The 239,525-nt window shown below is 42.3% G+C and overlaps 2 protein-coding genes and 1 non-coding gene across 5 annotated transcripts; 2 read left to right on the top strand and 1 right to left on the bottom strand.

Moving 5' to 3' along the window:
- The first annotated feature begins 61,065 nt into the window (after nt 1–61,065).
- Trnat-ugu (transfer RNA threonine (anticodon UGU)) lies at nt 61,066–61,139 on the top strand. Its single transcript has one exon. It is a non-coding gene; the product is annotated as a tRNA-Thr (tRNA).
- A 656-nt stretch (nt 61,140–61,795) lies between these two features.
- Nucleotides 61,796–79,949, top strand: LOC126485537 (uncharacterized). Its single transcript, XM_050108882.1, has 3 exons — nt 61,796–62,003; nt 68,705–69,118; nt 76,845–79,949. The coding sequence occupies exons 1-3, from the start codon at nt 61,836–61,838 to the stop codon at nt 77,505–77,507; spliced, it is 1,245 nt and encodes a 414-aa protein (XP_049964839.1). The 5' UTR covers nt 61,796–61,835; the 3' UTR covers nt 77,508–79,949.
- A 33,174-nt stretch (nt 79,950–113,123) lies between these two features.
- Nucleotides 113,124–231,524, bottom strand: LOC126485505 (sin3 histone deacetylase corepressor complex component SDS3). Of its 3 annotated transcripts, XR_007587996.1 has the most exons (9): nt 231,078–231,524; nt 215,254–215,317; nt 167,609–167,722; nt 159,120–159,321; nt 157,757–157,934; nt 138,271–138,373; nt 137,164–137,242; nt 117,973–118,057; nt 113,124–113,544 (listed from the first exon to the last, which is right to left on the bottom strand). XR_007587996.1 is itself a non-coding variant. In XM_050108880.1 (8 exons), the coding sequence occupies exons 1-8, from the start codon at nt 231,199–231,201 to the stop codon at nt 113,449–113,451; spliced, it is 966 nt and encodes a 321-aa protein (XP_049964837.1). In that variant the 5' UTR covers nt 231,202–231,524; the 3' UTR covers nt 113,124–113,448. The 3 variants fall into 3 exon arrangements, 2 of the variants coding, with proteins under 2 accessions (XP_049964837.1, XP_049964838.1); XM_050108880.1 differs by lacking the exon at nt 137,164–137,242; XM_050108881.1 differs by lacking the exon at nt 113,124–113,544 and having other exon boundaries at nt 117,971–118,057.
- Between the last annotated feature and the right edge of the window lie 8,001 nt (nt 231,525–239,525).

Genomic DNA, 239,525 nt, shown 5'->3' with positions numbered 1-239,525 from the left:
AGCGTTCAGTGCATAGTGCTGTGGAATGTGGAAAAAAACGCAAATTGGCGTTCATAAGAAGAACAACAACACCAAAAATGCAACAGGAGCGTAATATGTAAGAAATTGTCCACGCAACCTGCCACTGATGATGCCTTGCAGAAAATAAAGGCGAAACGCGTATGGCACCAAAATTCTGTTTTATTCAGTTGCTGTCAGACGGTCCATAAGTAAAAATTATCAATATACCGTAATATTACACGCAACTGAGGAAGACAGGACTACAAAAGTTGAAGATGACAACCACCAGAACTTCAATAACAGACAAAATTTTAGTTATCAGTATCGGCAAAATTATCAGCAACAGGAACCACATTTTGGTAATAATAGAGGTTTTTCCCAACAACAGCAACAAAACCAGCCGGTTAGCATACCTAACCAACAATGTAATGTGCAAGGTCAACCAAGCTTTAATGTTTCGCCGCCTACACGTATTGCGTCGGCTCCGACAAATAGTAACGCACAGCAACAAGGAAATCACTACGTACAGAAAACACATCATTTCAACTCGTATCGCAACGCGCCGTATAGCAATGATTATTATGACAGACGTAAAAGTAATGAGCACAATTTTCAGCGTAACAGTCGGTCTTACCAGCAGCAGAATCATCCACAACAAATTATCATGAATGAACCAGACAGTCGGTACCATCCCGAACGTAATACGTCAGGAAGAAACAACAGAACAGTACAAATAGTTGAAATGTCACAGCTTCCTCCCGCGAATAACAGCACGTCAGAAAGAATTTGACTAGATACAGTACAGGTTGCATCTTCCAGCAACGCAAGCAATGCTTTTGACACAGAGAATCTCGTTCACGAAAATGTTATTACTTTTGACGACATCCGAGACACACTTTTGCAGGAAAAACCAGTTATTCAAAAAACCATTTCCCACCCTGTCATTGAAGTAAAGATTGGATCATCCGAATTTTCGGCAGTAATCGATTCTGGATCACCTATGTCAGTTATAAATGAAGAAACTTTCAACGAATGTAACAAAGAGAATACCTATCCTACGTTACCATTAGGCAAAACTAAAGTAAAAGGAGCAGTATCTAGTAAAGGAGTAGATGTAAAATTACAGACACACTTATCATTTTGTATTGCATGTCATATGTTTCACTCAAATTTTTGGATTGTTCCCTTGTTGACAACAGACGTTATTTTAGGTACGAATTTTCTTCTACAACACGACGCAATTATTGACTTTCAAAATTCGTATTTAATGTTAAAGGATGAAAATGTACAACTGGCATTAGAATTTCAGCACTCTTTATCTGCAGAAGAACAAACAATTAATCGGACAGAGGTCATTTCTGCATCGCGTTACATATACTGTCATTCCACATTGTTCACAGATACGTACGTACTCAACTATAATACTCCAGACGAAGCCGACTATGACGTTATGCAAATGATTTCTGATAAAGTTAAACAGAGCAGTGCAAATACAGACGACGAACGTTCAGAGCTACGCAAAATTCTTTTACAGCAAGCTCCAGTTTTTGACAACATCCCTGGTACTATGTCCGGATTTATGTATGAATTTCAAAATGGTTCAAATGGCTCTGAGCACTATGGGACTCAACTGCTGTGGTCATAAGTCCCCTAGAACTTAGAACTACTTAAACCTAACGAACCTAAGGACAGCACACAACACCCAGCCATCACGAGGCAGAGAAAATCCCTGACCCCGCCGGGAATCGAACCCGGGAACCCGGGCGTGGGAAGCGAGAACGCTACCGCACGACCACGAGATGCGGGCTATGAATTTCAAGTTAAACAGCACGACACATTTAAAGCCAAACATTATCCCATTCCGTATATTCACAGAGATCAAGATAAGAAAGAATTGCAAGCTATGCTTGACCAAGGTATTATTGAACCGGCAGTTAGTCCGTATATAAACCCGCTCCATCTTGTTAAGAAAAAGGATGGTTCACTGCGCCTCGTACTTGATTCACGTCACATCAATGACATTATTATTAACGAAACAGATCGCCCACAGACACTAGAAGAACTTCTACAGAAATTTCATGGTACTGCTATTTATTCCACGTTAGATTTTAAATCGGGATTTTGGCAAATTCAGCTTCATCCGAACTGCAGAAAGTCACAGCTTTTCTCTGTTTTGGTGACTGTTATCAATTTTGCAAATTACCGTTCGGTTTAACAATTTCTTCAGCAGCGTTTATTCGCGGTTAGAATACTATACTTCCGACAGAATTAAAAGACAGAATCACAACGTATGTAGACGACATTATTATTGCAGAAGCTAACTGGTCTGAACACAATTTGATTCTTGAACAACTGTTACAAACTTTTCGTGCACAAGGACTCACAGTTAATCTTAGCAAATCACACTTTGGCAAAACTTCGATAAAATTTCTTGGACACGTAATTTCAGCAGAAGGCATTGCGCCTGACCCGGAAAAACTTCAAGCTTTACGTGACATTACTGTACCTACGACGAAGAAACAACTACGCAGCTTTTTGGGTTTAATTAACTTTTTTCGTAAATTTATTCATTACTCTGCTTTAGACACCCCTAGATTATGTCAATTGACAGGTAAAAACGCTATTTGGTCCTGGGATAGCCAAGCGCAGTCTGAATTTGTCAATCTGAAACAAACTTTGTTGAATGCACCACTTTTATCACATCCAGAACTTACTAGAAATTTTTCCATTGCCACCGACAGTTCTAGCACCGCTTTAGGTGTGCACATTTTTCAGGAAATTGAAAAAAAATGGTTCAAATGGCTCTGAGCACTATGGGACTTAACAGCTATGGTCATCAGTCCCCTAGAACTTAGAACTACTTAAACCTAACTAACCTAAGGACAGCACACAACACCCAGCCATCACGAGGCAGAGAAAATCCCTGACCCCGCCGGGAATCGAACCCGGGAACCCGGGCGTGGGAAGCGAGAACGCTACCGCACGACCACGAGATGCGGGCGGGAAATTGAAGAAGATGGTTCTACAGTAATTAAAAACATCGCGTTTGCGAGTCGCATTCTGTCACCTGCTCTGAACGCAATTATTCTGTTACAGAACTTGAAACATTATGTGTTGTATGGGCATTTACGAGATTTCGGCATTTTCTTTATGGAAGACATACAACCGTTTACACAGATCATAGAGCTATCCAGTTTTTACTTTCCACTAAATTTACACACGACAGGTTAAGCAGATGGAAATTCTATCTACAGGAATTTAATTTTACAATTGTTCACTTTCCCGGTACACAAAATATTGTAGCAGTCGCACTATCCCGTTCTCTCAGCAACAATCAGCAAGACATCGCAACCAACTTCTGCCAAGCAAATTATTTGCGTCACGTATATTCAACAAGTTGCATTCGAAAATTTTATTTCGGCATCATTACGAGACATAGCACAAGAGCAAAGCAAAGACAACGTATGGAAAGAAATTAAACACCTTTGGCAAGATAGGAATAATGTTACCATCAGAAACCATTACACTGTACGCAATAACATTGTTTCGCCGCTCACACCCTGACAGCAACAACTGGTTACTATGCATTCCTGACGAGCTTGTTAACAAATTAATTTGGTATACTCATTTAAGTTACGCACATTACGGAGCCAGAAAATGTTTTCTTATACTGAGACAGAACTGTTATTTTGTCAACATGGAGAAACGTATTCGACGAGTTTTAGCGTCATGTAAAATCTGCCAGAAAGCTAAGTCAGACACGACTTCACATATTCTTCCGTTACATCCCATTGTACCCGTTAAATTGAGACACATGGCCGCTGTAGACATTTTTAGTCCGATTCCCAGATCTAATAGAGGTTTTTGTTACATCTTTGTCGCTGTTGAACTCACTTCGAAACTATTTCGAATGCATTTGTAAAACGTTTTTTATCCCATGTAGGACATCTATTGAAAGTAATTTCCGACAATGGACCACAGTATTAGGTTTTAATCGACGAAACCCTGACATAATGCTACATTGATTATCATGGACGATTCTGGCTTCCTCCAATGTTTATTGGATTTGGTGATACCAAAACCATAGGCTCCTCGCCCATTTGCTGACGGTTTCACCTAATTTTGATTCTGGGAATATAATATCTGTTCATTCCAATGTTAATTAAAACCTTCTTCATATTGTAATAAGTTTTATATGGACTCAGTTTCAGTTAAGTATACAATGATAAGCCAAAACAGTATGATCACTGGCCACCGCGACGTTGGATACCGCCTGGTCGCTTTGCGGTCGCGTGGCACGGTAACATAAGAATGTAAGCCGAGCAAACACGGACGAGGGACCACCCTAGCGAAGAGATGTCACAGTTTTTCCTGTCAGAGCGGTCACAGTTATTAGTAACTGACGGAAAGTCATCGAGTAAAAAGTCATTTCTGGCGTTCCCCAAGATAGTGTAATAGACCCTCTGTTGTTCCTTATCTATATAAATGATTTAGGAGACAATCTGATCAGCTGTCTTAGATTGTTTGCAGATGATACTGTCTTTTACCTTCTATTAAAGTCATCAGAAGATCAAAACAAATTGCAAAACTATTTACAAAGATGTATGGCGCGAAATTTGGCAATTGGTCCTAAATAACGAAAAATGTGAGATCATCCACTTGGGTGCTAGAAGGAATCCGTTAAACTTCGGTTACACGAGAAATCATTCAAATCTGAAGGCCGTAAATTCGACTAAATACCTAGGGATTACAATTACGAACAAGTTAAATTGGAAAGAACAGATAGAAAATGTAGTGGGGAAGGCTAACCAAAGACTGCGTTTTATTGGCCGAACACTTAGAAAATGTAACAGATCTACTAAAGAGACTGCCTACACTACGCCTGTCCGTCCTTTTAGGAGTACTGCTGCGCAGTCTAGGATCTTACAAGGTAGAATTAATGGAGTACATCGAGAAAGTTCAAAGAAGAGCAGCACGTTATATATTACTGCAAAATAGGGGAGAGAGTGTCAATGACATGATACAGGATCTGGGGTGGATATCATTAAAAGGAAGGCGTTTTTCGTTGCGGTGGAATCTTCTCACGAAATTTCAATCACCAGCTTTCTGCTCCGAATATGAAAATATTTTATTGACTCCTACTTACATAGGGAGAAACGATTATCACAGCAAAAATATTGGAAATCAGAGCTCGAACGGAAAGGTATATGTGTTCGTTTTTTTCCTCGTGCTTTTCGAGAATGGAATAATAAAGCACTATTAAGAAGGTGGTTCGATGAACCCTCTGCCAGGAACTAAAGTGTGACTTGAAGAGTATCCATGCAGTTGTAGATGTAGATGGAGACTGAACGAGCATCTCGAAAACGATGAAGCTGGTCGAATGTTCGCATGCTACTGTCGTGAGCATCTACGGAAAGAGGTAGAAAGACAGTGAAACTACCACTATGAGCTAAATAGCTGGACTTTCACGACTCTTCACAGAACATGGAGTTAGGAGGCTTATCTGCTGTGTAAAGTACGATAGATGGTGACCTGTGGCATCTCTGCCGAAAGAGCACAATGCTGGTGCACGCACAAGTGTTTCGTAACACACAGCTCATTGTTCAGTGTTGAACGTTGAGCTCCGCAGCAGACCTCCCCTACGTGTCCATATGTTGACCCAACGACATCGTCATTTGAGATTTCAATGGGCAAGGGACCACCGGGGTTCGTCCGTTGATCAGTGGAAACGTGTTGGCTCTTCAGATGAATCATATTTTTGCTACACTAGGTCGATGGTCGTCCCGCAAACGACGTCATCGAGATGACCGGCTGTTCGAAACGGGCAGCGCACCACGGACGCAGGCTGGTGGAAGCAGTATTATGCTTTGCTTGTGTGGTACCTGTGGTAGTAATGGAAGACTCGCTGACAGCTGCGAACCACCAGCACGATTTTCTGCTTAATGTCTTCCCCGACGTCGATATCATCTTCCAGCAGTATAATTGTCTCAGAGCCAGAAACGCACTACAGTGGTTGAGGAGCGTTTTAGTGAACTCGCGTTGATGTCTCGGCATCCAAATTCTCCCGATGTAAATCCTATGGAACCCATCTAGGTCGCTACCGGGCCCCATCACCGCGTATGCAAATCAACAACACGTTATTTACGTGAATTACATGACCTGTGCGCAAACATCTATTGCCACATGCCTCCGCAAACCTGGGTAGCAATTAACTGTCGGGTACATGATGCGTAGGATCAATAATGTATTTCGTTCCAAAGACGAATAAACAAGGTATTAAGCAGGTGGTCATAACGTATATCTGACGATTCCTTTTCAGTGATGCAATTTTGGTAAAAATATTTTGTACAAAGTAGATGATATTTCGCCTCAGAATTCCATCGACAGTACGAACGTACTTCCGTTTGCCTGATAAGAATATTCGACGAAGTCGATTCTTGTGTTTTATCACTACAACCTGTTGTTGGAAACCCTTACTTCGTGAGAAAGCGTGTGTTAATCGCGGAAGGCAGCAACCGAACGTCAGATTTCTTTCGAAAATATGATAAAGTTATCAGGCGCTCCCAGACTTTCAAGTTGCGGTTTCCTGCAAAGCGCTACATATTTGCACTGCTACGGATGATACCGGGGGACTGCCACGCTGCTTTCCTGAAAACTGATAGACCTCTCCGGTAACTAGACTTCGTCCAACAATCCAAAGCAGCTGTTACGCCAGCGATTGTTAAATTTGTTTCATATTACAATGCACATTTTTAACTTTTCTCACTGGCTCATGCAGCCTTAGACAAATATATTTGGGGATGATAGACACAGAGATATCTTACAATACGATGACTGTGTCCTCTTCTGCAAAGAGGAGACATCCGTGTAACACAGGCAGAAGGCGGCCACCAGTGGCAGAAAATGGCTGGCATTTGTAAAGGTAAATAACCTCCCACCCCCGACCCCCCCCCCCCCCAAAAAAAACGGTTCTGACATGGCACTGATATTTCATACTTTTACTAAGTATTCCTTCTAATGCGCAGTGAATTATACGCTTCTGCTCGATATAATGATTGCTATCGACAGGGGACCTCAAACTGATTCCATATTTCTAGATTTCGAGAATACAGTCCGTACTAACTGATGGAAAGTCATCGAGTAAAACAGAAGTGATATCTGCCTTTCCTCAAGGAATTGTTATAGGCCATCTGCTGTTCCTAATCTACATAGAGACAACTTGGGCAGCCCTCAGATTTTTTTGCTGGTGGTGTCGTTCTTCGTCTAGTAAATTCATCAGTAGATCAAAAGCAACTGCAAAATGGTTTAGGCAAGATATCTGTTCGGCGCGGAAACTGGCCATTGACTCTACATAATGAAACGCTGTCAGTCCAGCTAAATTCCTAGCTATTACAGTTACAACCAACTTAAATTGGAACGATTGCATAGAAAATGTTGTGGAGAAGGCGAACTAAAGACTGTCAGAAGGCGAACTAAAGACTGTGTTTTACTGGCAGAACACTTAGATGTAACGGTCTACTGCGCTTGTCCGTCTCCTAGAATATTTCTGCGCGGTATGTCATCCGTACCAGATGGGATTGATGGAGAACATCGAAAAAGTTCAAAGAGGGCGGTTCGTTTTGTATTATTGCGAAATATAGGAGAGAGAGCCACAGATATAAGACGCGAGTTCAAGTAGCAATTGCCGGCCGCAGTGACCGAGCGGTTCTAGGCGCTTCAGTCTGGAACCACGCGACCGCTACGGTCGCAGGTTCGAAACCTACCTCGGGCATGGAGATGTGTGATGTCCTTAGGTTAGTTAGGTTTAAGTAGTTCTAAGTTCTAGCGGACTGATGACCCCAGATGTTAAGTCCCATAGTGCTCAGAGCCATTTGAACCATTTGAAGCGGCAATTATTAAAGCCAAAGCGTTTCTCGTTGCGGAGAGATCTTTTCACGTAATTTCGGTCACCAACTTTCCTCTCTGAATTCAAAAATACGGGACTGCTACAAGTCACTCATTCGTTTTCAAAGTTCTATATTTTCGTTAGTATTACATGTAAAAATATATCTGATGCATAAAGAGAACTATAAACTCACCAAATTTGCATTTTGCACTCTACAAATGTTCTATGAGTGCTGCTGTGCCTTCACAAAAGAAGACGAAATAAATATTCCAGAGTTCGAATCAAGAACAGCTGCCAACATGAGTAATGTAGAAGTAAATATCCTCGGAGTAGTGAATCACTTAATAAAAGCAAGTCTTCTGGCGAGACTGTATACCAATTAGGTTCCTTTCGGGTTGGACAGGTCACACCAATATTCAAGAAAGGTGGTGGGAGTAATCCACTAAGTTACAGGCCCATATCGTTAACGTCGATATGCAACAAGATTTTGGAACATATATTGTGTTCAAACATTATGAATTACCTCGAAGAAAAGGTCTATTGACACACAGTCAACGTGGGTTTAGAAAACATCGTTCCTGTGAAACACAACTAGCTCTTTACTCGCACTAAGTGTCGACTGCTATTGGCAAGGGATTTCAGATCGATTCCGTACAGGGTGTCCGAAAAGTCTTTCCCTGGTTACATAAATTGATAACTCAGGCTAGAAGTAAGATACAAATATGAAACTTGTGTCGAATTGTTTACAACTATCAAAGTTTTTTTTCTGTTTTAGGTTCGCAGTACGTAGTAGTGGATGAGGTGCAGTGCGCAAGAAGCCATGTTAACCAATCAGGAGAAGGCACAGTGTGTCCTGTGTTACCATGAGACACGATCACCAACCACAGTGCAGAGACACTTCCAGACAACATTTGGAAGGAATCCACCTGATGTTAAGAGCATTAAAGCCTGGTATGAGAGGTTCAAGAACACAGGATCGGTTGCTGACCTTCCGAGGTCTGGTCGACCAAGAATCTCAGCAGTCATGGTGGAAGCTGTAAGGCAGTCTTTTCTGCGAAGTCCGAAGAAACCGGTGCGCAGGGCCTCACGTGAATTACAGATGCCAAAAAGCTCTCTCCATGACGTTTTACACGAACGTTTATTGTTTCGTGCATACAAAGTGCAAATCGTTCAGGCCTTGTTGCCCAATGAGAGTAAACGTCGATATGACTTTGCGGTCGAAATGCTATCACGTATTGAGGACGATGATGGTTATCTCAGACGAATTGCCTTTTCCGACGAAGCGACCTTTTTTGTCAGTGGAGTAGTGTATCGCCATAATGTGCGCATTTGGGGTTCACAACCCCCCGGCGAAGTCATGGAGTGCACCAGAGGCAGTCCAAAGGTGAATGTTTGGTGCGCGCTATTGCACGATCGAATTATCGGGCCATTCTACCATCACATCTGCAGTGTATCTGGACATGTTGCAACTGTATGCAGTTCCTCAGCTGCTTCAGTATCACCCCGATTTTTACATAATCCCATTAGACTTCTTTTTATGGGGTTATGTCAAGGACGAGGCCTACCGAACACGTGTACCATATCTTAAAACCCTGTGGCAGCGGATAACCACAGTCGTTGAATCGATCCCTCCAGTGATATTGGCTAATGTGTGGACGGAAATTGAATATCGCCTAGATGTGCTACGTGCTACCAAGGGTGCTCATGTGGAAGTTTACTGATGTGTGAAAAAACTTTGATAGTTTGTAAACAATTAGACACCAGTTTCATATTTGTATTTACTTGTGCCGGCCAGAGTGGCCGAGCGGTAATAGGCGCTTAAGTCTGGAACCGCGCGACCGACGCGGTCGCAGGTTAAGGTCCTGCCTCGGACATGGAGATGTGTGATGTCCTTAGGTTAGTTAGGTTTAAGTAGTTCCAAGTTCTAGGGGACTGATGACCTCAGAAGTTAAGTCCCATAGTGCTCAGAGCCATTTGAACCATTTTTTTATCTGCTTCTAGCCTGAGTTATCAATTTATGTAATCATGGAAAGACTTTTGGGACACCCTGAATTCTGGATTTCCGGAAGACTTTTGACACTACCACACAAACGGCTTGTAGTGAAATTGCGTGCTTATGGAATATCGTCTCAGTTATGTGACTGGATTTGTGATTTCCTGCGCTACGGTCGCAAGTTCGAATCCTGCATCGGGCGTGGATGTGTGTGATGTCCTTAGGTTAGTTAGCTTTAAGTAGTTCTACGTTACAGGGGACTGATGACCTCAGATGTTAAGTCCCATAGTGCTGAGTGCCATTTGAACCATTTTTGTGATTTCCCGTCAGAGAGGTCACAGTTCGTAGTAATTGACGGAAAGTCATCGAGTAAGACAGAAGTGATTTCTGGCGTTCCCCAAGGTAGCATTATAGGCCCTTTGCTGTTCCTTATCTATACAGGGTGTTACAAAAAGGTACGGCCAAACTTTCAGGAAACATTCCTCACACACAAAGAAAGAAAATATGTTATGTGGACATGTGTCCGGAAACGCTTACTTTCCATGTTAGAGCTCATTTTATTACTTCTCTTCAAATCACATTAATCATGGAATGGAAACATACAGCAACAGAACTTACCAGCGTGATTTCAAACACTTTGTTACAGGAAATGTTCAAAATGTCCTCCGTTAGCGAGGATACATGCATCCACCCTCCGTTGCATGGAATCCCCGATGCGCTGATGCAACCCTGGAGAATGGTGTATTGTATCACAGCCGTTCACAATACGAGCACGAGGAGTCTCTAAATTTGGTACCGGAGTTGCGTAGACAAGAGCTTTCAAATGCCCCCATAAATGAAAGTCAAGAGGGTTGAGGTCAGGAGAGCGTGGAGGCCATGGAATTGGTCCGCCTCTACCAATCCATCGGTCACCGAATCTGTTGTTGAGAAGCGTACGAACACTTCGACTGAAATGTGCAGGAGCTCCATCGTGCATGAACCACATGTTGTGTCGTACTTGTAAAGGCACATGTTCTAGCAGCACAGGTAGAGTATCCCGTATGAAATCATGATAACGTGCTCCATTGTGCGTAGGTGGAAGAACATGGGGCCCAATCAAGACATCACCAACAATGCCTGCCCAAACGTTCACAGAAAATCTGTGTTGATGACGTGATTGCACAATTGCATGCGGACTCTCGTCAGCCCACACATGTTGTTGTGAAAATTTACAATTTGGTCACGTTGGAATGAAGCCTCATCCGTAAAGAGAACATTTGCACTGAAATGAGGATTGATACATTGTTGGATGAACCATTAGCAGAAGTGTACCCGTGGAGGCCAATCAGCTGCTGATGTCCAGACAGTCTGTGACCAAAATGGTACTGAAACAGAGGATGACGGACTAAAGGCCGAAATACTAAATGTCTTTTTCCAAAGCTGTTTCACAGAGGAAGACTGCACTGTAGTTCCTTCTCTAGACTGTCGTACAGATGACAAAATGGTAGATATCGAAATAGACGACAGAGGGATAGAGATACAATTAAAATCGCTCAAAAGAGGAAAGGCCGCTGGACCTGATGGGATACCAGTTCGATTTTTCACAGAGTACGCGAAGGAACTTGCCCCACTTCTTGCAGCGGTGTACCGTAAGTCTCTAGAAGAGCGTAGCATTCCAAAGGATTGGAAAAGGGCACAGGTCATCCCCGTTTTCAAGAAGGGACGTCGAACAGATGGGCAGAACTATAGACCTATATCTCTAACGTCGATCAGTTGTAGAATTTTGGAACACGTGTTATGTTCGAATATAATGACTTTTCTGGAGACTAGAAATCTACTCTGTAGGAATCAGCATGGGTTTCGAAAAAGACGGTCGTGTGAAACCCAGCTCGCGCTATTCGTCCACGAGACTCAGAGGGCCAAATACACGGGTTCACAGGTAGATGCCGTGTTTCTTGACTTCCGCAAGGCGTTCGATACAGTTCCCCACAGTCGTTTAATGAACAAAGAAGAGCATATGGACTATCAGACCAATTGTGTGATTGGATTGAAGAGTTCCTAGATAACAGAACGCAGCATGTCATTCTCAATGGAGAGAAGTCATCCGAAGTAAGAGTGATTTCAGGTGTGCCGCAGGGGAGTGTCATAGGACCGTTGCTATTCACAATATACATAAATGACCTTGTGGATGACATCGGAAGTTCACTGAGGCATTTTGCAGATGATGATGTGGTGTATCGAGAGGTTGTAACAATGGAAAATTGTACTGAAATGCAGGAGGATCTGCAGCGAATTGACGCATGGTGCAGGGAATGGCAATTCAATCTCAATGTAGACAAGTGTAATGTGCTGCGAATACATAGAAAGATAGATCCCTTATCATGTAGCTACAAAATAGCAGGTCAGCAACCGGAAGCAGTTAATTCCATAAATTATCTGGGAGTACGCATTAGGAGTGATTTAAAATGGAATGATCATATAAAGTTGATCGTCGGTAAAGCAGATGCCAGACTGAGATTCATTGGAAGAATCCTAAGGAAATGCAATCCGAAAACAAAGGAAGTAGGTTACAGTACGCTTGTTCGCCCACTGCTTGAATACTGCTCAGCAGTGTGGGATCCGTACCAGATAGGGTTGATAGAAGAGATAGAGAAGATCCAATGGAGAGCAGCGCGCTTCGTTACAGGATCATTTAGTAATCGCGAAAGCGTTACGGAGATGATAGATAAACTCCAGTGGAAGACTGCAGGAGAGACGCTCAGTAGCTCGGTACGGGCTTTTGTTAAAGTTTCGAGAACATACCTTCACCGAAGAGTCAAGCAGTATATTGCTCCCTCCTACGTATATCTCGCGAAGAGAGCATTAGGATAAAATCAGAGAGATTAGAGCCCACACAGAAGCATACCGACAATCCTTCTTTCCACGAACAATACGAGACTGGAATAGAAGGGAGAACCGATAGAGGTACTCAGGGTACCCTCCGCCACACACCGTCAGGTGGCTTGCGGAGTATGGATGTAGATGTAGATGTAGATAGTGCCTGCACACGCTGTACATGGTACGGAAACAACTGGGTCTCCCGTAGCACTCTCCATACAGTGACGCGGTCAACGTTACCTTGTACAGCTGCAACTTCTCTGACGCTGACATTAGGGTTATCGTCAACTGCACGAAGAATTGCCACGTCCTTGTAGGTGTCCTCGTCGTTCTAGGTCTTCCCCAGTCGCGAGTCATAGGCTGGAATGTTCCGTGCTCCCTAAGACGCCGATCACTTGCTTCGAACGTCTTCTTGTCGGGACACCTTCGTTCTGGAAATCTGTCTCGATACAAACGTACCGCGCCACGGCTATTGCCCCGTGCTAATCCATACATTAAACGGGCATCTGCCAACTCCGCATTTGTAAACATTGCACTGACTGCAAAACCACGTTCGTGATGAATACTAACCTGTTGATGCTACGTACTGATGTGCTTGATGCTAGTACTGTAGAGCAATGATCGCATGTCAACACAAGCACCGAAGTCAACATTATCTTCCTTCAATTGGGCCAACTGGCGGTGAATCGAGGAAGTACAGTACATACTGACGAAACTAAAATGAGCTCTAAAATGGAAATTAAGCGTTCCCGGACGCATGTCCACATAACATCTTTTCTTTATTTGTGGGTGAGGAATGTTTCCTGAAAGTTTGGCCGTACCTTTTTGTAACACCCTGTATAAACGATTTGGCAGTCAATCTGAGCAGCCGTTTTCGGTTGTTTGCAGATGACGCTGTCGTTTATCGACTAATAAAGTCATCAGAAGACCAAAACAAACTGCAAAACGATTTAGAATAAATATCGGAATGGTTCGAAAAGTGGCAGTTGACACTAAATAAAAAAAGTGTGAGGTCATCCACATTAGTGCTAAAAGGAACTCGTTAAACTTCGGTTACACGATAAATCAGTCTAATCCAAAAGCCGCAAATTCAACTAAATGCCTAGATATTACAATTACGAACAACTTAAATTAGAAGGAACACAAAGAAAATGTTGTCGTCAAGGCTAACCAAAGACTGCGTTTTACTGGCAGGACACTTAGAAAATGTAACAGGTCTACTAAGAAGACTGCCTACACTACGCTTGTCCGTCCTCTTTTAGAATACCGCTGCGCGGTGTGTGATCCTTACCAGATAGAACTGACGGAGTACATCGAAAAAGTTCAAAGAAAGGCAGCACGTTTTGTATTATCGCGAAATATGAGAGAGTGTGTCACACAAATGATACAGGATTTGAGTTGGAAATCGTTAAAAGAAAGGCGTTTTTCGTCGCGACGGAATCTTCTCTCGGAATTCCAATCACCAACAATCTCCTCCGAATGCGAAAATATTTTGTTGACACCGGCCTACATAGGGAGAAACGATCACCACGATAAAATAAGGGAAATCAGAGTTCATACGGAAAGATATAGGTTTTCATTCTTTCCACGCGCTATATATGAGATTGGAATAATAGAAATTGTGAAGGTGGTTCTATGAACCCTCTGCCAGGCACTTAAATGTGGTTGCAGAGTATCCATGTAGATATAGATGTAGAAATTATCATCGTAAGAAATCAGGTTAGTGACAACAAATTATTTCATTAAAAACGTGTATTTCCGACAGCACCGTGGGTCTCAAATTAAACAGCAGGAAAGGAAGCAGCATCCGCAGTGTTCCAGAGTGGAAAGTCTGCTAGAAAGATGATTTGCATTTAGAGTTACAACAAATGAATATCGATTCCTGATTACCTCTGTTCTAAATGTAACGGGGGGAGGGGAGGGGGGGTAGAAATTTGAAATTTGAGTAATTCGCTCTTAAGGCGATCTGTTTCTGTAGCTCCGCAATGTTGGCACTACGGAAATGTTACGAATTCTCTCAACAAAATACGGGACATGCATCAAACACTGTTCCACTATTTCCTTCCTTATAATGTTAAAAACATTTGTAAAACGTGATTGATCAAGTGATGTAATCGTAGAAGCATCAACAGATCTCTTGGACGGGTGAAACGATGCTTCAGGAAAGCTGCATTAAGTATTTCACATTCGTGGTATGTAGCCTGGGATGTGAATGAATGTAGCGGAGTGTATGCTGTTGTGAAACTGCCGATGGATAAAAACAGTATGCTCGTCTGAGATAAGCTCAGATCCTTGCCACTATTGAGATGTCCGTACTTATACCACAGCCCTACCTTTTGTTTCAGACTGTCAGTGGCAGTGTCCATAAGCGCACAGCAGCAGCAAGTGCATGTACGTGTTAATGGAGAGAGGTGTCACACTTACAGAAGGTAAACGATAACTGTTTACAACGTTTCACAGAGGTGTAGGAAAGTCGAAACGAACAATTTGATATAGGGCACTTGTGGTCTATCAAACCGGGAAACAAACACAAACTAGCCTATAAAAACCACATAACCTACCGTGCAAGCGCGCGGTGCTAGATTTTTAATATCTTCTTGGTTAAGCTACCGGATGAACTCAGTCATATTTTCGAAAATTTTCATTTCGTTAACATTAATAATCTAAACTTTCCCGTGAGGTTAATGAAAGAAAAAACAGGTTTGTAAGTGCTATGGAAAAACTAGTTAAGTTTAGAATTCGATCTAAACTTAACCTGTACAAGCACGGCCAGAGAAATAAGACGATTTATTTGTTGACTTTACAGTGTTAAAACTCATAATATTTTGAGGTAAAATTACACAAAAGTCAATTTTACACTTCGTAAGCCTAAGAACAAATCGTGATTAAAATTCAAGAGCGATTTTTGTGAGAATAAGAAACAAGGTTAAAACGACAGAGAACGACAAAACCGGTAACCTAAGGCTGCGTTCACACTGCCGGCCGGGCCGGGCCGGGCTGACGCGTGCTGGCTCGGCTCGTGCCTAGCCAGCTCAGGCAGACGAGTAGTGCATTCACATTGCGCGCCGCGCCGAGCCGGGACGGCGAAATGGGGGAAAATCCACTTCTCCGATTTTCACGTTTTAAAAATTCTTAGTGGCATATAAGATTTCTCCACATCGTTTTATGAACTTATTTTTTCCTTAAAAGCGTTACTTACGTCGTGAAAAAAGAAAAAGTCTACTTTTCGTTTCGCGTGATTTCTTAGTTTCGTAACGCTTCCCAACCGATTTTGAAGAAAGTATGTGGCTAAAGAATCTGATTTTTGTACACGTGGTAGTGCAACATCTTAGCTTCGTATTGAATCATTTATCTTTCCATATTTCTTAACAGTCATTGTGAAATGATGCTATTTGTCAACGTTGTGCACTTGATTTACAAATCTTGTAGTGAAAAAGTTATGTAGCGGGTAGCTTGCTGTTAGATCCGTTTTAGACCATACATTGTTGGGAATGAAATGTAGCTAAAAGTGCCAAAAAGTTTTTGAAATTATAATGATACTGATATCTGTCTCTGGTCTCAAGTAATGCGAGCTATTCAGTGGCGTCAGTGCCGCGTCCGCAAGCCACGGAGTTCGCGCGGTTACAGCTTGGTTTAGTGTAGTCATATAATGCAGGACAGAAAAAAAAACTAATTACTAGTGATCAGCGCAGACCCAGTGCCGGTCCCTCGTATTATTTTAATGGTCTCATTCTCTACATAAATCCAAATGTATAAGAATTTTTCCCTCGGCTGCTGGACAATCATCTGCTATGCTTTTATAATTGGCCACACGTTGCATCACAAAAGACAAACAATTATATGTCATCACCATCCTACAATTAGTATGATGTACATTTCGTATTTCGAACTAAAAGATAACTGAAGCGCAATTCTGTAGTCTCGTTGTCTACTTTGACAGAAAAAATAATGGAGAGTTAATGAAACTACTGTAGATCGGCACAGATGTGCGTTTCATTGTTCTTCATTGTTTTTTTTTTCTTCCTTGGCGGGCTGCGCTGCACTGTCAAGGTAATCCCCACTCTTTGGCTAAATGGCTGGTCGGAGGCCAAATAAACAAATTTAAAAAGATCCCCACCCTTCGACAGCTGACAAGCAAGTCAGTAGAAATCGCAGCTGCAGTCAACAGTTGCTCGCCTTTAGCTAGTCTGTGCTGTCGTGTAGAACAATGTCTTCACTCTTTTATTGGTATTGTTTTGACTCTGCAGTAACTCGTCGAGTTATGAAGTACAGAAGAACTGGGAGGTTATGGATTCATCCCATAAATAGCGACAGACATTTAGGAGAGTTTTTTTCTTGATATGAAGAACTTAAAAACTATCCTGAAAAATTTTATTCAAATTACATAATGAATCATAATACATTTCAGTATGTGCTGCAGAACATTCAAGACAAAGTTTCTAATCAGAACACAAATTTTCGCAGAAGAATAACAGCAGAAGAAAATTTGTGTATAACGGTAAGGTAAGATTCGTTAGTACACACATTTTGGTTTGCAGTAGAACTTCGTACAGCATTCACTACCTCCAATTAATTGTAGTCATGCATTTGTATTTTAAATTTCACATACGCTTACTTCTGAGGGGAAGAGAGTTTATGGGACTCCTGAGAACCATTAGGAAGTAATTAGCTTCGTCATTTTGGGTAATGTCTTGCTGTGCCTTCAACGAAGAATCGCAGAAATACTCCTTCAGAATTTTACAACTTTTTTCTTCATGATGCAGCGCTTGGCAGTGGTGACGGTTCATCATGTGGAGCCACTGATGACCTCACAGAATCCTTTTCATTACCTTGTAAGATAGACAGATTGATAGGCGAAGAGTTTTGAGGTAATGCCCTTTGACTCAGTGGTTCTATTTCCACTGATAAGGAACTGCCACAGCATGACTTTACAATGCATTATCATCTGGTAGGGACACATTTCCGTCCCTCAGTGACACTCATATCTGTCTCCGTTTACAAGTAAATGCGAACTATTCAGTGGCGGCAATGCCGCGATCGCTGGCAAGCTATTGTTGTAAATGCATGTAAATACGGTAGATTAAATAAATGAAATAAAAGTAATTTCGCATGTATCATTATAATAAACGTAATTTTTCCTCACTGATTGTGAAATGAAAGACGTGTGCAGTCACACTTGTGATGAAAGCAGAAGGGAGACGTGTGATGCGTGTACTGCAGAAGCTGTAGTGCTGCTCCACAGGCTCGCGCCTGCGGTCGGCTCGCGCCGGCAATATTAAACACTCGGAATGTCGCCGGCTCGGCTGCGGGAGGCTCACGCCGTGTCGGCGCGGCCCGGCCGCCAGTGTGAACACCGCAATTCAAAACCATGTGTTTGATATCGAAGCGGGCGGCGGCCCGGCCAGGCTCGGCTCGGCCCGGCCGGCCGGCAGTGTGAACGCAGCCTAAGAGGGCGCGGAGCGCGCATGCTCTGTAGGTTAGGTGGCTTGTGTAGGTTCATTCCGAAACTCTTGCGCTCAGCGTTACTCACCAGTATTATTTGTTCTACAAACTGCTGCCTGAGAAAGTCATTGACACTCTAGTTCTTCGATGAGTTTCCACATTTGATAGTGGTAACTGCATCACAAAGAAGTAACACGTGTCCGAAGGAACCTCGCATCGTAATTCGGAATAATACAGCCACTGCACTATCGTATTTGTCCGTCGACACCAGGCAAGCGACTTTCAAGTAAAATGTCTCCCCTGTACGAGAATATACATAACGGATGCGCCAGTACAGGTTGTACACACGTGGTTGACAACATATGAAAGTTTGGGTGGGGGACCGAATCGCGCTACGTTAGCGAAAATGGTAAGCCGACCGCTCGCGACAAGCGGGAGGGCGGGGTTCAAGCCCCGATCTGGCACATATTTTCATTGTCGTCATTCCATTATACAGCTGACGGATGTCCATATTCGAAACTGCGAGTGCATTTCTTTTATATCCCAGACATGTTCGATGGATGATATGTAACGCGAATGTGCAGGCCAGGGGTTGTCGATTAACTTTAAAACGTTGCTGAAAAAAATATTACATCTAACAACTACGGACAGCAATAATGGTTTACTCAAAGTTGACATACGTCCACTTACAACGTCAGTAGATGTAGTGATGAAGGCAATACTGCCGAAATAAGTTTATATACTGAAATAAAATGTCAAGCAACATGCCGTCTTCTCGTACTCTGCGCAATGTCCTACTGTGACATAATATGTGCTGCGTGTCCCACAATAAAGAAACTTATGGCTTGCACATTCTGCTGAAATGTGGCTTGTGGATATGCATACATAAGCGGCAGTGTCTCTAGCTATAAAATCAACGTGAAGTAACAGTCGCTGTTCAGATTGCCCTCAGCAAAGATGGAGGCGATATCGAAAGTTATAATTAATGATGACTCATACAATCAAACTTGAGGTTTGTGAGTTATGCCGTTCAGCAATGCAGTTTTTCCGACGGCGTTCACCATGGTAGCGACTAACATGTACGTAGCCATCACTTCAGGACGAGTTGAAGCGAGACATATTTCTCCACTCAACACGTCAGTGACAGCGTTCACGTACCCATTGCAGTCTGAGGTGTCGGTGATTTCTGGCCCCTGGAGGCCTACACAAGGGTATGCGTGGCACTAGTCAAGTTCTCAGTAGACGGCGTCGAACTGTTGAGAAAGACGTAGCCAAACCAGTTGCAGTGATCCAATGTCGAGCCAACACTGTGGACGACGCTGTTCTGTCGGCTATGACTAAGTGGAAAAAATGGCGGTCATGCCCACTGTGATCATATTGTTTGATCCAATATCCCGCTGATAATATCGCCATTGAGCGCCCGTAAACCAAATACATAACATACATTAGTGTACCTGATCTTCGCTATGCACTACTCTCTTCTACCATTGGTTCCACACACTCATCACTGTCGCTGCAGGTTGCCCTGTACGAGCCGCATTTACTATGTTTACATGAGGCTCCCAAAAACGGATTTCGGAAACTGATTCCCCAATACTGCTTCTGGTTGGTCGTGTAAACACTCCTATACCAATTCTGGCATTGTGGTTATAATGCCGATTTCCACTTCCACAATTGATTTTCGGTCTCATATAAACGAAAAACCGTTTTTAAAATGTGCCTGGGCTGTCGGGTTAAATCTTGTTTTTAAAAATTTTTGGCTAGTATGGACGCGTGACTTTTTGTGCAGTGAAGGAGAAATATTAAACTAGCATGAAGTTACCTCCTTCTAATATTTAATTAAAGACAAACTGCCATTGTGCTGACTAAATCAAAAACTGGAACGGCTGATTTCCAAACTCCATTTGTGTAAAATAGCTGACGATACAAAACAGATATTTGGCCAGTCTAGCAAAACTGCTTCAGGTCTTAACGTGCGAACGTGACAGCGAAACTCATTTTCCGAAATTCGATTTTAGCCTTCCGGAATTTGTGTCGCATGAAATGTAGTGAATGTCACTGTACGACACACTCCTTTCCCATAGATCAATCATTCTGCCATGTTCGAATTCACTCTGATATTGGACCCTTTGACGTCGACGCGATATAGCGACACTTGCTTGCACGTTTGCACTTCGTTTGACGGCTCTACGTCAACTGAGCATGGTGTAACATTGACCTGCCCTGTCACACAAAAGATGGCGTTGACGGGCCCATTTGCATGCCGTCTTAACTACTTCTTATTGTTTCATAGTTCTACACATCCTAGGAATTGGTAGTGATTCAGACCATTAGTTATGGGTGTTACAATTTTCACAGGCAGTAGTGTACATTTCAGCGGTCGTGACACGACATTCTGCCCTTAGCCACATTCAGTCAAATGTGCATTCACTCCACACCAAGTTGACTAGGTAATTTCTCTGTGAATTGCACGCATCATTACTACGGTAAAACAGCGGCAGTTTCAAAATTCGTACAAGATACACCAGCAACGTTCACTATTTATAAAAGAAGCAAGTATCATTACTATAATTATTTATTCTGGCAGTCAAAGCATAGCCTCTGTTAATGATACAGTTTATATTTACTATCGTCATCTGTGGAATGAAAAGGTACTGAAACTCACCGAACACTTTCCAGTGAAAGTGGACACATGTTTCTAATGACACTGGACTAAAAGAACTTCGGATACTCAGCGAACACATCATTCATATATTACCATCATTTACATATTACCAGCAGGAGTTCTATAGGATCGACCGTGGTCTAGGAGTAGCGCCGAAAATTCGACAAGTAATCTGCAAGGAGAATCAGAGTTCCTGTTGGCAGTTAGGATAGGAAGAACAGAGTCAAAAATGTAAGTATTCTTCGTCTGTCATTCTTACACATGTTTCGTATCTATGCATTCAATGTTACAAAATCTGTGGTCCTCCTGATCGAGCAACGGAGAATCTACGGTCTGGTATTCCCATCCTCCTGATCGAACGGCTCGGACAAAATGTGCAAGGAAAAGCAGCAGCGGAGAAGCCGCAGAAGAAGGAGACCACGTGAACTTTGCGGAGATACGACTCAAATAAAGAGTGAGCCATCTATGAACCAGTGACAATAGTCTAGATTGGGCTTTTAAAAATCTAATATGTATTGGCATAACAGCCAATCACGATCCAAAACAATTTATTGTTGCATGTTCCCGGTTTTTACCTACAGACTGCGGGAGCTGAATCGATCAGCTAAGATAAACGCCTCACTACTCTGTAAGATTAGGGAAGTGTGCATGAACACCAAGAACACATCTCTGTGCCCTTTGATGACATCAGTGAATGTTATGGAAACAATTCGCAGGATGACTTTAAAGAAACTGGCAACTTTCCCAATTCACAGTTCGGGATGGGCATTAAAAGAAATCATAAAATTTTGTGTGAATATAAATACAAATAATGGGTTTGTCTTTGAATACACAGAAAACAACCAAAAGTAGCTGCAAACAAAATAACTGTGTTAAGTGTTGATTCAAACAACAATGATTATTGCTTCAAATGGTCGACCATAGCTGGTTTGTACCCAGCAAATAGCAACGTGAACCTTGTGTCTAGTTACCGTAAATATTCGCATGTATTTAACTTTGCGAATATTCCATTTCCTACTGAACTTAATTATGTGGGAATATCTTCCAACATTAATATCACCCCACGTGCCAATAAAAAGAAAGCTGCTTTAATGAAAGATGAATTATCAGGAGATATAATTGCTGATACCATAGTCCTGAAAGAAAAAATATATGCTCTGGAAACCGAGCTACAGTGTGCAATGGAGTGGAATGCCCATCAGCAAAAAAACTTGCCATTGATGGTTATTGGGAATGTCTGTTAAATGCTACTGAAAAATCAATTGTGCAGAACATAATTCAGTCGCAGCAGCATGTTGCTTCTACTGTGCCTCACTGCTATCAGAAAATACACATAGTAACTTACATAAAGGTGCAATCATGGGTATTAAAAATCGACTTGACTTAGGCGCTGCATTATGTGTAGGATATAGATCTTCTATTAGTGATCCCAAAAAGGAACAATTTGTAACTCGATAATTTAATTCGCAACAACTATTTACAACCTCCGAAATCACACCACGTGTCCATAATGTTTAACACAAAGTGCAGAGACTCACCGGATCATTAATACCGCCGTCTGGTAGATGAAACTGTGATTTGAAAGCTGTCGGACTGATTTTCTGTGAGACTAATTACAACGCGTTCCGACGTATCCGCACCTCAAAAAATACTGCCTCAAATTGTATTAACGGACCCTCAAGTCTAGAGACACCCTCAACAAGCCTAAATGACTTTGAAAGAGCACTTTTATCCACATTTCGTACTATAATGGTAATATCAACTATCAAAAGAAGACAATGCTGTTTTTTATGACACTGGTTCGCAAACAGTTTTTTCTTCCACATCCGATTACTCACTGAAGAACTGGACACTACGTTGAGATACCTGATGTACTCGGCATTTTACTCGGCATCACTCGTGTCAGTACAATCACTCGCGAATTCGTATGATACACACCTACAATACAAAGTATGTACATTGCTTGAAAAAATAACAGCTCTTGGCACGTTTGTAGAGTGCGGCTGTCAACCAAAGGCCGCTTTTAATTCATTTATTAATTTAGATGATGCCGTTCCAAAAATTACAACAAGAATAGCCGCATTACTGTAACGCCTTTGGGATCAGACTGATACATAATAAAAGAGTAGATACATCATAAATGAGTTGGATTCAAGCTAACTGTTGAAATATATTTAATTGAAGTTATTCATCCAGCATAAATGTAGGAACGGGGAACCCATATTGGGGCGATAAAGAAGCATAATACATGCTTTAATCCTAACTTATTATTCAAATAATGTGACTATAGGTGAGCAGAATAGTACAGTTCTAATATTTCCAGTCTTGTATACAGCATAACAATCCAGAGATCTCATGGATCGATGCTGTCTCGTTTCTGTTAATTGATGAATGTAACAGACTGTTGCAATAGTCGCAGATCTTGCTTAACCCATGTCCTCAGCCTTTAGCGGGCGTTAAGTGCGTGCTCATCACTCAGCTCGCTTGTCGTCTCCAACGCTAGTTCACCTGGAGTCGTGTGGCTGTCGTGCATTGTGCATTTCTCATGACAGACTTGGTGATTACGAGTCAGTTACGTCCAACCCCGCGCGTTTCTTCCCTGACAGTGTCCTCCTTTAAACTAAATAATGTCCTATCTGAGCACCCACGCTAATTTTCACTTAACAAGTTTTCTTCATACCACAACATTGCTTTTACTGATTTTTAAATTATTTGAAACATGTTGATTCGTTAGTTATATCATCCAAAATGTGTAATTTATAATTTTAGCCACAAAATATTGCACTGCAGCAAAGAGTTCAAATAGTTCTCTACAGATGACAGTACCTGCTGGGCGCGCCAGCACAAAGAATAAGGTGACAAACGAGATAGATGTACCATAACCGCCTTCGGACGTCGATAAAATTTTGCAAGTTGTTGAAGTAGATAAGATGTTCCCACTGCCAACAAAGTAATCAATGCACACGTTATGCTATGTGACACGTAGCAGTCAGTAGCAAGTCAGTACGACTTGGTTCTTTCTATTGCAGAATTAATTATCCGAATACGAAAAATTCGGTTACTTTACTAGACTAAAAGACACTAAATATCGGTAACATCATTGACTAATGAAAGTATTAAGTGCAAATATTTGTGAAAATACTGCAATATTTTGTATACATCCATATAAATTAAGAAATTCCTCATCCTGTAGAAATTATAATGGCATTGGAACGAAAAAACGGGAGACCCATTTTGAAAGGAAGTAGTGATTAAAGCGCTGTAAGCAGTAAAGTGCCTTTTCTGAGCGTTCGTTAATTCTTATTATTCCGGTGTGCAGTGCCTTAATGCACCGTGTCAATAAACTGCTTTCAAGGAAAGTGCTGCATTAGCAACTGTAGTCACGCTAAGACGGTGAAGCACACACTTGAATTTTCTTTTCTTCAAGCAAGAGTGGGGATAACAAGGACGTGAAACTTCGCACTGATTACTGTATCAAAAGGCCAAGTACATTTCTTCTATATACATGTGAGCACTCATATACGGTTCTCCTTCCTAATTGCTGGTAACTGTTAAATAAATGGAAAAACTATTTATAATTTTTTGTTGCAGCCAAGGAGCAGCGAAATAGCTGTTCAGTCATGAACAACAAGATCTAAAGCAAATTTCTGATTATACAGTGGCTATAGACAGTATTTAAATATTTCTCGTTCCGCGAAGTAACGACATTCTATTGAGAAACAATTTTTTGCATATTTTCTTACTGTAAGCTAAATTATGGTACTGTAAAATAAAAGTATTCAACACTCAAAATATTTTAGCACACGTTTAAACCATGTTCAGTGGTCAAGCCCACTTACCTTCAAGTGTTAGTTGTTACGGAATAATAGAAATAGACGATGATTTTGATCCCATAAACGCTTGAGTAATATGTCGCACAGCACGCTACTCCCGAACATACAGCTAGTCAAAGAATACTTATGACACCAATGTTTACAATCAGAGATAACGTAAGACCGGTTCCTCAGTGTACCCATAGTCAATTAACGATCAGAATATTATTGTTGCTATCGCCGCACAACACGTCTGACCCGCAGCGTTAATAGTAACTTCATTATTATCGCTGTACGTGAAACAGCGGTGTAAGAAGAATAGAAATCGTGTCAGCTTTGTCCAGTCACATGGCCGCTGTTATTGATAAGTGTACGCTTCCCAGATTTGGTTCACTAAAGTTGTTAATTCTGGTATACATTTCATCTTTTCGTTCCTATATCTTCGCACGTTTCAGAAGCTTCCTGTACAAATAAGTGTGAGACCTGGAATAAAACTACACGATCACACTTCTGAAGCGTGTCCTTGACATGAGAAGGAATAAGTGATTTATTATGTCCTGAGAAAGATGGTGAGTTCACAACGAAGTACTTATACAATGCTACATTGCATATCGGTACAACAGTAGTCTAATCGGCTTCACAACATATGATGAAAGTCGCTTCCATTTAGTTTTCACATATCGTGTCTTGGACTATATCACCCGTTCGAATAACCTAGCCTTTCTCTAAAAAGCACCAGGAGCTGCATCGGTACGTTGCTCATGTGGCTTTATATTGAGAACAGGCTCGGAAAATAGGAGATTTTTCAGATTTTCTCGCAGTAAAAGTTAGGGAATTAAAGCCCTATGATCGAATTAGCCGCGCAGTAGGATCTCCTGGATCTGCCCCAACTATTAGGTAGGATGCCAGCGAATCATTAGTGACATAACACGGAAATGGACTTTCGAACTAATGTGTTCTACAGAAACTTCTGGAAGGACAAATAGTCGAATTAAATTGTCGCAGTTATAACTCCACAGACACTGTTAATCGTTTTGATACGATGATTTAGCTGTGACATGTATATTCGTTGTAGTCCACAGCTGTCATTTATGTAAGAAGATGATGCCGTTTCTGTCAAAGATTACTTTTTAATAATGAGACTTGATGACATAAAGATAAAAATATGATGACTTACTGCAAAGCGGTTGATAGAATCTTTGTCGTTGTCATCGTACATTGAAAGTGATAGGGTAGTAGTTTCCGCTCATTTAACGCAACACAGGTTTGCAGGCAAATTGGGTGAAGTTTTTAGCTGAGGTGTGCTAAATGTCTAGATTATGAGCTTCCAGTTTCGGTATAGCAATGACGTGTATATCGTCAGATTTCAAAGCTGCTAACGAAGGTCTTTATTTCATACCAATTCCCAAAACTCACTGTTCTAGTTTTTATTCCAGTAGTATCTTCCAGATGGAGAGGGTGATGAAGTCAGGTGGACTTTCTTGGTTAATATGTGCTGTTCCGGACCGAATTCATTCGTTTGGCGTACGTGAATACTGTTTTAGTTTGAATATGGAAAATTTTCAGCTTCGCTTACCAGCGTACCATTCTGTAAGAGACTCCACACCAAGTAAGAGAATAACCATTTTTCAGCTTCAACAACAATAATCACAACAGTTTACCATTGTTTTCATCATTATTTCTTTGTCCCCGTGAGTCAGGACATGTTCTTATGGATCTCTACAAGTTTTTTGTTGAGCACCCGTAGTTCGCGTTGGTGCACTTAACACCATCTTTTATCTCCTATTTCGAGGTCGTCGAAGACTTGCTTTCCCAGACATCTTTTCCTATGGTCACCTCAGCCAAAGTTTGATGCAGCGAACCATTCTCTTTACAAGACTATATCACTATTATTATTTCCGTTGCAGGGATTCGTGCTGATACGTTTCATGTCCTAGCTAACTGGTTTGTTATTATATTTGTTTGTGTTATTTGTACATAGGAAAGCGGAAGTTCATTTCTGCTCGCTGAATATGGCTCTTACCAGATCTAGCAAGTTTTGTCACCTCTAATCCACATATTTGTACAGACATATTTCATTCAAGCTGATCTTGGGAGTTTGAGGGTATATTTTATTTCAAAGTATCTGATCTGCTGCGTGGTAGAGTTGGAAGCATTTCTATTGTCCTTCTTTTCATGTTTCGTATTGTTTGGGAAAGCAACATTAAGTTCTGTAAATTCCACGTTATTCTCACCTATTCTGATGACTCTGTTATGGCAAAAACCCAGATACAACAGTATTTTATAACAAAGATTTGGATGTTACTTATCGTTATTCGTAATAAGAGCGATCTCAGCGAGAGGGTGGCTGGACGTTAGTGGAACCGAGAGAATGTAAGTTGTGGAAGAGGACATATATTTTCTGCTGTGAATGCCAGCTAGGCTTTCTGTTCTAGGAGCTTCTGACGGACAGGTTCTGTTGGAGATTTCTGTTATGAACCTTGTAACTCCTGCGCCGCATGGTCGCTCTTGCCGACTGCTCTATGGGAACCACGCTGGAAGCTGTGGACAGCTTGACCACCGACATTCTCAAAGGACGTAACGAAGTCAGAAGGAATTTACGTTTCCAGGAAAAGCAGCGTTGAAGACTTCTTCCAAAAAGAAACATTTAATTAAATGTCTGTGGAAGGGTGTGAGATGATACGATGGAAATATGGTAAGATCAATAATTTAAAACTATGAAAGTATCAAGAAAACTAAATAAAAATTTATTCATGTTAACGGTGACTGAGCTCCGTGTACTGGATTACATTACTTGTGGAAACACAGCAACAAACTACCTTGTGTACAAATACGGTGTTGTAATATGGGTTGCCACAGCCATTGAAATTCACGGTAAACTGAACTTGAACAAAACTGCAAAGAGCCGTGAAGTGGTGATTTAATCACTTTCCCTGCGTTAAAGCAGCATCTTCAGATGGTTCTACATGGAGAGGAAAGCATCATAGTGATGCATATATTTAAAAAACTAATTAAGGACAGCCAATAAAAGTAAACCTAAATAACAACACATACAGCAATGTCACACATGTTAGTATACGGGAACCCCCCCGGACGTTCGTAGTCACAGGATCCACCCCCATGAAGAGGGGAAGTCGTCAACAAATAATAACCGACAGAACATTGGGGCGAATCATGTAATTGCTTGCCGCCATGATAATGCACTGGAGACGGTAGCCTCTAAACTAAACTAGCAGGGATCGACATACAATCGGAGGCGCTAGTGTCCGATAGAAGACAACAGCACGTGACAGGCGTGGAGGAATTTTGTACGGCTTTAGTGATGCCAAGCAACATTTTGCGGCTTTTACCCATCCTCAGTGACGTATACAATTACCTATTAATGTTGCTGACTTAGCACCCTGCAGTCACTGGGCTACCCACTGTCGGCCTCCTACCCTTGTGGTCTACAGTTCGAATCCAGGGCCGTGCAACCGTTCCGCCGCCATCACTTGCGCAGGAAAATTCCTGCCCGTCCACCCACGCAATTTTATGTTGGTTTATGAAATGACACAATTTCAGAGACTTTAATGATCTCATACAGATGTTATTTCATACATATAGACTACAGACTGAATGGGCGGTTGAAAATTTGTACCAAGACCTGGAATCAAACCCGGGACTCCAGTTTACTAGGCAGATGCGTTGGCCACTAAACCAACTAGGCACAGCGGTTCAGACAACTGCACGGATTATCCTAGCACGCCTCCCTCTTCGATCCAAATTCTCCCTGCCGCCCCAGCCTACTTTACACGCGAACAGAATTTCCGAGGCTCTCCATGTTCTGGAGTAGCACCTCAGTTTTGAACATAATGGGGTATCCAGCCCGAAACCCGGGTGCACGTACTCGTACTTATACAAATGAAATTACACAATTCCAGAGACCTTACTTGTCTCATACAGACATGATTTTATGTACGTATATAGGATGAAGCGGCAGTGACAATGTGGGTCGTAGAAGTAAGCGTGGCAGGGTAATCCGTGCACTTGTATGAACCGCTGTGCAAAGGTGGGTTAGTGGAAAATGTCCTTGCTTAGCAAGCAGGAGACTCAGGTTCGATTCCCGGCCTTGGTACAAATTTTCTCTCATCTCTTCAGTCTATTAACATAAAAATATGTTGCTTTAGTTCAAGAAATGAATCATAAATACAGATTATTAGTAATGAAAATAATGAAATCCCAGAAGTAATTTCAGAAGAGACGAACAAAGACTTTCGAGGTTTGGCGAAAGTGAAGACACTAGGAGATGATAACGTTTCAGTAGAAATTATTGGATCTGGAAGAAAATTTACATAAATGAATTTAGGAAATTGTTTATTGAATATTTGCGAAAAAATAAAATTCCCAGAAAAGTAAAAAAGATGCAATTATTCAATTACATAAAAAAGAGGACTAACGAGATGTAAATGTGCAATATATTGACGAAAATAAGCAGCAATCATGTAGGAAAAACATTTGACGCAATGGAACAAGCCGACTGTGGAAGCAGAAGCAGTTCAGTTTACCGTTTGCCAAGTGGTGAGCGAATGTATAAGGGGGAAATGAGTCGGTATGCATCGTCAAATTGTCTCAAATGAGTGATTTTCTGGAGAGTTTTTGAGTCAGGTTCAACAAATCTATTCTGACAGCGTTTGAAAAGAAAGGTGTTAGTGCACTGAAGAATATACAGTTTTTTCTACAGTTTGCTTTAGATTTCATCAGGACTGTGATAAAGACAAAATTAAAAGGCAAGTCAGAGAAGGGGATTCTGTTTCACCAAATTTATTCTCAGCAGTCCTAGATAAAGTTTTCCCATCCTTAACTTAGAAAACAAAAAAGGGATGCGCGTTAATGGAATATATCCTTCATTTCTCTGAAGATATTTTCCAAGTCACAGCTAAACTTTAATAACTGAATAAAGTACAAGGTTATTATAAATGACTGAAGAGATTTCATAAATTCAGCGTAGCGATAGTAATTAATGTATTGTCACAAAACTCAGCATTCATACAGAAAAACTCGAAAGGTTTTATATTGTTGCAGCCGCAGTCCAGAGTTCTGCCATGAGAGCGCAGCGGTGAGCAGTTAAGCAAGATGGCGACAGGGCCCGAGAAAGTGTATGTTGTGCTTGGAATGCTCCCGACCTAACGCAATGTGATTTTTTTGCGTGGGGTTATGTGAAAGATTCAGTCTTTATGTCTCCTTTACCAACAAACCTACCAGAACTGCGAGCTCGAATCAACAATGCTTCTGAACAGATTGACAGAGTCGTGCAGCGCCTTGAAATCTGTCGAACCAGAAGAGGGCACATATGTAGCAATTGTAGTATGTCAAAAAATGTTTTTGGGTTTTCCTGTGACTGTGACTGTATGTCAAATAGTATAGCTACAGAAAATCCGTTAAATAGCTTCAGTCATTTATAATAACCCTGTATTTAACAACGCAAATTGAAAGTAAGCCGGAAATTCAAATAATAAAGATTATAATAACATATAACCAACATACTAAAAGGTAAATAGTACAAACTAATAATGAACTTATGCAAATTAAAGACATTTGCAGGCTGAACAGGAAAAGAAACAAACAGCAGCGTAAAAATTGCCTCGAAACACTTTTGCCAAATTACATAGAGTTTCCGAAACTAAGCTTCCCGTGTATCTGTAAACGGAAGCTAACAAATAGCGGCGACTACCTATTTTGATCGATGGCAGTAAGACATGGGATTTTAAAGTGAAAATATTTCAAAAACTGAAGGCTGCTCCTCGAACTACTGGGAGATACTTGTTGAGAATTACCGGTAAGCGGGGAAACAAACAAGCTGATCAGTGAACAAACGGAGGGGAAAATGTAATTACAGCTAGACTGAAAATGTACTGGCGATGTGCAGAACACGTACGCAAGCGAATGTATGAACGATGGACCAACGATGTTCTTGGCTGAATTCCTACTGACAGAAATAGACCAGACGCAGCCCCAATGGAAGGCAGGCAGATGTCGTCAGGAAAGATGCGAGATCAACATAACTACATACAACTGATGACCGTGTGCATTTTTGACTGGAATCGCCAAGTGCAAGTACACTGCACCATTTTATTGTACTAGGAGAAATGAAATGAAACCTTAATATCACTTCCGTTTAACTTTGACCTCGCTTTAAATAAGGTAATTAATCCTGTAGCACTGTGTGTTGTTATGCTTCAGTAGTAATATCAGTTGCCATATAGTCATGGACTCAGATACTAGCCCTGGACAAAATGAAGTGAGGTAACAAGTAGTTTATGTGAATTCCGTCTCATTCTTGTCCACCGTGAGTGCGATGAAGACTGTTTGGGACGATTTTCAGACTTTGTCAAAACTCTGATATTTTATTGCTTAACAGTTAGGTCCCCATGATATGGTTCGATTGCATGGAGACGTAATTCATATCACATGAACACCCATTATGCATGAAAATCTGATTAAATGTAATTCTGAATCGGAATAGACTTGATTTCTTTATTTTTTGAGAGTACAGTTCTAGGATGCAGGAATGTCTGGCGAGGGTCCACATTTGATAAGCAACTCTGATTAAGACTGCCAATTTATTACAGTTATCAATAACTGACACAAAGCACGTAACTGTATCAAACCAATGGGAAAACCATATAGTTCCTTGTTTCCATTATAACCATGTTTAAACGAAATCAAGGGGAAAACCAGTGCAAAAAAAAAATACAGAGGTAAGGACGTGAAAGTTGGAAGTCCATGCAAAGAGGAGAACAATCCTACATTGGCATTAGAACAGACACACAAAACATAGAAACAAACAGCAATAGCCCTTTCTCCACCACTATTACACCATTAAGGAGCAAGAGGCTGTGGTATAGAGTTACTTAAGTCGATATCAAACCCTTCCCACTACAATTGATAAATTTCGCAGCTACCATTATATTTGACAACCATGATCAAACTGGAGTTCATTCTGCGTAGAATCATTTATGTTACTTATTAGGAATATCCTCAGGAGCCAAAGTTGGTCCCTTCAATTTCTCAATGAAATGACATGAGTCTTTTACATACTTATTCTTGTCAGTTTTGACATAGTGTCTTTGTTTACAATGATTCCTCTTAACGAAGTTATGGTTTACATAGCGAGCGTTTTCCCAGCAGATTCGACTGCTCTTTTCGGACACTGTCTCACCTCTAATCAGTTCAAGTGGGAGGATGAGTTTTATGAGCAGGTTGATGGTGTGGGCATGGGAAACCTATTGAGTCCTACGGTCGCCAATTTTTACATTGAAAAATTCGAACAATTAGCTCTGGAAAAAGCGAATGAGAAACCATGTCTGTGGTATCGAAACGTGGATGATACATTTGTGGTTTGGTCACATGCAAAAAAAAAAAAGCTTTAGAGGAATTCTTTTGTTATTAAGATAGTATAAATCCTAAACTCCAGTTTACCATGGAAATGGAGAAAGACAGTGCACTATCCTTCTTGGATGTCTTCGCTATGAGACAGACTGATGTCAGCTTGTAACATAAAGTCTTTCGGAAGGTTACACATACCGTCAGATACTTGCATAAGGATTCCAATCATCATTCACAACAGAAAAGAGGTGTAATTAAATGTCTAGCGGACAGAGCTAAAAGGATTTGTGCGCCGGAATACCTGGAAGCCGAGTTAAAACATCTAAAGCAGGCTTTTAAGAAGAATGGGTACTCTAGTAAGGAAATAAATAGCTTTGCGACCGAACAACAGGAGGCCTAAGGACAACGATAGAACACAGCGATGGAAGAACACGGCTTCTCTACCCTTCATCAAAAAAGTAACGGTTCAAATCGGCAAGATTTTAAGGAAACAAACCGTTCGACCGATTTGCAGACCAACTGAGAAAATAGGCCAAGCACTTCCTTTCGTTGAGGATAAACGTCCCCCTCTGCAAGTAGTGTATACAAGATTCCGTGTACATGTGGTAGGGTCTACATTCGAACTACAAAGAGAAGAGTGAATAAACGGCTGAAGGAACATAAGAGTCCTTGCCGACTAGGGAAAACAGACAAGTCAGCCGTGGCAGAGCATGCTCTTCAGTCGGGTGATCACGTAGTGAAATTTTCCGGAACTGAAGTTTTATCTACTATGACGAACTATTAACCACGGCTATATTTAAAAGCCATCGAAATGTATAAAAACATGAGGATAATTTTAACAGAGAAGAAGAAGCTATGAAACTCAGCGATGTATGGACAGTGGCGCTACAGAATCGATGAGAAGTTTTTATCTTTGATGTGCTATGATCGATAGTTATATTTTATCCTTGACAAGGTTCATCTCTGCTATCACGTGAAATACCGACCACCTCCACTTTCCACGGTATTTAGGCCGTTCTTCCAGGTCCGACTTATCAGTCGGCAAGACTCAGCACAAGCAGGAGCACCTCCGAAGATGTCCAACCTAGCTTTGGACGAAACGTCAGGGATAGAAGAGTTCCATGGACCACGGCCCTACAACCCGGAATAATTCTCGGCAACTGAAACATCCGGTCGTGAAACTCTTCATTGTATGACTACACACGCTGGCAGATATCGATCACTGGAAATTCGCCATACCCACACCCCGCCAAAGGATCGCCACATTGTCTACCGTGATTCGTCATTCCACACAACGTTTATTCACTGTTCAGTCATACAATGTTTACGCTCCTTACACCAAGCGAGGCGTCGTTTGCCATTTACCAGCGTGATGTGCCACTCGACCACGAAATCCAAGTTATCTCACCTCCCGCCTAACTGTCATAGCACTTGCAGTGGATACTGATGCAGTTTGGAATTCCTGTATGATGGTCTGGATAGATGTGTGCCCGTTACTCATTACGACCCTCTTCAACTGTCGGCAGTCTTTATCAGTCAGCAGACGAGGTAGGCCTGTACGCTTTTGTGCTGTACGTGTCCCTTCACATTTCCACTTCACTATCACATCGGAAACAGTGGACCTAGGGATATTTAGGAGTGTGAAAGTCTCACGTACAGACCGATTCACCTGGCCACGAATTCCGCGGAGCGCCCCATTCTGCTCTCTCACGATGTCTAATGACTACTGAGGTCGTTAATATGGAATACCTGGCACTAGGTGGCAGCACCACGCATCTAATATGCTAAATTTATGTTTTTTGGGTGTCCGGGTACTTTGATCACATAGTGTAAGTAGTAAGAAACAGCCTTACCTCATTTTGTCACCTCTGGAGTGACCCACTGGGACGAACTTTCATGGAACAGTAAGTTACAATGAAACAAATCTGCCACCTGGTGGTGAGCTCCTCATTCGATGGGAATCAGTTCAAAAACACGGTGCCAGTCTTCACCTCAGGCGTGGCCTTTCACCTACCTACCCTATAAGATGCAAAAGACCTATTTATCTTTCAGCTAAATACGATGATCACAATACAATAAGCATGCACTGAAGCTTGGTCAAATTTATCTGCTGTTGCGGCATTTAGATGCTGAGTCCAATTAAGAAGCTACTTAAGGATAGTGCTTAACATACAACTGTGTTGCTGTGAGTGTCCTACATTCTTCATCATCAGTTCTTAAATGAACAGCTACGAAAACTTGCTCAACGCTAAGTTAGTTCGACCCTCTTTGTCAAACCCACGATTGTCCACTTATGTGCATCGGTGAGCTTCGCTTTTGGTGTTCTTTGCTACGACCGGAACTGAAATTTGTTGACCGAGCGAACTGAGGTAGTGAAGACACTGTTCTAGCATTCGAGAGAACGATGGTTCAGGCTCGCGTCCAGACGCATGATTTAGGTTTTTCGGGATTGCCTAGATTGTTTAAGGCAAATGCCGAGTAGTTACATTGAAAAGGGCACGTTCGATTTTCTTCCTTAAGTCGACCTTCTTTTCCGTCTATAAGGACATCCTTGTCAACGGGATGTTAATGGCTGATCTTCCTTCCTTGTTTCTTTCGAAGACCTTTTATACTCCAGGAGAAAACGCAATATTCGTGATTTCAGCGCTTTAAAAGAAGCATATTACTATGTACTGCCTCTACAACGAATATGGTACAGTCATTACGTTGGTAACTTGATTGTGAAATGTCAGAAGAGTGAATGTACCAAATTCGTATTTTTGGAGTTCCGTTGAAACCCCAGAATCGTTGTGCAAGAGTAAGTGTGTACTGATTACATGTACTGACAAATCTTCGTATACGCAGCTACAATCATACATTTCGCCGTTATTTGCGTCACTTCACGCATGTTAACCCTCAATCGGCGCTGTGGCTTCTTTGTATCCTAAGTGGCGTTGTGGGTTCGAAAAGGATACCGCTTTTGTTTTTTGCATAAAAAGTAATTTATTTTACTTTCATCATGAGCATTTATTCATAAATTTCATATTTGCATACATTAGAATACAAAACATCAGTTTAACAGAAAAACTCAAAATAAATCACAAAAGAAAAACAAATATAACCCTGCACAACAGCGGATTTAAATGAAACATAAAAACTCAAACAGTAATAGATGGCTGTAGATGAACATATACGGTGTGCAAAATTAATAGTATATAATGAACTTCATAAATGAATTGATACAAAATTTTTCACTCGTGTTCAGTATTCAAATCCACCTCTCCATAGTCTCTACACATTACTCCAGCTCCTCTCTGTATTCATTTCGCTCTCCATTATCTCAGTCATAGCTTTGTTCTGAAGCAGTTTTATGTTTACAGCTGTAAGAAGGGCCATTTTCATCTTCGAGATCATTTTCCCATCGCTATCTTCATCTTCCTTTTACGTTTACCTCACAAATTTTAAAAAAATTGCATCTAGCACTGACATTCGCGAATGAGACTCCAAAGCCATTGGAATCCTGAAAATAAATGAAAACACTAATTAAGACTAAAAATAAAATGATGTTTAGTTGACAAGTAACGTTCAACTACATAGGAAATACGAACACTTACGGTATCGTGGGGTCAAAACCATCCAAATTTTACAGCTGTGCCCTGAAAAAGCAGAAGACTTGTCAATGCTTCTACTTTGTCTGCAAGTCAGTTATCAACTGCCGACAAGGTATGTGGAACCTCCATCAATAAAATGACCAACAGAGCAAATGGCAGGGGTGTCTACTTTCTCTGGTATCGAAAAGAACCCACAACCCCGTCTGAGCGTTCATGTAACTGATGTCATTTTATCTGTTAATTTTTGTGCTCATAATAAGTTTGTTACGGACAGCATTATTGTTAGACAGTAATGTAATCAACAGTAGAGAAGGGGATAATGCTGAGAATTACCTACTAAGCTATCATGGTAGTGGTATCACTGCACAGTGTAAGTGAAAGAGTGGAAAGAATTCCCATTATGGATCGGGAGTTGTACGAGTAAGAACAAGAATGCTCCCAACTTCTGACGAAAGAAGAGTGTCAGATAGAAATTGATAGTATCACAAGACAAATTTGGTATGTTTTCATTCATCTTCACCTTCCTAGAGATATAACGAGCAATATCTTCAGCGACAGAGTACGCCAGTACACTCACAATGTGACCAAACGGCAATCGGATTTTTACGTTTCTATATGTATATGGTACGTGAAGTTGAGAACTCATATATCAGTCTACCGAAGCTGTCGATGCAACTTTCAAAAATTCTCGAGAAAATAGACTTTGAAGATATCCGGCTATCTTTAATACATGGAGTATGCCCACTTTTTCGACAAATAGTGTGGTTTTGTGGTAGAGTACCTGCATGCCGTGTGGAGGGCCAGGGTTCGATTTGTGGCGGATTCAAATTTTTAAACCAAGGTGTATGTTTTATGAGCATCTCCTTGAAGCATAAAATGCATAAAGACGGAAATAAATCGGTGGCGGTTGATATGGGTGATCGCTAGATAGAACTTCTTTTTGGTCATTAGTTATATCGTTTCTTTCGTGCAGTTCGAAAATCTACCTCATTTAAAAATAAAATTCATCAAATATACGCTAATTTTTACATGTGTAATTGTCATTTTTATGCAAAACCCACATCTTCTTATTTCTAATTACACACCGTACCCAAAAACCAGTTTTCACGTTAATATAAGTTCTTAATTACCGAACTTTTATAAAACATAGTTAATCAAAATAGTTAAGCAAGACTGTTTAAATTTGAAAAGTAAAATATTACAATTTTTTCCATCTTTATGTATTTTACACTTCTTGGAAACGCTCGTATAGCCGGCCGGTGTGGCCGAGCGGTTCTAGGCGCGTCAGTCTGGAACCGCGCGACCGCTACGGTCGCAGGTTCGAATCCTGCCTCGGGCATGGATGTGTGTGATGCCCTTAGGTTTGTTAGGTTTAAGTAGTTCTAAGTTCTAGGGGACTGATAACCTCAGATGTTAAGTCCCATAGTGCTCAGAGCCATTTGAACCAAACGCTCGTATAACGTGCATTTTTGTTTAATAACATGAATCCACCAGGAATTGAAACCTGGTGCCCCCCTGTCAGACGAGCGCTATACCACATAACTACACCGCTTGTTGAACAAGAATTTTTGAGAGTGGCATCCTGCTTTGGGTGATTGATAGTTGAGTTCTGAACTAAATACGCCAATTATATATATATATATATAAATATTGAAGTGCGAGCGCGTATGGCGTTCTACATCTACATCCACGCTCTGCAAACCATATAGCAATGCCAATAGTGAAGGTGCTGGCCATTCTATCAGTTATTAGGCCTACTTTCCGTTGCATTCTTGCATGGAGGTCAAGAAAACAGGACTGTTTAAACACCTCTGTGTGCTCTGTAATTAGCTTAATCTTGTCTTCGTGATCTCTTTGGAAGCGATGCGTAAGGGATTCTAGCATATCCCTATATTCATCACATACAGTTGGTTCTAGAAACCTTCTAAGTAGCCTTTCACGGGATAGTTTACGTCTATCGTCAGGAGTTCGTCAGTTTAGTTTTCTACGGTGCCAGGATGGTCAGAGAGTTGTTGACATCGTAAAATGTTGGGTAATCGTCTCAGGGTGGTTCACTGGATGGTAGGAGATAAATGCCAGTTCTTCGGCTGTCATGGAATCATAAGAGCAGCGGCATCAACAAAATATAATGGGCAGTCAAATGAAAACGAGAGACGTTGAAAAAGTAACTAAAGTGTTTATTATTTCAAAAGTAATGTACATAATTGATAAGACACGTATCCACTGTGAGACAAGACGGTCGGCCGCTTGTGGAAAACTGTCTACGGTTGCCGGCCGCTGTGGCCGAGCGGTTGTAGACGCTTGAGTCCGGAACCGCGCTGCTGCTACGGTCGCAGGTTCGAATCCTGCCTCGGGCATCGATGTGTGTGATGTCCTCAGGTCAGTTACGTTTAAGTAGTTCTAAGTCTAGGGGACTGATGACCTCAGATGTTAAGTCCCATAGTGCTTAGAGCGATTTGAACCATTTTTGCCTACGGTTGCTCTCGAAAGCACGATTGTACCTAGGCATGCACTTCGTCCGAAGCAAATGGACAATGGGGGATGCGTACGGGCTTCCTAGCGAAAATTCTGCAGCACAGTCGAAACCACATCTTCCGCCTGTGGGCGGGTGTTATCGTGTAACACATTCATACCGTCCGTCGACATTCCTGGGCGTTTGGACTAGATAGCGCGCTTGAATTTTTGAAGTGTCCATGTACCGTTGTGCGTTAATTGTGATGCCCTGTTCCAGAAAGTCAATAATCAGGAGGCCTTACAGTCAAAGGAAAAGGTCATCATGAATCTTCCAGTGTTGGCGTGCCTGTTGTTTCGAAAGCACTTACGCATCCTTCACAGAGTCGCGATCTCTCACCATACGATATCCATACGATACGATAGCCCTGAAGTAAGACATTGGTGGCCGTCAATTTGCTTCGGACGAAGAAATGCACGCCTAGGTATATACTTCCGTAGGCAAAGGCAAACATTTTTTCGACGAAGGCACTGGCTGCACAGTAGGATTAACATTAATGTCGATTTCTACTGAAATACAGTGGTGTCCAAAATTAATGCAACACAACGCTATTCTAATTCACGATATAATCATACAAACTGTCAACCAGTTGTCGGTGCGTTCGTGTTCTGCACGGAAGATGGCATTCCGGTCAACTGACAACCATGGCCACGATGAAGTCAGCGCACCTATGAAACGAGGTAGTGTTTGCCAGGTAGCCTCACATCCACAATCGCTATTATACAGACGGTGCAGTATGGCACAGAGAAGACGCCTACCAGGTCATCTGCGGTGGAGGGCCATAGAAGGAAAGGAAGCAGAATAGCTGCAAACTGATGTGGCGCGATGGCTTAATGTGAATAATTCTGTTGTTTCTCGGATGTGACTACAGTTTATAGAGACCGAAATTGTATCCCGAAGACGAGGGCAAGGCCGATCACATGTGACACCAGGAAGAGAGAATCGTTATTTGGCTGCAAGGGCACGACAGTATTTACATCTACATCTACATTTATACTCCGCAAGCCACCCAACGGTGTGTGGCGGAGGGCACTTTACGTGCCACTGTCATTACCTCCCTTTCCTGTTCCAGTCGGTTACGATTCGCGGGAAGAACGACTGCCGGAAAGCCTCCGTGCGCGCGAAACTCTCTAATTTTACATTCGTGATCTCCTCTCGAAACCTGGACAGCAAGCTACACCGCGATGCAGAGCGCCTCTCTTGCAGAGTCTGCCACTTGAGTTTGCGAAACATCACCGTAACGCTATCAAGCTTACCAAATAACCCTGTGACGAAACGCGCCGCTCTTCTTTGGATCTTCTCTATCTCCTCTGTCAACCCGACCTGGTACGGATCCCACACTGGTGACAATACTGAAGTATAGGTCGAACGAGTGTTTTGCAAGCCACCTCCTTTGTTGATGGACTACATTTTCTAAGGACTCTCCCAATGAATCTGAACCTGGTACCCGCCTTACCAACAATTGATTTTATATTATCATTCCACTTCAAATCGTTCCGCACGCATACTCCCAGATGTTTTACAGAAGTAACTGCTATCAGTGTTTGTTCCGCTATCATATAATCATACAATAAAGGATTCTTCTTTCTATGTATTCGCAATACATTACATTTGTCTATGTTAAGGATCAGTTCCCACTCCCTGCACCAAGTGCCTATCCGCTGCAGATCTTCCAACATTTCGCTGCAATTTCATAATGCTGCAACTTCTCTGTATACTACAGCATCATCCGCGAAAAGCCGCATGGAACTTCCGACACTATCTACTAGGTCATTTATATATATTGTGAAAAGCAATGGTCCCATAACATTCCCCTGTGGCACGCCAGAGGTTACTTTAACGTCTGTAGACGTCTCTCCATTGAGAACAACATGCTGTCTTCTGTTTGCTAAAAACTCTTCAATCCAGCCACACAGGTGGTCTGATGTTCCGTAGGCTCTTACTTTGTTTATCAGGCGACAGTGCGGAACTGTATCGAACGCCTTCCGGAAGTCGAGGAAAATGTCATCTATCTGAGAGCCTGTATCTAATATTTTCTGGGTCTCATGAACAAATAAAGCGTGTTGGGTCTCACACGATCGCTGTTTCCGGAATCCATGTTGATTCCTACAGAGTAGATTCTGGGTTTCCAGAAATGACATGATATGTGAGCAAAAAACAAGTTCTGAAATTCTACAACAGATCGATGTCAGAGATATAGGCCTATAGTTTCGCGCATTTGCTCGACGACCCTTCTTGAAAACTGGGACTACCTGTGCTCTTTTCCAATCATTTGGAACCTTCCGTTCCTCTAGAGACTTGCGGTAAACGGCTGTTAGAAGGGGGACAAGTTCTTTCGCTTACTCTGTGTAGAATCGAATTGGTATCCCATCAGGTCCAGTGGACTTTCCTCTGTTGAGTGACTTCAGTTGTTTTTCTATTCCTTGGACACTTATTTTGATGGCAGCCATTTTTTCGTTCGTACGAGGATTTAGAGAAGGAACTGCAGTGCGGTCTTCCTCTGTGAAACAGCTCTGGAAAAAGGTGTTTTGTATTTCAGCTTTACGCGTGTCATCCTGTGTTTCAATGCCTTTATCATCGCAGAGTGTCTGGATATGCTGTTTCGATCCACTTACTGATTTAACGTAAGACCAGGACTTCCTAGGATTTTGTGTCAAGTCGGTACATAGAATTTTACTTTCGAATTCACTGAACGCTTCACGCATAGCCCTCCTTACGTTAACTTTGACATCGTTTAGCTTCTGCTTATCTGAGAGGTTTTGGCTGCGTTTAAATTTGCAGTGAAGCTCTCTTTGCTTTCGCAGTAGTTTCCTAACTTTGTTGTTGAACCACGGTGGGTTTTTCCCGTCCCTCACAGTTTTACTCGGCACGTACCTGTCTAAAACGAATTTTACGATTGCCTTGAACTTTTTCCATAAACACTCTACATTGTCAGTGTCGGAACAGAAATTTTCGTTTTGATCTGTTAGGTAGTCTGAAATCTGCCTCCTATTACTCTTGCTAAACAGATAAACCTTCCTCCCTTTTTTATAATCCTATTTACTTCCATATTCAGGGATACTGCAACGGCCTTATGATCACTGATTCCCTGTTCTGCGCTTACAGAGTCGAGAAGTTCAGGTCTGTTTGTTATCAGTAGGTCCAAGATGTTATCTCCACGAGTCGGTTCTCTGTTTAATTGCTCGAGGTAATTTTCGGATAGTGCACTCAGTATAATGTCACTCGTTGCTCTGTCCCTACCACCCGTCCTAAACATCTGAGTGTCCCAGTCTATATCTGGTAAATAGAAATCTCCACCTAAGACTATAACATGCTGAGGAAATTTATGTGAAATGTATTCCAGATTTTCTCTCAGTTATCTGCCACTAATGCTGCTGAATCGGGAGGTCGGTAAAAGGAGCCAATTATTAACCTAGCTCGGTTGTTGAGTATAATCTCCACCCACTATCCACTTCTGTTTCACTACAGGATAAACTACTACTAACGGCGACAAACACGCCACCACCGGTTGCATGCAATCTATCCTTTCTAAACACCGTCTGTGCCTTTGTAAAAATTTCAGCAGAATTTATCTCTGGCTTCAGCCAGCTTTCCGTCCCTATAAAACGATTTCAGCTTCAGTGCTTTCTATTAGCGCTTGAAGTTCCGGTACTTTACCAACGCAGCTTCGACAGTTTACAATTACAATACCGACTGCTGGTTGATCCCCGCATGTCCTGACTTCGCCCCGCATCCTTTGAGGCAGTTGCCCTTTCTGTACTTGCCCGAGGCCATCTAACCTAAAAAACCGTCCAGTCCACGCCACACAACCCCCGTCCGGACCCCCACAGTAATGCCCATTGGCAACAGCCTCAAGCTGTGTGACCGAAGCTAACACTGCCTGAAGCTGGGAGCGGAGGGATGCCAATTCAGCCCGCAGCAGTCCCAGTCCCTATCCATGCTAAATCCTGTTGTGCAAAGAACGTCTGAACTAATCTACAGAGAGCACAAACAATTCGACACAAAATTTAAACGGTTATTAAAATACAAGATTGCCTAGTAAGTGCAGTAATGCTGCTTCTTGCGCACTGCTGACACACTGCTCGGCGGCAGAAGGCTAACTGTACTGTCAGTAACGTACAAAGACTATTTGAAAGAAATAAACAAATGACAGACGACTACGCGACTTTACACGTCACAGACATTAAAATGCAAATATGCCGCTGCTAATTACGAAACTACACAATGATTTGACGGATTTAACCAAACAAGTGCGCTAAGAACACTCAAACAAATTTTCAATTTGACTACTACACGCTAAATAACCCACTTACTGCTACTTGTGCACTGCTGACGCACTGCTCGGCGGCAGGAGACTACGCGATGTTACACTATTCAGGTACTAAAATGCGATGCTACAACTCTCAAATACTTTAATACACCCGAAATTTATGAATAAAACTATGCAAGTACTCAAAAACACGCAAAGATATTAAGAATTAAACTATGTAACAAATAAGTGAGCAAAGAGTATACGACTTGTTGCTGGCAGCTGCTTATCCAGCAGCGGCAGGGAGCACCTTAGTACTGCACGGAAACTGTCATCTGACCTCGCAGCATCCACTGGGCGTGTTGTATCGAGGGAAATGGTGTGCAGAAGGCTTCGCCAGAGTGGCCTTTATTGTCGGAGATCTGCTGTATGTCTACCTCTAACGCATCTTCACAGAAGGGAACGTCAAGAGTGGAGTCATCAACATGCCACTTGTGCGGTCAAACAGTGAGCCAACGTTGTTTTCACATATGAGTCGAGATTTCGTCTAGAGAGTGATCCTCGATGGATTTGCATCTGGAGGGAACATGGAACACGATATCAGGACCCAAACTTCTGGAAGGAGACTGATATCAAAGATAAATGATAATTAATTGAAACCCTCAGCTCCCGACAGGTGTTGTTGATATACCTCGATGGGGACAACCAAAAATGTGTGCCCCGACCGGGACTCGAACCCGGGATTTCCTGCTAACATGGCAGACGCTCTATCCATCTTTTTTTTTAATCTCGTTTTGTTCGTATTAGTTCGTTGAATCTGCTCGGGGCGGACGTCGCAAGACACCCGTTTCAGTTCGTCTTTGATCCATTCACTCAGTTTTTTATTACAGAGGGCTGCTAATCCTCTGACCGAACACGCTGAGCTACCGTGCCGGCGTGGCCGGGTAGCCATTTAACTATATATGAAGATAGTAACTGTTCTCGAAAGAACAGTCGTCAATGGTATCTGTTCTTTCGAGAACAGTTACTGTCTTCCATATATGACATCAAGGAGGTGTGGACAGGAATTATTTTGACCACTCGAACCCCTCTTCATGAAATTGTATGAGTGAATCGGAAAAGTTGAACTGCTGTCAGCTACCGTGACGAAATCTTGGGATCGCACTTGGCGGTTGTTGCGAGGTGCTGTGCGCCCGGACTTCGTACTGATGGACGATAATGCTCGACCTCATAGAGCACAGGTGGTCGATGTTTTCTTGGAAGCGGAAGATACTGCGCGCATGGCGTAGGCTGCTCGCTCTCCCGATTTGAATACTACAGAGCATGTCTGGGATGAACTAGGGAGACGACTTGCATCACGTCAGCATCCACCACACTCTCCAAGACTGCGAGCAGTTCTGCTGGTATAATGGGCGCTATTGCCTCAACATAAGACTGAGGGCATCATTCACAGCATACCCCGTCGCTGTCAGGCCTGTACTGCTGCCGGAGGTGGTCACACCCCACACTGAACACACTAACCAGTTGTCGGAATGTGTGTGCAATTCCGTTAAGTTGGAAAAAGAACGTTTTTGTCTAACGTTGTGCATGTTGCAGTTGTTTACGTTCTGTATTCATTACATTGTTTCTACTTTACTACCACCTGTTCATACTGTTTTGTGGCAAAATAAACGCAAACTTGCAAACTTTCGGTTTGTTGTGTTAATTTTGAACACCAGTGTAATAAACAGTTTACTTACCTTTTTCCATCCGAATAGTTTTCATTTGATTGCCCGTTATATTTCATTCAGCAGAATTCATAAAGCCGCTGTGGACAGCATCTTGGCGGTTTCTCTGACCCTGAGCAGCAGTGCCCACCCCAGCCAAACACGCGGCTGCGTGGGGCGGCGACAGCAATTGCTCCCCTCAGTTGAGCGCAACAGTTTGGTGGCCTGGTGGTGTATACATGTCCCAGTGGTGCACCGCCAGGTGCTGAAGCAGCTCAGCCGGCCCACCACTACTCGACGCACTAGCGGGCAGTGACAAGCGCCGGCGGACGTGGTCGGTAGGCGCAGGCGGCAGCGTGGAGGTGAGACGCGTGGTGTCCCAAGCCTGTGACCTCTGAGAACAGTACTGAGTCAGCGGGCAGCAGAACACGTGCACGCAGGGCAGAAGGCTGCCGAGAAGCGGAAGGCGAACAGGCGCGGGTGCGAGCCAGGGACACCTCGGAAACGTCCGGGATGTCAGTCTGCAGAAAGTCCTGGCCGGGTACAGCAACTTCAGGCCCTGGCAGCATCAGTTCTAGGCGAGGTCATTAGACCAACAACTACCAACAACTGCTGAGACTGTATTGGGTCAGTTGGTTGGTGGGGAGTAGTTCTCTGCGTAGACAGCAGTCGACGACTGTTAGATCTGGGTGGCTAGTATTTATTAGGATGGTGACTTTGTTTAGCGTATTGGTATTGAGGTTGCTATGGGTTTATTTATCGACTGTTTTGTAGTTTACTGTTGCTGTTTGGGTTTACAAATCGTAATTTTGTCATTTAGACATAGTGAGTGGAACCGTGAACGCTATAAAATGGAGTGGCAAGCTGAGAAATCGGAACATTTTCGAGAAATTTTTCTCTTTGAGTTCAATAGAGTGGTGACGACAGAAGAGGCGGCCTGATATATTTGCGCCGTGTATTGGGATAATGCCACTGGACAGAGCACAGCTCTTGTTTCAAGGACGATCGTTTTGACATTAGGGTCTCTCCACATTCAGGAAGACTTTGGAGATTTGATGAAGCTCGATTAAACGCATTAATGCACAATGATGTACGTCAGTGTACTCGAGAACTGCCATATGTGATGAACTGTGATCATTCCGACATCGTGCAACATTTGCCTGCAATGGTGAAGGTTCAAAAATCGCATGTATGGCTACCGCATGCTCTTCATCAATTGACTCATGAACAATGACGACCATTCCCACCCCGTACCGTTACTGATGACGAGAAATGGTGTCTTTATGCTAACACAATGAAACGAAAGGAATGGTTGAGCCCAAACAAAGCAGCAACTCGCCGTACAAAGACTTGCGCGCATTCACAAAAGATAGGTTATGCATCTGGGGAATAGCGACCGTGTGGTGTACTGCGAATTGCTTCCCTGGGGTGTAACCATCACTGCTGACGTTTTTTGTCAACAAATTTGCCATCTTGCAGAAGCAACCCAAGAACAAGACCGGGAAGACTTCGTGAATTGATGGTACTCCTCGATAACACCCGCCCACATTCTGCTTGACCGACATAAAACACTATACAGGAGTTGGGTTCCGCACCCGCCTCATTCACCTCTTTTTGCGCTCTCAGATTTTCACCTTTTCTGCTCTCTATCGAACTTTCTCCAAGGAACTTCCTTTCTGGGCGAAAATGCGCTCCACGCACGGCTCGACGAGTTCTTCGCCTCAAAACTATATGAATTCCATTCTCGTGGAATCGAAAACTTACCTCAGCGTTCGCAGACTGTCGTAAATAGAGAAGGAGAATATACTATTGACAACTAAAGTCTCTGTTACGTGTACCTGCTTATGTTTATTAAACTTACGGGAAAATGCTACGAACTTAGGCACCAACCTAATATTTGCGAAAAGCCGCTGCTTCAGCGTATGTAGTGAGGCCAAGGCAGCGCAGCATGAGATAACTCAGCGCTCCACTGCCCCCAGCAGGTGACTTGCGCCGTCTCACCTCAGCTGCGCTGTGGCCCCGCCAGTGGAATTTCGAAAGCAGCTTGCTCACTCGCCAAGCTTCAGGTTGTGAGACCTGCCAGGGGAGGTGCTGGAGTAACACGTCTTTCCAGTGTCTCTGTGATGCTTTCCCACCGGTCAAACAAGTCTGTAACCAATTGTGTTGTCCTTCTTCGTATACATTCAGTATCCCCTGCTAGTCCTATCTGGTACGGGACCTATACACCTGGACAATGTTCTAAATGTTGTAGAATATGTCGCACTGGCGTTTTGTAAGCAAACTCCTTTGTAGACTGATTGCACTTCCCTAGAATTCTGCCAATGAACCAGAGTCAGCCACCTGCTTCACATACAACTGACTTCACGTACCTAGTTATTTGTTCGAGCTGATCGATTCTAATTGTCGTTGACTAACATTGTAGTCATAGAATACTATGGTACTTTTTTAGTTTTGTAAAGTACACAATTTTACACTTCAGAACATTTAAAGCAAGTAGCCAAAGTCAGAGGTTATTAATTGAGTCTCTACAAGATCATTAATATATAACATAAAGTGTAAAGGACCGAACACACTACACTGGTGCGCAACTGAAGTTACTTCTACATCTGTGATGACTGTCCATCCAAGATATCATGCTCAATCTTTCCTACCAAGAAACACTCAATCCAGTCACATATTTCCCTTGGTGCCTCATGCGATCGTACTCTTAATAGTAAGCGTAGGAGTGGTACTGAGTCAAATGCTTTTCGGAAACCGGGAAACACTGCATCTACCTGAGTGCCTTGATCCGTGGCTTCCAGGATCTCATATCAGAAGAAAGACAAAAGTAATGAGAAGTAGCAGAAATGAGAACTGGATTGATGGTCACGAAGTAGACGAAGTTAGGGAATTCTGGTACAGAGGCAGCAAAATAACCTGTGACAGACGGAGCAACCAGGACATCAGAAGCAGACTACCACTGGCGAAAAGGCCATTCCTGCCCAAGAGGAGTCCACTAGTATCAGACGTAGGTCTTAATTTGAGGAAGCAGTTACTGACAATGGACGTTTTGAGTACAGGATTGTGCGGTACTGAAACGTGGACTGTGGGAAAACCGGAACAGAATAGAATCGAAGAATTTTAGATGTGGTGCTACAGACGAACGTTGAAAATTAGGTGGACTGATAAGGTAAAGAATGAGTAGATTCTCCACAGACTCGGAGAGATAACGAATACATGAAAAACACTGGCAAAAAGAAGGGACACGATGATAGGACGTCTGTTAAGACATCAGGGAATAACTTACATGGTACTGTATGAAGCTGCAGAGGGTAGAAATTGTAGAGGAAAACTGAATGGAATACATCAAGCAAATAATTGAGGACGTATGTTGCAAGTGCTGCTCTGAGATGCAGAGGTTTACACATGACAGGAACTCGTGGCGGCGACGTGAAACCAGTCAGAAGACTGATGACTCAAAAAGGAAAAAATTGAGGAAAGTGGGAGTCATGTTTGCCAGAGTTAAGTTGGAGCAGTAATCCTAGATTTTCCTTTGTAAAGAAAAATTTGAATACAGAGTTGAGAATTTCTCCTTTTGCTTTGCTATCCTCAGTTTCATTTGTTAATACTCAGATGTAGTAGTCGCCCAAGGCTTCACGCATTAACCTCCTGCATCAAAACGCGTTTCATTCAGCATCTGCCTATCTACATCCTATGCTCTTATACCTATTATAGAGTAATCTCTGTTTTTAAGAAGTTTCTTTACATTGTATGCCATGGAAGACCCCACCTATCAAGATCTGTTCTAATAGACCATAACCGTAAACTGCTTGGTCAACTATTATTTTAAACTTATGCCACATTCGTTCTACATGCTCCTGTTCAGAGCTAACAGTTTCAAGATTCTCATTGATATATGACACTACTGCGTGCGGGCTTTCAAATACAATGAAAATGAGGTGGTGTGGTGGTGGCCCTCAACTAAGTATCCTCCGACTCAAAGTTGAAATATTGAAAGTTCTGACTAGTTTCGTTGTCTAGGGCCTGGGATCCATAGTTGCCGAATTACAAGCCAAATACTTCTTAGTCTACAGTATACAATATGAATATACACATGAATCGAATGCTCAAAGGTTCCTATCACTCTGCAATTGCTAATTTTTAATGCAACATAGTAGTTTATAAATTAAATGGTTCAAATGGCTCTGAGCACTATGGGACTCAACTGCTGAGGTCATTAGTCCCCTAGAACTTAGAACTAGTTAAACCTAACTAACCTAAGGACATCACAAACATCCATGCCCGAGGCAGGATTCGAACCTGCGACCGTAGCGGTCTTGCGGTTCCAGACTGCAGCGCCTTTAACCGCATGGCCACTTCGGCCGGCTATAAATTAAAGATTGCAATTAAATAAAATCTGCAGGTACTATCTTAACGACTTTAAATGATGAGTACGATAGCAGAACTACTTTTGAGAATGCGGTATATTTCTGCAAAACACTTTGTGGCGTCGATGGTCCAGCAATTAAATAAAATATAAGGTGAATAACAGGGAAACAATGGATTCCTAGTGCACGTAATTAGTTATGAACGACAACATAGCTCGAGAAATGGTCACTTATAAATGCATATTACGTCTTCACTGTAGAAACCTCGGAAATCCCACAAGTTCACAAGTCCGCACTCCGAAGTACAGGGTGGCGCAGATGGATCGGGTGGTTTTAAAATACTTGTCAAACTGTCAATTGTAAAGGTATTGGATTGAAATAAAGTGCAAAACGTGTAGTTACAATGGAAGTTTATTAACAAAAAAATAGTAATGTTAGTTTTTAAAAATTACATCCATCAAATGCCCTCCTTCTCGAGCGACGCATTCTTGGAGTCGGTCCTTAACGTTCCGCATTGCCCGCTCAAGCACATCACCAGGAATTGATGTGATTTCGGTGTGAATTGCTGCCTTCAACTCCTGAATGGTCCGGGGTTTGTTCATGTAGACCCTTGCTTTTAAATAGCCCCATAAGAAAAAGTCACATACCGTGAGGTCCGGCGAGCGAGGGGGCCAATGGACATCTCCATTACGGGAAATCAAACGGCCAGGGAACAGAGCGCGTACAGCTTGCATTGATATCCTAGCGGTATGTGCAGTTGCCCCGTCTTGTTGGAACCACATATTGCCCATGTCGTAATTGTTCTCTTCAAGTTGTGGGAGAAGAAAATCTTCAATCATGTTCACATAACGCTGCGAATTAACAGTAACCGCCTGCTCCCTTTCATTTTCAAAAAAGTAAGGACCAATTATCCCTACCTTAGAAACCCCACACCAAACCGTCACTTTGTCACTATGGAGAGGCCGTTGGTGTAGATCTCTTGGGTTAGTGTCGGCCCAGTAACGGCAATTTTGCTTGTTTACGTATCCGTTAATGTGAAAGTGAGCCTCGTCAGACATCATGATAATCAGGTTTACATCTTCCAATAACTCCAACATCTGTTGGCTAAACTGAAGCCTTTGAAGATGGTCTCTTGGGAGAATCTTCTGTACCAACAGGATTTTATAGGGGTGGAATTTCAGTTCTTCGTTAAGAATCCTTTGAAGGCTCCGACGTGACATTCCAAGAGCTTGAGCACGACGTCTCGTTGATCGACGTGGGCTCGCAGTGACATCGCGTCTCACACGCTCCACGTTCTCAGGCGTTGTTATTGTTGGCGGTCTAGGCGTCCATTTTGGAGCACATGAACCAGTAGTGCGGAAATTATGCACCCAACTCAATATCGTATCTCGCTTAGGAACACTACCGCGAGGTGGGATGTTGAAACGCCGGCGAAAGGCACGCGTCACAGCAACAATTGACTCGTTATTGCGTATGAACTCTTCCACTGCGAAAACACGATGCTCAACGGACCACGTAGCCATCGCGACTGACTGCCAGCCTGCAACTGAAACTTCCCGTCCCCCCCCCCCCCCCCCCCCCCCACCACAGGACGAAGTCGCCGAACACCTGGCTCCCCCCCTCCAGACGTACAGTCCACTTCAAAACCACCCGATCCATCTGCGCCACCCTTCTATCTCTCGCGATCACGCGATCCAGCACTCACTCCCAGCACTTCCCGTGTCCTGTCCCGTACTCTTCTCCCACTTCCATCCAGTCTCCCCATTCACGAGCGCTGTGATTGGCTAGAGCGCTCCCACCATGTCTTCAAGCCAACGCATATTCACAAACATAATTAAACACATTCGAAATACTGGATTTACATTTAAATAACTTGAAATTATACAAATATTCCTATGGCTGCACCATAAACGCGCTCTAACATACATTATTACATACATAAACAAATAAAATAAACATATGTCACAGGAATAGCAAGCAAAAGTAGGCCAGAAGCCTAATGTCTCTGTGCTTTCTAAAACACAGTAAATATTTGACAAATTTCTTCATGAATATCGTATATCGGATATAAACAAAGACAGAGATAAATAAATATATTTATAAGCATAATGCTACCGTTTTTTCGTGTAACTGAGGAGTACTTACGGCCTGACGAGATCAATAGTAATCGGCCACTTTGACCTCCAATAACTCATGTACTACTCAAGTTAAATGCCTGTAATTCACACCAATTAAGGTTTACACTAGTAGCTTTCTAAAGCCACATCGATCGACAAAATCGGATGAACCGTTTAAATTTTGGAAATTCGTTACTGACTGTTACTTGTATAATTTACAGTCAGATACTAAACTTCAAACTAATAAAGATATTGAAAATCTGATTACACCATCAGAATGGTCATGCAAATAATGGTAATGTGCATGTTTCTTTTTGAGGCATCATGATTCATCTGGCTCGTATTAATTTGTATACGAAATGTGAAATGTCTGCCATCATGGTTTCACAAAGTCCGCCATCTTTGGCACTCCCGGCATTTCTTCTTTATCGACACAGCGTCACCGTGGAATTCCCAGCCACGTGGCTGGACCACACGCAGGGGCTACCCCTCTTGCTAAGCTATCGTTCGGCACCACGTGGTTGCTGCCGGGCCGCGACCCGCCGAGAGCCCCAGTGCGGCCACACCAACTCCAAACTTAGAACATTTTCAGGGCGCCACAACACGCCCGTTACCTCACATGCTTCTTTATCTACTTTTCTGAACATTCAAATATTTCTCCTTGGTAAAACTGTACGTTGTGCTTTGAAATCGTTCTTGCTACAACTGCTTCATGGTCACTGACACCAGTTTCAATGTGGACATCCTCTGTCATGATGACGAATTATCTGTTCTAGACATTTTTCAGAGCACAGATTTAATAATGTTTCGCAGGATATCATGTCACGTCCACCACTTGCAAAACTGTAAATGTCCCATTTGATTGTTGGATGATTAAAGTCTCCGTTGGTGATGACAGTACGATTAAGTAACTTATGTACTAGCGAACTGAGATGTTCTCTGAAATTTTAGATCGGTGGTTAGTTTGCTTGTCAATAATAAGACGCAATTATATATTTATCCCCAGCCTTGAAACTGCGTCTTGCCCAAACAATTTTTAATGCAGATTCACTTTGTATGTCGTCTATTTGTCAGCAGATAAGAAACCCAAATGCCTAATCTCCTTTTCCTATTAGTCTGTCTTTTCGATACAGGCTTAAATGTTCCCCAAAAGTCTCACTGCTATCTACGTCGGATTTTAACCAGTGTTCCGTACCTAGTGATATGTGTGCTATACTGTTTTTTGTAGTGCTTCAAACTCTGGCAGTTTGAGAAGACGATGATTAACAGCTTGTAAAAATTGTTGAAAAATCATGGTAGCACACAGTTGTATTAATCTATTTATTACACAGTCAGTTCCAGTCGTAAACACATGATCTTTAGGTGTACTCTGACATCGTAATCCTAAGTATGACAACCCATAACCACTCCAACTATAAGTCAGGGGACATAGTATACAGTAAATCTGTGACGAAGCACTTGTCAATATCCTGGAACTTTGTTGTGAATGCTTCTGTAGTTAAACCATGAGCTTTTTACACTCTTGACTGTGGAGGGATATTTCTTTGGTTCTTTCACGGGGCCACGATCAGTACGGAGGACACTATTGCAAATTGTGAGCTCCACTGAAACTCCATGAGCAAGTCTGGTCTTCTAAGTATTCTCCGCCAGTCGCTGGAATGATCCAAGTATGACCTCAGAGCCCATATGATAGGCATCACCTATTCTAACGCGCACCACAAACCGCAGTTAGTTGCACCATGTTCCCTCAATGGCTGCCGAAACACCTCGTCAACATGTTGAATGAGGTCCCCAGACAGCACACGTGGCATTCTTTCCTAGCTGTTGCTGCCGTTTCCCTAAGAAGTACTGCTATTCGAGTATATTTGAACTGCTGATAATTAATATACTCGAACTCTTTTGCGTTTACCCACCCTGACGCTGGACTCAGCACATTTCCCAAAAAGCGAAGTGAGTGTCACTGGTCAGTTTAGTTAGGGGGATGGACGTAACTCCCCGCCTCCTCCCTAGTCCCTGTCTGCCCTGTACACGGTGTCTAGATCTGTCATTGAAACACGATTTGCAGTCAGGTGGACGAGTATCAATACATCCCGTATTTCTTGTAGAGCAGGAAGTATCCACAGGAGAGGGCAGTACTTGAGGTATCCTTGGATCTATAGTAAATGACTCTCAGTAGCCCTCCCAACATTTGGTTGCTCTGCAGCTGCAAGCAGTTTCTGCTTCCACGTTCATACAATGCCTGTACTGCTGGGACCATACGTCTACAACAATAGCTGAGTCAGCAACTAAAACGACATTTTGAAGTGCAGGGAACTCTATGTCTGAAGGGTTCTGCAGATCTACATCCACTGACTGGATCTTTGGATCCATTCGAATTATAACACGCTTCCTTCATTCAATTGCCCTTGTATTTCTTTGACTGGCACAGAATGAGACATAAACTGGAGCTTTCGAGAAGTGCCACACAAGCATTCGACAAAAATGTTTGTATAGTTATTGGACCACAACTACTTGGCTGTTAAGAGACACTGATTACCAGTTTTTGGGAATTACGCCCGCCGACTGAACATTTCTCTATACATGCATTTGTCCATTTCGGCATTTAGATATCTAATCGCTCACTGGAGCACTGCAGCTATGATATCATGTAATCTACATCCGGAAGATATATAACGTGGATGAAAAATAGCCACCGCCAGTTGTATTTATTAACGGGAGCAGTTCAACGATCAAAATGGTTCAAATGGCTCTGAGCACTATGGGACTTAAGATATGAGGTCATCAATCCCCTAGAACTTAGAACTACTTAAACCTAACTAACCTAAGGACATCACACACGTCCATGCCCGAGGCAGGATTCGAACCTGCGATGGTAGCGATCGTGCGGTTCCAGACTGAAGCGCCTAGAACCGCTCAGCCACTCCGGCCGGCAGTTCAACGATCGGATTGTATTTCGTATCATCCTGTCTTTCATAAGAGCAGCTTTGTGTCGCAGGATGAAACAGAGATTTTTACATTTTTTTTTTAACCAACGAACAGAAGAGGTTACGTAAAACGTCGATATGAGAGATTTTGGCCAATGAGCGAAAAATATCAAACACTTTTTTTCCTCATTATTTTAAATACGGATCGAAAGATGGCGTAATTTGGCCGAAACTGGACACATCACTAAATTACGTGTCCTGGACTATGCTTTTTATAGAAATACCTTACCCTTCAGTAGTTGCAGAAGCTATCGGTCGTTTATGCTAGAGGAGGATACAACTTTGATAGTCAAAACTAAGATACTATAGTAATTCCACACCCGTCGTTTCTTCTCGTTGCCGGCTAAGTATTGGTTATGCAACTTTTCACCACTCTTAAGGATTTCAACTGGGTCATTCCGATAGAACTAGTGTGCGATGTAGTGACGTCGGCTATTGGGTCGGCAAACATATGAAGGACAATAATTTACGTACATGTTCAGCAGTGGGCCGAGACAGGTGTTGAACCAAGAACGGGGAGACGGGAGGGGAGAAGGGTTTGTGAACATACTCCTCCCTTGCGCCGAAAACCGTTTTGCTAGAAACGTTTATATTTTTACGTATATCAATTTCCAAACTCCTCAGCTAACTTTTGGAGAAAAAAGTAGCATTAAAACTACGAGTCTCGAAAATGCCGAACATTCTAGGAAATTTCAAGCTTTGTTTCGCACAGGATATTTTACAGGTGAGCATATGTGGTTGAGCGTACGGCCTGATTGCCTCCAGAAAACATTCCAGCCAGGGAAAGGCGCCCATGCACAAGTTGACGACGCCTGCTGCTAACGAGAAATCCGATACGGTTCGTTGAGTCCAGAAGCAGAAGTTGCAAATCATAGGAAGATGAGTACGGTAGGACAGAAAAGGGAAAATCCTCTACTAATAAAAAGGAACACTGATTTTAACGAATGAGGGCAAAAACCACTGAAAGAAACAACATGCCAACTATTTACACGCTGTCCAGAACAGTGTCGGAAATTTTAGTGCTACGTGTAATACTGATAACTGTGAGTGGCTAGTGGCAATTTCCGTTGACAATTACCCGAACGACCAGAAGGGAACATAGCTCAGTGACAACAGGGAAAAAGTCGCTCAAAAAACTTTACTCTCAGATTTAGAGAGAAAACAGTGAAATTTATTTCCCAGAATTACCATTAGCAGAGTTCATCCTGTTCAGTAAACCCGTACTACCCACCTAGCTACTGGCTCCACGTCTCCTCTGAGATCTTAATTGATCGTAAAAGTCCACACTCGCTACTCCGCAACACTCAAAGAAAACAACAGGGAAATGTCTAAGCGGTAATAGACGCTAGCGCACGGGTAGGCACTTTCGAATACTAACTAAGGACCAGAGGGCTCTCGGTTTGCCATCTCAACCCCGCGAGAAGCTGGCGGCCGACTACCTCTCTATTTCTTGAGTTCCCATGGCCCCACGAAATTGTTTAAAATATAGGGCTTTCAGGTAAGAAGAAAAAAGTAGGCACTGACGTTAGCCATTCCCCTGCTCCTGCTTACAGCGCTCCTGAAAGACCCCTTCTGCAACGCCCTTCAGAAGAAATTTCGCTCCCTGTAAAAACTTGTGCGATCCAGACTGCGCGCAGACACAAAACTTTACCTGTTCTTCAAGTGGTCAACTGCGAGAGTCGTCGCTATTCAAAATAGGTCAGCTGCGCATGTTGGTCGATTTTTTAGTCAAATCAACTGCACAAGTTAAGTTGGCACTACAGAATGTTTCTTCATGTTTTGAGGGACTTAGGAGACTGTCTGATTGTTAAGCTTGACCACTCATAGGTATGGTCGAAAATACTTGATACATGGTGTGAATAAAAAGTAGTGGCACTGTATTACGCACCCTCAATACAAAAGCCCTGCAACTCGATCACATTCTCCCATACGCATGGCAAGCGTCCGTCACACGTTGTCAATACGTCCACTGAAACGTCCTCTTGGAAAAATTATGAATCACTGTGCTGGTAAACTTCTACGTTATTTGCTACAAAGACAGCTGAGTAAAACTGGACGTACTCACACGGTTCTCTGTTTACTTATTCTGATCATCACTAAACTGACACCCAGTATTTTTTAGCGCAACGCAATCTGACTTTCAATAATCCCTACAAAAGAATGGCCCAGACTAACAATAACCTATACCTTTCATGAATCACTTACCTCACAAAAATCTTCGTAACTCGAACTACTGCAATACAGCCAGCGCCAATACTGCCAGCTAAATAAAAGATTCTAACTACTCTATGCACTAACTACTGATAGGCATAGTTGGCAAATGAAAGATTTTGATAGAGAAGAAACAATGTATTTACCTTAATAGCGTTCAAAAGTCATGTGACATCTAATTAAACAAATTTCCCGTGTTCTGACGGACACAAGTCCAGATCGTCCGCTCAAAACTCTGGCTTCTCTCTCTCCACAGCCACCACTGCTGGCGGCTCACCTCCAACTGCACAACGCCACGCGCTCTTCACATTCAACTGCCCAACACTACAATAGCGAATATTCCAACAATGAGTCCAACCAGCCACAGACTGCACACAGCACAGTCAGTGATTTTCATACAGAGCGCTACGTGGCGTTACCAACATAAAAACCTAAACAGCCTACTTACACCATCTCTGTCGACATCTCGGAAGCACCGTCCTGTGCCACAGTTAGCCAGCCATTACCATGCGAAAATGTATCATTTAAATCAATACTGAAGTTCAGTCTACATCCACAGAAGACAGCGGGTCCTTCTAGTAGTGAATGTGCGGCGACAGATTTTATAGTATTCTTCTTCTTGTCGGCAGCAGATGTCATTTCAACGTCTTCTATGAGGCACGTGCCATGAGGAGTTTCCTTCATGTTGGTAAAAATCTCGTAATAGCATAGACTCATATCGGGTGAATGTGGTGATATTGCAGTATCTCCCACCTCCATGGACGCGGGACCTCCTGCATGGGTTTCACCCTGTGGAATAGTGCACTGTCATGAAACATGACAGATGGTGCCGTCGCTTTCTTCTCAGTGTGGGACGAAGGGACGTCACAAGAAATGGAAGTAGCAGTGTGTAGTGACCACTTGCCCCTGCAAGACAACGTCATGCAGGATTAACCCACAGCAAGCCACAATAACCATCACTTTGATGCCAGCTGGTTCACAACGCACGTTCTGTGGGCGAGGAGAACCAGGGCGTTTCCGCTCATCGGGCTGACCTTGAATGATATCCCTGCCACCTCAAATACTTTCACCCATCCCGCCGCTGTACGATATGCCAATGCTGCATCACCACATGCCTCACGCAAACCCTGAAAAGGTGCATTCAGACCGCAAGCCTCTTCAGTCCTGACCCACGCACGATTTTCATGTTTCCTGAACATACTATTAGCGTGCTTGAACTGACCTTTCTCAATTTCATACAGGACACACTGCAACTGATTCAAACACAGCCGCCGCCGGTCAATGCACTGCTTCAACAGACCTTTTGTTATCAGCTACACACAGTGTGCATGTCATTGGACACACTTCACTCATATTACGGCAGTATTGCCAGTACTTTTTATCCAACCCTTGAAAATGCTCGTAACCATAATTGGGCACTCGTCAACGTATTGAAAAAGGCACAGAAACTATTCTCTTTTCATATGGTAATAATAAGAAAAGCTTTTTACAATATTCAAGCGTGTCGTAGTTCCATCTCTGAACTTTAAAATCAATTTCTATATACACCGTACATCTTCACGTTTATTGCTAGATAGTTGAGGGCCATCTGTATCACTCATTTCAATGTAGGTTGTTGTCTTAATTTGAGCGATGGAGTCAACAAAATGATATAAATGGGGATGTGCACTTTGAAAATTAGGGCCAAAAGCCCTGTGAAATACTCCACAAGCACTGGTTGTTCTTTCAGAACTTACAGTAGTAGTAGTGGAAGCCCAAATTTCGAGTGGAAATCCACATTCTGAATCTATTAAGTTCGTTTTCAAATGATCAGCAAAATATGTAACATTTTCACCTTTGGTTTCAACGGTCATTAAATCTTCAACAAAAGCACCCCCAACCTTGTCGGGAGGGAGATAGTAGGGCAATAGGGCTGCCAATAGCTCAGTGGAAGCATTACCAAGCAGCAAATAAAACACTCACGTGAAGTCGATCTGTTTATAAAGAACACCATCACGCGCCGTCGATGTTTGGTGAGATAATTCTGAACCTGCTCTCACGCAGTTGGGCACACAGTAAACCTTTTCGCGCTCAACTGGTACCCACCCGTAAAACCAATCGTTTACGACAGAAGTAGTCAAACGTTTTTGCTCTAATAACAGTACTGACACTGTAACAGTTGTTGTGCGTATATTTAAAGCCATCATGGAATATGAGTCACGATCACTGATGTTTACTACATGTTTTGAATGTCATTTTTCTTTTACTCATTCTGTTGTATTACAACAGTCTTAATTTAATTTCATATTCCTTACTACAAATAAGTGCCGCATTTAAAGATGACTATGTCTGTAATGCGCGTTCACTTATCTATGTTGGTTTTTTGTCAAAATTTATACCATAGTGGCTGATCTCTACGAGTCGCACATGCCTATCAGTTACCAGTACTGGAAAAGCAACAAACATTCCCCTATCACATCCTCTAATCTCGTGGTGGTCTTACTGATTATCCCTCTGCCCCAAAGGTAAGTAGCGAACTTCACTGAGCTCAAGGCCGAATTTTTGTTTGTTACTGTGCGAGAAAACTCTTAAGAAGTTTCTGGATTCGGTTAGCTATATTACTAAGCGACTGTCCTGGAACCTGGTTCCAGTTGTAGATTGTCTAAAGACTTACAGGGAAAATAAAAATTTTATTTTCAGTATTTCGCGTGGCTACTGAACGAATTTAAAATGTAAAATACTGTCATAATCTACTCATTAAGAGCTATAATCTACGTTAAAAATTTAGCCAAGTAAGACAAGTATTAGTATTGGAAACTGTGTCTGTCTTGAGACAGCACAGGTGACGTAGCCGGCCGAAGTGGCCGAGCGGTTCTAGGCGCTTCAGTCTGGAGCCGCGCGACCGCTACGGTCGCAGGTTCGAATCCTGCCTCGGGCATTGATGTGTGTGATGTCCTTAGGATTAAGTAGTTCTAAGTTCTAGGGGACTGATGACCCATATGTTAAGTCCCATAGTGCTCCTCAGAGCAATTTGAATTTAAACAACTGGCGTCGCGCAGCTAACCTAACTTCATTCATTTAGTATTTGAGAAAATGAGCGACTTTCAACGACTTTACACATAATTTCAAATCTTCATGAAACTCTTCTTCGCTTCCCCCCCCCCCACCAAAAAAATGATTGAAGCAAAGAAATGTATCACGTACCACATTTTCGCAGTTCATTGCAGTAAAACATCAGCATCAGACATGACATTCTAATTTATAATTTCGTTACTATCGACTCTATTCGCAATAAAGTTTGTAGACAGCATCCAAATAGAATACTAAATGAACGTGCAAAATTTTAACAGTGTACGACACATAGTTCAGGAGACATTACGTCGTAAACATTGAGAAGCATAAAAGCTTAATTTTGGTTGAAATGGACTACCAACAAACTGTAAGCAAAATTTCTAGCCTTTTCTAAAGTTTTTCTCTTCTACGTGCTTTACGTCTAGTTGTTGTTGTTGTGGTCTTCGGTCCTGAGACTGGTTCGATGCAGCTCTCCATGCCACTGTATCCTGTGCAAGCTGCTTCATCTCCCAGTACGTACTGCAGCCTACATCCTTCTGTATCTGCTTAGTGTATTCATATCTTGATCTCCCTCTACGATTTTTACCCTCCACGCTGCCCTCCAATACTGAATTGATGATCCCTTGATGCCTCAGAACATGTCCTATCAACCGGTCCCTTCTTCTTGGCAAGTTGTGCCACAAACTCCTCTTCTCCCCAATTCTATTCAGTACCTCCTCATTAGTTATGTGATCTACCCATCTAATCTCCAGCATTCTTCTGTAGCACCACATTTCGAAAGCTTCTATTCTCTTCTTGTCCGAACTACAGTATTTATCGTCCATGTTTCACTCCCATACATGGCTACACTCCATACAAATACTCTCAGAAACGACTTCCTGACACTTAAATCTATACTCGATGTTAACAAATTTTTCTTCTTCAGAAACGCTTTCCTTGCCATTGCCGGTCTACATTTTATATCCTCTCTACTTCGACCATCATCAGTTATTTTGCTCCCCAAATAGCAAAACTCCTTTACTACATTAAGTGTCTCATTCCCTAATCTAACCGAGCGAGGTGGCGCTGTGGTTAGCACACTGGACTCGCATTCGGGAGGACGACGGTTCAATCCCGTCTCCGGGCATCCTGATTTAGGTTTTCCGTGATTTCCCTAAATCGCCTCAGGCAAATGCCGGGATGGTTCCTTTGAAAGGGCACGGCCGATTTCCTTCCCCATCCTTCCCTCACCCGAGCTTGCGCTCCGTCTCTAATGACCTCGTTGTCGACGGGACGTTAAACGCTAATATCCTCCTCCTCCTCCCTAATCTAATTCCCTCAGCATCACCCGATGTAATTCGACTACATTCCATTATCCTCATTTTGCTTTTGTTGATTCTCATCTTATATCCTCCTTTCAAGACACTGTCCATTCCGTTCAGCTGCTCTTCCAAGTCCCTTGCTGTCTCTGACAGAATTACAATGTTATCGGCGAACCTTAAAGTTTTTATTTCTTCCCCGTGGATTTTAATACCTACTTCGAATTTTGCTTTTGTTTCCATTATTGCTTGCTCAATATACAGATTGAATAACATTGCCGGCCGAAGTGGCCGTGCGGTTAAAGGCACCGCAGTCTGGAACCGCAAGACCGCTACGGTCGCAGGTTCGAATCCTGCCTTGGGCATGGATGTTTGTGATGTCCTTAGGTTAGTTAGGTTTAACTAGTTCTAAGTTCTAGGGGACTAATGACCTCAGCAGTTGAGTCCCATAGTGCTCAGAGCCATTTGAACCATTTGAATAAAATCGGGGAGAGGCTACAACCCTCTCTCACTCCCTTCCCAATCACTGCTTCCCTTTCAAACGTCTAGTATCTAACGTATTAACTCATCTGCATAGCAAACAAATGTATATGAAGATAGTAACTGTTCTCTAAAGAACAGATACTGTTGATGACCGTGCAGCCTTTCCCTGGAATAAATGATCACTAACTGAAACCCTCAGCTGCCGACAGGTGTTGTTGATATAGGATCTGTTCTTTCGAGAACAGTTACTGTCTTCATATATATAGTTAAAGGCTACCGAGCCATTGACTTTCGTCTGTGCGAATGCGCACAGGTTGCCCAAACTCTTACGGGAATCGCCAAAGCGTGCGCGAGTAATGAGTGGATGGGCAAATGTCTATAAAGTACATTACATATGTAGAATTGTGGACAGTTGGGAATGTGAGTCTCACGGGAGGCGTGCAAGGGATAAGTCCCTGCAGTCGCGCTATTCATCTGTGTCCTCGGTGGCTCAGAAGGGTAGAGCGTCTGCCATGTAAGCAGGAGATCCCGGGTTCGAGTCCCGGTCGGGGCACACATTTTCAGCTGTCCACATCGATGTATATCAACAACACCTGTCGGCAGCGGAGGGTTTCAGTTAGTCATCATTTATTCTAGCAAACAAATGTTTGAAGCTGTTTTATACATGGGAGTTCGATTTTTTAAACAATCGCGTTTTCACTGTTTAATTGCTAAATGCAAATTTTAAAATACGAATGTGAACAGCGGGCCGCACGAATACGTGATTCGGACCGCATGCGGCCCGCGAGCTGTAGTTTCACGACCGCTGGTTTAGAAAAGTTAGTGAAAATCCAGCCCATCCTCTTCAGGCCGAACAAAACCCTCCTTCCCGGCCGCTGGAAACGGGCTGAGGCGACTACCACAGCGAAACATGACTACAGCAGCTGGGCTGCCTGGAAGTGACGTATTACAATTCACTTCTGTTTGTTTACACTGATAGGTCAGCTGACAGTGAGACGAGTATAGACTCACCCGGTATTTCCAGCCACGTAAACGGGTCCCTTGCAGACATGTGTGTTGCATCGCGCAGCGGACCAACGCTCTCTCGTGACTCACCGTGAGAGTCGCGGAAAAATTTGAGTGCATTCTGGAAGTGGCCGTTGACTCGGATGAGAGGCGTGGAAGTGGGGTTTCCGCGGGGAAGGCGCGACACCTTATCTAGGAGCGCGCCGCGCGCGGCAGCTGCCAGTCGCTCTCTGACAACCACGCCATGTTGACCGCCAACCCGCTGGTGCTGCTGCTGCCGCTGTTGCTGGCGGCTTCGTGCTTCGCCCAGGACCAGACGGCGCAGCTGCCGCAGGGGCGAACCACCCTGGGCGATGGCACCTGCTCGCTCCAGGCTGCTACCATCACCTGCGTCTGCCGCCCCGGCCAAGAGGTTAGTCAGGTTCTACCACTGGCTCTTCTCACATCCTACCAAAACGGGACGACAGTGCTCCCACCAACATGTCGCCTTTTTGCCAATGGTTTTCTTTAGATTTCTCGCTTCCTTTAGTCGTTTCATTAGGTTGATGCAAAAGTTCGCAGCGTTTTTCCGTAAGTTTAATAAACACAACAGAGACTTTCGTCATCAACAATAAATTCTCCTTCACTATTTACAATAGTCTGCCAACGCTGGGATAACTGCAGAAATCACTTGGTTTTGAGGCACAGAAGCTGTCGAGCCATGTACGGAGGGCATTTTCGTCCGGAAAGGAAAGTCCTAGAAGGTTGTTCGATAGTGAGCGGAAAAGGTGAAAATGTGAGGGCGCGAGATCGGGTGAATAAGGTGAGTGCGGAATGACCTCCCGACCCACTGTTACTCTAGCAGAATGCTGGCGGAAATTAAATAGGCAACGGCCTTGCCCCAGTGGATAACCGGTTTCCGTGAGATACCGAAGTTAAGCGCTGTTGGGCGTGGCCGGCACTTGGATGAGTGACCATCCAGCCACCATGCGCTGTTGCCATTTTTCGGGGTGCACTCAGCCTCGTGATGCTAATTGAGGAGCTACTCGACCGAATTTGTTCATGAGACCCAGAAAATATTAGATACAGGCTCCCAAGTAGATGCTATTCTTCTTGACTTCCGGAAGGCGTTCGATACAGTTCCGCACTGTCGCCTGATAAACAAAGTAAGAGCCTACGGAACATCAGACCAGCTGTGTGGCTGGATTGAAGAGTTTTTGGCAAACAGAACACAGCATGTTGTTATCAATAGAGAGACGTTAAAGTAACCTCTGGCGTGCCACAGGGGAGTGTTATGGGACCATTGCTTTTCACAATATATATAAATGACCTAGTAGATAGTGTCGGAAGTTCCATGCGGCTTTTCGCGGATGGTGCTGTAGTATACAGAGAAGTTGCAGCATTATAAAACTGTAGCGAAATGCAGGAAGATCTGCAGCGGATAGGCACTTGGTGCAGGGAGTGGGAACTGACCCTTAACATAGACAAATGTAATGTATTGCGAATACATAGAAAGAAGGATCATTTATTGTGTGATTATATGATAGCGGAACAAACACTGGTAGCAGTTACTTCTGTAAAATATCTGGGAGTATGCGTGCGGAACGATTTGAAGTGGAATGATCATATAAAATTAATTGTCGGTAAGGCGGGTACCAGGTTCAGATTCATTGGGAGAGTCCTTAGAAAATGTAGTCCATCAACAAAGGAGGTGGCTTACAAAACACTCGTTCGACCTATACTTGAGTATTGCTCATCAGTGTGGGATCCGTACCAGATCGGGTTGACGGAGGAGATAGAGAAGATCCAAAGAAGAGCGGCGCGTTTCGTCACAGGGTTATATGGTAACCGTGATAGCGTTACGGAGATGTTTAACAAACTCAAGTGGCAGACTCTGCAAGAGACGCGCTCTGCATCGCGGTGTAGCTTTCTGTTCAGGTTTCGAGAGGGTGCGTTTCTGGATGAGGTATCGAATATATTGCTTCCCCCTACTTATACCTCCCGAGGAGATCACGAATGTAAAATTAGAGAGATTCGAGCGCGCACGGAGGCTTTCAGACAGTCGTTCTTCCCGCGAACCATACGCGACTGGAACAGGAAAGGGAGGTAATGACAGCGGCACGTAAACTGCCCTCCGCCACACACCGTTGGGTGGCTTGCGGAGTGTAAATGTAGATGTAGATGTAGAATAGTAGCGGCTTCGGTCAAGAATACCATCATAACGACCGGGAGAGCGGTGTGCTGACCCCACGCCCCTCCTATCCGCATCCACCTCTGAGGATGATGACACGGCGGTCGGATGGTCCCGGTAGGCCTGAAGACGGAGTGAAAGAAGAAGAAGCATCATTTAACGTAGTCTTCCTAGTCTTTTTCTTCAATTGTTGTTAACAATAAATATCAGCAGTGATGGTTACATCTCGGGGAATCAATTCGTAGTACACCACGCCGCTACTGTTCCACCAGATGCACAACATTATCTTTCGTGGATGCGCGCAGCTCTTTGTACGGGAAGCTGCTGCTTTTTTTTAGGCTCAACCATTCCTTTCTTTTCCATATGTTAGTATAAGGACACCATTTCTCGTCATCAGTAGCGCTACGTGATAGGAATGGTCGTTGTTGTTCATGAGCCAGTTAGTGAAGACCAAGCAGAGATACACATGTGGTTTACCCACTGAGTTTTGTGTTTTTGGCTTAGAATGTGCGAGCCCGTTCACCCAATTTTTGAACCTTTCCCGTTGCATGAAAATCTCGCACGATGCTGGAATGATCTCATTTCATCACATCTCCCAGTTCTCGAGTACACTGACGTGTATCGTTGTGGACTGATGCGTTTAAACGATCTTCATCAAACCCCGAAGATTTTCCTGAACGTGGAGAGTCACTAATGTAAAAACTATCTTCCTGGAAACGATAAAACCATTTTCTTGCCATGCCCTGACCAGTGGCATTATCCCCATACATAGCGCAAATGTTCCTTTCTGCGTCCGCTGCTGTCACCCCGCTACTGAACTCAAAGAGAAGAATATGCCACATTCATTGCAAGGATATTTATGGACAGAGGCAGTCACGAGTCTTACTGGCCCTTGCTTTCTCGATTCTACGATTCCATTTTGTTTGACGACTGTTCGCGGGCCGAACGCAGTCTAAAACTGACCCTTGAGGTCAAACAAGATGGGACTCAGTTTTGCCTTTGTGTAGGATATCTTCATGTAAGTTTTCTTATCACGCAGATGTCACCGGACAACGATGAACATATCTCACTCTTATTGCTTTTACCGCGTTCACTCTTCTCATGTGCCATAAACATTGTAACGTTTACTCACTGAGAAAATCTGATTAGAAGTAATAGAGGACGTGGAGGCCCTAATCTTACCACATGAAATGAATGCGTAAATAAATAATATGACAACAAGAAGGCCACATTGTGATAAAACTGTAGGTCACAGAAAAAATTGAAGTCTGATATGGATTAAATTCCCCAAAAACCATGGGATTAAACCATCAGATATCAAAGAGTCCTTATAGAGAAATTTTTCGTTTGTATCTTCAGTCAATAGGCCACCAGTGTTTCCAAATCTCACCTGTAAGTTCTGAAAACATCCTGTCCCTGTCTCGCAAACAGGAAAAGGAAACAGATAACGTCCTAAGGCGAAGGAAGAGCAACTTGCGAAGCTTCACAGAATCTTGCAGCTCACTGCAAAGGCGGAATACTTGGTTATCTCTGTAGGAACGTTCGAGATTGTGGAACAGTTGCACGCCTTATCCGGCGTTCGTATACAATTCAGTATGCTGACGCCGTTAGATAAGAAGTGTGCTCCCACCGCTAATTCCGTGTTGCTTCCTTCAGACTGCATGTCTGCTAAGGGGCAAAGCATATCTCAGCTGCTGTTTACGGGACCGACGAGGAGAGGTGTACCTCACGGAGAAAATTACGAGTCTAAAACCGTGACGTCTGTTCCCATACTTTTAAGGAAAAATGTAGTTTTAGTCCATCACAAACGATCGTTTTAGGAAACGAAGGACAGTGAAAAGTCATAACAAGTATGTTAATACATATCTGGAGCCAACTTAATTGCTTATAAGACCTTTTTGTAAACAGGCTAGCCGTTAAGTAGGGCAAATGCTCATCTTTGCAAGGCGTTATGAGTTGTGACTGATTCACCGGTACACTCGTATTCCTACCAATAGTAACGATATCAATAATAACTAGTATCGCCTGTAGTTGAAGTTCGACTAATCGTGTTTATAAAGTAACGAAATTCCATTGTTTTATATAATTAATTGGAATTTATTCGTATGCAAATACTTAGTTCTTAGCTGAACACTACATTTCAAAACAATAAAAGATTTGTCATTATTAATGTCCACGTCATTCCTATTACTTTGTCAGTGCAAAAATTGTGTCTCTCTAGCTCCTCGTCTCTCAGTCCGATACTCCAAGAACACCAGCGGTCAACAAACAATCCATATAAGATTGATGGCGAACCTCATCACGGCGAAAAAATCGAAATGTATATGCATTGTTAGCAAGTCGGATAGTGGGTCCTATATTTTTTGAAACAACGTAAGCACTACTGTTTATATGCAAATCTTTGAGAAATTTTACACAGATTTGCCCCCCCCCCCCCCCCGCCCCCGCTCATGAACGTACGTATGCTGTCTTTCAACATGATTGGGCTACCTGTCACACTTCACGCGAGCAGTCGGTTTTCGTGCGACACCCTTTACTATTTTGAATAACTCCCTTCCCGGTCGTTAACAAACAATGTATACGGGATGAATCAAAAGGTTGCGCACAAATGGAAGCAGCTGATCAGAGGAGTCGAAATACAACGCCTCTGGATGGAACAGAAACTTCTGGTCTTGGAACTAATCCTGAGCCTTTCTCCTGACGGCACATCCACAGCTGTTATTGAACGTCATTGACAAAATCTTGCTTATTCGAGGCATGTTGCCACGGGATAGTAGGGCCGCAACTGTTCAGTGCTGAGGACACACGTAAAATTGATATTTCCATTTGGGTGCCACGTTACTTTGTAAAACCAAATTGTCAACATTTTCTATCAAGTAAATTTGATACTTCTTTACTTTTAGAAATCTTATCAATAAAAAAGACAATGGTTGCGGCAACACGATATAAAACTAATAGGCAGCCATATGCGCACGCTCGTATGTGTGAAGTCGACACTTATAAAGGTGTCCGTTGACTACTGCAGGTAATATTTGTCAATTTGGTTGTGTCAGTCAGTTTCAACGGACACATGAGCTAACAGCAGTGAGGGTACTTGTTGCCCACTTTGCCTTTTGGTACCATATAGTACCATATTGGTACCATACAATACGGATAATTACGGTTAATAGCGAGGTATGTCTACAAGCATATGAGCACCTGAAATACGGACATACATACTGTTCGTACACATTATTGTAAGACGTGTATTTTGTAATTTTTAGGTGTGTGGTTTGAGTGGGCATGTTGTTATTGTTGTTGTGGTCTTCAGTCCTGAGACTGGTTTGATGCAGCTCTCCATGCTACTCTATCCTGTGCAAGCTTCTTCATCTCCCAGTACTTACTCCAACCTACATCCTTCTGAATCTGCTTAATGTATTCATCTCTTGGTCTCCCTCTACAATTTTTACCCTCCACGCTACCCTCCAATGCTAAATTTGTGATCCCTTGATGCCTCAGAACATGTCCTACCAACCGGTCCCTTCTTCTTGTCAAATTGTGCCACAAATTCCTCTTCTCCCCAATTCTATTCAATACCTCCTCATTAGTTATGTGATCTACCCATCTAATCTACAGCATTCTTCTGTAGCACCACATTTCGAAAGCTTCTATTCTCTTTTTGTCCAACCTATTTAACGTCCATGTTTCACTTCCAAACATGGCTACACTCCATACAAATACTTTCAGAAACGACTTCCTGACATTTAAATCTATACTCGATGTTAACAAATGTTTCTTCTTCAGAAACGCTTTCTTTGCCATTGCCAGTCTACATTTTATATCCTCTCTACTTCGACCATCATCAGTTATTTTGCTCCCCAAATATTAAAACGCCTTTACTACTTTAAGTGTCTCATTTCCTAATCTAATTCCCTCAGCATCATCCAACTTAATTCGACTACATTCCATTATCCTCGTTTTGCTTTTGTTGATGTTCATCTTATATCCTCCTTTCAAGACACTGTCCATTCCGTTCAACTGCTCTTCCAAGTCCTTTGCTGTCTCTGACAGAATTACAATGTCATCGGCGGACCTCAAAGTTTTTATTTCTTCTCCATGGATTTTAATACCTACTCCAAATTTTTCTTTTGTTTCCTTTACTGCTTTCTCAATATACAGATTGAATAACATCGGGGCATGTCAGCCCGAAACCGGTAGCCATTACAGTTGAATTTTATATCAATCCAGCTGAGACGGACAAAAAGAAAACTATCCAATTTCCCCAACGATAAAATCCGCTACAGTTTCATGTCATGTACCAGGGATACACCATTTTGTCGTATTTTAACCTTTTTTAGCCTCAGTTGTGTAATGTTTATGGACTCACATTTTAATACATACCTGAAGATGGGTTAAAGATCCTGAAACCGGGTTTGCAACTGTAGCGGATTTGATCACTGATGGTGATCTTGAGCCGACGAAAGCTTTGAAATGTCAGCTACAAAAACGACAATCAATGCAAACATGCCGTGAGTACAGAAAATATAACTTACTGTTTCTGTGATCGTAAAACGGCTTATGGGGACATATTAAAAGCCACGTGTACGTGACACCAGCCACCGACCAAGAAACACTTCTCGCCTAAATACTTGCAATTTCTGATGAGGTTGTGCGCTGCCTGGCCTACTTGTCAGACTGCACCAGAATATTCTACGAAGATGTTGCGCAACTACTGTCGTGGTCGCCATTTTGAGCGCCTTCCGTAATATACTACGCTGCTGAGTAAACAAGACGCTATCTTTGCTGAACTTACTAATTATCCTCGTTCTTCCTGGTATTCCAAAGCGCTCACTGGCTGAGGTACACATTTACACAACTGTCCCTTCGTAATGTTTGGCTCTAGTCTCCCGGAGAATTCTTGAGAGGAAAATCAACCAGTGTCAAATGCATTCTACGAATTTCAGGCGCTGGACCTGACGGCTCCCTTCATGGAAGGCAGCGGTGCGGCCGAAGTTCTGCAGGTGAGCAGCTGCCCGTCAGTGACGTTCGCCTTCCCGCCGCTGCAGAATCTGCACACGCTGCGGGTCGCGCACACCGCCAGAGCCACGTTCCAGGAGAAGGCGTCGCCCCTGCTGCGCCATCTAGCGCTCGTGAACATCTCGGAGGTGGAGCTCCAGGGCTCCACCTTCCAGGGTGCCGCTCTGGAGACGGTGCTCCTCGATGGTGTTCGTATCAGCGTTGTTCGCAGTGGGGCTTTCGCCGGCCTCAGCAAAATCCAGAACGTCACATTCAGAGACGTACGCTTCAACGCAGTACTAGAGGGTGCTGTCGAACTCCAGATGGTCGGCAACTCCGAGCTCACTATCCTGAGAAGTGAAGTAAGTAGCCAAGTAGAAAAACAACGAGATTAATCTTTTTTTATTACTGTGACTCTTTACATTATGAGACAAACGTCAAAAACACTTGCAATTTGGGCGTTGTTTAAGCGATACCTGCCCTTTGGAGCACTGTCGCCTAACGTGTATCAAAATACCAGTGTCGTCTTTCTTTTTCCTCTTCTACTCGTACTTATTTCGTGCTCTTTATGCATCTATTGTTAAGTAAAGACACCTTCATTCTTTCTGTTTCACTCGATTCCATGCTATCAAGCATCCCTGAGTTCCAACAATATTCTTTATATCATCTAGCCATTTATTCTACGACCTCTTGGCACTTATTTTGCAGCCCGAAGACCTATGGACCAAGTTATGTCAACATCTGTTTGAATCTTGCGTCGCCGTGAAGTCCGGACGAAGTAGTTTTAGTCTAGTAGCTCTCTCGAAACTATGAGTTGCCCATAGTTGTCTTCTGCTCGCGTCCTTCCTAATTCTGCAAATGTCTCCTGATTGTTCTTTCTACACGCCATGAACCTTTTCCAGACTCAAAGATTCTCTTCCATAATCCATTAGTGGTAGGCCACAAGTCCCTCACTCTTTTGTTCGCAGGTTTACTGACATATTGTTATTCTCCAGAATGACTTGAAGTTTCCCTATTGCTACACAGCTCAATTACTTGTAGACCAATACTCATTGTGCAGTTACGCTCTGTGGTTGGCTTGTCACAGTTGAATTTTGAGCAAAAGGCAATTGTATACCGTTAGACATTCAACAGATTCCATTTTCATAAATAACTGGTTACATATCGTTAGTTGTGATATTCATTTTGACAGATACTCGTTTCCGAGCCAGCTTCATTTCTTAACTCCGGCTTCCACTTGTGTGCACATTGTTGTCCAGAAGCGCAGGAATTTCAGGCATTGACCATCGATTTTAGTCACTTAAGTACACTCGCATTTTAGCAACGTAATACCTTAAATTTACACTCAAAGCACCAGGACGTTCATTCTTCAAACCGAATAGGAGAGACCGGGTATGGTACTCACACGGGCTGATTGTCCATAGTCAATAACTCGGCCACCAGACGACTCACTCTACTGGAATGACTATGTTAAGAGTGGTAGATTCCGTCGAGTGGGTGAGGAGCAGTCCATATTTGTCTGTTGGTAGTGCTAGTTAGTAAATTTGAAAGCATTATTATCGCTTGACAGAACTACAGAACTTTTTGCTATACTGGTGCTCGGACTCTATACACACGCGGCGTATAATTGAAGAGCCAAAGAAACTAGTACACCTGCCTAATATCGTGCAGGACCCCGCGAGCACCCAGACCTGCCGCAACACGACGTGACAACGACTCGACTAATGTCTAAAGTAGTGCTCGGGGGGAACTGACACCATGAATCCTGCAGAACTGTCCATAAATCCTTAAGAGAACGAGGGGGTGGAAATCTCTTCTGAACAACACATTGCAAGGTATCCCAGATACGCTCAATAAAGTTCACTTCCCGGGAGATAGGTGGTCAGCGGAAATGTTTAAACTCAGAAGAGTGTTCCTGTAGCCACTCTGAAGCAATTCTTAACGTGTGGGGTGTCGCAATGTCCTGCTGGAATTGCCCAAGTCCGTCTGAATGCACAAGGAACATGAATGGATGCAGGTGATCAGACAGGATGCTTGTGCACGTGTCACCTGTCATAGTAGTATCTTAACGTATCAGGGGTCCCGTATCACTCCTACTGAACGCGCCCAATACCATTCCAGAGCCTTCACCAGCTTGAACAGTCCCCTGCTGACTTGGAGGGTCCATGAATTCATGAGGTTGTCTCCATATCCGTACCCGTTCATCCGCTCGATATAATCTGAAACGAGACTCGTCCGACCAGGCAACATGTTTCCAGTCATCAACAGTCCAATGTCGGTGTTTACAGGCCCAGACGAGGTGTAAAGATTTGTGTCATGCAGTCATCAAGGGTACATGAGTGGACCTTTGGCTCCGAAAGCCCATATCGATGATGTTTCGTTGAATGGTTCGCAGCTGACACTTGTTGATGGACCAGCACTGAAATCTGCAGCAATTTGCGGAAGGCATGCACTTCGGTCACCTTGAATGATTCTCTCCAGTCGTTGTTGGTCCCGTTCATGCACGACCTTTTTCCTGCCGCAGCAGTGTCGGAGATTTGATGTTTTACGGGATTCCTGTTATTCACGGTACCCTCGTGAAATGGTCGTACGGGAAAATCCGCACTTCATCGCCATCTCGGAGATGCTGTGTCCCATTGCTCGTGCGCTGTCTATAACACCACGTTCAAGCTCACTTATATCTTGATAACCTGCCACCGTAGCAGCAGTAACCGATCTAACTACACGAGACACTATTTGCCTTGTATAGTTGTTGCCGACCGCAGCGCCGTATTCTGCCTGTTTACGTATCTCTGTATTTGAATACGCATGCCTATACCGTTTTCTTTGGCGCTTCAGTGTATTTTGCGCAGTCTTCCTGAATCGTTGTAATCATCGTTATGGATATTAGCTAAAGTTTCGGGATTGCTTGTCACACAACCAAGGGGGATAGCTGTCGAGAAAGGATTTGCGTTTCAAATTCTGATAGCATCCTTCCTCTAATTCTCAGTCCAAAAGAAGTGAAAATTGTGTCATGATTTAGCTATATCTAACAGCCTAGAACTACCTGCAAAATGAACTGAAACTCGACAAGCTGGGGCTGACTGGTTTTCTGGGTTCATGAAGAGAGACAATGATTTGTCAATTAGGACCCCTGAAGGTACCATCTTCGCCCGAGCTTCTAGCTTCAATAAAACAAACGTTGGCGCCTTTTTCCGATGGCCTGGCTACTGTAATGAAACGATACAGCTTTGAAACGAAAGATATTTGGAACATGGACGGGGGATTACAACAGCCCAGATGCCAAATCGAACTGTGCCACGGAAAGGTTTCAAGCAAGCGAGGTCGATCGCATCTAGAGAACGAAATAGCCTAGTTTCTTTGGTTGCAGCTGTTTCTGCTAATGGGAACACTATTTCACCATTCTTCTCTTTCCCCGGGTACACTCGAAAGAACATTTTATTCGTGATCGGTCAGTGGGCTGCCGTGGAGCGAGTAACGCTTCTGGGTGGATGATGGAATAATATTTGTGCGAATTTTTGAAACATTTTGTTGCTAACTCAAAGTGCTCTAAACATAGTCTATGCCTTCTTCTCCTTGATAATCATAGTTTTCATCTGTCGATTACTGGCCTCAACTATGCGAAAGATAAGGAAAAAGTGTACGGACCATTGAAGACGTACGTGAATACTGCGGTTGATTCGTGGATGTTATATCACCCAGGTTCGAGGATGACAATGTATGACATTCCAGGAATAGCGATTTCTGCATATCCTCTTGCGTTTATGCCATCAAATACCCATACAGGATTTCAAGATTTGTGGCATTCTCCCCTGCACTAGAGACGTTTTTGGCGACCATGAATTTGGTCCTTGTTTCGTAACAGATCAACCAAATCCTGATAGGTCTACTGCCCTATGTGCTGACAGAATAGAATAAGGAAATAATCAAATTCAAACATTTGAGATCTCTCCGAACCAAATTAATGACACAGAAAAACTGTGGGAGTCCCAGCCTTCTTACAGTGGCTTGGAGAATTTCGGTCTAGGCCTAATATTATTTCTCCGAAAGAAGTCGGAATTTTCCCTAAAGCTGGAAAAAGAAAACAACGAAGGAAGTACAACAACACAAAGAGATGTTCCTTACGTACGCTCCTGTGAAAGAGGAACTCGAAAGGAAGAAAAGCCAATTTCCACAGATCTCAAGAAGTATCTTTTCGCAGCTGATAAAAATACAACTAAAAAGCAGAAACAAGAATAAAGCTCAAAGCACTGACAATGAGGACGATGACTTTTTGTATTGTATGGCTTGATTCACTTGACAATAGCAGACCATTGGAAATGTGGGTACAATGTAAAGACTTCAAGAAATGGGCACACGAGGAATGTACATAAGGAGATGACCATTTTGTTTGTCAGAATCTCCAGTCTGATTTTTCAGATTAATTTTGTAGAGTTTTAACATTTTTTTAATTACAGTTTTCACTGTAGGCTGCTGTTGTAAGTCTATGATATTAGCTTTTAAGTCATTTTTTCCTTGTGTATATTGAATTGATGAACTGTGTCTACAACCATTAAAATTATCTTGTTTGCCTTTGCGTTATTAGTTAGATTTTAATCATGATTACCCCTTTGGCTTCAAGTAATTTATATGAATACACGAATGATTTTTTTCTTCAGACACCTGTATTTTTCACGTAGTATTAACATGTGAAAGCAACCACGATCCCTGCGACAATTCCACTCCCAGGGACGGTAGTCACAGACATTTCGTAATAGAAAAGGCAATGCTAATTTTATCACAATAATTATGAAGTCATAAATTATTTTTGTAAACGTTCTTAAAAATATATACTAAAAGCTACTTAAGTAAAAGTGTGAATACTTATGTTGGTGACCGCATAAAAAAGCTGAAATAAAAAAATATTACTATCACACCTGGTCTCCCCTACCTTCTTGAAATACCACGTCAGAGAATTGTAAGAACACTCGTTAATACTACCGTATGGACAATACTACTACAAATAAAGTTACTGAATCGTACGTTTTCCTGAAAAACAGCAAAAACTTCACAAACTTTAATTTTCATCTCATAGTGTTACTACTGAAATGGGCCTAAAATAGTGCTCGGACGTTAAACTTCAGTAAATTTGACATATTGCGCATAAACAGGCGGAAAGATCCGTTACTATTCCTCTACATCTACATGAATACTCTGCAATTCACACTCAAGTGCCTGGCAAAGGATGCATCGAACGACTTTCATTATGTGTCTCCACCGTTCCACTCACGAGCAAAGAGCGGGAGAAACGAACACTTAGAGATTGCCGTATAAGCATTAATTTCTCTTCCTTTATGACTTTGCTTGTGCGGCAGGAAAGGGGTTTGGGACCGTTGCTGTTCATGTTGTATGTGTACGGCCTTGCAGACGATATTAACAACCACCTCAGACTTTTCGCAAATGACAAAGTTTTTTTGTAATGAAGAACTGTCTGAAACAAACTGCACAAATTTTGAGTCGGATCTTGATAACATTTCAAAAGGGGTGCAAAGATTGGCAACTTGCTTTAAATGTTCAGAAATGGAAAATAGTGCACTTCACAAAACGAAAAAGCGTAATACCTTATGACTAAAGTTTCAACGTGTCACAACTGGAATCGATCAATTCATACAAACACTTAGGTGTAACACTTTGTAGGGGTATGAAATGGAGTGATCACACAGGGTCATTTCTATGCAAAGCAGATGGTAGACTTCTGTTTATTGGTGGAGTACTAGAGAAATACAAGCAGTCCACAGAAAAGACTGCCTACAAATCACTTGTGCAACACATCCTACAACACTGCTCAAGGGTAAGGGACCCGTACCAGATAGAACTAACAGGGGATATTGAACATATATAGAGAATGGCAACAGGGCTGATCACAATTTCGTTTAACCCGTGGGACAGTGTCACAGTGACTCTGAGGAAACCGAAATGGCAGACAGATGAATGCTATCCACAAAAAGCTACTTACGAAGTTTTGAGAAGCAGCTTTAAGTGATGAATCTAGAAATAAACTGAAACATCTTATGTATCGGTCCCGTAGGGATCGTGAAGATCAGATGAGATTAATTACAGTCCCGAAAGGGGCATTTAAGCAGTCATGCTCCCTGCGCTCCATATATATGAATGGAAATAGAAGAAGTCCGAGCAACAAGTCCAGTGGTAAATACCCTCTACCATGCATCCATGTTTTTTACAGTGGTTTGCAGAGTTTGGATGTAGACGTATATTTTCCTAGGCAAAAGTTTAGTGAGTGCGTCTGAGAGAGGGAGAGAGGGGGAGGGAGGGAGAGAGAGAGAGAGAGAGAGAGAGAGAGAGAGAGAGAGAGGGAGCGAGAGGAGTGCGTACGTATCATATCCCATACGTATAGACGCATGTCTTCTTTCCAATTCTGTTCAATACCTCTTGATTAGTTATGTGATCTACCCACCTAATCTTCAGCATTCTTCTGTAGCACCACATTTCGAAAGCTTCTATTCTCTTCTTGTCTAAACTATTTATCGTCCACATTTCACTTCCATACATGGCCACACTCCATACAAATACTTTCAGAAAAGACTTCCTGACACTTAAATCTATACTTTATGTTAGCAAATTTCGCTTCTCCAGAAACGCTTTCCTTGCCATTGCCAGTCTACATTTTATATCCTCTCTACTTCGACCATCATCAGTTATTTTGCTCCCCAAATAGCAAAACTCCTTTCTACTTTAAGCGTCTCATTTCCTAATCTAATTCCCGCAGAATCACCCGACTTAATTCGACTACATTCCATTATCCTCGTTTTGCTCTTGTTGATGTTCATCTTATATCCTCCTTTCAAGACACTGTCCATTCCGTTCAGCTGCTCTTCCAGGTCCTTTGCTGTCTCTGACAGAATTACAATGTCATCGGCGAACCTCAAAGCTTTTATTTCTTGTCCATGGATTTTTATACCTATTCTTTTGTTTCCTTTACCGCTTGCTCAATATACAGATTGAATAACATCGGGGATAGGCTACAGCCCTGTCTCACTCCCTTCCCAATCACTGCTTCGCTTTCATGCCCCTCGACTCTTGTAACTGCCATCCTGTTTCTGTACAAATTGTAAATAGCCTTTCGCTCCCTGTATTTTACCCCTGCCACTTTCAGAATTTGAAAGAGAGTATTCCAGTCAACATTGTCAAAAGCTTTCTCTAAGTCGACAAATGCCAGAAACGTAGGTTTGCCTTTCCTTAATCTATTTTCTAAGATAAGTGGTAGCGTCAGTATTGCCTCACGTGTTCCAACATTTCTACGGAATCCAAACTGATCTTCCCCGAGGTCGGCTTCTACCAGTTGCAGTGTTACGTGGCTTTATGCTTAATTACAGACTTACTATTTTATCAGTTGATTTGTTTTCACCACGTAACGCCCGCTGTTTACGTCCGTCTTCGTTGCTGAGCGATGGATCACTTTTCGTTCTGACGCCGCAACTCTTCCTTCCCTATATCTTTACTACTTTTTATCTATATAAATGATGAACTATTGGTTTTGCCGTTTAACAACTTTTTAATAACTGTGGAAGTATTACAGGCATCGGGTCCCACCTAATGTGTGACCCGCCTATACGTTTTACATGAACCTTTCAAGACTCTCTTCCTTTGACGTTGTCCAACAACGACCTAGGAAGCTCGATGCCCTTGCGGCCCAGGCTCTTCCATGGCTTCGTTCTATTCCTTGCCCACTTGCCGCTACGTCGAACTTTCGTGGTGATCGTTGGGCAACGTATTCCACGTTATCTGCAACATAAATAAACTTTCTTCCCACAGTATTTCTGACAACCCAAAAACAGACTTAAAGAACATAATAATAATAACTGTTCTTACAATTATTCGTATAAGTCTTGGTCGATTGAATGAGGGGTGAGACCGGCCTAAGCCTTGTGACACCACACAGTTTTTCCATTCGCCTGTAAAGAATTCGTGTTACTATTTATAAACATGTACTACTTTTGAAATTAGTTTGTGGCTGGGAAGCTAGCTACTTTCCTCTAGCGGCTGTATTGTGCACACATTCCCTGTACGCCACTTACTCTTGTTCTACAGTTGCTGAGCGTTATGACATCCGGCATCGTTGTGAAAGGCGTGACGAACTTCACAATGCACGAGTCTAGACTGACGACAAAGGGAGACGACGGTCTGCAGTTGGACGCCGCTGGCGCCGTATCCGTCTCGGACAGCCAGCTGCAGTCGGGGGGCGCAATCAAGCTCGCCGTGCCGTCCGGCGCCACCTTCAGGTTCGTCAACAACGTCTGCAAGAACTCGTCCTTGCTGGAAGTGGGTCAGCAGCTTCTGCAGTCCGGTGTCGCTTTGGACGTGACGAACAACACGTTCCAGTGCGCCTGCGACCCTGCGCTCGACGCCGTGCTCCGCCTGCCCGCGGCCGCCGCGCTGCTCGACAACAACCGGTGCGACGAGAGTCTGTGCGGCCAGCCGGTGCCGATGCGCGTCCTCGCCAGCTGCCGCAGCCCGAGCGAGAAGCAGGCCGCCTGCCAGGCCGCGCTCCCAGCCGCCGCCGCCACTCCCGGTGCAGCCTCCGCACCGCCCTCCACCACTCACCTTACAGTGTCGACCACGCCCGCCGTCACCTTGTCGCCGAGGGCGGCCAAGCCGCTCAGCCCCGGAGGCAACAACACAGCCGCCGCCATCGCCGTCTCCGTGACCGCCGCACTCCTGACCGTGCCTGCTGCCGCGGCCCTCGCTCTGTAGCCAGTGGACTAGCTCACAGGTTGCCGCGGCGAACAACCGACGTCTGCTCGTAGTGATGAAGGCGCCGACCACCCTACTTTGTGGACAACGTCGCTCTAGCTTGCCGCTGCAGCTCATCTGTCACAGGTGGCGAGCGGTGGTACTGTGAAGCCGGTCGACTGTGTCCACCTGGCGACATTCTGGGCTGGAGAGTATCTCTCACTCCGATATCAGCTCACTAGAATATCAAGTCTCTACTGCCAAACTGGCTAGTACCCCACGTACGTAAATCACTCGTTGTCTCACTACAGAACTGATTAGGTAGGCTCGCCAATTGCTGCAACATAAATAGCCTGGTAGCAAATCTGAGAACAGTACCTGTGCTAAAAGACGCTGGAAACGAGATGTTCCTCTGTTTTCGCAGGTAGTGGGCCAGTCGATGGTCGCCTGCGCGAATTTCCGCAATCACTTAAGAGAACGCCGACAGTACAGTGGTGTGCGTGTAGTAATGCGAGTGGTCTACATCTACATTTATACTCCGCAAGCCACCCAACGGTGTGTGGCGGAGGGCACTTTACGTGCCACTGTCAGTACCTCCCTTTCCTGTTCCAGTCGCGTATGGTTCGCGGGAAGAACGACTGCCGGAAAGCCTCCGTGCGCGCTCGAATCTCTGTAATTTTACACTCGTGATCTCCTCGGGAGGTATAAGTAGGGGGAAGCAATATATTCGATACCACATCCAGAAACGCACCCTCTCGAAAACCTGGACAGCAAGCTACACCGCGATGCAGAGCGCCTCTCATGCAGAGTCTGCCACTTGAGTTTGCTAAACATCTCCGTAACCCTATCACGCTTACCAAATAACCCTGTGACGAAACGCGCCGCTCTTCTTCGGAAGGGCAGCAACAGGTAGTGTACCACGTAATGCACCAGTTAATAGCGCCATTCGTCCAGCCCTATCGTAGGGTGCGCTTCGGTCAGTGCGTAGCACAGTAAGTGTTGACTTTCTTATTACTCTAGGTACAGTGGCGGTATGTAGCCGCTGCAGTGCGCATTGTAGGTGGCACAAAGCAAAACCGTCAAGGATTACGTCAAAAAGCGATGAATATCGTTTTCCGAGTGCAAAAAGTTTTCTACGGAGTCTCGTAAGCAGGAACAGTGGCCCAATGTGCGCTTACCCTAACACTGAAGTATTGAGTGAGGCAACTGTTAGGGTGTGACAAAGACACAGAGCACATTGGTGGCGCTGTAAAGTATTCTCTCTCTCTTTCTCTCTGGACAGAACGCTTCATCCACGTGCCTTCTTACTTGCACACCACTGAACTCCAAGTCCTTCTGCGTATGAGTGCCGAACTGGAAACAGGGCACAATATGCTGTGAAGACCCTCCTAGGCTCGAGAAAGTTTTCTGGACCCTACTACCAAGACAATCTTACCGAGTAGTGTGCTTTCGGTTGTAAAGCGGAGATGTTGATTCCATTTTACCCTAAATATTTCGACGACCGGCCCAAAGCTGCCTCCTTCAGCTGCCGCAAGCTGTCTTATGCGTAATTGTCGTACGGGTTTCAGCCAGACCGGTGTCCACGCAATGAGTACACAGCACCCGAAGGAGACGACTGGGTCAGTCACTGAACTATCTTGCATGAAACGGAATAAACAGTCAGCTGTTCATCCAAAAGTATATATTAATCAATCACGACAGGAACACCTAAAAGAACACACAGTCTTCCCTTCCCATATATATATATATTCTGAACTCTCTGCTCTGTTCCCGCGCATCTTTGGATTAAAGTACATTCACAAGCCTGCAACCGTAACCCAATTTGATAAACAAAACATTTGTTCATCAGTTGTCCACAGGAACTATGTCAATAAAAAGCGTACCTTCACCACACAGATTCATATGATATGTGACTGGTGCTTGTCTCACTAAAGGACGCGATTATCGCATTAGCAGTATGGTAATGCCAGGGTGGAATCATCGCTTCACAATTTGTCAGTCGCGGCTGTAAATTCAAAGGTGCGATTGCACTCATGAAACAGTCGAGAGCGCAGTGCAGTTTCCTGACACTGACAGGTTAGTGGTTTTGTAAGAAATTTCACGTTAATGACCCCGCTACAGATTTCGCAGAGCTGTAGTGCCATGCTAGAGTGATAGAGAATGTGAGCAGCCTGCCAATATGCTAACCTTAACGAGTGACAAGTATAGGACGTGTAATTAATTGTGATGTGCCACAATTCAACTTATCCAACCACGTTGTATATAGTTCCGCTTCCAAAGACTGACTGAACACTGTGAATTTTCTTAATGACACTGAAAATCAAGTCTCCTAGCGGAGTTTCTTCAATAAAATTGTACGTTACGTCTGTTGTACTTCTCTGTTTTTTTATAAATATTCATAAGTATTAATTATTTATGTATGTATGTGTCTGTACGTAAAAATAAATTATCAAATAAAATCTTCATCTTTCGTTGTTATTACGAGTCATTTCCTGGTAAAAATGAGATGCTGGTGTTCAAACATTAAGTATGGCTTGGGAAGGTAAGCAATGATTATACATTAGCGTGAATATCTCCACACAAACAAGTGTTTTATATATTTAGAAAAGAATTTTCACCAAATGAGATTTTCACTCTGCAGCGGAGTGTGCGCTGATATGAAACTTTCTGGCAGATTAAAACTGTGTGCCGGACAGAGACTCGAACTCGGGACCTATGCCTTTCGCGGGCAAGTGCTCTACGATCTTTTTTTTTATCTCATTTTGTTCTACATTGTTCGTGAATTCGTTCGTGGCGGACGTCCGACGACACCCGTTCAGGTTGTTCGTTGATCTGTTGGTTTTTTTTTTTTTTATTACAGAGGGTAGCTAAACCCTCTGACCGAACACGCCGAGTTACCGTGCCGGCTACCATCTGAGCTACCCAAGCACGACTCACGCCCCGTCCTCACAGCTTCAATTCTGCCAGTACCTCGTCTCCTACTTTCCAAACTCCACAGAAGCTCTTCTGCGAACCTTGCGGAACTAGCACTCCCAGAAGAAAGAATATGCGGAGACATGGCTTAGCCATGCACACTCCGCTGCAGAGTGAATATCTCATTGTGGAAACATCCCCCAGGCTGTGGCTAAGCCATGTCTCCGCACATCCTTTCTTCCGGGAGAGCTAGTTCTGCAAGGCTCGCAGAAGAGCTTCTGTGAGGTTTGGAAAGTAGGAGATGAGGTACTGGCAGAATTGAAGCTGTGAGGACGGGGCGTGAGTCGTGCTTGGGTAGCCCAGATGGTAGAGCACTTGCCCGCGAAAGGCAAAGGTCCCGAGTTCGAGTCTCAGTCCGGCACACAGTTTTAATCTGTCAGAAATTAATTTTTACCAGCTTTGAATAGGTAGGTTATTCAATGATAGTGGGAAACAGTGAAATAGGGCACTAATGTTGCAGCTGTCTTTGCACTTCCGCTGCTAGAAAAGGTTAGTCTCTCGCTTAAGTTAGAAAATAATGCAACAAAGATGCCGTTTGGGCGCTGTTTCAAAGCACTGAATGCTCGAGAGCCTCGAAGCAGGTCAGGCACGAATCATATCGCAGCAGGTTTCATGCCAGTCCTTTGATGATATGTCCGAGACGCAGAAAATGTTCGTCCTAGGTTACGTGCTATTGTGAGATGGCAACGTCACGAAAGTGCTCCACCCAGTTATCATTCTCGTCCGCCCAAAAAATTAACTGGTAGTTCCACTCCACTCTAAAATGTCTCAGCTGTTGCACGGGGTTTCTGTATCCGTTCTGGCACAAATGTTAATGACAGACATTATACAGCTCGGATTTAATTATCATACTGCTGTTCACAAGCCACTATTTCTCCTTTTCTTCCTTCGTGTGTGTGTCTGCCTGGAGCAAGCCATTCTTGCTGACGTCATTTCTGCGGCTTGTTTATTGTATATGTGAAGAGCTATTGTTTGCGTTGAGTATCTGCACAGTGTGTCCCAGTTCAGTTAGGACTGTGGCTGTGGTAAATAAAAGTTATAGATTCTGTTCACAAAATCACTGTATTTAATTCAAATGGTCTATCAATACACAGCTGAAATCATTTTAAAATGTTTTGAAACAGTCATTGTTGTCCTTTCTGGAACTGCAGTATTGCAGTACAATTTTGCTGACTGTCTTTAATTGCGTCGTAAAGGTGTCCTTTCATTGCCAACTTCAATTTGGGGAACAACCCGAAGTTGTCTGGGGCCAAATCCGGTGAATACGGCGGAAGATCCAGGTCTGTGATCCGTCTGCTGGCCAAAAACTCGGCCGCGATCTTCGCTTTGCGGGCTGAGACGTTATGATAGGGCGACCATGAACCTGCCTTTCCGTATCTGGGTCGAATTCGACAAATTCTCGCCCCCAAAAACAAAACTAAGCACAGAAGTTGATGTTGCCCAACTGCTCCACCGCCGTTTTCCGACGAGGTCAGACACGTACTGTCACTTTGAGGGCCAGGACAGCTGCTCTTCGACCTTCTACACGGCTGTTGTCGAAACTTCAAGGATCGTAACGCCGCGACTGGCCACGAGATTGCTGTTTCACTTTTGATATGCAGTGGTAGATCCAAGATCCAACCACAGCAACAACTCGGTATACGCAAATGGTAAGGCGTTAGAGAAGATAAATTTCTTTGCCAAGATTGCTAATAATAACCTTTATTCTCGATAACCGGTTTCGATAATCAAAGTTACCATCCTGTGCGGCTGATCCCGGCGGAGGTTCGGTTCCTCCCTCGGGCATGGGTGTGTGCGTTTGTCCATAGGATAATTTAGATTAAGTAGTGTGTAAGCTTAGGGACTGATGACCTTAGCAGTTAAATCCCGTAAGATTTCACACACATTTGAACATTTTTTGAAAGTTACCATCTTCAGATCTGGAAAGGACTTACGCAGTGTGACTATATACAAAACAATGTAACGTAAGGTATCGAGTATAACCAAAAGAATAGAACCACAAATAAACGAATACATGGGCGTAAAAACGTGCTAACCCTCAAACGTAAAAACTTAGAGATAAGTGCTGCCATCTGTTGCTTGATGCAGAAACTATCAAAATTGACATTGGTCTCACCTGTAAATATAACGTTAGGGTGTAATACAACGCAAAGAATTTCTTGCGTTTCGCTAGATATGATTTCTGTAATGTCAAAAATGGGCTAACCTTCCGCTACACTCCGGTTTCCCTGCAGTGGAAAGAAGCTGAGTAGCAGAATAGCCAGTTCCGTGCCATATGATTAAGAGACAACAGGTAATTAACTGTAATTTGGAAAGGTTTGGGGGATGAGGTAGACTATATTGGAATTAATAAAAGTGTCAACTCGGAATATAATCCTAGTGTAATACGTAATATTAAGCACTTAACGAACCTAGGGACATTCAGTACAGAATACAAATACCGGTAGTGAACATGGCAGATGTAGAAATGGGAAACGTTGACGAAGTGTGAAAAATCAGTGGATATTATCGAAAGAGAGAGTGTAATCCTTAGAACTGGCACAAAAAGAAGTCGAGAAGAATGTAACGTAAGGGTGTAGAGAAAAATGCAAAATCACAAGATTCAAATTAAGACTACGCGATAAAATGCTTCGATGTTGTACCTACATGGGATAAGTTTTTTCGTGATTTCCGAAATCTCAGTAACAATGATCTTCTAGATTCTTATGTATGTGAATATGAATCCTGTCAAGCGGAGATACACTGATGATCCAGAGAGGAGTAGGCGGCAGACAACTAACATCTATAACGTTTCTGTAGATAAATAGACGTTAAGATTTGTTAGAAAGCTTGTCTAGCAATCTTCAGTAGAAGCGATGAACACCTGTCTCATGTGATTCAACAAAAGGAAACATCTGAGACTCATGAAGTTAGTTCCTGTGTTTCATTAGACAACAAAACACACAATGATAGATTTACGTGTAACATTATATTAAAAGCCAAATATTTTATTTAAGGTGGATAAGCGGGTGAGACCGCCTGCATATTGTTGCTTTCATATTAAGCAATATTAGGGAATTAGCCAGCTAAATACTGTGACGTTCGCAGTTAAAAAGCGTTCCTTTCCCTGCTACGTAAAGTTAAAAAAGGTTCAGTTACACGAGATTCGGAAATACAATGTCTGAACTGTCACTGGAAGATCCAACTGATGGGAAGAATCAGTAAATTCAATGAACCAATCTATAGTTGAGCAGTGTGTTCGTTGCAATGTTACACTCAGCGCTGATTGTACCGACAGGGGGATATTCACTGTCTGATCAGATTTGTAAAATTTACTGGGATCCGTCTTCGAAACCTATCCTTTTTTGAAACCCAATGGTGAGCCTATTGAACCTTTCTGCTTAAAGTCAGTCGATGTATTTCAGATGTAAGTGTACTGATATTTGCACAGAGCTCAATCCCTTTTCCAGACCGTTTTAAAACTTAGATTAAATCGTCAATATCGCATGCACAAGGTTCAGCTTACACAATTTCTTTTTTACCGTTACACTTTATACAGTTTGTTGGCTTCTGTGCTATTTGGAATGGTGGTGTATGTATCTAGACCATTCAGCGCTCTACTCCTATCTCCACTGTTTAAATCAGTTGCCGGGAAGTAATTCGCATGTAGTACAGACGATCGTTCTTTTCAAGTCTTGGCATCCAAACATCAGCTGGTGAACGGATGCTTAAAACCCCTCCTCATATATAATTCGTAAACGTTAGGAGGAACATGATACATAGATGACCACACAGGAATGTATTCAAGTTCTGGTAGCGTAGAAAATGGTAGATCACGTGTCTTTGTTGTAATTTTTCTGGGGGTTGCAGTCGAAATAGTAGACGTTATTTTCATTTCTTTTTTAAAAATATGCTGCCCAGTGAGTTACAACAGGTTCTCCTGCTAAATCCAGATTCACAATTCCGCATTCTCCTGATTTCCACACAGTCTTCAGTGATGTATACCTCATAAACACACCTCAGAATTTCGGAATGTTGAATTTCTTCTTAACAAACTTAAGCAAATCTGTATTTTTTATGCACCCTGTCTGGTAAGACTGCTTGGGGGGGGGGGGGGTCTTTTTTGTTTTGAAAAGACCTAGTCCTTTCTTGTATGCTTTCAAGTATAGCCCTTTTCTAATGGCTGCTGCCTCCATCATGCGGTTATATCTTCGTGCCTCCTGTAGTTGCTTCTGAGGGTTTTTTGCTTTCTTGACAGTCTTGGCATTAGCTGTAGCCAGGCCCGCTGCTTGCATCCATGGCGGCAGCGTGAAAACCAGATTTTGCCGCCGCTCCGCCCCCGCCCCCCCCCCCCCCCCCCACAAAAATAAAATAAAATAAAATAAAATAAAATACAAAACTTTTTTTTCACACTCGTATTAAAGACTTGTCATTCGCATTTTCCTGATATAGAACGCTTTTAATAATAATTTTTACAAATAGAAAATCAATTTACATACTAATTCACTAGCTATTACATAGAAATGAGGATCACTGTCAGGAAACTTAAGAATACTTTAATTGTAGCTTGTTTGCTGACTAGAGTGAAAGTTTCTTCGACACACAGATATACACACACAAACTGAGGTTTTCTCGCTTTCGTAAATGCGAAATCTTCTATTATCTGTCTAGTACCTAAATTGTCTATGATCTCATGTTCTATTGAAATAATAGCCAAATTTGTAAGCCTCTGCTGATGCATTATGATCTTAGATAATTTTCTTATAATTTTTAATTTAGAAAATGATCTTTCACCGGATGCAACTGTGACTGGCAGAGTAAGAAATATTCTTAGGACTATTGTTGTGTTGGGAAAAGTTGATATTAAATAATTTTTGAAAAGATATTGAAGAATCGTATTATGGTTCACAAAGACTGATTTTCTGGGAAATTGAACCTTAAAGCGTTGATTTCATTGTACAAATAAGTACCGTCAATGTCGGTTTCATTCCTTGAATGGTTTTTAAGTGTCATATGCAAATCTTTACAATGTTTCATTAGTTCTTCTTTAGAGCAACTAAATAATGCACAGCTAAAAATACCAAAAACGTCGTGTAAACTTTTTAACTCTTCAAATCTGTTAAGGAAATTGTCTGCTTTAGAATTCGATAAAAAAAACTCAACTTTGAAATTCATTTTGGGGTCTAACAAAACTTCGACATGATGTTCATACCGAAACTGAGTCGGTTTTCTTCTTGGGCGAAGCATATTTACTAGAGGAGAAACTTGCTTCAGCCTTTAGTTTGTTTGCCACATTGGTAGCTCCTTTTAAAACTGTTTCAAAGTTTTCATCTGTGCGATATTGTGTGAATTTCTCAATCAACCTCTTTAACAAATTGATGCATATCTATATTAATTGACGGGTTTTGCATCACTGTACTCAAAGAATTAATTTCGCTCAGAACATCGTGTCAGATTACAACAAAACAAATGAACTTATAATCTTGAATTTTTAAAGCAAGTGACTTCGCTTTGAGACTGGTGGTACAATCCCAACTAGAAGCAGCGTCTGATATTTCAAACAGAGAATCAAATACATTTTCTGTGTAGAACCGTAAGGGCTCGATTGCTTCAATTCTCCAAGACCATCTCGTAGCTCTTTAAACTTTTGGCTTTAGATCTGGTAAATGTTTGCAAATGATTGACAACCTAATTGTTGATGATGAAAGGAAGACGTAAATTTCTTGAATTATGTCGAAGGAGTTGATGGTTTCGTGAGAAATATTTGCTGCATCGTTTACCACTAACTTTAAGCTATGCGCTGAGCATGGGACAATGCACGCTTATTAATATCCGAAATTCTTTTCTGCAGTCCGCTGTGTTTTCCACGCATGTTAGAGCCATTATCATTATCTTGTCCGCGCAAATTTTGAGTGTCCAGGTTCAGTTCACAAAATAAATTCAAAACGAAATTTAACAAACCCTCACCAGTTGAGCTCATAATTTGGCAGAAACCAATTAAATGTTCACATATATCTACTTTCTTGTCTGTGTGATTTAGATAAACATGCCTTAATATTACTGTTATTTGTTTTGTATGGCTTGCATCTGGTGTGCATTCTAATTTGATGGAAAAATATTTAGATTCTTTTACTTTCTTCAAAATTTGTTTTTGTAGCATTGTGCCTAGTAAATCAATATTTTCATTTTGAATGTGATCTCGTAAATAGTGGGCCATACCCATCCGACTTGAGTCAGATTTTGATTCAATTTAGCGAAAATGTTCCCGCATAACTGAATCAAAACATGCCAGCATCTCAATTGCTTTTAAAAAATTTCCCTTTTCTTGTTCGTATATTTTTTTTTGGAAGAACTGCGAAAAGCCAGACACTGTCACGACAAAAACTTAATAACGGCAATAAACCTTTCTAGCACATCACACCAATGTTTCTTTTTTTCCTTCTCTATTACTCTCACTTACATCTGGTTTACAGTGTTCTTTGTTTGTAACATATTATCCAACTGTACCCATGACTTCACATTTTCATTGTGGGAGGCACTTGTTTCGTGTCTTTTCAGAGTCAATGATAAATGCTGCCAATCTGCAAATCCATTCATTTCAGACAGACTACTTACACTTCTGCCAAACGTTTTACAACAGAAGCAATACACTGAATCCTTTAATAAAGAAAAGCCAGTCTCTTAGCTTTTTTTGCCGTTAGAAAGGTTTCTATAATAGTAAGTGTCAGCAAAGTTTCTTCCCTCGTCATTAATGGGATAAGTATGATTATGTACTTGAGCAGGACCACGTCTAACTAGAATATTAACTAGATTACTATTAAGAGGCCACAGCCCTCGGTCTTCGCTTAATTGTCAAACTCTCACAAACTTCCGCTGTACTGCTTGAAGATTCTTCAGTAGCAACGTCACATTTGTCAATTCTTTCGTTGAGACCGCCAGAGGAACTAAGTCCTCACTTGCCTTCACTTGCTTCCATAGTTTCAGATCCAGACGTCGAGCACGTGGCAGAGGCAAGAGCTTCTTGACCGTCATTTAGAGATTTGGTCAAAAAATTTCGTAGTAGAACCTGCCAGTTTTTCTTTTTGCCTTTCCTTCTCTCGTTTCTGATTACGAAACTGAGCCCCAGAGGATTTTATTCTTTTCTGTGATTCCTGAAACAAGTTTTGGGTGAAACCAATGAAACTGTTGGTTGGTACTCGGTTGAACAAATTAACACAAAAAGTTTTCCCGGCGTATAAATGACTAAATTCAGAACGTGGTTGATAACGCTACGCAATGTCTCTTAATTTTTACGAAGAGTTTATTAATTTAAGTTACAATTGGCAACAGAGCCAGTAAGGCGGAGCCAATTAATCTATCTAAATAGGAAACCAATTTTATGTATGTTACTATAATACGGAATGTGCTCGTATTTACTGTACTGTTTTAACATTAGTAAATAGTGTAGCCAATTTGTTGAAAAATGTGGATTCGCTTTTGGCTGACGTTGCATCCATATTCGGTTTAACAGTGAGACTATTGGTGATGTACTGGAGATGATATGCAACCAGTAAAAAACGCGACAAAATGTTTCTCTGTTGTTAATCGCCTGTTACGGAATCCACCTCTCCTTGAATGCGCTGCTACATCATGAGGTTATAGCCAGTGGCGGTTGGTGATCGTGTGTTACTGTGCTCAGGGGCGTAATAACAAGGGGGGGGGGGGGGGAGGAGGAGGAGCTGGTCCCTCCCACCCCGAAATAATGAATATAAAGAGAATGGTACGGTATATGAATTATGTTAATGAATGATGCGTGAGGGTATCGCCGTGGTAGACAGCAATACTTCCCTGTATTAGTGAAGGGAGTGGGGTGTTAGTGGTGTGAAGATCGTGCCAGTTCAGGATGATTCGCTCCGAGTCCGGCCACTTGCGTGTATGCGGACTATTCTACCACGTTCGGAATAAAGGCCAATTCACACTATTTCTCTCCGCTCCTGTTTATTTGCGTTCCTTTCAGAGTCCGAACCCGCCCAGAAAATGGTGTAGCATTCAGGCTACCTTCCGTCAATGTTCCGTAAGTTGACGTGACAGATTCCTGTTTCTCATCGTGCAGCTGCTTTTGTATGACGTGCACATGTATAATGGATTTAAAATACAATTTCATAGCGTAAGCGCAAGGGAATATATCAAAATACTCTTTAAATCGCGTCGATTCCGTTTTGCTCCAATTAAAAAACAAACTTGATTGTTCATCAATATTCATCGTTCGAAACAGATTATTTGTCTTTAGGTAATTGTAAAAATGTAAGCTGATTTCTCCACAAGGAATCCCTGAAAGAGGTTTTAAGAGATACTGTTCAAATGCCGTATATCTTATCCTCATCTGAGCTGAAGTTATGTTTGAGACAAAAAGTTTAGTGATAAAGCTCTGTTAGTTGAAGTATCTCCACATCAGCAGCTTAAATCGCATTTTCACTATTTTCATTTGGATAAGTGTTAGATGAGACATTCATAAAATCTTGACTAATGTTTGCAATATAGTATTATTGCCTCGCTATGTGGGTTCTCCAGCGACTCGCTTAGTTTCCTCGACGCTGTTATAATCACAAGATGGCGATTACCATGACAACGTACAGTACATTATTGAATTCCACGTTGACGCGCTAGTCGGCATCTTGTAATTATGAAAGTGGAGAGGAAAAAGAGCGAGCTGCTGGACAACCATCATAGCGAGGCAATAATGACCAAAGATCTTTCCATCATCTGTTTTTTTAAATAGCTACATTTTTTATGATTTCATGTGAACAATTAAAAAGCTTGATATCGATAAAGTGAAAGAGGCTTAAGCGCAAATTATCCTCTGCGTACGATACAAGATATCATGGGATGTCTACTTAAAATTAGTTATTTTTACATTCATCTCGCCCCCCCCCCCCCCCCACCAAAAAAAAGAAACATATGCTACACTACTGGCCATTACAATTCCTACACCACGAAGATGACGTGCTACAGACGCGAAATTTAACCGACAGGAAGAAGATGCTGTGATATGCAAATGATTAGCTTTTCAGAGCATTCACACGAGGTTGGCGCCGGTGGCAACACTTACAATGTGCTGACATGCGGAAAGTTTCCAACCGATTTCTCATACACAAACAGCATTTGACCGGCGTTGCCTGGTGAAACGTTGTTGTGATGCCTCGTGTAAGGAGGAGAAATCCGTACCATCACGTTTCCGACTTTGATAAAGGTCGGATTGTAGCCTATCGCGTTTGCGGTTTATCGTATCGCGGCATTGCTGCTCGCGTTGGTCGAGATCCAACGACTGTTAGCAGAATATGGAATCGGTGGGTTCAGGAGGGTAATACGGAACGCCGTGTTGGATCCCAGGGTTCGTAGGAGAGCTTCTGTAAAGTTTGGAAGGTAGGAGACGAGGTACTGGCAGAAGTAAAGCTGTGGGTACCGGGCGTGAGTCGTGCATGGGTAGCTCAGTTGGTAGAGCACTTGCCCGCGAAAGGCAAAGGTCCCGAGTTCGAGTCTCGGTCGGGCACACAGTTTTAATCTGCCAGGAAGTTTCATATCAGCGCACACTCCGCTGCAGAGTGAAAATCTCATTCTGTGCTATTACTGTTTAAAAGTCCTTCGTTCATACAGTTCTTACTGGGTGTAAATGACGTTTCCAAGTGGTGTTAGTAATAAAAATATCATCACTCCGAAAAGGCAATAGGAAAGGAGATCAGAGTAGCATTAGCCTATATGATCACTGCACAAATGCTATAAACTTCACCGAAAATTTAATTTTTAATGTCAAAGGTGAATTGCGGCGATTTTTGGAGAACGTTACATCCGACCGAGGATTTAAAGTTCTGTGGAAAACCGTACTCATCTTATGGACGCTTCTTTCTCCGCCTATAGTTTCTAAAACTTAAACGAATATACACTGATAGCACTCTTAAGTTGCAGCAAACAATCAGCGGGCAATCAGCGAGCAATGTGCTGCCGGGACAACTGAATGAAGAGAGGAGTTTCGTCAGTCAAATGCACCCGCCAAGGAGATTCCCTTAGCGGGAACCGCCATCTGGAGGCCGCCTCTGATGGCTATTACGTAGTAATATCCCCATTGGGGAAGTTCATTCGCAAGTCGTAAAACCTGCCGTTGTTAATGGGATCCAACAGACAGACGTTTCGTATTTTAATTCGTACCGTCTGATATCAATTACATTCTTAGGAGAGGATTATAAAGGATGATCCATTGGTAGTGACCGGGCCAAATATCTCACGAAACAAGCATCAAACGAAAAAACTGCAAACAACGAAACTCGTCTAGCTTGAAGGGGGAAACCAGATGGCGCTACGGTTGGCCCGCTAGGTTGCAGTGCCATAGATCAAACGGATATCAACCTTTTTTTTTTTTTTTTTTTTTTTTTAAATAGGAACCCCCATTTTTTATTAAATATTCGTGAGTTACGTAAAGAAATATGAATGTTTTAGTTGGACCACTTTTTTCGCTTTGTAACAGATGGCGCTGTAATAGTCACAAACGTATAAGTACGTAGTATAACTTAACATTCCGCCAGTGCGGACGTTATTTGCTTCGTGATATATTACCCGTGTTAAAATGAGCCGTTTACCAAGTGCGGAAAAGGTCGATATGGTGTTGATGTATGGCTATTGTGATCAAAATGCCCAACGGGTGTGTGCTATGTATGCTGCTCGTTATCCTGGACGAGATCATTCAAGTGTCCGGACTGTTTGCCGGACAGGAAGTGTTCAGCCACATGTGAAACGTCAACCACGACCTGCAACAAATGATGATGCCCAAGTAGGTGTTTTAGCTGCTGTCGCGGCTAATCCGCCCATCAGTAGCAGACAAACTGCGCGAGAATCGGATATACCAAATTGTCGGTGTTGGGAACGCTACATCAACATCGATTGTACCCGTACCATATTTCTATGCACCAGGAATTGCATGGCGAAGACTTTGAATGTCGTGTACAGTTCTGCCACTGGACACGAGAGAAATTACGGGACGATGACAAATTTTCTGCACGCGTTCCATTTAGCGACGAAGCGTCATGCCTTGCCCGCTCCCGGCGGCCCTGGCTGCAGCACCTTCAGCCAGTGAATCCACACCTCAGGGGTCGGCTAGGGTAGGAATGGGTATTGGTAGAGTCCCGAGTGGTTTAATCGATCTTTTTTTTCCCCGCTCCTTTCTGTCTCAGGGCGCTTTTAGCTGCATACAACGCTGTCAGCACACTGTTTTTCATGCAACCTTTGGTTATCACCTTCTTCCTTAACGCCATACATGCAACGCTCATAATTTGGCAAAACTTTTTCACACCCAAGCCCAATTTAACTTTACTACACACAGTTTATTCAACTGCAAATGCTGCAGTGCGTCGACTTACACCAATATCCCTTCTCGGACGCATTGACTTCACTTTATCAGCTAAGTTCGATCGGCAGTGTGACAATCTTTATTTGCTGCGTATGCGATGTCGTATCCCACACATGCTTCGTCGAGCAGGTTTATTCCCTTATCACTTCGTGCCAATAATCTTTGAACTTTTGTGCCAGATCCACAGCAGTTACACTGTGTGATCAAAAGTATCCGGACACCCCCAAAAACATGCGTTTTATATTAGGTGCATTGTGCTGCCACCTACTGCCAGGTACTCCCTATCAGCGATCTCAGTAGTCATTAGGCACCGTGAGAGAGCAGAATGGGTCGCTCCGCGGAACTCATGGACTTCGAACGTGGTCAGGTGATTGGTGTTACTTGCGTCATACGTCTGTACGAGAGATTTCCACACTCCTAAACATCCCTAGGTTGGTTGGTTGGTTTGTGGGATTAAAGGTACCAGACTGTGATGGTCATCGGTCCCTTTTTCCAAAAAATTAAAACCGCCCAAAGAGAATAAAAAAACGAACAGCAGGAAAGACGTCAGACGACACAGGACAAGAAAGACTCCGACAGAGATCAGACAAAACAAATCAAAACACACAGAGAGTGACAGTGGTTGGCCGACCATAGAGGAAAAAAAGAGGAAAAGCCAACCACCAAGGACACATTAAAAACTCAGTTTAAAAGCAGAGGCTAAAAGCCAGAATCAACACTAAAAAACATAAACACTCAGATTAAACGATAAAAACCCCCTGCCCCAATCAAACGCAAAACTAAGTCCACCATGGCAGAATCATCTAGTAAAAGGGCAGGGAGCGTATCAGGCAGCGCAAATGTCTGCCTGAGCACAGTTAAAAGCGGACAAATTAATAAAATGTGCACCACCGTCAAAACTGCCCCACAGCGACAGAGAGGCGGGTCCTCACGACGCAATAAATAACTGTGAGACAGTCAGGTGTGTCCAATGCGGAGCCGACAAAGAACAACTGAATCTCTGCGAGTGGCTCGCATGGATGACTGCCACACACGCGTCGTCGCCTTGAGAGAACGGAGTTTGTTTGGCGTGGGCAAATTGCGCCATTCAGTGTCCCAAAACGAGAGAACTGTGCGGCGGAAGACTGCCCGCAAATCAGTCTCCGGGAGACCAATGTCCAGGGTGGGTTCACTGGCGGCCTGTTTGGCCAGGCGGTCAACACGTTCATTGCCCGGGATACCGACGTGACCGGTGGTCCACACAAAGACCACAGAGCGGCCGCAACGCGCAAGAGTATGCAGGGAATCATGGATAGCCACACCAGACGAGAACGAGGAAAACACTGGTCGAGAGCTCGTAAACCGCTCAGGGAATCGCTACAGATAACGAAGGACTCACCTGAACAGGAGCGGATATACTCTAGGGCACGAAAATGGCGACCAGCTCAGCAGTGTAAGCGCTGCAGCCATCCGGCAAGGAACGTTGTTCGGAATGGCCCCTAGAGTTAGCGCATACCCGACACGACCAGCAACCATCGAACCGTCAGTGTAAACAATTCCAGAGCCCTGATACGTGGCCAGGATGGAATACAAGCAGCGGCGGAAGGCCCTGTGCCAAGTCGAACCGAAGGCAAGGGCAAGGAACACACCACGGGGGTGTACGCAGAGATGCCCGGAATGGAGGTGGAACAGGGAAAAACCCAAGCCCGGAGAGAAGCTCCTTAATGCGTACGGCGGTTGGTTGGTTTAAGGATTAAAGGGACCAAACTGCAGAGGTCATCGGTCCCTTTTTCCAAAATACTAAAAATACCCACAGAGAATAAAAAAAATTTTCAACAGAATAGGAGACAGACAACACAGAACAAAAGAAACATAGACAAGGACCAGACAAAACGAAATAAAATCACACGGAGTGTGACGGTGGTTGGCCGACCATAGGAACAAAAAAAAAGGGAAAAGCTAACCACCGAAAACACATTAAAAACTTAGTTTAAAACCGTACGCCAAAGGCCAGAATCAATAGAAAACAATAAAATAAAACAGAAACACTCAGATTAAAGAATAAAAACTCCCTGCCCTAATAAAACGTAAAACTAAGGCAGCCATAACAGGGTCATCAGATAAAATGGCAGGGGGCGTATCAGGCAGTGCAAATGTCTGCCTGACCACAGCTAAAAGGGGGCAGGCCAACAGAATGTGGGCCACTGTCAAAGCAGCCCCGCAGCGACATACAGGAGGGTCCTCCCAGCGCAGTAAATAACTGTGTGTTAGCCGGGAATGGCCAATGCGGAGCCGACAAAGGACGACTGAGTCCCTGCAGTTGGCTCGCATGGATGACCGCCACACAGTCGTCGTCTCCTTAATGGCACGGAGTTTATTGGGTGTGATCCGATCGCGCCATTCAGCGTCCCAAAGCGCAGAAACTTTTCGGCGGAGGACTGCCCGCAAATCAGTCTCTGGGAGGCCAACATCCAGAGATGGGTTACTCGTGGCCTCTTTCGCCAGGCGGTCAACATGTTCATTGCCCGGGATACCGACATGACCGGGGGTCCACACAAAGACCACAGAATGGCCGCAACGCGCAAGAGTATGCAGGGACTCATGGATAGCCATCACCAGACGAGAACGAGGAAAACACTGGTCGAGAGCTCGTAAACCGCTCAGGGAATCGCTACAGATAATGAAGGACTCACCTGAGCAGGAGCGGATATACCCTAGGGCTCGAAAGATGGCGACTAACTCAGCAGTGTAAACGCTGCAGCCAGCCGCCAAGGACCGTTGTACGGAATGGTCCCCTAGAGTTAGCGCATACTCGACACGACCAGCAACCATCGAACCGTCGGTGTACACAATTCCAGAGCCCTGATACGTGGCCAGGATGGAAGAAAAGCGGCGGCAGAAGGCCTCTGGAGGGACCGAGTCCTTCGAGCCCTGTGCCAAGTCGAGCTGAAGGCAAGGGCGAGGAACACACCACGGGGGTGTACGCAGAGGCGCCTGGAAAGGAGGTGGGACAGGGAAAAACCCAAGCCCGCAGAGAAGCTCCTTGACACGTACGGCGATCGGACAACCCGACCGGGGCCGACGGTCCGGCAGATGGACGACCGACTGCGGGAACAGGACACGGTAATTTGGATGCCCGGGCAAGCTAGAAACATGGGCAGCATAAGCAGCCAGTAATTGTTGGCGTCGTAACCGCAGTGGAGGGACACCTGCCTCCACTAGTATGCTGTCCACAGGGCTGGTGCGGAAAGCACCAGTGGCAAGGCGTATCCCGCTATGGAGGATTGGGTCCAGCACCCGCAACCCAGATGGGGATGCTGAGCCATAAGCCAGGCTCCCATAATCCAGACGAGACTGGATTAACGCCTGGTAGAGCCGGAACAGGGTAGATCGGTCGGCGCCCCAGCGGGTGTGGCTCAAACATCGCAGAGCATTGAGATGCCGCCAACACGCCTGTTTGAGCTGCCGGATATGAGGCAGCCAAGTCAACCAGGCATCGAAAACCACCCCCAAAAACCTGTGCGATTCCACCACTGAAAGAAGTTCGCTGCAGCTCCGGGTGGACAGTACGTCGCTGGCAGAAATGCATAACGCAGGTCTTGGCTGCCGAAAACTGGAACCCATGAGCTACAGCCTAAGACTGCGCCTTGCGGATAGCGCCCTGTAGCTGACGTTCAACAGCTGCAATGCCAGTAGAGCTGTAGTAAAGGCAGAAGTCGTCATCATACAGGGAAGCGGAGACAGAATTGCCCCCAGCCGCAGCGAGCCCGTTAATGGCTATTAAAAACAGGCAGACACTTAAAACAGAACCCTGCGGCACGCCATTCTCCTGGACGTAGGAGGAACTATATGAGGCTGCAACTTCCACGCGGAAGGTACGATACGACAGGAAATTGCGGATAAAAATCGGCAGAAGGCCCCGAAGACCCCATCCATGAAGCGTAGAAAGGATGTGATGACGCCATGTCGTATCGTACGCCTTCCGCATGTCGAAAAAGACAGCAACCAGGTGCTGACGGCGGGCAAAGGCAGTACGGATGGCCGACTCCAGGCTCACCAGATTGTCGGCGGCGGAGCGGCCTTTACGGAACCCACCCTGAGACGGAGCCAGAAGGCCCCGAGACTCCAGTACCCAATTCAAGCGGTGGCTCACCATCCGTTCGAGAAGCTTGCAAAGAACGTTGGTGAGGCTAATGGGGCGGTAGCTGTCCACCTCCAAAGGGCTCTTGCCCAGTTTCAAAACGGGGATGACAATGCTCTCCCTCCATTGCGACAGAAACTCACCCTTGACCCAGAGACGGTTGTAAAGGTCGAGGAGGCGTCGCTTGCAGTCCACTGAAAGGCGTTTCAGCATCTGACAGTGGATGCGATCGGGCCCGGCAGCGGTTATCAGGGCAAGCGGCAAGGGCACTGTGAAATTCCCACTCACTGAATGGAGCATTGTAGGATTCAGAAGTGTTTGTGCGAAAAGAAAGGCTCCGACGTTCCATCCGCTCTTTAATGGAGCGGAAGGCCTGGGGGTAATTCGCAGAAGCGGAACTCATAGCAAAATGCTCTGCTAAGCGGTTTGCAATGACGTCGGAGTCAGTACAAACTGCTCCATTCAGTGAGAGCACAGGGACGCTGGCAGGGGTCTGATAGCCATAGACGCGTCGAATCTCGGCCCAGACCTGCGATGGAGTGACATGGAGGCCAATGGTGGACACATACCGCTCCCAGCACTCCATCTTGCCTTGGCGGATAAGGAGGCGGGCCCACGCACGCAGCCGTTTGAAGGCGATAAGGCGGTCTATGGAGGGATGTCGCTTGTGACGCTGGAGCGCCCGCCGTCGATCATTAATCGCTTCAGCGATCTCAGGCGACCACCAAGGCACAGCCCTCCGCCGAGGGGACCCAGAAGAACGGGGAATGGCAGATTCGGCTGCAGTAACGATGCCGGTGGTGACCAATTGAACCACCGCATCAATGTCATCACTAGAGAGAGGCTCAATAGCGGCAGTGGAGGAAAACAAATCCCAGTCAGCTTTATTCATAGCCCATCTGCTGGGGCGCCCAGAAGAGTGACGTTGTGGCAGTGACAGAAGGATCGGAAAGTGGTCACTGCCACACATGTCGTCATGCACACTCCATTGGACAGACGGTAAGAGGCGAGGGCTACAGATCGAAAGGTCGATGGCGGAGTACGTGCCGTGCGCCACGCTGAAGTGTGTTAAGGAACCATCATTTAAGAGTGAAAGATCGAGCCATTCCAATAAATGCTCAATGGTGGCGCCTCGACCTGTTGCCACTGACCCACCCCACAGAGGGTTATGGGCGTTGAAGTCGCCCAGTAAGAAGAAAGGTGACGGCAATTGGGCTAGCAGTGCAGCCAGCTCATGCTGCGTGACATCACCATCCGGTGGAAGGTAAAGACTGCAGATGGTAATAGCCTGTGGCACCACACCCTAACAGCGACAGCCTCTAAAGCTGTTTGTAGAGGGACAGACAGAAGAGAGTTAAGGACATAGATGCAGACGCCACCAGACACCCTTTCATAAGCTGCTCGGTTCTTATAATAACCCCGATAGCCTTGGAGGGCGAGGGTTCGCATCGCTGGAAACCAAGTTTCCTGAAGAGCAATGCAGAAGAAAGGGTGAAGGCTGATAAGCTGCCGGAGCTCAGCGAGATGGTGGAAGAAACCGCTGCAGTTCCACTGGAGGATGGTATTTTCCATGTCTGTGAAAGGCATGACGGGACTGGGAAGGCAGATTACGATGCTGGGTCAACTGCTGCCTCCGATTGAGCACCCGTGCTAGTGCTATCCATGGGGTCTGAGGGACCGGCGAGATCGAGGTCCTCAGCAGACGCCAGAATCTTCACCTCGTCCTCAGACGCAGAGCTGGAAGGTTGCAGTGGGGTGGCTGCCACCGCGAGTTCCTTGGGCTTAGAGCTCTTCTTGGATTTCTCACACTGCTCCTTGGGTTTAACTGGCTGGGAGGGCTTCACCGATTCAGTCTCCGGGACTGAGGAGGATCGTGAAGCCCTTCGACCAGCTGATTGTGGGCACTTACGCCACTGTCGGTCGTCAGCCTTCCCACTGGTGGAAACCTGGGAAGGGAGGGACCTAAGGGACCCCTTGCGAGCGTAAGAAGCTGAAGAAGTTGGACACCTCTGCAGCTTAGAAGCAGGGACGGACGTCCCTGATGGGGGGCATGGTGTTGCTCCTGAGGTAGGTGGCGCAGGAGCAACTGGCAAGGGGGCAGGAGGAGTTGTACCACTCATCGATCCGGCTGGAAGTCGCGAAACTGATGGGGCGAGCACAGGTATTGCAGCAGCGGCATAGGTAGACGTCATGGGCACAGGATGCAGCCGCTCATATTTCCGCCTTGCCTCGGTGTAGGTCAGGCGGTCCAGCGTCTTATATTCCATTATCTTCCTTTCCTTCTGGAAGACCCAACAGTCCGGTGAGCAGGGGGAATGGTGTTCTCCGCAGTTAACACAGATAGGAGGCGGAGCACATGGAGTATTGGGATGCGAAGGATGTCCACAATCTCGACATGTGATGCCGGAAGTGCAGCGAGATGACATGTGCCCGAACTTCCAGCATTTAAAACACCGCATCGGAGGAGGGATATATGGCTTCACATCACAACGGTAAACCATCACCTTCACCTTATCGGGTAAAACATCACCTTCGAAGGCCAAGATGAAGGCACCGGTGGCTACCTGATTATCCCTCGGACCCCGATGGACGCGCCGGACGAAGTGAACACCTTGTCGTTCTAGGCTGGCACGTAGTTCATCGTCGGACTGCAGAAGAAGATTCCTGTGGAATATAATACCCTGGACCATGTTGAAACTCTTATGCGGCGAGATCCGAACGGAAACATCCTCCAACTTGTCACAATTGAGCAACCTCCGTGACTGGGCAGAGGATACTGTTTTGATGAGTACTGAACCGGAGCGCATTTTGGACAAGCCCTCCACCTCCCCGAACTTGTCCTCTAAATGCTCCACAAAAAACTTGGGCTTGGTTGACATAAACGATTCCCCATCAACTCGCGTACACACAAGGAACCGGGGTGAATATTCTCCACCGCCTTCTTTTGCCATACGTTCCTCCCATGGAGTGGCCAGGGAGGGAAATGATCGTGGTTCATATCTCTTGCCGTTGAGGTTAGACCTCAATCGCTTAGAGACTGCTGGTGGAGGCCCACCAGCGAGAGATGAAGTACCACGCTTCATTGCGAGTCATCCGCCCTGATGCCACCTACTCCGACCAAGGGCCCTCCCCATGGGCGCCACCCAGCCTCAGCAATAGCCACCTGGCAGGATGGCCATTGCCGGGAGTCCTGATGCCCCAGGGAGATGGGCATCTACTCCTTGGCATACGTGGGGAGTTAACGGCGCAGGCATCAGTAGAGCGATTCCTGTGTTGTCAGGGGGCTACAACCAACAGGGTACACGGCGGCCCCACCACAACGGACTGGCTACCGTGCTGGATCTTAGGTGCAAAACTGTCCAAGGTCGTCGTCGCAGTGAAAAGCAACACTGCAGAGTGCAGCGTGGTAATCGCACCCAGGGACGTATCCTCGCCCAAGAGATGGAAAACGAGCGGGACACCATTGCAACGACGAAAAAGCCGGCTAAAGGTCTCAATGCACGACGGATACAGTGCACCACGTAAGGCGCCCTTCCCCAATTGGCTCGCTCTTCGGAATAATTTAGAAAGATGGAGGTCAAACCCGAGAGGGGACCATCACATAAGGCCGAAACATTTGAGACTCCTTTTAGTCGCCTCTTACGACAGGCAGGAATACCGCGGGCCTATTCTAACCCCCAAACCCGCAGGGGGACATCCCTAGGTCCACTGTTTACAATGTGATAGTGAAGTGGAAACGTGGCGGGACACGTAACAGCACAAAAACGTATAGGCTGACCTCTTCTGTTGTCTGACAGAGACTGCCGACAGTTGGTCGTAATGTGTAATAGGCAGACATCTATCCAGACCATGACACAGGGATTCGAAACTGCATCAGGATCCACTGCAAGTACTATGACATTTAGGCGGGAGGTGAGAAAACTTGGATTTCATGGTCGAGCAGCTGCTAATAAGCCACTCATCACGCCGGTAAATGCCAAACGACGCCTCACTAGGTGTAAGGAGTGTAAACATTGGACGATTGAACAGTGGAAAAAAAGGATAGTAGTCTCCTGGTCAATATTTCCTATGTTAGAAATTTCATTGAAAAATAGGAGACTGGCGATTGCAAACGTACCGGTATGATTAAATGATATGACAGCCTGACAAAAATTACAATTTCAGGAATGATGTAGATGGCATACAGAGAACACGTTGATCAGATTGACTGTAACCACATCCATAGTTGGTTATTGGAAAGCAGTTAAAGGTGCACTCTTAAGTTGTGTGTTGTTCTCAGATAACGTATAATGCATTGCAGTGATCACGGCACGTTCATAAGCGATCCATTCACCTATTTCAAAAAGTATCTTGTATCTGTAAAAATGCACATGCAGTCTGAATGGCATAAAGATGCAGTTGGAAACTGAAGTAATTTTGTTAATATTGTGGCAAACAAAACAAAGATGTAGACGACCTTGTGAATAAAAATCTTACAAATTTAGTACAAACTAATCGTACTAACTTGAAATTAAATGTTTCTCATGTAATGCATTGTGCATTAAATGACTTTCCTTTACGAAGCAAAAAAATTCAAATGCTGTATTTCATTAAATATTGCAGTTTACAATACCGTTCTCACGGAACGTAAAATGACTTCAATTGTGAAACGGACTGTACAGATTTTTTTTTTTTTTTTTTTTTTCACATTGTACACAAGCAAAATACAAAGTAGTTTCCAAGCGAATTAATCTGAAAATCGATGTTAAAGCTTGTAATAAGTGTAAAAAGCACAAAATGTGGAAAATGTTATCCATACAAGATTTTAAATGGTATAAAAACAATTGAGATAATATGGCTTATGATGAGACCAACGTAAGATAATGCAAATGATGGGAAAATGTAAAATCTAGGAAAGTAAGGACAGGTGTTACCGTAACTATACTGTTGGCTAGTTTATGTTCATAACATTGACGTGTAGCAACGAATAGGAAAAAATGATTGGCAGATGACAATATCCTTAAAATTTCTGAATCCCGTGTAACCAGCTCCGCAGATGACGAAGAGACTGATTAAATGTATGATGAGATAAAAGAAATTATTCAAATACTGAAAAAGAGACGAAAATTTAACAGTCATGCAGGACTGGAATTCAACATTAGGAAAAAGGAAGATAAGGGAAAGTAGTAGGTGAATATGGAAGGGGGGCAAGAAATGAAAGAGGAAGCTGCCTGGTAGAATTCTGCACAGAGCATAAAATAATCATTTCTAGCAATAGGTTAAAGAATCATGAAAGGATGTTGTATACATGGAAGAGGCCTGGAGACACTGGAAGGTTTCAGGTAGATTATACAATGGTACGACAGATTTAGGAACCAGGTTTTAAATTGTAAGACATTTCCAGGGGCACTGACCACAATCTATTGGTTATGGACTGTAGAATAAAAGGTAGGAATTTAAGGAGATGGCACCTGGATAAACTGAAAGAACAAGAGGTTGTAGAGAGTTTGAGAGAGAGCATTAGGGAACGGTTGACAAGAATGGGAGAAAGAAGTACAGTAGAAGAAGAATGGGTAGCTTTGAGAGATGAAATAGTGAAGGCAGCAGAGGATCAAATAGGTAAAAAGACGAAGGCTACTAGAAATCTTTGGTTAACAGAAGAGATATTGAATTTAGTTGATGGAAGGAGAAAATATAAAAATGCAGTAAATGAAGCAGGCAAAAAGGAATACAAACGTCTCAAAAATGATATCGACAGGAAGTGCAAAATGGCTAAGCAAGGATGACTAGACGAAAAATGTAAGGATGTAGAGGCATAGGACTGATGATGCCTACAGGAAAATTAGAGAGACCTTTGGAGAAAAGAGAACCACTTGTAAGAATATCAAGATCTCATGTGGATACCCAGTTCTAAGCAAAGAAGGGAAAGCAGAAAGGTGTTCATAGTATATAGAGAGTCTATATATGGACGATTTACTTGAGGACAATATTATGGAAATGGAAGAGGACGTAGGTGAAGATGAAATGGCAGATATGATACTGCATGAAGAATTTGACAGAGCGTTGAAAGGACTAAGTCGACGCAAACGCCCGGAAGTAGACAACATTCAGTTAGAACTACTGATGGTCTTGGGAGAGCCAGCCCTGACAAAAGTCTACCATCTGGTGAGCAAGATGTATGAGACAGGCAAAATTCCCACACTTCAAGAAGAGTATTGTAATTCCAATCCCAAAGAAAGCAGATGTTGACATATGTGAAAATTACTGAGCTATCAGTTTAATAAGTCACGGCTGCAAGATACTAACACGAATTCTTTACAGGTGAATGGAAAAACTGGTAGAAGCCGACCTCTGGGAAGATCAGTTTGGATTCCGTAGAAATGTAGAAGATAGATTACCGAAAAGCACCCATACAGTTCTATCATTTGTAGACTTAGATAAAGCTTTTGACAATGGTGACTGGAATACTCTCTTTCAAATTCTGAAGGTGGCAGGTGTCAAATACATGCAACGAAAGGCTATTTACAATTTGTACAGAAACCAGATGGCAGTTATAAGAGTCGAGGGGCATGAAAGGGAAGCAATGGTTGGGAAGGGAGTGAGACAGGGTTGTAACCTATCCCCGATGTTATTCAATATGTATATTGAGCAAGCAGTAAAGGAAACAAAACAGAAATTCCGAGTAGGAATTAAAATCCATGAGGAAGAAATAGAAACTTTGGATTTGCCGATGACATTGTAATTCTGTCAGAGACAGCGAAGGACCGGGAAGAGCAATTGAATGGAATGGACAGTTTCTTGAAAGGAGGATGTAAGATGAATATCAACAAAAGCAAAACGAGAATAATGAAATGTAGTTGAATTAAATAGGGTGATGCTGAGGGAATTAGATTAGGAAATGAGACACAAAGTACAAGGGTGAGTCAAATGAAAATCTTAAATATTTTTTAAAAATATTATTTATTGTGCAGAAGTAGTACAAAGCTGTATCACTTTTCAACATAATCTCCCCCACACTCAATGTAAGTCCTCCAACTCTTACAAAGTGCAGAAATTACTTTAGAAAAAAATTCTTTTGGTGGCCCGCGCAATCACTCGTGCACCGCATCGCATACCTCTTCATCAGAACTGAACTTCTCTCCTCCCATTGTGTCTTCGAGTGGTCCAAACACATGGAAATCACTTGAGGCTGGTGATTGTTGCAGCTGTTGTATGGGCAGTGTGGGGCCTTGCATTGCCACGTTACAAAAGGACACCTGCCGACAGCAATGTCGTTTGAATTGATTGCAGGCCGCAGATGATTTTTTAGGAGATCTGTGTATGATGCACTGGTGACAGTGGTCCCTCTAGGCATGTAATGCTCCAAAATGATGCCTTTTTCATGCCAAAAGAGAGTCAGCATAACCTTCCCTGCTGATGGTTCTGTTCAAAACCTCTTTGGTTTTGGTGATAAGGATTGGCGCCATTCCTTGCTCGCTCTCTTTGTTTCCGGTTGGTGGAAGTGAACCCAGGTTTCGTCCCCAGTAACGATTCTTGCAAGGAAGCCATCACGTTCTCATTCAAAGCACCGAAGAAGTTCTTCACAAGCATCAACACGTCATTCTCTCATTTCAGGAGTCAGCTGCCGTGGCACCGATCTTGCAGACACTTTTGTGAACTGGAGCACATCATGCACAATGTGGTGTGCTGACTCATCTGTAAACATGCTGCAATGTCACTCAGTGGCTTTCCTTCACTATGGCTTCAACTGCTGCAATCTTCCTGTGGAGTCAACTCGTTGTGCCTGACCTGGACGAGGAGCAGCTTCCACAGAAGTCACACCATTTGTGAACTTCCTACTCCAATCGTAGACTTGTTGCTGTGACAAACATGCATCACCATACTGTACCTTCATTCGTTAATTAATTCCAATAGGTTTCACACATTCACTATGCAAAAACCGAATAACAGAACACTGTTTTTCCCTGGTGCAAGTCACAAGTGGGGCAGCCATCTTTATAGTGATACTGTGATAGTATGTGTGCATCTGCACTATGCTGCCACCAACAGGCCATTCCGCACGCTGTTTGTAGCATGCTTACCAACTTACAGGATAACGGCGTAAAATTTCGAGTTATTACAAATGTAAGGTTTTCATTTGACTCACACTCGTAGTAGATGAGTTTTGCTATTTGGGGAGCAAAATAACTGATGATGGTCGAAGTAGAGAGGATATACAATGTAGACTGGCAATGGCAAGGAAAGCGTATCTGAAGAAGAGGACTTTGTTAACATCACGTACAAATGTGTCAGGAAGTCATTTCTGGAAGTACTTGGGGAGTGCATCCATTTATGGAAATGAAACATGGACGATAAATAGCTTAGACAAGAAGTGAATAGAAACTTTCGAAATGTGGTGCTACAGAAGAATGCTGAAGATAAGATGGGTAGATCACATAACAAATGAGGAGGTACTGAATAGAATTGGGGAGAAGAGAAATTTGTGGCACAACTTCACTACAAAATGGGGTCAGTTGGTAGGGTCTGAGGCATCGCGGGATCACCAATTTAGTATTGGAGGGCAGCGTGGAGGGTAAAAATCGTAGAGGGAGACCAAGAGATGAATACACTAAGCAGATTCAGAAGGATGTAGGCTGCAGTAGGTACTGGGAGATAAAGAAGCTTGCACAGCATAGAGTAGCATGGAGAGCTGCATTGCCAGCCGGAGTGGCCGTGCGGTTCTAGGCGCTACAGTCTGGAACCGAGCGACCACTACGGTCGCAGGTTCGAATCCTGCCTCGGGCATGGATGTGTGTGATGTCCTTAGGTTGATTAGGTTTAATTAGTTCTAAGTTCTAGGCGACTGATGACCACAGAAGTTAAGTCGCATAGTGCTCAGAGCCATTTGAACCATTTTGAGAGTTGCATCAAACCAGTCTCTGGACTGAAGACAACAACAACAACAACATGTCTCAGGAAAAATTTTTGCCGGTACTGATGAAACCCTGCTTATTTATGCCTTCACTATAAACAATTCTTTTAAAAAAATTGCAGAAATATAAAGGGCTTTCAAATGAAACCCAGTCACTAGTGTAAAGAAATGGTAACAATTTTATTAACTCAAACATGTAGTTATACACAGTACACATACTCAAAAATAGTCGTCAAAACTGTTGACACATTTATACCAATGCGACACCAGCTGGTCAATTCCATCCTTGAAGAAGGCAGTAGGCTGCTGTCGGATCCAAGCCTGGACCCAGTCACACACTTCAGCAGTGCCCATGCTATTACCCAGTAACCGATGGATCTCATCCACAGCGATTCTGCGGTTGTCCAAGACTGAAGCCTTTACTTCCGCAATCATTTCCAGTGTGATGACATGATGAGCATGTCCAGGACGAGCATTGTCTTCCAGTGATTGGTTGGTTGGTTTGGTTTTTAAAGGGACCAAACTGCATGGTCATCGGCCCCTTTTTCCACTGAACTAATTCCATGGAATAAAACGGGAAACAAACAGTACAAACCATAGGAATTCTAGATGGACGAAAAAAAGCACAAAGCTGAACACACTGGGAGCTACCGAAGACAAGAAAAGCACAGACATGCAAGAAACAGACAGAAGAGCTTAAAACAGTAGAGCAGGTGTTCTGGCTGACTGATCACGAGGATAAAAAAGGATGAGCCAGCCACTCTGCAACACATTAAAATCTCCAACCCAAAAGTACTAGGGTATAAAGCACAGGGAGACAAAGGACAGGAACTAAAGCTTAAACCGAAGAATAAAAACTGGTGTCACGTAGAAAACGTAAAACCAAGTTAGCTGTGGAGGCATTGTCTCCTAAAATCGAAGGAAGTGTGTCAGAAAGATTAAAATTCTGTCTCAGAACAGCTAGATGTGGACAGTCCAACAAAATGTGGACCGCAGCGACAACATGGTGGGGCTTCATGCCGGAGAAGACAGCCATGCGTCAGCCAAGTGTGTCTGATGCAAAGGCGGCAGAGGACCACAGAGTCCCTGCGAGAAGCCCACAGAGAAGATTTCCACTCATTTGTGCTCTCCTTGATGGCGCGGAGTTTATTGGGCGTAACTAAGTTGCGCCATTCAGTATCCCAAATCCCAAAAACATTACAGCATAACACCGATCGGAGGTCAGGTTTGGGTAGACCAATCACCAGAAGCGACTTACGAGTGGCCTGTTTGGCCAGCCTGTCAACGAGCTCATTTCCCCGAATTCCGACATGCCCCAGGGTCCATACAAAGACCACTGAATGACCAGACCGACTCCTGGATAGTTGCTATCAGAGGATGGCCTGGGTAGCACTGATCAATAGCCTGTAAACCAATCAACGACTCACTGCAGACCAGGTAGGACACACCGGGGTAGGAACAAATATGCTCAATGGTACGAGAGATGGCCACCAGCTCAGCAGTGAAGACACTGCAGCCATCCGGCAAGGAGCGCTGTTTGATATGTGCCAAGTGAGCATAGACAAAGTCTACGTGACCATCAACCAGCATGCCATCAGTATAGGATTTCAAAACCCTGGGACGCGTCGAAGATCAATAGGAAGTGCCTGTGGAGTGCCTCAGGAGGAACGTAGCCCTTATGGAAATGCGATAGGTCCAGCTGTAGTTTCGGCTGAGGCATACACCACAGAGGCGAATCTTTATGGACCCGCACAGGATGCTGTAAAGAAAAGGACTCAAGTTCAGACAATAGGGAACGGATACATACAGCGATCGTTATCCGTGACTGAGGTCGCCGTTCACTGCATAGTTGGTGAGCAATTGCCAACTCCTGATGTGCAATGGAGGGACTCCAGCCTCCACTAGTAGACTGGCCACTGGATTCGTTTGAAAAGCGCCCATTGCTAGACAAACCCCACAGTGGCGCACAGGATCAAGCAAGTTCAACGCTGAGGGCACCAATGAACCACTCCCATAGCAAAGTCGTGACAGAACTAGGGCTTTGTAGAGCCGCAGCAATGTAGGACGTTCTGCCCCCCCCCCCCCCCCCCTCCAAGTGGTGTTGCTCAGGCAGCAGAGGGCATTAAGATGCCGCCAGCACTTTCGCTTAAGTTGACGAATGTGGGGGAGCCACATAAGCCAGGAATCGAAAACCAGTCGTAAAAGGTGACACATTTCAACTACACGTAGTGGACGGCCATCAAGAAAAAGAGCAGGGTCAGGATGGACTGTCCATCACTGACAGAAGTGCAAAACGCAGGTCTTGTTGGCAGGGAAGTGAAACCCATGGGTGAGAGACCATGACTGCGCAGTCCGAATGGCTCCCTGTAGTTGGCATTCAGCAACATCAATGGTTGAGGAACTGAAGTAAATGCAGAAATCGTCAGCATACAAGGAGGGCGGCACTGACAGTCCTACAGCTGCTGCCATTGATAGTGAATAAACACAATGGAAAGCTCAATACAAAGCCCTGCAGGACCCCATTCTCTTTCATATGGGAGGAGCTAAAGGAGGCCCCGACTTTAACACGGAAGGTATGGAGGGAGAGAAAGTTTCGTATAAAAATCTGAAGTGAGCCATGGAGGCCCCACCCATGCATTGTGGCAAGGATGTGGTGGCGCCAGGTCGTGTCGTAGACCCTCCATAAGTCAAAAAAGATGGCTACCAGATGTTCGCGCCTGGAAAAAGCTGTTCGGATGGCAGACTCAAGGCACACCAAATTATCAGTTGTTGAGCGGCCGCGGCGGAAACCACAATGGGATGGAGCCAAAAGGCCCCGGGACTCCAGGAGCCAACACAACCTCCAGCTCACCATTCATTCGAGTAACTCGAAGAGAACGGCAGTGAGGCTAATGGGGCAGTAGCTGTCCAACTCTGCAGGGTTCTTCCCAGGTTTCAACACTGGGACGATGATGCTGTTCTGCCACTGGGACGGGAACACTCCCTCACCCCAGATGCAATTCAAGATAAATTGAATCTGATACAGTGAGGCCACGGGCAGATGTTTGAAAAATTGGGGGTGAATCCAGTCTTCGCCTGGAGCTGGGTCAGGGCAATGGGCAAGGACACTGAGGAATTCCCACTTACTAAAAGGAGCATTGTATGGCTCAGGGTGGTGCAATGTAAAAGACAAATGCCATCATTCTGCCCACTCTTTTAAGGAACAAAAAGCTGGTTGATAGTTTGCAGATGCAAAACTCCGAGCAAAATGCTCAGCGATTGGGAGCCATGGGTACGAGAATCAATGGAGGAAATGTATCTTTTCCAGCACTCTTGCTTCAGTCTTTGTATCAGGTGGCAGGCACAGGCTGCTTAAAAGGAATGAGAGTCTCCAACAATGGATGTCACTTGTATCGTTGGAGGGCCCACCTATGCTCTTTGATGGCCTCAGCGATTTCTGGTGACCACCAAGGCACAGTTTTACGCTGAGGGCACCCGGAAGAAAGAGGAGCCATGCATTCCGCAGCCAATACAATCGACACCGTGACCCGCTCGACCAACACATCAATAGCGTCATGTGCAGGAGTGTCAACAGTGGCAGCAGATGTGAAAGCCAGCCAAGCGGCCCTATTAAGGCCCATCATGGCAAATGTCCTGAAGTGTGACACTTGGGTATGGACAGGAAGATCGTAAAGTGGTCACTACCACACAAGTCTTCATGAAACCTCCAGTGGAGAGATGGTGAAAGTCCGGGTCTGCAAAGCGACAGGTCAGTGGCCGAATACGTGCCATTAACCACACTGAAGTGTGAGAGGTCTCCTGTATTTAAGAGGCAGAGGTCGAGCTGAGAGAGAAGATTCTCGACATCTCTACCCGAACCAATAATCACAGCGCCACCCCACAAGGAGTTATGGGCGTTGAAGTCCCCCAAAAGTAGGAATGGTGGGGGGAGTTGGGAGACTAGAGCAGCCAACTCATTAAGAGGTACTTCACCATCTGGAGGAAGGTAGACATTGCAGACAGTAAATCCAAGGTCATCCTTATCCTCACAGCAACAGCCTCTATATTCTGAATCAGTGACCTGATTCAGAATATACAGAGGTAAGGACATACAGACATACGCCACCTGATGCCCTGTTACAGTCAGTCCCGTTTTTTAAAAAAAAAAAATCGATAGCCACGAAGGGCAGGGGTCTGCATTGCTAGGAACCAGGTTTCTTGGAGGGCAATACAGAGAGCAGTCGTTGAGCTTAAAATCTTAGTTCAGCCAAGTGGTGGAAAAAATGGCTACAATTCCACTGGAGGATAATGCTTTCTGTGTTCTAGCAAGGCATGAAGGGACATAGAATGCAGGTTACTCCCTAGGGTCAGCTGTTGCCAACAGTGAAGGGCTAATGGCTAGAAGCATTGTGTCGGAGGCATCGGCGAGAGCTTGGTCCTCAGGGGACACTAGAAGCTCCACTCGTCCTCAGAGGCAGAACTGGTTGGTGGTGGTGGTGGTGGTGGTGGTGGCGGCGGTGGTGACCACCAGAACCTCTTTTGGTGGAACAGGTTGTTTCTTTTTCTTGGATTTTTGTTTGTACTCCCACCGCTCTTTTGGAGCTTGCTGGGAGGGCTTCCCCAAAGTAGCATCAGGTAAGGATGAAGAGCGGGAAGCCCTTCAACCTGCGGCCTATTGCTCCTTGAGCCACTGGCTAACTTGTGCACTGTGTGGGGCCTTGGAGGGTAGAGCCCCAAGGGACCCCATACGTGGGAGAGGAGCCGAAGAAGAGGGGCACTCCTACTCAGATGTGGGGACTGGCGGCCCTGACGGTCAGGAGGGCGTTGCTCCCGAAGATGGAGTTGAGGGAGCAACAGTGATAGGTGGAACCCCCATCCTTAAGGGGACAGGTGTGATCCTGTGGCCCACGTATAAATATACAAAAGGTATATGTGGCGCCTTACAATGCAACACGACGATGTCACAGTATACAAGTCAGCCAGGGGTGCGAGAGGTTTGGAGTTCTGGATGGTACAGAGAGAATAAATCTGCTTCTGTAATGGGCCAAGCCTGGTTTTGACTGTCAGTTATCACCTGCCCTGCGGAATGGTTTCTGTGAGTGGACATGATATTTTGGGAGAGACACCAACAACTTGGAATTTACTTGGCCGATTTGACACAAGTGAAGGCTGTTTAGTTTTTTGGGCGCTTAAGAAGTGGAAGGACGGTGGCCACCCTGTCCAACTTAACTAACTTCCATGTATGTCCTTACCTCTCCCTCTTCCCCTTCCTCCTCCCCCCCCCCCCCCCCCGGGTAGATTTTATGTAATGACCACTGATAACTAATAGCAGTCATTTGGTTAAAAACTGAGCAGTGAATTTTGGCTAACAGTAGCTGCCTATTCAGTGAGTGTTAACTGTTTAAAATTCTTGTTTTCTGCTGTGCCCCACCCGGCCCTTTATCTAACATCCTGACTGCACCTAGCTTGCCTACTCTCTCTTCATTCCATCCCTCTATGCTTCCCCAAGCAGCACTTCAGTCCTCCAACCCCACCCTGCTATCCATACCCCTTCCCACCTGAGCCGCCACCTTGCCCCCCCCCCCCCCCCCTCCATCTCTCTCAAACCTTTCAGTGTGCAAATATGAAACTGTATCATTGTGTTCTGGCTAAGCTACACCTCATTTTAGCTTTATTGGCATCAATAAATTCTTAAGATGATGTAATGACAGTCTATTAAAGTCCATTTTCTGATGAGACCACCAAGTTTTCAAAATGTGGGAAACTTTCATTACTGAGTTAGGTGAACACATTATGTGAATGAAATCATACCAATGACTTTTCATCTACATAGAAATGAGCATACCTCTGGTGTAGAGAAACAACTGAAAGATTTGAAAACAAATAAATCACCAGGTCTGGATGGCATCCCAGTTCAATTTTACAAAAAGTACTCTATGGCACTGGCCCCTTACCTAGCTTGCATTTATCGTTAATATCTTGCATAGCACAAAGTGCCAAGCGACTCAAAAGAATCGCAGGTGGCTCCAGTATATAAGAAAGGTAGAACAGACCCGCAAAATTACAGACCAATATCCTTAACTTCTGTTTGCTGCAGAATCCTTGAATATATTCTCAGTTCGAATATAATGAACACTCTTGAGACTAATAAGCTTATGTACATGAATTAGCACGGTTTTAGAAAGCATCACTAATGCAAAACTCAGTTTGCCCTTTTCTCACACAATATACTGAGAACTATGGATGAAGGGCAACAGGAAGATTCCATATTTATAAATTTCCAGAAAGCAGTTGACATGGTGTCGCATTGCAGGCTGTTAAAGGTACGTACAGGGTACACTCTGCCATGCTACGTGTGGTGGCTTGTGGAGCATCGATGTAGATGTAGACTGCCTCAGTATGTCATACTTTTTCCATGATGCTCCATGTATGATTGATAGCTTTCTGCCAGTCTTCAGAGAAAACATCTTTAACAACTTATTTTGCAACTACTTCGACTGCAGACACAGTAAATTTGTTATTACTCCTGGCAACATAAATTTTAATTTGTTTCCTTATCAGCTCTACTATATTTAAATGGCTATGGAGATGTAATTGTTTAATAATTGTATGCCAATGTTTTTGCCACCGTGCTGATTCTGTAAATGGGGAACTGGGGTTTATGGAGAAATACTAGTTCCATAACCTCCATCTTTCTAAGACTACCACTTTACATCAATGGTACAACAACTGAAGCCAATCAATTATTTCCTTCTTTCACTTTGCCATGTTAGGTGTCTCTTCATCATCCAGATGGTTGGAAACTTTATCAACATCTGACGATAATTTCCCCATATTTGCAATTAATGACTCTATAAAACTCTTGCTAAATGTAACATGGTTCATTTTTCACGATAATCTTCTTGAATATTTGATTTAAAAAGCAAGATAATGTTTGGGAGAAAACCTGAAATCTGCCCTCCCTTGTCATAAGACAGTTTCATTGTTCCTTTAGTTGCGTCACCTGTCCAGGCCTGGTTGACATGACCAGAATAGACCCACGTAGAGAAGAGAAAAGTGCACTGGCAAGACAGAAGGCGGATGCATACTGTAATGGGAGCAGATGTGGGGGCTACTGGCAAGCAAAGGTTGATGCCAGGGGTGTTATGGGAACAAAGCGTATGCCATAAAAATGGTTCAAATGGCTCTGAGCACTATGGGACTTAACATCTGAGATCATCAGTCCCCTAGAACTTAGAACTACTTAAACCTAACTAACCTAAGGCATCACACACATCCATGCCCGTGGGATTCGAACCTGTGACCGCAGCGGTCACGTGGTTCCAGACTGTAGCGCATAGAACCGCTCGGCCACTCCGGCCAGCAAACGGTTGGTGTCTTTTATACGAAGTGTAAGTTACAGGGAATATGCAGATAGTGTTGGACCACAAGGACAGAAATTTTCTCTCTGTGAGGCACAGAAACCAGCTCCTTAGTAGATGGGTTTACAATCTTTAGGAAGTATGTAGGGAGCAAGACTGCAGTATGACAATCTTCACCCCTCTATCTTTCTTTTCTCTTCCCTTCTCCTTTATTCTTAGTTTGTTCTTTGCTCCAATGACAAAAAATTTATTTGGAAGCCATTATTCCTCTTTTAGTTTCTGCCACCTCAAAGGACATTCTCATTCTGGTTGACAGAATTTAACGTCACCCTGACATGTAGCTCTGTTTGTATCACTGCATACTTACATTTAGTCCACCTCTGCATCTGTGTGGTCAGCATGGCTGATTGCTCCAAGTCAACCTGGGTTCTATTACTGGTGCTGCCAGGGATTTTTCTCAGTGGGAGGACTGGTATGGGATGCACTTGGCCTCATGAGACCAACTGCAGAGGTATTCCAAGATCAAGAATCCTTATGATGACTGGGAGAGCGGTGTGCTGACCACATGCCCCTATATACCGCATCCAAAGATGCCACTGGCAGAGGATGACATAGTGGTTGATGGTTCCCGACTGGCCTGTCTAGGGCCAGAAGTCTGAACTACTTTAATTTATACTTACATTATCTTGTCACTGCTATCAGCTCCTACACCTTTCAAATCACTTCCATCTAGGGACATACAGAACATACAAAACCTCGAACGTCAATTCAGTATTTCGTTTCCTTTGTTGAAAAAATTTCAGCATACATTACACTTATTTTAATTTTAGTAACTCAACTGGTAGCATGCACAGACAATTTCAGAACAACTGCATGTAGCTTCCCGCAAGGCTTTGTCAATAACTTCGAAACACTAGAAGGGTGTATACTTCTAAACAACAACAAAAGCACTGATAAGTAAAAGAGACAAAATAGCGTTTATTTACAGTATTTGTAATACAAATATTATAAAAATTAGGTGCTGTACACAGACACTTGTAAAACAAGCAAGGTCTATGAAGCACTCTATCACATTTTAAACTGACGTTTCCAACATTTGAGATGACACCACCTCCTGGTTTAGAATAAATGCTACTTACATATTCTGCATAGAATATCATGCAGATTTAATAAAACTGAATGGCCAGAGATATGCAATGAGGGAATGCTATGGTCTGCACATCAAAAGTAATTATTTCAGAGAAATCCAAAGATTTTGAAGGATATCGACACGTTTATGACACTTATGATGCTCTTCTTTTTATTGAGATCTTCCCACGTGTCAACTGCGACAGAAAAATGCGAACCTTGTTTCCATCAGAGACTTTTTTCACCCAGACCTGTGAATACAAACATTTCATTTCCATAGAGTATCTGCAGGAAAGTCAATATAAACTACATGTGGAAGACTTATTTACAAGAAAGCAACAATAAAATAGAACACAAACAAAATTTTAACTACAGTGGAGTAGAACTGATTGTGCATATTTTGTTATTTGGTTAAAAATGTCGAACTATTTATTTGCATATAATAATTATCACCATCCAGCCGATAGCCTGACAAACAATGTGACGCACAAATTGCCCCCCCCCCCCCCCCCCCCGTTTCATTTTCCAGTAAATGATATGAGTCACCAAAACTTGGCTACGAAGTTTCCTTGAAATCCTGATATCAGAATAAGGTTTTCAGTAAGTGGCAGCATGTGATGGGGTAAGTATTCCACTATATGTTCAATGCCCGCATGTTAAAAATGTACTACAGATTTTACAATGAACTCTTAATTTTTGACAAAATTCCTACGCCCTTTCGAAGAGGACATGCTGTGATCTGCTGTGAAACTGTATGAATAGAGAGATGAAAATACATTAAGAATGAAGGGAAAGACTCCTTACATCGTGCTGCTCCATCAGCTTAGCCACACAGCTTATCACGCAACACTGTGGAACTTCCACTAGGCACACAGTCGTAGCTTCAATATTCAGCATAAACCCAATCGATATTTATGAACAGTTCCAAAGCAAAGTGCAACAATAAATCATCATAACACTATTCTCCTCTTTCAAAACCTATCAACTGTTGAAGAATCATTCTTCATCCCAACAAGCTGTGTGTATTACTGTATGAGAGACTTCATAATGCTGTGCCCATCCACATTTCTTGTTCACACAGCTTACACCAGATCAGCTTTTCAAAGTCATCATGGGATCTAACTGACTTTTACCAACAATATTTTGATCAAAGTATATTAAAGGCATCAAGTGAGGAGACACTGCAATGCTATCTATTTACTTTATGGATCTCCAGCAGGCCTCTTTTCAATGCCAGCTGTTGTCAGATACATTCATTCTTTATTTTATCTACTTTTGTATTTTGTACATCAGGATAGAGAAAGATCATGTCTGTTAGTTGGGATGACTTAAACAGTCCAGTAATTTTTGCTTTTCCCTCCTCCCAATCTGTATCTCACCCTAGGTACAATGCATTTTGTACAGCACAATTGTGGAAGCCAGGGGATACGTGTCAACACAAAATAGCTGACACCCCCAAGTGTCCAATATTTCTGGTTCTTAATGAATTGTTGAAGTTCTGCCAGATTCCAAATCTAATGTGTATTTTGCTGATTCTGAGACCTGGTGTCAAATTCTTTATGTCAGAGATCTAATTTGACTATACAGCAACATGGGGAACAGTTTCCTATCACTGAGCAGTTCTACCATTTTGTGTACTAGCACATCAAAAACCTCGTTTTGATATCTCTACAAGTTTCTAAAATATTTTAGTTTCACATCTGAAGTGACACAATGCTTCTGACTGTTACATATCTTATTACTACAGTTGAAAGCTAATGGAATACTTCAACAAATAATCCAATATTAAAAACAATAATTTTTCACCTCTTTCTTTTATTTCATTCTATATTTCTCCCACAAGGAGGTAGTGGTGTTTAGGCAGGGTCTATGTATGGTTATAATTTCTGTATGTACAACATTTGGACTATGTTAAATCATGGTCCAAGTAACATACAGAATTTGGTTCTGTAGACATTATCCTCCATCCTTTCTTTTTCACCTTTGCTGATTGAGAATCTGTTCACAGGTCACAGAAAAGCAGCCCTGGCTCCTACAGGATCACACCTAGTAACATGTTTAAAGTGCTTTGTGAGGGTTTTATCTGTCTTTAAGTGTTCTTTCACCTTGTACCAGACAGAACCTCCGCTTCTTCCAACTGCTCTTCCCATGAAGCTGTTTTTACCATGAAGAAGAAAAGGCTATGTACTCTGGACACAATCTTGTTTACTGGCGAGACCATATATCAAACTCAATTTACAACTCAGATTACAATTTAATTGTTTCACAAGAACATCTCGTCAGACGAATTCTGTTGTCAGATTATTTTCTATTCTACATTCATAGATCAGTGTTGATAAAAACCATGGAATTTCGCCAGGGAGGAGCTTCATAGCGTGCCCACAGTGATGCAGACTCTAAGCGACTACTTGTACTGACAAACTCATCAAAAGGGTGTCTTTTCCACCGCACAATGCCACAGGAGCACTTCAAGTATAAAAAACAAACCCAGAATCATCTTAATACCTTAACTAACAGTGATAATGCTGCTTAATCTTAGCTGAATGCCAACTGTGCTCCTATAGGTACAGGTGTTTCAAAAAACCCCTGAAATGTTAGCCAGCTTGTCTTTACCCTCACAGTTTCGACCAATCTTCAGGCTGATCAGAGTGTAATTCCTGTTGCTTCTGCATTCCCCTTCATCTTAATATCCTAATTTTACATGGAAACTGCTTCCACACATTGTAGTATTGGTGTGTATTTCAATTTGTCCCTAACCAGTCTTTCACTTAAGCCATAAATACCATTAAGTACTGAATGGGGAGCAGCAAAAGCGGAAAAGCGATGTCTTATTTGAAGTACCCTCTACCACGTACCATTAGATGACTTGTGGAGTATAAATGCAGATGTCAGATAGCATTAGTATGTCTTATCTGTTCATGATAAACCTCTCTTTTGTACATGTTCATATTTTCACTGTCATGTGTATTCTGTGTAGTAACTAAAGGAATACTCAGCAACTCAAACTGTTTCATGAAATGTTTCATCTTAGAACTCTTTATGGTACTCCTTTGTTTACTCAACAATGCGTAATGTACATTACTAAATACACGTGTGACTCCTGCAAAACTTTTAAGATTCTGTGATCCATACTGTTTATTATCCTGAAGCAGGAAAGTTGGCCGGCTGAAAACTTGTCACAGGGAGGACATGGTCTCAACAAGGTCAGATCTCAAATCTCCAAGATTCATTACTGTTATGGCTTATACAATAGAGGACGAAACATACCTGTCAGTGAATATGCTTAAATTTTTCACTATCAAGCTGGGCATTAAAGGATTCAGGGGGAGGCGGGAGGGAGGGATCAATCACACTTAAGGAGATTTGTGGTGGAAGTCTGAGCTTTTAAAGATCAGAAATGTCATGGGGCGGGAAACACAGTGAACAGTGAGTAACACTGTTGCTTGCAGTGAACAAGAGAAGTTCCCAGAAATTAAAACATTTTTTATAGAAAAAGCTGCCATTCTTGAACGTTTCAAAGACAGCAGATTATTTCTTGTGTTTCAACACCGCTGTAAAAAAACGTGACAACAGAATTGTTTAACAAATGGCTTTTAAGCCTAAACAGATATTACAAAAACAGAAGCAAAAACCTGTGCTTCTCAATGATTGTGGAGTTGTTGATAACACATCACTTCTAGATGATATGTAACTTCACGTTTTCCCCAGTAACACCATTCCACAATTACATCTGCTTGATCAGAATTCTAAAAATTTTTACTGCAAATAAGGAGCAATGACTGTGTCAGATAGCACTGAGGATGGTCAGAGGTCCATCATAAAAATTTTGAGATTGATGACCCTGGCTTATAAAACATGGAAGAATGTTACTCTGATAATGATTCGGAACTGCTTCAAGAAATGTGGATTCATCAGGGAGCACCAGAATTAACTGGAACAACAGGAGAGCACAGAAATTTCGAAAGACCTAGGACATGCTTCCTGACTTAAGAGAAAATATGAAATTTCATAATTTCATACGTTTTGACAATGACAATAATGTGGGAGTTCATGGTCGTCTGATGTTGAAATTTTGGCTATTCTGAGTGACAAGAACAACGACAATGACAAAGCACAAAAATGAAAAGGAAAATCTGAACTGATTCTATCTGTGACTCAAAAAGAGGGAAAGTTGTCATAGGAAATACTGCACATTTACAGCCTTCGAACAAAAACAGACAACTATTTATTTCTGGCTTTGATCACAATATAAAATTCCCTTCAAAAGCACAGTGGAGGTCACTGAAGCTTGAAAAAAGTCATCAATTTCTTTGCAAAATGATGTTTTCCTGCATATTTCCAGAAATCTATGTGCCTTTTGTCTGATATGTTTAAATAAATTAATTAATAAATAACAGAATTGGTAAAAATATCACCTTCCTTTTATTTGAATTATAATTCTTACTTTTTACTTCCCTTTGTAAAGAATACAAAGGTTTCTGAAGCTAACAGCACTTTTTTAAGGGTAGACTGACAAACTTTTCCTTGATTCTACTTTCATCAGTCAAATTTTGATTACATCAAAATCTCAATTACTCATCCTTGCACTTCAATTTATCAAGAGTTGTCTGTACCACTAAAATAATATATAACACATCGAAGTACATGAAAAGAAGAGTCAAATTAAGGGGAAAAATTACCACATCCAATCCAATGGCAGAAATTACTGCTGAAAAGCGAGAGATGTCCTTTCCCTCAACGTAAACAGGCTGTCCTCGATGATACCTGGAAGAAATACAACAGCTTCTTGAAAAACATCAACTTAAAGTAAACTTCACTGAAGTTCCAACCATACACAATATATTTCATTAACTCTGCTGCCGTTGCCATTTAAAACCCTAGTCTGTAACCTTCCAAGTAGGAGCAGTGTTATCAATTAGATAATGGGATGGACAACTACCTTCTTGTACTGAACATGGACGCTGCTAACAAGATCATCATTATGGCAGAACAATTTTAGTTCATCCATTCTGTTAAAATATACAGGACGAACATTGATAAAACCAACAAACAGCAGGAACTGATTCCTAACTGGAAATTGAGGAAAAAGGGTTCTATGAACATGTCCAGAAATGCGTCATTGCCACGATAAGTGGTGCTGACAAATGACAGTTGCTCTGACCATCTAACGTGTGTTTTTTGTGTGTTGCAGATGATAAGGATAGTAATAGTTGTCATGGAGGATACACATAATCATACTTTGGTTTACACCATGTTAACAGGTCACTTATCTGTAGATTGTCCTAGGGTTCCCATCAATACCGTGACAGAGCCTGGTCCTCCAAATCTGGTGAACGCACAGTCTGTCGCCTCCCTGCACGTTTGTCTCAAAGCATCCATGATCACACAAAACACCCAAAAAGGACTTGAAATGTTGTGTGACACATTTGGTGTCTGCGTGGGTACTTGTTTTGATATAGTCGTGCTGCCCTCTACCATTTCTATTTGCTTGGCCATACACAAACACATTCTCGGCTTGTTCCCAACAGGAATACTGGACCATTCTGCAACAGAAAACGAACACACGACACATGGACAGAGAAACTGTCATTCATCAGTGCCATCTACTGTGGCAACAATGCATTTCCGGACACATGTTCATATGACCTTTTTTCTCCATTTTTTGTCAGCAATCAGACTCTGCAGTTTGTTGGTTTTATTAATGTTCACCCTGTCGATCCAGTAAAACCATATGAGCTTAGAAAAGTTAGAGGCATAACTGTCAAGCACTCCAACTTAAGTGTGACAGTTACAATTGAGTATGTTCATGTAGTTCGGAAACCACCAATTTTGCATCCAGCAGATATAGGCTTCAGGAATTGGTTGCCTTAACAATTACATATTATCTTACATAACAGGCAGAAACAAGATATCTAATTATATAAATGTAGGCTTCCACGGCCACTGTCACAGTCAATAACACACCCTGAAGGAGGTCACTTGCAACAGTGACCCAAATGTCATTAGTTTTACATACTGACAATGCAGTAATAAACCCAGAAAAATTTTATCGACTAAGATTTCTAATGTGTGTACCTGATTAGGTCTCCAACTCTAAGCACAACAGAAATGGCACGTAACATGTTTCGTGTAGATGAAGCTTGTCTGCTGGGCCATTTACAGATATGTTACTGTTTCTTATTTACAGTCATTGCTATTTCCTTAATGGTAAATTCTTAAGGGTAATGAACAAGCACATATGAATAAACTTTATGTTTGTGCTATGTGTGATGCAATATAACTGTAAATGTAAAAGAAGAAGTTTCATTGTTGATAAGACTTATTTTGAAGTCAACTAAAAAGTTCACTAATATTACACACAGGACAGTACAAAACAATAGAGACAAAATTATCTCACATTTAGTGGTTCTGTTTTGATCTTTCCAAATAATACATAATGTTCTACGAGTTCACATTTAATGGTGGCATACAGTTTAACTAGCTTCAAATGAAAATGCAAAAGGAATTCTGCAACTGTCTTCACTATCCAGTCTTATTTGTATGACATCAGCATCAAGAAAAATATGTCGACTGCCTGAATGCAATTGCCACCTACCATGAATATTTCAGTGCATTACAGACAAGAAATAAAGATGGATGACTCACTAAACTTTAGATTATGGCTCTATTGTTCATGTTTAATTTATGGCCTCCGTTATTGTTTACTGCACAGAACTGTTTACTTAATGTAATAACACTGAAAAATTTAACACAGCACTGATAACAAAAGCTATCACTGCCTAAATGGAAGTTCTTTCTTGACAAGTTTACATGAAGAATTCTCCCTTATTAAGTAAAGTTTTTAGTATCGCATCTCAGAAGTCTTTCCATCCCAGTTGTTAAATTGAGTTAACCATTTCATGGTCAATGGGAAAATACCTTCCCACACACACTATTGTCTTCCATGGTCCAACGGACTAAAGATTCCACGTCTTGCTGGTGCCACCATCTGTAGATTAGAATGAGAAACACATGAAAATTCCTGCCACTGCCAGCATTCGCACTGTCAGCAACTGACTGAGTATTATTTGTCTCTTGTTCTCTGTTTGGTGGCAGAAAGACGTTTTGCTGTTATTTTGTGGTTTTGTTTATCTGCAAACAGTGGCATTTGGAAGTAACCGCACGGTACTTATTTGATATTTTACGTAATTTTCTTTATGTCAACACATCAAAAATATGTCTTAAACATGTGGGAATTTTTGCCCCCACAGTCCAAGTTGGACACACATCTAGCACTGTTTCACACTTTTAGTGTAGACAATAAGCCCGTTTATTGAGGTGTTATTAGCCACATTTACTTATATGAGGTATTTCACCACAGAATTACTTCACCAGACAGGAAGATGGGTGGAGTATATCTTCTCACTTCCTGAGGACGAGTCAGTTTCCAAGATTGAATCAGATGATGTTTCAACAGATGAGGAAAATGATATACTAAACATCCAACCAGTGTCTCCCATTACTTTTCAACAATGGGTCCCCTCAGTAGTAGACAATGTTTCAGTCCATGAAGTGGATTCGGTAGATGCAGGTTCTTCCACAGAGTTGACAAAAGTTCCACTCTGAGTGATAGTGGTCAGAGTCCTGAAATGACTGGGATGAAACACTGCCAAATAAAGCATGATCTAAAACGAATAGTCCATATGAGTATTTTCTTGATATCTTCAGTGAAAGTATCATTCAGAATATTGTTCAAAAACGAACTTATATGCATCCCCAGAGCAACAAAATCTTCAAATGAACTCAAACACCTGTAACAACAAAGAACTGGGTGGACACAGCAAAATCTGAAATAAAAGCATTTATTGGGTTGCTCATCATTATGGGCAGCTACGAACAGATCAACTTATCAAATTACTGGAGTCCAGATCCACTTTGTATGTTGAATCAGTACCAAAAGTGATCGCTCTACAAAGGTTCAAAACAGTTTTACAAAATCTTCATCTCAACAATAATTCAAAGGCTGTGGGGAAGGGTACTCCTGGATACGATAAATTATAAAGTGAGGCCACAAACTGATGTCCTAAATAGTAATTTCTTAGAAGCATATACTCATTCTGGCAGATTATCCACTGATGACACTATGATACCTACCAAAGGAGGACTGAGCATAAAACAATATATGCCCAAGAAGACTATAAAAAGAGGGTACAAGGTCTGATGCCTGGCTGATGCTAAGAAGTTCCATATCTATTGTGAAACAGGGTAAGATAATAATGCCAAAGTTCCTCTTGGTGAAATGGTTATACTTGCATTGTGTCCAACTTTGAAAAATAGTAAATGTGTTGCTGCATTTTACAATTATTTCATTGCGTGCAACCTAATGAAAACACTTTTGGATAATTGAGTATATTCTGCAGGTAGTGTCTACGTCAACAGCAAAGTTCTTCCGGAAACGATGAAAAAATGACAAACGTTCACGAGGTGAGTTCAAGGCACAGATCAAAGATTCAGTCGTTGCAATAAAGTGGCAAGACAAAAAAAACAAACAGTCCTGTCTACATGAACATCTCCCAAGGATGGAACATTTGTTTCCAGAAAAGAAAGGGATGGTTCCATGTGTAACATAGCTCATCCAAGTGCTGTGAGTCTGTACAACGGTGTAAAGGGCAGTGTGAATCTCTTCGATCAGAAGTGAGAACCGTGTGAGGTTGAGACAGGGATCTCTAAAATGGTGGTGCACAATTTTTTGTTTTCTAGTTGATTCTGCTGTTGTAAATGCATTTATACTGTACACAGCAGTCACATGAAATGGAGAGCAGCTAACACTCTGTTTACAGTTAGCAAAGAGAATTACTGTCAGGGTTCTCACCATGGAAACAACGTGGGTGTCCTCCTGTATTCATTTCAAAAAAAGCAGACAGCATTGGTGTTTCTGATGAACTCATACTTTCAAATGTGGGTGAAAATCAGCCGAAGAAAACTGAAGTATAGGCATTGTTGTATGGGCAGTACAAGAAAATAAGAAGAAAGGACAAAATAATATGCTCCAATTCCAATGTTGCATTGTGTGTATATCCGTGTTTCACACTGTTCCATAACATCTGGGAATTAAATTTTCATTAATATTTTGTAAATAAAAGGTAATCTAGCAATCTTGTATTTTTATTTTGTTTTGCAGTGTCAATTTTTATAAAAAAAATCCTAAAAAATTTTATACTATCATCTCAGGGTCCATGGAAAGCAATCTTCTTACACTAATTTTCAAAAAATTGTTGCCTTAACATTTTTGTGTTGCCATGGTGTGACAAGTGATTCATAGCAAGTCATTGAACCACCAACTGACACCTGTAACCAGCTTAGAAAAAAGTGCCCATGAAATGGTTATGTCGATGTTAATTTTAACTGCGGTATTAAAAAAAAAAAAAAAAAAAAAAAAAAAAAAAAAAAAAAAAAAAAAAAACCCCAATTGGTAGACAGAAAAAACAGTTTTCTGATAAATAAAAATGAAATTGATAAATACAAATGAAAACTGTAGAAAAAGTCATTTTTAAACCAGTCTCTGGACTGAACACATTAACCACACTATAGCTGATCATTTATTTGAACCACAGTTGTGATTTAATACAGATTACTGGTTTTGGGTGTTATCAGCTGTTTTCAAATCTTCTCACTTAGTTACAAAGTAACTCGTGCACTTCTGTCACTGGAAATGACTGCCTCATCATTCAAAGACAGGCTGGGGAGAAAAGGGGGGGGGGGGGGGGGATCTAGGACACATAGAAACCTTTCTGGATGTCTATCCACATCATTTTAATGATGGGACAGCATTTTGACCATTTATGCCACAGCGACAAAATTGCAGGATGAGATATTCACGCAGTATGGTCAGATAATACCCAATGTTCATGGTGACAGTTACCTCATTTTCTTCAATGAAATAATGCCCTGTGACACCAAAGTTACTGTCGCATTGTAAGTAAGCAAACGTACTGGTTGCCAGTAACAGCCAAAGCCTGTAACTGTATATGTTAAATCACAACTGTGACTCGAATAATCAGCTCTAACTTACGAACAGTTTCTGCAACTCTCCACAAGCATTATGTCTGCCCTTGCATAACAAATCACACTGAAAAAAATCGAGAATGTATTACGAGATAAATGATAATTTCAGGAACTGTGACTGCACAGTGTGCTGTAAATTACAAAGGCACGTGACATAGTAAGTAGTTGCCAGTTTTTGAAGGGAGTTGCATTTCAGATTTCAGACTCAATTAAAAAGAAGTTAAACCAATATACAAGGTGAGTCCACGTTAACTGATGCTGTTGGCTCAAGTAGTATCGGGTGAGTCAACGTACTGGAGGGGTGTGCTTGGGTTCATTGTTTTCCCCTACAGCACCAGTTTAGTTACAACAGAGAGATGTTCTTTATAAGTGCGGAATCTGTGACACCACTCAGAGGAAGTTCCGTCTCCAATTCAATGTCCCACGTAATGGCGCAATTCCAATCCATAATACCATGTTGCTATGGGTCAGGAACTTCCATCCTGCAATTCAACAGCATCCAAAACGATCTGCAGTATCACACACACAGTCTTTTGGATTATCAAATACATGTGTTCAACACAATTTACACCATCTAAATTTTAGCCGCTACAGAAACTGTGATTGTTTAGGTGTTGATGCCTCAAGATTTCATGACATTGAGGTGTATTGCTGAAGTAATGGAGGAGATGTTGGAGAAAGAACCCAAAATTGTAGGTTTAAAGTCAAATGAGGCTCATGTTTACCTAAATGGCAATGCTAATAAACAGAGCTGTCATTACTTGTCTCCAAACAAACCTCAGCAACTGCTCCAGCACCTACTGCATTGTGACAGCGTTATAGGATGGGCTGGTTTAGGGAAATTTGGTGTCGCAGGGCCTTATTTCTTTGAAGAAAATGAGAGAGCTGTCACCATGAACTCAAGAGTGTTGTCTGACCAAATTGTGTGAATTTCTCATCTCGGAACTTCGCCACTGTGGCATAAATGATCAAAATGCTTCGTTTCAGCAAGATGGCACAACAGCTCACACTTCCAGTGCTTGTATATCTGAGGTACGGAAGTTGTTTATAGAGAAAATGATACCCAACAGAGGAGATGTTGACTGGCCAGCCATATCTTCAGACCTTACTCCATGTGACTTTCGTCTGGGGCTTCCTCAAGAAAAAAGTGTACATCAGTAAGCAACATACAGCGCTTCAATTAAAGGATACCTCTGAGCGAGAAATTTGTGCTATACCCTTTAATATGTTGGAGAGAGTGATGACAAACTTCACACAGAGAGTTGATGGGTGTGCCAGAAAAAGTGGCAAGTACTTAAGGAACATTATCTTTCACAAATAACTAATTTGTCAAAATTAACATATACGATGTAAACTGTTATTCGCTGTGTATCTTTTGAAATAAAATAAGCTGCTATATCTCTAAATGTGTCTGTAAACTATAAATTCAAATCACTGAAGACCCCAATAAATTTAATTAATCAAATTTTTGTCAGTCACCTAGGTGCAAGATCTCTGAATACTACCTTTAGCCTACACAAAACGGAACATCTGTGGTTAAAGCTAAACTGCACTGTCATCTGTCTTAGCCCCCTTCCTTTTGGGAGAAAAAAGGAAACATATAATTGTTGTGATGGTAATCATTACATGATGTGACCTATTAAAAAATACCAAAGTTGGTGTTTCACTGAAAGTAAGGCACAAAATTGCAATTACATGGGAACTGCAGCAGTGGCAGATGAAAATAATACAATGGAAGAGTAGAAATTCAACAGTTGCACTTCATGAAAAGAATTTAAGTGTCAATGATCTTATCTCTCAAGAAAAATGACTGACTGACATGTACACTGCTTAGAAAATCTAAAATACTAAGCCACTCATACATAAATAAAAATAATTTATGTTCAGAGAAATAGTTCTACATATTTTTAAAATTTTATTTGGAATTAACTAATTATATTGCATAAAAGTGCAGCGCACATCATCACTAATAAGCATTGTAATTGAATAATTATGAAGCACAATAAATATGATAGTTTGGAGTACGATTTTCAACCACATAGTAGATGTAGACGATTTAATATCTCCTGCTGCTTAAGCCTGAAACGTGAGATGGTCGGTATAGCAGTTCAATTGTCTCAATTTTTACTGTTATGTGTGATCATCAATCAAATAACTTGTGGTGTGTGTGTGTGTGTGTGTGTGTGTGTGTGTGTGTGTGTGTGTGTGTGAGAGAGAGAGAGAGAGAGAGAGAACTGAAAGGGGGATACTAACTATTTGACTGTGCACTACACACACCTACCTGGTACTAAATGAGCTGAGGTATTACGTATTTTGTTACATAGATCTCTCCATGGTTTGTCAACAAGCTCAAGTGTCACAGTGACAGAAAATAAATTCCCTCAAGGCACTAAATAAACACAATTACAAAAATTGTTTTTAAAAAATGCAGTGCCATATAATCATGTACGGAATATGCTTGAATATTCAAAATGAAAAATAAGAAAGTGATATGGTCCAACTACAATGTTTTTACAAATGTATTTCACTACATAGTGTAAATCTAAATATAGCCATCCTTCAAATTAGCTGGTGCCATTAAAGTTGGGCTCCATCTACCAACTGATTTCTAGTGATCAACGATTTTTTGTATTAATAAACAATATCATCATCCCTGTAAATGACAACCTGTGACAATTCTCACTCATTAACAACCCCATTAAAAACATTTTTTTTTCATTATACATTCGCTTCTGATAAGCATGACAACATAATTTGTTGTTCACTTTTCAGCTTCTGCAACAGGAGCCTCAATATATGCTTCCAGAATGAGATTTTCCCTCTGCAGCGGAGTGTGCGCTGATATGAAACTTCCTGGCAGATTAAAACTGTGTGCCCGACCGAGACTCGAACTCGGGACCTTTGCCTTTCGCGGGCAAGTGCTCTACCAACTGAGCTACCGAAGCACGACTCACGCCCGGTACTCACAGCTTTACTTCTGCCAGTACCTCGTCTCCTACCTTCCAAACTTTACAGAAGCTCTCCTGCGAAACCTGCAGAACTAGCACTCCTGAAAGAAAGGATATTGCGGAGACATGGCTTAGCCACAGCCTGGGGGATGTTTCCAGAATGAGATTTTCACTCTGCAGCGGAGTGTGCGCTGATATGAAACTTCCTGGCAGATTAAAACTGTGTGCCCGACCGAGACTCGAACTCGGGACCTTTGCCTTTCGCGGGCAAGTGCTCTACCAACTGAGCTACCGAAGCACGACTCACACCCGGTACTCACAGCTTTACTTCTGCCAGTACCTCGTCTCCTACCTTCCAAACTATACAGAAGCTCTCCTGCGAAACCTGCAGAACTAGCACTCCTGAAAGAAAGGATATTGCGGAGAGCTTCTGTAAAGTTTGGAAGGTAGGAGACGAGGTACTGGCAGAAGTAAAGCTGTGAGTACCGGGCGTGAGTCGTGCTTCGGTAGCCCAGTTGGTAGAGCACTTGCCCGCGAAAGGCAAAGGTCCCGAGTTCGAGTCTCGGTCGGGCACACAGTTTTAATCTGCCAGGAAGTTTCAATATATGCTGGTTACAGGTCATTCAAATCCCCCCGATCAGATGCCTGGCCTTACCAAAGGGAGAACTGAACAGAATCAGCATGAAAGAGATTGCTAAGCGACTTTGTATTACATCAAACTAATTTTTAGTTTCACATTTTGTGCAAGAAAGAAGGGGCACACAAATCACTCTGAACCTAACAACTCTCACAATGATTGTCACCCCATGTTGAGCAAATGGTTGACTCATACTAATGATAAGCCAGAGTTTCTCAATAATGTGCAAGTAATTTCAATTATTTTCACAATATTCTTTAACAAAATCAAAATTATATTGTGCAGAGACAAAATAACTGTCCATACTTACCTTCAGGAGATGCTACTCCTAATGCCGCTGCTACTAAAAGCACAAAAGAAAATACTGCTCCTATCTTTCGAAACACTGTGTTCCATCTAGTGGTAGGAAAGGGATTGATTGGGGAAGATCGGGGGAGGAAGAAGGAAGAAAAGGAGAAAGCGGTGAGAAATCACTCTAAGCCTAGGCTGACAAGGGGAGGCCGCCAATTGTGAAATTCAGATTCGATTCATACTGCGCATAATAAAAGCTCATGGCCAGAGGTGTAATGTGGCAAAGCACCAAGATGCACTTCTCAGCCGTTGTCGAGAAAATCGACAGTTAAAAGAAACCGTTGCGGTGAAATACTCTCTACGATTAATGATTTTCTACAGCCACAACCTGAAAGTCTCCCAAATACCAGAGTCACACTAGCCCACATAACCCTTACCCACAACTACTTTATACCTTCAAGGCATAGACCTACAAACAGAGGAGGATGGCAATCAGAACCAGTTGACACTACCCTGTGTCACCTTTCAAACAGCCACATGAAAGAGGTGTGTCTCAATTTCCACAAGATATGCCCTAGGCTTGAATCTCTGTGATCTGGACTCATGGCATACGTACATCTTTTACAAACTCAATCTAACTTCATCATTCTCCAAATCCACTATCACCTTGCTGAATGTTTATCTTCCGATTGAGGATTACTTGCAACTCTCAGACCAAATCAGAGCAATCAATAAGTGACAACATTTTCACTTTGAGCCACCTCTTCAACATGTATGAATCCCTTCAATGCAGCCCATGAGTCCATTCTGAACTTCCTGCCCCAACACCAAATCCCTCAAAATCTAAACCCATCACCTCTCCCGCCATTTCTTCTCCAGCAAAACAAATCTTCCAGGCAGTTTTCTTTGATCCTCCAACAAGCAGCTGCTACCCACAAAAAAGTCTAGGCACCTCTATTGCCACCAAGCAGAACAAATGCCTGAACACATTACTCCACAAAGGCTATGCCTTACTAAGTGAAGCCCTGAAACAGACTACGACTCCCTTATACCCTTCCAACATAACCTACCATTGCCTACCAACACCCTCCTACCCTCCACCTCATCACAGACAATTATCCCTACTGTCCAGTTCCTACCCCCTGAAATTATTCCCATCATAATACATATCCATTGTACCCAACTACTGTCACTTACTCCAGCCCAATCCAAGAATAAATCCTATGACACTAAAGACAGAGCTACATGTGAAACCACTCACGGTGTTTACAGTGAAAACGTGCTGTTTGGTATAGTTTTTTCTATAGAGTAATACTATCATTAAACTGAACACGTACCCAAATGAACACAAACAATTGTACTTAAGGACATCCAGTGCCTAGTTGCTCAGCATGATATGTAGCATAACTCTACATACTTGAGTTCCTACTTCACCACATGGGCCAATAGGAGCTTCCCACCCAGTATTAGTTCCGCTGAACTGCAGATATGAGAAGTTTCTTGCCAACTCATCAATTCATCCCATAACTTTCCTAAATGGAAGTTCTGTTAATATTCCCTGTTTTTCAATAAGGTAGAATATCACTGTTGACTCACACATATATTTACTTATCAATCTATTTTGAACTGCCTTTCAATTTAGGCTGTGGGTGAGCTGCCTCTCATGCCCCACATTTTACAACCTTTCTCAAACAAAGTATTTAAGGGTGAACAGTAGCACCAACTTGGTTATTTGTCTTTGATGGGTAATCTTTCATCGTGAAAGCTGTATTGGCCACAGTATGTGACAGTCTGGATGTCGAAGCAGCCACACTAGCTAAAGTGATTATCTTAGTTCGAGTGCAGATCTTTGGACTTTTAATGATTTTGGTGAGTGCAGGTTAGTACTTAAACTTCTTGCTGGACTTGAATATGAGTGGCCATGCAAACTTTACTTTGTGGCATCTGAGGCAGCTGAAAACATTTACTACTTCGTATAATTAACACTATGCCATCTGGCGACACCACAGTGGTGTAGTGCACGAAATAGCGGTCAACGGCCGGTAACACCACAGTGGTGTCTTATGCACAGTATCAATCACTGGCCAGCAACACCACAGTGGTGTCATGAGCATAGTGTCATGCAGTGACCAGTGACAGCACTTTAGTATCTTTTGCATTCTGTTGGTGTTTTGTTTTTATAAGTACTTGTGCCCTTTCATCATGGCAGACAAGAGAGGCGATACAGTTATTTACGATGAATGCGTGGACATTTCGTCTGATGTTCCAGACAACTTGGCCGATTGGAAAGAAGACATTGGATCTCAAAAAAATGAAAGTGAAGCAGAATCATCGGAAGATAGTGAAATACGCCCAAGAAGAATTCAGCGAACACTATGGTTGCCAACTGATTTGGATGAATCAGGCGAAGAAGATGACGCACAGAGGTCAGACTGATTTACCGAGGATCAATAATAAATTTGAAGGATCTCCGGATCCAAACATATGTCCCAAAAATACACAGAGCGTCAAGGGTATTGTATAATTATGTATTGGGAATGATCTATTTGAATACATTATTAATGAAACCAACAAGTACTACAGTCAAAATTGCAATAGAAGGAAACTGTATTTTAAAAAAAGCCAAATTTTTCAATGATACAGGACCAAAACTTAGAAAATGGTTGGGGGCTTCCTATTCTTATGGGAATTGTAAAAAAAGCAAGGATCAATGATTATTGGTCAACGAATCCATTGATAGACACACCGATATTTCGCAAAACAATGTCCTGCAACTGATTCAGACAAATATCATAATTTGTACATTTTTCTGGAAACAACAATAAATCAGATAATGCTGACCGGCTTTTCAAAGTGCAATTCGTAAATTGATTATTTTTCCAAAAAGTTTGAAGAAACTTTTAATCTAAGCAAAACATCTCAACTGATGAAGGAATAATACCATGGCGTGGATGGTTAAATTTTAAAGTTTACAATCCGTCGAAAATTATGAAATATGGCACACTCATTTGGATGCTGTGTGATTCGAGTATGGGATACATTTCCTCATTCAAGACATATTCCAGTGCTGGACAGTCTTTAGGAAAAACAGTGATGGAACTAATGACGCCTTATGGAAAGTGGCATCACCTCTACAAGGATAATTATTTTAACAAAAAATGAAAGCGCGCAAAAGTCAATGGGTTTGAAGCTTGTTATCAAAGGAAAGGTGAAGTACTCACACAGGTATGGAGAGCTTCGAAAACTAAAACGATACGAATGACCTCTACAATACATAATGCCACTTTGACTGACACTCAAAGGAAAGTGTGTTAGACTACTACAAATACATGAAAGGAGTGGATTGGGTAGACAAATATTTGAGTTATTACCCTATATACAGAGAAATCATAAAATGGTCAAAATAGGTTTGCATGTACCTGTTTAACTGCGCATTATTTAATGCATTCCATACAAGTCAATATTTCAATACAGAACACACGAGTCTCAAATTTCACGATTTTTTATTGGAAGTGTCCGATTCATGAACAGAAGATCATTTATCCGCTTCTGAGCAAAACTTGGAGTTTGCCACTGCATCGTGTACATCTCATCATGATCCAGTTGACATGCTTTCTGGTCACATTAAGCAACACCAACTAATACTTATTACCGAAATGAATAAACAAAAATGAAGAAACTGCCATGTATGTTCCAAACTTAAGTATCAAAGGCAATACAAATAAAGAACTATATGAAACACACAAACACTGTATTTATTTACGTACGTTTATTTTCAAAATTTCATGAAAGTAGGGGGACAGGGTTGAGAACTTATAAGAACTGACGATGAGATTAGTAAAACTTCACAATTTATAATTGCTCGATAATGTCAAGAATGGCCAGTGACAAGCGAAGTAACCGAATTAGTGCTGCTGGTGCCAAACGAATAAATCTGCACTAGATGTGCAGACAACAAAGTGTTAATATGGAGACACACACATGGTGAATTTGCCCTTCCCCCCCTCCCCCTCCCCATGGTGATTATTTAGGGTAATGAACTTTAGTTTTATGTTACAATTAATAGTGAGAAACTAGGCTTTCAGACTGAGAGTTTGCTATTGAATTTTGTGACTAATGGGCAGTTAAACAAACTCTGCACACACACACACACACACACACACACACACACACACACACACACACACACGCTCCTCTGTTCTGCTGCACTACATTAATAATTATTTGTCTTCATTTTCATTTGTCAGGGGTGATCCTATGCTATTGGACGAGTCGAAGGTAGCAGATAGCGGATGGCCCTCAAATATGGGTTTTAGCTATAAGTAAGACAAAACCCAAATACAATGCTGGAAATAAGGGGGAAGTCATCGTATTGCCAAGTGCGGTGACAAGTAATTCACCATTGTATGAGTAGATAATAAATTCAAACCAAATAAAACTCACACCTCACAGTAAAGAGTGCCCAAACACTCACATCAGTACACAATGTACCCCTCTGATGGCAAAACACGTGTATTCGCACACCTAAACAATCATAAAGGTGTTGAATGGAAACCTGGAATAGATAGTCTCAAGAATCTACCATCCTTTGTCACAATTCAGCAATAGTTCATGCAGGCCCCAAAGAATGAGTAAGTTATCACTTTATCAGGATCCAGAAGTGTGGCAGGTTAGCCTCTGGCAGAACTACAATCAGTGAACACCACATATCAATGGTAGGCAAAGAAAACCTTTTAACTCCATTTTGTTAAATTTTACGGGAAAAGCAAAAACAGTTTCTTAAAAACTATGTGAAGTGATACACATAATGTTGCTTCATGTGTAGCTCTATAGCAGAAGCCTAGTTATTCACAGGTTAGAGAAATCCATGCCCTTTCAAATCACTCTCAGATAATGGAGTTACTGGTATCACGAGGTTTTCATTGCCTACCATCAATATGTCCAATGCTACACAACCCCTGCCCCCCAAACTATGGACCTTCCATGGTGGGATGGCTTACATGCTTCAGTTATACAGATAGTTGCAACCACAACAGAGGGATACCTGCCGAGATGCCACATGAACATCTGGTTCCTGAAGTGGAGCAGACAATTCATTCCCAACACAGCTGCGCACAATCAGTCTGCACATAACCCCAAGAATGACTCTCTGCACACTAACTCTGCTTATGGCCAACAGCATTTGGGCATTGTTAATTTTTTTAAAACAAGTGGCAACAGTCTGAATGATTCCCTGATCTGGCTTTGTAATATCAACCAACAATGCTTTGCTGTACCAATACTGTGAACAGCTGAAAGCTAGGGAAAACTACAGCCATTATTTTTCTTGTGGGAATCCAGCTCTTCTGTGTGGTTAAATGATGGTGACATCCTCTTGAGTAAAATATTCTGGACGCGAAACAGTCCCCCATTCAGATATCCAATGCAATGACTGCCCAGGGGTATATCATCAGGAAAGAGGTATCTGGCAATCTATGGGCCAGAGTGTAGAATGCTAGAGCCCTTAATCAGGCAGGTAGGCTAGGAAATTTACATGGGGAATGGATAGGTTAAAGTTAGATATTGCGATGTTAGTGAAGTCCAGTGGCAGGTTGAACAGGACATTAGATTAGGTGAGTACAAGGTTAATTTAGCATTAATGTGGAGTGTAGGTAATACAATTTGTAGAGGGAGACCAAGAGATGAATACAGTAGACAGGTTGTTAAGGAGGTAGGTTGCAGCAATTATTCAGGATGAAGAAGCATGCACATGATTGAGTAATGTGGAGAACTGAATCAAACCAGTCTTCGAACTGACAATGATGACATGCTCAATGCTGATCCTATCTCAAAACAAGTAAGCACCAGTATAAATGCTACCCTTGCTGTCTTGGGGGCAGAGAGTGGCCTGAAGACTAAGGGACAGAAGACCCTAACACAAAACCAAAGAGCAGAATCAGTGAATCTTTGTTGTTATCACACAGTAATATGGTACTACTTACTCATCTGGAATTAAAAAAAAAAAAAAAAACACATCAGCAATGCCCAAATGCTATTGACCACGTGCAGAGTGTCATTCTTGTGGTTACATACAGAATGGTTGCACGCTGTCATGTAGTGGATGAATTGTCGGAAGAATTTGCTAGGAAGTTGCAAACATTGCGTTGATTTGTAGGGTACAAGTATTTCAGCAAATCTGTTCAATCATGGAAAGGGGCACAGAGTTACTTATGAAAACTGTGGTTGAAACAATGTTTTGTTTGTTAATCAGGAACTTCCAAGGCGGAACATATTTGCTATCAGTACATTTTCATTTTTAAAAAGATAGCTTCCATGATTAGTGATTGCTTGTTGAATTAAAGTGGAAATGTAATGCAGAACTGGTTTGGTTTGTAAGTGCAAAATGAGCTTAACTGTTAACACAAGTTAGATTTAGGCATTGTTGGAGAGCATTTTATTTGCCAAACAGGTCATATATGTAAGTAATATGATGTGTACTGTTATTACTCCAAGGTGATATTTTCACCATTTAATCAAGATACTTCAACACCTGAAAAACACGAGACACGCTTGTTGTATTAGGCACACGATCAGATTTATTTTGTTATGAACTGCAGTTTCTGTGAAGCTCCAATAGTGGAGTCCAATAGTCAAGAAATAACTATTAAGGAGCTTTGCAACCCTGACTGGCAAATTTGCATCCTCCACACTGAGGGTTGGCGACAGGCTACCAACCTGCCTCAAAAAATAATTATCTGTATAAATGACACACTAGGATCTTGGATAGGGCTGATCTCTGCAAAATGACCAAGTGAGAACATGGAGTACGAAATGAAGTATACTTAGCTATACTAGCCTGGAGCAGCAAAACCAGCCTGGAGAAGCAAATTGCATTGTAAAGGAAGCTGATAAATATGGAATACACTTGCTGGCTCTGCAAGAGCCAAGGTGGACAGGAACTGTGTCTGTAGAAATGGAGAACTATATCATGTTCTATTGAACCTTGGAAGCAAATCCCTTACTAGATACTGGTTTTGTGGTGAATCCTAGTGTACCAGTCCTTTAGATTTTAAAATCAATCAATCCCAGAGTCTCACATGTAGCAGTAATTTCCAGGAAACAGTTCGCCACATATATAAACTGTTATGCCCCAATTGAAGAGAGTGATGGTATCAAAAATGATTTATTCTACAAGAAGATAGGGACAGTCTAACAATTTGCCAAGCGAGAACAACAAAACCACCTTGGGAGATCTTAATGTGAAAGCAGGGAAAGAAGAATCCTTCAACGAACCCACTGGAAAGCACAATGTACACAATGTAATTGTTCCTAAGCAGTACTGACTTCATCAGGAAGAAAATATATTGTGGGAACTTGGTTCTCTCTGGTAGGATGTCAGTGAACTAAATTTATAGTGATATAGACAGGAATAAGTAAGTGGATGCCGATCAGACTTCCCAGCCAGGGTAGTGATCAACAGAATTTTTGGACCCAGGAAGTGAGGAGGGAGGGAGGTGGGGGGCGACACACACACACACACACACACACACACACACACACAGATATATATATTACTGAATGTGATCAGGAACGTTTAAGCAATGGTAATATAAGGCACTTTCAAGATCAAATTGACCAACCATTTTGAAGTACTGGAGAATGAAGAGGATGGAAATATTCTGCTATACCAAAACTTGAAGGTAACTGCAGGTGCAATTAAAGAAGCAGTGAAAGAAGTAACTTCAAAGCAAAATTTGATGAGAAAAGTGAGAATGCTATCCAGACAGCAAGCTGAACTGTACGGGTAATTGGACATCACGAGGTCCTATGGACCTTATCTCACAAAGTAAGCAAAGTACTTTGTTTTCACTTGAATTCACAATTGTGTAAGGCCACCATTTGCATATGGCAAAGATACATTTATTGAGTTTAAGTGATAATCATTTTGTTTTGACAGCACTATTAATCTCAAGATGTTTAACAGCGTAGTTTATTTGTATATTACTTCACTAACCTGTCTACCATTATTACAATCATCTAAGGGTCAGTTCTTTAGTAAGTGCTCTGGTGTAAAATCAACCCTGAAGCAAGTGAAGCTAATAGTCTAGGTAACATCCACACCACAGGTTTGATTTTAAAAACGAGTGGCGCAATCGTAACTTGTGTATACTATGTCAATTTCAGTCAGTCACATCCAAAATAGGAGATTGAACCTAAGACATGTTACTTAGGCAATTGACCTAAACTTTTTTTCCTAATTTTAAAAAAAATTTTATACTGTGTGTAAAAAATTTTTGTACCATGTATAAAAATTTCTTCAAAAATTTGAGGAAGTATTAGCAACTGTAAAGAATTACTTTCAAAACACACAGGTAAGATGAATGTATTTAAAGAGTTGTCATCTGGTAACCTACAGTAACATATTGCCTGTCAACTTCTGTCTCACATACTTAAGTTGAAGTTAGTTTAACGCTTTTCCTGACATTTCACCAGCACACGTTGCCAGCATTGTCAGACGTTCACCCTCCATTGCTGGTGGCTGACTGGAGTCTAGATCGCAGTCAGAAATTGATGTCCCTGTCATGTAAACATCTCAGGGCCTTTATAGGTCATTACTTCTGTGGTACACCCCTGTGGGGAAGAGCTACCAGGCCAGTTCATCCACGCAAGCCTTACAAATTCGCAAACATGACTACAGCTTCAACAAGAAAAAAAGCCTCAAGGTTACTGGATTTCCGTGCTGCAGCAAACTGCAGTTACATATATTAAGGGGATAATCACAGCGGTAATGACCTTGAAAAATTCCTCTGATGTTTGCACAATAGGTACATATCTGCCCACGAGCTCGACTTTAATCGGCCACCAGCAATGGAGGATGAACCTTTGATAATGCCAGCCATTTATTGAATGTCAGCTGAAGAAACAAACAGAAGCAAACAGGCAAAACGAAAAGAAGTGACCATGAAGGCCTAAACAATACTAAATCTACCCTACGGTTATGTTGGTAATTCACCCTAAATTTGCATAGTGAGTGGGGTATGTGTGTTTGAATACGAAAACAATCGACACAGATGCAGCACGAACTTGGTATGATGAAAAGGAATTGCAGAAACCGAACTGGTAGACTGATGCTCTTGGCTTGGAAGCAAATTACTGTTACCACCAACTCCTGACAGCATTTTATAATATAAAAAGTATTCCTTGCTTGACATTTGTTCTCAAGTAGACTTTGATGGTGTATCTTCTTTTCACTACAGGGCTAGTGTCATTATGTATTTCATTTACCCTTATATGTATAAATAGGTGACTTCTTCTAACTTAGTGTTTCGAAGACAATCACATCACACTCCATATTAAGTAACACTAACAAAAATGTAAGAATAAGAACTTTTTTTTAAAGTGAAAGACTGTCAACTATGTTACATAACATTATGTGATGTCCGCATTATTTCACTCCCTTGAAAAGAAAGGTACAAAAATGCAGAGCTTCTCTTTGGCATCACCTGAATCTAAACAACAAATCTTATTTCTTTTGAGCACAGTGAACACACGAAATTCTAGAAATCAAAAAGATATTGGCACACAGTGCAACTAACATACTAACTGCCAATATGGTTTGTTTATTTTGGACCAAATGAGATCTCTACAGTCAAGCATGAAACTGTTTTTCCTACAGGTTCTCCATTCCCCAAAATTATGTCATGGTTGCTGTGATGGTTACAATAAGAAAATACACAAAAACTTTCACCATGACTCTTGTCAAGAAGCCAGCAAGGTGCTAATACGAATTGTTTATATTAACTGGTCTCTCAAATTCTAAAGGCTCAGTTGGGATCTAAAACTGCATGACAAAGTAAAAATTTACAATTGGCATTGCAGTACCTGGTCTGAAACAATGCTTATTTCTTGTACCATCATGACTGTGCAGTATTATAATTCACTTAAGCAGTGTTCTGCCCCTGGGATCTTACCTGTACAGCCGTTCCAGATGCATATCTTGTCCAATGCATCCATCTATCACTAGTAACTCCAGCCCAGCCACTGGGACCACTGAAATCACCAGAGGCAGAGCTACCTGTGATCACTAACTTCATACAAAATGGAATGTAAACACAAAGAAGTTCCATTGCTAATAATGAGTTAACAGTAGCAAGGGTTGGCTATAAGCAGATGTTTGTGATGTGGAGGTGAAATACTTAGATACAGGTAACTGTCTGAAAATCTCTAAAATTACTAGCCTGCTCTTTTGAATTCCAGTTCCTAATCTTGCCTGTATCATCTACCTTTCATACTCCCACTCATTTTTTTAAAGCTGAACCATATTGCACAAATATACAGTTCCCTATTTCCAAATTTGAAATGACGTCGACTTTTGTTAAGTTTAATAGTGTATAATAGTTTAAAATGAGGGATTTAGTATGTTCTGGTCGTTTGTGTCACAATGAAGTAAAAGTCACTTTAATGTAACACTAGATTAATGTTTGGCCATTCCATTCTCTGTGGTATTACCCATTAACTTCACATCAAAGGGAATAAAGTTGAAAGAAGGTTAGAATTTTTGGTCTAGAAATATACTGCCATAAATTTCACAATAAATCCTAAAGAAGTGTTGATCTATAATGACAGCAAATAGTGTACTAAGATACTGCAGCAAATCATACCACCAATTAATGTTAGTATACACAAACACACAAAAAAATTAAAACTGACCACTAAACCTCTTAATACACTACAAGTACTGCACAGATACATACATTTACTATTTTCTGTTTGTATCTCCAATTCAACTTAATTGCAATGTGTATTTGAGAAATTCCTTCCATATTTCTGAAGATAACACATTTAAGCCATATTTCAACAGACTCCAGTGCTGCTTCACAAGTACTCTCTAAGATCTACACATAAGAACTGCTGCTTTTGGTCATACCTCAAAACAGATACCTACACAAGTAACTAATGGGGTGGTCTTAGTCCACTCTTTTCGTAATACTATAAACAAATAACTTTTTAAATTTCAACCAATGCTTTAAACATTTTTGCTAATTTCAAAACAAGAATACTGACAAAAGATCTCTTACCATCTCCTCTCATAGAGCAATTTACCATCTTCAATTCTTGTCTCTGGTAGTGAATTTTCTGGGACAGCTGGGGTAACAGGCAAACCAGTGTTGGATACAAGAGCTGGAAACAAATACCATCCATGAATATGCATTAATAGTTATGTCAAAAAACACAATCTCCCTATTTGCAATTCCAAGCACTAACATATGGAATAAACGGAATGGTAAACCTTGTGGAACGTAACAACAAATACACAACATTATTTAACAGAACAGTCAAATATATATGGACTAAATAAATCAATAATAAAACAAGGACCATTAGTAGGGAACAAGAAATAGGTTACTAGAAAATCGAAAAAAGTTTTCTAATTCCAGATGTGTAATTACCATATAAAACTGATTAAAGGAAAAACTCATTAAGGAAGAAACACAAGTATGCCTGTCACATTAAAGCAATCTCTGGAAATTGGTGAAGAAAGGAAGGCACAAATAATTAGTTCTAAACTCATTATAAAAAAAAATTTACACACTGTACTGGTTGATGTGTGCAACAGCACGTATTAATAAAAACAGAATATACCTTTAATGTAAGACATTTAATGATCAGACGATGAAAGTATCTCCTCACTTTGGCTGTTCTAAAGTGACAGATATTTGATCACTCCCAGAATTTATCAATGATAGATATCAAAGCCCATATTTCAAACAGTTACATAAACAAAAGAAAATGGAGAGTCAATTTCATTAAATCTCTCCAAAGAAACATGTGCACCTGAGAAAGATAAAATAGAATCGACTCTGAAATGTAGCTATAATCAAATGGACAAATGGAGAATTGTATTCTGCCACATTTTGCAAACTAGCATACACAATAAATAGAAAATGTTCAACAACTTACAACTCATCTGACAACAGAGATGATACTAACAGTTGACTGCACAAACGACCACAAGGTATCTGTTAGCTAAGATATAGTGCAGCAGGCCCACGTGTGTGTGCGCAGGGCGGAGGGGGGGGAGGCATTCTAGAACATGATGAAGGAATCCTTGTTAAAAAAAGATCTGAGGAAAATGGAATAATCAGAAGTAGTTCATATGGCTTACTGTAGATAACAGATTCATGAAGCAGAACTGACACCATATCAGTCAAAATTTGGACTGTGGTAACAATGCCCAGTGAACTGTTAATGAAAACAAGTCAAACGTTATGCACCCTATAACATGCACCTTGTAAGCTATATGTTCTGAGAATTCAGTTTGCTACATGAAATTCTCTACAGTAATAATCCTCCACTCGTATGTCAACTAACTGATGGATTTTGTTACTTATTAGGAAAGTCTCATTATTTAGAGGGTGTGGCACAAAGTAAATACAACAATGAACAACTGCATAAGAGATACTGGTTGTTGGAAAGACAGGTTTGAGAAAATAGGGTAGTGCAGCCTAACACATAACCATAATATCATAAGATCCTTTACTAGTCATCTGAAAGACTGTCTTGCACAATATGGAGAAGACACGATGTGTGCATTTGACTGAAACCACACACATGGATGATTTAATCTTAGAAGTTGTAGGGAGCCAGGCATTTCTCCAGGAAAGACTAATTTGAGTATGTTACTCCAGATAAAATTGATACTAGTAAGATTGATTTTCACACTGCTTTATGTTTATTTTCTGTTGCAGTGTGAGCCAGATGTCATCTATATTGCAGCAGACTGTGACCCAATTCAAAGCTGGACAACCATGCCACATCAGCAGTTATTACTAATTACTCATTTTTCACTCCAAATGTAGGGTCTCTCTCACGAGTATGTCTCCTAACTTCAACCACAATGGTGCAGAAACTACCACAGTGTTGCAATGCAGTCATAATAATGAATCATGGTAAATGGTCACTCGCCCTATTTTCTGGTCACTAAGACATGAAGTGCATATAAAGAAATGGATCTTTCTTGCCAGCAAATTTGATTCAGAAAGTAGTAGGTATTACAGGCTGGGGAATAATCAAAGAGAATAAAACAAGGTCACTCATACTTCCCACAAGGTAGTGGATATCCTGTGAGGTATGTTCAAAAGTGTATACTGTCATCTGATCTGCTCCAGATTTATTGACTTTTTCCCATAACCACACATTATGGACCTGAACTACCACAATTTTTAGAATACTGATAAGCCTGTCAGAATCCACCAGTTCTTTTCTAAAACACCATGCTCCTTTTCTTGCCCTTGTTCATCTGGCCCAGCCCCACACTTCTTTTCACAACATGCAAACCAATAGTAGTTTACTGTATTTTCTTCACGTGCAACTAGTTCATGGGTAACTTCTTTTCCCCTCATTATCTGGGCCTTCATGGCACAGAAATATCTGCAAACACACATGGGTAAGCTAAGCAGAAAGGACATCAAACAGCCTTTTAAATAAAATAAAAGTAAATAAATAAATAAAAAAAAAAAAAAAAAAAAAACGACATTAGAGGGTAAGTATCTTGTGAAAGGAAAAGGTAAATGTATCTGTTCGCAAGAACAACTACAGAGATTCTGCAGTACTTCTACACTACAAAAACTACTCAAAATTATGAAGAAAAGTTATCAAAAATCAAGGAACATGCACATAATTTTAGAAATCAGTAATTTTGACTTATGGAATGCAGTGAAATAAGAGACAGGACAAACAACCACAGTACAGGATATCATCATAATCACTGAACTGAAAGGATGGCAATAAACGATATTTTACAGGTAACAAACATATTTAATAATCATTTCTTAAATATAGTAGAGAGTATAGACGGTGTTTCGTATCAAGTACTAAAAATTTGTTCCCATATAATATGCCGCTGCACAGTTAGAGGCGCCATGTCACTGACTGCGCGGCCCCTCCCACTGGAGGTTCAAGTCCTCCCTCGGGCATGGGTGTGTGTGTTGTCCTTAGCGTAAGTTAGTTTAATTAGTGTGTAAGTCTAGGGACTGAGGACCTCAGAAGTTTGGTCCCTTAGGAATTCACACACATTTGAACATTTAATATGCCCCATCTTATCTGAAATCTATAATGCATCACTAGCTCAAAGCATTTTTCCTGAGAGACTGTAATGTACCTTTGTCGAAACCCTCTTTAAGATAGGCGACAGGAGAGACATAAGTAACTACCAACCTGTTTCCTGCTGATATCATTTTCCAAATTTTGTGAGAAGGTGATTTACTGTAGAACAGTATCTCACTTGAACAACAATAATATCTTCAACAAATCTCAGGCTGGATTTCGAATAATTGGTCTACTGAGAATGCCATTTATATGTTCACTCACCAAATTTTACAAGAATTAAGTAATAAAGTAATACCAGTTGGTATTTTCTGCTACCTATCTAAGGCATTTAACTGTGTGGATCACAGTATTCTCCTACATAAATTGAAGTTTCATAGGACTGATGGTATAGCCGACCAATAGATATCATGCTGAATGAAAAAAATGTGGAAAGTTTTAGTTTGGGAACATAATTCTGACTGGGAACAAATCACATACGGGGTTCCCCAAGGGTCAATCTTAGACCCACTATTGTTTCTCACACACAATCAATCTTCCATCTGCTACACAAAAAAGCGCAATTACTTCTTTTTGCTGGTGACGGCAGTATTGTAATCAATCCGAGCACACATACTGAAACAGAAAATATAGAAATATAGCAAGATTTTAAACATGGCTGCAGCAGCAACTGTTAAAATTCTTCACAATAAAGGATGGCAGCCAAAAACAGTTGCAGGATAGAATTTTTTTATTAAAATTCTTGACCAAGGTTTCGGTACATATAAATATACCTTCATCAGAAGTAAACTTTCTGAATAGAAAGACACATTCATTAGAAAAGCCATATCAACGAAAGTGAGAAACAGAAGCTTAAATAACGGTGAAATTGCTAAAGTAATACAGGCACACAATCTTTAGTACTTACTAAAATTACATCATGCACTGGAGAATAATGAAACAATTATGCCAAAAGGCGTCGTCAGTAATTAAAATATCATCTCCATTTGTACAACATGTGTAATGGGCACAGGATCAAAGCGAACAGTTTAACAATGTTACTTCGCCTATGAACTGTTGAGACACGAGTGTGAAGGCACTAAGGTAGATTGTTTCGCCGAGAGAGGGCACTTGCATGTGCCAGACTCGCGCATATTACAATCTATGTACGTATGTATGTATGTATGTATTTATAGATTGTAATATGCGCGAGTCTGGCACATGCAAGTGCCCTCTCTCGGCGAAACAATCTACCTTAGTGCCTTCACACTCGTGTCTCAACAGTTCATAGGCGAAGTAACATTGTTAAACTGTTCGCTTTGATCCTGTGCCCATTACACATGTTGTACAAATGGAGATGATATTTTAATTACTGACGACGCCTTTTGGCATAATTGTTTCATTATTCTCCAGTGCATGATGTAATTTTAGTAAGTACTAAAGATTGTGTGCCTGTATTACTTTAGCAATTTCACCGTTATTTAAGCTTCTGTTTCTCACTTTCGTTGATATGGCTTTTCTGATGAATGTGTCTTTCCATTCAGGAAGTTTACTTCTGATGAAGGTATATTTATATGTACCGAAACCTTGGTCAAGAATTTTAATAAAAAAATTCTATCCTGCAACTGTTTTTGGCTGCCATCCTTTATTGTATAGAAATATAGTCAACAATGTTCTTAAAAGTATCATTGACTGGTTTTTTGGGCAGTTTCATCTGCAATTTTAAAAAGACACTACATATTCAGTTCTCCACATGTAGTGGTACCACACCAATGATAAGAGTAACACACGGTGAAGAAGTAATAAATAGAGTGGAAACTTCAAAATTCTTAGGTTTCCACATTGATGAGAATTTAAATTGGAAGAAGCACACTTTGGAACTCTGAAAACAATTTAGTTCAGCCACATTGTCACTTAGAACCATTGCAAACCTTGGGGAAAGAGAAGTAAAAGTTACCATGTTTTCGTTCAATAACGTCATACGGAATAATGTTCTGGGGTAACTCTTCTTTAAAAGTTAGTCTCAGAAGGGAATTGTACGAATAATATGTGGTGCTCACTTGGTTCAAATGGCTCTGAGCACTATGGGACTCAACTGCTGAGGTCATCAGTCCCCTAGAACTTAGAACTACTTAAACCTAACTAACCTAAGGACATCACACACATCCATGCCCGAGGCAGGATTCGAACCTGCGACCGTAGCGGTCGCGCGCTTCCGGACTGTAGCACCTAGAACCGCTTGGCCACTCCGGCCAGCTGTGGTGCTCACTCATCATCATCATCATCATCATGTAGACATCTGTTTAAGGAGTTGGGCATTTTGACTGCTACTTCACAGTGTGTTTATTCCCTCAAGAATTTTGTTATAAATAACCCAATGCAGTTCGCAATGAACAATGATGCACATAATTACAATACCAGAAGAAAAAATGACCTTCATGACTCCACAGTAAGGTTGTCTTTAGAACAAAAAGGGGTGCACAATACTGCAATTATAATTTTTGGCAACTTACCAGTGATATGAAATGTCTGACAAACAGCAAAGTAAAGAGCAAACTGAAAAAGCTTCTCCTTGGCAACTACTCCTATTCCATAGAATTTCTATTACTGCAGTGTCTAAAATGTGGTGGGCAGAAATTACTAACACACATCTGTATACTGAGGAAAAAGTAACACTTTATAAATGTCCAGCATGTAGCAATATTTACAAATAGTGAATGTAAAATGACTTGTTTCACATCATTACAGTTTATCGTGCAAGTAGTCCATCAAACATGAAACTAAACAACCAACCTTGACAATATTTTGCATACCAACAGTCTCAAGACATGCTTGTGTGCAGGCATGTGTTTCATACCATCCTTTACAGATAAAGATTAATAGTACCACATCGAAACAATATTGATTTTACACACAATGCCACCTGATCTTTGAGTGTAATTTTCTTGAATCAAGGCCATGAATGATTAAAAAAAATACTTGTTTTGTAAATAAAACTGCCTTTTGTTGCTGCAACTTATTTTTCCCCAGGCGCGTTTTGCTTGTTTCTTGTTTTAAGGCATCTTCAGTGGGGTCTGTAATGATACAGTTGTGTTATTTTAGATTATGAAACAGTTGACTTAGCATTTCTTTACATGATAAATTTATTCCTTACAGTTTGCTGCGATATGCGTTTCCTCTCATCTGATCTAGAGGTTGCACTACCACTTTATTTTCGAAACATAAGCGCAGTTTTGTATTCCGAACTTTTTCGCACTGTTCACCATATTTCTCCACCTTTTTTGCGGTGTACTATTATTCTTTTGCCACTAGATGTAGCTATTTGTTCGAACACTGTGCTTTTAACAACAGAAATATTGTAACTTCACTATGAGTTTCTTCCTCTTTGGTTTGTTTACCTACATGTTATCAACCTAACAAAGAATATATTCAACACACACACACACACACACACACACACACACACACACACAGTGTTGCGAAGTGTTGAATACAAATGTAATAGCTCTTAGAGAGTGGTTGAAATTTTAATGAATTTTATTTATAAGCAGATCAATTACCAATGGGGTCCCCAGTTCCAGGAGCCTTAGCAAATATTTTTGTAAATCACATTGTACAGATCATTTTCACAAAAATAGTAGCAAAAGAATCCAGTGCATTATGTTGGTTTAGGCATATAGATGACATCCTCTGCTTAAAAGATGAACCACAAACAGAAATTGAGAAACAACATACTGATTCCAACAAAGTACATAAAAATATAATCATCACAATTGAAAGAGAATAGAATAACCAAATTAACTTTCTGGATATAACAAGCAAAAAACAAAACAATAAGCAACAAGCAAGTTCGGAATACAAAACTGTGCTTACGTTTCAAAAATAAAGTTGTGGTGCAACCCCCAGACCAGATGAGAGGAAACGTAGATCACAGCAGACTGTAAGTAATAACTTAATCATGTAAAAAGAAAAAAACGCTAAGTCAACTGTTTCATAATCTAAAAATAACACAACTGCATCATTACAGACCTCACTGAAGATGCCTTAAAGCAAGAAACAGGCAAAACATACCTTGGAAAAATAAGTTGCAGCAACAAAAGGCCGTTTTATTTACAAAACAAGTATTTCTGTGCTTGCTGAAGAGGATGGCCACACAAACAAACTTGATGTCAAAAATCCTTTGTATACTTCCGTAACTAGCCTTCTGCAGTACACACAACTGAATAATACTCCAAACATGGACTGTTACACCACTGCAACCCACATCCATTTTATATTGGCATTCATCTCTTTCAAAGTCTTCTTTTCAGATGTTTTCTATTTGCACATTTTTGCCCCACCACAAGTTTCTCACATTCTCATATTTTCGTCTCTCTCTCTCTCTCTCTCTCTCTCTCTCTCTCTCTCTCTCCCCCCCCCCCCCCCCCTCTCTCATGATTGTCTCTCCACATCTGCCATAGTTGTCTAATTGTCTTTCCCATTTCCTTTTACCTTTTATTTGTAAATACACTCACAGTTCTTTGAAATGTTGTAAGCTCGTATATATGTACTCTCAAATTCTCTCTCTTGAGCAACAATTAAGAGAGATTTCTATTGTTCTTCAGCACTTGCATAGCTTATTATTTCCTTTTCCACAGTCCTATTTTCCACTCTCTCTTCACAAAGGAGGAATTCTCAAGTACTGGAAACTTCACATGCTTCTCTATTTCTACCACGTACAAGTCAATCGTGCTCTCTCTGTCACAGAATGGGGGGGAAAAAAAAAAAAAAAAAAAAAAAAAACACATTCTGTAATCTACAATAGGCACATTTCTAGAACTAATCTTTTTCTCAAATAGATAAAACAGTGATTCTACATCTATCAAAATTATTCATTCTATTCATTTTTTGATATACTGTTCAGTATCCACACTGTTAAACGCCAGTATTTAAATTTCTTATAGCACTGTAGGAAACACTGTATATGACGCTTGGCTTCATGTAAGTCAGGGAAAAAAAGCTTTGGAGAAGTTATAGTTCTCATTTGTTTGAAAGTCATAATGAGATAGATGTGTGTAACAGTTCTTTTATTTCATAAGTTTAGATATTCTCTTAGAAACTCTCCTTCTCCTCCCCTAACGGACCTCATGACAAATTGCAACTGTAGTTCGCTACATCAAAGTAAATACATGTCTGAACACCAAGGCATTCAATAGATTCATTTAAGTAAATACAATAAATCTGCAACATGTAAGCAGATACATACTTTCTCTGTGAGACAGTGGAAAGTTTATACCTAAAAATAAACTTTTTTATGTTGTCCCCTGTAACATCACTTTACTTTGGCAAAGTTTCTCCAGTAAGTAGAGTTCACCTCTGAAGCACTATTCTGGAAGGCCTGTAAAACATGTCCACAGTTGTCATTATGTCTTCACTGAACTCTGTTTTGAATCAAGTTTCTTTAGATGTGGAAGAAACAGGAGTTACAGAGTGCAGGAACTACCAAAAACTGCATGCTCCAACCATTAATGCCCTGATCTCACAATTTTCCAATTGTCAAAGCAGATGTGGAAAGATGGACTGTGTAGAGAAAAACAATTTTGTTGTGAAACATAGCAACCTAGGTCTCTACTCTTGTATTTGTTCATTCAGTTGGTCCTTTTACAAGGAAATAAATAAGAACTGCTTTGGCACACACGAAAAAACTGAAAGAAAAAAGAAAAACCTTTCCAAAAGATGAACCCAATTTCATGTTTTTGGTATAGGGTCACACTCTTCCTTCCACTGCTTCAATGGCTCAGGATAAACCAAAGCTGTAAATAGTGCTTCATTTTTATGCCAACCTGTTTCAAACAAAGATTAGCATCTGTGGCACATTTTGTTGCTTTTACTTGTGGTATGGGGCCTGTCTGAAATTAGTGTTCATTATGTTGATTAAAATGCTTAATAGAGCTCCAATTACACTGATACTTACAATATTTGTGGAACAACTGTCTGGAAATTCTGCATTTTGTTGCCTATGGTTTAGGAGGTTTGTGGTGTTGTACAGTATATACATCAAGCAGAGTTCACTAAAAGCAGTCACCATTCCAAAGAAGTTTTTAACACCATAGTGCTTTACTAGGCATGGAGGTGGCATGTAGTTGCTTTCCCTCTGTTAATGTATACAACCATGTGCTCTGAAGTAGTTTATTGTTGCCCACATAACATAATTTGCAGCTTTACAAATAAGCTAAAGGAAAGGTCTACGCGGAATACAAATAATGCAAAGAGTATTGAGACATTCGGTCACCAACAGGCACAAAAATAATGGAGAATGCACACATGTCGCCCCCCCGCCCCCCCCCCCACGCACACACACACACACACACACACACACACACACACACACACACACACACACACACACACACACACACACCGTAGTTACCATGCAGGTGTATCGGTACCCCATTAACATTGGGGAACAATTTGTCAGGAAGTTAAGAATGTTCAGCCTTGTTTATGTGCCCCTGAAAGAATCAATGCCTTAACTCTACCATTAGTTGTTACCTCTATGCCTCCCATTACATAATTTTCAGGTTTGGTGAATCTTTTCAAGGTTTTTTTTTTTTTTTTTTTTTTTTTGATGCATAAAAGCTATGAAACACCTAGCCGACAAGACATCTCCTTGGTGGGCCAATGTCTCATCTTCAGTAATATTATTATAATCACTAACTATTTCTCCTTTGAAGGGATGGTACACACAAATATATGGCACAGCCATGGGCACCTGCATGGCACTGTCATATGCCAACCTCTTCATGGGCCACCTAGAGGAAGCATTTCTAGCTTCCCGAAACTCCAAAACCCAAGACCCCTGGTCTGGTTCAGGTTTACTGATGATGTCTTTGTAGCCAGGACACATTCCTCCACAACCTCAACACCTTCTCTCCCTCCTACTTCACCTGGTCCTCCTCCATCCACCTTCACAGATGTCTATCTCCTCCTCTCATAGCTCCACACAACCCACCAGTCATCAACAGTACCTGCACTTTGACAGCTGCCACCCCTTCCACACCAAAAAATCCCTCAAACAAAGCCTGGCCACTTGTGGTAGACGCACCTGCAGTGATGAGAACTCTCTTGCCCAGTATGCTGAAGGCCTCACAAGGGGTTTCACAAACGGACATTAACCTCCAGAACTAATTCACGAACAAATCTCCAGAGCCATACCCCCCCCCCCCCCCCCCCACACTCCTAATCCTCATGCCAATCCAAAGAAGCACCCCCACTTGCTACCCAGTACCACCCATTACTGGAATGACAGAACCACGTCCTTTATCAGGGCTACCATCATGTCCTGAAATGAGGGACATCCAACACAAGATACTTCCATCCCCTCCCGAAGTGATGTTCTGTTGCCCACCCAACCTCCTCAACATCCTGGTCCACTCCCACCCCCAGTCCACTGCCACAGGGATCACACCCTTGTGGAAGACTGAAGCAAGACCTGCTCCATCCACTCACCCAGCACCACCTACGCCAGTCCCATCACATGCTTGTCCTACCCCATCAAAGGCTTTGCCACCTGTGAAAGCAGGCATGTTATATACCAGGTCTGCACTTTTGCTTCTCCTACGAGCCTTAAGAAAGTAAGTTCAGTCCAAAAACTATTAAAGCTGTGTACCTTTCGCATGTGTACCAACTGACGACATAGCGCTTCTGTCTTTCGGTGAGCAGTCTCCGTTATTCCTAAATAATTCATAATTCTCAAGCTGAATTTTTCGTATATTATTATTTTTTAATTAAACCTTCCAAGCACTGTTAATAACCCCCTTTCTTTATCATTATTCAACAAATGCAGCACCCAACTTGTATAACACTTATTCACAGTTAATTATTTAAGATCTATTGCATTCTGTCTTCTAGTTTGCATACGATATCGGCTGTTTCATAGACCTGTAATTGTCTGTCATCCAACACAATATTGCATAATTTTCAGTACTAGTACTATGTGGCATCTTTGACCTAAATCACCTTCATGAGAGGGAAGACCATATTTGAATTCAGCCATCTACTTCTTAGCTGTTGAATGTGAAGAACAGCCTACTCATAAACTTTCAAAATTAGTTTGCTGACTGCAAATTCTTTGACATCAGCTGTGCTGGGCATAGATCTACCATCCCACAGTTACATATGAAAGTTTGTGCCAGACGGGGACTGAAACATGAATTTCCTTGCGGCCCTAGACAGGCACGCGACAATGACTTTGGTCTCGATTACTCATTGTCTCATTCTGCCTCTCATGGGGAAGTTGCGAGCATTAGGCAATTATTTAGAGAACTACAATAGAACATGTACGACAGTATGACATGGGGGAAGTTTGAGTCAGTCCAGGAAGTGTGCTCAGACAGCCAAAGTGGTTAAGCCATACACTTGCAATAAGCAGGAAATCCGAGTTCGAGTCCCGCACCAGCACTTATTTTCATATGTCACTACTGGAAAGAAGACTAATACCTATTACAACGATGTCAAAGAATATGCAGTTAGTGAACTAATCTTGAACGTATTTCGTGGAGCTGTGGAACATCAACAGTGTGTGTTTTCAGACATGCAGATAAGAACTATTTATACACATTTGCGAACTTCAGAACAGTTTTTGTGGACAATAATCATCCAATAAAGTTATGATGGCTTGGTATTCCAATTTATCCACTTGAATGAAACACAAATACCACAACTACTTTAAAAATCTTTTCGTTATATTAAGCACCTAAGATCAGAATGTACTTTGAATATACGTCATTCATATCTTGGTTTAAGCAGCACACTGCCTGGTACTACCAAAAATGGTTGCCACGCATTCTATCATTTACCTTCTGATCATGTCAGACAGACAACCACCAATTTTTATAAACACATAAGTATATGTACATCAATCCACACGTACCTAGGGCTCATTCTTTGTTGCAAGAATCTCAGTTCTCTTGAATTTTTTTCAACCAAAACAACCAATTTAAGTAAGTTACAGAATGATCAAACTTACATATGAAATACCATGTAATTCAGTTAATGTCTGAATGCCTCCGAAACTTAACAATATTGATGAAAAACTTTGACTATCAATCAATATGTGTAAAGTCCACATTAAAATCTAACACCACTGATCAAAATCATACCTATCATATTTCATGTTATTTCTTCCACAAGGCTACATACTGTCAATATTTTGGCACTAACTCGTGTATTTCTTGTCAGCTATTTACTTAAGGAACACTACTTGCTAGCAGCAAATGGAAGCCAAGTGCATATTTTTGTGCGAAATTATATCACTTGCTCCTATATGTTTTTGAATGAAGTATGAATCATGATTTTATTATGTAGTAATTACAGTTTTACATTCTCTTATGAAGACCTGTTACTATGGTAATAAAATATATAAAATGCCAGATCAAAGAAGTCAAATGTGTGAAAAAAACAGGCCTTAATAGGATTTTTTATGTTGCATTTTTATTTTGACCATAAAGATTAATGTTAAAATGAAAGACAACATGAACAAAGATGTACCAATATACCGTAACAACAAGGGAAAAAGATTAAGGTTTCATGTCCCGTCAACATCGAGGTTATTAGAATTGGAGCACGCACACTGTGTTTCCAGGATGGGGAAGGAAATCATTGGTGCCCTTTGGAACTATTGAAAACCTGAATCTGGATGGCTGGATGCAGATTTGAACTGTCGTCCTCCTGAATGCTAGATCCACATGTTACAAGTAACAAGAGCTTTTCTTAAATATTAATCTGTTTCCTACATAATGTAAATCAATGCCGTACTTTACCTGCTTGTTATATAGAAACACAGTAGTATTAATACTGCACATCAGATCCATTGCAATAATTACAAGTATACAGTACTGTGAAGAACAGACCAAGAAACAATCTGTAACTGATTTAATTTGTGTAATGTATGATGGAAACTACCAGCAGCCTATATCGATGCAAGTTTTATAGCAGATTCAGAGTCATAGTTACACATGAAAATAAGTTCCTAAATCAATACAAATAAAAATTCTTTAAGCAATGAAGGAGTCTGTGTGCACCACAAGGAAAGTTTTTAAGCATACTATATAGCCTTTAAAACAAAATAATAGATCCCAGACTCCCAAGGACCTGAATTTCATTGTTTATAATAATTTATAAAAAACAAAAACTTCTGTAACACAAACCACAACTTACAACCCCAGATATATGGTCTAGAGTGTGTCTGTATATACAAATGGCCACGTTCAAGTAGGACTCATGCTATGAGGATTCCATACACACTTATCTGCACAGATAATTAGTTTAACAATACATTTTTAAGAACAAGTTTGCAAGTATCAAAATACACGAGATAAATGGCTGGATCTTTCGACTTCACTGACACAGAAGCTTACATTTTTTACACAGCCAAGGAATTGTAGACCTTAGAATGTGACAAATTTCTACTTGCTACCTCTACCTGTTCCTAACAAAAAGGGGGATCAAGAGACTGACATTGAAGTAATCCTATAATGGTTCCATTTTTACTCATCCACACTAAAAGAGAGAGTACAAAGAAAGCAACTTCAAACAGCTGTTGCACAGCATCATATTTGTGCATCAGAGTTTGTAGTGAGCATCTGCAGAAGCACAAGTGACAAGGCGCCAACAAATACAAAATATTTAGTGTAAACAAAAACAAAGTGACTTACAGACACATGTTCAATAATGACACATGCATCCAATTACATATAAAAATGAAACTGCATTCAACAACATCTACTAATGATACTACCGACGGCAGTATGGTTTGATAGGTTGGCAGCACTTTAACACAACGCTACCATCCCAAAGCCTCAGTTGTCTATCTAAGTCACTGAATGATGGTGAAGGACTAATTACTATATGAGAAACGACATAGGAGACATGAACTATTTTGAAGACGTATGAATGGGAGTCTCAATGCCAGCACTAGATTCACATTTTTTTAAGGGACAGGAGAGCAGCAAACATCTCTGCCAGGGAAAAGTAGCAAGAAAACAGTGATGGGAAAGATCTACATCTGTGTCTAACATCTACATCCACATACATATTCCACAAGCCACCACCTGGTTCATGGCAGAGGCTAGTTTGTACCACTACTAGTCATTTCCCTTCATGTTCCACTCGTAAATATGCCTCCATATGAGCCCTAATTTGTCTTATCTTCACGGTCCTTACAAAAAATGTATACTGACAGCAGTAGAATCTTTCTGCAATTAGCTCCAAATGACATTTTTGAACCAAGATTGCAACAATCTCTGTATTCTCAGCATTTTAGAAATCAACAACTATTTATCTGCTCTTTACAGAAAGTACTTCACAAGGCTGCATGTCCATACCATCTGCACTGAACCCACAGATGTCTCAATCTATACTCTGTAGACTGAAGTCACATCCAATTACAAGGCTGCGACAAAAAATAATGCCTCAGAATTTTTTATGTGAAAACTTTCAGTTTTTTAGATGTTACAACTTTATTAACATTCTACATCTTTATTCTTCATTTTAATTTATTTGCAGCCCTCTGCCACTAGAGGGCTATGAACTGTAGCGTGTAACATGGTAGTGTGTTATGTACCTACATCACTGCATGAGAAACAGCGTGCTGTAATCGAGTTTCAAATTTGACGAGTTTGTCCTCACATGGAGCACCCTCCCCTTCAGCATGGCAATGCCAGAACTCTCACAAGTGTTGTGACATCTGCAACAATCCAACACCTTCTGTTCACTGTCATCGATCATCCTCCATATAGTCCCGACTCAGCTCCATCCAATTTTCATCTTTTTCCAAAATTTGGAAAACACCTTCGAGCATTTCACTTTGATAGTGATGGACTGGTGCAAGCTGAAGTAAGGTTGTGCCTTCCTGAACAAAGTCAAACACTCTACAGTGACAGCACCAACTAACTAGTCTCTCGAGGGAATACATGTTCATCCCCATCTTGAGAAATAACTGTGTAGGCATGACGAATAAACATGTAAAATGCTAATAAATCCTTTTAAGAGATTTCACATAAAAAATTCATAGGCATTACTTACCAGTACATCCTCTTACTAATGCATGATCTGGGTTTTTCTGTACTACTGAGTGTAGACTTTCACAGAATAATTCTAAAACTGTCACAGCAAAATTAGGTGACTGGTAAAGACGTACAATAATTAATTTGAGGTAACCTAGACCAGCATCAAGATAACTTCACAGTCAGACTCAATACGCAATTTTGACTGTAACAGGCAATATTTTTGTCAGCTTCAATACACACTCCCCTTCCTTTGGCATCTGATCTGCCTTTTCTATAAAAGTTTAATGTCTAACTGAACATTTCAGAGCTTTCTACTTCAGTTTTCAACTAGCTCTCGGTTCCACAAACAATTTCAGCATGACAGCTTTCCTGGAATGCACTAAGTTCATGAACTTTGTAACAAATATTTAGGCAATTTATTGTTAACATTTCGATTGTCTAAGCGTCTTTACATTGTATGAGATCCGATTTTGCTCTCTGCATACCAACTGGTGAATGTTCATCAGAGGCTCTCAAAACTACCATCCAGCCTCATAGAAAACCACTTGCATTACAAGTACTCTGCTACCTGAATAGCTGTTCCTTTGTGTAGTGCACTCCTGAGCTATCAATGGGAGTGCTACAATTCCACACCACTTAACACAGGTACAGAAAATGATCGAGTAACCCTAAGAACTAAGTACAAAAATCTGATAACATAGTGGAATCTGCCAACTAGTAAATCTTAAGTGCAACTAGAGATCTAGAAGCAAACATTCCTTTGTAGAGCTACAAAGCAGCAGTATTTCATGAGACTTGCAAAGAATGAGGTCCATAGGAACAGATACTGAGCTAGTTCTGTAAAACTGTGGTTGATTTGTTGTATGTGAATTAACACACCAAACTACCACATCTTCACTTCCTCATTCGTAAGGCAAGTCCATGGAGAATAACGTTGCTAACTGAAGTAAAAGCCATCTATAAGCATGTTGCCATTCCACATTGGAAAGTTGTGCTGATATTTGTAACTTCACTTTGGCTAAATGGAAGAAGCAAAACAATTAAAATGAGAAGCAAATGACGGCGGTGCTATCTATGCACATAACAATAGAAAAAGGCAAGCTGAACAGAATGCTGAAAAAAAGGTGCAGAAAAGTGACACTGACTATGAATGGAACAAAGCAGAAACACAAAAGCTTGAGATGGAACTTCAGAGTACACCCATGAAAATATATTGCACTTCTAATTTTTAACATGCATCAGTCTGTAGTAAAAACAGTTCAAGGACATCGAAATGAAAGTGAAAGCAGCTGAAATGTTTATCACACCTAGAAAAATCCTGTTTCCACTAAGCAGTAAAACTCAACATTGATGAAGACAGAAAGTACTTTGTAGTCTTTCGTAGATGGAAATGCCCACCTAGAAGACAGAAGACTGTTGCTGGATCTATCCATTATTTCATGTCAATAGCACGTGCACTGCTGAACCAAACCATTATGACCACATTCCACCACGACACTGATGTCTGGTGGCATTCCAACCATGTGATGTGCTGCAGAAGGGTTATTTGCAGAACAGCGATGAATAGAGTATCATTCTAATGATTGAAAGGGTCGCAAATGGAGAATCCAAGACTTTGACAAAAGGCAGATTGTCAAGACCTGGAGCCTGGGAATGAACATCTCTGAAACAGCAAAGCTTGCACGATCTTCACATGATGCTGTCGTGAGTATCTGTGTAAAACAGTTGTAGGGCAGTAAATCAGCAGTAGACAACACAGTGTAGGAGATCCACACCTCATGACAAACTGTGGAGGCACGTTGAAGACAGGGCAGGCAGCTATCTATGGCAGATCTGATGGACAAGTACACTACTGGTGCAGGCACAAGTGTTTCTGAACACCTTGTTCAGTGCACACTGTTGATCATGGGGCTCCACAGAAAATTACACCTACTTTTCCCATGTTGGCCCAATACAACAGCAGCAGGTAAAAAATCATCAACAATGGACCACGAATCAATGGAAACATGTCACCTGGTTGGACTAATCATGTTTCTTTTTACATCAGGTAGATGGTTGTGTCTTGATATACTATCACTCAGGCAAAAAGCTGCCACATGCACCACGCCTCTGGTGCTGTTGGGAGCAGCATTATGCTATGGAGGACAGTCAACAGGGCTTCTATGGATCTGTAGTAGTAATCAATGGTGTCATGACAAATACAGATGACAAACATTCTTGTGAACCACTTGCATCACTTCGTGCTTGATATGTTCACTGACAGCAACAGCATCTTCCAGCACGAGAACTGTCTGCAGGACAAACCCAGAACTGTGCTACCGCAGTTTGAGTTGCATGGCAGTGGATTCACATCAATGTCTTACCCACCAAATTCATCTGACACACACCCCACAAAACCCATCTGGGATGCTATCAGGCACTAGATCCATACCTACAAACCCTCCACAACATTTAAGGAATTGCATCACCCTTACGTACATTTCTTGTGCCATATGCCCCCATAAATCTTCTGAAGATTGTCAAATTCATGTCATTCAGAACTGCTACTGTACTGCATTCCAATAATAGGCCAATATGTTATTAAGCAAGCAGTCATAATGTCTCATCTTCTCAGTGTCATGGAACTGAGGTGCTCATGAAAGAATTAGTTGTTACTGTAACATGACTCCAAAAATATTACAGCAAATAATACATTTTCTAGCAGTCTGCTACATTGACTGCAGCAGAGAACATGCAATGTTAATGTTTTTGTGGTTCACTGATTACAATTCCAAATGACGGTATTTTACATGTATGCAAACACAAGCAAAAAAAAAAGAAATTGAATAAACAGGGTGGGAAACAAATAGCCCAGTCCATAAGCCACTCACAATATTATACCACAGCACAAGACTTGACTTACTACATTTCTAGAGGATTCTCTGTAAAAACCCTGTTCTCCACTCCCAAAAAGTAAACTACTGTACTTCACACCAAAGAACCTACTGCACACAAATAAAATGCAAATTGTAACAACATTCAAATCACCGAATGTGTAAAAAGTACAGCTAATGAAACCAATGACTAACAAAACAGAAAAAGCTGACATACTAGCCAGTTTTCTACATTACACCACATGTCGCCTTATAGTGCCCATATATTTTTAAAGAAGTACAGGGAGAAAGAAAGGAAACAAAAAAAAAAATTTAACGTTTCATATATTTCAGCTATAAAATTAAATTAGCTGTACATCTCTTCGTACTGAGGTGTTTACGAACATTTGCTTGATAACCTTACTGACTGTTTGTACCATAAAGTCTGACCTATTATTGAGCACAACCTAAGTAATTTTTAGTAACTTAGTCCAAGCGAACATTTCCCCATATTTCCCCAAAAATATCTTCTGCAAAAATCATTGCAATTATCATCTTCATTACATCAACTAAAACAGAAGTACACTAAAAAATTAAAAATACAAAAATAAACATGAAAATAAAATTAAAAAAATGAGTTACGGAGTTTATCTCCAAAGGGTTTAAGAGTTTACATAAACTGCAGTAATTACATATTTTGCAAAGGTAATTAAGCTATTGTGTTCTTGCTGGAATTTGTAGTAGACCTGCTACAATGAGCATTGATGGGTCTAGAGATTCTGAGGTGGTCAATGAGGAGTTTGAGCACCAACGTCTGTATACTCTCTATGAATGGTCATTTTGTTGTAGGCCTAAGTGAAAGCACTTAGTAACTGCAAGACCATGTTGTATGCAAGAATCATCATCCTTTCTGAATCAATCAATCAAACCCCCCCCCCCCCCTCTCTCTCTCTCTCTCTCTCTCTCTCTCTCTCTCTCTCTCTCTCACACACACACACACACACACACACACACACACACACACACACACACACACACACACACACGCACACGCACTTATATATATCCTTTCCTAAATGTGTGCTGCTCAGTGGCTATTCTGCTCACAGAGTAATCAGCTATCTTCTTCCATTACCATACTGGTGTATCACCAAACTTCGTTCATTACAATGTTTCAAATCAAAGCCTTCATATTAATTCTCTCTCTGTAAAATTATCTACCATCTGTTGTGCAAAATATTCTGCTTTCTTATACTGGACAGAAATGAAAGTTTATTGCTCCCTTCAAATGAGTTACTGCTTATCAGTTTTCATGCTGAGAACTCTTTCATATTCCCAACACTCATCGTATCTGCAGAGATGTTTCAGACCAGTAACTTATGAATAAATTGAGCAAAATGTATGTACACTTTTCTTTTCATAAAACTGGCATTAATTTTCTTCTGTTCTAACTTCACAGACTTTTATCCCTTCCGTAAAGCACTGCTTCATCCTCACTCCTCTTGTCTCTTCTTTTATAAGTAACACAATTTTCTTTAAAATCAACTGAAATCAATGAATTCTGATAGGTAGATCATAACCTGGTTTTCTGATAGGTCCCATTAACTTTCCTCTATTAATTAATTTAAGATCTGCTTCTATTTCTTTCTCATCTAATAAATAATTCAACTGTGCAGGTGGAGGTTTCCGCCTCTTCTCTGGAATTGGAACTGGATCGTTTGGACGACGACGTAGTTTCCTCGTCATGACCGGTTTCACCTAGAACATATCGATTTATAATTACAGTAAGAAATTAAACTAACAAACGTTAAGTTTCCCTTGTATTAAAAATAATGTGTCTCCACATGAGTTATATTGCAAGGAACAAAAATAATTTACTGAATTCAAAAGTCTTTCCCAATATCACACTTTTCCTGTTTTAAGGAAGTATTGTGATTCACTTTACTTTTGATAGTTACTAGTGAACGAGATTTCACAATACACTTCAAAAATTTGAAATCATTTAGTTCCCAGATCATTTATAAACATTCATGACAAAATTGTGCGCCAAACAAGAACTAACCCATTTCCTGCCTGATCAAGCTTTACAAACCAACTAAGCTTCAATCTTCCATTCATCTCTCTCCACACAAACAAAATCCATAGATGATTTTCCATAACATTTGGACTAGCGGCTCTGGCAGAAAATTTATAGATGATATCTTAATCTGAGGCATTTTACTGATGCTGTTCATACTCTACTGAAAAAATGTAAATTATCCCAACAGCATCCCTGTGGACCAGTCTACCTACACAAGTCCAACTGCCTCGAAGGAGAAGCCTTTGGCAAGCTAAAGATTTGAGTCATTCCATGCGATACGCATGGATAGTCCAATTGGTTGCCCACTGTCAATGAAAAGCAGAGACAAGTCCCAGTCAAGCGCACACTTGTCAGAGATACACTGTAGCCTGTAGTTCACTTAAAACTGTCACAACTATTCTTATTTTATACAGAAAACAAATAACTAAGACTAAAAATTTACGAAGATTTAAAAGAATGTAATGAATGGCTACAGAAAAAGAAACTGAACCACGCCCAACGTGAACATTTAACAGGAGTGAAAGAGGAAGAGAGAAGAGAGCAAAGAGCAAAGTTTTGGAGGTAAGTTTCTAAACAACTGCAAAGGTGAAGAAAAATAAATCCCAGCTATAATGAACAATAACACCTTTTTCCATGTAAGTCTTCCTAAAGAAGATAGTACTTTTACTTCTCCATGTCTTCATAAGTACTTCTCCATGTCTTCATTTTCCTTAACCTATCTTCTTCCTTACGCCCACTAAGACACACACTTATTCAAAAGTTTCAAGATTTAAGGGGACCACACTGTGGTTCAGGTCGAAAAAAATCTATTTTCGGTTTTCATCATATTTCGATAGATTACTACAGTACTTCACAATACTTACTTCCATAGAATCTCCTGTCAACTCCATAGTGTGACGTTCAGATTCTATAAGTTTTCTCTTTTCCTCCAAATCACTTATAAGCGTCTCACGAAGTTCTATCTTCTTTTCTTCAAATTCTTTTGCTGCTGCCTTTTTTTCAATAGTGTAATCTCTTTCCACACACTCATTTAAATAATCCCTTGAAATGATGTTTAAACGCAACCTGAAACACACAAGTAAGGTGCCCAAATGAGCTTTTTTCTCTCTTTCACACTTTAACCCTAGAACACTACAGGCTGGAAAATCTTAAATTACTACTAAACCACCGTGAAGTTTACTACTACACATTTTATTCAAAGAATCTCATAATTTATAGATTATGGATCAGTTACTTTCAAGTATTTGATCTCTAATATTATGTCACATATTAGATTGAGTACAGAAGTCCTGTTTTATACCCTACTGCAGTTTTAAATTTTATGGGAGTTTAGTAATCTTGGGTTACATACAATTCAATTTTTATCTGTAGTTCAGACACTGCACAATATTTCCACTGAAAAACACTTCGCTTCAAAATTCTTCACCTCTCAATTTGACAAATGAAATATCACTTAACTGCAAAGAACACAGTAGCCAGAAAACAACAGAGTGAGATTATAAACATTACTTCCAAGCCAAATTTCATCTACTCACATCTATTTCTCCCACACCCAAAATGAAATAAAATCCAAATATTTAACACTTAGTACTTTGAGAGTGAAAAGTGATTTTCAATTAATATTTGATATTTCAATCAAAAAATCATTCTGAACTGACTCCTCAACCAATACCGAAGTTTCAAGCCACCCTTCGTTGGGTAACTACCATTGTCATAAGTTATATGATCAATCTGTAATCTACAATGGTTGGAACTTAAATAGTGACAACCATTCATTCACAACTGATACAAAAGAGTTACATGTTTGCACCTGTTACTGTCCTTCAAAGTAGTCCTCAGTGTTGTGTAGAACCCATTTCCAGCTATGTGGAAGCCGTACTTTACCGTTAGCAGAGCCTGTTCTGTTGATGGTGCGTTGGAGCAGTCTACTGCCTGTCGAATCTCTGGAACAGTTCTGAAGCGAATTCCACAAACTGGTTCCTTTATCTTCGGAATCAAATCAAAGTCACAAAGGCTTAAGTCCGGGGAATATGGTGGATGGTACAGTACTTCCCAGTCCCATCGACTGAACAGAGCAGCCACAGCTTGAGCTATATGCGCCTGCGCTATGTCATGCAAAATGATGGGTGGGCACTGCCGATTCCTCGCACGCCTCTTTGACCTTGATGACACTGTCGTGCTGTATGACCTCTGGCACATTCAATCTTGATCAAAATCCATTGTTCCTGTTTCGAAAACATAATGACACCATTATGTTACACCGCTCGCTCACAAGTGACTGTGTTTCCCTCAATTGTGCGCACGCCAATAACATGGGATGGGCGAGTCCATTTGCTCGGAGGTGCTATCAGTGACAATAGTAGATTCCACTGAATCATGTCTCCATAGCAGTGTTGCCACTATTTAAGTTCCCACCTACATAAATTAACCAACTGGGTCTATTATTACCAACACTTCCAATTAATTCATATTTATTCTTATTAATTGAGAAAGGAGAAAACACTTACAACTCAGGGAAAATTCTATGACACTTGAAACTAACAGAAAACACCCAACTACCATTAAAAATGCATGGGAACACATTTCAGCAGTGGCTGAAGATTTACTGTTGAAGAAATATAAGTAGACCATTCATAACTATTTTGGACAATGCCCTTTACCATTCAACAAGCCTTAGGTGGCACTAAGAGTCACCTAAATAAAGTACAGCATTTTTTATGTCCAAATCCAAGAACAGTTCAACAACAAAACTGTGAAAGTGGAACATTTGTTTCAGAATCAATTTCAGTTGCTTCCTACTTTGTGGATCTTGCCTCTTCAAAGATCTGCTCATGCAAGCTGCTTCATGATTACATCACAGCAGTCAGCATTCAGCCAGCTCACAGTGATTACCAATGGGGATTCGAAAGGGAGGGGGGAGGGGGGTGTAGGAAGGAGGAACGAACACATTAACTCTGCATGAGAAACTGTTGTTAACCTGTACATTCTATGACCGCTAATGTGGATTCTCTGGAAATGAATGTAGCTAATTAACAGTGCAGCTAACTACAAAACCTATTCCTTACAACTGATGCCGTGTTATGATGACTGTTGTTTCTGGACTATGTTTAAACTTACGTCAGCTTGTATTTTGTTAATATGTTATTGACATATTAAGCATAAAAACATTGGATGTTAATGAATACCACTTATTTGGATTTTCACTTAAGCACCAATTTCCGATACCACATCCTGAGCACTAGCCATTCAAATATATGTCTGTCAGTGAGCTTCTGTGGATGGATTTCATTCTCTTCATTGTGAATAAGTTGCTTTCACAAGTATGTATGTCCAAACATCGATATGATTATAGCTACGAACTTGTCAAGTCATCAAAATTTATGTTGAGGGAAATTTCTATACAAGTCTATGAGACTTATTTCATTTTGAAACTTGTCACTCAACTGCCAGCCACATTGTGCAACTGTAAGTTCTAACTTCAGCTATGCATCCCACAATGATGTATTGTAAATTTACGTTGGTGTGCCTGACCTCTGAAGTTCCTAATTCAGCCATCATTGTGCTTTCCATCAACTTAAAATGAGCTGCTCTTTGTTTTAAGCATTATATCGTAAGTATAGATGGATGTGTATAGACTGTATCAAACCTAACACATGGTCATTCTTCTGAAAACAGTACACAGTTTGCAATTCCCCAGGACCAAATAATGACATCAGACTAGCCCATATTATCACAAGCACTCATTTCCCCAGAAGGGAGCGAGCCTCAGCGTTTGCTCAGCTGCCTCCTGAATACCCCTGTTTCTGAACAAACTAGCTGGGAATTATGGGCACAGTGTTATCACACTACCATCACAAATATAGCTGCTGCATTAATAGCACTGGGCTCACAGGAGTTCAAATCAAGTACTATAGAGCATATAAAGAATTAAAATTTGTGCAGGCAGAAGTAAATCCATTGGCGACTCTGGAAACTGTAAAAATAGCCTCATCAGAACAGTGGTGTAACTAAGTTACACGCAATGATTCCTAACAAAAGCATAAGTAAAATAATATAAACATATGTATCACTGACTAATTTATTGATTTGTTACATTCTTATTCAAATTGTGCTGAATATGCAGATGACAATGGAAAAGACTAACAATCGTTTGGAAACAGGAAGCATATATAATCAGCTGGTAAAAGTTTGCATTTGTTTTCTGATAAATTGGCTAGATAATATGAAATTTACCATGCAAGTCAGTTCTTTGTGCACATTATGAAATATCAGTTGCAAAATGCTCTCACATCTTTGTGGAGTTGTGTATCTTAAAAATGGTGGGACATTCTTGAAGCATAATGCACCAATCTATACAGCAAGGAATATTCAAACATGATTTAGCACTATTTGCCATATACAATTAGAAAAAAGATCTAACCATTTTAATTACACTACTGGCCATTAAAATTGCTACACCATGAAGATTACATGCTACAGAAACGAAATTTAACCAACAGGAAAATGCTGTGATATGCAAATGATTAGCTTTTCAGAGCATTCACACAAGGTTGACGCCAGTGGCCATACCTAAAATGTGCTGACATGAGGAAAGTTTCCAAACGATTTCTCATACACAAACAACAGTTGACCAGCATTGCCTGGTGAAACGTTGTTGTGGTGCCTCGTGTAAGGAGGAGAAATGCGTACCATCATGTTTCCGACTTTCATAAACGTTAGATTGAAGCCTATCGCGATTGCAGTTTCTCATATTGTGACATTGCAGCGCGTGTTGGTCGAGATCCAATGACTGTTAGCAGAATATGGAATCGGTGAGTTCAGGAGGGTAATACGGAATGCCGTGCTGGATCCCAATGGCCTCTTATCACTAGCAGTCGAGATGACAGGCATCTTATTCGCATGGCTCTAATGGATCGTGCAGCCAAGTCTCGATCCCTGAGTCAACAGATGGGGACGTTTGAAAGACAACAACCATCTGCACGAACAGTTCGACGATGTTTGCAGCAGCATGGACTATCAGCTCTGAGACCATGGCTGCGGTTACCCTTGACACTGCATCACAGACAGGAACACCTGCGATGGTGTATGGCAACGACGAACTTGGGTGCATGAATGGCAAAATGTCATTTTTTTGGATGAATCCAGGTTCTGTTTACAGCATCATGATGGTCGCATCTGTGTTTGGCGACATCACGGTGAACACACATTGGAAGCGTGTATTCGTCATCACCATACTGGCATATCACCCGGCTTGATGGTATGGGGTGCTATTGGTTACACGTCTCTGTCGCCTCTTGTTCGCATTGACGGCACTTTGAACAGTGGATGTTACATTTCAGATGTGGTATGACCCGTGGCTCTACTCGTCATTCGATCCCTGCGAAACACTACATTTTAGCAGGATAATGCACGACTGCATGTTGCAGGTCCTGTACGGGCCTTTCTGGATACAGAAAATGTTCAACTGCTGTCCTGGCCAGCACATTCTCCATATCCCTCACCAATTGAAAACGTCTGGTCAATGGTGGCCAAGCAACTGGCTCGTCAGAATACACCAGTCACTACTCTTGATGAACTGTTGTATCCTCTCAAAGCTGCATGGGCAGTTGTACCTGTACACGCCATCCAAGCTCTGTTTGACTCAATGCCCAGGCGTATCAATGCCGTTATTATGGCCAGAGATGGTTGTTCTGGATACTGATTTCTCAGGATCTATGCACCCAAATTGCATGAAAATGTAATCACATGTCAGTTCTAATATAATATATTTGTCCAATGAATACCCGTTTATCATCTGCATTTCTTCGTGGTGCAGCAATTTTAATGGCCAGTAGTGTACCTACTATGAACTAAGTTATGTATTGATGATACGTAGAGTGGACGTATACTGATATCAAAGATCTTGCAACTGTTAACATTAGAAAGATATGTACATGTACTACTAAATTAAAGCTGCTACTGCACTTTTTTGCCGGAATGTGATGGCTAATCTCAATAAACACAGTAGAGATTTTGATAGGGTTTTCACTAAATGAATGATTCACAAGGAAGGTTTTTGTATCTTATTTATTACTGCTGCAACCACCATTTATTGCCACCCGTGCAAAGCCAGTATAAGTTGCTGTATGAACTGTTTAAACAGTAAAGGCATGTCAGGCTCTCGAGTTGATCCTCCTCCAATTGGTTGCCCACTGCTACATCACTTCAACTCTTACATTATACAGAGTGTACTGCATAAAGCCAGTATGCCTTATGTACTGACTAACTCTAATTGAATTTCTTGTGAGGTGGAAATCCTGTGTCAAGGTTGGTTACACTGCATTTCATCAGCCAACAACCAGCATTATTCAAGATCTTACAAGAAATAGAGGGCTGTAAGACCCGTTCATAATGCGCAAAGGAATAGGTGACTGACAGTGAGAAACTCAAACATTACGAGAAGTTCCCGCAAATTGGTCGTCAGGAGGTTACTGCAGCATTTGGTGTATCTTGTGCATTATGTACTAAAAGACATTAAATCAGAAGTCCATCACGTGAGTGTGGTGCAAGTGTTGAAATTTAATGATCAGGAAAAAAGAACTAATTATTGTAACTGGTTGTTAACATCAAGTGCCAATGGTTACTTGGGTATCCTTGCTGTACTTCATGTCTGATGAGGCCTCGTTTCATTTGTTAGGTTAGGTTAGGTAAGCTCCGAGAATTCCAGTTACTGGCTGCAGGCCAACCAAGATATTCTGCGTGACGAACTACTCCACTTGGAAAATACAGGTGCGGTGTGCACTGTCCGCTTGTGCATTACTGACCCCATATCTTCAATAGCACCTTAAAAAATGCGAGATATCTAGAGACCTTTGAATCTTTCTATACACAATTAACAGGCGCAGAGAAGCTGTTTGCAGTATTCCAACAAGACAAAGCAACTGCTCGCACATCCAACCAAAATATTGCCCATATCCCCAACATGTTCCCTGAAAACAGACTTTGCAGTGGAGGCATCTGGCCCTGAAGTTCCGCTGACTTAAACATCGTGTTGTCTTTATGGGGTACACTAAAATGCAAAGTGTATGCAGACAATACTCACACAACACATGACCTTAAATAGAACATTACCAGAAAAATTATAATCATCATGCCTGCAGAATTACAGTGTGTTGCAAGCAACACCATCACAAGAAGTCTGTGATGCATGGATGGCTGTGGCCACAACTTCCAGCATCTCTGACAAACATGTAAAAACATGTTTTTTTTAAATATTACAATTACCTATTCTTTTCTAGTTAGTCCATTATTACTTGACTCTGAAGCATGAGGCATACTGGTTTTATGTGGGACACCCTGTATTAAGTTCCCCATTATGAGATTAGTTTAATTCTTGTGACAGTCTGTCAATTTGGCAAAGTATTTATCTATAGGAAGGTGAGAAATTGTAGAGCTACTGAACTGTCACTTCATACTAATCAACCACGGTGATTAAGTTCACCAAGTGAACATGTTTGAATGTGATGTAGTGAAGGTACTTGCAACTGGACTGTTTTGTCAGACTGCTATTGGAGAACAAATTACAATATAGCAGGACGTTATGTGCAGACACTTTTTATTGAATTTAATTTCCCTCAGCTTACAAAATTATTGGTAGCTGTATACAAACAGAACACTTATTATTCTTTTACTGCAGTCATCTATTGCACTTATTCTGACAACTATGTTACACAAGCAGAGCACGGCACTTTAAATTGACTGGCTGCTCTATACTTAGAATACATCTTAAACTGTTCTACAAATGAACAAAATACGTGATTGTGAAAACAGGCGAGACAACAGAGTGCAATGAAAGACATTACAATAATTGATCTGTAAAATGTTTTCTCCATTTAACAACATATGAGCATTCATAACAATTTTGCATTAATGAAAATGTATGATAAAATATAGTACACATATAAGAATAGGTCATTCCCCATCAAAAAGAAATGACACTGATCAACTTCCGTAGTTTCCCCTGCCTACCTGCAAACAGAGTGACATATTGACAGTGTGTCACCAACCTCATACAAGGGAATATACACTATTTAAGAAAAACGTGAAGGAATTATCAAAATGCGCTGCAAACTGGTAGGTGTGATGTACACGTACAGGCAAACAAATGATGACAGTTTCAGAAAAGTTTTACTGTTTATTCAAGAGAAAGAGCTTCACAAATTTAGCAAGTCACCAATGTGTTGGTCCACATCTGGACGCAAGTAGGTAATCAGCTTGGCACTGATTAATAGTTGCTGGATATTCTCCGGACAGATATCGTACCAAATTCTGTCCAACTGGCACTTTAGATCATCAAAATCCTGAGCTGGTTGTAGAGCCCTGTCCATAATGCTCCAAACTTTCCCAATTTGGGAGACATATGGTAACTTTTCTGGCCAAGGTAAGGTCTGATAAGCATGAATACAAGTAGTAGAAACACTTGTGTGTGGGCATGCATTATCTTGCTGAACGGAAAGCCCAGGATGGCTTGCCATGAAGGGCAACAAAACGGGGCATATAATATCATCAATGTACTGCAGAGTTGTAAGCGGATGACAACCAAAGGGGTACTGCTATGAAATGAAATGGCATCACAGACCATCACTTCTGGTTGTCGGGCCACATGGTGAAGACATGTCTTGAGATGCCCCAGGCAGGGCGGGATACCAACCTGTTGCCCACCATCCGGCCCAACAATCTGGAGAGATGACCTGGGGTTTTTTTCATTTCTTAGTAGGACCCTGTAGTTGTCATCCACGGCACCTTCGAGGAGAGAAAATTCCTTTTAGGTCCAATTCAAACAGGAATGTCCATTGCAAAGCTGCATGGTAAGTGCTGTAATGTAGATAACTATTTCCTTTGAAAAATACTAGTGCGTTAAGGTAAACACTAAACAGCGTAAGATAAAGAACTGTCATTTAATGTAACTGAAGAAGATGCCGCTTTTTTCCCTTTAAAGTAGTGGTTTTCCCACTCATTTACTTTGTTACTTTTAGATGGTGTAAACACAAAAAGTACTAACACACACAGAGGGTTAATGCATTTGCAAGCACACAACACCTTTGTCTAAGCTTGCAGAAACAGACAATATGCACAATCCATATTGAGAGTGGTGTGCCTACCTGCCACCTTTTGAACATTCTGTTATGGTACTGAATTAGTTATCTACTGTTATGTTATAAACACATAGTAACAAACATTCAAAAGTTAGTCTAAAGAAACCGTAATGATAGTAATGGAACGACTCTTAAGTTTTAACTACTTGATGACCATTAATAATAATAATAATAGACAATTATGACTTTCTGTACCACACAATTTTTCAAAATATTACCTCTCTCTATAAGCTTGTTCTAACTTCTTCAGTTTTCTGTTATATTCTGGGTGTGTCCCATCTTTCAATTGCTGGAGCTGTTTCTTTAAACTGGCAAGTTTGTCTTGGTACATTCTGCAACACAAATTTCCATAGAAATGTTAACAATTGTAAATTCCAGTAAATACTAAGACAAAATATCATTGAACAGCTTAAAATTAATTGCCATTGATTAAAATACACACATCTCGTGTAACTATGTGTGTGTGTGTGTGTTTTTTTTTTTTCTTCTATTTTCTTTTCATCTACACTGCTGTCTTTAATTATTACAACATTGTGACCTTCCTCCGTTTATTTTTTTCTGGAAGAAATGGAGTATCTGTTCTCAATAATAATCTGTTACTAACATGGAAGAATGCTAGAATCTCAATTTTATCACATTTTATATCAGCTAAGAATCAATAAATCAAGCTTATTGTGCAAATGTCAAATAAGATATTTTAAGAACCAAACAATACTTTCCTCATTAGCAGTCTAGTTTTATATAGGCCATATTTCCTACACTTCATCTTTCCTAATACTCCTTAAAAAATTGCTTGCGAAACTTTGTCTATGGCCACGTGTCTTTGTTCCCTTATTGATGACACTAGTTTGAACCAAACCAGTTTCCACACTCAACTCCTCTTGTTGTGCCCTATAAGTATACACCACAGACTACTGCTTCAGCAGTTTCCCATTGTTTTCTTGGTGTCACTCTCTATTATTCCACCTACAAACAATGCTCCCATAACAATCTTTTTCTTTCACATCACATATTTCATCCCACTGTGAACATGTTTCTGCATAGTTCTCCTTTAGCAACATTATATTTGAATACCAAGAGACCCTTATTCCATTCCCTCTGGAAAGCCTAAGGTAAAAAGCCTCTCTTTATTATACGACATGATTTAGTGTATTTTTCTGTATTTTCTGTCTAGACAAACCACTTAAGTCTGTGTCCTATATACTGGCCTTGCTATGTGTACGGTGACAAATACTGTCTTGCCTTTACCACATTAAATTCCCACAGTTAAATTTTTGTCCTTATATCACCCAACAGCTTTACATTTGTATATTGTATTTTAGATTGAGCCTCCACTTGTTGAAGACACAGTACAGAGTAATTACAATTATTTGTCTCACCTCCACAGCCAAGACTTAACGAAGGGACTGCCATGTATGTCGGTACACAGTTTCTCACATCCCACTATCTTTTAATTTGGCTGTACTTATTTTTTACACAAAATGAAATGCCACCTCATCACATTTTACCCTCAACAGGTTTGGCAAATGTAATAAAATTCACACAAATGGCTTAACTCTTTCCAGTGTGTTAGACTGCAGTTTCTATACCAGCTACAGTCTGCATGGGAAAATATTGGAATTGGTGTAACAGAATCTTTCCTCACAGGGGAAAAAAAGAGGTCCAGTGGGTGCACTTCCCACTAGTGGAGAAATAGTAATAAAACACAAGAAATGCCAAGTTAACGCATGCACACCCACACACGATATTTTATAGTTGTCAAAGTAAAGATATCAGGTTTAGTATTGGTTTTATTGTAAATGAGAGGATAAAATAATATGGGCTTACATGCAAAATCACACTGATTATGCAAATGGAAATTCTTCAACTATAGTCTCAAGATTGACCATGAACCAACTTAGAGAAGAGTAAAGAAGAGAAAGATGTTTTTTATGATGAGTTAGATAAAATATGCAATGAATGTCAGAGGAGACGCTAAGACATGCTAAAATAGGGAAAGACGGGTCTTCCATTGGAAAATACAGTCTTCATGACAACTAAAATGACAATGGGGTCAGACTTTTACACTTTGCTTCCATGAGACATATGGTAGTGGATAGTACATCTCTTAATGACAACGATATTCATACAATGATATGGAAACCTCCAGCCTGCCGACATGCAGCCTCTCCAACATCCTCTTTAATAGACCTGTACCCTATGCTGAAAATGCTGTTGGTGACTGTAAATGTCAATTTTTTTTCCCCAAAGAATGAACTACTGTTGATTAGATCTTCACAATACATCAAGTACTAGAAAACACAAAGAATTTGGCATTGATACACATTGAGTCTTTTAAAAACTTCAGATCAGTCTACTACAGTATTGACAGATTGGGCTGTATATAGCAAAGAGAGAGTAAGAGATTCCTAATGAATTTATCATCTTGAGTGAAAGCTACTATGGAAAACATGTGGAGTGAAGTTAAGATACAGAATAAGTCATCAAGTGCTGTGACCACAAATAAAAACTGGACAAGTGCAAATAAGACTCGTATTTGATGGTTCCGCACAAATTTAATTATGTATATAGATGATTATGACGATGACTTCTGTGTTGTTCAATGTCCTATGCAAGTCTTTCTATTTGACACGTCAGTGACTTGCGCGTCCCTAAGCTACCCCAGTTATCCAACCAGGGAAGGAGGATCTACAGTTTAAAGTGGAATCTGAACTACCTCAACTACCTCCTCTCTCCCCCCCCTCCCCTCCCTTTCCCTATGAGACTCATCACATCATTGAGAGGTGAAGGCTACGTTTAAAAGAAGACCAAGATATGATCTGAGAGTTCACCGATAGGTTTCGATGAGTGAATTTGCGAATATTGAAATCCATGACAAATCGTTGTATCTTTCAACTGCACTGACTTAGTTCTAATTTTTCACACCACCAAGGAGCCGTATACCTTGGTATGTAGCGTAAATTTCAAAATAGTACTTCTACCTGTTCCTGAGAGAAAGGGGGTCCAGTCAAACAGGCTGGCTATGAAGGTTCTGTTTCTACCAGCTGAGGTAGAGAACCCTAAAAATGGAGTACGACTGGGACATTCATTATCCTGACTCCCTAGAAAAGGCGATAAGATTCGGGCATCAATGCAAGGGGGACTATCCTGCACAAACCAGTTCAGATGCTGGCATATGCAGATGATACTGACATTACCTGCAAGAACACCCAAGAGCAATGAAGGAAGCCTTTACAAGTTTTGAAACAGCTGCTAAAAAGGTGAACCTACAGATATGGAGGCTGTCCTAATGAACACCCATTCATAGAAATTGGTTCATATGTTTCATGTGCATAGTTTCACTTGCCTTGAAGCAGAAGTAAACTGCTAGAATAATGTCAGTTCTGAAATCCAAAACTGAATATTATCTGCCACATGACAATAGTCAGATCTTGGTCATTACCTCTGTTCCATAACATTTACGAGTAACACCCATACATGCCAACACTTCCACAAAGTCACCTGGAAGCAGCTGCACTGCAACCCTGTAGCCTAACAGCAAAGTAGCAATGTGATGTCCATCAATGTCTATGATGCTGCTGCCATTACTATATCACAAGGTTCCAAGTTCCTGTCCCCCATCTGAACAACTAGACACTAGGGCAGCTCCACATTCTGCTGCCTTCATGAAACTACAATGAAGGGGATCCACATCCATCTCAACCTCTGCGAATTTACCAACACAGGACTTCCACACCCTGCATCACTGCGGACTGGTCATAGCCCAATGTGTTCACCACAAAGCAAACCCGTCTGTCATTTACATTAAGATAAAAAGGCTGGAATTGGCAGAACATATACCGAGAGATAAAGAGAGCATGATTAAGGAGATATTCAGTGTAGTACCTCAAGGAACAAGGGGAGTTTTAAGATAAGAACTGCCAGAGAGAACATAAGAAACTTTGGAATTCAAAATTAAAGTTTGGCACTAAACAGGGAAGGAAGGCACAATCTTCTACAGAAGGCTAAGGCTTACAAAATCTGTTGTGCCAATGACAATGAATATCTCACTTGTGCTAATTAAATACATTTATTGGCTTTCAGAACTTGCCTCCAAACACTCTACAAACCATTTATTCACTGTGGTCGAATGCATTTTCATTCATACTTTGCCTTGTATCGATAACATAGGGAAAACATTTTCTTTTTCTTGACAGCAGCACATTTTGCAGCTGTCTTAGTACATAACATACATTGATGGCCCAAAAGGCTGAGTAGTTGCTTTTCTGCACACTGGTCTGCCTTTATAATGCAATATAGCAATAATTGTGCACGGTATGAATTTGGCAAGTTCTTGGTGCATTTCCAGAGATATGTGGCATCAAATATCTATGCACAGGTCATGCAATTCCTATAAATTACAGGCTGGTTGTTTGTGGGTGCACTGATGGCATCCAGTTAGAGGTCCAGATGTGTTCCATCAGTTTCCGACCAGACAAAAATTAGTTCACCAAGAAATCACCATTGCGTTCACTATCACACTAGTTAAACCACTGTAGCACCATCCTGGCCTTGTGGCATACAAGTTATCCTGCCAGAAGACGCCATCTATCAAAGAAGACATCAAGCATGAAGGTAGGCAGGTGACCTGCAATAATGTTCACATAGTCCATCTGTCAGTTACTACCACAGGTCCCATAGAATCCCAGGTAAATGTCCCCCATAGCATAGTATTGCGTCCATTGTCCTTTGTCCATGGAGCAGAAGTTCTCCTAGATTATGGCATATCCAGACACAATAATCAACACAGTCTAACAAGAAATGTGATTCATCCACCCAGACGACACTTCCATTGATCCACAGTCCAATCTTGATGATTTCGTGCCCACTGTTATTGTAATTGATGACATCAGCATGTAAACAGTAGGGGTCACCTGCAATGTTCAACAATGTACACTGAACTGTGTTTAGAAACAGTTAAGCCAGCATCAGCATTTTTCTCTTTAATCAGATATGCCACAGTTCACTGCTTATGCATCACCATCTGTGATGAGAAATCAATGTCTTGCACCTTGTCACCTACTCAAATCATCATCCTTCAACCACTTCCCATAGGCACTTATTACAACAGCATGCAAATAGCTGACCAGCTTCAATTTCTCCAAGATCATTCCCAAGAGTGGGGGGCCAGAAAATATGCCTTTTGTCGAAGGCATTAATCTACATGTTCTGTACATGCCCTCATTTCTTTTATCTCATCTAATGGTCCTCTGTGAGATGCATATTGTGGTCATTCTGCAGTCTGTTGTAAAAGTCAGTTCTCTAACATTTCCCATAGTGTTTTGCAAAAAAGAATGTCTTCTGCCTGTCAGGTATTCCCATTGCAATACATGAAGCATTTCTGTAGTACTCACGTGTTGACTCAACCAACCAAAACAAATCTAGCAGCATGCCTCAAAATTGCTTCATGTCTTCATTTAACCCAACCTGAGGATCTCAAACACTCCAGAGCCATTCAATGAGGGGAGAAGGCTAGTTATATTTGTAAAACTTCCTTCTCTTTTGTGTAGTAGCAAATCAATACAACTTACATCCTCAAACCTGCAATCTATGTTGTTCATATTCAGTTCTATCCATTTTTATTTTCATGTTAATGCTTCAATGTCAATTGTACAATTGTCACATTCATAACTGTGGACTATCAGTAATCAAGATTTTTCCTAGAACTCTTCCAATAAACCAAAATCGACCATTCACCTTTCGTGCAACAGACCTTATGTGGTCATTTCTTTTCATGTCACTTTGCAACATTATGCCTAGATATTTAGTCGATGTAACTGTGTCTAGCAGCACTGTATTGGATTCAAACATTACAGGATTAGTTTTCCTTCTGACCTCCATGACTCACATTTTTCCACATTTAGAGCAAGATGCCATTCTTCATACGAAAAAGAAGTTCTGTCAGTTATTCTGTATCATCCTACAGTCACTCAATGACTACCCATTCCCGTACACTACAACATCAGCAAACAGTGGCAGACTGCTGCTCACCAAACCCACCAGATCATTTATGTATACAGGGTGTCCCATAAGGAATGGTCAACAGTCAGGGATATGACAAACATTCATTTGAAATAAAGTTCATTTGAACATACACCCTATTCTAACTGGTTTCTGAGATGAAACACAATGTACATTTGTTTCTGGGCTAGTGGTGCACACCTGTGTCTTACCTACCCAATTCCTTTGACCCAACCTACCTCAATTTCAGCCTCTTTGCTCAGGATGTCATCCTGGCATTAAACTAGCCAATGAACTTGCAATTGTCCATTGTGTGTTGTGAGTTGAGTAGTGCAAGGGATATAGTGTGAATCAGAGACTGTCTTAGAGTGTTTACCAAAGTTTTAGCACATGCGTGAAACAGATATTCTTCCAAATCCCAATTTTGCTTCTGAATATTTAGTTTAACAACCTTTGCAGCAACATCAACACACTGTTGAACTGGTGCAGCACAGTCCCACTGCCAGTGCATGCTGACAGTATGAACAAATCAATGTCCTCGTGTATGGCGACACTATATGTGGGAAACTAGTATCCACTTCACATACAGTATGGCCACGACCTTCACAATGGCAACAATGCCACATCAGTTGAATTTTTTACTGGTTAAACAACATTGTTTCCATTAACAATATTCATTGACGAAGCCATGTTTAAGAATCAAAAACACATGTAATAATAATAATAATCGTAGTACCCATTGATGGTCACAGGAAAATCCACAAGCTATGGCAGACACCAATTTACAACTCTGTTTTTTGATTAATATTTGGTGCAGCATTATCAGTAACATTTGATATGTCCAGTAATTTTAGTAAAGGAAATGACAGGACAGAATTACAAGCACGTTCTTGAAAAATTAGTTTAACACCTTGAGGACGTTCCTTTGCCCACACACACACTGCAATGACGGAGCCCCTCCACATTTCACCAAACATGTAAGGGAACATATCAACTGCACTTAACCTAATTACTGTATTGATTGTGTTAGTACAATTAACTGGCCACCAAGATCATTAGATTTTTGTTTATGGGGTTGGATGAAGAAAGATGTATAAACAAAACATTAATACAAGAGATGAAATGCTCGGTCACACCACAGATGCTGTGTCCCTCATTGATGTGATGTGCAAGATAACTCTTACAGTTCAATGTGATAAAAACACGTATTTTTAAAATGATACTTTATAAAACACATGTTATAATGTGTACTAAGCGTTGTAGATGTGTAAACCTGATAAAAGTACTGAATAATACAGAAAATAAAAAAATAATGTACATCAAATGTCTTCTATCTTGCAAACCATTTGGAATAGGGCATATGTCCGTACGAAATATTTTTGCTTCAAATGATCGTTCCTGTCATATCCCTGAATACTTCTCATTCCACCTGCAGGGTGTATACGCAGACAAAGAAAAAAAAAATCCTGGGTTTCCCGGTTAAAAATACACTTTCTCCTGAATGAGAACACACTTTTTCCGTGTTATTAGGTGACAGTATATTTTCCCTCGGAACAGTAAAACTTATCATCCTTTGAATTTTTATGTTTTTATACACATGCGTAGAATTTCCTGGCACTTTAGAAAACTAAACTCAGGGAAGAAAACCCCTTTTGGAAAGATTTTTGATGTGCAGCAACATGTACACTGCATATTTTCGTATTACAAAAGTATAAATTTGAATTCCACCATACACCACATGTTACTTTCCGAACCATTGTAATCGAGATTGCAATGCACTTTTGTAAAGTCAGTCACAGCTCATGTCACGTGATCCCATCTGCCGATGACAGCAGTTATTCAGACCACAGTCGGCTAATAGCAACATCACTGTTAAGTAGCACGGATGCACAAACAGGCAAAGTTAATGTTTTAAATTAATATACATAGTGTTGCTAAAAGAAAAGAAAAGCTTTCACATATAATATTGGTCTCTAAGGTTAATAAGTTGCAAGAGAAACTAAGCTTTCACATATAATGTTTATCTTCTTTGCGCATGTAACACTTTAAGATATATCACACAAATGTGCCAGTAAAATTTTTAGCCAAGTTCAGTGAATTGTCCTCGAAGTTTTCCACAAATAAATTAGTTACCGTAGAAAAGAGAGAGCTTCCCGTAGCACTACATCAATTTGCTCACAACAACAACATGAATGTCTGACCTTCTGGGCTTAAAATGGCTCGTCATTGAACACTCTGTGATTTAAGTAATTAATCGTAGATTCTCACGTGAAGTTCAACTTGCGTAAAAGGAAATTTACTTTGAAAGTAACGCTTTTCAAACCACCATTTGCAATATTTTCCCGCGACCCGTTAGAAATAGGTTCGTTTCAGTAGTTGTCAGAGTGTGCCAGATAACAGGCACCACCGCGCTTTGGCAGCTACTATGATACAGGAAGCCCGTATGTTCGTACGTGTAAAACATTAAAATATCTTACATTATGTCATAAAAGGAAGAGAGACATCACAGAATACTCTAAGAGCATCAGAATTTCGTGAACCATACTAAAATGGCACATTTAAAGTGTATACTTACAGAGCACATTCGTATATCCAGATTCCCAATGATGTACGCCTCGACCTGATATTAAGCTTTTCAGTGTGGGTTTCTGGATGTAAATTTTCTTGGAGTACCAGTACTGTATTAACTCATTTTTGATTTTTTTACTATGGCATAATGCCATACGTGCTAGAAGATGAAAACGTGCACTTTAAATGCAGCGAGCAGTTGAAATTAGTCAATAGTGTGGAAAGAAACACTTCATTTCAAACACATTGACTGCTTCGGCATAAAAGGTTAATAAAAACCAAATTTCTTTAGCAAAGCGACAAAAATATCTTGATTCTTCTACAAGGCGATTAATGCGTGACTGTCAGAAAAGTGGCAATAAAATAAAATCTGAAACCAGTAACATATATTAGCGTTCTGTAATTATGAGAATTTATTTTAATTCACTTTATAGCTACCGGCCACGAAAATCCGTTTTGTTTTCATCTGATGTGAGAGCAGTAAACGAAGAGGAAACAGCAAAATCACTAAATGTAAACACGGGTCACGTGGAGACTACACACTTCCCCACTATAACTCTGACTGCTCTGTGCATCAGACCCAGATCTACGATATTTCCTAACTTGGGCAATTTCCACTCTGGTAGTCCGACTGTGGATTTCCCTAGTGATTATAACAACGCTGATCATTCGCAAACTCAATCAACAACATAATCAGACAGCGATTGGCGTTCACTTGTTCGGCTTTACTCGGCTCAGCTCATATAGCTCGGTCCCCTTCTGCCTGCAGGAAAGTTTATTTCTAGATGCGACGAGGATTCCCCTGACAGACATCACGTACACTTTGCACGCATTCAAAAATCAACTTATGATTCAGTCAGAAATCAACTTACAGAGTGTGTTCAAAAACCAACAGGGATGTGTTTCAAAATCATATGAGTAATCAATAGACCAATGTGCACTGGATGCTAGGCGCTTTGTGAAACTAGGTTTTTTTCTCCTCGAGAATATGAATTTGGCGCTTAAAACAGGCAATCAGTGAACAGAGGGACCTCCCAGCATCACTGAATACAGCAGTAAATAGGAAAACAAAGAAACATAGTATGGTATTTCTGCGTAGCAAGAGTGAACAAAAACAGATTTCAGATTACATACGAGATCAACATGAAAATTTCATCTCCTCCACGGACAATGTTGAGCATAAATGGACAAGTTTAAGAGAACAATAAAATGAAAAGTTGCAAATATTTTATTTTTCATTGATTACTAGTTTTGGGCCAAGACCCATTTTCAAATCAACCTACACGGCAGAAAAACAAATTTACACCCAAGCATAATATAGTTATTACTAAACACTTAAACTGAAGTTACAGAACATATCATTTTAAACTTATGTAACAATGTCACTTCTGAAGATGTCAATGTGTAACGTACATTCACAGTACATACAGATAACTGGCAGCTTACTCCTTCCTCTGCCGTAAGAAAACCTCGGGTATGGGGTGCCCTGACAGGACACAGGAAACCTTTTATTTATTAAAATGTTCTCCAACAATCAAGAATACAACAATTCATACAATGACCATACAAATCCACAATAAAATTATACTGTTTTTAAATCTTTAACAAAATGAGTCAAATACTTAAAAACACAGACCAATAGTACACAGCAGCAGCACCACAAATGGCACATTTTATATCACTATATGCCATGTACGCACACAAAGATCTCTAAAAATGAACAGCAGTATTAATATTAAAAGAAAAAAAAAAAAAAAAAAAAAACAAGAGATTAAAAATTCTCATCACTCCTGATCATTTAGAAGTGTAAAAATTTTTATCACACCAAACTTTGCACATTCCATGCAGATAAAACCTTATTCATAATATGTCCCATGAAAACCAAACATGAAACCACAAGTTGTCTCTTTTCAAGGCACCAAAAATGGAGGAAGACATAGCATAACCATATCCATGTGCATTTAGGGCAGGCATGTGGTTGCAGGAGGGAGGGGGGAAGGGGGGTGTAGTATATGTTGGAAGTCGGAGTGGATATGAAATTGAGTTTCCTGGATTTGCTTCTTATGAGACTAATGAGAGCCTTGGCTTGTCAATTTTTCGAAAGCTAAAGCTATCGGATGCCATAATATGCAATGATTTCAATCATCCCACTAGGCCCAAGGCAGCCTATTTCGTGCTACACGACTGTTGAGTTTGCCTCTAAATGAGAGGATGAAGTTAATAAAGAGTTAAACACTGAAGCAGGCTGTGGTGGCTAATCACTACAAGCAGTCACTGGTCTCCAGTTTGTACAGGAAGCGTGGGCAGGTGAAACCACCATGAACAGACGATATAAAAAAAGTACCGAATGTTGCAATATAGGAGACCCATCTCCAAAAAGGTGGCCCACTCCTTCCCACAAAGATTTAGGATAGGATTCCTACGAGGGGGCAACTAAGGTGTAAGTTGAAACATAAGTTCGGCAAGCTGGGAGGGAGTCAGGGCAATGGTAAACATAATTCATCCGGCTGGGTACATTCAATATGAATCCTGTGAATCATTTTATATTGGACTAATGTGTAGAAGTTTTGTCACCCGCTTTAAAGAACGTGTAGGTCCTTCTAATAGGATGGTGGTTGAACAGCATTTTAAAAAAATTGGGTCACAGGGTTGGTACTACAGACAACACACTTCACTTGAGGTTTTGCATCATGTGTTGAAAGGTATGCAGTTGGATATTTTGTAATAACTTGAGATTCTTAAGAGCAAAATAAAGGAGCAAGAAAGTGTTGAACGAACAAGATTTAGTTGGTTCTCTGCTCTGTTCCAAAATGACGTACAGTTTACACTCTCTCCCCTACCACTAACCCCATTGTTACTTCCACCAAACATTGGACCGCGAACTCCTCTACACTGGGGCTTCACACACCAAGATCTTTTCCTTTACCACCTTTCCTTCCTCCAATTCCGCCTCAGCACTTCTACTCATTTTCTAATATTCTCGTAGAAGCAATTTGCTCCCCGAGTTCATTGTCATGACTGAGTTCAGTTTCCACCTTTTTTATCTATCTGGCTACCATCTGGAATTTGTGCTTCCCCACCCCATCACCCCTTCAATCTCCTTTTCACATTTCATAAAAATGCATTGCATATTTCACAGTACGTGATTCTGTTCTTACATCATTATTATATTTTGTTGTTGTTGTTGTTGTCTTCTTCAGTCCAGAGACTGGTTTGATGCAGCCTTCCATGCTACTCTATCCTAAACAAGCGTCTTCATTCTGCAAATAACTACTGCAACCTACATTCTTCTGAATCTGCTTAATGTATTCATCTCTTGGCCTCCCTCTACGATTTTTACCCTCCACACTACCCTCTAATACGAGGGCTATCCACAAAGTACATTACGTTTTCATTTGTGTCCGTTAGGGGCGGGGCTAGCGCAGCCATCTTGGTGTCATGGCATTCCGCCGCTCAGTCGGCATCCTGCCGTGCTAGTGAGAGGTTCGTGCTGTACTCCGTTGAGTTACTGTGACAGTTTTAAATGTCAGCGTTAATTGAAAATGCCGCGAAGTGTGAAGTGCGTGCTGTAATAAGGTTTCTGACTGCAAAAAACTGTACACTGATAGAAATCTATCGGCAGCTTTGTGAAGTGTAAGGGGACAACATAATCACTGAAGGTGGAGTGTGTCAATGGGTCATAAAATGTAAAAATGGCCCAACTAACGTTCACGACGAAGAGCGAAGTGGAAGACCCAGCATAGTGACTGCCGAACTTGTCATAAAAGTTGATGCTGCGGTCCGTGAAAACCATAATTTCACAATAACGGAACTCTCTATGAGTTTTCCACAAATTTCACGAAGTTTGTTGCACGAAATCATTACCGAAAAGCTTGGTTACCACAAGTTCTGTGCAAGATGGATACCAAAAATCTTGACAGAGATTCACTAAAATCAGCGAATGGCTGCAGCGTTAACGTTTTTGAACGCTTACGAGAAAGATGGCGACTCATTCCTCGATCGCATCGTTACTGGTGACGAAACATGGGTTAAGCATGTGAACTGTGAGACAAAATTGCAGTCAATGCAGTGGGGGCACACAAATTCCCCCAAAAACCCAAGAAATGCATGCAGACAATGTCGGCAAGGAAGGTGATGGCGACTGTCTTTTGGGACAGAAAAGGTGTGATTTTTGTGGATTTCCTGCAAAGAGGCACTACAATAAACTCTCAAAGGTATTGCCAAACTCTGCACAACCCCAGAAGAGCAATACAAAACAAGCACAGGGGAAAGTTGGGCTCAAAGATCTTGCTGATTCACGACAACGCCCGGGCCCACACGGCAAATGCCACTCGTGAAGTCCTCGAATCTTTTAAGTGGGAGTTGTTTCCTCACCCGCCGTACAGTCCCGACCTGGCACCGAGCGACTTCCACTTATTCCCAGCAATGAAGAAGTGGTTGGCTATGCAGCGTTTTGATGACGATGCACAGCTTCTTCAAGAAGCAGGCGGCCGAATTTTACGACGAAGGAATTTCCAAGCTCGTCCATCGCTACGATAAGTGCCTTAATTTAAATGGCAACTATGTAGAAAAGTAGTATTTAAGTGTGGCTTTCATCTGTATATATATATATATATATATATATAAAAAAAAAAAAAAAAAAAAAAAAAAAAAAAAAAAAAAAAACTTCCAACACTTTATTTATTTTTAATTCCAATACGTAAAGTACTTTGTGGATAGCCCTCGTACTAACTTGGTGATCCCTTGGCACTTCAGAACATGTCCTACCAATCAATCCCTTCTTCTAGTCAAGTTGTGCCACAAACTCCTCTTCTCCCCAATTCTATTCTGAACCACCTCATTAGTTACATGGTCGACCCATTTAGCATTCTTCTGTAACATCACATTTTGAAAGCTTCTGTTCTCTTTTTATCTAAACTGTTTATCGTCCACGTTTCACTTCCATACATGGCTACACTCCTTACAAATACGTCAAGAAAAGACTTCCTGACACAAATCTATACTTGATCTTAACAAATTTCTCTTCTTCAGAAACACATAACTTGTCACTCCCAGTCTACATTTTATATCCTCTCTACTTCGACCATCATCAGTTATTTTGATCCCCAAATAACAAAACTCAGTACTACTTTGTCTCATTTCCTGAACTAATTTCCTCAGCATCACCTGATTTAATTTGACTACACTCCATTATCCTCGTTTTGCTTTTGCTGATGCTCATCTTATATCCTCCTTTCAAGACACTGTCCATTCTGTTCAACCGCTTTTCCGGGTCCTTTGCTGTCTCTGACAGAATTACAATGTCATTGGCAAACCCCAAAGTTTTTGTTTCTTTTCCGTGGATTTTAATTCCTACTCCGAACTTCTGTTTTATTTCCTTTACTGCTTGCTCCATATACAGATTGAACAACATTGGGGATAGGCTACAACCCTGTCTCACTCCCTTCCCAACCACTGCTTCCTTTTCGTGCCCACTCGATCTTTTAACTGTCATCTCATTTCTGTACAAATTGTAAATAGCCTTTCGTTGCAAGTATTTGACCCCTGCCACCTTCAGAATTTGGAAGAGAGTATTCCAATCAACATTGTCAAAAGCTTTATCTAAGTCTACAAGTGCTAGAAATGTAGGTTTGCCTTTTCCTTAGTGTATCTTATAAGTCGTACGGTCAGTATTGCCTCACGTGTTCCAACATTTCTACGGAATCCAAACTTATCTTCCACGAGGTTGGCTTCTACCAGGTTATCCATTCGTCTGTAAAAAATTCATGTTAGTATTTTGCAGCTGTGACTTGGTGAACTGATAGTTTGTTAATTTTCACACCTGTCAACACGTGCTTTCTTTGGGATTGGAATTATTATATTTTTCTTGAAGTCTGAAGGTATTTTGTCTGTCTCATACATCTTGCTCACCAGATGGTACAGTTTTGTTAGGGCTGGCTCTCCCAAGGCTATCAGTAGTTCTAATGGAATGTTGTCTACTCCTGGGCCCTTTGTTTCGACTTAGGTCTTTCAGTGCTCAGTAAAGTTCTTCACGCAGTATCATATCTCTCATTTTATCTTCATCTACATCCTCTTCCATTTCCATAATACTTGCCCTCGAGTGCAATGCCCTTGTATAGACCCTCTATAAACTCCTTCCACCTTTCCGTTTTCCCTTCATTTCTTAGAATTGATTTTCCATCTGAGCTCTTGATATGCATACAATAGTTCTCTTTTCCCTAAAGGTCTCTAATTTTCCTATAGGCAGTCTATCTAACCCCTAGTGATATATGCCCCTACATCCTTATATTTTTCCTCCAGCAATCCTTGCTTAACCATTTTGCACTTCATCTCATTTCTGAGATGTTTGTATTCCTTTTTGCCTATTTCATTTATTGCATTTTTATATTTTCTCCTTTTATCAATTAAATTCAGTACCTCTTCTGTTACCCAAGGATTCCTACTAGCCCTCGTCTTTTTACCTACTTGATCCTCTGCTGCCTTCACAATTTCATCTCTCAAAGCTACCCATTCTTCTTCTACTGTATTTCTTTCCCCCATTCTTGCCAATTGCTCCCTTATGCTCTCCCTGAAACTCTGTACAACCTCTGGTTTAGTCAGTTTATCCAGGTCCCATCTCCTTAAATTCCCACCTTTTTGCAGATTCTTCAGTTTTAATCTACAGTTCATAACCAACAGATTGTAATCACAGTCCACATCTGCCCCTGGAAACATCTTACAATTTAAAACCTGGTTCCTAAATCTTTGTCTTACCATTATATAATCCATCTGATACCTTCTAGTATCTCCAGGCTTCTTCCATGTATACAACCTTCTTTTATGATTCTTGAACCAAGTGTTAGCTATGGTTACCTTATGCTCTGTGCAAAATTCTACCAGGCAACTACATTTCCTTCTCTCCCGTTTCCTACCATCGAATTCCAGTCACCCATGACTATTAAATTTTCGTCTCCCTTCACTATCTGAACAATTTCTTTTATCATAAATTTCATCAATCTCTTCATTATCTGCGGAGCTAGTTGACATATAAACTTTTACTACTGTGGTAGGTGTGGGCTTTGTATCTATCTTGGCCACAATAATGCATTCACTATGCTGTTGGTAGTACCTTACCCGCACGCTTACTTTTTTATTCATTAACCCTATTTGATTTTGTATTTATAACCCTGTATTCACCTGACCAAAAGTCTTGTTCCTCCTGCCACCTAGCTTCACTGATTCCCACTGTATCTTACTTTAACCTATCCATTTCCCTTTTTAAATTTTCTAACTTACCTACCCGATTAAGGGATCTGACATTCCACGCTCTGATCCATAGAACACTAGTTTTCTTTCTCCTGATAACAACGTCCTCCTGAGTAATCCCTGCCCGGAGATCCGAATGGGGGACTATTTTATCTCCAGAATATTTTACCCAAGAGGACGTCATCATCATTTAACCATACAGTTAAGCTGCATGCCCTCCCATTATATTCTACTGCTCATAAACTGAGGAGTGCAGCTCTTGTTTTAAGTATGTTTTATTGTCTGTGGTGCCTATAGGCTGCTGCTGGTTGAATAATAAAGTTCCTGGGTTTGTTGTGCCTTTACGCTGCTTGTAGTATGATGTGTATGGCATATTATGAAGCCAGGTTACTGGCTGATTATGTGGTCTTCACCACTAAATTATTTAAAAAGTTTTTTGGGTTTCTTCCTGTTAGCCTATGTTACCTGTACGATTGCTCCTCAATAACATATGGTTCCTATGTTGCACATGGCAGTTATTATTTATTAGGTTGTAAAGAAACGGCATATAGTCATTTCTTGTCCAACTTTTCCTCTGCGTGGCAAGTACATTTTTGGTGCCTAGAAAAAAGACAACTTGTGGTTTAATATTTGTTTTTATGTGGGACATATTATGAAAAAGGTTGCTTTACCCGCACAGAATTTGTGAAGTTTGACATAATAAAATTTTTAAACTTGTAAATGATCGGAAGTGATAAGGAGTTTTAAGCTCCTATTTTTTCCTTTTAATACTAATGTTGCTGTTCATTTTGATGCAGTTTTGTAATACCCACTGTATGTGGCACTGCTGTGCACTACTGGTCAGTGTTTTTAAGTATTTGACTTTTTTTGGTGAAGATTTAAAAACAATATTAATTTTATTGTGTATTTGTACAGTTATTGTGAGGATTGTTGTGTTCTTGATGGTTGGAGAACATTTTTGTAAATAAAAAGCTTTCCTATATCCTGACAGGGTGCCCCCTTTCCGAGTTTTCCTTACAACCGAGGAAGGAGTGAACTGCTAATTACACGTTTTGTTGAAATCTTCGGAAATGCCATTTTTGACTTTGTTATGTAAGTTTAAAATTATATGTTCTGTATCTTTGGCATATGCTTAAGAATTTGGTAATAACTGTATTACACTTGAGTGTAAATTTGGTTTTCTGCCCTGTAGGTTGATTTTAAAATGGGTCTCGGCCTGAAACTAGTCAATGAATGAAAAATACTTTATTTGTAATTTGGACTGGTTTTTCGTTCTCTTGATTAACAGAAGTTACTGACCTCTGTTGCTTCAGCATGTTGGAAGTTCATGAAGTTCAAAAGGTGTCTACAACATGCTTTTGAAAGGTATGTCCTGAGCAAAGGTTTGAGGAATGGGAAAGACCTGCCTTGTTGAACAGCTTGTTAGGAAGCTGCTACATGACATCTTCATCTTCACTGTAAATTTAAACATAGCCAAAACCTCACAGACAAATAACTGAATGAAGCCAACCTTAGCATAAAGTGAGCCATGCATGAAGCATTCAATGAATTGAAAAGTAAAAATCTATCTGCCAAACTGATAGAAAATCTTACACATTTCAGACTTAAGTGAAACAATAATCTGATCAAAACCATCTGCCCGAACACTGTGATCATAACGGCACTGAAATTTCGGATGACAGAAGGCCAAAATACCAAAAAAAAAAAAATTCCAGTCCTGTTTACTGAGGAAGACTGCACTTTAATTCTTCCTTTAAAATATTGCACAGACTGCATATACAAGTAATTAAAACAGAGTGAAAGAGGGACATGAAAGAGGGTCAGGGAAGAGGGATGAAAAAAGTGGTTGGCAAAAGAGGTAGAGTCGAGGGTCCACCTGATCCAGCAAGAAATGGAAGACACCCCAACTCTAACCACCCTAACCCCATCCTGAAGATAGTCTAAAAATGGATATCTGGGACCCAGAGAAAGACAACTTAGCAGACATTATGACTGACGTCAGAGGGAAGGTCACGAATAGAATATATTGCAGGAGCAACAATCATCAATGGCTTGGGGCTGCTCACTAAGTCAACAAATTAAAATGCAGCCAAAGAAGACTTGCTTAATAAAATTTAGTGCTCGGTTAATGGCTAAAAGATCCACAGTAAAAACATTACATGTTCCCAACAATGAATGGTTTTAGAACAATCAGCGCAAATGACAGTATCAATCTGATGCTCTTGGAGAACTCTAAGGAATAGATGCAGAAAGATCACCAGGCAACAAATCCTAGGAATGTGAAATAAATCAATGCTAATTGATGGCCTGGTACCAACCAAAGAAGGGCGTGTGGGAAAACGTAGGGTGTACTTTCAGGGAGTTAGGCAGAGGTCCTACGGAAGGGTACAAGGGAGATTTGAACTGGTAATACCACCTAAGGGCTAATGCCCTCAATGCAAAAAGAAAGTGATATATGAGGTCTGTTCAAAAAATTCTGGAACTTTGTCCACAAGATTTTTCTATGTGGTCTCCTTTGAAACACACTCCTCCACAATTGATACACTGCTCCCAATCCCATTTCCACTTCTGGAAGCAGTCTTTGAACACCTCTTGCTGGACTGCACGAATTTTTTTTTTTTTATCTCATCTATTGTTGCATATCGTCGTTCTTTCAATGGGGTTTTCAACTTCGGAAATAAAAAAAGTCTGCAGGTGCCAGGTCTGGAGAGTACAAAGAATGAGATAATATAGTGATTTTGTTTTCTGTTCAATAGTCATGCACCAACACGGATGAATGAGCAGGCACATTATTGTGTTGTCTCACCATATTTCAGGCAGTTTCCATATCACATGTTCTAACAGGTGTCTCAACACATTCCAATAGTACCATCGATTAACGACTTGTCCCTGTGGTACAAATTCATGATGAACTAACCCCTCAAAACAAAGAAAACTATCAGCAGGGCTTCAACATTCGACCGGACCTGACAAGCTTTTTTGGTCTTACAGAACCTTTCCCAACCCTTAGTGAAGAGTGAACCTTGGTCCCAATGTCACAACTATAGATCCACACCTCAATACCAGTTATGATTCTCTCAACGGAACATCTCATTCCCATATGCGTGATCCAAAAGCTCTTCACAGATAGCGAGGTGAAGGTCTTTCTGGTCTGGACTCATGAGTCGTGGAACGAACTTGGTGGCAACACAATGCATTCCAAGTAGCTGTGAGGGGATTTCATGGCTGATACAACTGAAATGTTACATTCTTCTGAACTCTTGGAGTCAGTCAGTCTTTGATTGGCATGCACAATTTCGTTGACATTCTCGACATGAGCATCATCAGTAGACGTATAAGGGCGTCCTCAACAAGGGTCATCTTTAACTTCCATCCAGCCATTTTTAAACCATGCAAACAATTTGTAACACAGAGTATGACTTAAGCATTGATCACTGTAGAGTTCCTGCATCATTTGGTGTGGCTCTGTAAAGGTTTTATCGAGTTTCACGCAAAATTTCATGCAGACACGTCGCTTCTCTAGCTCTCCCATCTTGAAATTTGTAAACTGTGCGACAACATTCTGTCAATACAGCCCTGAACAATAACTAACAGACATACAACAATTAAACTTCCAACAGTTACACATTAAACATAGGCGTGTGCAGGGTGCCATCCGCATTTTGCTCCAATACACCATTGGCGTGAAATTATGAATGCTCCGAAAAATTTTTAACAGACTTCTTAAGTTGGATGATGAGGAAATTGTCGGGTAGTGGCTGCACAAATAAGCAACAGCAGGTAACATCAGAGCTTAATTGGGAAAAGCCCCACTTTATCAGAGAGACAGGTATCCAAGAAGAGATAAGCATCAGGATGGGTTGTGGTATCATAACACAAACACACGGCCTGTGTTTTGCAGGAGAGACCTGGAAACCGTGAGGCAGGGTCCAAGCAGAGGCCCTTCAGATGGCACTTTGGAACTGATGGTCATCTGAGGCTAACAATGTAGGAGCTATTCAACTTGGTGCAAGGGGGTATGAGGAGAGGGTGCGGGTAAACTTTAGCATTAGGAAAGTAACCTTGTAAGATACCGACGCTTTCAGAAAGCGAGTTGTAAGGTATTCAGCAAGAACTGATGCAACGGTAAAACTAACACCCTGGAGGAAGAAACCCATATCAGTTGTTGAACAATGCCAGAACAGAAGACTACAGAACTTGCCCTACACGTGGGAGGAAGAAGCATACATTCTCAAGGAGAAGACGCGGCACTCCAAGCATTCCTCCTCAATGTACTTAATTAGATAGCAAGCCTTGGCATGGAGTCGCTTAAAAAGGAGGGTGGCCCATGACGGACGCCGCTCGAGACATTGCAGAACCGTAAAATGATACTTAATAGCTGTTGCAATGTCTGTAAACCACCACACGTCTGCCAGAGGCAGAGCATGCCTGTAGAAAGATGAATAGCAGTTCCAGTTGTACCAAAGATGTCTCCCACAATCTCACTGATGCAATCTAACAGAGGAGGTAAAGATGAAAGCAAAGGTATGTAACTGCCAGCTGATTCTCTGAAGAGTCCATCATGCTAACTGGTACACTGGGTGGTGACAAGGGAATGCCGAGATCTCCAGAGAGTAGTCACTGTGGAAAGATCACGATGGAGGGACCTATGTAGCAAGGTATGAGATTAGGGGAAGAGATCTTAATGTCAATGGCTCGAAAGCTGCCCTGAGCAGTACTGAGGTAGGGAGGAGTACTGTCATTGATGTGGCACCAACCAAGATCAGAAAGAAGCTGGTCTATCAGAAGGCCCCTCCCAGACGAAGTGTTAATTCCCCATAGGGGGTACTGAGTACTGAAAGCCCCACGTAGGAAAAAGGGAAGAAGATCTGTTGGATTAAGGTGGTCATCTGAAGGGAAGTAAGTAAGTGCCTGTCTGGAGATAGATAAATGTTATAAATGACAATTGGTGGGGTAGTTTGCACTCTCAACACTATTGCTACCAACTTGATACAGAGGGGAATCCCCTCATTGGTGATGTGTGCAAACCAATGTACAGACTACTCCAGTTGCCCTCCTGCGTCCATTACAATTCCGACAGAATGCGCAGTAACTAGGAAGTGTTGGGACAGTCATCAATAAAGCAGGTTTCTTGGAGGGCAATGATACAGACTGTAGAATAAAGTGGGATTAGTTCCCAAAGAGGACGTAGCAGGAACCACGAGAGTGAAGGGAGGCACTAGACCTGGTTTAGAAGTATTAAAAGTGGGAGGGTGGGGCAAGAGGGGAGGGGGGGGGGGGGTGACAGCAGCGACTTTTGTATAGTAGCCATCACCTCAACAGGACAGGCATTCATATTTTCTTATTGTCTCAGTACATGACAGTCAGTCATGTGATTTATATGCTTATATCGTTGGGAAACGAGAGAACTTCGAGGTTGGTGTTCATTACAAATGACACACAAAGGCATTTGCAATATGGAGCCTGTGCCTGTTCATTTATCCTCAAGCCTTTTTTGTACACTTTGGAGAAAATGCACACCTCACTGTTCACGATTAGCTCACAGCTCCTCTTCTGTCTGGAGTGTATGGTCTTGAGAATGTGCAGCAGGTGATGCCTTGAACAGTAGTGACCCATTACACATTTTTCACAGTAAGTCAACTTCTCCAAATTCGTTTTGTGTGTTCTGTAAAAAATAATGGCTTTGTTACCATAGAAGTGTTTGCATCTGTTGTAGTGTATGCCACGTACTGAGTAAACTGTTTTGCTTCCAGTCATCTGGCTTGTCCCTCTTCTCACAGAGTAGCCAGGGTAGGAAAAGTAGCAGGATTGTAATTGTAACTCTTCAGGCTTTCCCAGCAAGTCTTGACATGTGGAATAATCGGGTCTACTGCCGGATGATTGTGTCGCTCTGGCACAATATTTCGGCCACTTAACTCATTGCCTTCTTCAGGTGCTGGTAAATGATGAGACGGAAATAGCTGAAGATGTGGATAAACATAAACAGTACCTAGGAAAATAGCCTGGTCAACATCATAGGCTGCCACTACACTGGGGTGACAGAAGTCATTGGATAGCAATATAAATATACACGGATAGTAGTAGTATCGTGAACACAAAGTATAAAAGGGCAGTGAATTGGTTGAGCTGTCATTTGTACTCAAGCAATTGATGTGGAAAGGTTTCCCCCACATGATTACAGCCACATGACAGGAATTAACAGACTTTGAATGTAGAATGGTAAGTGGAGCTAGCTGCATGGGACATTCCATTTCGGAATTTTTAGGGAATTCAATAGTGCGAGCTCTACAGTATCAAGAGTGTGCTGAGGATGCCAAATTTCAGGTATTATCTATCACTAAAAACAATGTAGTGGCCAATCATCTTCACTTAACCACCAAGAGTAGCAGTGTTTGTGTAGAGTTATCAGTGCTAATAGACAAGCAACACTGCACAAAATAACTACATCGATCAATGTAGGATATACGGTGAACCTATCCGAAGGACAGTGGTGTGAAATTTGCCATTAACAGGCTATGGCAGCAGGTGATCGATGTAAGTCCTTCAACTGACAGCACAACATTGACAGCAGCACCCCTCTTGAGCTCGTGACCATATCGTTTGGATCCTAGGTGACTGGAAAACCCTGGCTGGTCAGAAGAGCCCTATTTTCAGTTGGTAAAAGCTGATGGTTGAGTTGAGTGTGGCACAGACCCTAAGAAGTAACGGACTCAAGTTTCAACAAGATGCTACGTAAGCTGAGGGTGGCTTCGTAATAGTGTGGGCTGTGTTTACATGGAATGGGGTGGGTGGGTCCTGTAGTCCCACTAGATTGACCACTGACTGCAAATGGTTATGTTCAGCTACTCTGAGAGCATTTGTAGCCACCTGGACATTTCCAAACAACAATGTGATGTTACTGTGTCACAATTTTTCACAATTTGTTTGAAGAACATTTTGGAGAATTTGAGTGAATGATTTGGCCATCCAGATCACCCAGCATCCAACATGAATCCAATCTAACATTTATGCAAAACGTTTGAGAGGTCAGTTCGTGCACAAAATCCTGTGCAGGGAACACTTCCACACTTATAGATAGCTGTAGAGGCACCATGGCTCAATACTTCTGCCAGGGAATTACGAAAACATGTTGAATCCACACTCTGTCAAGTTGCTACACTACGCAGGACAAAAGGAGGTCTGACAATGGTAGGAGGTGCAAGAGAAGAAACAGAAGTAAAGATAGTCCAAGATGGGATGTTGCAGTGCCACAAGAAAGGAAGAACAGCTTCAACAGCTTGGGGTCCCATGGCCACAACACACATACTCATGAAAGAGTTATGCGCCTCTTCAGGGGGAAACAATACAGGTTTCAAAAACAACAATTGTGTGAAACCTGGCTTACACTGTTCACAAGACCTGTTCACAAGACCCTGAAAACAGTAGGCACCAGTGCACAGGTTGACGCCATTTTCATTCACTTCCAGAAGGCATTCACAATACGGTTCCACACAGCTACCAAATTAACAGAATACAAGTGTACAGAGTATCAAACAAGCTGTGTAATTGGGCTGAAGTTTTAATCAGAAAATAGTGTTCATTCTGAACAGAGAGAAATCTTCAGACGTGAAAGTCACTTCAAGCATACCCCAAGGGACTGTTATAGGACAATTTATTATCAGAATTTATATAAATGACCTAGTGGGTAAAATCAGAAATACCATGAAGCTTTTTGGGTGATGCTGTTGCATACAAAGAAGTCATAATGCTAGAAAATCATAGTGAAATGCAAGAAGACCTGCAGAGGATAGATGCTTCATGCAAGAATTGGAAACTGAACCACGACACAGACAAATTTAACATATTGCACATAAACAGGCAGACAGACACACTATTTTATGATTACACAATTAAAGAACGCTCACTGGAAGTTGTCATATCCATAATATATTGAGAATTTACCGATTTTTTCAAATGGGCTAAGCTACAGATCAGTCCGTCGCCACAACCAGTTTTTCCCCCCCTTCTTCACCCCCCCCCCCCCCATATTTGTAGGCTCTACCAACTCACAATCGAACTGTCACCTTCCAACCTAACCTGGACCACAGGCAAAGCTACAGAGCAATGTGCCACCACTAATCACTCCCCCCATCCCCACTGCTTTCACACTCGTTGGCTTCACCAACTAACAGAACTGTAAACATATCCACCAAAAGGTAATGTGATAGTAGCCATTAATGTAATGTCACTGGTCAAAGCCAACAACTCATATCAAATGTTCCTCTTGACCCAGAATTTCAATATGGATTAAAAACGATCATGTGTCATGGCATTTTTTATTAGTGCGTTCATATAAATGTACCTCCTAGACCCATACCTATTAGACTAATATAGAGTAACTTTTCGTAGTTGCACTACACCCATGATAAGCAGTGTGCCAATGAAAGTATTCATTTCATCTCTTAACAGACTGGCAGAAATGATTCTGTCAGCTGCTCAGTAAAGAATTTATGAGTGGTACAAAATATTTATTTGTTCTTCATTCTAATATAATTTGTTTAATGCTACAAGGTCATTGCAATGAACGTTGTCGATTACAACTTTCTGAATGCTCATTTACTATTAGATTTCTTTTTCTTATTTGCTGCCATTCCTTATCTTCATCATCTTCCGCTGACAATGAATTAGATTCTGAACAAAAAAACTTCATGGTACATTCATTCATTTCGTTATCAAACTGCAGCGCTACCAGATGAAGGTAAGTGTGAAGTATCTATATGCTCACCGCCTCACAGCAGGTAACATAGTTATCATATTTTACAGACTATAAGATGTACTTTTTTCTTCAAAGAATTGCCTCCAAAATTAAGGGGCCTCATACTCAAAATGTCCAGTGTTTTATTTAAAATTCCCGCCAATCTTAAAACTGGCCATATATTTGATGGCGCAGGAAACCTCTCTCTATCTGGCAACATTGGATTCAACTAGCAGCAGCAGTGCCCTAATGCAACAAACATGATATGTGGGGAATCGCAAGCTTGCTAAAACTGTCCTCCGTCCCGCCCTGCCATCACAAACCGAAAACACTGTCTAGTCTATGATGTGTCACTGCAGTCTACGGTGCCGGTGCACTCTAATGGGAAGTGATTCCTATTATTAGTAACAGTACACTATTTCTATTAGTAGTTAGTTTTGTAAAGGAAAAATTAAAAGGTATTCATATGATGCGTGCTATAAATTGAAGGTAATAGCATATGCAGAAGTGAGGGGGAGAGGGAGAGAGAGAGGGAGAGAGAGTGAGAGAGAGGGAGAGAGTGAGAGAGGGGGAGAGGGAGAGAGTGAGAGAGTGAGAGAGGGAGGGTGGAGAGTGTGGAAGGGGGGCCGGGAAGGGGGAGGGAGGGGCGAGGGGGAGTGAGTGAGAGGGAGGGGCGAGGGGGAGTGAGTGAGAGGGAGGGGCGAGGGGGAGTGAGTGAGAGGGAGGGGCCAGGGGGAGTGAGTGAGAGGGAGGGGCCAGGGGGAGTGAGTGAGAGGGAGGGTCGAGGGGGGAGGGAGGGAGAGATGCAGGGAGAGAGGGGGGAGGTAGGGAGAGAGGGGGGAGGGTAGGGAGAGAGGGGGGGAGGTAGGGAGAGAGGGGGGGAGGTAGGGAGAGAGGGGGGGAGGTAGGGAGAGAGAGGGGGGAGGTAGGGAGGGTGAGAGGGAGGGAGGGAGGGAGAGAGGGAGGGAGAGAGAGGGAGGGAGAGAGAGGGAGGGAGGGAGGGAGGGAGGGAGAGAGGGAGGGAGAGGGAGGGAGGGAGGGAGAGAGAGGGAGGGAGAGGGGGGAGGGAGAGGGGGGAGGGAGAGGGGGGAGGGAGAGGGGGGAGGGAGAGGGGGGAGGGAGAGGGGGGAGGGAGAGGGGGGAGGGAGAGGGGGGAGGGAGAGGGGGGAGGGAGAGGGGGAGGGAGAGGGGGAGGGAGAGGGGGGAGGGAGAGGGGGGAGGGAGAGGGGGGAGGGAGAGGGGGGAGGGAGAGGGGGGAGGGAGAGGGGGGAGGGAGAGGGGGGAGGGAGAGGGGGGAGGGAGAGGGGGGAGGGAGAGGGGGGAGGGAGAGGGGGGAGGGAGAGGGGGGAGGGAGAGGGGGGAGGGAGAGGGGGGAGGGAGAGGGGGGAGGGAGAGGGGGGAGGGAGAGGGGGGGATTGAGAGGGGGGAGGGAGAGGGGGAGGGAGAGGAGGTGAGGAGAGGGGGTGAGGGAGAGGGGGTGAGGGAGGGAGGGAGAGGGGGTGAGGAAGGGAGGGAGAGGGGGGAGAGTATGGCGGGAAGGGGGAGAGGGAGCGGGAGGGGGGAGAGGGGGCGGGAGGGGGAGAGGGGGCGGGAGGGGGGAGTGTGGGGCGGGAGGGGGAGAGGGGGGAGAGGAAGGGGAGAGGGGGGAGAGGGAGGGGAGAGGGGGGAGAGGGAGGGGGGAGGGGGAGAGGGGGCGGGAGGGGTGAGAGGGGGCGGGAGGGGGGAGACGGGGGGGGGGGGGGGCGGGGGGAGACGGGGCGGGAGGGGTAGAGGGGGGCGGGAGGGGTAGAGGGGGGCGGGAGGGGTAGAGGGGGGCGGGAGGGGTAGAGGGGGGCGGGAGGGGTAGAGGGGGGCGGGAGGGGTAGAGGGGGGCGGGAGGGGTAGAGGGGGGCGGGAGGGGTAGAGGGGGGCGGGAGGGGTAGAGGGGGGCGGGAGGGGTAGAGGGGGGCGGGAGGGGTAGAGGGGGGCGGGAGGGGTAGAGGGGGGCGGGAGGGGTAGAGGGGGGCGGGAGGGGTAGAGGGGGGCGGGAGGGGTAGAGGGGGGCGGGAGGGGTAGAGGGGGGCGGGAGGGGTAGAGGGGGGCGGGAGGGGTAGAGGGGGGCGGGAGGGGTAGAGGGGGGCGGGAGGGGGAGAGGGGGGCGGGAGGGGGAGAGGGGGGCGGGAGGGGGAGAGGGGGGCGGGAGGGGGAGAGGGGAGCGGGAGGGGGAGAGGGGGGCGGGAGGGGGAGAGGGGGGCGGGAGGGGGAGAGGGGGGCGGGAGGGGGAGAGGGGGGCGGGAGGGGGAGAGGGGGGCGGGAGGGGGAGAGGGGGGCGGGAGGGGGAGAGGGGGGGGCGGGAGGGGGAGAGGGGGGCGGGAGGGGGAGAGGGGGGCGGGAGGGGGAGAGGGGGGCGGGAGGGGGAGAGGGGGGCGGGAGGGGGAGAGGGGGGCGGGAGGGGGAGAGGGGGCGGGAGGGGGAGAGGGGGCGGGAGGGGGAGAGGGGGCGGGAGGGGGAGAGGGGGCAGGAGGGGGAGAGGGGGGCGGGAGGGGGAGAGGGGGGCGGGAGGGGGAGAGGGGGGCGGGAGGGGGAGAGGGGGGCGGGAGGGGGGAGAGGGGGGCGGGAGGGGGAGAGGGGGCGGGAGGGGGAGAGGGGGCGGGAGGGGGAGAGGGGGCGGGAGGGGGAGAGGGGGGCGGGAGGGGGAGAGGGGGGCGGGAGGGGGGAGACGGGGGCGTGAGGGGGGCGGGAGGGGGAGAGGGGGGCGGGAGGGGGAGAGGGAGGCGGGAGGGGGAGAGGGAGGCGGGAGGGGGAGAGGGAGGCGGGAGGGGGAGAGGGAGGCGGGAGGGGGAGAGGGAGGCGGGAGGGGGAGAGGGAGGCGGGAGGGGGAGAGGGGGCGGGAGGGGGAGAGGGGGGCGGGAGGGGGAGAGGGGGGCGGGAGGGGGGAGACGGGGGAGGGAGGGGGCGGGAGGGGGAGAGGGGGCGGGAGGGGAGGTAGGGGGAGTGGGGGGTGGTAGGGGGAGAGGGGGTGGTATGGGGAGACGGGGTGGTATGGGGAGAGGGGGGAGGGAGGGAGATGGAAGGGGAGGGAGATGGAAGGGGAGGGAGGGAGGGAGTGGGAGGGAGGGAGAACTGAACGTAACTGAGTATAGCTCACTATATGTAAAGAGCAAAACAGATAGCTTAAGACAATTGTGTGAATGGTCAGCATGTCAAATTTTTCACCAATATGAACTACAAGGGACATAAAATAAAAACAATTTTTTCATCCATTACAAGAAATGGAATAAAACAACATTTTCAGCGTAATTCTCCTCAAGTTCCATTCACTTATGCCAGTGCTGGATAAGCATCTCAATTCCACATCCAAAGAATTCTTGGGGCCATGCGCATAACAAGTTATGCACTGCTGCCTGGACTTCCTCATCAGCGATGTGCTTCTTTCAACATGTTAAAGACGTGATAATCTGAAGGTGCAAATTCAGGGGAAGTGCGTGAGATGGGGAATGAACCTTAAGTCTCCCTGCAGACAGCCTTCAGTTCTTTTCTAATTTCTAATAGTTTTGAATTCATCTCGCACTCACTTTCTTGAACATCAGTACATGTTGACTGATCCGACACCCATGTTCATTGTTGCTGCATCATCACTCACCATAGTATGCCTGTTTTTCCATATCAATTCAACTCTCGCAAGGGCGTGGTGAATTTTCAACACATGTAACACCACATTTGGACTTATCAGTCCACTCATACACTTGTGCTGAACTCTAACAACTTCGCTGTATTGCACTGCCAACTGATGGTGAATTTCAACTGGTATCGCTCCTTCGCCTGCCAGAAATGTAATGACACTCCACTGCTCCACGAGAAGGAATGAAACCTGCAAGGGAGACGCTATCATGTTCCACCAATTCCCAGCACCCTGTTCATGAGGCAGGCATGCCAGCTCAATCTGGTGATAGTTCTAAGACACCACCAGAAATAACAGAAGCACAAACTTTTCAAAGTTTTTTTTAGTTTTTAAGTGACTTTTTCTGTTATTTAGTGAATGGATCTTGCATAAATGTAAAACTGGCATGTTCCAGATCTTAAGAGGTTGCATTTATGATTCACAGAACATACAAATAAATGAACAAGCTACTCTACACAGACTACTGCTGCTACACTAAACACAGGCAAGCATTCACTGCGTACATTGCAACACATTTAAAAGAATGTAATAAAATACTGAAATCCCGAAGCATCTAGGGACTTTGCACAAAGCAGCACCACAATCAGAAAATACAGTGCCTCTGAAGCCTTCAGTCACAAGAAAGATTAACATATAAACCCTATATTTAAGGATATTCAAGACGTAAACAGCTCCACTCAACATAGTGATATTACACAATGAAAGTGAGAAAGCCTACTGAAAATGGAATACAACAGGCTGTCCGAAGATGTCCTCGATGAACCCCTAGTCATAGTAAGTATTACAACATGTTACACAGAAACTCATGATTAGGAATGGAGACTCCACAAAAAATATAAAAAACAGCTATTTACTACTCTCCCTTGAACATAATTACAGGGGGAGGATATTGATCATGCAGCACCATGTTTTCCCTGCACCTCTTTTTAATTTCATCCCATTTTTCTAATGGCCAGACTATCTTTTCTGCTTTGCAAGTTTAAGTGTTTTCATTTCTCAACAATGCAGATTATACACTATTTCTTTCACTTCACAAACATTTCTATTTCCTTTCTTCATCAAAACCCTATACCTTACCCCATTACTGATGTGCCACAACACACCCCTTCTCTCCCTCGCTGTTTTTACTTACAACTATCTGTTTGTAGCAGTTACGACAGTGGACCTAGTTTCAATTTTACACCATCGTATCTTAATTCCTTGACATTCTAGTTACTAATATCGTGTTTGTCATCCTTAAAAGTTTCAGTCTACTCTTCATGTAATCTTCATTCTCTTCTCATCTCACTGACTTTTTCTCGGACAATTGGTTAACACAATGACCCAAGGTGTATCTTCCTGTACATCCCGGTCTACGAGATTCGTCTTGATTTTTTATAGCATTTCTACAGCAGTGAAGTGAAAACTTCTACTATACCACAGAATTCTTTCTTTTCTCCAACTCGTATTCTCCAGTAATTGTTACTTTCACCCTCCCCAAAGATCATACAACTCATTTGCAAACACTTTCACACATTTTGTAATGTCCTTGATTTTTCATACATAATGTCAGCGTATAAATCAGGACAGTGCTAGCTGTAGTTTCTTTCTTATCACCCCCTTAAATGGAAATTTAAAAAGAGCACTGTTAGTAATAAAGCCATATGATGCTCGTACATATTCAACATACAGCTGCTTCAACAATGTCAGCTGGGGTGGTTATTGCCAAAAGCTGCCTTATTAAATGTTTTTGGCTTCTATCAATTTTGCTTCACCAACTTCTTCTATATTTACCTATAGCCCCCAGAACTTCATCTGAAATTCATTCAGTATTTTTAATGTGATAATGGTGTTAATGATATTTGTACAATGTTCCTCTAACAGTGGTTTAATTTACAGCTGATGTTCACCCTGCTGATGTAGATCAACCTATCTAGTTTGTTTTGGAGCTGATAACCTTAAGACTGACAAGAAGTAGAAATGCACTCACTTACCTATAGATGAAAGTTGCTACACTACATATAGCAGAGATGCTGAGTCACGATAGGCACAACAAAAAGATTCACACAATTATAGCTTTCAGTCATTAAGGCCTTTGTCAGCAATAGACACGCACACTCACGTAAACACAACTTGCACACACGTCTGCAGTCTCAGATAACTGAAACCACACTGTGAGCAGCAGCACCAATGCATGATGAGAGTGCCAACAGGGCGGAGGTAAGGAGGAGGCTGGGGTCGGGAGGGATAGTATGGTGGAGGTGTCATAGTGGAAAGAAATAAAAAGAAATTACAAGACCACGTGTGGCACTGAAATGACAGTTGTGTAGTGCTGGAATGGGAACAGGGAGTGGGCTGGATGGGTGAGGTCAGTGACTAACGAAGGTTGAGGCCAGGAGGGTTAGGGGAACGTAGGATGTATTGGAGGGAAAGTTCCACTTGCACAATTCAGAAAAGCCGGTGTTGGTGGGAAGGATCCATATGGCACATGCTGTGAAGCAGTTTTTGAGATAAGGGATATCATGTTTGGCAACATGTTCAGCAACAGGGTGGTCCACTTGCTTCTTGGCCAGTTTGTCAGGGGCCATTCATGCGGACAGACAGCTTGTTGGTTGTCATGCCTACATAGAACGCAGCACAGTGGTTGCAGCTTAGTTTGTAAATCACATGAATGGTTTCACAGGTAGCCCTGCCTTTGATGGGATAGGTGATGTTAGTGATCGGACTGGAGTAGGCGGTGATAGGAGGATGTATGGGGCAGATCTTGCATCTAGGTCTATTACAGCGGTATGAGCCATGAGGTAAGGGATCGGGAGCAGGGGTTGTGTAAAGATGGACGAGTATATTGTGTAGGCTTGGTGGACAGCGGAGTACCACTGTAGAAGGGGTGTGAAGGATAATGGGCACGACATTTCTCATTTCAGGGCACGACAAGAGGTAATCTAAATCCTGCCGGAGAATGTAATTGAGTTGCTCTAGTCCCGGACGGTACTGAGTTACGAGGGAATGCTCCTCTGTGGCCGGACTGTGGGACTTTGGGAGGTGGTGGGAGACTGGAAAGATAAGGCACGGGATATTTGTTTTTGTACTGGGTTGGGAGTGTAATTACAGTCAGTGAAGGCTTCAGTGAGACCCTCGGTATATTTTGAGAGGGACTGCTCGTCACTGCAGATGCGACGACCGTGGGTGGCTCGGCTGTACGGAAGGGACTTCTTTGTACGGAATGGGTGGAAGCTGTCAAAGTGGAGGTACTGCTGGTGGTTAGTAGGTTTGATAGGACGGAGGTACTGATGTAGCCATCTCTGAGGTGGAGGTCAACATCTAGGAAGGTAGAATTACATCCAAAAAAATTACGCGAAAGTACAAACCTTGCCACAGTGACCCCATTCCAGTAATCCTGCAGGATCTCCAGTCACTACTCAAATCCTTAGGCCCATCCCAGAACCTCTTCTCAGAGTCCATCTCTCTACTTACCCCTACCATTCCCCGCACTCCCATCATCTACATGCTTCCTGAAGACCATAAACCCAACCACCCAGGACGACCCATTGTGGCCAGTTACTGTTCCCCCCACTGAGAGAATCTATGCTCTCGCAGACCAACACTTTCAATCTATTACCCAGAACCTATCCTCCTATATAAAGATACTAACCATTTCCTCCACCAACTCTCCACAGTCGCTGTCCCTATACCACACGGTACCCTGCTCCTCATTATTGCTGTCACCTCCCTGTACACTAACATTCCTAATGCCCATGGCCTTACTGCTATTGAACTTCTACCTTTCCAGACGCCCTATGAATTCCAAACCTTCCTAGTAGTCATGACCAACTATATCCTCACACACAATTACTTCTCCTTTGAAGGCATTACCTACAAACATACGTGGGGTATGGCTAAGGGGGACCCGCATGGCACAATCCTATGCCAACCTATTCATGGGCCATCTAGAGGAATCCTTCCTAAAAACCCAGAATCCTAAACCCCTCACCTGGTTCAGATACATTGATGACATCTTTGCTATCTGGATTTGAAGGTGAGAACACCCTATCCACATTCCTCCAGAAGCTCAACAACTTCTACCCCGTTTGCTTCACCTGGTTCTACTCAACACAACAAGCCACCTACCTAGATGTTGACTCCACCTCAGAGATGGCTACATCAGTACCATGTCCATATTAAACCTACTAGCCACCAGCAATACCTCCACTTTGACAGCTGCTACCCATTCCATACCAAGAAGTCCCTTCCGTACAGCCTAGCCACCATGGTCATCGCATCTGCAGTGACGAGCAGCCCCTCTCAAAATATACCGAGGGTCTCACTGAAGCCTTCACTAACTGTAATTATCATCCCAACCCTGTACAAAAACAAATCTCCCGTGCCTTATCTTTCCACTTCCCCACCACCTCCCAAGTCCCACAGTCTGGCCACAGAGGAGCATTCCTCTCACAACTCAGTACCATCTGGGACTGAAGCAACTGAATTACGAACTCCGCCAGGGTTTAGATTACCTCTCGTCATGCCCTGAAACGAAAAATGTCGTGCCCACTAGTCTTCCCACCCCTCCTACAGTGGTATTCCACCGTCCACCGAACCTACACAATATACTTTTCCATCCTCACACAACCCCTGCTCCCAATCCCTTACCTCATGGCTCATACCCCTGTAATAGACCTAGATGCAAGACTGTCCCATAATACATCCTCCTACCACCACCAACTCCAGTCTGGTCCAGCATCACCTATCCCATCAAAGGCAGTGCTACCTGTGAAACCAGTCATGTGATTTACAAGCTAAGCCGCAACCACTGTGCTGCGTTCTACGTAGGCATGACAACCAACAAGCTGTCTCTCCACATGAATGGCCACTGACAAACTGTGGCCAAAAAACAAGGGGACCACCCTGTTGCTGAACACACTGCCAAACATGGTATCACTCATCTCAAAGACTGCTTCACAGCCTGTACCATATGGATCCTTCCCACCAACACCAGATTTTCTGAATTGCGCAGGTGAGAACATTCCTTCCAATACATCCTACGTTCCCGTAAACCCGTAAACCTCCTGGCCTCAACCTTCGTTAGTTACTGTCCTCACCCATCAGCCCCCCCCCCCCCCCCCCCCCGTTTCCCATTCCAGCACTACACAACCGTCATTTCACCATTCACCATCACACCTGGTCTTTTAATTTCTTTTTATGTCCCTCCATTCCGATACTCATCCCCCCCCTCCGCAACTTCTCTCCTGCCCTCCGTCTAAACTGCAGCGCACTTCACTGTCCGACACCACCACCATACTATCCCTCCCCCTCCCCACCCCAGCCTCCTCCTTACCCCCATCACTCCTATCATGCACTGGTGCTGCTGCTCACAGTGTGGTTTCTGAGACTGCAGATGAGTGTGAGTGTGTGAGTGTGTGTGAGTGTGTGTGTGTGTGTGTGTGTGTGTGTGTACTGCCGACAAAGGCCTTAGTGGTCGATAGCTACAATTGAGTGAATCTTTTTGTTGTGCCTATCGTGACTGGCAATGGCAAGGAAAGCATTTCTGAAGAAGAGGAATTTGTTAACATCGAGTATAGATTTAAGTGTCAGGAAATCGTTTCTGAAAGTATTTGTACGGAGTGTAGCCATGTACGGAACTGAAACATGGACGATAAATAGTTTGGACAAGAAGAGAATAGAAGCTTTCGAAATGTGGTGCTACAGAAGAATGCTGAAGATTAGATGGGTAGATCACATAACTAATGAAGTATTGAACAGAATTGGGGAGAAGAGGAGTTCGTGGCACAACTTGACAAAAAGAAGGGACCGGTTAGTAGGACACGTTCTGAGGCATCAAGGGATCACAAATTTAGCATTGGAGGGCAGCGTGAAGGGCAAAAATCGTAGAGGGAGACCAAGAGATGAATACACTAAGCAGATTCAGAAGGATGTAGGTTGCAGTAAGTACTGGGACATGAAGCTTGCACAGGATAGGGTAGCATAGAGAGCTGCATCAAACCAGTCTCAGGACTGAAGACCACAACAACAACAACAACAACAACAACATTGTGACTCAGCATCTCCGCTATATGGTGAGAAGCAGCTCCTCTCCTCTAGTATTGTTACATTCGATCCTGTATTTTCCACTGTTTGATTTTTACCTGCAGATGAACAATAAATGGTAAATGGACACACTTTTTTAACTTTAGTATTTTCCACTCTTTCTCACGTACAAGAACTGTCATTAGAAGGACAGGGGCTATCTGTCTGCCTATGCTCCACCCTATATTTATCTCCAGGTGAGCAGTTGCTGTTCATTTTTTTATTTGTTGTTTTCAGCCTGTAATTTCTATTATGAAGCATTTAGGAATGTTATATATCTTATGACAACCTTTATATCTTTGACACAATCGTTTTCACAGAATTTTACATTAATATGATGTTTATGACTGCTGTAACTTTATTCTCTCATGGCCACCAGATTCCCAACACACAGAGAACAAGATGGTTGGTTGTTTTGTTGGTTTGTGGGATTAAAGGTCATCGGTCCCTTTTTACAAAAAATTGAAACCGCCCACAGAGAATAAAAACGAACAGCAGGAAAGACGTCAGACGACACGGGACAAGAAAGACTCCGACAGAGATCAGACAAAACAAATCAAAACACACAGAGAGTGACAGTGGTTGGCCGACCATAGAGGAAAAAAAGAGGAAAAGCCAACCACCAAGGACACATTAAAAACTCAGTTTAAAAGCAGAGGCTAAAAGCCAGAATCAACACTAAAAAACAAACAGTCAGATTAAACGATAAAAAACCCCTGCCCCAATCAAACGCAAAACTAAGTCCACCATGGCAGAGTCATCTAGTAAAAGGGCAGGGAGCGTATCAGGCAGCGCAAAGGTCTGCCTGAGCACAGTTAAAAGCGGACAAGTTAATAAAATGTGCACCACCATCAAAACCGCTCCACAGCGACAGAGAGGCGGGTCCTCACGACGCAATAAATAACTGTGAGACAGTCGGGTGTGGCCAATGCGGAGCCGACAAAGAACAACTGAATCTCTGCGAGTGGCTCGCATGGATGACTGCCACGCACGCGTCGTCACCTTGAGAGAACGGAGTTTGTTTGACGTGGGCAGATTGCGCCATTCAGCGTCCCAAAGCGAGAGAACTTCGCGGCGCAAGACTGACCGCAAATCAGTCTCCGGGAGGCCAATGTCCAGGGTGGGTTCACTGGTGGCCTGTTTGGCCAGGCGGTCAACATGTTCATTGCCCGGGATACCGACATGACCGGGGGTCCACACAAAGACCACAGAGCGGCCGCAACGGGCAAGAGAATGCAGGGACTTGTGGATAGCCATCACCAGACAAGAACGAGGGAAACAATGGTCGAGAGCTCGTAAACCGCTCAGGGAATCGCTACAGATGACGAAGGACTCACCTGAGCAGGAGCGGATATACTCTAGGGCACGAAAGATGGCGACCAGCTCAGCAGTAAAAACGCCGCAGCCAGCTGGCAATGAATGTTGTTCATAGTGATCCCCTAGAGTCAGAGCATAACCAACACGACCAGCAACCATCGAGCCGTCGGTGTAAACAACTCCAGAGCCCTGATACGTGGCCAGGATGGAATAAAAGCGGCGGCGGAAGGCCTCTGGAGGGACTGAGTCCTTCGGGCTCTGTGACAAATCGAGCCGAAGGCAAGGGCGAGGCACACACCATGGGGGCGTGCGCAGAGGTGCCCGGAAAGGAGGTGGAACTGGGAAAAACCCAAGCCCAGAGAGGAGCTCTTTGACGTGTACGGCGAGCGGACAACCCGACCAAGGCCGACGGTCTGGCAGATGGACGACTGACTGCGGGAACAGGACACGGTAATTTGGATGCCCGGGCAAGCTAAAAACATGGGCAGCATAAGCCGCCAGTAAATGTTGGCGCCTCAGTCGCAGTGGAGGGACACCTGCCTCAACAAGTATGCTGTCCACAGGGCTGGTGTGAAAGGCACCAGTGGCAAGTCGGATCCCGCTGTGTAGTATTGGGTCCAGCACCCGCAACACAGATGGGAATGCCGAGCCATAAGCCAGGCTCCCATAATCCAGACGGGACTGGATTAATGCCTGGTAGAGCCGCAACAGGGTAGATCGGTCGACGCCCCAGCGGGTGTGGCTCAAGCATCTCAGAGCGTTTAGATGCCGCCAACACGCCTGTTTAAGCTGCTGGATATGAGGCAGCCAAGTCAACCAGGCATCGAAAACCACCCCCAAAAACCTGTGTGATTCCACCACTGAAAGAAGTTCGCCGGCAAGATAAAGCCGCGGCTCCGGGTGGACAGTATGTCGCCGGCAGAAATGCATAACACAGGTCTTGGCTGCCGAAAACTGAAAACCACGCGCTACAGCCCAAGACTGCGCCTTGCGGATTGCGCCCTGTAGCTGACGTTCAGCAGCTGCAATGCCAATAGAGCTATAGTAAAGGCAGAAGTCGTCAGCATACAGGGAAGCGGAGACAGAATTGCCCACGGCCGCAGCGAGCCCGTTAATGGCTATTAAAAACAGGCAGACACTTAAAACAGAACCCTGTGGCACACCGTTCTCCTGGACGTGGGAGGAACTATATGAGGCCGCGACTTGCACGCGGAAGGTACGAGACAACAGAAAATTGCGGATAAAAAGCGACAGAGGATCACGAACACCCCATCCATGAAGCGTAGAAAGGATATAATGACGCCATGTCGTAACGTACGCCTTCCGCATGTCGAAAAAGACAGCGACCAGGTGCTGACGGCGGGCAAAGGCAGTACGGATGGCCGACTCCAGGCTCACCAGATTGTCGGTGGCGGAGCGGCCTTTACGGAACCCACCCTGAGACGGAGCCAGAAGGCCCCAAGACTCCAGTACCCAATTCAAGTGCCGGCTCACCATCCGTTCAAGCAACTTGCAAAGAACGTTGGTGAGGCTAATGGGACGATAGCTGTCGACCTCCAGAGGGAACTTTCCAGGTTTCAAAATGGGGATTACAACGCTTTCCCGCCATTGTGACGGAAACTCCCCCTCGACCCAAAGACGGTTGTAAAGATCGAGGAGGCGCCGCTGGCAGTCCACTGAAAGGTGTTTCAGCATCTGACAGTGGATGCTATCTGGCCCAGGAGCAGTATCAGGGCAAGCGGCTAGGGCACTGCGAAATTCCCACTCACTGAATGGAGCATTGTAAGATTCTGGGAGGTGGGTGCGAAACGAAAGGCTCCGACGTTCCATCCGTTCTTTAATGGAGCGGAAGGCCAGTGGGTAATTGGAAGAAGCGGAACTAAAAGCAAAATGCTCTGCCAAGCTGTTGGCAATTTCGTCAGAGTCTGTACAAACTGCTCCATTCAGTGAGAGCGCAGGGATGCTGACAGGGGTCCAATAGCCATAGAGGCGTCGGATCTTGGCCCAGACCTGCGATGGAGAGACATGGAGGCCAATGGTGGACACATACCACTCCCAGCACTCCTGCTTGCTTTGGCGGATAAGGCGGCGGGCCCGGGCACACAGCCGTTTGAAGTTGATGAGGTGTTCAATGCAGGGATGTCGCTTGTGACGCTGTAGCGCCCGCTGGCGATCCTTAATCGCTGCAGCGATCTCAGCGACCACCAAGGCACAGTCCGCCGCTGAGGGGACCCAGAGGAACGGGGAATGGCAGATTCGGCAGCAGTAACGATGCCGGTGGTGACTGATTGAACCACCGCATCAATGTCATCATTAGAGAGAGGCTCAATAGCGGCAGTGGAGGAGAACAAGTCCCAGTCAGCCTTATTCATAGCCCATCTGCTAGGGCGCCCAGAAGAGTGACGCTGTGGTAGTGACAGAAAGATCGGAAAGTGGTCACTACCACACAGGTCGTCATGCACACGCCATTGGACAGACGGTCAGAGGCTAGGGCTACAGATTGAAAGGTCAATGGCGGAGTATGTGCCATGCGCCACACTGAAGTGTGTGAAGGCACCATCATTTAAAAGCGAGAGATCGAGCTGCGACAATAAATGCTCAACGGTGGCGCCTCAACCTGTTGCCACTGACCCACCCCACAGAGGGTTATGGGCGTTGAAGTCGCCCAATAGCAAGAAAGGTGGCGGCAATTGGGCTATCAGCGCAGCCAGGACATGCTGCGAGACATCACCATCCGGTGGAAGGTAAAGACTGCAGACGGTAACAGCCTGTGGCGTCCACACCCGAACAACGACAGCTTCTAAAGGTGTTTGGAGAGGGACAGACTCGCTGTGTAGAGTGTGCAGGACATAGAGGCAGACGCCACCAGACACCCTTTCATATGCTGCGCGGTTCTTATAATAACCCTGATAGCCACGGAGGGCGGGGGTTCGCATTGCTGGAAACCAAGTTTCCTGAAGAGCAATGCAGAAGAAAGGGTGAAGGCTGATAAGTTGGCAGAGCTCAGCTAGATGGTGGAAGAAACCACTGCAGTTCCACTGGAGGATGGTATTGTCCATGGCGGAGAAAGGCTTGACGGGACTGGGAAGACAGATTACGCCGCTGGGTCACCTGCTGCCTCCGATGGAGCACCCGTGCAAGTGCTATCCATTGCGTCTGAGGGTCCGGCGAGAGCGAGGTCCTCAGCGGATGCAAGAATCTCCACCTCATCCTCAGTTGCAGAGCTTGTAGGAAGCGGTGGAGCAGGTGCTACCGCAGGTGCCACCGCAGGTGTCTTGGTCTTACGGGTCTTCAAAGTCGTTTTCTCTCGTTGGTCCTTTGGTTGCTGTTGTTGAGAGGGCTTATTGGAGTCAGTCTCCAGAACCGAAGAGGATCGCGAAGCATGTCGACCAGCGACCTGTGGCTTCTTCAGCCACTGGCTGGCGTCTGCTGTGCCGCTGGTAGGAACCTGGGAAGGGAGTGACCCTAGGGATCCCTCCCGAGCGAGAGAAGCCGAAGCAGACTTACGCTTCTCCGGCTTAGAAGTGGGGACTGGTGTTCCCAGTGGTTTAGTGGGTGCTGCTCCCGAGGTTGATGGTGTGGGAGCAACAGCGAGAGAAGGGGCCCCCATCGTCAAGGGGGCAGGTGAGGTCCTCTGACTCTGAGAGCTGGCTGTATGTCTTGCAGCTGAAGGAGCTGGAGCAGGAGTGACAGTGGAGGCATAAGATGACATCAGGCGCATGGCATGTAGCCGTTCATATTTCCGCTTAGCCTCAGTGTAGGTCAGTCGGTCCAGGGTCTTATATTCCATGATTTTGCGTTCTTTCTGTAAGATACTGCAGTCCGGCGAGCAAGGGGAATGAGGCTCTCCACAGTTGACACAGACAGGAGGCGGAGCACATGGAGTATCGGGATGAGATGGGCGTCCACAATCTCAACATGTGAGGCTAGAAGTACAGCGAGAGGACATGTGACCGAACTTCCAGGACTTAAAGCACCGCATCGGGGGAGGGATATAGGGTTTGATGTCACATCGGTAGACCATCACCTTGACCTTCTCTGGTAATGTATCTCCTTCGAAGGCCAAGATGAAGGCACCGGTAGCTACCTGGTTGTCCCTCGGACCCCGATGAACGCGCCGGACGAAATGTACACCTTGGCACTCTAAATTGGCGCGCAGCTCGTCATCAGACTGCAAAAGTAGGTCCCGATGGAAGACAATACCCTGGACCATATTTAAACTCTTATGTGGGGTGATGGTAACGTTAACATCCCCCAACTTGTCACAAGCAAGTAACCTGCGTGACTGGGCAGAGGATGCCGTTTTTATCAAAACTGACCCAGAGCGCATTTTGGACAAGCCCTCCACCTCCCCAAACTTGTCCTCTAAATGCTCTACAAATAACGGATAGAAACGAGTCACCATCAGCTCTGGTACAGACGAGATACCTGGGCGAATACACGTCACTGTCATTCATTGCCTTTCGTTCCTCCCATGGTGTGGCCAGGGATGGGAACGATTTGGGGTCATAAGCGTTAGCTTTAAAATGAGCCCTCGAACGCTTAGAGACTGCTGGTGGCTGGCCGCCAGCGAGAGATGATGTACCACGCTTCATTGCGGGTCATCCACCCTGATGCCACCTACTCCGACCAAGGGCCCTCCCCACGGGCGCCACTCAGCTGCAGCAATAGCCACCTGGCAGGATGGCCATTGCTGGGAGTCCTGATGCCCCAGGGAGATGGGCATCTACTCCTTGCCATACGTGGGGAGTTAACGGCGCAGGCATCAGTAGAGCGATCCCTGTGTTGTCAGGGGGCTACAACCAACAGGGTACATGGCGGCCCCACCACAACGGACTGGCTACCGTGCTGGATGTTAGGTGACATGCAGGAGCGTATCCATGCCCAAGAGATGTAGAGCGGGCAGGACTGCAACGCAACGACGAATAAGCTGGCGAAAGTTCTCAACGCAAGATGGACACAATGCACCAAGTAAGGCGCCCTTCCCCAATCGGCTCGCTCTTTGGAAAAATTTTGAGATATGGAGGTCAAACCCGACAGGGGACCATCACATAAGGCCGAAACGTTTGAGACTCCTTTTAGTCGCCTCTTACGACAGGCAGGAATACCGCGGGCCTATTCTAACCCCCGAACCCGCAGGGGGAAGAGAACAAGATGCCTGGAAACACTATCAATTTCTCTGTAATAACGGTGAGTACAATTGCAGTTGCCCATATGTATAATTACTTCAGAATCAAAAAGAAGCTTTGATTAAACTAATTTCTGTTGATTAATGGTCTATGTTTCAGAACTTATTAGTATCTTAAATGCAATTTTCAAGTTCACTGATGCTATAGTGTTCATCTCATTCTTGATCCTGTTGCCGTTAATCCTGTCATCTTACTTCAGTTGCTTACGTACTGAAATCTTACAATTTATCTTTATCACTTCATTTCTTTCTTCCATTTCATTTCACACACATACTTATTATGAATCCATAATTTCAAATACTATGCCACAACCCAATCATTAAACACCAATTAACTGCATGTCAATTTCTGCGCCATATTTCTAAATTCTGAACAACCTTATGATCAGCTGAGAGATTTCTAGCAACACTAAAATTCTGATTTTTGATAGTACAGTATATTAAAGGCATCATCTAGTACCTACAAAACATCTTACAATACGCCACAAGGTGAATTTCAAATATGTAAGGAAATGAAGTGCTTTTTTATTAATATTTTTGACTGCCTTGCGTCTATAATGTTACACCAACTACGAGTCCGAAGTGTTTTTCTCCCTCCAGTTGGCACACCTGCGAACTTACTGTAAATGCTTCGATGTACTACTTACTATTTAAAATGATTACCAGCAGAGTTCATTTCAAGTGTCATGTTACTGATGACCACTACCTACAACAAGACAATGACCAGCCATTTGGCATTAACAATTTGTTTGTGCACACAGCTCCAATACAGTATGAAATTTGGAAACGGGAGGTGAGCACTGTAATACCTACAAGGGGTGGATAAAACACACACACACAGTGTAGGAAAACTGTTCACATTCAAAACAGCATCTAGTTGTCTCACAATGGATAAATACTGGTCCTGTATGGTATTCAAGGAAATCTTATACCATTCTTCCTGCAAAATAGTGGCAAGTTCAGGTAACAATTATAGAGATAGATAGCAATCAGTCAATAATGCACCCCCCCCCCCTCACTCTCTCTCTCTCTCTCTCTCTCTCTCTCTCTCTCTCTCTCTCTCTCTCTCTCTCTCTCCCCCCCCCCCCAAATTATACCACAAATGCCTAATAATACTGTGATCTGGTGGCTGTGTTGGTCAGAGGGGACGCAACAATTCATACTCGTGCTCACAAAACTGGTCCTGGGTGATGCAAGCACTGTGTACGGCCCCTGTCACCTTGGACCACAGTATCACCATTAGGGTACAAACCCTGTACCATGGGACGGATCTTATCACCCAAAAGGCTCAAATAATTCTTGGCAGTAATGTGACTGACAGTATCCATGGGGCCCATGGAATACCACAGTATGGCTGCTCAAATCGTCGAGAGTCCCGCCATGTTTCACTCTTGGGATGTAAACTCAGCCAGAAGTTGGGAACAGTGTGTAATCTTCCATTGTTCCACAGTCCTGGTTTTATGGCTTTGATACCACATTTTCCTGTTATGGGCAATTTCATCACTGACGAATGGTTTTGGAATGCCAGCTCTACTGGCAGTTTCCGGCTTCTGGGGCTCTGTTCATATTGTTTTGGTGCTGACAAGGTTATCAAGTGTGAAATTCAGTTTTTCAGTAACTTTTGTAGCTGTGATCGTCTTATTTTTCACCACAATTTCCTTGAATGACTGACTGACACAATCACTCACACGACACTTTAGTTTACATGGTGAATCAGCAGATGATGATTTTCCACTTTTCCCACACACAGTATACATCTTTGATATGGTACCTCTTGAAACATTAAACACTTCGGCTATCTTGGTTACAGAAGCATCCACCACATGAGCACCGACAAATGGCCCACATCTGGATTCACTTAGCTCTGACATAATGGACTCACACTTTTCTGACCATGACTGACACTTGCAACTTATTGAGGACTCTGCACAGGTGCCACTGTAGTCAAATACAACAGCACAACCTGCAGGTTTGGCTAGCACTGCATTTATGTTCAAGCATGCATTTCCTACAATGTTTCCATATTTTTGTCAAACCCCTGTATTACAAGTGAATGATTCTTAATATATCAAAATAAGATTTGTGTAATTTACACACGTGAATAAGCAGCATGCTCCTGTGATTGACTGTTTACTCACCATAATGTATCCTCACTGCCCATTTCTTTTTTAAACTGCCTTGTGTAGCTCTGCATCAGTTGTTGGTTAATTTCTCACTAAATTGGGCACACTGAATACCAACTTTCTCATATGATCAACTACATCTTTAACAGTGTAATAGGGGTACTCTTGTTATATCCCCTGTCACTAAAAGAGTGAAAAAAATGTAGGCTTGTATCCCCTCAGGTTAAGAATTTCTCTTACTCAGTTTAATTATTTGCTCAATGCTGTCAAGATGCAACATCAGATGTGTTATGGAGCCCTTTAGGGATGGAAAGGAATCCAGTGTGCACTCAGTTTATCTGGCACAGGGGCCTCATGCAAACCGTTGAAGAGACCCTGCAGTTATTGAGCAGGCAGGATGTAATCATCCACAAGTTGTGGTTTATGTCAGCACCACTGATGTCGGCACTTGGGTTCTTAGGCCATCTTCACTTTGTACAGGCAGACGGTGCAGGTGGTAAAGACAGCTGACCTCACACGCGGAATGCAAGCAGAGCTCACAATCGACAGCATTGTTTCTATAATCAATCAGGGTCCTTTGGTTTGGAGCTGTGCGCGAGGGTTGAATATTTCTGGACCTGGGTTATAGGGTGAAGAATTGTAGGAATCCCCTTAATAGGTCAGGGGTGCACTACACATAGGTAGCAGCTACTTGGGTAGCAGAGTACTTGGGGAGTGCACACGGGGATTTTTTAGGGTTGCCTATAGTTTGAGGTCCTCTGACAAATGATCGCCAACACAGATGAGCAGAGAGCGAAATTCAACAGTGTAGAAGGCAAAGATACTTCTACTGTCAAAGTTTAACTGGAAATTTCACTGCCCACCAGGAAAATTTTCATGCTCAAATGTTTCTCTAAACTGACAGCTGGCTGAAATCCGAAGCAGGACGCTACAATGTATTTGGCATGACTTGGAATGTATATCGAAAAGAACGGCTGGATGCCAAAGGAGTAGTAGTAACTGTTTCATTGCTATCTACAAAAACATGTTACCTATCGAGATCGAAATTGAATCCAACTGGGAAATTAACTGGATGCAATATTCAAATAAAGTCTATGGTCAGTTGTGTGGAAATAATACCCAGATTGTGCAATATTAGTTGCAGGTGACTTTAACATAGTAGAGACTCAGTGTCTATTGATTCATTTCAGATGGTGTGCTCACACACTTTTGTGAAGTACTTTTGAACATTTTTCCAGAAACCGTCTTGAACAGCTAGTTAGACAATCTACACACAATGGAAATATATGACGGCAGTATCTGTTCCCGAAAGAACAGTTACCGTTGATGACCATGCAGCTTTGCTAGAAATGAAATGGTAAGTAAATGGACACCCTAGCTGCAAACAGGCATTGATGTACTTCATTGGGGACATGTTTTAAATGTGTGCCCCGACTGGGACTCGAACCCGGGATCTCCTGCTTACATGGCAGGCACTCTATCCATCTGAGCCACCGAGGGCACAGAGGATAGTGCGCCTGCAGGGACTTATCCCTTGCACGCTCTCCGTGAGACCCACATTCCCCAACATGTCCACACCACTACATTTGTAGTGCGCCTAACAGATGTTTGTCCACATACTCATTACTCGTGGCAGATTAATCTACCAAGTCCCGTACGAGTTGTAGCTACAACTGGAGTTATTATCAGTGTCAGCAGCTATAGGCAATTAGTGACCAAGATCTCTTAGTGGCACTGGTTACTAAAGTGAATAAATCCAAGATGAAGGTTAGGAGAGCATTAATGCTAGAAAGAGTAGATAAGCAACGGTTAGCATCTCATTTAGACAATGAATGGACATCATTTAGTTCCATTATGATGGACATAAATTACAGCTTAAAGTTTAAAGCAACTGTGAATCATTCTGTGGACACATATTTGCTGAGCAAATGGATTAAGGACAGAAAACATCCACCTGGTTTAATAATAACATTCAGAAAGGGGTGAGAACCAGAGATGGTTGCACCTCATTTAAAAAATGAACACAATAATGACAAAAGCAAAATTTAGTAAAAATTTGTGCCTGCGAAGCAAATAACAACTTCCACCGTCATAACTTAGAAAAACATCTTGCTGCGAACCCGAGAAAATTATGGTTATATGTTTAATATCACTACGTGGACCCAAGGCTTCTATCGAGGTACTCATCAACCAGTGTGGTATGGCAACAGAAGACAGCAAAAACAAAGCTGACATTTTAAATTTTGCATTTAAGAAACCATTCTTGCACGATAATCTTACTAAGATATCGCTGTGTACGAATGCATGCTCTCACAGCGATATCCATTAAAAAATATTCTCGGGTTTCAAGCCATGTCAAGTGGTTTAATGCCCAGGAGCTTTTGGCAGAGGTCTCCTCTGACATTGTCAAGTGGTTGACTGTCACGTGAATGCCACTGCCGTGCTGATATAGCCATCAGATCACCGACCTACACACTTGCAAAGCATTTGGCCACCTATTCTCGTAAACCACTTGACACAGCTTGAAATATGAGAATATTTTATTAAACATACCATTGTCTGACTATCACACAGACTCCCATACACGAGACACAGTAATAGGCACCCCTGGCCTAGAGAAGCAATCAAAAAAGTTGAAAACAAAAGTCACCAGGTCCAAAGAAGTCACCAGTTCCAGATGGAATCCCAATTCGGTTTTAGGGAGAGTACTCTGTGGCACTGGCACCTTACTTGGCGCACATTTACCCAAAATCTCTCGCCCAGCGCAAAGTCCTAATTGACTGAGAAAAAAGTACACGTGTCTCAAATAAACGACAGGAATAATAACTGACCTGCATAATTACAGACCAATATCCTTAACACTGGTTTGCTGCGGAATTCTTATTTTCTGAGTTTGAATATGATAAATTTACTTTGGACGGAAAAGCTTCTGTCCACAAATCAGGACCAATTTAGAAAGCATCACTCATGTGAAACTCAGCTTGCCCTCTTCTCACACAACATCCTGAGAACCACAGGTAAACAGGCAGATCCCATGTTCCTACACTACCAGAGTGTGTTTAAGATGGTGCCCCAGTGCAGAGTGTTTAGAAAGATATGAGCATATGGAACAGATTCCCCAGATACACGAGTGGCTGAAAGACTTCTTAAGTAAAGGAACCCAATACACTAGGATGACAAGTGTTCATCGGAGACAATGGTGTATCAGAAGCACCTCAGGAAAGAATGATAGGACTGCTGCTATTCTGTACATACATAAATGATCTGATAGAGAGGGCAAGCAGCTATTTGCAGCTGTTTCTTGATGATTCTATGGTGTACAGGAAACTATCATGATTGAGTGACTGTAGAACGATAGAAGATGTCTTTGATAAAATATCTAGTTGGTGTGGTGATTGGTGGCTTACTCTAAATGTAGAAAAACGTAAATTACCACAAATGAGTGTTAAAAACAATCCCAGAATATTCGAATATAACATAAGTAATGTGCTGCTTGGCATAGTCGCATTGATTAACTATCTTGGCGTAACACTGCAGAACAATATGAAATGGAACGAGCATGTTGTGCTGGTAGATTTGTTAGCAGTAGTTTCAATCAGCATGCAAGCATTACAGAGAAGCTTCTTTAACTCAAAAGGGAATCTTGGGAGGAAGGACAACATTTTTTTTTCCTGAGACACTACTGAGAAAATTTTGGAAAACCAGGATTTGAGGCTGTCTGCAGAACAATAATTCTGTTGCCAACATACATTTCATGTAAAGACCATGAAGACAAGAGGAATTAGGGCTCAATGGAGGCATTTAGGCAGTCACATTTCCTTCATTCCATTTGCTAGTGGAACAGGGAAGGAAATGGGTGACAATAGTACAAGGTACCCTTCACCATGCACTGTACGGTAGCTTGTGGGGTATGTACATAGGTGCAGAATGGAAGTGGTGTAGATGATGAGGTCCCATACTCCAAGGAGTGTAGGTGACGATGCGGGAGACCCACACTGCCACCGAGTAGGCAAGGTCCTAGCAGAGGTGGTTTGCCATTGCCTTCCTCCAACCATAATGGGCATGGAAGATGATGATGATGATGATGATGATGATGATGAAGACAACATAACAACAACACCCACTCATCTCAAGGCTGGGAAAATCCCTGACCCCACCAGGAATCGAACCAGAAGTAATTATACATATGGGCAACTGCAATTGTACTCACCGTTATTACAGAGAAATTGATAGTGTTTCCAGGCATCTTGTTCTCTGTGTGTTGGGAAGCTGGTGGCCATGAGAGAATAAAGTTACAGCAGTCATTAACATCATATTAATATAAAATTCTGTGAAAATGATTGTGTCAAAGATATAAAGGTTGTCATAAGATATATAACATTCCTTCATTTTTGCAATGAGAAAAGAGAGAACTGAATTATGGAGAGGGCATATTTGTTTAAATTTATCAATCCCATTCTTATTTTACATCATTATTATGTTATCCTTTACCATGTTGAGCAGTAATCAAGACAGACTCCCTGATAGCTTGCAGCACTGTTGCCAGCTTTCAACTGCAGTGCACTAACAGCTGCAGGCAAAAACAGAAGCCATCTACAGAGCTGTGACGACACTGAGGCATTGCCAAAGAGACATTTACAAAATTGCAAAATGTTAATGGTTGAGGCAATCCCACAAAGTTGCCATGCCCAGCCCACTGCAACTGTCAGGTATCAACTTACGCCAACTCAGTTATAGAGTGTGACATTTTACCACTACTATTCTGCAGTTTGAAAAGCATTCATATTTATAATTTTGAACCTTCAAAGCAAGATGCTAATCTCTGCATCACTATGAAATCTTAACAACTATCTGACTATTTGTGCAAGGCTTTTTTTATTATAGTATGCCTACTTCATTATGGAATTAGAATACAAGCATACATTACTTTAGCTTCAAAGACAAATGTAACTGCATTTACTTACTGCTCTTTGATTTCCGTGTATTCTTCGGATTTTCCCATATCTGTTTCACTGGCTTCTTCCGTATCTAGAGAAGTAAAACAAAAGAATTAGAAAATAACCATCTGTAAAAGAACAATAATTTTAATAAACACATCTGATGTTCTCTTGCCATGTAAGATCCTTAGAGACGACTGTACCACAACCTCGTGATGAAAGGAGAAGACACTAACTGTAACACTGCTTATGGCACAATTCCTGCATACACCAAGCAAAGACCAACAGATCAAATAAGAATGTGGATGATCTAATTCAGAACTAAGTGGGAAAAAAATTCATATCTGAAGAAGAAATAGACTCCCCTATATTTGTAAGTTGGCACTCATGACACAGACCTCACATTGCAGGTTAATTAACTGCTAACAAGGAAACATTGCCAAATGTCACTATGCAATCTTGATGAAACCTGGCGGGTGTGCAGAGGGAGCTAAACAGTTCAACACACATTTCTTGGTTTATGTCCAGTTTTATTTTTTAGGGGTGAAACACAACATGAAAGATAATTTGGCATTTTAAGTTTAGAGGGAACATCTCTGAAATGATGATATATAAAAACTGTTCATAAGTAATTAATGTTCTTCAAAACTATATAATAAACCTACGTAACAATTTGAAATTTTGCAAAATACTTGACAACCACAAATTAATTTTGAAAAATGAAAACTTTTGTTACAACATAAATTAGAGAGGCTTTCAAGCCACATACATCCCTTTATAATAAAGCTGGAACCTGAAACACCATTTCTGGAAAATAAACTGTACATAATGTGGTGTCTAAGTACTTTCAACATACGTAATTAAAATATCTAAATAATCATTACTATTCTAATTATTTATTTTACTTGTATTTGTTTTATGTCTTAAGTTGTTATTTTATGTTTTAAATTCAAAGCTTTTTGTTTTTAAATTCACTGTTTCACATATTGTAAACTGGGACAAATTTGCCCCTTTTTTCCTCTTCAGCCTGGTTTTTTTATCCAATAATGCAAAAAAAGGTTTTTGAAATCATCTTAAAACAAGAGTCTTGATCTCTAACTTTACAATCTGTTAACAGATTACAACTTGTGAATTTGTACATTAAAAAAAAAAACAAAAACAAAAAAAAAAAAAAAAAAAAAATGTGGGAAGTTACCTGGCAAACTGGGCAACTTTGCAGCTGTGTTAAAATCAGTGGAAACCACTAAAAAAATTACCGAAAAAGAAGTTTAAAGCACTGAAAACAATTTCCACATTGGTATTAAATGCTTTAATGCAAAGATAGATAAAAGAGATACAGATAGGTACATACAAAATTTAAATCTTCTAAGTTGAAAGTTAAAAGCAAAGTTCAATATTTTCATAAGAAAAGAAAAATTTGCCTCGATTTCGATTGCAACGATTGTTAATTATGTACACAATGTCTTTTACATTCAGGGATGTTTCATCTGGCCCATCTAGAAAGTAACAACATTTCTCCATCTCCTGTAGAAAGATATGACACCTCGAACTCCCCGATTCCGTAGAACTGAATAAGCTTGCCAACAAAATGCTTTGCTTGACAGGTTTTTTTTTTTTTTGTCATGAATTTTACTACAACAAACATTCCAAGCTTCAGTCTTAAGATCCTGGGTAGCTCCGGCATTAATTTAATTATGTTAATGAATGCCTGAATTACAATCCTCTTCACTGCAAAAAGAGAGATCAACTAATTCCTGGCTACCTAGTTCTTCCAAGGTTCAACATCTGTTCAGGTTCAAAGTCAATTTGTATCATGAAAAGAAAAGGCACAGAGGGATTCCTCTGAGTGTTCTTCCATCTTAACACCTTGCCCCGCCCCACACCCCCAATTTGTTTCATTACAGAGGTACTCTGACGAGATTGATGGTTCATCAAGTGTGATTCATTAACAGCTTCTCCTGTGACCATATCAGTTCTCCTCCTATTCAGCGGACCCTTATTTCTGCATCAGGCTCGAAGGTAATTTAAGAGTGAATCACTAATTCTTCATTACCACCAGCTCTCTATTCACCTATGATTCTATAACAAACCATGTCAGGATTTAGTGGCACAATGCCACATTCCTTGACCCCTGATATGATGTTCAATTTCATTTTCTCTCCTTCGTCCAAAGCAAAGAGAAGTTTTGCCAACAGTTTGGGAAATGCACGTCTCTTAATCATTGTGGAACTAAATGAGTTCCTCATATTATAATCTGACAATATGGCTCTCCATTTCCCTTTACAGAAAACAAAGGCTGAAAAATACAGAGGTTGACACAGATGAGTGGATGCTGGAGGCAAGAACACAAATCGAACATCATGAGTTCTGCATACCTTGGTATCTCCTATTGAACATTTGGGCCAGATGGATTTTTGCGCATGGCACAACATGGAAAAACCACTTTTCAAAATGCAGAGCAACAAACCATCCACCAGCTGTATTGCCATATTTTGTTTTTTTTTGGTCCTCCTAAAATCCACGTGTCCCATAACAGTTTTGAACGATAAATCACAAAAGGTGGAATTAGTTCTCCTGATGCCAAAGTTGCAAATATTAAAGAAACACTTGCTTTGGTAGAATTTATGACTTTCTGAATACTTGCAGCCCCCATGAAATAAAATTTTTTTTTATGCTCTGTATCATCAGTCAAATTTTTTTGTCATGGGATAATATGTGGGATAGAGGAATTCCTTCTAACGAGTCTTTCAGATAACTAAAGTATGCTTTAAGCTGTTCTATTCTAATGCTAGTTTTGGAATGGGAAATTCTTCATGAAGTGCCAAAGTAAGTATTTGTTAATGCCATTTCACAAATAAACAGTACCAGTTACAGCCAGGTAAGTTATTTTTTAATTATAAAATCTGCTTCTTCATAGAATCCAAGAAATTTTTCATGATTAGTGGAAAAACCAGGGCACCCAAGAGGCATTCCCCAATCTGTACATACGAGAACTCGTTTGAGGATCTCTTCTTCTTCACTACTCAGTGCAGTCTGATGCCCCGGTTTCTTTAAATGGAGACTCTTCACTTTGTTTTCAATTGTTCGAGGATTACTGACTCTTACTGTGTTTCAATTGTTCACTTGCTTATTAATCACTGTAGAGCTTTAGTGTACTGTAGTCACAAATTTGATGCCTGAGCACTTCCAGTTTCGTTCTAATAAGTCTCGGCACTCTAATAATCTGTACAAAGACTCAAAAATCCTTAATTAAGAAAGTGTGAAAGAGGTCAGAAAAAGGCAAAATTCTAGGTTGCCAAAGTTGTCCCATTTACACCAAGCATGCCAGTGCAACATTGCCAGTTATGTTACTGTACCAAAACATCACACAATTTTATTTCTGACAGAGATTCTGAAACCTAATTATATACCACACAGAACAAATGAAGTAGTTTTCACTTATATTAGAATGAGTGGACAGGGTGAGACGCTTTTATAGATTACCTGAAAATGCGTTTTCCACAAGCGGAAAGAAAAAATAACGGTCAGTCTGGATCGAGAATTCAAGAATACCTTTTTGAATCCCCGTATGTCCTGGTTGTTTGTTTGTTTTTGTTTTAACAACTGGGGTCATACACGCCCAAGTCAAAACTATAGAACTCTAAGAAAAAAACCGACTATACACCAATCCCAACTGACATAACAGAAGACAGCTAAATGCAGGCACGAGGGAAAAGGACTAAAAAAGACACCATACAGAAACAGAGGTCCAAAACTAAAAATTAAATGGCCTCTGCCATATTCCTTTGGCAGATAAAAAGTAAAACGCAGTCAACAGCCCACACACCATTTGCTAAAATGGCTGATAACTCAGATGGCAAACACAAATGGGAACGTAAAAGGTCAAAAAACGAGTATTCCATCAGTAAGTGGTAGACAGTTAAAACTTGGGCGCAATGTGCACAAAGTGGTGGGGTAGCGCCACTTAGCAAATGACAATGGCTAAAAAGTCAGTGCCTAATATGCAGCCGAGTTAAAATAACCACCTTCTGGCAGGAGGGCCAGGCGGAGGTCGTCCAAACCACTGGGAAAGGCTTAATAAGCTGGAGCTTATTCCTGTGAAGGGAGAACCACTGGCAATGCCGAAGGGATGCCGCCTCCTGACAGACGGCAACACAGAGGTCTTTGGAGGGAATATAGGTACTTGAGGGCTGAGGTACTAGGACCGCAGCTTTGGCAGCAGTGTCAGCAGCCTCGTTTCTTGGCAAACCGATATGACCAGGAACCCACAGAAACATCACACTGGCTCCATCAAGAGTAAGCAGGTGACAGTTTTCTTGGACCAGCTGCACTAAGGGATGGGCAGTGTACAGCACACACAGGCTGGAAAGGGCACAGAGAGTTAGGGGAGGATGCAATTGAAAAGGCTGTGTCGCTGGATGTACTCCGTGGCCTGATACAAGGCAAAGAGCTTGGCTGTAAATTTGGAGGAGTGTGCCAGAAGCCGATGTCTAAAGACATGGGTGCCAATGACGAAGGCACACCTGACCCGACAGTCAATCCTAGAGCCATCAATGCATACAACAAAGGTACTAAAACTAAAGGCGATAGACTGAAGCCGGAGTAGTGTCCTTAGGAAGCAAATGAAGTGCAAGGTTAACATGTGCCACTTCAAAAGCCAAGGTGGCAAAGGGTTCACACCCACTGGGAAAGGTGCAGGTAGTGCGAAGTTAAGTCACTGTAGCAAGTGCCGAAAGTGGACTCTGCTGGGGAGAAAGTCATGGTAGTAGGACAGTGGTAATTCACCACCTTCAGCATACAGACACTCAACCAGACTGGTGTAAAAGGTGCCTGTGGCTAAACGGATGCCACAATGGTGGATAGTGTTGAGATGACAGAAGAGGGATGGGCGTGCAGACGCATAAACAAAGCATCCATAGTCTAGTTTCGAATGGACAAGGGATCGGTACAAACGGAGGAGGGTTGTTCGATCGGCACCCCAGGAAGCACCATTGAGGACATGTAGGACATTGAGGAAGCGCATACAGTGGCCTGCCAGGTAAGAGACATGGGAGGACCAATAAAGTTTCCTATCGCGCACAAGCCCCAGGAATTTCGTAGTTTCAACAAATGGAAGGCCAAGAGACCCAAGATGTAAACATGGTAGGAGAAACCACTTGCTTCGCCAGAAGTTCATACAGACAGTTTTGTCAGTGGAAAAGCAAAAGTCATTGTCAATGCTCCAGGAGTAAAGACGATCAAGACACCACTGAAGACACTGCTCAGTGAGACAGGTCCATGGAGAACTGTAATAGATGGAAAAATCATCAACAAAAAGGGAGCCGGAGATGACCGCTGGGAGACAGGCCATGATAGGGATAATTGCGATAGCAAACAGGACAACACTCAGGACGGAACCCTGAGGTACACCGTTTTCTGGATAAAAGTGTCCAACAAGGCAGAACCCACATGCACCCTGAAAACTCTATCTTTTAAAAATGACTGAAGAAAACAGGGCAGGCAGCCACAGAAGCCCAAGTGTAAAGAGTTCTCCTGCAGGTGTCATAGGCCTTTTCCAAATCGAAAACACGGTCATAGTCTGGGATTTCCACAGAAAACCATTCATGATATGGGCGGGCAAAGTAACGAGGTGGTCAACTGCAGAACGCCGTGACCAAAATTCACACTGTGCATTCGTCAGTAAATTGCAAGACTCGAGCTACCATACCAGCCGGGCATGAATCAGGCGTTCCATCACCTTGCAATCACGGCTAGTAAGAGAGATGGGGCGGTAACTAAAAGAAATGATTTTGTCCATACCGGACTTAGGTATGGGTATGACGGTGGTTTCATGCCAGCATCCAGGGAATGTGCCCTCTGCCCAGGTGCAGTTGTACATGTTAAGCAGAGAGTGCTTGCCCTGAAGAGAAAGGTGCTGCAACATTTGAATGTGGATGGCTTCTGGCCCTGGGGCAGAGGATCGGGATGAACTGAGCTCCCTCATAGTAAAGGCGGCACTGTAGAACTCACGATTCAGAGAAGAGAAGGGTATGCCCCAGCCTCCTCCGCTCGTTTCCAATGGAGGAAGGCAGGGTGATAGTGGGAAGAGCTCAAAATATCCACAAAATGGTGGCCCAAGTTTTTGGAGATAGCAATAGGGTCCACAATAACATCATCTGCTACTGTGAGGCCGGAAATGGGGGAAAGGATCTTAGTCCCAGAGTGCCATCGGAGGTTGGCCCACACGGCACAGGAAGGGGTGGAACTGTTAAAAGAACTGAAGAACACAAGGACACTTTGCACTCATCTGTTTATAATGACTGCAGTTTGCCACCGTATGATGATGGCTAAAAACGCGGAGAACACTTATCCGTGTGTGAATGACATTGCGGCATGCCTCAGTCCACCAAGGGACAGGTACATGATGTGGTAAAGAGGCAGTGCGAGGAATGGAACGTTCTGCAGCAATAAGGATAACATTGGTGAGATAGTCTACCTGATCATCACAACTGGGGAAATCATGTTCTTCGAAGGTTGCAATGCAGGAGTAAAGCTGACAGTCAGCCTTAAGAAGTTGCCACTCAGGCGTGCATGTGGATGGGGTAGGAGCCGGCAAACGAATAGCACAGGGGAAATGGTCGCGGTCAGAAAGAACGAACCACTCAAGATATACATCTACATCTACATTTATACTCCGCAAGCCACCCAACGGTGTGTGGCGGAGGGCACTTTACGTGCCACTGTCATTACCTCCCTTTCCTGTTCCAGTCGCGTATGGTTTGCGGGAAGAACGACTGTCTGAAAGCCTCCGTGCGCGCTCTAATCTCTCTAATTTTACATTCGTGATCTCCTCGGGAGGTATAAGTAGGGGGAAGCAATATATTTGATACCTCATCCAGAAACGCACCCTCTCGAAACCTGGCGAGCAAGCTACACCGCGATGCAGAGCGCCTCTCTTGCAGAGTCTGCCACTTGAGTTTATTAAACATCTCCGTAACGCTATCACGATTACCAAATAACCCTGTGACGAAACGCGCCGCTCTTCTTTGGATCTTCTCTATCTCCTCCGTCAGACCGGCAAGATTGAGGCCGGCCGGGCTAAGGTACCACGTGGTGACACCACCTAAGAGGATCTTCGAGTTGGCGAAGCAGCTGTAAATCCCCTTTGTGGGACCAAAGGCCGTGAATGTTTCATTGGAAGACAGTCATGATGAGGAAAGAGATGTAGGGATGTCAACTCGGCGGCCACTGACTGACAGCTGGTGTAGAGTGACTGCTACAGGGCACAGAAGCAGGAGGACCCTGCTCCAAGGGGTCCACAGAAGCATTGGTGTGCTTGTGCGGTCTGTCTGTGGAGTCCAATGCTGAAAAACAGTTGGTGGTGTGCACCGGCGAGATTGAGGCCGGCCGGGCTAAGGTACCACGTGGTGACACCACCTAAGAGGATCTTCGAGTTGGCGAAGGAGAAGACCATTTGCCTTTGGTAGACTTCTTTGAGCCCTTCCAGTTAGAGGAAGACTTGGATGGTGTTTGGCTGGAGGGATGGAGGAAGTCTTCACAGGAGACCTACTCCTGTCCTTTCCAGCCTATTGGTTGTGTAGCTGGTGGCTGCGCCCCTGAGGCGAGAGTTTGACAAATTGTTGCACAGCTGTATAGGGGGATGGCGATGTTACCTTGACACTGGGTGATTTCACAACCTCAGAGCTGAACTTGAGGTCGCATGTCTGCGTGGCCAAGTCCTTCATGGAGTGACAGATAACAAGAACATAACTATAGGTGCCAGACTGAAGAAAACAGGGTTTGTGATTAGCCAGTAACTTGCTAGCTACCGGGTACGGCACTTTTTCCTTTACCCGACTCTCTTGGACTGCCCACTCATCAAGATACACGGGACAATCTCGAGAGAAGGCTGCAGGGCCGCCATTGCAGTCGACACAGTGGGGAGGAGGAGGTGGACAATCGCCCTCGTGCACATCCCTACCATAAGTGACACATTTGGCTGGGTGTCGACAAGGCGTTCTAGTGTGGTTGAAATAATTACACTTTTAACAGCGCATTGGGTTCGGAATGTACAGCTGGAATATTATAATTTCAAAGCCTGCTTTGAGCTTGGACGGAAGCACCACTCTATCAAAGGTGAGAAAGAGAGTGCGGGTGAGCACTGAGGAGGAATCAATCTTTTTTTAATTACACGATGGACAGCTATGACACCCTGATCAGAGACATAAGATTAGACCACCGAGAAGCCTGGTGTAAATAACACCACGTGGAGAATTCTAAGGTCTATGGGGCTCGACACAAACAGGGTAACCATGGAGAAGCGAGGCAGCAAGCAGCAGTCATGCTTAAGAATCAGAAGAGGTCTCCAAAAGCAAAGTGCCATTCCATAAATGAGAGCAGGCTTTCACAGGGCCAGCAATTGCATGAACACCTTTCTGAATAATAAACGGATTTCCCATGGCAAAGGACTGACTGTCTTCAGTACGTGACACCACGAGGAACCATGGCGCAGTGGGAAGGGGCTTTAAATCATTAGCCTCATTACGTTTGTGTTTTGTAGACATTGAGTGGGAAGATGATTGACTCATCGCGAGAAAATCCCCATGATTGCCAGTGTCTCTGATGGCACACTCCTTCCAACTGGGGGCCCTAGGGGGCACACACACATTAGGTGATAGTTCACATCTCCCGAACACCTGACAGAGGGACCAATCAGCAATTTGGGAAGGCTACAGCTCAGGCAATCACCCCTCGCTGGGCCTGGCCTGTACCAGGGGGTATGTGCTAACCCTACCTGTCTACCTGGGGCTGAGAATTACATGTTACCCAGTCACCTGTTATGCGTGAGACACGTGGGCCGGCCTTCAGGAGCGCACAAGGAGGAAGTAGAAAGAAAGAGTATTCTGAAACGCCAAAGCGGAGGAACGAGAGGAGAAGGGAAACAAAGAAAGGAAAAGTGAGCAACAGAATGCAGGACATCCCCAATAATACCGATATGTTTCCCAAGGAAGGGGAAAAAGAATAGCAAGAAGATAGACATGCAGCACAGAAGGAAAAAATGCTGCAACGCTGCAAAGGCTGGGGCCCTGTGGTAGCCAAGCACAAACCTGCTAAAGAGTGGTGAGCCCCCTGGGAGGCTATGTCCTGGTGAAAATATCAATATTTGGGAAACGCTTGACCATGTCAAAAACTATTTGGAAGATGCTTTCTTTCTCAGTGATGGAGCAATATCCGTATTATTGTTACATTCTTGCGATGCTCAATGTGAAAGAACTATTTAGAGCATCGTACCACAGGACAAGGAACTTGTTCATCTGGTGATCATATGGGATTCGACAGCACAGGTGGAGCCTTGGATGTATACAACTTTCAGTGTTTAGAAGAACTTTGTGAGAAGACTTTTAGATCCGATGATGATATCAATTTCTATTTGAGAAACTATAATCACGGTGCAGTCATTAGTACATAATCAATTCTCTTTGCCAAGGCTTATCAAAGCACTGAAATACGACGACACAAATCATGGTATTTAGAGGATCACCCACGACAATTTGAAATCCTGCTGAATTCCATTTTATGTTGTCTTCTCCATCGTGTAGGCCTACATTATGTGACGAAATTTCATTCCTTTTACTTGCACAGTGTAAAAAAATCATTTTTTTAGGCATTCCTTATAGGTTATCATCATTGCAATTATTTTCTATCATAACAATCAATTATTATTTTCAGTAAACAAAAATCACGTGTAAAAAACAATAAAAGCCATGAATTTAAAATGTAAAATGACAGTTCAAAACATAAAAGAAATATAAGTAAAATAAATAATTAGAATAGTAATGAATGTTTAGATATTTTAATTAGGTTTGTTGAAAATGCTCAGACAGCACATTGTGTAAAGCTTATTTTCCAAAAATGGTATTTCAGGATCCAGCTTTATTACACAGGAATGTATGTGGCCTGAAAGCTAATTTAATTTATTTTCATAACAAAAGTTTATATGTTCAAAAATTAATTAATGGCGGAATGAAATTTTGCAAAATTTCAAATTGTTACAAAAACTGATTACAGTTTTCAGGAGCCTTAATTACATATCACCTTTTATATGAAAAACATTTTTCATATATCATTTCAAAAATATTCCCTCTAAACCCGAAATGCCGAACTACTTTTTGGTGACTTTTACCCCTTAAAACTGTCATTCCATGTGAAATCAATCAATAATAAAAAAAGAAAAATGAACCCTGATTCAGAATCTTTTAATATTTTCTACATATGAAAATAAGACAAAAGCCAATACTAAAATTTTTTTTTACATATTGTTTTTGAATTATCACTTTTTAAAGATCTAGAAATGGAGTGATTTTTGCCATGGTTTGAAATCTCAAATGCTCATATCTTGGAAAGTATTTGCGGTACAGACTTGAAATTTATACCATTTCACTCAGTTCATTACAGACCCTGAAAATATGATTTGCTTAACCAAATTCATAAAAATGCTAAATTTTCCCAAACAATTTCTTTTCAATTCTGAAAATTTCGAAATAGAAATTTTTTGTTTTGAAAAAATATATATTAGTTGTACACTACTTGTTAAAGTGCGTACCAAAAGTTGCATTAGTTGTTGTACATATTTATACAACTGTGTGTGTGTGTGTGTGTGTGTGTGTGTGTGTGTGTGTGTGTGTGTGTGTACACATTTACTTCTTTTGAAAGTAATTCAATTCATTATAAATGAATTGTTGAGACCAAATTAGCAAAGCACACCAGGGGCTTTGTGCATGTGTAGCTCTTTAGGCATATGAGCTCAAGGGATGAGGTGGCAGAAATCATCCAATAAAATGTTGAAAGGCACATGTTGAAATACACCAGCTACTAAGTGAAGTTTGTACTTATTCCAACATGAGAGGTTCAATGTTTTATTGGTAAACTAGGCATTTTAAATCATGACAGTGGCGCGTTTGTGCCACTCTGTCACCTGAGAGTGTTCCTATAGAATGAAAATAGTGACTTGATATATGCACACACAATAACAGTCAAACTGGTTTTCTTAACACCCATATTAATCAATTGTGGGAGCACAACATGAGCAAATATTTACTTAATTTGAATTGTTTTAGAGGGGTAAAGCATATATGTCATCAGTCACTTCTACATGACAAATGATGAACATGCAGCATAAAAATCGAGCTTGGCAAGAAGTTACAGTTATTATAAAGCTGTAGCAGTCACAGGGGCACAGAAGTATCATGCATTTACTCCTCTGGGCAAACCTAAAGGTAAAGCAAAAACTGTTTCTGGCTTTTAAGGATTTTTATGTTCACAACATTCAATTGGGCCCATATGCAGCGTCCTTTTGAACAGATTACAGGACTTGTTTGTGCCTATGACAAACAGTGGACAGGGTTGCCTCAAGTGAAATTCCCTGATTTCCAGACAAGTTTTAGCATTTTTCCCTGACAAATTTTGAAAACTCAAGGGTAAGTTAAGAGGTACGTTGACAATATGTCTTTGCAGCTATGAAACACGGAACAATAGCAGAAGTCAGGTAATATATATAAAAAAACTTGCAAGCAGGTGGCGTTTCCCAATGTGAGAAAAAAATCATAAGTACTAACACCAACATCTTTTGTAATGAACTGTTTTTAGATGGAGAAAGCATGCCAAATGGTACATGTATTTCATGAAAACCACTGATGTCATTTCATTTCAATAAAACCAACACACATTTGGTGACAGAGATACGCATTTCCTTGGAGTCACACGACAGATTTAAAATACCTTCACTGATCTCAGGAATAACCTCAGAAAGATGTAGGCCTCTTAAAAGAAGTGTATAAGGCAAGGAAGAATTGTGTAAACAACCACTGTAGGTGGCCGCCAATAAAATATTGGCTCTACTATGTTCGTTATTGTCTGTTATTATCCACTGTGGTGTATCTATTATTTTACAGGTATTTTGTGATTTTTCTTTTGAGAAATATACTAATATATAGTGTTCAAACTGCCAGTGACACAATTTTCTTCTCCATACTTTCCAATATGTTAACAAGGCTACTTTTGAAGTGCCAAAATGTACTAGAACAAATAAAATGTCTATAAAACACCACATTGTACAACATACTTGGGGTGAGAGAGTCTGAATTTCTGAAACCTACCGTCCACGGCCTCTGGCATGCTGAAGAGCACCACAATCCTGGGTCCACTGATAAACCACGAAAATCTGCTGTGTTACACCACACACAAACAGACCCGGCCTGTGGGCAGATCGGTAAGACTAGATCTGACAGGCAGGGCCTACACATTAGTGGGAACCTAACAGCTTGAGATCGGCAGGCCCGATCCATTACAGATAAGACAAGAACGAGATTTTTTCCAGTGTCTCCTCCTCCCCCCGCCCCCCCAAATTTCCCCGATGTGTTTCAAACACCCCGATTTCCAGAACCTGAAGCAATCGTGGTTGATGCCTTCTGTGCTGTACAGTGATGAATAAGGAGAAGTAAACCTTTTATTTACACATCACTGTGGACCAAATCTTTCTTTTTCACAACTTAGAAGATCAGATAAATTGGCTGTAATAAAAAAAACTTCGTACTTTGCAAATTAAATTCCTCAACCGCCACTGGAACAACATATAAACTATCAGATGTAGAGTTGCGCAAGAGCGTGCCATTACATCAAGGATGTCATTACTGCTTGGGGGGAAATAGGTTAGGCCTATATTATTTCAAAGGAAAGTGCAATACATAAAATTAAGCAAGTGTCCAATTTTGCCAATGCTTTGACCTGTGACACCATCAAGATGATACATATACGGCAACCATATTTCAGTTCAGCTAAAAACTAATTGGGGGGGGGGGAGGGGGGGAAGGGCAGGGAGGGAGAGGAAGTAAATGGTCTTGGGTGGTGACATGCTAAATATACAGTAACAATGTCACCATTCTAAAACCATACCAAAAAATAAACATGAAATCCTTGCAAATAAATTGAACAAAAATTTAAAAATGAAAAAAATCTGGAATCTAACATTTTATTTGACCGATATAGCTCTAAGGATAGTAACGATACCAGATACCTCCCCCTGCCTCCCCCCCCCCTCCCCATCCCACATATTGACACACATACACACACACACACACACACACACACACACACACACACACACACACAAAAATAACCATCACTGAAAACATTGCCACATACAACTGTACCTGGTTTGAGATGCAGAAACTCGGCTCAACATCATAATTTCCATGCACTGCAAACACTTTACACATTCCACCAAGCTGTTATATAACTGGAGAACTTTAATTGCATAAGCCATATTGTCGTCCATAAGAGCAACTAACCAATGACTAGTAAACTTTGTTTTAACATCCACATATAGTAAAAAAAAAAGTTTTATAACTATTAACAATGCAATCAAACAATTTAGAAACCTACATCACACACTAGAATGTGCCATGGCTTGCTCCAGTTCACACCTTCGGCAAGCACAAACTATTTCTAAAACGCTGCGCCTCAATGATGTCACAGCTAAGACAGGTCAAACCAAATGGGTGAAATAGGACCCTTCCATTGACTCTAATGTTAGACTGTAAAAAGATGGTTAGTGGATCACCATAACATCCTACTTGTTGAAAATGAGTAAAAAATCTCTCTACAAGGCACTCAAATAACAGCTACATCATTGTTTAATTAATAATACTGAATATTGTTGTTTAATTAATAATACTGAATCATATTAACATGTCTGTGAAATGATGGCATAATCAACTACATTATTTGTACTCTCTTCGTAGTATGTGTTGTTACAGTGCATGTTAAAATATTGCCACACTTAACATTTGAAAGCTGAATGTTAATTTAAGTTTTAAGCGTGTGATTGTAATAATGTACTAAACTGATTATCATTAAATAAAAAATACTTCTTTGACTGTTATTTGATTTTTAACATATTACACCTTAGTTACAAGTCAAAGGCCCAGCAAACTAATGCACAAGGTGCTGCGCTTATCATAAAATGAAATTAATTTTAGTATGTTCCTGCTGGAGCGCCATCATGGAATTTGGCACACACATTAACAAATAATGAGTGAATAACTTTTTTTTTCCAAAACAAAAAATATAATTTTGAAATTTACAAAAATTAAAAAATAATTTCATTTGGGGAAATGTAGCATTGTAATGGATATCATAAATTAGCATAAACTGCCAAAGGTTATAAGAATCTGAATAAAATGGTACAAATTTTAGGTCTGTAAGTCAAGGAGATATAGTGATTAACGTTGCGCTTAATTTAGGAAGTTTTTGAAACTAATAACTCAGAATTGAAAGGTCCAAAAAAAAAATTTTTAAGTTTAATTTGTGATTTTTCATACAACCAAATTATCAAAATTTGATACATCAAGAACCACCCCATACGTTGATTTTGCATGGACTGACCCACACATAAAATTGGGCACAAACAAAAATATATGTATTGCACTATTTTGCCCTATCTACACATCCACCAAGTTTCATCAAGACTGTTTATTGCCACTTGGGCACATATAACATTAAAAAAGGTTAGAAGAATGTAGAGAAAGGCACAACACTGGTACAGTACTATAATATTTGCCCTCCATCACAAAAAGAAGCTTTTCAGGTAATTACAACATACAATTTAAAAATATTATATAATAGGCCCTATATGGGGAACTGGTTGATATTTTACATCTCCTACTGTAAAATCTCTATTGCATCTTTAACATGTAGAGTGGTAGTTCTATCAACAGCGAGGTAGGGAGGTTAGAGATAAGGACCCAGTCAATAATCAAGTCATTAAAGAATGAGCGGGAGCTCAGATTTAAGAAAGGAGAGGAACATAAATTAGTTGTGTCCTTTTCATAGGACTCAACCAACATTTGTCTTAACTTGGGAAAGCCACAAAAAAACCTACATCAGGAGGGCCACAAAGAGTCTGAACTCCCTTCTTGAATGCGAGTTTTCTCGGCCACCTCACTCCATAGGAGATAAAAGCAGACAGCAAATGCGAAAAGAGAAGAAATTATACAGATGCGCAATAAAAAAATAAAATCGACATGAACGTCATCCCTCAAAGGAAAAGGATTGGAATTTCAATGTTTCTCTTCCAGAACACATGTATAAGCCTTCACCTTTTCCTGCACCCACTTCCTCACACCATAAGAAGAGAGAAAGAAAGGCAGAAAGATTTTTCTACAATTGTTCTGTAACACTAGGCAGTAGGCACATGCTTTCATGTAAAATGTTGGGTGTACCTGTAAGTTAAGAATCCGTATGACACTCTTCTGCTAGTGACAGTATTATTTGTCTTGACTGGGTAACATATGCCTAATGCTCTACTACAAAGCAACCATGGAATTTAGCAGTTCATTTCACTCTACAATAAATCACGATTTAAGCTACTCTATAAACTTTAATACAATGCCACAGTATGGTACTCCTAGGCTTAATATCTATCTAAACTAACTACATGGACGTTTTATATTAATATACCGGTATGCCTAAAATTCATAAGAGCTTCGTCAGTTATTCAGAACCTAAATTAATAATGCATGACACGTGAACATCCACTGATAAATGCTGACCCTCTCTGACAATCTTATAGAAGAATAAAATCAATTTACAAAACTGTTGTTCACGCCGGAGGTCGAACCTAAATACCGTTTACAATTTAAGACAGCTTTAGTCTGATCGGGAATTACCGGTCTGTCACTGCACAACAAATTAAATCACTGGAATATTATGAAAAGTAAAAAGATTTACTTTGCCACAGAAGCTTTAATCAAGTCCTGTATAAGCCAGCTGCCTTACCAACTGGTTTTGTCAATCATCCGCTATCGTATTATTACCTTCATCGCTTTCATCGTGCTCGTCATTCTCTCTGTCGTCGTCCAAATCATCGTCGTTGTCATCTTCAAAATCATACTCGTCGTGTACGTACGCTGGCGAATATGAAGGTCCATGATGAGACATTTTGTAGAATGTGTCAAAATATTCCACTACGTACAAGTAACTGTTTATGTGATACACAGGGGACGGTGAAATATTTTACAAAAATGCCAGCGTAAACAGGCATTCTTTTTATTACAATGTTCGTGGCCCATAACAGTAAATCTTGACACAACACACAGCCAGCCTAAACAAATCTATGTTCCCATCGTTCTACACACGTAAAATCTATACTGAACCTAGCATCCGTCTCCTAATTTCAACCTGACAAAATCCATACTGCAACAACATTACCGCCTCCAGCTCGGAACCAAAACTAACGCTTTCACTGTTTAAATCACAGATGATAGCAACATATACAAACGAGTGAATTGTCTCTGACCCCACTTACGATTACAGAAATCGACTCACGATATGATTGGGAGAGATTTTTCATTGACAACAACAATGTAGATTACATATTTTACCATGGTATTTATTTTCTACACAAATTGCAAAAAATTAAAAATTATACGCATTATATCAAATAAAATTAAAATTCAAGTATTCGTCATTTTTTGTGCTTCAATAAATACTCCGACACATAAATGCCGGTCCAAACGCAACGATCTGTCTGCACAGCAAACCTAAACCCACATCTACACTGGGTGTGAAACAATCTGGAAACAATGTTCACAATATTGTTTCCTACGTCTGCTTTACTATCGATGTTCGCAACGTGTTTGTATTGAATTTTTTATGGTCGTTGAGGCTGACAGTTCACTGGAGCGGTATTCGTCGAACAAGTTAGGCGACGCTGTATGACTGCACGAGTCCGACTAAAACATGTAACGGCATTGGTACGCGACCACTGCACAGTGCACACGAACGGCAGCCATAGAGGAAACAAGGTGCAAAAAACTGCAGACTATGGCACAATTGAGGCCTCTCGTCTGGGCTCCCGAGCTCATGTTTGGGTTATTCCAGCGACTGGCAGAGAAGTCTGAGAAGACCAGCGTTGCGTATGGAGCCTCAACGAAGCTCACAATCTGCAGTTGTTCCCAGAATAGATCGTTGACCTTTGGTTCTGAGCATAGTAGGGCTGAACCAGAGACTTCGAAGGTTATGTTACAAGCTAGGCTGCGACTTCCTGGATATGCAGCATAGGGTTGATGTGCACTATACACCAGAGGCTGCTACTCAGGTAGTTGACTGCGTGCGGGGTGCACTGAAGGAGGATTTTTCAGATTAGGTGACACCCCCCCCCCCCCCCCCAATCCAACCCATATAACGGTATCTGTTGGAAAAGCCCGAAGTATCAGTGAAAGATCAAAAGAAATCCCTCCCACTGGTGAGAGTATTAAAATCCCAGTGGTTAACTGCCAGTGCATTCACAACAAAGTACCAGACTTCGAAGCGCACCTGAAAAGCAGCGAAGCCCACATAACTCTAGGTACCAAAAAGCTGGTTGAAACCTGAAATTGATAGCAGTGAGATTTTTGGGGAAAATTTAGTGTATATCGAAAGGTTAGGCTAATGGGAAATGGAGGTAGTGTATTCGTCATAGTAGACAAGCACCTCAAATCCACTGAGATAGAAGTTGAAGCTACAAACAAGATTGGGCACGACTCAATATCAGGAGTGGGCATAAAATGGTAATACTGTAATCATCAATGGAGACTTTAATCATCTAGCTATCAATTGAGAAAGTTACAGTTTTGTTTGTAGTGGTCATGATAAGACATTCTGTGAAACATTACTAAATGCCTTCTCTGAAAACTATGAAGAACATATAGTTTGGAACCCTACTTGTGTTGGAAATATATTGGATATAATGGCGACAAACACACCTTACTTCTTTGAGGATGTCCACAATGAAACTGGTATCAGTGACCATGACACGGTCATGGCAACAATGATTACCAAAGTACAAAGGGCAAGTAAAAAAAGCAGAAAGAATTGTGTGTTCCATAAACTAGATACAAAGTCAATAGCGTCATATCTCAATGAGGAACCCAAAAATTTCAGCTCATGGCAGGAGCATGTAGAGGAACTAGACTAGTTGACCATGCACTGGATAGATATGTACCCAGCAAAACCGTTCATAATGGGAGGGAACCTCCATGATACACAATCAGTGTAAAGAAACTTCTGGAGAAACAAAGACTGCAGCATAATATGTGTAAAACAAAGCATAGGGCTATATGTGGATAGATACTGAACGAAAAGCATTTGGCTGTCAAGAGAGCAATACGCGATGTCTTCAGTGACTACTTCAGCATAATATTGTCAAATGATCCCTCACAAAACCTGACGAAATTCTGGTCACAGGTAAAGGCTGTTAGTGGCACCAAAGCTAGTGTCAAGTCCCTTCTTAAGGAAACAGGAACTGAAACTGAGGGTAGCAAAGCAAAAGCTGAAATGATTAACTCCGTTTTCAAATTTCCTTAACAAAGGAGACTTGCCTCAATTTAATCCTTGTACCACTGAAAAAATGAATGAAATAAGTATATGTGTCATGGTGTTGAGAAACAGTTGAAAGTGTTAAAACTGAACAAAGCTCCAGGACCCGCTGGAATCGCTGTCAGATTCTATACTGAATTTGCACCTGAGTTAGCCCTTCTTCTGACTATAATCTATTGTAGATACTTTATACAAAAAACTGTGCCCAGTTGTTGGAAAAAAGCACAGGTCACACCCTTCTACAAGAAGGGTAGTAGAAGTGACCCACAAAACTATCGTCCAATATCCTTGTCATTGATTTGTTGTAGAATCTTAGAACATATTCTGAGCTCAAACATAATGAGGTATTTTGAACAGAATGACCACCTCACTGCCAACCGGCATGGATTTTGAAAACATCGATCACTTTTCTCATGTGACATACTGAAAGCTTTGGATCAAGGCAGTCAGCTAGATGCTGTATTTCTTGATTTCCAAACAGCATTTGACTCCATACCACACCTATTCTTGTTGCGAAAAGTACAATCATATGGGGTACACAGTCAAGTTTGTGACTGGATTTAGGACTTTTTGGTAGGGAGAGCACAGTATGTCATCTTGGATGGAAAATCATTGTCAGATGTAGAAGTAACTTCGGCTGTCTCCCAGAGAAGTGTGTTGCTACCCTTGCTATTCATGTTGTATATTAATGACCTCGCAGACAATATTAATAGTAAAATCAGGCTCTTAGCAATTGATGCAGTTATCTGTAACGCAGTACTATCTAGAAGAAGCTGCATAAATATTCAGTCAGATCTTGGTAAGATTTCAAAGTAGTGCACAGATTGGCAGCTTCCTTTAAATATTCAGAAATGTAAAATTGTGGACTTCACAAAATGAAAAAATGTTGTATCAGATGACTATAATATCAATGAGTCACTGTTGGAATTGGACAACTCATACAAATACCTGACTGTAACACTTTACCGGGATATGAAATGGAATGAGTACATAGGTTCAGTAGTGGGTAAAGCAAGTGGTAGACTTTGGTTTATTGGTAGAATATGGGGGAAGTGCAATCTACCTACGAAGGAGATTACTTACAAACCACTCATGGGACCATCCTAGACTATTGCTCAAGTGTTCGAGACCTGTACCAAATAGAACTAACAGGATATATTAAGCTTATACAGAGAAGGGCAGCATGAATGGTCACAAGTTTGCTTGATCTGTGGGAGAGTGTCGCAGAGATACTGAAGGAACTGAAATAGAAGACTCTTGGAGATAGGTGTACTATCCTGAGAAAGTCTATTAACAAAGTTTCAAGAACTGGCTTTAAATGGCGACTCTAGGAATATACTACAATCTCTTACATACAGCTCACATAGGGATCATGAGGAGAAGATTAGAATAATAACTGTACACACAGAAACATTCAATCAATCATTCTTCCCACGCTCCGTATGCGAATGGAAAGGGAAGTCACCCTAATAACTGGTACAATTGGATGTGCCCTCTGCCATACGCTGGATGGTGGTTTGCAGAGTATAGATGTAGATGTAGGACATGGACCAAGTCAGTCGACTGACAGACGGACCCTATGAAATGGGATTGGTCAGACACAGTCAGTGCTTGTTTCTGTTTGTGTCTCTGTGTATTTTTTTCTTAATTACCAACTATGTACATAGAAAAGTTTATAGGTCTTGTAATGAGTCCAAGCCACTACCATGATGCAAATGAAATGGTCCCTAAGCTGACTGTGGCCATCTAACTTTCAAACTCTGCAGACAGTAGTACAGATCCATAAACTAAATGTTTCTTCTGCTCATGTACAATAGATATAAGTACCAGGTAGTTACAATTAAAGTACATCTACTCACAGAAGTCCAACATGTGCTGTAACTAGCATATGGTAGCAAAACTTGCTAGATATTAGAATACTGCGTTAATGCAGAACCAATCCATGCTGGAAAAAAATTAGTTTTAATTTTGGTCACCAGGTGAAAATCTGGCACTGTGAATGCAAAAAAGGAGTACAGAAATGTTTCCATGTGAAATGAATTAGGAACTGTACACGGGCAGAAAAGGTCAAACAAATGAGAAAGACATAATGTTGATTTTATTATTAACAACCACTTACATAATTTGTTCAATATGGGCACCAGAGATGTTGATGAGATGCTGTGTCTATAAACAATGATCCACAGTTGCTCATAGCGGTTCTGCTGGGAACTGAGCAAAGTGTTCCTGTATACGCGCCTACAGATCGGATAGAGACTGAATGTGTCTCCAGTAAAGACATTCTTTTAGATATCACCAGACTCAAAAATCACATGGATTCCGATCAGGCAGTCTTGCAGGCCATGTACACTCCTGGAAATGGAAAAAAGAACACATTGACACCGGTGTGTCAGACCCACCATACTTGCTCCGGACACTGCGAGAGGGCTGTACAAGCAATGATCACACGCACGGCACAGCGGACACACCAGGAACCGCGGTGTTGGCCGTCGAATGGCGCTAGCTGCGCAGCATTTGTGCACCGCCGCCGTCAGTGTCAGTCAGTTTGCCGTGGCATACGGAGCTCCATCGCAGTCTTTAACACTGGTAGCATGCCGCGACAGCGTGGACGTGAACCGTATGTGCAGTTGACGGACTTTGAGCGAGGGCGTATAGTGGGCATGCGGGAGGCCGGGTGGACGTACCGCCGAATTGCTCAACACGTGGGGCGTGAGGTCTCCACAGTACATCGATGTTGTCGCCAGTGGTCGGCGGAAGGTGCACGTGCCCGTCGACCTGGGACCGGACCGCAGCGACGCACGGATGCACGCCAAGACCGTAGGATCCTACGCAGTGCCATAGGGGACCGCACCGCCACTTCCCAGCAAATTAGGGACACTGTTGCTCCTGGGGTATCGGCGAGGACCATTCGCAACCGTCTCCATGAAGCTGGGCTACGGTCCCGCACACCGTTAGGCCGTCTTCCGCTCACGCCCCAACATCATGCAGCCCGCCTCCAGTGGTGTCGCGACAGGCGTGAATGGAGGGACAAATGGAGACGTGTCGTCTTCAGCGATGAGAGTCGCTTCTGCCTTGGTGCCAATGATGGTCGTATGCGTGTTTGGCGCCGTGCAGGTGAGCGCTACAATCAGGACTGCATACGACCGAGGCACACAGGGCCAACACCCGGCATCATGGTGTGGGGAGCGATCTCCTACACTGGCCGTACACCACTGGTGATCGTCAAGGGGACACTGAATAGTGCACGGTACATCCAAACCGTCATCGAACCCATCGTTCTACCATTCCTAGACAGGCAAGGGAACTTGCTGTTCCAACAGGACAATGCACGTCCGCATGTATCCCGTGCCACCCAACGTGCTCTAGAAGGTGTAAGTCAACTACCCTGGCCAGCAAGATCTCCGGATCTGTCCCCCATTGAGCATGTTTGGGACTGGATGAAGCGTCGTCTCACGCGGTCTGCACGTCCAGCACGAACACTGGTCCAACTGAGGCGCCAGGTGGAAATGGCATGGCAAGCCGTTCCACAGGACTACATCCAGCATCTCTACGATCGTCTCCATGGGAGAATAGCAGCCTGCATTGCTGCGAAAGGTGGATATACACTGTACTAGTGCCGACATTGTGCATGCTCTGTTGCCTGTGTCTATGTGCCTGTGGTTCTGTCAGTGTGATCATGTGATGTATCTGACCCCAGGAATGTGTCAATAAAGTTTCCCCTTCCTGGGACAATGAATTCACGGTGTTCTTATTTCAATTTCCAGGAGTGTATTTAGAACACCTGTGAGGACAACATGTTCGTGGTAGATGCATTAAGCAGATCTCTCACTGGGCAAGTGACATGAGGTGTTGCCTAATCTTGCATGAAAACAGTGATATCTGCTCAGCTGCGTTATTCCAAAGCAGGAATTACATGCTGCATAAGGAGGTCTCGATGATGTGCAGATGTCACAGTATACCTGACAGGCCCTCCGGGTGTATTGTCTTCAAAGAAGGAAGTATTGAGAATAAAGGTACTAGTGAATACATACCACACGGTCACATGTGGCAAGTGCAATGGCTCTTCATGCACTATACTTGATTTGACAGTGCAGCAAATTTGTTAATTCTGTGTTCTCACTGCACCCTTTGGTGTAAAATGTGTCTCATTACTCCACATACTTTTGCCCAGCCACATGTCGTCAACTTTGATCCACATCAGAAACCAAAGAGTAAATTCAGAATGTTGTTGCAGGTCATGAGATTTCAGTTGCTGCACAATCCAGATCTTGTGCAGGTACCTGCGTGAAACAGACCACAAAACATTCCGTACTGTTGATGATGGGATAGATAATTCTAGTGACAGTGCATGAGTACTAGCACTAACCAAGCCATGTGCTGCATGGTCAGTTACAGCAACAGTACCCTGATCAATAACTTCCACTGGGATATGACATCTTCCTCTTCCAGGTGCCACGCCAAGATTAGCCATATTTTTGAATCTCATTGTCATCATCTTTAAACTATTTAATGACATCGGGTCTCTTCTCAGTCCTTTCAGTCTGCAATTCTCACACAGTGTAGCACTGTAACTGCTGCTGTTCACATAAAATAGTTTCACTAACAGCTTCTCAATACCTATACTGTTCACTCATGTTATGGCTTGTCAAATGACAGCATGGATGTCATACCATCATACAAACATACTGCGCCGCCTGTGGTGGAAACAGGCAATGGTGGCGCGGTATGTTTACTTGTGCTAGAGGGCAGTTACGGCACCTCCTCGTGCACACATTGTGGGCCTTCTGCGGCTTATATAGGGGATGCCGCTTGTGCTGAGAAGTCAGTTCCGGCGAGATCATGTACCAGCACTCTCACCTGAAGATGGCGGCCAGTTGGACTGCTGAAATATTGTGTCAAGATGACGTTATGATCCAGCTGCACACCAAAGAAGAATATTATCTACATACTGAAGAGTTCAGAAAAATACAACACATATTTTTAAAAAATATATGTTTTCAGATACACTGCTTTACATAATGGGTATTAATCTGATCTGAGAGTTCTTGCAAATTAAGAGTTAAAAAAAGAAATTAATATGTATTTAAGAAAGAACATCAATACACATATAACTAAGGAATATTTGAACTCTGCAGTCAGTATTATTATCGCATCATTCAGGTAGGTTACAGCTGCAAAGATTTAAAACCAAAAAATTTATACTCATTTGACCATTTACACACACTGACATACATAACTTAAGTGGATAAAATGACTTAGACATAGGGCTCTTGCTGTGCAGGCATGCTGTCTGTCACATAACTAAACCTACCTGCTGTGAAATAAGCTTTGGTTGTGGATTGCCACCTTAAAGTGCTGCTATAGGATCTATTGTTAAAATTAATAGTGAGAAGCTTCTTTTTTTTAAGTTCAAAATTGTATGTCAACCAATCTTTAATCATGTCTTTAAGATCCTACCAGTGGTGACCAGGTCTCTTACAGTCTCTAACAAAGTTTACAAGCAATTAGTTAGCACAGACATACGCAGAGCTTAAAAATTATGTCAGAAAATAAAAGAGCACACAGTACAGATGAAGTGATCAAAAGTTGCTTCACATGCAATTAAATAAAAATCATTATGGAACTACTACTATAGCCACAAAGATTATTCAAATTACCTAAAACACACATTTTGACATATATCTCATCAGCTTCAGTTAAACAAATGGTGAGGCAACACAAACAGTTTCCGAGGCTGAACTAAAATACTGATTAGCTAACCTGAACCTATACCACATGAAGATTAAGACCAGAATGAACAGAATTACTGAGAGCACAAACTGACTGAAATGGTGTAAATGTTGGCCTTATAAAGAGGATATCGCTGAACTTTGTTAACTTATAATAGTTTGCAAATTCCATAGATC

The sequence above is a fragment of the Schistocerca serialis genome, chromosome 1 (genome assembly GCF_023864345.2).
Source record: "Schistocerca serialis cubense isolate TAMUIC-IGC-003099 chromosome 1, iqSchSeri2.2, whole genome shotgun sequence".
NCBI classification, from domain to species: domain Eukaryota; kingdom Metazoa; phylum Arthropoda; class Insecta; order Orthoptera; family Acrididae; genus Schistocerca; species Schistocerca serialis.
Note: the sequence above shows the minus strand (reverse complement) of the source record. Positions and strands in the feature narration are given on the sequence as shown.

What these genes read in the sequence shown, in the direction of transcription:
- LOC126485505 (XM_050108880.1), bottom strand. Translation starts at nt 231,201, where the DNA reads ATGTCTCATCATGGACCTTCATATTCGCCAGCGTACGTACACGACGAG. An exon ending in GAACAAGCTTATAGAGAGAG is followed by an intron (nt 159,322 to 167,608) that starts GTAATATTTTGA and finishes TGTGTGTTTCAG; the next exon opens with GTTGCGTTTAAACATCATTT. An exon ending in CTGCCATTGGATTGGATGTG is followed by an intron (nt 113,545 to 117,972) that starts GTAATTTTTCCC and finishes TTGTATTCACAG; the next exon opens with GTCTGGGTGAAAAAAGTCTC.
- LOC126485537 (XM_050108882.1), top strand. Translation starts at nt 61,836, where the DNA reads ATGTTGACCGCCAACCCGCTGGTGCTGCTGCTGCCGCTGTTGCTGGCG. An exon ending in TCTGCCGCCCCGGCCAAGAG is followed by an intron (nt 62,004 to 68,704) that starts GTTAGTCAGGTT and finishes TACGAATTTCAG; the next exon opens with GCGCTGGACCTGACGGCTCC. An exon ending in TCACTATCCTGAGAAGTGAA is followed by an intron (nt 69,119 to 76,844) that starts GTAAGTAGCCAA and finishes CTTGTTCTACAG; the next exon opens with TTGCTGAGCGTTATGACATC.